Genomic DNA, 288,358 nt, shown 5'->3' on the forward strand with positions numbered 1-288,358 from the left:
CACACACACTCTGGGACACTGATTCCCATACAGTCTGAGACTCACACACACACACTCTGGGACTCTCACACACACACACACTGGGACACAATGGTTCTCACGCGGTCTGGGACTCACACACACACTCTGGGACTCTCTCTCTCTCACACACACACACACTGGAACTCACACACACACACACACTCTGTGACTCACACAAACACTATGGGACTCTCGCACACACACACAAACTCTGCGACTCACACACACACACACACACACTCTGGGACACTGATTCTCACACACTCTGGGACTCTAACACACACAGACTCTGGGACGCACACACACACACACATACGCTGGGACACACACACACACACAAAATTACATGCTGGGACACTGATACTAACACACACTCTGGTACTCACACCCACACACAGTCTGGGACTCTCACACACACACGCGCACACTCTGGGACACTGTGATTCTCTCTCACTCTGGGACTCTCACACACACACTCTGGGACACTGTGATTCTCACACACTCTGGGACTCACACACACACACACACACAAACACACACTCTGGGACTCACACACACAAACACACACACACACTCTGGGACACTGTGATTCTCACACACACTCTGGGACTCACACACAGACACACACACTCTGGGACTCACACACACACGCACTCTGGGACGCACACACACACACACATACACACACATACGCTGGGACACACACAAACACACACACACGTGGGACTCACACACACACACAAAATCACAAGCTGGGACACTGATACTCACACACACTCTGGTACTCACACACACACACACACTCTGGGACTCTCACACACACACGCACGCACTCTGGGACACTGTGATTCTCACACACTCTGGGACTCACACACGCACACACACACTCTGGGACTCACACACACATACACACACACACTCTGGGACACTGTGATTCTCACACACACTCTGGGACTCACACACAGACACACACACTCTGGGACTCACACACACACGCACTCTGAGACTCTCTCACACACACACTCTGGGACACTGATTCTCATACAGTCTGAGACTCACACAAACACAAACACAATGGGACTCACACACACACACACAAACTCTGCGACTCAGACACACACTGATTCTCACACACTCTGGGACTCTCACACACATACAGTATAGCACGCACACACACTCTGTGACTCATATGCACACAATCTGGGACTCACACACACACACTCTGGGACACTGACTCTCACACACTCTGGGACTCACACACACAAAAACACACACACACACTCTGGGACTCTCTCACACACTGGGACTTTCACACACACTCTGGGTCACTGTGATTCTCCCACTCTCTGGGACTCACACACACACACACTCGGGGACTCACACACACACACACTCTGGGACACTGATTCTCACACACACTCTGGGACTCACACACACACACACACACACTGGGACTCACACACACACACACACTCTGGGACTCTTACACACACTCATTCTGGGACACTGATTCTCATACAGTCTGAGACTCACACACACACACACACACTCTGGGACTCTCACACACACACACTGGGACACAATGGTTCTCCCGCGGTCTGGGACGCACACACACACTCTGGGACTCTCTCCCTCTCACACACACACACACTGGGACTCACAAACACACACAAAATCACACGCTGGGACACTGATACTCACACACACTCTGGTACTCACATCCACACACACTCTCGGACTCTCTCTCACACACGCACACACTCTGGGACTCTCACACACACACACTCTGGGACACTGTGATTCTCACTCACTCTGGGACTCTCACACACACACTCTGGGACACTGTGATTCTCACACACTCTGGGACTCACACACACACACACACACACACACAAACACACACTCTGGGACTCACACACACATGCACACACACACTCTGGGACACTGTGATTCTCACACACACACTGGGACTCACACACACACACGCACTCTGGGACTGTCTCACACACACACTCTGGGACACTGATTCTCACACAGTCTGAGACTCACACACACACACACACACGCTGGGACTCTCACACACACACACACACACTGGGACACAGTGGTTCTCACACGGTCTGGGACTCACACACACACTCTGGGACTCTCTCCCTCTCACACACACACACACTGGGACTCACAAACACACACAAAATCACACGCTGGGACACTGATACTCACACACACTCTGGTACTCACATCCACACACACTCTCGGACTCTCTCTCACACACGCACACACTCTGGGACTCTCACACACACACACTCTGGGACACTGTGATTCTCACTCACTCTGGGACTCTCACACACACACTCTGGGACACTGTGATTCTCACACACTCTGGGACTCACACACACACACACACACACACACACAAACACACACTCTGGGACTCACACACACACATGCAAACACACACTCTGGGACACTGTGATTCTCACACACACACTGGGACTCACACACACGCACTCTGGGACTGTCTCACACACACACTCTGGGACACTGATTCTCACACAGTCTGAGACTCACACACACACACACACACACACACTGGGACTCTCTCACACACACACACACACACACACTGGGACACAGTGGTTCTCACACGGTCTGGGACTCACACACACACTCTGGGACTCTCTCTCTCTCACACACACACACTGGGACTCACACACACACGCACTCTGGGACTCACACAAACACTCTGGGACTCACACACACACACGCACACACACTCTGGGACACTGTGATTCTCACACACACTCTGGGACTTGCACACACACTCTGGGACACACACACACACACACAGGGAATCTGACACACACACACTCTGGGACACTGATTTTCATACAGTCTGAGACTCACACACACACACACACACCTTCTGGGACTCTCTCACACACACACTCTGGGACCCAGTGGTTCTCACACGGTCTGGGACTCACACGCACTCTGGGACTCTGTCTCTCTCTCACACACATACACACACAATAGGACTCACAAACACACACACACTCTGGGACTCGCACAAACACTCTGGGACTCACAAACACACACACAAACTCTGCGACTCACACACACACTCTGGGACACTGATTCTCACACACTCTGGGACTCTCACACACACACAGTTTGGGACACACACACACTTTGTGACTCACATATGCACACACTCTGGGACTCACACACACACACTCTGGGACACTGACTCTCACACACTCTGGGACTCACACACACACACACACTCTGGGACTCACACACACACAGACACACACTGGGGCTTTCACACATACTCTGGGTCACTGTGATTCTCACACACTCTGGGACTCACACACACACACACACTCTGGGACTCACACACACTCTGGGACTCACACACACACACACACTCTGGGACTCACACACACACAGACACACACTGGGGCTTTCACACACACTCTGGGTCACTGTGATTCTCACACACTCTGGGACTCACACGCACACACACACTCTGGGACTCACACACACACACACACTGGGACTCTCTCACACACACTCTGGGACACTGATTCTCACACACACTGGGACTCACACACACACATTCTGGGACACACACACACCCGCATACGCACACACATACGCTGGGACTCACACACACACGCTGGGACACACACATACACACAAACGCACACGCTGGGACTCTCATTCTGTCACACACGCTGGGACACTGATTCTCACACACACTCTGGGACTCACACACACACACACATACACACATACACACTCTGGGACTCACACACACACACACACTCTGGGACTTACACACACTATGTGACTCACATATGCACACACTCTGGGACTCCCACACACACACTCTGGGAAACTGACTCTCACACTCCCTGGGACTCTCACACACACACACACTGGGACTCTCTCTCTCTCACACACACACACACACTGGGACTCACACACACACACACACTCTGGGACTCACACAAACACTCTGGGACTCACACACACACACGCACACACACTCTGGGACACTGTGATTCTCACACACACTCTGGGACTCACACACACACTCTGCGACTCACACACACACTGGGAATCTCACACACACATACATCGGGTCACTGATTCTCATACAGTCTGAGACTCACACACACACACACACTCTGGGACTCTCTCACACACACACTCTGGGACACAGTGGTTCTCACAAGGTCTTGGACCCACACACACACTCTTGGACACTGGTTCTCACACACACTCTGGGACTCACACACACACACACACACACACACAAACACACACTCTGTGACTCACACACACATACACACACACACTCTGGGACACTGTGATTCTCACACACACTCTGGGACTCACACACAGACACACACACTCTGGGACTCACACACACACACGCACTCTGAGACTCTCTCACACACACACTCTGGGACACTGATTCCCATACAGTCTGAGACTCACACACACACACTCTGGGACTCTCACACACACACACACTGGGACACAATGGTTCTCACGCGGTCTGGGACTCACACACACACTCTGGGACTCTCTCTCTCTCACACACACACACACTGGAACTCACACACACACACACACTCTGTGACTCACACAAACACTATGGGACTCTCGCACACACACACAAACTCTGCGACTCACACACACACACACACACACTCTGGGACACTGATTCTCACACACTCTGGGACTCTAACACACACAGACTCTGGGACGCACACACACACACACATACGCTGGGACACACACACACACACAAAATTACATGCTGGGACACTGATACTAACACACACTCTGGTACTCACACCCACACACAGTCTGGGACTCTCACACACACACGCGCACACTCTGGGACACTGTGATTCTCTCTCACTCTGGGACTCTCACACACACACTCTGGGACACTGTGATTCTCACACACTCTGGGACTCACACACACACACACACACAAACACACACTCTGGGACTCACACACACAAACACACACACACACTCTGGGACACTGTGATTCTCACACACACTCTGGGACTCACACACAGACACACACACTCTGGGACTCACACACACACGCACTCTGGGACGCACACACACACACACATACACACACATACGCTGGGACACACACAAACACACACACACGTGGGACTCACACACACACACAAAATCACAAGCTGGGACACTGATACTCACACACACTCTGGTACTCACACACACACACACACACTCTGGGACTCACACACACACACACGCACGCACTCTGGGACACTGTGATTCTCACACACTCTGGGACTCACACACGCACACACACACTCTGGGACTCACACACACATACACACACACACTCTGGGACACTGTGATTCTCACACACACTCTGGGACTCACACACAGACACACACACTCTGGGACTCACACACACACGCACTCTGAGACTCTCTCACACACACACTCTGGGACACTGATTCTCATACAGTCTGAGACTCACACAAACACAAACACAATGGGACTCACACACACACACACACAAACTCTGCGACTCAGACACACACTGATTCTCACACACTCTGGGACTCTCACACACATACAGTATAGCACGCACACACACTCTGTGACTCATATGCACACAATCTGGGACTCACACACACACACTCTGGGACACTGACTCTCACACACTCTGGGACTCACACACACAAAAACACACACACACACTCTGGGACTCACACACACACACACACACACTGGGACTCACACACACACACACACTCTGGGACTCTTACACACACTCATTCTGGGACACTGATTCTCATACAGTCTGAGACTCACACACACACACACTCTGGGACTCTCACACACACACACTGGGACACAATGGTTCTCCCGCGGTCTGGGACGCACACACACACTCTGGGACTCTCTCCCTCTCACACACACACACACTGGGACTCACAAACACACACAAAATCACACGCTGGGACACTGATACTCACACACACTCTGGTACTCACATCCACACACACTCTCGGACTCTCTCTCACACACGCACACACTCTGGGACTCTCACACACACACACTCTGGGACACTGTGATTCTCACTCACTCTGGGACTCTCACACACACACTCTGGGACACTGTGATTCTCACACACTCTGGGACTCACACACACACACACACACACACACAAACACACACTCTGGGACTCACACACACATGCACACACACACTCTGGGACACTGTGATTCTCACACACACACTGGGACTCACACACACACACGCACTCTGGGACTGTCTCACACACACACTCTGGGACACTGATTCTCACACAGTCTGAGACTCACACACACACACACACACACGCTGGGACTCTCACACACACACACACACACTGGGACACAGTGGTTCTCACACGGTCTGGGACTCACACACACACTCTGGGACTCTCTCCCTCTCAAACACACACACACTGGGACTCACAAACACACACAAAATCACACGCTGGGACACTGATACTCACACACACTCTGGTACTCACATCCACACACACTCTCGGACTCTCTCTCACACACGCACACACTCTGGGACTCTCACACACACACACTCTGGGACACTGTGATTCTCACACACTCTGGGACTCACACACACACACACACACACACACAAACACACACTCTGGGACTCACACACACACATGCAAACACACACTCTGGGACACTGTGATTCTCACACACACACTGGGACTCACACACACGCACTCTGGGACTGTCTCACACACACACTCTGGGACACTGATTCTCACACAGTCTGAGACTCACACACACACACACACACACACACGGACTCTCACACACACACACACACACACACACTGGGACACAGTGGTTCTCACACGGTCTGGGACTCACACACACACTCTGGGACTCTCTCTCTCTCACACACACACACTGGGACTCACACACACACGCACTCTGGGACTCGCACAAACACTCTGGGACTCACACACACACACGCACACACACTCTGGGACACTGTGATTCTCACACACACTCTGGGACTTGCACACACACTCTGGGACACACACACACACACACAGGGAATCTGACACACACACACTCTGGGACACTGATTTTCATACAGTCTGAGACTCACACACACACACACTCTGGGACTCTCTCACACACACACTCTGGGACCCAGTGGTTCTCACACGGTCTGGGACTCACACGCACTCTGGGACTCTGTCTCTCTCTCACACACATACACACACAATAGGACTCACAAACACACACACACTCTGGGACTCGCACAAACACTCTGGGACTCACAAACACACACACAAACTCTGCGACTCACACACACACACTCTGGGACACTGATTCTCACACACTCTGGGACTCTCACACACACACAGTTTGGGACACACACACACTTTGTGACTCACATATGCACACACTCTGGGACTCACACACACACACTCTGGGACACTGACTCTCACACTCCCTGGGACTCTCACACACACACACACTGGGACTCTCTCTCTCTCTCACACACACACACACTGGGACTCACACACACACACACACACACTCTGGGACTCACACAAACACTCTGGGACTCACACACACACACGCACACACACTCTAGGACACTGTGATTCTCACACACACTCTGGGACTCACACACACACTCTGCGACTCACACACACACTGGGAATCTCACACACACATACATCGGGTCACTGATTCTCATACAGTCTGAGACTCACACACACACACACACTCTGGGACTCTCTCACACACACACTCTGGGACACAGTGGTTCTCACAAGGTCTTGGACCCACACACACACTCTTGGACACTGATTCTCACACACACTCTGGGACTCACACACACACACACACACACACAAACACACACTCTGTGACTCACACACACATACACACACACACTCTGGGACACTGTGATTCTCACACACACTCTGGAACTCACACACAGACACACACACTCTGGGACTCACACACACACACGCACTCTGAGACTCTCTCACACACACACTCTGGGACACTGATTCCCATACAGTCTGAGACTCACACACACACACTCTGGGACTCTCACACACACACACACTGGGACACAATGGTTCTCACGCGGTCTGGGACTCACACACACACTCTGGGACTCTCTCTCTCTCACACACACACACACTGGAACTCACACACACACACACACTCTGTGACTCACACAAACACTATGGGACTCTCGCACACACACACAAACTCTGCGACTCACACACACACACACACACACACTCTGGGACACTGATTCTCACACACTCTGGGACTCTAACACACACAGACTCTGGGACGCACACACACACACACACATACGCTGGGACACACACACACACACAAAATTACATGCTGGGACACTGATACTAACACACACTCTGGTACTCACACCCACACACAGTCTGGGACTCTCACACACACACGCGCACACTCTGGGACACTGTGATTCTCTCTCACTCTGGGACTCTCACACACACACTCTGGGACACTGTGATTCTCACACACTCTGGGACTCACACACACACACACACACAAACACACACTCTGGGACTCACACACACAAACACACACACACACTCTGGGACACTGTGATTCTCACACACACTCTGGGACTCACACACAGACACACACACTCTGGGACTCACACACACACGCACTCTGGGACGCACACACACACACACACACACACACATACGCTGGGACACACACAAACACACACACACGTGGGACTCACACACACACACAAAATCACAAGCTGGGACACTGATACTCACACACACTCTGGTACTCACACACACACACACTCTGGGACTCTCACACACACACGCACGCACTCTGGGACACTGTGATTCTCACACACTCTGGGACTCACACACGCACACACACACACACACTCTGGGACTCACACACACATACACACACACACTCTGGGACACTGTGATTCTCACACACACTCTGGGACTCACACACAGACACACACACTCTGGGACTCACACACACACGCACTCTGAGACTCTCTCACACACACACTCTGGGACACTGATTCTCATACAGTCTGAGACTCACACAAACACAAACACAATGGGACTCACACACACACACACACAAACTCTGCGACTCAGACACACACTGATTCTCACACACTCTGGGACTCTCACACACATACAGTATAGCACGCACACACACTCTGTGACTCATATGCACACAATCTGGGACTCACACACACACACTCTGGGACACTGACTCTCACACACTCTGGGACTCACACACACAAAAACACACACACACACTCTGGGACTCTCTCACACACTGGGACTTTCACACACACTCTGGGTCACTGTGATTCTCCCACTCTCTGGGACTCACACACACACACACTCGGGGACTCACACACACACACACTCTGGGACACTGATTCTCACACACACTCTGGGACTCACACACACACACACACACACTGGGACTCACACACACACACACACACACTCTGGGACTCTTACACACACTCATTCTGGGACACTGATTCTCATACAGTCTGAGACTCACACACACACACACACACTCTGGGACTCTCACACACACACACTGGGACACAATGGTTCTCCCGCGGTCTGGGACGCACACACACACTCTGGGACTCTCTCCCTCTCACACACACACACACTGGGACTCACAAACACACACAAAATCACACGCTGGGACACTGATACTCACACATACTCTGGTACTCACATCCACACACACTCTCGGACTCTCTCTCACACACGCACACACTCTGGGACTCTCACACACACACACTCTGGGACACTGTGATTCTCACTCACTCTGGGACTCTCACACACACACTCTGGGACACTGTGATTCTCACACACTCTGGGACTCACACACACACACACACACACACACAAACACACACTCTGGGACTCACACACACATGCACACACACACTCTGGGACACTGTGATTCTCACACACACACTGGGACTCACACACACACACGCACTCTGGGACTGTCTCACACACACACTCTGGGACACTGATTCTCACACAGTCTGAGACTCACACACACACACACACACACGCTGGGACTCTCACACACACACACACACACTGGGACACAGTGGTTCTCACACGGTCTGGGACTCACACACACACTCTGGGACTCTCTCCCTCTCACACACACACACACTGGGACTCACAAACACACACAAAATCACACGCTGGGACACTGATACTCACACACACTCTGGTACTCACATCCACACACACTCTCGGACTCTCTCTCACACACGCACACACTCTGGGACTCTCACACACACACACTCTGGGACACTGTGATTCTCACACACTCTGGGACTCACACACACACACACACACACACACAAACACACACTCTGGGACTCACACACACACATGCAAACACACACTCTGGGACACTGTGATTCTCACACACACACTGGGACTCACACACACGCACTCTGGGACTGTCTCACACACACACTCTGGGACACTGATTCTCACACAGTCTGAGACTCACACACACACACACACACACACACGGACTCACACACACACACACACACACACACACTGGGACACAGTGGTTCTCACACGGTCTGGGACTCACACACACACTCTGGGACTCTCTCTCTCTCACACACACACACTGGGACTCACACACACACGCACTCTGGGACTCGCACAAACACTCTGGGACTCACACACACACACGCACACACACTCTGGGACACTGTGATTCTCACACACACTCTGGGACTTGCACACACACTCTGGGACACACACACACACACACAGGGAATCTGACACACACACACTCTGGGACACTGATTTTCATACAGTCTGAGACTCACACACACACACACTCTGGGACTCTCTCACACACACACTCTGGGACCCAGTGGTTCTCACACGGTCTGGGACTCACACGCACTCTGGGACTCTGTCTCTCTCTCACACACATACACACACAATAGGACTCACAAACACACACACACTCTGGGACTCGCACAAACACTCTGGGACTCACAAACACACACACAAACTCTGCGACTCACACACACACACTCTGGGACACTGATTCTCACACACTCTGGGACTCTCACACACACACAGTTTGGGACACACACACACTTTGTGACTCACATATGCACACACTCTGGGACTCACACACACACACTCTGGGACACTGACTCTCACACACTCTGGGACTCACACACACACACACACTCTGGGACTCACACACACACAGACACACACTGGGGCTTTCACACATACTCTGGGTCACTGTGATTCTCACACACTCTGGGACTCACACACACACACACACTCTGGGACTCACACACACTCTGGGACTCACACACACACACACACTCTGGGACTCACACACACACAGACACACACTGGGGCTTTCACACACACTCTGGGTCACTGTGATTCTCACACACTCTGGGACTCACACACACACACACACTCTGGGACTCACACACACACACACACTGGGACTCTCTCACACACACTCTGGGACACTGATTCTCACACACACTGGGACTCACACACACACATTCTGGGACACACACACACCCGCATACGCACACACATACGCTGGGACTCACACACACACGCTGGGACACACACATACACACAAACGCACACGCTGGGACTCTCATTCTGTCACACACGCTGGGACACTGATTCTCACACACACTCTGGGACTCACACACACACACACACATACACACTCTGGGACTCACACACACACACACACTCTGGGACTTACACACACTATGTGACTCACATATGCACACACTCTGGGACTCCCACACACACACTCTGGGAAACTGACTCTCACACTCCCTGGGACTCTCACACACACACACACTGGGACTCTCTCTCTCTCACACACACACACACACTGGGACTCACACACACACACGCACTCTGGGACTCACACAAACACTCTGGGACTCACACACACACACGCACACACACTCTAGGACACTGTGATTCTCACACACACTCTGGGACTCACACACACACTCTGCGACTCACACACACACTGGGAATCTCACACACACATACATCGGGTCACTGATTCTCATACAGTCTGAGACTCACACACACACACACACTCTGGGACTCTCTCACACACACACTCTAGGACACAGTGTTTCTCACAAGGTCTTGGACCCACACACACACTCTTGGACACTGATTCTCACACACACTCTGGGACTCACACACACACACACACTCTGGGACTCACACACACACAAACACTCTGGGACTCATACACACACACACTTTGGGACACTGATTCTCTCAGACTCTGGGACTCTCTCTCTCACACAGACACACACACACTGGGACTCTCTCACACACACACACTCTGGGACACTGATTCTCACACACTCTGGGACTCACACACACACACACTCTGGGACACACACACACACACACATACGCTGGGACTCACACACACATGCTGGGACACACACACACACAGACACACACACGCTGGGACTCACACACATACACACAGACACACACACACTGGGACTCTCATTCTGTCACACACGCTGGGACACTGATTCTCACACACACTCTGGGACTCACACACACACACACTCTGGGACACACACACACACACACATACGCTGGGACTCACACACACATGCTGGGACACACACACACACAGACACACACACGCTGGGACTCACACACATACACACAAACACACACGCTGGGACTCTCATTCTGTCACACACGCTGGGACACTGATTCTCACACGCACTCTCGTACTCACACACACACACTCTGGGACTCTCACACACACACGCACACACACACACACATACACACATACACACACTGGGACTCTCTCACACACACACACTCTGGGACACTAATTCTCACACACTCTGGGACTCACACACACACATTCTGGGACACACACACACACATACGCTGGGACTCACACACACACGCTGGAACACACACACACAGACACACACACGCTGGGACTCACACACATACACACAAACACACACGCTGGGACGCTCATTCTGTCACACAGGCTGGGACACTGATTCTCACGCGCACTCTGGCACTCACACACACACACACTCTGGGACTGTCTCACACACACGCACATACACACATACACACTCTGGGACTCACACACACACACACACACACACACTGGGACTTACACACACTAGGTGACTCACATATGCACACACTCTGTGACTCCCACACACACACTCTGGGACACTGACTCTCACACACTCTTGGACTCACACACACACACACACTCTGGGACTCTCTCACACAGTGGGACTTACACACACATACTGGGTCACTGTGATTCTCACACACACTCTGGGACTCGCACACACACACACCCTCTGGGACTGTCACACACACTCACACACACACAAACACTCTGGGACTCATACACACACACACTTTGGGACACTGATTCTATCAGACTCTGGGACTCTCTCTCTCACACAGACACACACACACACTGGGACTCTCTCACAGACACACACTCTGGGACACTGATTCTCACACACTCTGGGACTCACACACATACACTCTGGGACACACACACACACACACATACGCTGGGACTCACACACACACGCTGGGACACACACACACACAGACACACACACGCTGGGACTCACACACATACACACAAACACACACGCTGGGACTCATTCTGTCACACACGCTGGGACACTGATTCTCACACGCACTCTGGTACTCACACACACACATACTCTGGGACTCTCTCTCTCACACATACGCTGGGACTCACACACACACGCTGGGACACACACAAACACAGACACACAAACGCTGGGACTCACACACATACACACAAACACACACGCTGGGACTCTCATTCTGTCACACACGCTGGGACACTGATTCTCACACGCACTCTCGTACTCACACACACACACTCTGGGACTCTCACACACACATGCACACACATACACACTCTGGGACTCACACACACACACACACTCTGGGACTTACACACACAATGTGACTCACATATGCACACACTCTGGGACTCCCACACACACACTCTGGGACACTGACTCTCACACTCTGGGACTCTCTCTCTCTCACACACACACAGGGACTCTCTCACACACACACTCTGGGACTCTCTCACACACACACTGGGACTTACACACTCATACTGGGTCACTGTGATTTTCACACACTCTGGGACTCGCACACACACACACATTCTGGGACTCACACACACACACACGCACACACACTCTGGGACACTGTGATTCTCACACACACTCTGGGACTCACACACACACACACTCTGGGACTCTCACACAAACACACACACTGGGACACTGATTCTCATACAGTCTGAGACTCACACACACACACACACACCCTGGGACTCTCTCACACACACACTCTGGGACACAGTGGTTCTCACACGGTCTAGGACTCACACACACACTCTGGGACACTGATTCTCACACACAATCTGGGACTCACACACACACACACTCTGGGACTCACACACACACTCTGGGACTCATGCACACACACACTCTGGGATACTGATTGTCTCACACTCTGGGACTCACACACACACACTCTGCGACACACACACACCCGCATACGCACACACATACGCTGGGACTCACACACACACGCTGGGACACACACACACACAGACACACACACGCTGGGACTCACACACATACACACAAACACACACGCTGGGACTCTCATTCTGTCACACACACTGGGACACTGATTCTCACACGCACTCTGGTACTCACACATACACACACACACACATACACACATACACACACTGGGACTCACACGCACACACTCTGGGACTTACACACACTATGTGACTCACATATGCACACACCCTGCGACACTGACTCTCACACACTCTAGGACTCTCACACACACACACTCTGGGACTCACACACACACACACACGCACACACACTCTGGGACACTGTGATTCTCACACACACTTTGGGACTCACACAAACACTCAGGACTCACACACACACACACTCTGGGACTCTCACACACACACACACTGGTACACCGATTCTCATATACTCTGGGACTCTCACACACACATATTCAGGGAAGCACACACACACACATACACACACATACGCTGGGACTCACACACACACGCACACTCTAGGACTCACACACACACACAAACACACACGCTGGGATTCACACATACACTCAAACACACACGCTGGGACTCGCATTCTGACACACTCTCTGGGAAACTGATTCTCACACACACTCTGGTACTCACACCCACACACACTCTGGGACTCTCTCTCACACACGCACACACTCTGGGACTCACACACACACACTCTGGGACACTGTGATTCTCACTCACTCTGGGACTCACACACACACTCTGGGACACTGTGATTCTCACACACTCTGGGACTCACACACACACACACACACACAAACACACACTCTGGGACTCACACACACACACACACATTCTGGGACTCACACACACACGCATTCTGGGACGCACACACACACACACACACACACACATACGCTGGGACACACACAAACACACACACACTCTGGGACTCATACACACACACAATCACACGCTGGGACACTGATACTCACACACACTCTGGTACTCACACCCACACACACTCTGGGACTCTCACACACACACGCACACACTTTGGGACTCTCACACACACACACTCTGGGACACTGTGATTCTCACTCACTCTGGGACTCTCACACACACACTCTGGGATACAGTGGTTCTCACACGGTCTGGGACTCACACACACACTCTGGGACACACACATACACACAAACGCACACGCTGGGACTCTCATTCTGTCACACACGCTGGGACACTGATTCTCACACACACTCTGGGACTCACACACACACACACACATACACACATACACACTCTGGGACTCACACACACACACACACTCTGGGACTTACACACACTATGTGACTCACATATGCACACACTCTGGGACTCCCACACACACACTCTGGGAAACTGACTCTCACACTCCCTGGGACTCTCACACACACACACACTGGGACTCTCTCTCTCTCTCACACACACACACACTGGGACTCACACACACACACACACTCTGGGACTCACACAAACACTCAGGGACTCACACACACACACGCACACACACTCTGGGACACTGTGATTCTCACACACACTCTGGGACTCACACACACACTCTGCGACTCACACACACACTGGGAATCTCACACACACATACATCGGGTCACTGATTCTCATACAGTCTGAGACTCACACACACACACACACTCTGGGACTCTCTCACACACACACTCTGGGACACAGTGGTTCTCACAAGGTCTTGGACCCACACACACACTCTTGGACACTGATTCTCACACACACTCTGGGACTCACACACACACACACACTCTGGGACTCACACACACACAAACACTCTGGGACTCATACACACACACACTTTGGGACACTGATTCTCTCAGACTCTGGGACTCTCTCTCTCACACAGACACACACACACTGGGACTCTCTCACACACACACACTCTGGGACACTGATTCTCACACACTCTGGGACTCACACACACACACACTCTGGGACACACACACACACACATACGCTGGGACTCACACACACATGCTGGGACACACACACACACAGACACACACACGCTGGGACTCACACACATACACACAAACACACACGCTGGGACTCTCATTCTGTCACACACGCTGGGACACTGATTCTCACACGCACTCTCGTACTCACACACACACACTCTGGGACTCTCACACACACACGCACACACACACACACATACACACATACACACACTGGGACTCTCTCACACACACACACTCTGGGACACTAATTCTCACACACTCTGGGACTCACACACACACATTCTGGGACACACACACACACATACGCTGGGACTCACACACACACGCTGGAACACACACACACAGACACACACACGCTGGGACTCACACACATACACACAAACACACACGCTGGGACGCTCATTCTGTCACACAGGCTGGGACACTGATTCTCACGCGCACTCTGGCACTCACACACACACACACTCTGGGACTGTCTCACACACACGCACATACACACATACACACTCTGGGACTCACACACACACACACACACACACACTGGGACTTACACACACTAGGTGACTCACATATGCACACACTCTGTGACTCCCACACACACACTCTGGGACACTGACTCTCACACACTCTTGGACTCACACACACACACACACTCTGGGACTCTCTCACACAGTGGGACTTACACACACATACTGGGTCACTGTGATTCTCACACACACTCTGGGACTCGCACACACACACACCCTCTGGGACTGTCACACACACACACACACACACACACACTCTGGGACTGTCTCACACACACGCACATACACACATACACACTCTGGGACTCACACACACACACACACACTGGGACTTACACACACTAGGTGACTCACATATGCACACACTCTGTGACTCCCACACACACACTCTGGGACACTGACTCTCACACACTCTTGGACTCACACACACACACACTCTGGGACTCTCTCACACAGTGGGACTTACACACACATACTGGGTCACTGTGATTCTCACACACACTCTGGGACTCGCACACACACACACCCTCTGGGACTGTCACACACACACACACACACACACTCTGGGACTCTCACACACACACACTGGGACACCGATTCTCATACACTCTGGGACTCTCACACACACATATTCAGGGTAGCACACATACACACACATACGCTGGGACTCAGACACACACACACTAGGACTCACACACACAAACACACACGCTGGGATTCACACACACACACTCAAACACACACGCTGGGACTCGCATTCTGACACACTCTCTGATACACCGATTCTCAAACACACTCTGGTACTCACACACACACACACACTCTGGGACTCTCACACGCACACACACTGGGTCACTGTGATTCTCACTCACTCTGGGATTCGCACACACACACTCTGGGACACTGTGATTCTCACACACTCTGGGACTCACACACACACAAACTCTAGGACACTGATTCTCATACACTCTGGGACTCACACACACACACTCTGGGACAATCACACACACACACACACACACACACACACACATACGCTGGGACGCACACACACACGCTGGGACATACACAAACACAGACACACACACGCTGGGACTCACACACATACACACAAACACACACGCTGGGACTCTCATTCTGTCACACACGCTGGGACACTGATTCTCACACGCACTCTGGTACTCACACACACACACACACTGGGACTCTCTCACACACGCGCACACATACACACATACACACTCTGGGACTCACACACACACACACACTCTCTGGGACTTACACACACTATGTGACTAACATATGCACACACTCTGGGACTCCCACACACACACTCTGGGACACTGACTCTCACAGACTCTGGGACTCTCTCTCTCACACACACACACAGGGACTCTCTCACACACACACTCTGGGACTCTCTCACACACACTGGGACTGACACACACACACTGGGTCACTGTGATTTTCACACACTCTGGGACTCTCACACACACACACTCTGGGACGCACACACACACACACACTCATACGCTGGGACACACACAAAAACACACACACGCTGGGACTCACACACACACACAAAATCACACGCTGGAACACTGATACTCACACACACTCTGGTACTCACACCCACACACACTCTGGGACTCTCACACACACACACTCTGGGACACTGTGATTCTCACTCACTCTGGGACTCTCACATACACACTCTGGGACACTGTGATTCTCACACACTCTGGGACTCACACACACACACACACACACACAAACACACACTCTGGGACTCACACACACATACACACACACACTCTGGGACACTGTGATTCTCACACACACTCTGGGACTCACACACAGACACACACGCTCTGGGAATCACACACACACGCACTCTGGGACGCACACACACACACATACGCTGGGACACACACAAACACACACACACTCTGGGACTCACACACACACACAATCACACGCTGGGACACTGATACTCACACACACTCTGGTACTCACACCCACACACACTCTGGGACTCTCACACACACGCGCACACACTTTGGGACTCTCACACACACTCTGGGACACTGTGATTCTCACTCACTCTGGGACTCTCACACACACACTCTGGGATACAGTGGTTCTCACACGGTCTGGGACTCACACACACACTCTGGGACTCTCTCTCTCACACACACACACACTGGGACTCACACACACACGCACTCTGGGACTCACACAAACACTCTGGGACTCACACACACACACACACTCTGGGACACAGTGGTTCTCACAAGGTCTTGGACGCACACACACACTCTTGGACACTGATTCTCACACACACTCTGGGACTCACACACACACACAAACACTCTGGGACTCATACACACACACACTTTGGGACACTGATTCTATCAGACTCTGGGACTCTCTCTCTCACACAGACACACACACACACTGGGACTCTCTCACAGACACACACTCTGGGACACTGATTCTCACACACTCTGGGACTCACACACATACACTCTGGGACACACACACACACACACATACGCTGGGACTCACACACACACGCTGGGACACACACACACACAGACACACACACGCTGGGACTCACACACATACACACAAACACACACGCTGGGACTCATTCTGTCACACACGCTGGGACACTGATTCTCACACGCACTCTGGTACTCACACACACACATACTCTGGGACTCTCTCTCTCACACATACGCTGGGACTCACACACACACGCTGGGACACACACAAACACAGACACACAAACGCTGGGACTCACACACATACACACAAACACACACGCTGGGACTCTCATTCTGTCACACACGCTGGGACACTGATTCTCACACGCACTCTCGTACTCACACACACACACTCTGGGACTCTCACACACACATGCACACACATACACACTCTGGGACTCACACACACACACACACTCTGGGACTTACACACACAATGTGACTCACATATGCACACACTCTGGGACTCCCACACACACACTCTGGGACACTGACTCTCACACTCTGGGACTCTCTCTCTCTCACACACACACAGGGACTCTCTCACACACACACTCTGGGACTCTCACACACACACACTGGGACTTACACACTCATACTGGGTCACTGTGATTTTCACACACTCTGGGACTCGCACACACACACACATTCTGGGACTCACACACACACACACGCACACACACTCTGGGACACTGTGATTCTCACACACACTCTGGGACTCACACACACACACACTCTGGGACTCTCACACAAACACACACACTGGGACACTGATTCTCATACAGTCTGAGACTCACACACACACACACACACCCTGGGACTCTCTCACACACACACTCTGGGACACAGTGGTTCTCACACGGTCTAGGACTCACACACACACTCTGGGACACTGATTCTCACACACAATCTGGGACTCACACACACACACACTCTGGGACTCACACACACACTCTGGGACTCATGCACACACACACTCTGGGATACTGATTCTCTCACACTCTGGGACTCACACACACACACTCTGCGACACACACACACCCGCATACGCACACACATACGCTGGGACTCACACACACACGCTGGGACACACACACACACAGACACACACACGCTGGGACTCACACACATACACACAAACACACACGCTGGGACTCTCATTCTGTCACACACACTGGGACACTGATTCTCACACGCACTCTGGTACTCACACATACACACACACACACATACACACATACACACACTGGGACTCACACGCACACACTCTGGGACTTACACACACTATGTGACTCACATATGCACACACCCTGGGACTCCCACACACACACTCTGCGACACTGACTCTCACACACTCTGGGACTCTCACACACACACACTCTGGGACTCACACACACACACACACGCACACACACTCTGGGACACTGTGATTCTCACACACACTTTGGGACTCACACAAACACTCAGGACTCACACACACACACACTCTGGGACTCTCACACACACACACACTGGTACACCGATTCTCATATACTCTGGGACTCTCACACACACATATTCAGGGAAGCACACACACACACATACACACACATACGCTGGGACTCACACACACACGCACACTCTAGGACTCACATACACACACAAACACACACGCTGGGATTCACACATACACTCAAACACACACGCTGGGACTCGCATTCTGACACACTCTCTGGGAAACTGATTCTCACACACACTCTGGTACTCACACCCACACACACTCTGGGACTCTCTCTCACACACGCACACACTCTGGGACTCACACACACACACACTCTGGGACACTGTGATTCTCACTCACTCTGGGACTCACACACACACTCTGGGACACTGTGATTCTCACACACTCTGGGACTCACACACACACACACACACACAAACACACACTCTGGGACTCACACACACATACACACACACACTCTGGGTCACTGTGATTCTCACACACACTCTGGGACTCACACACACACACACATTCTGGGACTCACACACACACGCACTCTGGGACACACACACATACGCTGGGACACACACAACCACACACACACTCTGGGACTCATACACACACACAATCACACGCTGGGACACTGATACTCACACACACTCTGGTACTCACACCCACACACACTCTGGGACTCTCACACACACACGCACACACTTTGGGACTCTCACACACACACACTCTGGGACACTGTGATTCTCACTCACTCTGGGACTCTCACACACACACTCTGGGATACAGTGGTTCTCACACGGTCTGGGACTCACACACACACTCTGGGACTCTCTCTCACACACACACACACACACATACTGGGACTCACACCCACGCACTCTGGGACTCACACAAACACTCTGGGACTCACACACACACACGCACACACACTCTGGGACACTGTGATTCTCACACACACTCTGGGACTCACACACACACTCTGGGACACACACACACACTGGGAATCTCACACACACATACACTGGGTCACTGATTCTCATACAGTCTGAGACTCTCACACACACACACACACTCTGGGACTCACACAAACACTCTGGGACTCACACACACACACACACACACACACGCACACACACTCTGGGACTCTGTGATTCTCACACACACTCTGGGACTCACACTCACACTCTGGGACACACACACACACTGGGAATCTCACACACACATACACTGGGTCACTGATTCTCATACAGTCTGAGACTCTCACACACACACACACACTCTGGGACTCTCTCACACACACACTCTGGGACACAGTGGTTCTCACAAGGTCTTGGACCCACACACACACTCTTGGACACTGATTCTCTCACACACTCTGGGACTCACACACACACACACACACACACTGGGACTCACACACACACAAACACTCTGGGACTCATACACACACACACTTTGGAACACTGATTCTCACACACTCTGGGACTCACACACACACACTCTGGGACACACACACACACACACACACATACGCTGGGACTCACACACACACGCTGGGACACACACACACACAGACACACACACGCTGGGACTCACACACATACACACAAACACACACGCTGGGACTCTCATTCTGTCACACACGCTGGGACACTGATTCTCACACGCACTCTGGTACTCACACACACACACACTCTGGGACTCTCTCTCTCTCACACACACACGCACACACACACACACACACACACACACACATACGCTGGGACTCACACACACACGCTGGGACACACACAAACACAGACACACAAACGCTGGGACTCACACACATACACACAAACACACACGCTGGGACTCTCATTCTGTCACACACGCTGGGACACTGATTCTCACACGCACTCTCGTACTCACACACACACACTCTGGGACTCTCACACACACACGCACACACACACACACATACACACATACACACTCTGGGACTTACACACACACACACACACACTCTGGGACTTACACACACAATGTGACTCACATATGCACACACTCCGGGACTCCCACAACACACACTCTGGGACACTGACTCTCACACACTCTGGGACTCTCTCTCTCACACACACACACATGGACTCTCTCACACACACACTCTGGGACTCTCTCACACACACACTGGGACTTACACACTCATACTGGGTCACTGTGATTTTCACACACTCTGGGACTCGCACACGCCCACACATTCTGGGACTCACACACACACACGCACACACACTCTGGGACACTGTGATTCTCACACCCACTCTGGGACTCACACACACACACACACTCTGGGACTCTCACCCAAACACACACACTGGGACACTGATTCTCATACAGTCTGAGACTCACACACACACACACACACCCTGGGACTCTCTCTCACACACACTCTGGGACACAGTGGTTCTCACACACACTCTGGGACTCTCTCTCACACACACACACTCTGGGACTCACACACACACTCTAGGATACTGATTCTCTCACACTCTGGGACTCACACACACACACTCTGGGACACACACACACCCGCACACGCACACACATACGCTGGGACTCACACACACACGCTGGGACACACACACACACAGACACACACACGCTGGGACTCACACACATACACACAAACACACACGCTGGGACTTTCACACACACACACACACTGGGACTTTCACACACACTCTGGGTCACTGTGATTCTCACACACTCTGGAACTCACACACACACACACACACACTCGGGGACTCACACACACACACACACACACACTCTGGGACACTGATTCTCACACAAACTCTCGGACTCACACACACACACACACACACTCTGGGACTCACACGCACACACAAAATCGCACGCTGGGACACTGATACTAACACACACTCTGGTACTCACACCCACACACACTTTGGGACTCTCACACACACACGCACACACACTGGGACTCTCACACACACACAATCTGGGACACTGTGATTCTCACACACTCTGGGACTCACACACACACTCTGGGACACTGTGATTCTCACACACTCTGAGACGCACACACACACACATACACACACACATACACACACACTCTGGGACACTGAGATTCTCACACACACTCTGGGACTCACAGACAGACACACACACTCTGGGACTCACACACACACGCACTCTGGGACTGTCTCACACACACACTCTGGGACACTGATTCTCATACAGTCTGAGACACACACACACACACACACACACAATCTGGAACTACCACACACACTCTCTGGGACACAGTGGCTCTCACACGGTCTGGGACTCACACACACACTCTGGGACTCTCTCTCTCTCTCACACACACACACACACTGGGTCTCACACACACACGCACTCTGGGACTCACACAAACACTCTGGGACTCACACACACACACGCACACACACTCTGGGACACTGTGATTCTCACACACACTCTGGGACTCACACACACACTCTGGGACTCACACACACACACTGGGAATCTCTCACACACACACACTGGGACACTGATTCTCATACAGTCTGAGACTCACACACGCACACGCACACACACTCTGGGACACTGTGATTCTCACACACACTCTGGGACTCACACACACACTCTGGGACTCACACACACACTCTGGGACTCACACACACACACTGGGACTCTCTCAGACACACACTCTGGGACACAGTGGTTCTCACACGGTCTTGGACTCACACACACACTCTGGGACACTGATTCTCACACACACTCTGGGACTCACACACACACACACTCTGGGACTCACACACACACACACTGGGACTCATACACACACACACTCTGGGACACTGATTCTCTGACACTCTGGGACTCTCTCTCTCTCTCTCACACACACACTGGGACTCTCTCACACACACACACTCTGGGACAATGATTCTCACACACTCTGGGACTCACACACACACATTCTGGGACACACACACACACACACACACACACACGCTGGGACACACACACACAGACACACACACACGCTGGGACTCACACACATACACACAAACACACACGCTGGGACGCTCATTCTGTCACACACGCTGGGACACTGATTCTCACGCGCACTCTGGTACTCACACACAGACACACACACATACACACTCTGGGACTCACACACACACACACACACACATTGGGACTTACACACACTAGGTGACTCACATATGCACACACTCTGGGACTCCCACACACACACTCTGGGACACTGACTCTCACACACTCTGGGACTCTCACACACACACATTCTGGGACTCTCTCACACAGTGGGACTTACACACACTCACTGGGTCACTGTGATTCTCACACACACTCTGGGACTCGCACACACACACACACTCTGGGACTCACACACACACACGCACACACACTCTGGGACACTGTGATTCCCACACACACTTTGGGACTCACACACACCCTCTGGGACTGTCACACACACACACACACACACTCTGGGACTCTCACACACACACACTGGGACACCGATTCTCATACACTCTGGGACTCTCTCACACACATATTCAGGGAAGCACACACACACACACACACATACACACACATACGCTGGGACTCTCACACACACACACCCTAGGACTCACACACACACACAAACACACACGCTGGGATTCACACACACACTCAAACACACACGCTGGGACTCGCATTCTGACACACTCTCTGGGACACTGATTCTCAAACACACTCTGGTACTCACACACACACACAAACTCTCTGGGGCTCTCACACGCACACACACTGGGTCACTGTGATTCTCACTCACTCTGGGATTCTCACACACACACTCTGGGACACTGTGATTCTCACACACTCTGGGACTCACACACACACAAACTCTCGGACACTGATTCTCATACACTCTGGGACTCACACACACACACTCTGGGACAATCACACACACGCGCACACACACACACACATACGCTGGGACTCACACACACACGCTGGACACACACAAACACACACACACACACACTGGGACTCTCTCACACACACGCACACATACACACTCTGGGACTCTCTCTCACACACACACACACACACACACACTCTGGGACTCACACACACACACACACTCTGGAACACTGATTCTCACACAAACTCTGGGACTCTTTCACACACACACACTCTGGGACTCACACACACACACACACACACACTCTGGGACTCTCACACACACACACTGGGACACCGATTCTCATACACTCTGGGACTCTCTCACACACATATTCAGGGAAGCACACACACACACACACACATACACACACATACGCTGGGACTCACACACACACACACCCTAGGACTCACACACACACACAAACACACACGCTGGGATTCACACACACACTCAAACACACACGCTGGGACTCGCATTCTGACACACTCTCTGGGACACTGATTCTCAAACACACTCTGGTACTCACACACACACACAAACTCTCTGGGGCTCTCACACGCACACACACTGGGTCACTGTGATTCTCACACACTCTGGGACTCACACACACACAAACTCTCGGACACTGATTCTCATACACTCTGGGACTCACACACACACACTCTGGGACAATCACACACACGCGCGCACACACACACATACGCTGGGACTCACACACACACGCTGGACACACACAAACACAGACACGCACACGCTGGGACTCACACACATACACACAAACACACACGCTGGGACTGTCATTCTGTCACACACGCTGGGACACTGATTCTCACACGCACTCTGGTACTCACACACACACACACTCTGGGACTCTCTCACACACACGCACACATACACACATACACACTCTGGGACTCTCTCTCACACACACACACACACACACACACACTCTGGGACACTGTGATTCTCACACACACTTTGGGATTCACACATACACTCTGGGGCTCACACACACACACTGGGAATCTCACACACACACACACACTGGGTCACTGATTCTCATACAGTCTGAGAGTCTCTCACACACCCACACACTGGGACTCTCTCACACACACACTCTGGGACACACTGGTTCTCACACGGTCTTGGACTCACACACACACACACACTCTGGGACTCACACACACACACACACTCTGGGACTCATACACACACACACTCTGGGACACTGATTCTCTCACACTCTGGGACTCTCTCTCTCACACAGACACACACACACTGGGACTCTCACACACACACACACACTCTGGGACACTGATTCTCACACACTCTGGGACTCACACACACACACTCTGGGACACACACACATACGCTGGGACTCACACACACACGCTGGGACACACACACACACAGACACACACACGCTGGGACTCACACACATACACACAAACACACACGCTGGGACTCTCATTCTGTCACACACGCTGGGACACTGATTCTCACACGCACTCTGGTACTCAGACACACACACACTCTGGGACTCTCTCTCACACACACACCCACATACACACATACACACTCTGGGACTCACACACACACACTGTGGGACTTACACACACACACTCTGGGACACTGACTCTCACACACTCTGGGACTCTCACACACACACACACTCTGGGACTCTCTCACACACTGGGACTTACACACACACACTGGGTCACTGTGATTCTCACACACACTCTGGGACTCGCACACACACACACACTCTGGGACTCTCACACACACACACACACACTCTGGGACTCTCACACACACACACTGGGACACCGATTCTCATACACTCTGGGACTCACACACACACATATTCAGGGAAGCACACACACATACACACACATACGCTGCGACTCCCACACACACACACACTCTAGGACTCACACACACACATAAACACACACGCTGGGATTCGCACACACACTCAAACGCACACGCTGGGACTCGCATTCTGACACACTCTCTGGGACACTGATTCTCAAACACACTCTGGTACTCACACACACACACACACTCTCTCTGGGGCTCTCACACGTACACACACACTGGGTCACTGTGAATCTCACTCACTCTGGGATTCTCACACACACACTCTGGGACACTGTGATTCTCACACACTCTGGGACTCACACACACACACACTCTAGGACACTGATTCTCATACACTCTGGGACTCACGCACACACACTCTGGGACACACACACACACATACGCTGGGACTCACACACACACGCTGGGACACACACAAACACAGACACACACACTCTGGGATTCACACACATACACACAAACACACACGCTGGGACTCTCATTCTGTCACACACGCTGGGACACTGATTCTCACACGCACTCTGGTACTCACACACACACACACACTCTGGGACTCTCTCACACACACGCACACATACACACATACACACTCTGGTACTCACACACACACACATACACACACGCACTCTGGGACTTACACACACTATGTGACTCACATATGCACACACTCTGGGTCTCCCACACACACACTCTGGGACACTGACTCTCACACACTCTGGGACTCTCTCTCTCTCTCTCACACACACACAGGGACTCTCTCACACACACTCTCTAGGACTCACACACACACACACTCTGAGACTCTCTCACACACACACTCTGGGACACTGATTCTCATACCGTCTGAGACTCACACACACACACATCTTGGGACTCACACACACACACGCACACACACTCTGGGACACTGTGATTCTCACACACACTCTGGGACTCACACACACACGCACTCTGGGACTCTCACACACACACACACTCTGGGACACTGATTCTCATACAGTCTGAGACTCACACACACACACACACTCTGGGACTCTCAAACACACACACACTCTGGGACACAGTGGTTCTCACACGGTCTTGGACTCACACACACACTCTGGGACTCTGTCTCTCTCACACACACATACACACACAATAGGACTCACACACACACACACACACTCTGGGACTTACACAAACACTCTGGGACTCACAAACACGAACACAAACTCTGCGACTCACACACACACACTCTGGGACACTGATTCTCACACACTCTGGGACTCTCTCTCTCTCACACACACACACAGGGACTCTCTCACACACACTCTCTGGGACTCACACACACACACACAGTGTGGGACGCACACACACACTGTGACTCACATATGCACACACTCTGGGACTCACACACACACACTGGGACTCACACACACACACACACACTCTGGGACTCTCTCACACACACACTGGGACTTTCACACACACTCTGGGTCACTGTGATTATCACACACTCGGGGACTCACACACACACACACTCTCTGTGACACTGATTATCACACACACACTGGGACTCACACACACACACACACACACACACACACTCTGGGACTCACACACACACTCTGGGACTCATACACACACACACTCTGGGACACATTCGCATACAGTCTGAGACTCACACACACACACTCTGGGACTCTCTCACACACACACTGGGACACAATGGTTCTCACGCGGTCTGGGACTCACACACACACTCTGGGACTCTCTCTCTCTCACACACACACACTGGGACTCAAACACTCGCACACAAAATCACACGCTGGGACACTGATACTCACACACACTCTGGTACTCACACACACACACTCTGGGACTCTCTCTCACACACACACACACTCTGGGACTCTCTCTCACACACACACTGGGGCACTGTGATTCTCACTCACTCTCGGACTCTCACACACACACTCTGGGACACTGTGATTCTCACACACTCTGGCACTCACACACACACACACACACAAACACACACTCTGGGACTCACACACACATCACACACACACTCTGGGACACTGTGATTCTCACACACACTCTGGGACTCACACACACACGCACTCTGGGACTCTCACACACACACTCTGGGACACTGATTCTCATACAGACTGAGGCTCACACACACACTCTGGGACTCTCACACACACTCTGGGACACAGTGGTTCTCACACGGTCTGGGGCTCACACACACACTCTGGGACTCTCTCTCTCACACACACACACACACACACACACTGGGTCTCACACACACACGCACTCTGGGACTCACACAAACACTCTGGGACTCACACACACACGCACACACACTCTGGGACACTGTGATTCTCACACACACTCTGGGACTCACACACACACTCTGGGACTCACACACACACACACACACACACTGGGACTCTCAGACACACACACTCTGGGACCCAGTGGTTCTCACACGGTCTGGGACTCACACACACTCTGGGACTCTGCCCATCTCACACACACATACACACACAATAGGACTCACACACACACTCTGGGACTCTCTCTCTCTCTCTCTCTCTCACACACACACTGGGTCTCACACACACACGCACTCTGGGACTCACACAAACACTCTGGGACTCACACACACACACGCACACACACTCTGGGACACTGTGATTCTCACACACACTCTGGGACTCACACACACACTCTGGGACTCACACACACTGGGACTCTCACCCACACACACTCTGGGACCCAGTTGTTCTCACACGGTCTGGGATTCACACACACTCTGGGACTCTGCCTGTCTCACACACACATACACACACAATAGGACTCACACACACACACACACACACACACACTCTGGGACTCACACACACACACACTGGGACACAATGGTTCTCACGCGGTCTGGGACTCACACACACACTCTGGGACCCTCTCTCTCTCACACACACACACTGGGACTCACACGCACACACACTCTGTGACTCACACAAACACTATGGGACTCTCGCACACACACACAAACTCTGCGACTCACACACACACACACACACTCTGGGACACTGATTCTCACACACTCTGGGACTCACACACACACACACTCTTGGACGCACACACAGACACACACACAATACGCTGGGACACACACAAACACACACACAAGCTGGGACTCACACATACACACACAAAATCACACGCTGGGACACTGATACTCACACACACTCTGGTACTCACACACGCACACACTCTGGGACTCTCACACACACACACTCTGGGACACTGTGATTCTCACTCACTCTGGGACTCTCACACACACACTCCGGGACACTGTGATTCTCACACACTCTGGAACTCACACACACACACACACACACACACACACACTCAAACACACACTCTTGGACTCACACACACATCACACACACACTCTGGGACACTGTGATTCTCACACACACTCTGGGATTCACAACAGACACACACAGTCTGGGACTCACACACACACGCACTCTGGGACTCTCACACACACACTCCTGGACACTGATTCTCATACACTCTGGGACTCAAACACACACACACACTCTGGGACTCATACACACACACACTCTGGGACACTGATTCTCATACAGTCTGAGACACACACACTCTGGGACTCTCTCACACACACACTGGGACACAATGGTTCTCACACACTCTGTGACTCACACAAACACTATGGGACTCTCGCACACACACACAAACTCTGCGACTCACACACACACACACACGCACACACACTCTGGGACACTGATTCTCTCACACTCTGAGACTCTCACACACACACACTCTGTGACGCTCTCACACACACACACATACGTGGGACACACACAAACACACACACACGCTGGGACTCACACACACTCACGCACACACTCTGGGACTCTAACAAACACAGACTCTGGGACACTGTGATTCTCACTCACTCTGGGACTCTCACACACACACTCTGGGACACTGATTCTCACACACTCTGGGACTCACACACACACACATTCTGGGACTCACACACACACGCGCACACACACTCTGGGACATTGTGATTCTCACACACGCACTGGGACTCACACACACACACGCACTCTGGGACTCCCGCACACACACACTCTGGGACACTGATTCTCATACAGTCTGAGACTCACTACACACACACACCCTGGTACTCTCACACACACACTCTGGGACCCAGTGGTTCTCACACGGTCTGGGACTCACACACACACTCTGGGACTCTGTCTCTCTCTCTCTCACACACACACACAGACTGGGACTCACGCACACACACACACACTCTGGGACACTGTGATTCTCACTCAGTCTGGGATTCTCACACACACACTCTGGGACACTGTGATTCTCACACACTCTGGGACTCTCTCACACACACACTCTGGGACGCACACACGCTCACGCACACACTCTGGGACTCTCACAAACACAGACTCTGGGACACTGTGATTCTCACTCACTCTGGGACTCTGACACACACACTCTGGGACACTGATTCTCACACACTCTGGGACTCACACACACACACACACACACTGGGACTCACACACATACACGCACACACACTCTGGGACACTGTGATTCTCACACACACTCTGGGACTCACACACACACGCACTCTGGGACTCTCACACACACACACTCTGGGACACTGATTCTCATACAGTCTGAGACTCACACACACAAACACACACTCTGGGACTCTCTCACACACACACTCTGGGACACAGTGGTTCTCACACGGTCTGGGACTCACACACGCACTCTGGGACTCTGTCTCTCTCACACACACATACACAGACAATAGGACTGTCACAAACACACACACAAACTCTGCGACTCACACACACACACTCTGGGACACTGATTCTCACACACTCTGGGACTCTCACACACACACAGTGTGGGACGCACACACACTCTGTGACTCACATATGCACACACACACACACACACAACCTCGGGGACTCACACACACATACACACACACACACACTCTGGGACACTGATTCTCACACACACTCTGGGACGCTCACACACACACACTCTGGGACTCACACACACAAACAGTGTGGGACTCTCACACACTCTGGGACTCACACACACACACACACACACACACACACACTCGGGGACTCACACACACATACACACACACACACACTCTGGGACACTGATTCTCACACACACTCTGGGACTCTCACACACACACACTCTGGGACTCACACACACACACACACTGGGACTCATACACACACTATCTCTGGCACACTGATTCTCATACAGTCTGAGACTCTCACACACACACGCACACACTCTGGGACTCTCTCACACACACACTCTGGGACACTGTGATTCTCACTCACTCTGGGACTCTCCCACACACACACTGGGACACTGTGATTCTCACACACTCTGGGACTCTCTCTCTCTCACACACACACACACAAACACACATTCTGGGACTCACACACATACACACACACTCTGGGACACTGTGATTCTCACACACACTCTGGGACTCACACACAGACGCACACACTCTGGGACTCACACACACACGCACTCTGAGACGCCCTCTCACACACACTCTGGGACTCTCTCTCTCTCTCACACACACACACACAGACTGGGACTCACACACACACACACACTCTGGGACACTGTGATTCTCACTCACTCTGGGATTCTCACACACACACTCTGGGACACTGTGATTCTCACACACTTTGGGACTTTCGCACACACACACTCTGGGACGCACACACACTCACGCACTCACTCTGGGACTCTCACACACACACTCTGGGACACTGATTATCACACACTCCGGGACTCACACACACACTGGGACTCACACACACACACGCACACACACTCTGGGACACTGTGATTCTCACACACACTCAGGGACTCACACACACACACGCACTCTGGGACTCTCTCTCACACACACACACACACTCTGGGACACTGATTCTCATACAGTCTGAGACTCACACACACACACACTCTGGTACTCTCACACACGCACTCTGGGACACAGTGGTTCTCACACGGTCTGGGATTCACACACACACTCTGGGACTCTCCCTCTCTCACGCACACACACACACTCTGGGACTCACACAAACACTCTGGGACTCACACACACACTCACACAAACTCTGCGACTCACGCACACACACAATCCGGGACACTGATTCTCACACACTCTGGGACTCTCTCACACACACTTTCTGGGAAACTCACACACACACACACACACGCTGGGACTCATACACACACACACACTCTGGGACTCACACACACACACAAACACACACGCTGAGACTCGCATTCTGACACACTCTCTGGGACACTGATTCTCACACACACTCTGGTACTCACACACACACACACTGGGGCTCTCACACGCACACATTCTGGGACACTGTGATTCTCACACACTCTGGGATTCTCACACACACACTCTGGGACACTGTGATTCTCACACACTCTGGGACTCACACACACACACTCTAGGACACTGATTCTCACACATTTCTGGGACTTACACACACCCAACCACACACACACTCTGGGACACGGTGATTCCCACACACTCTGGGACTCTCACACACACACTCTGGGACTCACACACACAAACACTCTGGGACTCAGACACAAACTCTGGGACTCAGATTAGATTAGATTAGATTAGATTAGATTACTTACAGTGTGGAAACAGGCCCTTCGGCCCAACAAGTCCACACCGACCCGCCGAAGCGCAACCCACCCATACCCCTACATTCACCCCTTTACCTAACACTACGGGCAATTTAGCATGGCCAATTCACCTGACTTGCACATCTTTGGACTGTGGGAGGAAACCGGAGCCCCCGGAGGAAACCCACGCAGACACGGGGAGAACGTGCAAACTCCACACAGTCAGTCGCCTGAGTCGGGAATTGACCCCGGGTCTCTGGCGCTGCGAGGCAGCAGTGCTAACCACTGTGCCACCGTGCCGCCCACAACACACTCTGCGTCACTATGAAATGCAATCTCTCAATGCATCCTGCCCCTGTAAACTCCTCAAATACTACAGCTTTGTAACTGTCTTTGTAATATCTTCCAACATCTACAACCTTCTCGATTTCTGTTACCTCCTCCATAACAGCATTCCACATCGTGTAATGGATGGGAATGCTGCAAACCTGTTTTCACAGCTCACACTAACTCTCTGAACTCCTGCAGCTTTACAACCCTTAGTATCTGTGGCTCCTCCAATCCTTACAATTTTCCCCGGCTCTGAACTGATCCAGCCCCTTCGAACCTTCCTAACTCAGTAAACGCCTGCAGAGCCAACGAACATCCTTATCAGTGTATTGCAGAGGCCCTACAACTCTCCCTACAGCTCCAAATACCACCCTTCCTATCTTTGTAACTCCTTCAGTACTGATAACCCTGTACCTCTCTGTGACATTTTTCATCCCAACAACCTGTCTGATCTCTAACTACCAACAGTGACCTCAAACCACCCCAACTCTGTAACATCCTCCACTCTCTACCACCCTGATTTTCTCTGTAAGCTTCCCGAGTGCCGACATTCACCTTTATCTCCGGTTACAGATCCTTTCTCAGGGAAGCAATGTGTCAGTACAGATTCTGTAAGAAGACCAACGAATCTTCGAAGTATCAGTAAATTTGCCTAATTTTCTAACTTATCAAGAGTTCAGATTCAACCTTCTCCGCCTTTTCTCATCAATATCCCTCCATTTTGAGGGACAGTCTGTCAAACATTCGCTGGACTGCCTCCAATGCAAGAACATTTCCCCCTAGATAGGGGAAAACATCTGTTCACATTATTTTCATTTTGAGCTGACTGGAACCCTCTAAAGCTATTACAAGCCTTCCCTATGTTTATTCTCCATTCTCTTTGGAGTCAACCTCAGCATTCCATTTACCATTTCTATGACCTGCTTGCCTCGTAAACCACTGTTCTGAATTTATAGACAAGAATTTCCAAGTTACTTTGTGATTTAGCTTTCTGCAGTCTGTTTGAAACCAAGAGGTGACGGTAATAATAAGGAAAGTGTTGGAATGTATGATAAACGATATGGCAGAAATGATAACTGCACAATTCAAAAGCAAATGAATAAGCATATTCCGTAAGCAACGCAACTGCTCAGTGGTTAGCACTGCTACCTCACAGCAACAGGAGTCAGGCTTCAATTCCAGCCTCGGGCGATTGGCAGTGTGGAGATCTCCCTGTGTCTGTGTGCGTTTCCTCCAGTTATTCCTGTTTCCTCCAACAGTCCAAAGATGTGCAGGTTAGGTGAGGTGGCCATGGGACATTGTCCACACTGTCGGGTTTCTGTGATCAGATATAGAAGGAGGCCACTTGGACTATCGAGTCTATTCCACTATTCGATGATGGTGGAATTGTTACTCTTACCGAGTCCCTGTAACCCTTCATCCCCTTATTCATTAAGAACCTATCTATCAGGCGAAAGTGAGGGCTGCAGATGCTGGAGGTTAGAGTTCAGAGTGTGGTGCTGGAAAAGGACAGCATGTCAGGCAGCATCCAAGGAGAAGGAGAATCAATGTTTCGGGCAAAAGCCCTTCATCAGTCGTTTCCTGATGAAGGGCTTTTGCCAGAAATGTCGATTCTCCTGTTCCTCGGATGCTGCCTGACATGCAGTTCTTTTCCAGCACAACACCCCTGACAAGAACCTATCTATCTCTGAGTTAATACACTGAATTACTTCTGATCCATAGCCCCCCGTAGGCAGTGAGATCCCCAGATTATCGCCCTCTGGCTGAATAAATTGTTCCACGTCTCCATTCTAAAGGGGTGTCCCTTCACTCTGAAGCTTTCTCTTTGGGCTCGAGCCTCTCCTAATCATGCAACCATCTTCCCCACGTCCACTCTATCCAGGTCCCTCGGTATTCTGTATGTTTGAATCAGATTCTGCCACCGCTGCCTAAACTTCATCGAGTGTAGACCCAGAATCTCCAACTGCTCCTCATGTGACAATTAGTTCATCTCTGGGATATTTCTGGGAAATTTGTTTCCCGTACCCCCTCACATCCTTTGTCCAGATTATTAATGTACAGCATGTTCATGTGGTCCCAAAGCTTATCCCTGTGGAATTCCACTTGTCACTGGCTGACTCCTTTATATCTGCTCTCTATCTTCTGACAGTGCCAGCGTGTTGTTCTGAAAGCGAGATGTCATTTCATAATCACTGCTGGCTTTGTTTTCCTCTCTGGCTGTAGACAGCAGAGTAGATAAAAGTGAGGAATGGTTTATTGGGATTTTCACAAACCTTTTAACAAGGTCCCACTGAAGAGGTAGATAAGCAATATTGGCACATGTTGGATTGGAGGGAATGTACTGGCATGGATTGGGAATTCTTTAATGGACAGAAAATTAAGTGGAAGAAAATGGATTAGTGCTTAACATCCAACTAAGTTCAAATGGATTTTATGTGTTTGATGGTCGGACAAAATCTAATGTTCCACATTTGCTGGTGACACAAAATTAGCTGGGAATGTGGGTTGTATGGAGGAAGCAAAGAGAACATGAGCAGTCTGTGAATTTCCCTTTTTTAAAATTCAATGATGTACCGTGGTCATCACTTGCTCGGCCATCATTACCTTCCCATCTGTAATTCCCTGGAGAAGGTGGTGGTCATCTGTCTTCCTGACCCATTGCAGTCCTTTGCGTGTAAGGACAGACACATTGCTGGGAGGATGGAACGTGACGTGGAGGGCTCCTTGGAAATTCTGGTGTTCCCGTGCACCTGTAGCTCCTGTCCTTGCAGGGAATAGTGGTTCCGGGTTTGTGAAGGGCTGCTGAAAGCGCCTTCCTGAGTGACCTCAGTGCTGCTTATTGATTTTTCTACAAATTCCTTCCTTCATTCATTCATGGACATGTGCATTGTTGGCTGAGTCAGCATTTTTTAAAATTAATTTTGAGTTGTCACTGAGAAGTTGGTGGTGAGCTGCTTTCTTGAGTGACTGCACCAGCCGTTAGAACTGTTGTTATCTGAGTACCCTCCAGCAGGCGCTCCAACACTCCTTATGTCTGTAACATATCCCATATGTGCCACTGTCACTGCGTACAGACAATGCATCTCTCCCTTTATGGATGACATACTCCTCTAACGTACAACTCTTATAGTTCCTCACAATATCTCACCTTCTCCCTTCCCGTCTGCGCTGTTGATCTTGCAAATTGCTTTTTATTCCTGTTTAAACTTCTGATCACCATTCAACTATTCCTTTTTAAATTTGTAACCTCTCAGTGTCTGTATCCCTCCATATCACTGTTACAAATTACAACACAGGTTCCCCTCCTTACATCTCTATGAATTACAGTGGCTAGATGTGTTTAATTCACACTTTTCACCCTCCTTATCCACCTCACCTCGTCCAGCCCCTACAATCCCACCATTTCGGAATGCTCCCATTCTCTCCACCTCCTCATATCCCGAGGGTCCTTGAATACCACCAGTGCTCCAATGATCTATATCCTCCCAGTTATTATAAGTCTTCTAACTCTGTAACATCCAGCAGTGTTCAGTACCTTAAAATGCTTCCTGGCTGTCAATTTGCATTCGTTGAAGTCTTTCTATCTCTCTAAGCAGTTCACAAAAAAGCCCTTTGGACACGACAAAGCTCCGTCCAAAACAAACCATCAACTCTCTATTTCCTTTGCCTTATTCAGTTCCTGCAAATTTCCCTGTATCTTCCAGTAACCTGCTTTAGGCACTACACATCTGCTTACTTCTCCAGATAACCTGTTCCATACCCTACAGCTCGCTCAATTACTGTAACACCCTCTGACCCTTCTAATCTTCCTCTTTTTCACTGTCTTCCAGGCACAACAGCAATCCTGTGAGGGAGTAGTGCGGAATGGGAGATTATAAATCTCAGCTCAAGTTTGAGGTGTACAATTACCTGGGAGTCACAAAGGGAGAGAACCTGAGAGCGAGCAACACAGAGCAGGGGAATATAAATCAGCAGCGCAGGTGGCTGAAAATCAGCACGGAGTCACAGAGGGAGTGGCCGTGTGATGGAGAAATTTTGAGCAGGAGCTTGAGGCTCACTCACACCGGGGAGTTAGAGGCACCAAACTGTGAGGAAATAAATCAGAACTGAAGATCGAAGCCTAGTCATACTGGGAGTCACAGAGACGGTGATACTCTGAGGGAGCAGAGTAGAGTGGGAGCTGGTGGATTACACGTACCTGGGAGTCACAGAGATGGTGACCCTGTGAGGTTTCACAGAAGAAAATGAAAATTCATTTGCTGATAATAAACCGTTACTTGCTGTAACATGCTGCAAAATGGCATTTTATTTCATGGAATTAGAGCTGAAGGCTGAAATATCAGTAATAATTGAAAGTCTTAATCAGTATAATAAAGAATCTCAGTCAGCTACAGAGCGATACGGGAATGCATGTGATTGATGAAGTTTGGCACATTGAATCATAAGACAATGCAAACTTTCAACAAGAACATTAAAATACAATATAAAATAGGCAGGAATACAGGAGCAGAGGATGTGCAAAGATCAATGAAGTTTGTAGGATATTAAACAGAGGCAAAGCATACAGTGTTCCTGTCTGAATAAATATTGATAGTGCAAGAGTAAGGAGGTGATGTTGAATTTGCATCAAACACATTCCACCTCAACTGGAGAGTATTGTATACATTCATGGGTGTCACATGATATGAACACATTGGAAAGGATGAAGAACTGATCTAAAAGAGTATTTCCAGGAACGAGTAAGATCAGTTATTAAGTCAGACTGAAAATGTTGCAACTGTTCTCACTGAAGTGAAGGTGGCTAAGAGGAGATCGGATGCAGTTTTTCAAACTCATAGGCAGACTGAATAGATTAGATTGGATAAAACTGTATCTACTCCCAAAAGGAGGGAAAATGAGAGGGCACAAATTCCACGTTATGTACAACAGGAGAAATCTGATTGAAGTAAGAACCTTTTCATTTGTTGAGTAGTCAGGATACACTTAGATGTGTTGGAAATGGATGTTCAATAGACATGTTCAAGAGGGGACTGGATGATTATTGCGTCTAAAAGAAATGTGTAACGGTATGAGGGAAAGTAGGAGATCAATACTCTGTAACGAACTCAGATGAAGAGCTGGTGCAAACATCATGGGTCAAATGATGCCCTTCTGTGCCTTAAGACTTCTGTGTGGTTTGGTGCGGTCTCAAGAGTTCTGTAACTCTAACAATACTGTGTCTCCATAACCTCATTGATCCAGTGCGATCCATTCTTACCTCTGAAACATCCATCCGTCACAGCACCCCTCCTTATCTCTGTAACTAGTACAGGCCATTTTATAAACCTTCTTTCTCTGCAATCTCCTCTAAATACTCCATCTCTCTGTAATAATTCTCAAGGCCTGACAGCGCTCCCTTTGTCTTTAATTACTCCGATACATAGAAAGCCCCCAATCCTTACAATCTCCTCCAGCTCACACAATCATCAGTCTATCAATGTCACTAACTCCCTCCCGCCCTGGCAAATCTCATGATCTCCATAACCTCATCTAGCCATTACACTGTTCATTATTCAGTGCACCTTACTCCGTCCCTTACAAATCTGCCCATCTCTTAAACTTCCTCAAGTCCCTACAATTTTCCCTGTTGTCTAACGTGCACCAATGTGTGATCTTCTGTGTAAAATCCTCGTGTTCCTACAGCTCTGCCGATTCTGTAACCACCTTCTGTCCCTACACAACTCCCAATTTCTGCAGCCTCCACATTCTAAATCCCACCCTATCTGTGGAAACACCTCAAGCTCTCCTTATTTCTGTAATCGCCACCAGATCAAAAGAACCCTCTATGTATCTTGAATCTTCATTAGCCCCTTCAAATATCACTGTGTCTGAAATTCCTCCCGCTACAGCAAGACTCGCTATGCAAGAAAAGTCACATTATTTTCAGGAGAACCTCGTTTTATTAATCTCCTGCAGTGCCGATACAAGGTTTTCTTTTGTCTTCTGCAAGCTCTCTATCTCAAACCCCTTCACCTATAATGTCCTTATTATCTCTAATCTCATTCACAAACTTGATCTGCCTGTATGTCTGTGACCTTCTCCAGGAGGGGGAATGGCTTTTTGGGAGTAGGGGTAGATTTTGTGTTTGGAGGATGTCATAAATGTATGACTGTTTGTTTGTAGAAAGTAGAGGATTCACAGAGAGAGGATGGGTGACAGAACATGAGGGAAGTTGCAGAGACTGATATTTGTAGGCACAGAGAAAATAATCTGTGGTTTGCCTGTTTAGCTATAGTTTGAAGAGGAAAACATGCTATTAAACGTCAAATGTATGGGCCTATTATTGAATTTAGGATTGCCTGTTCTAACTGTGGGACTCCATACTAGAATAGGTGCGAGCAGCTGACCCTGCAAAGGCTGGGCAGAGTCTGTAATCTTTCAAATTGTATTTGGGGATCAGTTCCAGGATAGGTGAGAGCAGCTGACAATATTCAGGCAAGTCAAGAAGCATGGGATTTCCTTGATCTGATTGTAGGACTCATTTCCAGAATGGATGCGAGTATCGAAAATGTCTAATGCGCTGGGCCGCTTCAGTTCTGAATGTACTTACCTATTCTGTGTCTCTATCTGCATGTGACTCCGAATTGTTACAACAGAAGTGACTGCTGAAAGACAGCAATTCTCAGGTAGGAATACTTGACCAGGGTCAACTCAACAGAGCCTCAGATAAGATTAAATTCTCACTTCCTGAAATGTTACAATTGAAAATTATTTTATGAGAACAAATCTTGTTTCATCTGGTGTGAATTCAGCCTGCATCATTGACCCGAATCACTATAGTAGGACAGATCAGTTCACCTGTCACAGTGTGGGCTCTATCTCTAGGCCTTGTGTGCCTTAACCACTTCTCCCAACACCATTCAGCCGTCTCACCATCTCCCACATCCGTTGTATTATTTTTCTGATACAGACAGACACGGATATCATTTTCATCAGGTTTTGTGGAGAGTTTCTCTTTGCAAGTTTACAGTAGACAAAATATTGATCTGGCTGATCCATCTCACTTTTCAATTCAACCAAAACCTAAAACTATCTTTGTCCTTGTACTGCCCTTCAGTCCCTAGAACAATCCATATATCTGTAATATCCCACTGTCATCGCACGCATTCCTATCTCTGTAAACTTTTCCCAAATTTACATTCGTCATGGTTTCTGATACTTGCTGTCATCTCCAAATTCCTTCCTGTTTTTTCAACAAGGCCAATGAAACAGTCGAACAAATAGAATGAAACAAGACAGATATGGCATCAATGTGACCAAGACTGAGAACCGGATAATCAAAGGCTTTCAGCATTTATACAAGAAGGAGAAAAAGACCACCACAGTGAAGGAGCATTGTGTATAAAGGCAGGGATCAGTACTTTTGTGATGCTAATTAATTTACACACTACTCCTGTCTGTCCTCTCCCTGATCCCTTTGCATTGATTCTATAGATGTTGTCTAAATATCAGAAATTTCAACAATAGAGAGGAGATTACTCTCGAAATTGTCCTCACTGATTAAAAAGAAGGTGCCACCCGCTTCATCCTTTAAAAAAAAACCAATCATTGTTATGGTACCACAGAGACTGTAGGACTTCCGGTTCAGATCTAGGCACACTTTTTAAATTTTCCAGTGTTTCTGCCTCGACTCCGCTTCCATGCATGTTCCAGATCCCTGCCTTACTCTGGGTGGAATAACAACTTCCCTCACTACGTCCCTAATATTTCAACTAATTTCTCTAATATTTCTCTAATATTACATTAAATATTGGTTGCTGGTAACTGAACTCTCCAAGAAGAACAAGACAGTCTCCCTCTCTGTATCCAAGCCCTTGACAACATGTGTAGGCTAATGAAATCTCCTGTCAGCATCCTCCACTTCAATCTTTCCTCATAACTGCATTATCACTTTCCCAGGATAACAAATCTCTTCTCTACCACCTCGAAATGTCATTTCCCCTGGCACTCTGATGCTACCTGACCTACTGTGCTTTTCCCCCACCACACCCTTTGACTTTAATTTCCAGCATCTGCAATCCTCACATTCTTCCTGTACACTCTCCATTCTAATTCCATCCTTCCATGTGATATAGTGACCAGAACTGCATGCAGCACACAGGCTGTGACTGAACTAATTATTTATACAATTCTTGTATAAGCTTCCTGCTCTTACATTCTGCACTTGAACTGACAGAGGAAATGATGTCATTTGCTGCCTTATTTAGATTATTGGCGATGCCTGCTACCTTCAGGGTAAAAACAAATTACTGCGGATGCTGGAATCTGAAACCAAAAGGGAAAATGCTGGAAAATCTCTACAGATCTAGCAGATCTGTAAGGAGAGAAAAGAGCTGACATTTCGAATCCAACTGACCCTTTGTCAAAGCAAAAAAAAGGGAGAAATAGGGAGTTATTTGTACTTGGATCTGTCCACACTGACAGTATACTCATTTATTGTGTATTCTTTCTATTGATTGCTGTCCCTAAATGACTTGACTTGCACTTCTCCAGGTTCCTTAGTACATTCAACTGGACCTCCTAGCTTCCATTTTTAAGCAGACTGCTATGTGTTCGCTCATCAAATCAAGTAAGTCACATTAACTGTACGATTCTCTGCATGAAAACCAAACAGCCAGATTAATTACATACAGCTTTCCCTGCAGAAATTCAGGCTGACAGTCCTGGATTCCTTTGGGATATTCTAAGGGTCCATTCTTCCTACCTCGCAATTCCGATCTGTAAGTATTCAGTCAGCCCCTTGCTTCATAATAAACTAAGCTACAATATCAGCAGGTCTATGACACTTTGTCTCATTTCAGTGAGGAACCGAAATTGATGAACAATGAGCAAGCATGGCAGGGGATTTTTCTCCCAAGCTTCTTTTAAGGATGTGAATCTCCTTCATAGGTATTCTCTCACTTTAAGTTTATAACTTACAATATTTTGCACGACGAAATCTACACAAGACAAGGGCCTGAATCTTTTGACTTGGCCAATCTCATTTCTGTCAGTTTCATGGAGGGTTTGTCTCCCCAAGTCTAAGTGAATGTTCTCATAATAATAACATCCTGAATCTGCCTCATTAACTACCTGCCCTGCCTCTATGTCCATTCTTTCATCTGATACGAGCCCAATGATTACTTTCCAATTTGTTATAGGTATAAAAACTGCCCACTGTCCAGATGTCCCAGAATGCACCGGATTCCCTGCTACAGATGCCATTTTTAAAAAGTCATTACACTCTTGGATTGACAATCCGAAACTGCCCCGGACATGACATCAGGGGAGGGGGTGGGGGGGGGGGGGGGGGGGGGATGATTGGGAAAGGTAGTAAACTGAGGTCCCCACTTTGTGGCTGGGCCCCTGAGGTTCTGGTGGATGGCATGGTGCAGGGCAGGGACATTATCTTCCTCCAGGATAAATAGACAGTCTTTTCCATGGGGTCGGGGAGTCCAGAACTAGAAAACAGAGGTTTAGGATGAGAGGGGAAAGATATAAAATAGACCTCAGGGGCAATGTTTTTACGCAGAAGATGGTGCGAGTATGGAATGAGCTGCTGGAGGATGTGGTGGAGGCTTGTACAATTGCAACATTAAAGAGGCATTTAGATGGGTATATGAATAGGAAGAGTTTGGAGGGATAGTGACCGGGTGCTGGCAGGTGGGACTGGATTAGGTTGGGGCATCTGGTCGGCACGGACGGGTTGGACCGAAGGGTCTGTTTCCATGTTGAACATCTCTATGACTCTATGACTGGCAGGGGAAGCCAGACCTGCTAGCTTGTCTGAGATTGACCCGTGGGCCAGTGAGGTGCCAGCCTCCTGGGTGAATGCCCAACAGTGTAGGAAGGATGTCAGTGACCAGGGTAAGTGCCAACATATGCAATTTGTGAATTTGTCCTCTCTCTCTCTCTCTGTCTGTTACTGAACCCACCTCCCAACAAGACTCATGTTCTCCTACTCTCACTGAATGCAGCACCTTCTCTCGGTTTCTCTCTGACCTTTTCTCTATCCCGCTCGCCAGCTCTGCCTGGTGTCTGTGCTGCCACTCACTCACTCAGGACACCTCCCCACCTTTCCCTCAGCTGTCCCAGCACTAACAGCTGTACCAACCACTTCCATCTCCCTAATACCTCTTGATAATTCTCTCATTCCAGGAGGAACTATCCCACAATAGAGCAGAAAGAGCCAAGAGGGGTATGAGATAGCCCAACATTCGGCTCCTCAACCCCTCACAGGGGAAGGATCCTGACCCTAACAACCACGAGAGGCTAACTGACTGCGTCCAAACTCCCAGACTGGGATCTGAGACTCCCCTTGACTCAGTGTGCTGGGCACCGTGACTGACTGTGGACAATGATATTCAGCTTTCTGGGTTTGTGTCTGTGCTCAACACCATGGCAATACAGTAGGCGGGTGAGCCTGGTAGCTCTGGCTGAGGGGAAACACTGTTGAGGGCAGGGTATGACAAGGCAATAATTCTGTGAGCATTCAAGACCGCTCAAAGTGAATGTGTACAAAAACGGAATGAGCAGCCCAGAGGGCCAATTCATGAGCTGGGTGGGTGTTCCTGAGCACAGTGTCCTTGCAGCAGCATTGAGTGTGTACAAACACGGAGTGAGCAGCCCAGAGGGATAGCCCATGAGCTGGGTGGGTGTCCTTGAGCACAGTGTCCTTGCAGCATCATTGCAATGAGAGTTGTTAGTGCACCCTGAGTTGCAGCATTGAAGTGCAGAAGCGTACTGTCAGTGGGTCGGAGATGTGCTGGGATGGCATAGTGAGGTAGGCATGTATCAGATGCCAGTATTGGTGGGTGTGGAGTACATGCAGCTTCTGTTCATGCGGTCTCCCCCAAGACGTAGGTGTCCAAGACAGAAGTCTGCAGGAGCGAGCGGCGAGATGGAGTCACCAGGTACCAGATCTGACTTTCATGTCAAATTCTCAATCTTGAGATTCCCCACAGTGGGGGAGGATATGAAGCTGCAAGTTGATGGGGGTGGGGGTGGGGGGGGTAATGTGGCTGTTGATCAGCAGTAATCATTCAGTGACCATCTTGCGACTCCCGCGCTCAAGTCTTGTCTTAAAGAACAGTCCAGTTCAGGAACAGGCCCTTTAGCCCAGCAAGCCCGTTTGATGCCATTCCAAAGATAAAACAAAAGTTTTTGCTCCGATGCATTCGATGTCATTCTATTCCCTACTTTCTCATACTTGTGCCAAGATCTCTCTTAAACCTTGCTATATTGGCTTCTTCCCCTCTATCAGTGCATTCCAGGCACTTTCACATTCTGTCTGGATCAGCAAATAAACCTTACCTATCAAGCTCCTGAACTTTCTTCCTTTTACCTAAAACCTCAGGTCCTGAGTAATTGATATTTCTACTCTGGGAAAAAGCATCTAACTGTCCTTCTATCTATGCCTCTGATAATTTTGTAAATATCTATCAGGTATTATCATAACCAATGATGCCCAGGTGCAAACAAACCATGTATGTTTAATTTCTCCTTCTGGCTAATACCCTCAAAACCAGACAACATGCAAGTAAAACTTTTCCATACCCTCTCCAACACTTCAACATCGTGTGGCAACCAGAACTGGACACAATATTCTAAATGTACCTCGAACTAAGTTTCTCTACAGCTGCAATATGACCTGCTAATTTTCATACTGCATGCTCGGATGCCTGTCTGCAAGTTTGCCGTCAGTCTTCTTGATCACCCTATCCACCCGTGTTGCCCCTTTCAGGGAACTGTGGTGTTGTACACCTAGATCCCTTCAGATGTTGATACGGCCAGTAATTTTTCCATCCACTTTATACTTCTCTCCTGCATTAGACCTTCTAAAATGCATCACATCACAATTGTCCAGATAAAGTTACATCTATGTTTTCTCTGTCCAAGTCAGCAGCTGACCTGTATCCTGCTGTATTCTCCGGCAATCATCCTCACAATCTGCAACTCCGCCAATCTATTTAGAGATCTCCAGTCACAAAAACACTGTTCCACCACTACTCTGTCTTCTATGGCCAAGCAGTTCTCTATCCATCTTACTAACTGACCGCTGATCCCATTTCTCTTCATCTTCTGCATGAGCCTACCATAAGGAACCATATCAAAGGCCTTGCTAAGGTCCAAACCGCCAACATCCAGCCCTATGCCTTAATCAATCACTTTTGTCACTTCCTCAAAATAAACAATCAAGTTTGTGAGACATGATCCTCCCCATGCAACTGCGTTGCCTGTCGCTAGTAAGTCCATACTAGAGTACGGTTGGAGCTGGACTCATTCAGACAATCGATTATTCCATCAAATTCCTGACTTGAACCTTGGAGAGTAGATTAGATTCCTTAGAGTGTGGAAACAGGCCCTTTGGCCAAATCAGTCCACGTCAACCCTCCGAAGAGTAACCCATCCACACCCATTTCCCTACGACTAAAACACTTCGCAATTTAGCATGGCCAACTCACCTGGCCTGCACATCTTTGGACTGTGGGAGGAAACCCATGCAGACACAGGGGCAATGTGCACACTCCACACAGTTAGTCACACAAGGCCAGAAACGAACCCAGGACCTTGGCGCTGTGAGATAGCAGTGCAAAACACTGAACAACCATGCCGCTCTTGAAGGCTCCTGTAGAGTGGGAGGTATGTTGGGCCGTGACGGTTACTCTGCAGTGGGAGGTATGTAGGGCTGTGATAGTTACTGTACAGTGGGAGGTCAGTTGGGCCGTGGTGGTTACTGAACAGTGGGAGGTATGTCGGCCCGTAATGGTTACTGTACAGTGGGAGGTAAGTTGGGCCGTGATGGTTACAGTGTAGTGGGAGGTATGTCGGGCCGTGATGATTACTGTACAGTGGGAGGTCAGACGGGCCGTGATGGTTACTGTACGGTGGGAGGTATGTCGGGCCATGATGGTTACTGTACAGTGGGAGGTATGTCTGGCCATGATGGTTACTGTACAGTGGGAGGTATATCGGGCTGTGACGGTTACTGTACAGTGGGGGGTATGTCTGGTTGTGAGGTTGCAGACTGTATGAGCTGTACAGAGTATGGTTCTACTGCTGCCGATGGCCCTCTGCACCTCCTGGATGCATCATCATTAATTATTCAATCTGTTTAAAGTCCGTCCCATTCAGTACTCAAGGGGCTACATATCATGTTGAGGAGGGTCTGCAAAGTGTTGAGGTAGCCCTTGCTCCCCATTGTGCAGTGACCATTCTTACTGATATTTGAAATGGAGAGGTGTATCTGCAAATCGGTGAGGATGTGGTCAATTATATGTTTTCTTGTATTGATTCCACCACAACCTGCGACAGACCAGTCTAGCAGCCAGAGCATTCAGCATCAATGCTGACCACTATCATTAGATTAGATTCCCTACAGGATGGGAACTGGCCCTTTGGCCCACCCAGTCCACACCGACCCTGCGAAGAGCAAAAAACGCCAGTGCTGTATCCCAGCAACATCAACTTGAATGGAATGTTATCAGGGCCCACAGCCTTTGCATTCCCCATCCCTCCAGCCATTTGAAATTACCACAGACTCAGCCGAATTAGCCGAAGACTGCCATCTGGAGGAGACAAAAATAGATCATCCTATCGATACTTCTGTCTGAACATTGTTGTGGTCGTTTCAGCCTTAGCTTTTCTATTGTTGTGTTGGGCTGTTCCATCATTGAGGAAGGTGATATGTCGGGATCCTCCTCCTCCAGTGAGTGTGATTGACACCACCATTCAAACTGATTGCATGTGACAGGATTTTGGAGATTAGGTCAGATTTGTTGGTTAGTCTCTCTGTCGCTAGCTGTTTATGCTATTTGGTGATTATGTTGTCCTGTTTGGTAACATCCCCTCATTTTGAGGTGTACCTGATGCTGCTCTTGGCCAGCCCTCCTGTATTCTCCATTGAACAAGGGTTTATCCGCTGGCCTGATGGTCAGGGTAAAGTGGAGCATATGCCAGGTAGTGACAGTGAAAATTTTGCTGGAGTACTATTCTGCTGCTGTTGGTAATGACCCAAAACACCTCTCACAGGCCAGTGCTGAGTTCTAGATCTCTTCGAAATCTGTCCCGTTCAGCATTGTGATAGTATCTCTCACATGAGCGCTCATGCGTGTACACACGCACACACACTATTCACAATGGGTCTTTGTCTCCAGAAATACTGTGTGCGATAGTCATTGTTCCCAATTTGGTCGTTGATCAATGTCTCTGCAGCCGTGGTGAAGATGAGGTCATTTATGTTTCTGCCTTTCAGTCGTTCCCTCCCAATCCGGTGCAGACCCAGTCTCGCAGCTATGTTCTTTTGGACCCGATCATTTCGATCAATAATGCTTCCTGCTGCTGAGCACCTCTTGGTGGTGATTTTGAAATAGCCTACCCATTATACATTCTCCAGCTCATTCACTCTTTCAGTGCGTCCTCCAAGTGTTCAATGTAGAGGGACACTGATCCATCAGCTGAGGGAAGGGAGTCAGCAGGAGGTTTCCGTGTCTGTGTTTGATCTGACACGTGAGGCTTCGTTACGGTACATTGTTGCTTGAGGAGTCTGTAGAACGCCTCTCCCACATTTCGCCCTTGCCCCCAGACGTTAGGAAGGAGGGATTTCCAGTGTCCAGTGTCTGCAGGACTTTTCCTTTTTTATCACTATCAATCGAAGGGCCTCTTCTATGCTGTATGATACTCACTCTAGAATCTTGTGATTGGACAGTCCAAGGTCTCACTCCTTCAGTTCCTCCAAATAGCTTGTCTATTCCATAGATTTCTAAAATATTTTCTCCATTAAGACATTGCACAATTCCATTTTTAAACTCTCTACGTGTATCTTTCCCTACCATCTCATCCAACCGCTACATCTATTTGTATCTCAATAACCATTGGTATCACTACAACCTTTATATCATGCTACAGCCCCATTTATCACTGTACACTCCGCCAACCCCTTCACCAGTCCCGACCTCTCTAAAGGAAAAAGTGAGGTCTGCAGATGCTGGAGATCAGAGCTGAAAATGTGTTGCTGGAAAAGCACTGCAGGTCAGGCAGCATCCAGGGAACAGGAGAATCGACGGGCATAAGCCCTTCTTCAGGAATGAAGAAGGGCTTATGCCCGAAACGTCGATTCCCCTGTTCCCTGGATGCTGCCTGACCTGCTGCGCTTTTCCAGCAACATATTTTCAGCTCCTACCTCTCTAAACTCCAGCTGCTTCACCATTCCCCATCTCCTGTGAATGAGTTCAAAAATATCTCACTAAGCTATTCTAGCATGCAAAGGCCACACTATTTCTGTAATACCTCCAGTCTTGTTTTCCTATCTCTGTAACATTTCCAGCCTTGCTTTCCAATCAAAGTAACATCTCCAGCCTTGCTTTCCTATCTCTGTAACATCTAGAACCTTGTTTTCCTCTCTCTGTTACATCTCCAGCCTTTCATTTGTATCTCTGCAACATATTTAGCCTTGCTTTTCTATCGCTGCATCATCTCCAGCATTGCTTTCCTATCTCTGCAACATCTCAATCCTTGCTTTCCTCTCTATGCAACATCTCCAGCCTTGCTTTCCTCTCTTTCTGTAACATCTCCAGCCTTGCTTTTCTATCGCTGTGATACCTCCAGCATTGCTTTCCTATACCTGTAACAATTCGATCCTGCTTTCCTATCTGTGTAATATCTCCAGCCTTGCATTCTCATGTCTGTAACATATCCAGCCTTGCTTTCCTATCTCTGTAACATATCCAGCCTTGCTTTCTTCTCTCTCCGTAACATCTCCAGCCATGCTTTCCTATCTCTGTAACATCTCCTGCCTTGCTTTCCCACCTCTGTAAAATATCCAGCCTTGCTTTCTTCTCTCTTCGTAACATCTCCAGCCTTGCTTTCCTATCTCTGCAACAGCACCAGCCTTGCTTTCCTCTCTCTGTAACATCTCCAACCCTGCTTTCCTCTCTCTGGAACATCTCCAGCCTTGCTTTCCTATTTCTGTAACATCTCTGGTCTTGCTTTCATGTCTCTTTAACATCTCCAGACTTTCTTTCCTATCTCTGTAACATCTTCGAACTTCCTTTCCTTCACACCTCAGTGACTTGGTTTTTACACACCTCAGTGAATTGGTTATATATTTGCTCCTGCATTTTCATCTTTCTGGGGCTCTACAAGATATTCCCAGCAGTGTGTCTGTCATCGTTTGGACCCTAACATCGACCCATAAAGCTTCATTTGAAGACATGTCCAAGGTATCGTCCCTCCTTACTGCAGTAACTGATTCCTTAATTAATAATACAACACCACCTCCTCTTTAACACCCTCTCCTGTCCTGCGTATAGTTCCAGTACAACAGAATATTGAGTTGTTAGCCCTGACCTCTCTCAAACACGTCTCTGTAATGGCAAAAACGTTCCACCTCCATATGTCAACTCATGCCTTTATTACAACAGTCTGTCTGATAATACTGCCAGTAATAACGTAAGCTGGAATATAACACCTGGAATACTCTGTGCCTCGGAGTCCCTCAATCATTCACTATTTGTTATCAGGCTGCCCAAACCATGAACCAAAATTGTAACTCTGGGACTGAATGAATATTTGCTGAATTGTAATTTCCTTTTGTAAAAAATGTATTAATCAAGTTCAATTTTCCAGAACTGAGCAGTCAGTTCCACATACAACGAGTTTCTGATGGTTAATTCTCCCCCTCAGTGTGCAAAGAGGACAGCCCTCAGTAATGGAACAACTGAGGACTGCAGTTGATGGAGATCAGAGTCGAAAAGTGTGGTACTGGAAATGCACAGCAGATCAAGCAGCATCCCAGGAACAGGAGATTCGACGTATCGAGCATGAGCTCTTTATCGGGAAGGGATTGGTGCATTCCTTTTTCTTTAATTCCGTGATTCGCAGGGCGTTGGCAACCATACTTGCTCAGGACGGCAGCACTGTATATAGCACTGAAATGGAAAGCATTCAATCAGTTGTTTGGACAGGGTGTAAACAAGTTGAGGGAAAGTACAGACTGATTGAAGTACAAATATAAGGATAGATAAATCCCCTGGGTCAGATGGGGTATATCCCAGGTTGCTCCAGGCATGATGGAAGAAATTGGCGTGCCTTTGGTGATAATCTTTGCATCCTCGCTGTCCACTGGAGTAGTGCCAGATGATTGGAGAGTGGCAAATGTTATTCCCTTGTACAGGGAAGGGAATAGGGATAATCCTGGGAATGATAGAACAGTCAGTCTTACACCAGTGGTGGGCAAGGTATTGGAGACAATTCTGAGTGACAGGATTTACAATTACTTAGAAAATGATAATTTCATTCGAGACAGTCAGCTTGGCTTTTTGAGGTGCAGGTCATGCCTCACAAAACTTTCTAAATTCTTTGAAGATGTGAAAAAATACGTTGATGAAGGTAGACCAGTAGATGTGGTGAACAAGAATTTTAGAAAGACATTTTATAAGGTTCCCCATTGTAGGCTCATTCAGAAGGTAAGGAGGCATGGGACGCAGGGAAATGTGGTTGTCTGGATATGGACTTGGCTTTCCCATAGAAGATAGAGGATAGTAGCAGATGGAACCTATTCAGCCTTGACCTCAGTGACCAGCGGTGTTCCACAGGGATCCGCTCTGTGACCTGTGTTGTTTGCGATTTTTATAAATGACTTTGCTGAGGAAATGGAATGGTGGGTTAGTAAGTTTGCCGATGACATGAAGATTGATGGATTTGTGAATAGTGTGGAGGGCTGTTATAGGTTGCAACAGGATTTTGACGGGTTGCAGAGCAGGGCTGATAAGTGGCAGATAGAGTTCAACCTTTAAAAGTGTGAAGTGATTTATTTTGGAAGATTGCATTTGTATACAGAATATAGGGTTAAAGGCAGAATTCTTGGCAATGTGGAAGAACAGAGGTATCTTGGGGTCTATGTCCATAGATCTCACAAAGTTGCCACCCAACTTGATAGGGTTGTTAAGAAGGTGATGGTGTGTTGGCTTTCTTATCAGGAGGTTGAGTTTAAGAGCGGCGAGGTTAATGCTTAGCTCTATAAAGCTGTGGTTCAAACACACTTGGAATATTGTGTTCAGTTCTCGTTGCCTCATTATAGGAAACATGTGGAAGCATCAGAGAGTGTGCCGAGCAGATTTGCCAGGATGCTGCCAGGGCTGGAAAATATGTCTTAGGAAGGAAGTTTGAGGGAGCTAGGACTTTTCTCCGTGGAGCCAAGAAGAATGACGGCTGACTTGATAGAAGTGTACAAGATGTTGAGACAAAGATTGGATAATCTTTTCAACAAGCGGCATAATTTTAAGGTGATTGGCGTAAGGTTTCGGGGGGTGATGTCAGAGAGTGGTGGGAGCGGGGAGCACCGCCAGTGATGGTAATAGAGTAGGATACATTAGGGCTAATTAAGAAGACTCTTGGATAGGCACATGGAAGTTACTACATTGCAGGTTTTGTAGTTTAGTCTGATCTTAGAGTAGGATAAAAGGCCGACGAAAAATATTGAGGGCTGAAGGGTTCTTACTGTGCTGTACTGTTCTATATTCCGAGTTTCTCTCAGTTTGTGGATTCTCGTCAGTTGGTGAATGTGTGAGGGAGTGAGGTGTATGAGGGAGTGAGGTGTGTGAGGTCAGGAAGCTGGGAAGGGACGTTAGACCAAGACTTCCAGTTTTGGTGTGCATGTTTACATTCACCAGAGTTCCAGCACAATATGTGTGGTTAGCTCGACCAGATAAAATCCGCCAAGTTCAGTTATTAAACTGATTTTTGGCTTGCTGTTAGCTCCTGGTTTCTTCAGATGCATTCTGTTGGGTGACCCATGTAATAATATCTGACCATCCACAGACATGTACGAATTTAATTTGATACTGGTGAATGTGAAGGTGCATGTATTGGATATAATTTCAGAGGATTCACTGTAAGACACAAGATGCTGTATAAGACTGTCAATTGTGAATATTTTCACCCAGTGTCTGGTTCAGGGAGCAGATGTATGGAGTATGGGGGACATGCCAGATGTCAGCACCATAAGTAACACCATGTGATTCTAACACTCCTTGTCCATACAACTGCTGTCTGAGCCAGATTCTGACTGGGGATGAATTTGTAAGACCTAGTTCCTGGTCAATCATTGGTATCTAATTTAAACTCTATTTGTAACTACACTGAGAACAGTGATAGCCTGTTGGCTACTTTCCTCCTGCCCAAGGTGGAATCCAAATGATTTACTTTGAAGGAATGTTTGAATGATTGCCCTGACCCAGGTTGGAAACTCTCTGGGCAGATGTAGGAGCAGGCCAGTGTTTCACTGAGTGCCACAAGCTGCTATGAAGTCCAGTAGCACGGTGCTTGAATTCAGGTCTTTTGGAATCCATTTTTAATGTCGGTCATGACAATGTCGGCAACGTAGTGTGTTTACTGATCTGAACAATAATCAGGTGTTTGCCATGTTTGTGAATTGGCAAATGATGAGATATCAACTACAGTTAATCAACTGAACAATAACTACATCATCTCTGAAAACAATCAAGCTGATTCTATATTGATGGAACTAAAATTTAAACACATAACAACATTTTATGATACAAATGAAAAGCAGGCACATTTTGTTTTGAACAGAAAAAGAACGTGTTATCTGACTAGATTGAGTAGATCCTTAGAAGAGTACAAAGGCAGTATGAGTATACTTAAGAGGGAAATCAAGCTGGTAAAAAGGGCTCATGAGATAACACTGGCAAATAGAATTAAGGAGAATCCAAAAGGATTTTACAAAGACATTAAGGATAAAAGAATAAATGGGGAGAGAATAGGACGCCCTCAAAGATCAGCAAGGAGGCCTTTATGTGCGGCCACAGAAGATGGGGGAGATAATAAATGAGCATTTAGCATCAATGTTTACTGTGGAAAATGACATGGAAGATATGCAATGTAGGGAAATAAATGGTGACATCTTCAAAATTTTCATATTACAAAGAAGGATGTGCTGGATGTCTTGAAACGCATAAAAGTGGATAAATCCCCAAGACCTGATCAGGTGGACCCGAAACCTCTGTGGGAAACCAGGGAAATGATTGCTGGGCCTGTTACTGAGATATTTGTATCATTGATAGTCACAGATGAGGTGCGAGAGGACTGGAGGTTGGCGAATGTGGTGCCACTGTTTAAGAAGGGTGGTAAGGAAAAGCCAGAGAACTATAGACCAGTGAACCTGACAGCGCTCGTGGGCAAGTTCTTGGAGGGAACCCTGAGGGACAGGATGTCCATGTATTTGGAAAGGCGAGGACTGATTAGGGATAGTCAATATTGCTTTGTGAGTGGAAAATCATGTCTCACAAACTTGAATAAGATTTTTGCAGAAGTAACAAAGGATAAAGATGAAGGCAGAGCAGTGGACGTGATTTATTTCAACTTCAGTAAGACGTTCGACAAGGTTCCGCATGGAAGACTGGTTAGCCAGGTTAGATGTCATGGAATACAGGGAGAACTAACCATTTGGATAGAGAACAGGCTCAAAGGTAGAAGACAGAGGGTGGTGTTGGAGAGCTGTTGTTCAGACTGGAGGCCTGTGACCAGTGGAGAGCCAGAAGGATCAGTGCTGAATCCACTACTTTTTGTCATTTACGTAAGTGACTTGGATGTGAGTGTAAGAGGTACAGTTAGTAAGTTTGCAGATGACACCAAAATTGGAAATGTAGTGGACAGGGAAGAGAGTTTCCTTCGATCACAAAATGATCTGGACCAGATGGGCCATTGGCTTAGGAGTGGCAGATGGAGTTTAGTTTACATAAATGCGAAGTGATGCATTTTGGGAAAGCAAATCTTAGCAGGAGTTATACTCTTCATGGTGAGATCCTAGGGAGTGGAGCTGAACAAAGAGACCATGGACTGCAGTTTCATTGTTCCTTGAACGTAGTCGCAGATAGATAAGATAGTGAAGTAGATATTTGGTGTGCTTTCCTTTATTAGTTAGAGCATGGAGTACGGGAGTTGGAAGATCATGTTGTGGGTCTAAAGGAAGTTAGTTAGGCCACTTTTGGAATATTGCGTGCAATTCTTGTCTCCTTCCTATGAGAAGGAAGTTGTGAAAATTGAAAGGGTTCAGAAAAGATTTGCAAGGATGTTGCCGTGGTTGGAGCAGTTGAGCTGTAGCGAGAGCATGAATCGGCGAGGGCTGTTTTCAGTGGTTGTCGGAGGCTGAGGTGTGACCGTATGGAGGTTTACAAAATCATGAAGGCATGGATAGGGTAAATGGACAAAGTGTTCTACCTGGTGTGGGGGCGTCCAGAAGTAGAGGGCATATGTTTAGGGTGAGAGGGGAAAGGTATAAAAGAGAGCTAAGGGGCACCTTTTTCATGCAGAAGGTGGTATGTGTATAGATTGAGCTGCCAGAGGAAGTCGTGGAGGCTAGTACAATTGCAACATTTAAAAGGCATCTGGATGGGTATATGCATAGAAAGGGTTTGGAGGGATATGGGCCGGCTGCTGGCAGGTGGGACTAGATTGGGTTGTGGTATCTGGTCGGCATGGAAGTGTCTATTTCCATGCTGTACATCTCTATGACTCTATGACTCTAATTTAGAAATGACAATAATTTAACATGCACTGTCAAATAAATAAATGTTTTATGTTATTAAATTGTAGCATACAGTAAGTTGAAAACTTGAAATTTTTAGAATGAATAATAAAGAACGAAGAACAAAGAAAATTCCAGCACAGGAGCAGGCCCTTCAGACCCCGAAGCCGGCACCGATCCAAATCCTCTACCTAAACCTGCCGCCCATTTTCTAAGGATCTGTATCCCTCTGCTACTTGCCCATTCATGAATCTGTCTAGATATATCTTAAATGATGCTCCCACAAAATACTCCAAATATGCTCTGATCAGAGCCTTGTAAAGACTCAGAAATCCATCCCTGCTTTAATATTCAAGTCCTCTCAAAATAAATGCCATCATTGTATTTGTCTTTCTGACTGGATAGGCTACCCGAAACAATCAATGTACGGTGGACATTAATAAACTTGTAGTAAACTTTATTGCACTAACATTGACTGTGCTCAATAAACAAAAAGTTGTGGTCCCAACACTGAGCCTTGTGGAACACCAGTTGTCATCGGTTGGTATCCTGAGAAGGACCCTTTTATCCCCACTCTCTACTTTCTGCCAGACAGCCAAGCTTCTGCACACACTAGCACCTTGCCTCTAACAAAATGGGACCTTATTGTACTCAGCAGCCTCCTGTGTGGCACCTTGTCAAAGTCCTCCTTGAAGTCCAGGTGGATAACATCCACTGGCTTTCCTTTGTCTCACGTGTTTGTTACATCCTCAAATAACTCTTAAAGATTTACGAGGCATGACGTCCCCTTGACGAAACCATACTGACTTTACCCAGTTTTACAAATCACTAGCAAGTATTCAGAAATCTCATCCTTCACAATGGATTCCAGGATATTACACATGACTGAGGTTGTGCTAATCGGTCTGTCACTTTCTGCCTTTTGCCGTATTCCCTTTCTAAAGAGGTTGTCACGTTAGCAACTTTCTAGTCTTCTGGGCCTCTCCCTGATTCTAGAAATTCATGAAAGATCACCACTAATGTCTCCATTATTTCTTCAGCTATCTCCCTTGGCACTCTGCGATATCGTCCATCTGGTCCAGTTTATATACCCATTTAGTTTTTCGAGCAACTTCTCCTAATAAGCTCTGCCCCCATACTATCTTGAATTTGTGGGATTCTATTTGTCTTTCACTGTGAAAACTGACGTGAAATAATTGCTCAGTTTCTCAGCCATTATTTGTTCCCCATTACTATATCTCCAGCGTCCTTTTCCGCGTCCCAATTTTCATTTTTGCTCCTCTTCTGCCCTTTATATATCTAAAGAAACTCTTAGAGTCTTCTTTTATATCACTGGCTAGCTTACCCTCATATTTAATCCTCTTCCTCCTATTTCTTATTTTGTTGCCCTGTATTGGTATTTGTAAGCTTCCAGATCCTCTGGTTTCCCACTGGCATTTACCATGTTATTTGATTTTTCTTTTGCTTTTACGCTAACCCTGATTTCCCCTGTCATCCATTGTTGCCTCATCCTCACTAAACCATGTTTCTTTTAGCTTGGGATGAATCTCTGCTGTGTCTCCTGACTTACTCCCAGAATCTCCCCCATTGCTGTCTTTCCTGCTAGCCTACTCTCCCAGTCAATTCAACCCAGTTCCTCCCTCATGCCTTTGTAGTTGCTTTTATTCACCGGTAATATTGTGAACTCTAATTTTATCTTTACCCTATTAAATTGAAGAGTAGGTTGAATGATATAATGCACACTGCATCATAAAGCTTTCTTTACCTTAAGCTCCATTATCAAGTCTGCTTCATTGCACAACTCTAAATCTAGTATTGCCCGTTCCCTCGTTGACTGCACCACAAGCTGCTCCAAAAAGCCATCCCATAGACATTCCACAAATTCCATTTCTTGCAAACCACTACCAACCTGATTTTCCCAGTCCACCTGCATATTGACATCCCCCCAATCACTGTAACTTTGCCTTTCCTACACATCTTTTCTATCTCCTGATGTGTCCTCCGCCCCAGCTCCCGACTACGATTTGTAGGCCTGTACATAACTCCAACTCTGGTTTTTCACTATTTCCGTTCCTCAATTGTAACCACACATTCTGCAACAGCTGTCCCTACTTTGAGTTTTTGGAACTAAGTGATGGGAATATAAAACATTTTAGCGTTGTCTCAAGTTCATAGTTTAGACATTGATTTAAAATATTAAATTGTCAACTCCATTGGCCACAATCTATTTATTAGGCCAAATATTCTGTCTATATTAGGGAAGAATGCAGACATTTGAAACTGTTCGAAAGGCAAGGTATGAAAAAAACATAAGTCTATAAATAGATTAAAGTGGGTCAAGTGGACAGACAAATATTGTTGTATATAGCATCGTAAGAAAAACTGCCTGTACGCTCAAAGATGATTAGATTAGATAACTTACAGCGTGGAAACAGGCGCTTCGGCCCAACAAGTCCACACCAAAGCACACCCACCCAGACCCATGTCCCTACATTTACCCCTGCATCTAACACTACGGGCAATTTAGCATAGCCAATTCACCTAACCAGCACATTTTTGGACTGTGGGAGGAAACGGGAGGAAACGGGAGCACCCAGAGGAAACCCATACAGACACAGGGAAAATGTGCAAAAATTCCACATAGTCAGTCGCCTGAGGCGGGAATTGAACCGGGGTCTCTGGAACTGTGAGGTAGTAGTGCTAACCATTCTCTCACCGTGCCACCCACAAATGAATTAAAAGGCAGTCTATTATGTCAATGGAGATATTAGGTTGAGGAAGAATGGAATCGGGCACTTGGATTACAAAATAAAACCTTTAGGTATGCATAACGTTTTCAGGGAGGTAAGATAAATGTAGAAACTTGCTCAAACAGAATATATTCAAAATTAGGAAAGATTTTCCACAGTTTTGCAGGGTAGTGGCGAGTCCACATCGAGAGAGTGATGCCCTTGATTACATGCAAATCAATTCACTCAACTAACTCCTGTGATGAACGTTTATTTCAGGAGGAAATCTTGAACTGACTGACTCTGGATCTGCTGGATTTTCGGCGAACAACATGTGATCTTGGTAACCCCAGAATATTCCAAGTAGTTATTTCAATTTGAACTCTGAAACAATATTTCAGCTTGTGAAAGAGATTACCAGGATTGGATGGGCAATAAAACAGAATAATATCTCAATAAAGAAGATGTTGGTTGTTCTAACCCACTCAACGTGTTGTGTATTTGTGAACTCTCTTTCCAGATAGCAATGAAGGTTAAGACATTGAATATTCCTAAGGCAGAGGCAGGCAGATTCTTGACTAAGAGTGACGCACTAACGTTGTAAGGTCAAAGAAGGAATGTGTGATTGAGGTCACAATCAGATCATCCACGATCTTATCGCATGATGGAGCTGTATTGGTGACTTACTCCTGATGCTAGTTTCGACATTTCTGTTGTTTCGTTTAGATACTGAAAAATTATGATACGTTTCTCATGAATATGCAGTCTTCTCCTTTCAGGTTATTAGGCACAACTTTCCACACGTGACTTTTAAACAGCCCTGGAAAATGCACTCAGTAAAGTTTCATGGTTTTGGAGAAAAATCATTAGCACAGGGCAAAGTGAAAGCCTCCCTTGAAACTGCTTTAGAAATCAGGTTGGGTCGAATGGATGTCTTTAATAGTACAGATTCCTTTCAGTTATTCTTGGGAGGTGAGTTTCGTTTGCAAGGCCGGCATTATGTGGCCTATGTCTAATTTCTGTTCAGAATATGGTGATAAACCCCAGGGTTTTTTGCGGTGCAGGGACAGGAACAGGTATGTTACAAAGAGAGAAACGGTGTTCTGAACCATTTGATAGTGAAGGGAGAATGATTCAAGTCGATATGCTGTGTGACCTTGGAAATTGAATTCTTCACCATTTGATGCTCACAATCTATGGAAATAGTGAGACTACATTCTCTGTTTTCAACAATTTAAGTGATAGTCACACAGCATGCAAACAGGCCATTCAGCCCAATGCATCTACGCCAGCCAGAAAACACCAATCTATATTAATCCCAGTTACCTGAAGATCATTAGCCTATTATGCCCTGGCATTTGTGCTTAAATGCTGCGTTATCTTATAATATCCATGACTTGAGCTTTTTTGTTCTTTCAATATGTGTACGAAATGGTTTCATGGAAATAGATCACACAATTCCAAAGGCAGCGACAAACCCATAAGACCAATAAAATGTCTACATTGTTCAATAATCATTGTAAAGTCGGATTGTCTTTTCAATTCATTTGGGATTCTAACGGAGCTCCACCAGCATTAATTGCCCTTAAGACGTTCCAGTTGGTGTTGGTCCATCCAAGCAGCTGTTGAGAGGGAGTGCCAGCTATACATCTCATGTGCTGGTTTAGCTGGGAATAAATATTACTGGTGGTGGATGAAGAGTTAAAACAGCCGCCATGCTGTGATGAACAGCTCGCAGGAAAACACAGGAAAACTGACTCATTGTCAAAGCGAACGTATAGGATGGAATTTATTATTTTTCAGAAAAGTAACAACCCTACAGATACTAGTCTGTGTAATAATGAAGGAAAGTCTGTCTCTATGTTATTGGTTTCCTTAGAATAAAGATGTCAAACAGCTGGAATAACGTTAGTGCTTTTGATGGACGATGCTTGCACTGAGCATGTGAATTATCTTGAATGTTTTCAGAGATGGCTGGGCTCTCCAAGGCTGAGTAAGTGCTGATACTCCATTGGATCATGCTGGTTTATAATCTCGCCACTTACTGAGCACAGTTCTATGGAACAAATCAACATGTCCCATTGGCTCGTGCTTCACAATATATCAAAGCTTTCATGGCTGCCATCACATGGAATCATGTAAGAAAGTAAAGGCCCATCGAGACAACACCATCCAGTGCTGATACAAGTGCTTTATAAAGTTTGTGAGGTTACATTCCCAGGCAATGCATTCTTGACACATATCATCCTCTGGGTTCAAAACAGATTCACCAAAACGTCTCTTGGTATCTTCTTTTTCATTTCAAACGTAAGTGTCCTTGTTTTTTTTTACCCTTTTACGAAGGGGAACAGCTGTTTTCTGTTCACTCTGCCCATACCTCTCATGCTCTTATATACCTCTGTTAGGTTCACTCCCCACTCTTCTCTGCTCCAAAAGCAAATCTAGCCTATCTTCATGGTTTAACTTGTCTCTTGTCTTGTTAGATCTTCCAAAGTGCAGCATCTCTCATATTTCAGTGTTACCTTTTAACAGCCTTGATCTGGCCATCTGAACCATCCGTTTGTACCCTCCTGTACCCTAACACGTTCCTGCTCACTGTGATCCGCCCGGTTAATCATTGTGTCATCCATAACATTGTTTATCATCCTCCAATATCCCCACCATCTCCCACATTCTGATCATCAACATTTATGAATTTCAGAAACAAACCTTGATATTCTTCCTGTTCTACAGATGTTGTTGCAGAATTGGGAATTCCAGTCTCTTGTTTTTCCTATTTTGGTGAATTTACAGCGTGATGCAGTTGTGGTCTTTTGTGAGGGAGCCACAAATAGTATTTTGGACATGGAGCAGAATTCTGCTTTAATACCCCGCCCCTCCGCATGTATTATTCATAAGGCTTGGAAATCATTAACCTTGCACTAACTTTAGGCACCTTGCCCTGCAAATTTCCAATTGATGTGGGCCTGGAGCTTGTTCTTTACATTATTTGCTGCAGTAGTCAGAGCTGAAAGAATTTTTTCATCTGCAGGATGGACATAGGCTCATTCGTTAACTTTGTTTGAAAGACCTAAAACAATGATGATAGAGATTGATTTAAATTCTGGATTATAAACACACTACAGAAGATCAATTCATGTTCTCATTTCTACGTTGAATTGGATGCAAATTAAAAGAACAAACACCCACCGATTTGAACATTGTTTATAAAGTGATGTCATGTTGAAGTAATGCATTAAGGAAGAGCAAGCATCATTTTTTTTTTAATATTGTGAGGACATTGTTCAAACAAACAGTGTTCTTGTCTTTTGTTCCTATTCTTTCAATTGATCTTCCAATGTAATTTGAGGTAAGATCAGAGAGACTTCCCTTTCAGTTGAAACAAGACTTGACTGAGAGTGGACTCAAGGACCCTGAGCTAAACTGTGAATAATGGGAATTAGCGAACATTTTGCACTCGGAATGGGAACAATGGGAAATGCACCCTCTTCAAGGTATCTTCCAAGCTGCATGTCATCAAAACCAGGGAATAATTTGCCATTCCTTCACAAGTATATGTTAAAAATCTTGGAATGCTCCTGCAAACAGCACTGTGTGGATCTGCATCACTTTGGATTGAAGAGGTAAAACAGGACAACTCTGTTTTGCTTAGTTCAGAGCCACTGGGGATGACAAATAAACTCTGCCCTTGCTAGTGCCTTCCCATACCCTAGATGGATATACCCTGCGACATCAGGAACATGATAAGACATTGACAACAATTGGGATCAGCACTTCAACCAGTTACTTTCAGAGGATTGATCGTATGATGTCATGACCACCGAGTTCAACATTTCCAAAATGCATTATGACAGTAGCAATAAATTATCGGCATTTAGGGAGCTGTCACGCGCATAGTTGTTGATTTTTCATTCAAAAACCATACCCAAATACTTGAGAGTCAACAGAAATGGCAGCTTCACTGTTCCCTTTCAGATCAGACAATTATCCACAGTCCAAATGAATATGTTGAAAGTGCTGGAAAACCATAACAGGTTCTGAGCAGAGAGAAACACAATTAACCTTTTGAGTCCAATATGAGTTTTTCAGAAAAGGATCATATCAGACTCAATATGCTCCCTATGCTTCTCCCTCCAGATCCTGAAGCATCTGTGAGGTTTTGTCACTGTTTACTGTTTGCATTTCAGGTTTACATTTTGCACAGTATTCCCGAGCACAGTGACTTCATTTGTGGTGGGGAAGGGGAGGGGGAGGAAGAGGGGGCAAGTTGTCTCAGGAGTTAGCACGGCTGTCTCACAGTGCCAGGGACCCAGTTTGGGTGGGAGGGGAGGGGGAGGGAGGCATGGTTTCTCAGAGGTTAGCACGGCTGTCTCACAGTACCAGGGACCCCGGATGGAGGGTGTGGGGGAGGGAGGTATGGTGTCTCAGTGGTTAGGACGACTGTCTCACAGTACCAGAGACCTGGTTTTGGAGGGAGTGGGAGGGGGGCATGGTGTCTCAGTTGTTAGCACGCCTGTCTCACAGTACCAGCGACCCGGTTTGAGGGGGATGGGGTATGGTGTCTCAGTGATTAGCACGGCTGTCTCACTGTACCAGGGACCCGGTTTGGGGGGAGGGGCAGGAGACATGTTGTGTCAGTAGTTAACACGGCTGTCTCACAGTACTAGGAACCCGGTTTGGGGGGGGCAGGGGACATGTTGTGTCAGTGGTTATCACGGCTGTCTCACTGTATCAGGGTCCAGGTTTGGGGGGGTAGGGAGAGGGGACATGGTGTCTCAGTGGTTAGCACGGCTGTCTCAAGGTAACAGGGACACGGTTTAGGAAGGAAGGGGGCATGGTGCCTCAGTGGTTAGCGCGGCTGACTCACAGTACATGGGACCCGTTTTGAGGGGAGGGGAAGAGGGCACGGTGTCTCAGCGGTTAGCACGGCTGTCTCCCAGTACCAGGGACCCTGTTTGGTGTGGAGGGGGAGGGGTCATGGTGTCTCAGTAGTTAGCACGGCTGTCTCACAGTACTAGGGACCCGGTTTGGGGTGGAGGGGGAGGGAGCATGGTGTCTCATTGGTCAGCATAGCTGACTCAAAGGATCAGGGATCCGGTTTGTGGGGGAGGGGAGGTGGAGCATGGTTTCTCAGTGGTTAGCAGGGCTGTCTCACAGTACCAGGCACTCGGTTTGGAGAAGGGGAGGGGCATGGTATCTCAGTGCTTAGCACGGCTGTCTCACAGTACCCGGGACCCGGTTTGGGGGGAGGGGGAGGGAGAGATCATGTCTCAGTGGTTAGCACGGCTGTCTCACAGTACCAGGGATGCGGTTTGGTGGGGGAGGTGGAGGGGGATATTGTGTCTCATTGGTTAGCCCAGCTGTCTCACAGTACCAGGGACCCGGTTTGGGGAAGAAGGGGGGGGGCATGGTGTCTCAGTTGTTAGCACGGCTGTCTCACAGTACCAGAGACTCTGTTTGGTGAAGGGGGAGGGGCATGGTGTCTCAGTGGTTAGCACGGCTGTCTCACAGTACCAGGGATGCGGTTTTGGCGGAGGGGGAGGGAGCATGGTGTCTCAGTGGTTAGTACGGCTGACTCACAGTACCAGGGACCTGGTTTGGGGGGAGGGGGAGGGGGGATGATATCTCAGTGGTTAGCATGGCTGTCTCACCGTACCAGGGATGTGGTTTTGGGGGGAGGGGGAGGGGGATATGGTGTCTCATTGGTTAGCATGGCTGACTCACAGTACCAGGGACCCGGTTTGTGGGGGAGGGGGAGGGGGAGCATGGTATCTCAGTGGTTAGCACGGCTGTCTCACAGTACCAGGGACCCGGTTTGGTGAAGGCGGAGCGGGACATGGTGTCTCAGTGGTTAGCACGGCTGTCTCACAGTACCAGGGACCCGGTTTGGCGGGAGGGGGAGGGGAGCATGGTGTCTCAGTGGTTAGCGCGGCTGTCTCACATTGCAAGGGACCCGGTTTGGTGGGGAGGGAGAGGGGACATGGTGTCTCAGTGGTTAGCACAGCTGTCTCACGGTACTAGGAACACAGTGTGTGTCCACCTTCAGGACACTCTGTATTGCGTTTTCACATTCTCCCCGGGTCTGCTAGTGTTTCCTCCAGGTGGTCCAGGTTCCTCCCACAGTCCAAACAGGTTCAGTGCATTGACCATACTAAATTACCCATCATGTGCAGCTAGGTATGTTAGCTATTGGAAATGCCAGGATATGGTAGGAAATGGCTTAGAGAATGGAAGTACAGAAGTAGGGTATGAGGTCGTTCATAGTGCAATGCTCTGCAGAGGGTCAGTGTGAACTCGATGGGCAAATGTCCCGTAAAATAAAAAATGGTTAAATCAAACAAAGTAAGTTTTTGGCCGATCTGAACGAAAAAGAAACAGAGTGCTGGGGAAACGGAGCAGTTTTGTCAGCCTCTGTCGAGAGAAAAACAGAGTTCGCATTTTAAATCCACTCACCATGTGTCAGATCTGAAAGTAGCTGGGAAATAGTGTAATGTGTGTTGCTGGAATGATTGGAATATGTGGAGAAATAGAAGGATAAAAAAGGGATTATTGATAATCAGCTGCGATGGAAATAAAATGTGAGATTATCTTCATATATCTTTCACCTTTTTCCATATTCATGCACATGTAGGTATATATCCAAGTCACTGTTTCAAGTAAGGTCTGTCCCCTCTATCTCTCGTTATTCAGTGTGGACATCTTACATTCATTAATGGGACATGGGCGTTGGTGGCTGGGCCAGCATTTATTCCCCTTACCGAGTTGGTCTCAAGAAACTGTTGGGGAACTGCCTTTCTGAACCCGTGCACTTCGATGTGCTGTCGGCTGCCAGTTCTCAGGTCTGTCTGGTCTCACTTCTTTGAGAACTTACAGTGTTATATCTGAATGGCTGTCTTGGCCATTGCAAAGTGCATTTGAGAGTCTGCCATTGCTGAGACTCTGGAGTAACATGTAAGTCAGACCAGTGAAGATAGCAAGTTTCCTTCTCTGGAGGACACTAGTGAGCCTGGGTTTTTCTTTAGTTTTGACAGCCATAAATATTTCATTAGATTGCTAATTCCAAATATTTTATTGAATTCAAATTCTACCATCTGCTGTGGTGGGTTTGAAGTCCGGGTTTGGGTCATTGTATGATCTACTTAGCAGGCTGAATCACATCAACCTCTTCTTGTGTAAACCTTTGGAGGGCAGAATGGTCTCCTCCTGTCTCATTATAATGATGCTGACTGGCTGAATGGGATCGTCCTTTATCTCTGTAATATTACTGAGTGCATGAGAGAACAACACGTGAGGCAGGAGCAGCAGCTGGCCATTCAGCCCGTCGTGCCTGCTGCACCATTCAGAATGTGTATTGTTGATGTGATTGTAACGAAACACTCCTTTCCTCTCTGTTCCCAATAAACATAGATTCTCTTGTTCAACAAAATTCTATGATACCCAACCTTGAGTGTTTTCAGTAACCCAGTCTTCACTATTACATCGGCACGAGAATACCACAGATCACAGAACCTTAAAGAGAAAGAAACATCCCTGTCTAAGTCTGAAATAGGAAGGCCCTTAGTCTCAAAATGTGTTACCCTCAAACCAATCGCCAATCTTTTGAGATAAAAATGGATGATAATTAGGAACAGATATTGACCATTCAGTCCCTGAAACCTGTCCATATTCCCATTAACTCTCCTAAATCACATACTCACCAATTTGAGTCTCCACTGAACTTGTGGGAAGCCAATCCCAAGCACCGAAAGATCATATCAGTAAGAGACACTGGAGCAGAATTAGGTCATTCATCCCATCTAATCTGCCATGGCATTTGATCACAGTTGAAATATTTCTCAACTCCATTCTCCTGCCTTCTCTGACTGTCCATCGATCACTTATTAATAAAAATTATATATCTCTGTATTAAAGACATTATCTGTGCCTGTACGTGGGGGGTGTGTGTTCGTGTGTTTGTGTGTAAATGTCCATATCCACGTGCATATGTCTTGTGCATGTGTTATGTGTGTTAGTGTCAGAATCTAAGTTCGTGTGCACCACTGTCTACATTTTTTTGCAATGTTGTTTTTGAAGAAAATACATTGAAATTGGAATCAGTCTCTTTCCTGCTCTCTCTCTGTCTGTCCCTGTTGTTCATAGAGTTCATAGAATCCCTACAGTGTGGAAACAGGCCCTTCGGCCCAACACATCCTTACTTACCCTTCGAAGAGGAACACTGACCCTTCGAAGAGTAACACATCCAGACTCATTCCCCTATTATCCTACCATTACTCATGACTAATGCTCCTAATCTACACATCTCCGGGCACTGTGGGCAACTTTGTTTGGCCAATTCACATAACCTGTACATCTTTGAACTGTGGGTGGAAACCGAAGCACCCGGAGGAATCCCACGTAGACACAGGGAGAATGTGCAAACTCCACGCAGTCAGTTCCCGAGGGTGACATTGAACCCGGGTGCCTCGTGCTGTGAGACAGCAGTAAGAACCACTGAGTTTTATTAACAGATTCATACAATACTACACTCTGCTAGTCTCCCCACGCCACTGCATCAGTGGCAGAGTTTTTTTTACTCTCTGAGAAGATAACAAATCCTTTACTGTTGATCTCTGATATTGCATGGCTGGTGGTTTTTCAAATCATATCATTGAACACACAGACCAGTTTCGTCAATATTGAGCGATATTACAACCATTGCTAGGCCTTTCTCAGGACTTTCCAATACTTTCTCACGTAATCTATAAGCATTGGAGGACACAGAAGGAGAATTACATTCTTCTCATCTCCTGACAAAATGGTTCACTCGGAGGTGAGCATTTCCATTCTGACAGGCCCAAGTATATTTATAAACCTCCATCTACCAGCATTGTGTGTGTGTGTGTGTGTGTGGGGGGGGGGGGGGGGGGAGGGAGGGGTGTTAAGTTGTGTGTGTTGATGGTGCTGTCAGGTTGGATGGTGCTGTGAGCTGCTTCCCTCCCTCTCTCCCTCCCAGACTGAATCCTCAAGGGTTATCATACTCTGCCACTGTCGCTGCAGTAGGGTGGGGAGACCAGCTGCGGGAGAGACTGTGTCATTTTAAGCAACACAGAGACTGTCAGACCAGCACCCACATGTAGATACTCACAGAGTTGAGTGTGTGTTGCTGGAAAAGCACAGCTGGTCGGGCAGCATCCAAAGTGCAAGAAAATCAATGTTCCAGGTCAGAGCCCTTCATCAGGAAGTGTAAATCCTTAAAATGTGGTCTGACCAGACCCTTGAAAAGCCTCAAAATCCCGACTTTTACATTGTAGTCCTCTCGAGATGAATGATAACATCGTATTAGCCTTCTTAACTAATAACTCAACCTGCAAGTTTATCTTCGGCAAATCCTGGCTTGGAATCCGAAGTCCCTTTGAACTTCAAATTTCTGAATTTTCTTCCCATTTAGTAAATAGTCCATGCCTGTATTCTTCATACCAAAGTGCAAGACCTCACACTCTCCCACATTGTATTCCATCTGCTACTCCTTTTCCCACACTCCTATACTGTCTAAATCTTTCTGCAGGCTCCCTGCCTCCTCAATACTACCTGCCCATCCACCTATCTTTGCATCATCTGCAAACGTAGCCAGAATGCCCACAGTTCTGCCGTCCAAATCATTAACCTATAAAGTGAAATATTGTGGTCGCAGCACTGACCCTTGTGAAAAACTACTAGTCACCGGCTGCCATCCTGAGGACTATTTTATCCCCGTCCTGCCTCCTGCAAGACAGCCAACACTTTATCCATGTTAATACCGGGCCTCTAACACCATGTGACCTTGTCTTACTCAGCAACCTCCTGTGTGGCACCTTATCAGAGTCCTTCTGGAAGTCCATATAGATAACTCCCATTGGCTCTCCTTGATCTAACCTGCTTAATACCTCCTCCAAGAATTCTCATTAGCTTGAGGGCAAGGTATTTATTGAAATGGGGAGCAATCAGAAGGTCTGGGTCATTCCTACAGACAGAGTGGGAATGTTCCTCAAGGCAGTCTCTGGTCTCCCCAGTGTAAAGGAGACTGCATTGTGAGCAGCAATGACAGGAGACTGGATTGAAAGAGTACAAGTGAAATGTTGCTTCACCTGGAAGGTATGATTGGGGCCATGGACAGTGAGGAGGGAAGAGGGGAATGGGCAAGTGTTGCAGCTTCTGCATTTGCATGGGAAGGTGCCATGGGGGAGTGGGGAAGTTCTAGGGGTGATGGAGGGTGTCACAGAGGGGATAGTCCCTGTGAAATACTGACAGTGGACGGGAGGGGAAGATGTGTTTGATGATGCTGTCCTGCTGGAGGTGGTAGAAGTGGCGGAGGATGATTCTGTGAATGTGGATTCTAGTGCAATAAGAAGTGAGGACAAGGGGAGGTCTATCATTGTTCTAGGAAGGAGGCGACGGAGTGAGGGTGATGCCGCGGGAGATGGGGCAGTCACAGCTGAAAGCCCTGTCCACCAGAGTTAGGGGGTTTCTTTTTTGAGAAAAAAAGCTGGTCATGTCGGAAGCTTCCCAAAGGAATGTGGCATCATCGAACAGAAGTGGCAGAGCCAGAGAAACTGGGAGAACGAAGTCATTTTCAACTGATCATCTTTTCAGCTGTATACAGAGGTTCCCCTTAAATGATTGAAAAGAGCCAGGCATTTGAATTGCAGATTTCTGTCTTATATCTGATCTAAAACGGGATGTGAAAATAGTCAGGTAAAGGTCAGTAGATGTGTGGGGGAGACATTTCAGTAGATACTTCATAACACTCATCAATCATTGACTCGGGTCAAAAGGAAGATGATATGAACATGTGAAGATAACACCATCCACCCCCCCACCCCACTCTCCCACCATGATGCACAAAGGCTGTGAAAGATAACTATTCAATCACAAACTAAAGAATTCAGGCTGGTGAGATCTAGCATCGGCCACATTTGGGAAGTTTATTTTATTTTTGGAATCAGAAGCAGATTAGATAATGTAAAATAAAAAGGAAAATATGCCAAAACTGGCAAGAAATATGAAAAAAATAAAATTATCCGCAAGAGTTTTTCCATATCAATTATAAAACGTTCATGGTGTGTGTGTGACCCTTGGAAGAAAGGCAGGAAAGTATATGTGGAACACCTGGAGGATGTGACTGGGGAACTGGTTTCAAGGAACAGGCAGAGAATGTAAAATAGTATTTTACATCGTTCCCCACAGGGGAAGGCACAAAGTAATTCAATAATATAAACAAAACTGTAGTCGGATGAAAGTTCTTGAACTGTCTCTAACAAAAGGAACTTTTTTTTACCAAACAGGTAAGAATAAGGGTAGACAGGTTAGCAGTAATTCATAGCTGTTTTTAGAAGAAGTGGTTACCCAGTGACTGGTGGCACGGTGCGAAATATTCCATAACTCTCTCGATTACACGAGAGTTCCAGCGAAACTGGAGAAACTCTGATGTGGCGCCTTTATTCAAGAAAGGAGTGAGTCTTCAACTGTTTAAGTGCTTCCATTGTCTGAATGGTGCAGTATATTTGAGAGCTTGAATGGTCTCATGATATACTTTCATCCCGAGTGATTTTAAAAAAAAAACGTCTTCTAACTCCACTGATGTGTTACAAACTGGGGGACAAACATTTGCCTGAACCTGAGCATTCCAGTTGCAGCATTTTCCAGAAGAACTTATAACCATGTCGGGGTATTGAATAGGCGAGGGAGCGAGTAGGTGCTGTTGTGAGAATGGTGGAGCATGAACCTTGTTCAGAGATCGGTGCTATAACAGATATACAGTGAGTGTGAGGGAACAGAGAGAATATGGTGACCTTTATCCTGACAGAGCAGGGAAGATTATTGAGGCTTGTCCTGTGTTGCCGGACATTTCTTTAGATTGCAGATACTGCACTGCGCTGGGTGGTGAGCTCAGGCCAAGTTCGCTGGATGTGGTTGTGCGGCTCCTCTGGGAAGAGAATGATCCTCTTCTGCAACAGCGGATCCACTGTGTCCGTGTCGACAATCCGTGGTATAATTGTCCCTTATCTGCCATGCTCAGGGCAAATTGTGCAGGGCAGCTCTGAACTGAGAAGGCTCAACCGTGTGCCCATGGGCCATTTAAAAATGGCATCAGTGCTCAATTTGTAAGCCCTGAACATTGTTCGATCCTGGATTGATTTCTGGCAGTACACTAGCAGTACACTTGTCTACGCAGTGTTTCATGATGAACAGATATCTCGTCTTGCCTTATATGTGTCAGGACTGGAATTGTGAGGACGAATGAGTATCCAATATAACTCCTGACATAACTGTCACTCCACCAGTTCGGCCCATTCTGCTGCCAAACTCAATATTTCTGCAACATGTTGTCCATTAAGTAATTACCCAAGCGAACAATGAATATCTGTCCCTATGTTATGGACCAGAGCAGATCCCCTCAAACGGAGAAGGTAATCTCGACCCGAGCGTTTTCGTATTTTAAAGGTAAATGTGGGGTGTTGTGTTTCAGATACAATTCGATTGGTCAAAATATTCGATATTAAGCAAACCACAATCTATTCAAACACAGTAGACAAAACATAATGAAAGCAAGAGGATCTTGGAATAACTTAATTCTTTTGGAAAATTTAACAGAATAATAGATTATTCAACTAACAGTAACTGCTCCAATATAGTAACATCCTAGAAATACTCACATGTCGAAAAACAAAATCAGGTAACAGATTGTCTCACATGCAGTTCTCCAATCCAGGAGGAAAGAACACCAAATAAAATTCTGAGAGAAATTTCTGAGAGAGAGAGAGAGAGTAGCAGTCGGGAGGGATTTACTGCCTTCCCACCCTGCTGAGACCCCAGCAATAACTGACGAAAGGTAAAATTAAGAATCCTGGTTCTGGGAGAATTTGACCATCACTCCACAGGACCAGGCCGTGGCTGCAAGGGCCACAAGGAATAGACTGTATCTGCACCATCTGTGGCATTGTAGTCGACTCTCAAAAATGCCTAACCCCACCAAAGCCATTAAATGATGGTCAGATATAGGTCAAAGTTAAATATAGCTACATAAACCGAAAGAGTGCAGCAAGCCTGGTGATCAGACACAGATGGCGTCAGGTGCCCAGCAATTCCTACTCTGCCAAAACACAGTAGAGTCATCGAGCTTGTGAAGAAAAAGAATGATCTCCCTCCCTCACCTCTAACTTTACAACTGAAGATGTGCCATTCACCCAATAGTCAGCGATGTCAACATTCCATCCAGTCCAAGTATTATTGGAATATGTCAGGGTGATTGTGAAAGGGGTTACTTGGAGCATTTTGTTCAGTGACTGATTAATATCAGTCTTCCTGGACCTAACTGTATCACTGTAGGGTTTCCCTCTTCCCTAATTAGGGGCTTCTATCAACTTGTTATGCCATAGTATTCGGGATAGCGTCATCCTCAACACGATTGGAATCAGCAGCTACAGGGAGATGGAGAGGTCAGAATCTGAGAACATTAGACTGGAATGTTCCAACAATGGATCAGAATCTGAGAACATTAGACTGGAATGTTCAAACAATGGATCAGAATCTGAGAACATTAGACTGTAATGTTCCAACAATGGATCATAATCTGTGAACATTAGACTGGAATGTTCCAACAATGGACCAGTATCTGATAACATTAGACTGATATGCTCCAATAATAGATCAGAATCTACGAACAATAGACTAGAATGTTCCAACAATGGACAGGAGTTTATCCGATGGTCTTTACAATTTTCTGTGGATTGGGCATGGTTAGAGTTGCAGATAGAAGTCGGACTGATGATTATTCAGGTCGGTTACTACCCCATCCTCGCTACCCATGGTGGTCCTGGTAAGCCTATCTCTGTCAATTCTATAAATGATGGTGAAGGTTATTGCTACTTCGGTTATTTATATTTAGCAAAAGCATAAACTTTCAGTCATAAACTCCAATTTGTGTCCCCTTTTTACCTTAAACCGTTTTACAATTCTGGATTGTCTCTGTCTTTAATACGGTCAAAATCCGCCTCTAAAATATCCCCAGTCTCCGGTTCTGCCTCAGTGCTGTTGCTGAATGAACTTGTCACCTACCCCTTTGTTAACTTCAGATTTTATGGCTTCACTTCTCTTCTGACCTCTCTTCCCCGTTACAAATATTTTGACCGCAAACTTGTTCTTGTCTCTACAGTTACTTCACAGCAGGGGCACTGTATCAGAGTAATAATATCACTGACTGTGTAATTCAGAGGCACAGGCTATGACTCTGAAAGCATTGTTTCAAATCCTATCACAGACGATGACAGATCAGAAATTCGAATGATAAAAATTGGAATGAAACCTAAATTCACTCGCGGCAACTATAACGTACCAGATTTATTTTTCCTTATTTTACTGATAACCTTTTGTAAAGATCCTTAACATTTTTGCCCAGTCTGGACGAAGTGTGAATTCTGACCAACAACAATATGGTTGGCTCCATATTTTCTTGACAAATGGCCTCACAGTGAAGAGCAATTAGTGATGGACAACAAATGCTGGGATCCTGGGAAACAACAACATTAAAAGTGAATTAAACGAAGGAACTGTGGATGCTTGAGATCTGACATAAAATTCTTCAGCAACTAGAAGTGTTCGAGAATTTCAGCAGACATGAATCTCTGTCCGGAGAAACACAGAGAGCGTTTCGAGTTCATCATAGTAAGCAAGGATGTACAGAACGATGGCTGTAAAACATGTCTGAGAGGCATGCAGGTTACACTGCACAGGCGTGCGCGAGGCGAGATCAACATGAACAAGATCAGCATTATTTGAGATTAGAGAGTCCATTCATCAGTATAATAACAGTCAGGAAGAAGCTGTTCATGAACCAGCTGTTTAGTGTTTTCAAGCTTCTGTACTTTTAGCTAATGGAAGAGGTTGGAGGAGACATTTACTAGGGACTGATGGGTCTTTGAAAATGTTATAACAAAAAACATTCCAGCACAGAAACAGGCCATCCGGTGTTCCAAGCCTGTGCCGATCCAAATCGTCCTCTAAACCTGTCGCCTATTTTCTAAGGATCTGTACCCCTTTGTTCCCTGCCCATTCCTGTATCTTTCCAGAAACATCTAAAAATAAACCACTGGTCACTGTTTTCCATTTTGAGAAACTCCCTCCCCCTACTATTCTCTGCCATCTGTTGCCCAGCCAGTTCTATATCTACCTAGCTCGCGCACCATGTGACTTCACTTTCGCCATACCCCGACCATGGGGAAACATACCAAACGCCTTCCTGAAGTCCATGAACATGACATCTACAGTCCCTCCCTCATCAATCAACTTTGTCACTTCCTCAAAGAACTCTATTGACTTGGTAAGACATGACCTTCTCTGCACAAAACCATGTCGCCTATCACTGATAAGACAATTTTCATTCAAATAAGAATAATTCCAATCTCTGGACCCTGTGTTTGTGGAGTTTTTACAATCTCCCCGTGTCTGCATTGGGAGAATTAACTCTTTTCTCTCTCCACAGTATGTTTTTGTGTTTGTTTCAGGTTTCTGCCATCTGCAGTATATTTACTTGTGTTTGATGGAGAATTGCTGCAAATATGACGGCATTATTGCAAAAGTGGCCCTGGTGCTCGGGCTGCCCGAGTGCTTGGGAATCTTGCCCAGCTACTTATGTGTGCATGTCCCTGATTATCTGCTCTGTCTCTCTCAATCCCTGAGTCCATCCGTCACTGCATGCAGCCTTTCATCGAGCCACCCCGGGATTCCCCACATCCCATCGCCTGGCACTGGATGCTCCCTACGCAGGGAGCGCACAAAGACACTGGGCACTTTCTGACCCGCCAGGGATGCGGGGCAAAGACTCTGCCATTAAAAGGAACAGAATAGCTAAAATCCAATTGAACAGCAAAGCAGAGTAAACAGGTTGAATGACACTCATCTGTTCTAACATTTTCTGGTCTCTTGGACTAATATCTGTTTATCCTGGTCCATCTACAAATAGGTGCTCCATATGTATACCTTGTTACACAGGATTGGTGGAGGTGATAGATATCAGATCCTATGGTCATTTTGACTGAATCATTGGGCTCCACTTTCCGGGTTACTGAGATCACACTTAAGTTTTTATTGCCAAGTCTATCCATTTTAAAGTAAATATCTTGCCGGAGTTGTGCTGAAATGATATTTGAATATTGGAGAGACTAGATTATGCCACGTGCCAGTGAGGTTAGGAATAGGAAGGCAGTACAGTTAAAAACATGGCCAAAGAGCTGGTAGGGTATGCAGCACTTGCAATATATGGATCATTGGGATTCCCGGGTCGGTAGGATATACACAAGAAGGACGGGATGCGTCTGAACTGGCAGCAATCTCCGATATGTGGGTCATTGGGATTCCTGGGTCAGTATGAAGTACACAAGAAGGACGGGATGGACGTGAACCGGCAGCAATCTCCTGGCAGGCAGGTTTGCTATTGTCACTCAGGAGGGTTTAAACTAGTGTGGCGGTGGGGGGAAGGGGGGCAGAGCCAGAGCAGTACGTCCAAAAGCACAGTGACTGAAGAGTAGTTGGAGACTAATCCCAGTACAGCTAAGACCAAAACAAACTGGCAGTGTGGAGTGAACACAATGGGACTGGCAGTCTGAAGTGAGCTGATTTTAATGTGAGTAGTATGACAGGCAAGACAGATGAGCTTGAAGCTTGGAGTTTGAATAAGTATATATAACTATGATATAAATATTACAGAGATTTATTTGAGAGAGGGATTAGAAAACAGTCAATCCAATGGTCCAGAGAGAGGTGAAGAATGTGCATTGAGAGGCTTGAGACTGTTGTTTGAAGCAAAATAATTATCCAGCAGTTTATTGGGATTGGACAGTGGGTGATGCAATGTACAGATTGGAGGGACAAGGGAGGAAACAGAAATTGACTGTTTGCAAAATTTTCTGTTTTACTGGCAGTCTTTTGTAATCTCCAGTTACCAGAGAATAGACGAGGAGAATTTACATCAGGTAAGCTCAAACCAAATATCAGGTCAGGATCTGATGGAGTTGGGCTGAAGCATATTTATTTCAATGCAAGAATTATTATGGTTAAGACTGATGAACTGCCAGCCTGAATCTGTGCATGGGACTATGATGTTGCAGCTTTACAGAGACTTGTTTGAGAGAGGAAAAGGACTGGCCATTCAACATTCCTGGGTTTCATTGTTTTCGGCGAGATAGAGAGGAAGGTAAAAGAGGTGGACGAGTTGTTGTACTAATCATGAAGATTAGTACATCTGCACTTGAAGAGGACATACAGGAGGGATCATCCACTGCGGCAATATGGGTAAAACTCAAAAATAAGAAGGATGCAAGCTACGAGATGCTGTGTTGTTACTTTTGGCAAACAAACAGGATCTGCCTAATGCAATGAATGCTGCAGAGATCAGAGAAAAACTAGGTCTGCATCAACTCCGTCATTGGACCTGGTTCATTCAGTCAACCTGTGCAATCAGTGGAGACGGCCTGTATGAAGGACTGGACTGGCTGTCCAGCCAGCTCAAAAGCAACAAATACAGCATCTCGTTACTATAATCCCTCCAACAGCCACGGAGGGATTGAGGAACAGATATGTACGTCGATTAAGGAAAGGTGTATTAAAAACAGAGTGGTCATAGTCAGTGACTTTAATATCTCCAATAATGACTGGGAGTCCCTTGGAACAAGAGGCTTGTACGGGGCAGAATTTGTTAACTGCAATAGTATGTGGATAGTCCAACGAGAGGAAGAGACATACTGGATCTAATGAGCCTGGCCAGGTGACTGACCTCTCAGTGGGACATAATTTTAGAAACAGAAATGACAGCTGCTTCAGATTTAAGATAGCTACGAACATGGATAGTTCAGGACCTTGTGTGAAGCTACTGAATTGGCGGAAGGCAAATTACGTCAGTATCAGGCAGAGCGAGGTCGTGTCAATTGGGAGGAGCTGCGATCAGGCAAATCCACATTTTGTATGTGGGAACTGCTTGTTAAATCCTGACTTCACAATCACCTGGTGAACGTCCTCCAGACTGCTCGAATTTCAACCTATTTTGTTTGAACAGATATTTCACGGCTGGTGCATATCAGACAACAGGAAGGGATAATGGATGATTCTACACTGTGTCCTTCGCAGGACCATCTTGTCTCTCCAGGCACCTAAAGTCTTTATTGTGGGTCAGAGAGCTTCAGAATTAATAGAGCACTGAACGAGGCCATCTAACCCATTGTACAACGACGAGCTCTCCAACATCACAATTTGAAAACAGAGAGAACTGTGTGTGTGTGTGTGTGTGTGTGTGTGTGTGTGTGTGTGTGTGTGTGTGTGTGTGTGTGTGTGTGTGTGTGTGTGTGTGTGTGTGTGTGTGTGTGTGTGTGTGTGTGTGTGTGTGTGTGTGTTAGAGAGAGAGAAAAAATACCAGAGAAAAGGGAAGTGAAAAAAAAGATAAAAGGAATGGAAAGAAAACGGAGCGACAGAGTGAGTGAGAGCAAGGGGTGTCAGAAGAGTGTGAAGTTAGATCAGAAGACAGCATGAGGACAAATAAACTGAAATTTTATTTAGAAATTCCCACAGACTGCAAGCGCTTTGTCTGGTGCCTTACCCTGTGAGCACTATGTTGTCATCCCAGATCATTTACCGCCAATAATTTCACAGAGCCGGGTTGCTAACGGCTGAACAAGTTACAAAGTAATAATACATTGGTTCCAGGGAGAAGGTGAATTAATTTAAATATTCTGGGCCAACAGGAACTTGTAGTCCCTCTAGACAATGTGTGAGAGACAGGGCGAGAGAATCTCAGTGAGGGGAATCACTGACTTGGGGAAATCAGCACCTAAGCTGTGGGTCAAATAATGGCCAATAAAGATTGAACACCTGGTCCGTGGTTTTGTAACTCACATTTCAATTCATATAGCTCCACATCGCAAGTGTATTTTAACAGACTTGTCTCTTTGTAGTTTTCATGTTTTGGTATGTGCAGGAATGCTTGTTTCTTGTCCCTGCATTTTGTGTTGAGTAAACACATTTTATTACTGAGGAAGAAAGGACCTGTTTCGATGGGACAGTCTTCGTCTGAATCGTGCTGGGACTAGAGTCTGAGTGAATCCTAACTAAGGCTGTAGACAGAGTCTAAACTGATTAGGTGTGTGTGTGTATGCGGGTGGGGGTTCCGTTATAGGTTTTAATTAGCAAAGAGGAGGTAAGAGTACAGAGCTCCGGAGAGATTATTAAAATCTCCAGCACAGATGCAAATAGGACAGAGTGAATGAAAAGTGTAAGCAATCAAACTTCAAGCACACTGGACAAACAAATGACAATGAGAAGAGGGACTGTTAATACAAGATTGAAGGGGTTAGATCTGAATGCATGCAGTATAAGAAATAGAGTAAATGAGCGTGTGGCACAGATTGAAATTGGTAGGTATGGCGTGATGGGCATCACAGAGAAGTGGCTACAAGGGGATCAGGGTATTCGAGGACATATATCCTATCGAAAAGATAGGTGGCTGAGGGAGTGGGTTTACATTATTAAGAAGAAATGAAATTAAATCAATAGTAAGAAAGAAAATAAGGTCAGATGGTGTAGAATCTGCGTTAGTAGAATTGAGGAACCACAAAGGTATGACAATCACAGTTGGAGACTTGCACAGGCCTCCAAAGAGTAGTCAGGAGCTGGGGGACAAGATACACCAGGAGACAGAAAAGATCTGTAGGAAACGCAAAGTTACAATGATCATGGGGATTTCAATATGCAAATAGAATGGGAAACCAGGTTGGTCGTGGATCGCAAGAAAAGTAATCTGAGGATTGTCTACGGGATGGCTTTTTGGAACATCATGTGGTGGAAGCCACTCGGGAACAGATGGCACTGGATTTAATGACGCAGGCGAGATAAGGGCGCATAAGGTGAAGGAAAACCTCAGAAGCAGTGATCAGAACATGGTTGAATTAAATCTGCAATTTGAGAGAGAGAAGGTAGAATCAGAGTTAATAGTATTTCAGCTGAATAAAGGCAACTGGAGAGGCATAAGGGAGAAGCTGGGTAGAATTGACCGGGACAGGGGTCGAGCAGGAAAGACAGGGGAACAGCAATGGCAGATGATTCCAAGATTAATTCAGGAGACACTGCAGAGATTCATTCTCAGTAATAGAGGCATGGTACAGGGAGGATGAGGCAACCAGGGCTGACACGGGATGTCAGGGATTGTATATAAACAAAACAGCAAGCATATAATGTGGTGAAAGGTAGAGGGAAACTGGAGAATTGTGGCCAACAGAAGGCAAGAAAAAATAAATAAGGACGGAGAAGATAACATATCAGGGTAAGCTAACCAGTAATATAAAGGAAACTGTAAGAGATTCTTTAGATATATAAAGTGCAAAAGAGAGGTAAAAGTGAATGTGGACCACTGGAAAATGATGCTGGAGAGACAGTAGCGGGAAATAAAGAAATGACTGAGGAATTGTGCACCAGTCTTCACGGTGGAAGACACAAGTAATTTCCCAAAAATTGAAGAGAGTGAGAGGGTAGTCATGAACATGGTGGCTATCACCAAGAAGAACATGCTTGAAAACGGAATGGCCTGAATGTGAATAACTCACCTGGACCAGATGGACTGCGACCCAGCCTTGAAACGGAGATAGCTGAAGAGTTAGTTCAAGTGTAAGTGGTAATATTTCCGGAATGACTAAAATCAGGAAAAGGCCAAGTGGCTGTTTAATTGCTAACATGACACCCCGTTTAATAAGGGAGTTAGGCAGAAGATGGAAAATTGCAGACAGATTAGCCTAACCTTGGTTGTGGGTAACATCATGGAATCCATCATGAAGAATGGGAATTCTGAATACTTGGAGGTCTTTGGTAAAATAGGACAGAGTCAGCATGGTTTCATCAAAGGGAGGTCATGCCAGAAAAATCGGCTAGAATACTTTGAGGGTGGAATGAGCAGATTAGATCAAGGAGAACCAATAGATGTTATCCATCTGCACCTCGAGAATCCTTTGAAAGGTGCTATGCATGAGGTTATTGAGAATGATATGGGCCCATGGTGTTAGAGGCAAGGAGTTAGCATGGATAGAGGTTTGGCTGTCTGACAGAAAGCAGAGAGTGGGGATTAAAGTGTCCTTCTCAGGACTGCAGCCAGTGACAAGTGGTGTTCCACAAGACTCAGTGTTGGAACCACAACGTTTCACTTTGTGCATTCATTATCTATATGAAGGAACTGAGGGCATTCTGGCTAAGCTTTCAAACAGTGAAAAGATAGATAGAGGGGCAGGTAGCATTGAAGAGGTGGTTCGGCTGCAGGAGGGTGGTCTAGCGCATCTCCTCAACTTCCCACACCCTCACCCTTGAACTCCGCCCTTCCAACTACAACAAGTTAGAACCTCTCTGGTGCTTGCCTTCCATCCCACCAACCTCAGGATACAACGCATCTTCCTCCGCCATTTCTTCCACCAACAGTCAGACCCCACCACCAGAGATATATTTCCACCCACCCCTACCATCAAACTGCTAAGACCATTCCCTACAAACTCCCTCGTTCGGTTCACGCGGCCGCACCAATCCACCTTCTACTCCCGGCACCTACCCTTGCCATTGAAAGAGATATGAAACCTGTGCCAACACGTCCCTCCTCACCTTCACCCAAGGCCCCAATGGATCCCTCCACATCAGGCAGAGTACATCCTGTGCATCCATACACCTCATCTAGGCTGTTCATTGCTCCTGGTCTCCATTACATTGGCGAGACAGGACTTCACCTTGCAGAACGGTTCAGGGAACACACTCGGACACACAAACCCAACAACCCCACTGCCCTGTGGCTAAATACTTCAACACCCCCTCCCACACCACCAAGGACATGCAAGTTTTTGGCCTCCTCCACTGCAAAATTCTAGCCACCTGACATCTGAAGTAAAACGCCTTGGAACCCTCCAAACACACGGTATCAAGGACAGTTTCACCAGTTTCCACGTCTCCCCTCCCTCCGCCTTATCCCAGAGCAAACCCTCCAACTCAATACTGCCCTCTTGCACTGTCGTACATGTCCATCTTCCTTCCCATCTACCCACTTGTGGGCGGCACGGTGGCACAGTAGTTAGCACTGCTGCCTCACAGCGCCAGAGACCCGGGTTCAATTCCCGCCTCAGGCGACTGACTGTGTGGAGTTTGCACGTTCTCCCTGTGTCTGCGTGGGTTTCCTCCGGGTGCTCCGGTTTCCTCCCACAGTCCAAAGATGTGCAGGTTAGGTGAATTGGCCATGCTAAATTGCCCGTAGTGTTAGGTAAGCGGTAGATATAGGGGTATGGGTGTGTTGCGCTTCGGCGGGGCGGTGTGGACTTGTTGGGCCGAAGGGCCTGTTTCCACACTGTAAGTAATCTAATCTAATCTAATCTAATCTAATCACTCCAACTTCCACTCTGACCTATCACTATCACCACCCACTTTCATCTCGCTGTCGCATTCCAAGCTACCTTCCTCCCAGCGCCAGCCCCGCCCATTTATCTCTCTGCCCCCTTCCTCCCACCCCACATTCCTGATGAAGGCTTATTCTTGAAACGTCGAATCTCCAGGTCCTCGGATGCTGCCCGACAGACTGTGCTTTTCTGTGACCACACATTTTGACTCTGATCCCCAGCATCTGCGGTCCTCATTTTCACCTGCTGAAGGATTTTCACAGGTTTGGAGAGTGATCAAAGAAGTGGCAGATGGAGTACAATGTGGGAATGTGTGGGAAAGCATTTTGCCAGGATGAATAGAGGCATGGACTATTTTCTAAATAGCAAGCAAATTCAGAAATCTGAAGTGAAAAAATACTATGGGGTTCCAGTCCAGGAGTCTTGAAAGGTACACTTGCAGGTTGTCAGTAGTTCTGAAGGCAAATACAATCATGGCATTTATTTCAAGAAGGCTTAAATATAAAAGCAGGGATGTACTTCTAAGGTTCGACAAGGCTTTGGTCATTCTGCATTTGGATTATTGTGCGCAGTTATGTGTCCCATACCTCAGGAAGGATGTACTGATCCTGGAGCGTTTTCAGACGAGATTCACGAGAATGGTGCCAGGAATGAAAAGCTGAACATATGAACGATATCTGAGGGCTCTGGGCCTGTATTTGATATAGTTTAGAAAGATGTTAGGAGGTTTAATTGAAACTAACAGAATACTAAATGTCCTGGGACAGAGGGGATTTTGGGAAGACATATCCAATGATAGGAGATACTAGTACCAGAGAGGACAGAGTAAAGAGAAGACCTTTTCAAACAGAGAAAAGGAGAAACCTCTTCAGCCAGAGAGCGGTGAATCTATGGAATTCACTGCCACAGAGGGCTGTCGAATCCAGGTCATTGAGTATATTTAAGAGTGATTCAGATAGGTTCTTGACTGTAAAGGGGATCTAGGGTTACAGGTAGAAAGCGGGAGAATGGGGTTGAGAAGCTTAACAGCCATCATTCAATGGCAGAACAGGCTCAATATGCCTAATTTCTGCTCCAATGTTTTCTGGTTGTCTGGTTAATATTGGCTCTTCTCATTCCTCATTGGAGTTGTATCCTGGAATTTGATCTTCAAACGATTTATAAAGAGTATCATTTCAATACTGATGACTGGGAAATATCATGTTCCCTCCCTCCAGTCTCAGCAGCCATGTCCCCAATATCATAATCACACTGCAATTGAAATCCACTGAATGGTATTTAATCACAGTTGATTGACATCGATAACATTAACAACCTGACCCCCACCTGCCCTCTCTGATCCTCGAATAACCATCTGATTTGTGTGTCGCATCATATTCTCTGTTAACATATCCATACCAGTTGTCTGTTATCACTCATGTCTTCGTAGGCACATTTTCCTGTCAGATTGTGGACTAGAAAAGTGCTCTCTATATTTTACTGACATTATAATCACTGATCAGTAGTTACAGACTGTATGTTTCCATTTATAAACGGAGAAAATTGTTTATGCTCTGACAATCCTTTGACATTACTCCCATATCCAAGGCAGATTGAATGTTTACACGCATTCTATATACCATCTCCAATATTCCTTCCCTCAGTCACCCCCACATATCCCATGCCAAATGTGTAAATTTTAAACATTCTTTTGAATTTTAATAAAATCAATATTAAATTGAAAGGGGTTAACTGGAGCTATTTGTTCAGTGACTGTGATTAATGTCAAAACTCCGTGGATCCTAATTATCCCAGTGGAGAGTTTCCATCATTGAATGATAAATGGTCTCTTTTCAATGTGTTATCCCATAGTATGAGTAGGAGCATCACTGACAGCACTAACAGGGATCAGCAGCTCGAGAGAGAGGGGGAGGAGAGATCAGAATCTGAGAACATTAGACTGCAACGTTACAATAATGGTTCAAAATCTGAGGACCTTGGATTGGAATGTTCCAACAATGGATCAGAATCTAAGATCGGTAAACTGGAATGGTACAACAATGTATCAGAATCTGAGAATATTAGTGTGGAATATTACAATAACAGACAGGAGTATATCTTTGGGATTTTACTTTCTTTCTCGGCCTTGGATATCATTAGCATCACGGATCCAGGATATCCTTTGGATCATTCAAGGTGGTTACTATCCCATCCTCGCTATAGTTGGTGTTCCTGGTAAGTCATTATATTTGTCTACTAAATTGCGTTGAACTGAAGTTCTGCTCGTGATATATAAAATTTGGAAAATGCAAGACAATGTCTTCAGTTCCAAACAAAAATTCATTTCATTATATATTATAACTATAAAACTACTATTTATAAATTACTCACTGATTTGCGAGAAGGAACCAGACTGTTCGCAAACTCCACAATTCATTTTGTCCTTCACAGATTTACATCTCCATGTCCTCTCCACTCACCAATCCTGTCCAATACCACCATCATGATATCCCAGTCTCGTCCTCAGTCTCAGTGTAACATCTGAATAAACTATTTGTGCCTTTGTTCAATCCGGATGCAACAGTTTCAAGTTCCTTCTAACCACATGTCCATCACTAAATAATTGCTCTTGAGAATGTTTAACTTGTTCTCTGCACATATGGGAAGACAGTTTATGGTGGTCAAGCCAGTGACTCATAATCTAGAGCCACAGAATAATGGTCTCTTGGTATCTCATGAAGGAAATTGGGGAGTTTAAAAGCAACCATTATCATTTGTTATAAAAACCAATCTGCTTGCCTCAAGTCCTTTAGGGAAGTCAATGTGTCATGCTTCCCTCGTCAGGTTTCCGTGTGACTTCTGTGATGAACACGTGGATGAACTGTACCTTTGAGAGAATTAAAAGCCAGTAATAACTACCTGACGGACAAGTGTTCTGAAAAATAGATATAATGTAACATTTGTTCGAACAACCCAATTAGCTCATTGTCTCGAAATAAAAACAAATTCAGCAAAACATCTTAAATTATACCCCAAAATATCCACCTCCAACCAAGTTTGAATTTATTATATTGTCAATCTTAAATGCCAATAATATAATCCCCAATACTTTGGCGGTACAAGACCATGGGAAATTGAACAGTTGAGAGGAGAACTGCCAAGCTACCAGCATGCAAAGTCTGCTTGAAAAATAGCTCTCCTATAGGTACTTTTAATGATTAGTAACTGGTGAAGCAGAGTCCCCAAGAAGAAAATAAGACAGGAATATGGAGAAGAACCGGAAGCTTCCTGGTTTTGAGATAAGAAGTTTTGTTTTGTAAATCTTAATTAGGAGTCTTATCGGACTAGTATTGTGGAGGGGGAAGGTAAAAGACAGGTTAGAGGAGAAAGTTGTAAATAGTCGTTCGTTTATTATTCTCTGTTATACTTTAAGAAGTAAAGTTGTTAATTTTTACTTTAAAAAGATTTGGACTCAAGAATTATCACAAATCCCTGCATGGGATAAATCTTTTCTCTGTTGCTAGTTTTAATTAAGCAGGAAGATTTATCCTGCGTCGTAACACAACAAACCCACAGCTATGCGTTCTACTCTGTACTAGAACATAGAACATAGAACACAGAAGAATACAGCGCAGTACAGGCCCTTTGGCCCTCGATGTTGCGCCGATCCAAGCCCACCTAACCTATACTAACCCACTATCCTCCATATACCTATCCAATGCCCGCTTAAATGCCCATAAAGAGGGAGAGTCCACCACTGCTACTGGCAGGGCATTCCATGAACTTACGACTCGCTGAGTGAAGAACCTACCCCTAACTTCAGTCCTATATCTACCCCCCCTTAATTTAAAGCTATGCCCCCTTGTAATACCCGACTCCATACGCGGGAAAAGGTTCACACTGTCAACCCTATCTAACCCCCTAATCATCTTGTACACCTCAATCAAGTCACCTCTGAACCTTCTTTTCTCTAGTGAAAACAGCCCCAAGTGTCTCAGTCTTTCCTCATACGATCTTCCTTCCATACCAGGCAACATCCTGGTAAACCTCCTCTGCAACCGTTCCAGTGCCTCCACATCCTTCCTATAGTATGGCGACCAAAACTGCACACAATATTCCAGATGCGGCCGCACCAGAGTCTTATACAACTGCATCATGACCTCAGGACTCCGGAACTCAATTCCTCTACCAATAAAAGTCAGTACGCCATACGCCTTCCTCACCGCACTATTTACCTGGGTGGCAACTTTCAGAGATCTGTGTACATGGACACCAAGATCCCTCTGCTCATCCACACTACCAAGTATCCGACCATTAGCCCAGTACCCCATCTTTTTGTTATTCTTCCCAAAGTGAATCACCTCACACTTAGCTACATTGAATTCCATTTGCCACCTTTCTGCCCAGCTCTGCAGCTTCTCTATATCCTGCTGTAACCTGCCACATCCTTCCTCACTGTCAACAACTCCTCCGACTTTCGTATCATCCGCAAACTTGCTCACCCAACCTTCTAACCCCTCTTCCAGGTCATTTATAAAAATGACAAACAGCAATGGTCCCAAAACAGATCCTTGCGGAACACCGCTAGTGACGGCACTCCATGAAGAAACTTTGCCATCAACTACTACCCTCTGTCTTCTTCCATCCAGCCAATTCCTAATCCAAACCTCCAACTCACCCTCAATGCCATATCTCCGTATTTTCTGCAGTAGCCTACCATGGGGAACCTTATCAAACGCCTTACTAAAATCCATATATACCACATCTACCGCTTTCCCCTCATCAACCTCCTTCGTCACCTTTTCAAAGAATTCAATAAGGTTTGTGAGGCACGATCTGCCCTTCACAAAACCATGCTGACTATCCTTGATCACATTATTCCTATCCAGATGTGCATAAATCCTATCCCTTACAATTCTCTCTAAGACTTTGCCCACAACAGAAGTGAGACTCACCGGCCTATAGTTACTAGGGTTATCCCTACTCCCCTTTTTGAACAAGGGAACCACATTTGCTATCCTCCAGTCTTCTGGCACTACTCCTGGAGACAAAGAGGACATAAAAATCAAGGCCAATAGCTCTGCAATCTCCTCCCTTGCTTCCCAGAGAATCCTAGGATAAATGCCATCAGGCCCAGGGGACTTATCTAATTTCACCTTTTCCAGGATTTCCAACACCTTATCTCTACATACCTCAAAGCCATCCATTCTACTTATTTGTGTCTCAGTATTCACATCGACGACAATGCCCTGTTCCTGAGTAAATACTGAAGAAAAGTATTCATTCAGTGTCTCCCCAATCTCTTCCGCCTCCACACGCAACTTCCCACTACTATCCTTGACTGGACCTATTCCTACCCTAGTCATTCTTTTATTCCTAACATACCTATAGAAAGCCTTAGGGTTTTCCCTAATCCTACCGACTAGGGACCTTTCATGTCCCCTCCCTGCTGCTCTTAGCTCTCTCTTCAGTTCCTTCCTGGCTACCCTATAACTCTCAATCGCCCCAATTGAACCTTCACGTCTCATCTTGAGATAGGCCGCCCTCTTCCATTTAACAAGGGATTCCAATTCCTTATTAAACCACGGCTCCCTCGCACGACCCTTTCCTCCCTGCCTGACAGGTACATAATTATCAAGGACACTCAATAGTTGCTCCTTGAACAAGCTCCACATATCATTTACACTCTTGCCTTGGAGTCTACTTTTCCAAGCCACACATCCTAAGTCATGCCTCACCGCATCATAATTTCCCTGACCCCAGCTATAACTCTTGCCCTGTAGTACACACTTATCCCTCTCCATCACGAGAGTAAAAATCACCGAATTATGGTCACTATTCCCAAAGTGCTCACCTACCTCTAATTCTAACACCTGACCTGGTTCGTTACCCAGAACCAAATCCAGTATGGCCTCACCTCTTGTTGGCCTGTCTACATATTGTGTCAGGAAACTCTCCTGCACACATTGAACAAACACTGACTCATATAACGAACTTGAGCTATAGCTTTCCCAATCAATATCAGGAAAGTTAAAGTCCCCCATAACAACCACCCTATTACTGTCACTCATCTCCTGAATCACCTTCCCTCTCCTTTCTTCAATGATTCTAGGACTATTAGGAGGCCTGTAAAAGACTCCTAACAGGGTGACCTCACCTTTCCTATTCCTAACCTCAGCCCAAACTACCTCAGATGGCAAGTCCTCATCCATCGTCCTTTCCACCACTGTAATACTATCTTTGACAAGCAATGCCACCCCTCCCCCTCTTTTACCCCCACCTCTGACCCTACTAAAACATTTAAATCCAGGAACCTGCAACAGCCAATCCTGTCCCTGTTCTAGCCATGTCTCCGTAATAGCCACAACATCGAAGTCCCAGGTACCAACCCACGCTGCAAGTTCACCTACCTTATTTCGTATACTTCTTGCATTGAAGTATACACACTTCAAGCCACTTTCCTGTTTACAGACACCCTCCTTGGAAATTGATGCCATGTTCCTAACCTCCCTACACTCCAGGCCCTGCACCCTGAAGCTACAATCTGGGTTCCCATGCCCCTGCAGAGTTAGTTTAAACCCCCCCCCCCCCAAGAGCACTAGCAAACCTCCCCCCAAGGATACTGGTGCCCCTCAGGTTCAGGTGTAGACCATCCTGTTTATAGAGGTCCCACCGTCCCCAGAAAGAACCCCAGTTATCCAAAAACCGGAATCCCTCCCTCCTGCACCATCCCTGTAGCCACGCATTTAAGTGTTCTCTTTCCCTATTCCTCGACTCTCGATCACGTGGCACGGGTAACAAACCAGAGACAACAACTCTGTTCGTTCTAACTCTGAGCTTCCAACCTAGCTCCCTGAAAGCCTGTCTAACATCCTCGGCACTCCTCCTACCTATGTCGTTGGTGCCAATATGGACCACGACTTCGGGCTGCTCCCCCTCCCCCTCCAGGACCCGGAAAACACGATCAGAGACATCACGTACCCTTGCACCTGGGAGGCAACATACCAAACGTGAGTCTCTCTCGTTCCCACAAAACCGCCTATCTGTGCCCCTAACTATCGAGTCCCCAATTACTACTGCTCTGCTCTTCTTCACCCTTCCCTTCTGAGTAACGGGGACAGGCTCCGTGCCAGAGACCTGAGCCCCGTTACTTACCCCTGGTAAGTCATCCCCCCCACAAGTATCCAAAACGGTATACTTGTTCTTGAGGGGAACGGCCGCAGGGGGTCCCTGCACTGGCTGCTTCCTCCCAGTACCCCTCACTGTCACCCATCTATCTGTCATCTTTGGAGTTACTACTTCCCTATAACTCTGATCTATGACCCCCTCTGCCTCCCGAATGATCCGAAGTTCATCCAACTCCAGCTCCAGTTCCCTAACACGGTCTTGGAGGAGCTGGAGATGGGTGCACTTCCTGCAAGTGTAATCGGCAGGGACGTCGATGGCATCCCTCACCTCATACATGTTGCAGGAGGAACATTGCACTGCCTTCACTGCCATCCCTCGAAAGCTAACTTTTATTTAAAAAAAAAACTGGGTCTAAAGAATACAACAAGCAAAATTCAGCACTTACCTACTTACCACAACAGATGTTATTATTAGGTTAGAGGAGGAGGGCGGGTGGGAGGCACTACCCGTGTAGTGCATCGGGTTCCTCTCCTTCGCGCTTTTAAAGGGGGGAAAAACCTACCCAGGTAAGCTTACACTAACTGCTTCCGGGTCTCGGCTGCCCCTCTGGTCGTCGTCACTTCCCCCTGGTGCTCCCGCTCTTTCTGTGAAGAGAGAGTGAAAGAAAAAAAAACACCGCTGCCCGCTACCGGTAAGCACTTTTAAAACCAAACGGTCTTACCTTCGCTGCTGCTCGCACTGGAAATGCTGAACCAGCCATTAAGTTCAAGATCTGCATAATATGCTGGCCTCACCAGGGCTGCATACATCCTGTGAGAGAAGAACAAAAGTAAAGATAGCTCCCTTTCTCTGCCTGTTTTGTGTATTGCTACATCTTATTTCCAATCAGGTACGTGATAATCCCCTATTTTAGGTGTAATCAATCTCATTGAGATTCTCCCTGACAGTGATGCACAGCTCCATAGGCATTTCTGGTGCTGGCTGTATTGATGCTGACGTACAGGTGTAAGGGATTTATAAATTCTATGCCAGTGGTAGTGCATAGAAAGGAATGGCTTTTTGTGGGACAGGAAAAAAATGGCGATGTCTAAGTGAGAGAAAATATGTTTTGTGATCATCCCTGAGAATGTTGTTGAGGCAGTGTTTGGGGTACTGTGGATAGACTTTCTCTCACGTTTCACCAGACGAATCTCTGGGGTGATGGCATCATGAACAGTGAGTTAAGATCAGTGAGAGAATAAGAGGTGATTGCATTGAACCTTAAGGGGGATGGACAATCACTCATGATGTACTTAACAGACATTGATACGGTGATAAGTTCCATGGCTTTTTTCACTCAGATTACATGATTCTCGATAGTTTAAAAGCCTCCACCCAACCACCCCAGTCTCTATTTCGACTGAGACAGAGGGAAAGAGAGGAGAAAGAGAGGAGAGAGATAGATAGATAGATAGAGAGACAGAGAGACAGAGGGAGAAAGAGAGAGAGGTTCAGGCTTTAAAATAAACTCTCCCAACATGAAGACAGTTCAATTGGTGCATGATCCTGCAATAAACGTCATGTTTTCCATAATCTCGACAGCAGCAACAATATTTTCATTATAAAAGAGTTAAATCTTTCCAGCAGTGTAGAGAGAAGGACAGTCTTTTTACGCTACAGGAAATAAACAGAGATGTCTAAGAGGAAAAAGAGTTATTTTGATCATCGCTGTGGGTGTTGTTGAGCCAGTATTTGGGATATTATGGACAGACTTTCTCTCCTTTATAAGGAATGACCGCATTGCCATAGAGAGAGTGCAATGGAGTTTCACCAGACTAATCCCTGGGATGATGGTGCCATGAGGAGAGAGTAAAGATTAATCTCTGGCGTTGTGAGTGAATGACAGTTGATTACATTGAACCTTGAGGCGGAGGGACAGACACTCACGATATTCTAACTAGACACTGATGTGGTGAAAAATTCCATGGCTTCTTTTCTACTCGAGTTACATGACTGTTGGTAGTTTAAGAGCCTCTGAGAATATTCCCTTCACTCGACACCTAATCCCCATTTCGCATGAGAGAGACAGAGGGCCAGTCTTTGAATAAACCCTCCCCACATTAATACAGTGCATTTGGTGTATGGTCCTGCACTGAAAGTCTCGTTATTCGCAATCCCTACAGCAGCCACAATACCTTCATGCTAAAACAGTTAACTATTCAAACCAGATTCTGACCTCCATGGAGAACATGAGTGTGTCGTCTCGGAGCTAAAAATGCCTCCTTGCGATTTGGCACAAATCATTTGGCTTCCCTCCTCACTTCCAGCAAAGCTTGTTAAAGTAGCACACGTTGTACAAACAATGGAAACATGATTAACGCCATGGAGCCCTCTATCAGTGTAGTCTCGGTTTCATTGGGTTGTCATGTTGGAATATCAATGACCCCCTCTTGTTCCTGTATAACTGTCTCGTGGGGATGTATAGCCTCCTCCTGGTGTCATTGAGCAGATTTAAGCGTCTTATTGAGCTCTGCCTGCTCCTGTTTAACAGATCGATGCACGAACAGACCACTCTTCTTCCTGTCTAACAGGCAGGAGTATTAAATGTGCTGTCACTCTTCCTGTTCCTGAATGCAAGCTCATACTAGTGTGCAACCAGCTTGAGATGCTGAATGAGCTCCTCTTTTAACTGTGGAAATGTGCAGTGTCTCGCCGTGCTGTTACATAAATGTTACCGACACATTAACAGCACAAACCGGAATGCTGTCCGGGTCTTGCTGCACATGGACACAAAATGGTTTAGAAGCTGATGGGGGACAAAATGTTCTGAACATTCTGTGATCTTCAGTCATCATACCTACTTCGATCTTACGATGGGAAAAGACATTGAAGGAGCAGCTGAAGATGTTTGTGCTGAGGAGGCTAACCTGAGCATCTCCTGCAGAGATATCCCGGGACTGAGAGGATTGTTGGCGACTGACCCCAAACCTCTTTATTTGTGTTCTGAAAGACACCGCCCAGTGGGAAGGTTACACCTGATTCCCATTCAGCTCAAATAAGTAGGTGGTCCCGATGCCATCCTCAGTCAAATACTGCCTGGGTATCAAAGCCATTCAGTCTTTCCTGAGCCCTTGTGGTCGCCTCTTGTTCATATCAATAGATGACAATGTATGTGTAGGGAGTGTTTTCCTCTCACAAAAGGTAACCACTGTCAGGAATTATCTTGGCTGGAGAGATAGGGGAGATACATCGCTGAAAGCATTTAAGGAGGAGATAGATGGATTTTTGACCTGTCAGAGAGCTAAGGGGTGAAGAATTGGGCATTAAAGAGGAGTTACTGTCAACAGCAGATCAGCCATGATGTTATTCAATGGCTTGATCATCCGAATTACCTGATCCTGTTCCTTTTGTCCTCATAGTCAACAATTACAAAGTTAATGATTGTAATTTTCTTGAACGTTCTTTTATTGAACGTTGCAATCTGAGAGAGTAAAATATTTTGTGAGTCATGTCTGTTTGAGGTTTGGGGACTGTATTCACTGTGAATCTCGGTCTACAATATGACCAACAAATGAACCACAAGTTGCAGAGAGGAAACACTCTGTAAAGAGACCAGAGGCGTCTTTTGAACCAAATAGCATTTTCCAACCGACACCAAACCATGTGTGACAGTCTTGAGGGACTGAATGAAATCCTGTGTTACTGTGGACCAGGTATATGGAGCAAGTGGCCTCTATCTGCTCCTTGGAGGGAGCTGTGAGGGATTGAATAAAACATAGCAACACCGGACTGAGCAGCAGGAATGGGCTGTTAGATATTTTGTCACCGCTCCATGTGCTTTTGGTCTCAGCAGCACGTTTCTGTCTGTATACCACTTTACTACATATCAAAAACAACTTTAAATATATGCAAACATCCAGGCACCACAATCCTCTGGGGAAGGGAATTTCCACTTGAACTGCCCTTTGAAAATTTTTAATTTGTGTTCCAACAAATGTTGGAGAATCACTATGTCCTTTTCCATGTCCCACTCCTCCACTGTTTACACCAATCTTATATGCAACCAGTTTTGTGATGTGACCAATGATATAGGACTCAGAGTAAGTCATTTTCGAGAAAAATGTGTGACACAGAAAGTTCAACTCATAACAAATGTTGACATGACAGAGTGTCCCAAATAATATTTTGCCTTTCAGGTTATTCTGCTCACACAAGCTATTGGTAGTAGGATTTCTTTCTGGAACAGTTGGATTTGGCTGAATTCCCTTCGTTTCAGGCAGTGGAGAGATTCCAATTAATCCTCACCAGGAATCCTTCATAAGTGGTAAAGATAACTCAGGGAGATTCTGGTCTCACACTTTGCTATCGGGCGGAACAAAATAAGAGAGAAGGATCAATCGGCTGATGCTTCTCAGGCAGGGAACATTTTTCTCCCTCTCTGTGTTGGAACATACAATTATGTCAACTGAACACCAAGCTGGACCATGAGCGATCTCCTGGAACATTCTCTGGAAAACCTGATTACGGATTATATGCAGGTGCGTCATTGCTCTTGTTGCACACAATTCCTTCCAATCGGAAAAAATGTCCCCACTTTATAAGTTGATGACATGCTTACATGTGCCTGTGTAATTTGTAAATATTTGTAAATATAGTATGTATGTTAATATCAATGCATCTTTTTCTTAAAATCTATTATCTAGCTTTAGTCTCCCTGACAGGAATTAATATTTATCCATCTGATACACTCTTCAGAAAGTCATGGATGGTTCAATACCATTTTGCAGCTAAGATCGAAACTGATAACACTCCATAACAAAAGACCGGCATTCCAGGGATGAGTAAAGGGAAACCTCTTTGAAAATCTTCGAAAAAAATTATATCTTTTTATTTTAGTTTAGGGGATCAAACTTGCAAACAGTGCATCAGGTGTGGTCTCAGCAATGCCCTGTACAAATGCAGTTAAACATTCCTGCAATGAAACCTGATACCTTTTGCCCAAAACAACATCATTCCACCTACCTTCTAAATCACTTGCTGCATCTGACTTCAAATGATTCATGTCGCAAGAACATGGAAACCGCCTGTATCACAGAGTTCTGCAATCTCTCTCCATTTGAATTGTTTACCATTGTTTCATCTTTCATGCCAAAATAGACAACTTCGCGTATGTTATTTCTGCTGACGTTTTGCTCACTAACCTTCCTTGTCTGTATCATATTGAAGACTCACTACCTCCATTTGACAACACATTGAATGACCATTTTGGTGTACGAGTTAATTGAGCGCCAAGACATTACCTCCCCTTCCTCCAAATCTTTGATACAGATTATTGATCATTGATGACCCCACAGAGATCTCTGAGGCACTCCATCAGTTACAGCTTAGCAGCCTGAAAATAAACATTTATCTCTACTCTCTATTTCATGTAAGAGACAGCTTCCCTGTTCCTGTGTAGCGGCTCAGGTAGGTTGAATGGCCTCCTCCTAGACTTTGTAGTGTACTGAACGAGCTGAATTACATCATTCTATATTCCTGTGTAATTCCTTAGAGGGGCGGAATGGTCTCCTCCTGTGTTATTGTAACGATCCTGTCTGACTGAATGGAGTGGTCCCCAACCCTGTAACAGCCTCGAGGAGTGGATTGAGGGAACAACACATGGGGTAGGGACAGCAGTATATCTCTGTAACAGCATCGAGCAGTGGATTGAGGGAACAGCACATGGGGTAGGGGCAGAAGTTGCCCATTCGGCTGCACCATTCAGAATGTGCATGGCTGATCCGATTGTGTCTGACCATCCAGTTCCTGTCTGTTCCCAATAAACACTGACCCTTCTGTTCAGTAAAGATCAGTCGAGCTCAGCCTTGAGTATCTTCAATAACCGAGTCTTCATTGCTCCCTGGGGATTGAGACACCACAGGTAGCACAACACTAAAGGGAAAGGGACGTCCTTATTTCATTGTGGGACTGTTATTTTAAAACTGTTTAACTGAGCATCAAATCACCACCTCTTTTCAGACATAAGAACAGAATAATTAGGAATAATTAGGAACATAATCCATTCCGGACTCCAAACCTATCCCACATTCCCACTGATCCTTTCCAATCAAATATGTATCGCACACAGCCTCTGCTGCTGTCTCAGGAAGAGAATGTCTGACAGCATAATACCGCAGGAGCATTAATGAAATAACTAGATTGAGGCCATTCAGCTTATCGCGTCAGAAATTCCGTTCAATAATTTCTTATATGTACCTCGACCTCATTCTTCTGCCTTCTCCCTCGAATCCTTGATCCCCTTCCAAATCAAAACATATCGATTTGTGTTTTAATGAGACTAGTGTCTGTGCCTCTGTATCTGTATGTGAGTAAGGCGTGTGCGTGTGTGTCCATGTGCTTCTTATCTGTGTGTTTGTGTGTCTACATTTGTCTGTCTGTGTTTCAGCCTGTGTTTCTATCTGTAGTTATGTCGATTTGTATGTGACTGTATATGTATTTGTGTGTTTATACGTGTATGTATACCTATCATCTTGTAAGTATTGTGTGTGTTCTTCTGTGTATTTCTGTGCCTGCGTCTCTGTGCAGTGATGTATCTGTGTTTTTTTTTGGAAGTGAAAGGACTGTTGTTGGAACTCCCAGTGGGTTTAAACTGAGAATTGTCTTTCACTGAACATTGCTCCGTAACTGGTCAGCAGGACGCGGATGTTTCAAAATCTCCACACGAGGCGTCCTGGTCCTCTCAAGCTCTTTAAGAGTCCTCCCCACATGGCAGGGGAGGGGAGTGTGGGAACGGATATCGGGTTTGTCCCTTTCTATCCTATTCCAGAGTGTTCCGCCTAGAATGGGAGAAAGGGATGGAGGGAGAGTGGGAATGGGTGACCCTGCTGTTTGTGCTGGTGTAAGTGGGGGGAGATGTGAGGTGTCTGGAATGAGTCAGTCGACAGTTTTGAATCCATATGGTATGGTTAGTTGCTGAATTCAACAGTGAGAGTGGTAGTGCCTGAGTCTTATTTGGAGACAGAGCGAGAACCTTGTTCAGGGTTAAGTGCTATAACAGATATGCAATGAGTGTGAGGGAGCAGAGAGTATATGGTAACTCTTATCCTAACAGAGCGAGGAGGATATTGTTGCTTGTCCAGTATTGTGGGACATTTTTTCAGATCATCTCAGCGTCGAGGTGAGCCTCCCTGAATTGTCCAGGTCTTGTCCAGGTCTATCACTAATAGCGACACCTGTCCCCCAGGTTCCACAGAAACAGTTTAGGTAGAGTTTACAGATAGCAAAGAGAAGCAAATATTGGTGTGTTATATGTCGAAACCAAAATGGTAGCAGAAAACCTGAGTAACATATGCTCTAGAAATTAGATAGGCAAGTATTGTGGATACCGCAGTTATATTGAATGGTCTCAAGTTGCATCTAAACTGCGTTAACTAATTGACTACTGAAGCTGTGAAAAATAAGTTCTGTAAGTGTATGTGAGGTGGGTTGAAGAGTATGTTGTGAAGCAAACTAGAGAGCAAGTTATTTCGGACTTGATGTTGCGAGGTCAGAAGGACGAATTATTAACCTTGGTCTGAAGCAGCTTTTAAGGAGTAATGGCATTTATAAGGTGCATTTCACAAGGTGTCTGCATACAAGAAAGAATGCTTGACCGTTCTAGTATTACATCATGGAAGACTGGAGGCTAGAATGTCAAGATAGCTCCAGTTAATTTGGAAAGTACAATATAACATTCAGTGGGAGACAAGCAATGGTTGTTAGAGTCATAGAGTCAGACAGCACGGAGACAGACCCTTCAGCCCAAACTGGTCATTTCCGACCAAAGTGTCCATCCATGCTAACCCCATTTCCTTGCCATTGCCCGTATCCTTCTAATCCTTTCCTGTCCATGTATTTGTTCAAATGCCTTTTAAATGTTGTTAATGTATCCGCCTCAACCACTTCTCATTCCACATGCGTAACAGCTCCTGTGTTAAAATGTTGTTCCTCAGGTTCCCTTTTATTCTGTCTCCGCTGACCTTAAACTGATGCCCTCGAGTCTGTGATTGCCCAATCCTGGGAAAAAAGACTGGGTGCATTCACTCTATCCATTCCTGACATGATCTCATAAACTTCAATATGAACCGCCCTTGGTCTCATGCACTCAAAACTGAAAAGTCCTAGCTTGTCCAACCTCTTTCTATAACTCAGACCATTGAGAGCTTGGCAACATCCTTGTAATATTTTTTTCTGCACTCTTTACAGTTTAATAACATCCTTCCAAAAGCAAAGTGAACAAAACTGAACATAACGCTACCAATCTGGCATTACCAGCATCCTGTATAACTGCAACATAGCTCCCTAATTTCGATACTCAGTGATATAAACCGATTAAGGCCAGTGCGCCAAAAGATTTCTTCACTGCCCTATCAACCTCTGAATCAACTTTCAGAAAAGTATGCACCTGAATTCCAAGGTCCCTCTGTTCCACGACACTCCTTAGGACCCAACCATTCACCATGAAACTCCAAACTTGATTTGACTTTCGAAAATGCAAGAACTTACACTGATCTATCTTAAAATCCATTTGCCATATTTCTGCCCCCTTCTCCAGCTGATCAAGATACTGCTGTGATTTCTGAAATTTCTGATAACCTTCCTCACTCTCCATGATGCCGCCTGTTTTATTGCCGTCTTCAAACTTACAAATCATGCCTGTACATTCTCATGTAAATCATGGATATATGTAATATGTAGTGGTCCCAGCATCAACCCCTGAGGCATTCCACTATTCACAGGCTTCCAGTCTGACCAGCATGTATCCAGTATTAATCTCTACTTCCTCCCATCAAGGCAATTTTGTACCTCATTTGCCAGCTCCGCCTAAATTCTATGCGATCTAACCTTCCAGAGCGGCGTACCTTCTGAAACCTTATTGAAGACCTTACTGGAATCCATCTAGACTACGTATACCACCCGGACCTCCTTCACATTGCTGGTCACTTTATCAAAGAACTCCAACAAAATTGTGAGTCATGATCTCCCTTGTACAAACTCCCGCGCTGAATTTGATGAAGGGCTTTTGCCCGAAGCATCGATTTTCCTGCTCCTCGGATGCTGCCTGACGTGCTCTGCTTTTCCAGCACCATTCTAATATTACTCCGAATCACATCCAATCTTTCCAAATGCATGTTAATCCAATCTCTCCGAATCTCCTCAAGTAACCTATCCACTAGATTTTAGAATTACTGGTCTTTCGTTCTCAGGTTTATCTTTGTAGCATTTCTTGAATATCGGCTCAGCATTCGCTACGCTCCAGTCGTCCTGGACCTCACTCATTGGCCAGCGATGATAGAAAAAAAGCAAGCAGTGCTCCCGCAAATTCTTCTCTACCCTCCTATACTCCTGCAGCGTTCCTGAATATAACTGGCCAGGACCAGGATGTTTTAGAAGTACTGCAAAGTCTGAAACATATGTCTATTTATTTCAGGTACAAACACCAAAGAGTGAGAAAGTGACTCAATGATGGTTGACATAACAAATTAGAAAATATATTAATCATAGGAAGAGACTTCAGAAGAATTCCAGCTGTTGTGGAAACTAAGAATTCTCAGAAATTAACGATCCAAAAAAGGAAAGCCATGAAACTGAAACGGAAATCAAAAAGAGAACATACATGCTAACAAACAGGAACACAAAGATTGCATCAATCGGCAATCTATATTTCAAAGGAAACAAAATAAAAGCATGGTTAAATGTGGAAAGTTGTAATCGGGAGACGAGAGGTCATTGTGAAGAACAGGGAAATGGCTAAGAAAACAACCAGTTACTTTGTATTTGTCTTCATGGAGCAAGATCCAGAAAATCACCCAGAAATACCAAATGATCATATCGGACTCCTGGAGCTAAAGACATAAAGTCAATTCATATCAGTAACAAGGTAGTACTTGAACATGGAGCTGGATTGAGCATTGCTAAGTCTGACGAAACAGATGTTCTTCCTATCAAAATGTCGATGACTGTGTTTTTTTTTCCTGTACATTCTGCAGAGACCGGAAACTATTGTGGATAAACTTGAACCAAGCACTATAGATGAATGGAAGGGATCCAAACAGCTGCAAAGGGAAAAAGACATAGTTTGGAGAACTGCAGACCAGTTAACTTGACATCTGTAGGGAAACTGTTGGAATCTATTACACTGGATGACATTTTTGCTATTTAGAAATTAACAGCAAAAATGGAGAGAATCAGCATGCATTTCTGATCGAGAAATCATACTTGATAAACTTCGGAATTGTTTGAAGTTGTTTCTTACAGAATAGATAATGAGAAAGCAGCAGAAGTGGCATATATTGGATTTTCGGAAGGGTTTCTATAAGATCTCAGTTAGTTCTTAAATGCAATGAATGTGAAGGGCATTTGGAGGAATATATGGAAGTGAAAATTTAAAGTTTGGTTCGCCTTCATTTAAGAGAGTCAGAACATTGATGTAAAGACATGTTGAAGCAGTTTCACAGCGTGTTGGTGGGACTGTTCCTGGAGTATTGTGTACGGTTTTACTGACCGAATCTCAGAAAGAATATACTGACCACAGAGGAAGTGCAATGGACATTCTCCAGATTAATCCCTCAGATCGCGAGATTGCGTGATGAGGAAACTCGGCCTGTGTTCTCTAGAGTTTCAAAGAATGAGAGGTGGATCAATGTGAAATTTTGAAAATTCACAAAACATATGACAAACTGGAAATTAACAGAACGCTTCCCTCGCTGTCTATTCCACATTCAAGGCAAATAATGGCAGGATCAGGGACAGAGCAGAAAATGTGTTGCTGGATTCCTGAAGAAGGGCTCATGCTCGAAACGTCGATTCTCCTGCTCCTTGGATGCAGCCTGACCTGCTGCGCTTTTCCAGCAACATATTTTCAGCTCTGATCTCCAGCATCTGCTGTCCTCACTTTCTCCTAGGATCTGGGACAGGCCAGTTAAGACTGCAATAAGGAGGAAATTGTTCACTTGGAGGGGACTAACTAACACAGGGGCATGGAAACCTCCTGGCAGACAAGTTTAGTGAGAATCTCCAGATATTCTCCAAGTGTGTCCATCGGAACAGAATAACCAGGGAACAGGTAGGACTCATTAGTGACTTGCCAAGTTGCAACCAAATCGACTTTAGTAGTATGAGACAGACGGTGGTGGTAGAGGCTGTTTGTGCGATTGGAGGCTAGTGTCCAAAGGTGTACCAAGGGGATCAATGCTGTGTCTCTTAATATTTGTGATTCCGGTGTGTTGGTGTTGGAATGGGGTGAAAAACATGTTGCTGGTAAAGCGCAGCAGGTCAGGCAGCATCCGAGGAGCAGGAGAATCGACGTTTCGGACATAAGCCCTTCTTCAGGAATGATTCCTGAAGAAGGGCTTATGCCCGTAACGTCGATTCTCTTGCTCCTTGGATGCTGCGTGACCTGCTGCACTTTTCCAGCAACACATTTTTCAGCTCTGATCTCCAGCATCTGCAGTCCACACTTTCTCCTAGTTGGAACGGGGTGGACAAAGCTAAAAATTGCATAACACCAGGTTATAGTCCAAAAGATTCATACGATGGCACTCGCTTTCGAAATGCTTCATCAAAGCCCACAAACACCTGATGAAGAAGAAGCGCTTCGAAAGCTCGTGCCTCCAAATAAAGCTGTTGGACTATAATATGATGTTTTCTGATTATAAACCTTATCATAAAGGATGCAGCTGTGCATATGGACGAGCGGTGTGGAGTGTCATACGTATGTTTGTGTTTGATACAAAGATTGGCTGGTAGTTGGCAGTGAGGAGGAAGGTCATATGTTACAGGAAGATACAGATGGAATGATCAGATGGTCACATCAATGGCAGATGGAGTGTAACCCTGAAAAATATGAGATCATGCACTTTGGAAGAAGGAACCAAGCAGGGGAGGACTCAGTGAATGGCAGCACACTAGGAAGCTCAGAGGGTGCTTCTCCACACATCCCTGAATGTGGCTGGACAGGGTAACACACAATTTGAGAAAGCGTACGGGAGCGTAAACACAGCCTTCACACATCGAACCATAGATTATTCGCGCTATGCGGAACTTTCGTTAGCCAAGATGGAATACTGTGTGCATTTCTGGGAGCTACATTACAGGAAGGATGTGATTGCACTGGAGGAGGTGCAGAAGAGATTCCCCAGCATGTTCCCTTGAATGGAGCAGATCAGCTATGGAGAGAGGCTGGATAAGCTCGGATTGTTTAGTTTGGAGCAGAGAAGGCTAAGGGGGACGTGAATCAGGAGGATAAGATTACAAGGGAGATGAACGGGGTGATCGAGAGCAGATGGTCCTTTTAATCAAAGGGACACACTTTTAAAATGAAGGGTTTGACGCTTAGTGAGGATTTGTGGACTGTTTTTCACCCAAACTGTGTTGCAGTCTACGATGCACTTCGTGAGAGGGGAATTGTCATGGTAACCTCAAAACCATTAGAAAATACATGGTTGTGCATTTGAACGGCCATAAGATTCACAGCGACGGGTTTTGTGTTGGAAAGTGGGGCTGATGTGGACCGTGCTGTATTTCTGATAGTACAGAGTCTGTGCTTCTGTGATTGTATGGCTGTGGAAGGTCAATCATTCAGTAGCTTAAGATAGGAATTGCTGGGTTGCCGAAGAATATCTTATCAAAGTGTATATGAGTGAACTTGCAATATCTTCTGAAAATACGTCAATGGCAAAATTAAGAGAGAAAGGTGCAACTTTCTAACAGTCTGATATCAGAGAATTCAGGACAGGGAAATATCTGGTCAGTGGAGCGAATACTTCATTTATGCCTTCACAAAAGAAAAAATAACAAAAACAAAATTCCGTCGCAATACTATGGGACTTTAGTCTGGTGAGAAAAAGGGAATAGAATGAAATTAGTAACTAAAACGTTTTAGAGAAAGTATTGGACTGAAATTAATGGGCATAGGAAAAGTCAACAGAAGTTTATGAAATAGGAATACTATTTAAGAAAGTGGCTTTTAGCAAAATAATGGAGAAGGTATCAACGCAATACGATTGGAATCTCAGAAAAATCTTTGATAAAGCCCCAAGCATTTTGTGCAAATTTGAATCCAGTGGGACTGTTTTGGTCATAGTTTTAGAATGGGAGAGCTGGCTGGAAACAGTGAGTAGGAACAAATCCTTGTTTTTTTGAATGGAAGGCTTGGAGGATATAGCAAGGATCGAGATTTGGCATCCAGCTATTCCCAATACACATCATATCTTTGGATGAGGGGCTCAATTGCAATATTCACAAGTCTGCTGACAGAACTAAATGATATCAGCTTGTGAGTGGATGAAGAGGATATAAAAATGATTCCAAAGTGATTGAGACAAGTGGAGTGACTGGGCAAATACCTGTCAGATGGACAGCATTGGCAGAGATGAGAGGTTGTGTACTTTTATGGGATCAATTGAATGCAAGCCTATCATTTGAAAAGGGATTGTTTGAAAAATGTTGATCTATAAATGAACTTAAGCTGTATTTTTGTTTATTCCTGCGCAGCCTTCCGAGTCCATGCAGGGCAGTGAGTTCTGAACACGGAGGTCAATACTGGAAATGGCATTGGCACGCTGTATACAGTGTATATAGACCCAGTAAGTGGGGAGCTCTAACATTGAAAAGAATCTGGATCTCCCTGTACACCAGTCACTGAAAACAATATTGCGGGAGCAGATAGCAGGTAGGAAGATAAATGATTTATTCAACTTAATTTCAGGGGGATTTAGAATACAGGAGTAAGGGTCATTTACTGCAACTGTAAAGGGCCTTGGTGGGACCCCATCTCGAATATTGTGCAGTGTTGTGTGCGGTTTTGGTGTCCTTACCTAATAAAGTGCAAACCTGACATTGAGGGAGTGCAGTGAAGGATGACCAGACTGATCTCTGGGGTGACAGGTTAGTTGTGGGATCAGAATTTAGGGTGACCGGGCATGTATTCCATGGGCTTTAGGAAAATGAGTGGAGATCTCAGTGATATATAAAACTCTGACAGAGTGTGACAGATTGTAAGCAGGGATGATAGTTCACTTTGTAGAAAACGGTTCACGAATCGAATTGCAGTCAAATCGTACTTAATAAAAAAGCGTTACCAGAGAACTCCCTACATATTGATGAGCCGAAGGCACTATATTTCATAATGTTTAAACATATTTTGGGATATGAACATTGTGTGGGGAAAACTGCAATGAGGAGATGTTCGGCCATGAAATAGCATGGGGAAAGCTCAATGTGCTGAATGACCTCCTCCTCTCCCGATGTTTCTGTGCAGTCTGTGGGAAAGCTCTGTAAATATTGTCACAAGCTCACAGATGTTAGGAAGGATGTCTGTGCAGGGTCAACAGGACTGTGTTTCCCATTCCCTTTTCTAATAGCGAGGTTGATGCAAGGTGTTCTGTAGGTTTTATCCTTTAAGACCTCAGAGTATTTTGATACAATTGAGTGTCTCACTTGGCCGATTCAGAGACCATGTCTGTACGTCTGGAGTCACTTTTACGCCAGACAAAGAAAGCACGGGAGGTTCACTTCCTGAAAGTATATTGGTGAAGGAGATTGATGTTTACAATCAACATTGGACACAAGATCACTATTACTGACACCAGATTTTAGGTCTCGATATTTTATGAATTATGTTTAACTTCCACCATCTGCCAGAGCATTAGCCTGGTCTAGATTCGTAATCCAATGATATGTCCACTACAGCAGCATCTCCACATGGGGACCTATCGGAAACCAAACTGACCTGATTATTTCGGAGCTACTTGACAGCTCTATCAAAAAATATTCCCACCAATTTGACTGTCGTGATGGAACTGAGGTTGTGGTAATTGGTCAGATTGTAATTATTCTCCTATTCAGAGACTGGACATAGTTGAGTAATTTTCCACATTACCAGGGAGGTGTCAGAGTTGGAGCTGAAATGAAACATCTTCCCCAGGGACACGGCTTGTTGCGCAGCACAAGTCTTCAGTCCGATTGCAGGAATGGTGTCAGGGTCCATTGCCTTTGTCGTATCTATAGTGTTCAGCTGTTTCCTCATGACCGTACAGCAAACTGAATTGCTTGAAGACTGACATCTGCGATTCTGTGGGAATCATGATGAGTGTGAGTTGGATCATCCACTCAACACGTCTGGCTGAGGATAGTGCAGACACCACATCCTTCACTTTTTTCACTGACATACAGAGCTGTTCCGATATTTAGGATGAGAATATTTGTGGAGTACTCTCCTCCAGTAATTTGTTTAATAGTTCATCGGCATTTGTGTTTGCCTTTGGCAGGACTACAGAGCTCAGATCTGATCTGTTAGTCTTGGGATCATTTCCCCTCTCCATCAGACATTAGATCTGCTGATCGGAATTTAAACAGTTAATTGTGGTAGCTTTAATGGGTTGTCAACAGGTTTAGGTCCACGTGATTCCGACTCTGGCATGTTCACCCACACTCATCACTGAACCATGGTAATGGTAATAGCTTGATGGCAATGGCAATTATCGTCGGGAAAATGTTACAGATTGTCGTTGAATACAATTCTGTTTCTGCTTCCGCTGTGATCTACAGCATCAGATGAAAACCCAGTTTAAGTTGCAATATCTACAATTCAATTCTACTGACTGTCCCCCAGTTCACACAGATACCCATTCACCCATCAGCCCTGTATTCTATACCAAACCTGGTTTCTGATGCGGTAACACTTGAGGGCCTCTCCCTGGTGTCACACCTCTAATTTGTTAATTTAACTCAATCCATTTAAACTAACGATCTATATCATTTCTCTTCCACAATGTCAACTTCTGTATTTGAAGTGAATGTGTTTCCCTCTGTTTTTCTCCCTGACCATGATTAAGAGCTCTGTAGTGTCGGTGATGCCAGACCTATGTAGTTTCAGAGACAAGGAACTTGTGCACCATGCGTTATTGTTCAGTTCCCAGTGTCTGGCACTCTATGCTGGACAGGATGTTTGAGCATCTTTGACATACTTCTTTGGAAATTGTCCAAAAACAGAAATTGCTGAAGATGTTGCAGCATCTTCTGGAATGAATGCAGTCTTAAACTTTCAGGTCCAGTGACCCTCTACAAAACTCTCAGTTTCTCAAGCAATTTTGGTATTTTTATTACCAGTATCCATAGTTATTTGTTTTGTGAAAATTTGTTCTGTGCCTATTCATTTCTGGAGAAATTCAGCCGGTCTGTCAGCATCTGCAGAGACAGAGAAACAGCGTTAGCATTTCAAGCCCAGTGTGACACTTCTTCACAACTGAAAAGCATTGGAAACTTGGCTTTTTAATACCTTGTCAGAGGTGGGAGATCGGTGACAGGGGAAAGAGAGTGTGGCAAAGATTAACTGGTGAACGAGAAGATGATATAAAATGGGATTAAATTAAAGTGTGAATGGGGAAAGGGGTTCTCTTTATTGAGTGCAAGATAAAGAAGACACAATCACACAAGGCCATAGGGAGGCCAGGAGGGAGAATGTTGACTATGTGGCATTATAAAGATTTGGCCATAAATACATTTTAACTGTAGAGAGCATCACCTCCTTTAGACAGAGGATATCAGGTGCTTGACTTCTTATTGGCACTAGTAAGCGTTTCATGCTGCCTCAGTATTGTAATAGGGAGAAATAACAAATCACAGTGTGAAGTTTGGGCGAAGTATTGTTTATCTTCATGTTTACTATAGTTTCAAATTTGCAGTGTTTATTTTTAAATGCTTGTTCTTGAAGTTAGTATTGGATGGAGTGTAGAAGGTTGAGGGATGACATTATAGAACTTTCTAAAATCATGAGAGGTATGGATAGGGTGAATAGCCAAGGTCTTTTCCACAGGATGGGGGAGTTCAACCGTAGAAGGCATAGGTTTAAGGTGAAAGAGGGAAAATTTACAAGGGACGCAGGGGCAATGTTTTTACACAGAGGATGATGTGGATATGGAATGAGCTGCCAGAGGAAGAGTGGTAGATGCATGTACAGCTAACACATTTAAAAATATTTGTACAAACATATGAATGGGAAACATTTCGAGGCTTATGGGGCCAAATGAAAGCAGATGGGACGATCTTAATTTGGAAAACCTGGCCAGCATCGACATTTAGAAAAGCTTCACGCAGAATCAGTGTGGCTTTGTGAAAGTGCAATTATACTTTGCCCTATAAAATCATGCAAAGTATTTCTGGAGATGCCTGAGAATGTAACAAGCGGACTTGATAAAGGAGATCTGGTAGACACCAGGCTTTCCAGAGTTTTTCCATAAGGTATTACAAAATAAAAGTTCTTACACAAGACAGAAGCTCGTAGGATGATGGAGAATGTGTTAACATGGGATGATGATTGGTTAGCACACAGAAATCGGAGAGTCAGGATTAATGAATCTTCATGATAAAGGTGTATCTGCTGTAGGACCAAAGCTATCAGTCCGATGCATCAGTTATTTAGACTCTATACTGATAGTCTGAAGGAGGGAGCTGAGTGCAATATACATCCGAGTTTGAGGATGACACTGAGAATCAAAAGGCAGGCTGCTATTTGATGAAGAGCACTTCCAGAAAAAGAACAGTACAAAGGGACTGGAGTGTTCCTGTGTATGAAACATAAAGTCAGCATGCTGATGCAGCAAGTAACTAGGTTGGGTCATTAGCTGGCTTCCAGGGATGAAAGGGTTGTGTTATTGAGAATCTCTAAAATGGTGAGGCGATTATTCATTGGGGTTTAAATGAATGAGGAGTGATACTGCTGAAAATTACAAGACACAGAAGGGACTTGTGAAGGTAGATGTTGAGTAGTTGTTACCATTCCTGAGTGGAGTCTCGAACTCGAGGACATAGATACCGAATATAGAATAATTATTTTCTATCTGAGATACAAAGTGATGTCTTCTCTCAGAAGGTAGTGAATGGCTGGAATTCCCTAACCCAGAGAGGTGTGGAAGGATACAAGGAGTAGGCAAGAAAGTGGAGTTAGAACTGGAGTAGATCGGCCATGTTCGTAAATAAATGACAGGGCAATCTTGAGGCGCCGAATAGCCTACTCTTGTTCCTATTTATTAATTTCACATGTTATGCTTATGATAAGTAACTGGTTATTTTCCCGGAAGTTGTGTTGTGTAATGCTACATTTGGATGAGCAGAGGATTTGAGTTAACGCTGGGTGGCGTGTGGGGGCTGTATTTACAGTAAATCTGGGTCTGTAACACCACCCACATCTGGAGCAGACGTTGCAGAGAGGGGAAGCCTGGAAACAGTGATTGGGGGTGCGTGTCACTTTCTGACCCAGCCTGGATTTTCCAAGTACATTGTCAAAACTGCACCTAACCATCGGAGTGGCCTTGATTTGCCCTGTGTAGCAGGTCTGAAGGGCTGAAAGGAACATCAGAACATAGGGCTGAGGGACACGAGTAGGCTATTCAGACCGTTGACACTACTCCACCAGTAAATAAAGTCGTGGCTCATCTCATTGTGATCCCTGCTGCACTTTTCTCTCCATGCACCATTATCCCTGATTCACCTGTCTATGGAAAATCAGACGAAGATTCAGCCTTCCCAAACTTAGAACATAGAACATAGAAGAATACAGCGCAGTACAGGCCCTTTGGCCCTCGATGTTGCGCCGATCCAAGCCCACCTAACCTATACTAACGCACTATCCTCCATATACCTATCCAATGCCCGCTTAAATGCCCATAAAGAGGGAGAGTCCACCACTGCTACTGGCAGGGCATTCCATGAACTTACGACTCGCTGAGTGAAGAACCTACCCCTAACTTCAGTCCTATATCTACCCCCCCTTAATTTAAAGCTATGCCCCCTTGTAATACCCGACTCCATACGCGGGAAAAGGTTCACACTGTCAACCCTATCTCACCCCCTAATCATCTTGTACACCTCAATCAAGTCACCCCTAAACCTTCTTTTCTCTAATGAAAACAGCCCCAAGTGTCTCAGTCTTTCCTCATACGATCGAAGCCACAAGTTACTAACAGGACTAACGGAGGAGTATGTTGGATCTGTGGGTAGCTGCCTCACATCACCAAGGAGCTGGGTTCAATTCCAATCTCAGGCGACCCTCTATGTGGAGTTTGAACATTCTGGGAAAGAGAACTCCCACTTGAATGAATTCCCACTTTGTGATTTTTTTCTCACTCCAGTTGTGACTGAGGATAGAGGGTGTCACTCTTTCCATTTCTAGTCCCACTCTTCCACTGCTTACAACAAATTTTAAATGTAACCAGGTTGGTGATATGGCCGATGATAAGGGTCTCAGACCGGGTCAGGTTCAGTGATAAGAACAAGTCAGGCTGATTTCTTTAGTCAGCCACAAGTTACTAACAGGACTAACGGAGGAGTATGTTGGATCTGTGGGTAGCTGCCTCACATCACCAAGGAGCTGGGTTCAATTCCAATCTCAGGCGACCCTCTATGTGGAGTTTGAACATTCTCCCCACGCCTGTGTGGGTTTCCTCCCAGTGCTCCAGTTTCCTGCCACAGTCCAAATATGTGCAGTTTAAAGTGGAGTGCCCATGGATGATCAGGTTAGATGGGTTAGTTATGGGAAATGCTGGGTTACATGGATAAGACTGGGGGCACGTCCAGGTGGGATGCTCTTTGGTGGGTCAGTGTGGACTTAATGGACGGAATGTTCTGCCTCCACACTTTTGAGGTTCTATGTCAATGACAATAAATTTGGACTATACAAACATCCAGTGGGTACATACCTAATCCACACTTATCCAGGTCTTGTATGTTTAATTCTCATTCCAAGAGTAACCTGTTAAGGCCTTCACAATATAAACCCTTCACCCCAGGAATACGTGAAATGAAATATCTCTGAACTGCTTCCGACGTCATTATATTCTTTCTCAGGTAAGGAAACACAAAAAAACTAATCTTACACTCAGATCATAATTTTTATAATTATTTTCTCAAAATGCTGTGAGTCTTTGGAAACTCTTCCCCACAGAACATTGGAGGCAGAGATATTGAATATTTTTGCGGCACAGATGGAAGGTTCATAAATAACAACAGAGTCAAGGATTATCGAGGAATGGCCAGCAATGTGCAGTGTGAGGGGAAATGTAGACAGTGGTATCAAATAACACGGCTTCAGAACCTCCAGAAATATAATGCAAAATGAAATGATAATATCGATAAAATGTTAAGGGGGAACACAAGATGGCGGCGATCCAGAAGGTCTGTATTGCTGGGCTCTGCATCAACACACGGGAAAAGTGGTTCTCTAACCCATCCCATCCCAGCCATTTACTTAAAATTCAACACTAAAAGAGCGATAGAATCTTTACTAATCCCGATTTGTCAAAGGGATTACAAAACATGGGAAAGGATCGAGTAAGTCCCAACAAGCGGTGCACCCGTCAGAAGCATCGAGCATGCCTGAGGTCGCCGCTGCAACCCATTCTGCTCGTTCGATGGACCCAGTTACTCACCAGGCCTTGGTCACTGAGTTCACCAAGTTATGTGAAATGATTGAAGCCATGATAGAAAAACAGTTCAGTTGTGGCTAGAACCGCTCTCAGCCGTGCTGCAAAAACATGAGCAACAACTTGACAGCCTTGGAAATAGAACAGACGATGCCAAGGGTCGAACTGCAGCGACAGAGACCGTGATCGTTTCCTCTCAGGAGAAGGTGCTCACCCTTGAAAAACAGGTTTGCTCTTTAACTGAACAAGATGACGACCTCGAGAACTGGGGTAAGATGAAGAATATTCACATCGTCGGTTTGCTGAAGCGGACAGAAGGTGGTCAGCCGGTGAGTTTTTTTAAGAACTGGCTGCAGTGATTCCTTCACTTCCAAACTGAGGAGGGACGGGTGAAGAGTGAGACAGTTCATCGGGTTACGGCGCGGAAGTCAGACTCAGACCAACGCCTTCATCCTGTCCTTACGCGATTACATAGTTATGGGGACTAACAAAGACTGATGGAAGCTTTCAGAACCCAGGGGAAAGATCCGATGGGTTTAATTCACAATAGCTCCAGGATTATGTTCTTTCAGGACTTTTCAGCGGCGGTGATTCAGGAAATAAAATGTTTTGATGAGATTAAAAGAAGAGTAAGGGAACTCTTCCATACCATAAGTATTCCTTACCGTGCCCAGCGGTGCTCTGTATTGCTTTCAATGGATCCACGAACTCGTCTGACTCTCCAGAGAAAGCGAAACCTTTGTGGACATTTTAAAGTAAGCTGGATATTTAGATGATCATGTTTCTCCTAAAGACATTTTGTTCTATTTTTCTGATATTAACCTGTGTTAAATTATAGTCGGAGATGAGTAGAGTACTCATTTTTAACTTCTTCATTAGTATTACTACTCTTTTTCTCTGTCTTTGCTTGTGTCTGGGGTGCAGCTCAAGCTGGAGGGAGTTACAAATGTAGTTGTAATGACTAAGTGGCGACCGAAGGGCAGTTTAAGGCTAATTTTTGTTGTTAATTGCCCTGGATTCCATATTGGTAGCGTGCACAAGATCAAGTTTTGAGATATGTAAGCATCCCCAGTGGGCGTTGGGGGGTAAATTCCCCAATCGAGTGTCTTTGGCGTTTTGGATTTTATTTCATTCTTTGTTTTCTTTGTGTGTTAAGCTGTGGAAAGTTTTGAGAGCTTGTTAGTTGAAGTAGTTTTAGTTTGTTCAGTTTTTAGGTTCAATGAGTCTTTTTTTCATTAATGATCAGCGATGTGTAATTCGATGTGAAACTCTAGAGTTGAAATGTTGCTACAGTGTGTTATGGATAAGGATGTGCTTAAATATTTTACCTGGAACATAAAGGGGAGCTATCTGCCAGTCAAGAGGAAAAATGTACTTTCTAGTCTTCAAACAGAGAGGGTGGATGTTGTCCTATTGTAGGAGGTATACCTTGATGACAAGGAACATTTGACGTTACAGCAGGGCGGGTTTGATCGGGCTTATTTCTCGTCTAATAATACAAGGAGTAGGGGAGAAGCCATACTAGTGGAGAAGAATCTTCCATTTAAATCATTAGATTGTATTAGACACTCACGGAAGGATCATCATCCCCTAAGTCTTGACACATGGGAAATAATACAGTATTTTGAATGTTTATTGCCCCCTGGCGCACGCTCTTAAAATCCTGGTGGATGCATTGTCCAAATTAAGTTATCTTGCATTGTGGCACATTATCGTAGAAGGAGATTTCAACTGTCTTATGACCCCACGGTGGACAGAATGTCCAAATGTCCCCCAATACCCTCGTTATAATGTAAGCAATTAATGGGTTTGTGTGCAGAACTAGAGCTGGTGGATGTCTGGAGGCAGATCCACCTCACAAGAGGGGATTTTATTTTCTTCTTTAACCCACACAAATGCCACGCGAGGGTTGATCTCTTCCCCATCCCTGCAACAATCTTAGATACGGTGGAATCCTACACAACTGGGAATATTGCCCCAACATTCCTGCCCCAGAAGTAAGATAGAAGTAACATAAGATTATGTTGTATGCAAATGAGGGTCTTATGTTTTTGTCAAATCTCACAGCTTCGGCAGCTCACGTGATGCAATGCATAAATTCGCTAATCACCTTTTCGGGCTAGAAGATTAATTTTACAAAGTTTGTGGCCGTCCTTATGGGAGGTCTCAGGGGAATTCCTGATGTTGAAGGCAAATCCTAGTTTCCTTTTAAATGGTCACGGGGGTGGTTTCCCTATTTCAGTATATTCATTACATCCGTCTTTGATCATTTATTTAACGTGAACTATGTCCATTTGTTTGACAAAATTAAACAAAACCTTCAAAGATGGGAGGCACTTCCAATATCCTGGCTCGGTCGGATAGCTGTTCTTAAAATGAATGTCCTTCCTTATTTGCTATACCCCGTGTGAATGCTTCCTTTGATGTTTCCCAGCCAGATATTTAGGAGACTTAATGGCTGGTTTAGCTCTTTTATTTGGCACCATAAGCGACTCTTTATCAAGCCAACCAAATTGCAACTACACCACAGAGTATGGGGAGTAGATCTTCCAGATTAAAAGCTATCAATTAAGCTCTTTATTATCCTATGTTAGTGTCTGGGCCACTGAGGACTCGGTGTCAATACGGTTAGATATTGAACCCTGTCAGACAAAGTGAACCCTTATTAGTCTGTTGTTCTTAGACAAAATGACAACATTTATGGAGTATTGTCATAACCCAATAATTATCAATAAAGTTAAAGGATGAATGCCAATGTGTCAGGTCGAGGGCAATATAGCCGCAACCATGTTTCTTACCCCTATAAGTGGTATGCCGAATGGTCAACCGGGGATAATAGATTCAATGTTTAAAATGTGGGAAGTCAGGGGTGTAACTTGCTTGAGTGATTTAGAATTAATAAAATCCCTACAAGGTGGAAACAAGCCCTTGGGCCCAACAAGTCGACTTCGACCCACCCAGACCCATCCCCCTACCATCCTATATTTACCCTGACTAATGCTCCAACCTACACACCCCTGGACACTATGAGTGATTTATCAATAGCCAAATCATCTAACCTGCACATCTTTGGATCCTGGTGCTGTGAGGTCACAGTGCTAACTATTGAGCCACCACGTATTATTTCAGGGAGAAAGAATGACATCATTTGATCAAATAACTCGTAAGTATGGACTACCTAGTAGAGACCACTTCGGTTTTTTTGTCCAGATGAGAGATTTGATTTTTAAAAATACACCTTTAACAGACTCTTATAGATCCGAAAAAGAGAAGTGGGTGCTTATTGCTTAGAATACCCTCTGTGTCAGTACCCTTTGTCATTAGTTGGAGTGTGTCCCCTCAGACGAGACTGTGCAGCTTTGTGATATCTGCGAGAGAGTGTTGGGGGTTCAGAACACCTCGGAGAGATGGGAGGACATTTGTGAAAATGCTCAAGGATTTTGATCTGTAATAGGACCCATTCCATGCAGTTGAAAATTCTTCATAGTGTCTATCTGACCACAGATTGTCTCTCAAAATGCGAAGTGGGATTATCTTCATCATGTCCTAAATGCAGAATGACTACAGGCATTCTTACTCATTGCTTGTTGTCATGATCCAGGCTTCATATATATTGGAACACTGTGTTATGTGTGATAGAGTAGGTATTGGGGACTGAATTGGAGATGGACGCGGTTTTTCTTTTCTTGGGCCTGCTCAGGGTACCTTACGCAGATGCACATGAGGAAAAAAATATATCCTTACTTTCTGTGCTAGGAAACATGTTCTGTTGTGTTGGATATCTGAAAACCCCTGGTCTGTTGGGTCGTCGTAAGTTCTTCATGGAGAATATCCCTTTGGACGTTCTCACTAGCATAGTGCATCAAAAAAACAGAGATTTATACAAGGCAAGGCAGCCCTTTTTGGATTACCACGATGCCGGATTATCTGTCACATTAAGAAAGGCTTTTATATAGCCATGACGATATTGTCTAATAATCTAATATCCAGCGAGGAACAAATATGAACATAAAAATGCGTATCAGTTAATGCTCTTGAAGAACGAAAGCTATCGTTTTGTTATGCTGAGCTGTACTATTTATTCATTATTTCTTGTTTATTTTTGTTTTTCTACTGTCCATTTAGTATTTTTAACTTGTTTTGTATGTACATGCACATGAGTGTAATTTTCTTCAGTTGTTTGAGTTGTGTTGTTATTGGGTTATTATAATATTAAAAATCTGTTTTCAATAAAATTACTTTTTTAAATATTAAAATGCTAACATTGATAGAATAGAGTCCCAAAGAACTCTCATTAGAGAGACCACTCATGCTGGTTTACCCTGAGGGTCACCACATCTCGGGTGATGGGGTGAGGTTGAGGTTGAGAGAGCGTCCCTTTCATGGTAACCTCTGTCAGTGTCAGGAACTGAACCTGCGCAGTTGGCCTCACTCTACATTACAAACCAGCCGTCCAACTAACTGAGTGGGAGACAGTGCAACTGTCACAGACAGAAACAGTCACAGGCAAAGGGCAAAAGAAACTTTCATAACAATGAAAATGGTACAATTCAGATAACGGTCAAGATAACGGCTGAGGGTAAAAACTTTCTCTGCTCGAAATTGTATTTTATAACAAGAACGTGTTTAGAAGCTGTCTTTGATTTAATATCATTAAGGTGAGTCAAGTGAAAAAACCAGAATTCCTAAGTGTGATTGGAATCTTTAGCCAAAAAATAAGTGTAGATTTTTTTGTTTGGTCTATGTAAAGCATGCTGACCATCGTATGAAAGTATAAAACAGATGGAATATATTGTTAGGAGAATGCGTTCCATGGGAAATGCCCTCGAACAGGCACTTGAAGACAACGGGGTAAAAGTGCCGGAGTGCCGTCTGGTCAATCATGATGGGTGGGAGAATCGGGCTGGTATTGAATGAGAGGGACACCATGAGATGGGGTGGGTAGCTAATGAGGTGAGTTCGATAAGATAGCACCAGGAAACGAGCTCAGCTTCGTACAGACAATCCCCCTGTCACACTCAGAACCACACACACGGCTTCTGTACACCAGAACTACAAATTTTCTCTCAAACTATCTACACTTCTTTAAGAACCCCTTCAGTTTCCTAATCTATAAAGAAATAAGTTCTAACCTGTCCAACGTCTCCCTATAACTTAAACCCTTTAGCCCAGGAAACATCTCTGAAATTTCTTCTGCACTCTTTCTAGTTCAAAAATATCCTTTCTAGAGCAAGGTGAACAAAACTGAACCCAATACTCCAACTGCAGCCTTACCAACATCCTGTAAAACTGTAACATAATGTCACAACTTCTATACTCAATGCGTTGATGAAGGTCTGTATGCCAACAGCCTTCTTCACTGTCCTGTGTATCTGTGACTCAGATTTCAAACAACCGTGCACCTAATCTCTAATGTCATTTGTTCCACTACACTTCTTAAGACCCTCTCATTCATCATTAAACTCCTACCTGGATTTGACTTTCCAAAATGCAAGATGTCACCCTCATCTACGTTAAACTCCACATGCTATTTCTCAGCCCACTTCCGCTGCCGATCAAGGTACTGCTGCATTTTCTGGTAATGTTCCTCATTGGATCCCTCCTATTTTAGTGTCATCTACAAACTTACTAACCTTGGGTTGTGCACTCTCGTACAAATCATTGATATAGATAACAAACAGCAATGGGCCCAACACCGACCCCTGAGGCACTCCACCAGCCACAGGCCTCCAGTCCGACAGGTATACCTCCACCATAGCCATTTGCTTCCTAACGCCAAGCCAACTGTGTCGCCAATTTGCCAGATTACCTTGGAGTCCATGCGATCTAACCTTCTCGAGCGGCCTACCATGTGGAACCTTATCAAAGGCTTTACTGAAATCCATATAGACTATGCCCACCACCCTACCCTCGTCAACCTTCCTGGTCACTTCCTCAAAAAACTCGAACAATATTTGTAAGGCATGATATGCCATGCATAAAGCTATGCTTACTGCTCCAAGTCAAACTCTGTCTTTCCAAATGCATGCACATCTTATCTCTCAGAACCTTCTCAAGTGGTTTACTGAAAACAGATGTGAAGCTTACTGGTCTATATTTCTCAGGTTTTTCTCTGCAGCCCTTCTTGAATAAGGACACAACATTTGCGACTGCCCAGTCTTCCGGGACCTTGGCCCCTGAACTGTCCTCTCTCGCCTTTTTCAGTGCTCTTGGATATATTGGGTCAGGACCAAGGATTTACCTGACTTTATACATTCTTATATGTCCAACAGCACTTCTACTGTGATCTTAACGGTACCAAGATATGACAACTAACCCACCCCCCCCCCCCACCCCCCCCAACACACACACAGATGACACAGATCTTCATGTCTTTCTTCATGGTAAACACAGAGGGGAAATTGAGGACCTCGCCCATCTGTTGTGGTTTTACACATGAATGCCCACTTTCGATTTTAAGGCGTCCTATTTTCTCTCTAGTCGTTCTTTTTCTTTACTATACTGAAAGCACATCTTTGGATTCACCCTATTTTTCTCAGCCAAGGCTATGTCACACCCCCTTTTCGCCCTCCTAATTTCCTTCTTCAGTAAACTCCTGTATCCCTTGTGACTCTCCAGAAATTCCATTGATTCCAGCTGGCTGAACCTGAGCCACGCCTCCTTCTTGCTGGCCAGAGCCTGATTATCTCTTGTCACCCAGGGTTCTCTCTTCCTGCCTCACTTTCCCTTCACCCTCACAGAAACATGTAGACCTTGAACTCGAGCTATCTCACTTTTAAAGTCCTCCCACTTACCAGAGATCCTTTTGCCTGGAAACAAGCTACACCAATCAACCTTTGCAAGTCCCTGTCTAATTCCAACAAAATTCGCCTCGCCCCAATTTAGAACTTGAATCTGTGGACCAATTCTGTCCCTCCCATAACTATTTTAAAATTAATACAATTCTAGTCACCGTTCCCAAAACGCTCCCCCACTTTACCTCCATCACCTATCCTGCCCTATATCCCAATAGTAGGTCGAGTTTGTCCCTTCCCGAGTAGGACCCTCTATATACTGCTTGTGGAAACTTTCCTGAACACACTTAACTAATTTCTCTCCATCTAAGTCCTGAACCCTCTGGAAGTCCCAGTCTATGTTGGTATAATTAAAATCAACAATTATGACAATCCTATTGCTCCTGCTATTCTCCCCAGCCTCCCTGCATATTTGTTTCTCTAATTCCCATTGATTATTTGGAGACTTATAGTGAAATCACTATTACAACACCAACCCCCTCTTACTTCTTTGCACCATCCACAAAACCTCACTCAACAGTATCTCAGTTATTTCATCTTTAAATACAGGAGTGGTATGCACCTGAACCGGAACTATTAGTATTGAAACTGTTTCAATTTACATCTCTCCCTTCCAGTGCTTTTCACACCAACTGCACACCTTGTCAAGGCGCAATGGATATATCAAGCTGTAAATGGATGGGAGCTGCAAATCCTGTCACTGCCAATATTGGCTGCAAGTTTCCCCACAATGGGCAGTGATCTAACACAGTGTTACTGAACATTGAAAAAGCCTGGGATTATATATGAATGAACCAGTGCGGTCTGCACAGCTCCCCATGCTGGCTTTTTAGTCCAGGATTATAGATCAAGCATTGGTGTGGACTGCACAGAATTGCACTCTGAACATTGCTGGGTTGCATTCAGCAGTTCGCTCGCTGGGTCTACTGCTCGATACTGAACGGATAATGGATGGGCTGTTTATGTGAGTTGGATTGCAAATGTGAGAGAACTAAACATCTGGCAATGCATTTATTTTGTGTTTTCATTCTTGTGATTGGACCCTTCAAATCCTGACTCATCTGATTAGACCCGAGCCTGTGGATGAGTGATGGTGACTGTTGTTACAGCATCTCGGTCTGCAACATGATCAACAAATGGAGCAGAGGCTGCAGAGAGGGAGTCTCCGTAAAATAGCGTGAGAGAATCACTATCAGATCAGCCGTGCTCTTAGTGAATGGTGGGGCAGGATTGTGTGGACCCACGAATGCAACTTATTCATCTATTTCTGTTTGCAACAGGCAAATTCCCCTCCTCTCCGTGCCAAAAGCTGATGGGGAGTGAGTCACTGCTGTCCCTGCGTAACAGGATCCTGGGGCCTCACAAGCCTCCAGATTTCCCAGTGCCAGTCCCGAGCAGTTGAGTGACTGCCTCCTGTTCCTGTGTTTCAGGCTCGAGTAGTTGAGTGACTGCCTCCTGTTTCTGTGTCCCAGTCTCCAGCAGTTGAGTGACTGCCTCCTGTCCCTGAGTCCCAGTCTCGAGCAGTTGAATGATTGCGTCCTGTTCATGTGTCCCAGTCTCGAGCAGTTGATTGACTGCTTCTTGTCCCTGAGTCCCAGTCTCCAGCAGTTGCGTGACTGCCTCCTGTTCCTGTGTCCCAGTCTCGAGCAGTTGAATGACACCCTCCTGTTCCTGTGTCCAGACTCGAGCAGTTGCGTGACTGCCTCCTGTCCTTGAGTCCCAGTCTCGAGCAGTTGAGTGACTGCCTCCTGTTCCTGTGTCCCAGTCTCGAGCAGGAGAAAGTGAGGACTGCAGATGCTGGAGATCAGAGCTGAAAATGTGTTGCTGGAAAAGCGCAGCAGGCCAAGCCGCATCCAGGGAACAGGAGAATCGACGGTTCGGGCATAAGCCCTTCTTTTCAGCCCAGTCTCTAGCAGTTGAGTGACTGCCTCCTGTTCCTGTTTCCCAGTCTCGAGCTGTTGAGCGACTGCGTCCTGTTCCTGTGTCCCAGTCTTGAGCAACTGAGTGATGCCTCCTCATCCCAAGTTTGTGAAAATAGATGTCCTCCTCTTGCTACTGACTAACAGGCTCCAATCGTTCTGTGCTCACCTGCTGCTCCTGTGGAATGGAATTGAGGGACTGAATGGCCTCTTCACATTCCTTTCAGCTTCTCTTGACTAAAATCCTTTCTCCTGTTTCTGTAAAACACCAGCAAAATCTGAATGATGTATTTTTGTATTTGACTCTCAGTAATTGAGCAAACAAGCTGACTGACAGAATTCAGAACCTGAATAGCCTCTTCTTGTTGCTGTGTTATACATTCAAGAGTCAACAGCGTCTCAGTGATGTACAGCACGAAAAAGACCCTTAGATTCAGTCGTCCATTCTGACCAAATGTCCTAAATTAATCTCGTCCCTCTTGCCAGCACTTGGCCCATATCCCTCTAAACCCTTCCCATGCATGTACCCATTCAAATGCCTTTTAAATGGTGTAACTGTGCCTGCCCCCACCACCTCCTTTGGGTGCTCAGTCCATAAACACAGCAGTCTCTCTTGGAAAGTGTTGTACCTCATTTCCCTTTATAAATATTTCCCCTCTCACCTGAAACCCTTGTCCTGAAATTTTCGACTCGCCTATCCTGGGGTAAAGACATTGACTGTTTACCTTATCTATGCCCCTCATGATTTTATAAACCTCTTTAAGGTCACCCCTCAGCCTCAACACTTGAAAATAGCTCCAGCCTATTCAAACTCTCCCTGTAACTCTAACCCTCCAAAATCTGCAACATTCTTTTAAATCTCTTCTGTACCCTTTCAAGTTTGACAACATCTTTCCGACAGCAGGGAGACCACAATTAAAGGTAATATTTCAAAAGTGGCCAAACCAATGTCCTGGACAGGTGCAACATGTCATGCAAACGCATAGACTCAAAGCACGCACCAATAAAGGGAAGATCACCAAGTGCCTTCTTCACTACGCTGTCTTCCTGTGACGGAACATTCAAGGAACGGAGAGCCTGGGAAATGCAGGCTCAGAGGGATAGGGTAGGGGTTTGTCCAGTAGGATACTGTTGAGAGGGGTGGCCTCGATAGACAGAGTAGCCTGTTTCCTCATTGTAGGGATTCTATAATTTCAATGGAGTTTATTTGATTGGCAACTTTCGACAGAACCCTACCTAAATGTTGAGCAATCTCTTTCCTAGCTTCCCACATACTTTCGGGATACAACTGATCAGGTCCCAGGAAGTTGCTCACCTTTATATATTTTAACATGTCTACATGTCCTTGTAGTATAGATACTTTTCAAGATATCACTATATATGTCTTTATTCTCTGGTTCTTGTAACCCCCTCCACATTAAATACTGAGGAGAAATACTAATCCCTCCAATCTCCTGTGGTTCCCCAAATGGCTAGCCTTACTGACCTTTAAGGTGCCCTGTTCTCTCCCTAGTTAATCTTTTGCCGTTAAAGGAATTGCAGAATTTCCTCAATGCCTCGTTAACCCTATTTCTAAAACCATCTCATGTCCACATATTTCTGTCCCATTTCCCCACTGACTATGCACTTACTGCCCTTATACTCCTCTCGGGATTCACTTGATCTCAGCTCTGTTTACCTGACATATGCCTCCTTCATTACCTTGACCATAACATCAATATATCTAGCCATCCATCATTCCCTGCACCCACTAGCCTTGCCCATCTCACTAATAAGAGCACGTTGGCTCTGGACTCTCTGAAACCAAGTTTGATGGCCTTGCATTTTCCAACCATCCTTTTACCTGTGAATAGGGTATCCCAGTCAGCCTTTCACAGGGCTCGCCGAACACTTTCAAAATTGGCCTTAGTCAAAGTTAGAACTTTAATGTTTGCATCAGGTCTTTCCTATTCCACAACTAGTATAAAACTAATATTTATGCGTAACAGACTTGAAAAGTTAAATAGACACTTCCTGCCCCTCTGGAACAGGCTTGAGAGACTGAATGGCCTCCTCCTGTCCCTCTGTAATAGACTGTAGAGGCTGAATGACTTCCTCCTTTCCCTCTGTAATAGACTCAAGAGGCTTAATGGCCTCCTCCTGTTCTTCTATAACACACTCGAGAGGCTTCATGGCATCCTCCTGCCCCTGTGTCACAGACCCGAGACATTAAATGACACAGCAACCCGTGGATTATGATCAGCCGGTCAACTGTTTCTAATGGAGCCCCATTGTTTCTCAGTTACAGAAATACAAACAACACAATGTACTCCAGGTGCCCTCTCAGTAACACTTCATACACTTGCAGCGACACATCCCTTTGTTCTGAATGATTCTTTTGACAAAATATGCCAATATTCCAGCTTTCCACCTTTCAAGTAGCAATAGGCTAATATGAGCTGAATGGTCTTCTCTTATCCCCCGAAAAGAGGTCCAGAGGGACAGAATTGCTTCGGCCTGTTCCTGAGCAGCAGTCTCAATGCTCTGTCTCAAGGTTCTGAAAGGATTTGATAAAAGAGCATTAAAACCAGGAGTAGCCTCACACTAGTCCGTAAGTACCGTACTTTGTGTTGAGGTTTCTATAAACTTGCCCAGCCGACGTTTTTTATGCAGCCGATCTGTTATTTTATAAGTGCTTCCTTTCATAAACAGAATGGAACATATATAGACCCTGCAGTGTTCTGTTAATAGTCGCATATACAAGGCAAAAAAGAGTTAAAAGATTGAAAGGTTTATGGTCCATCACTCAGCAACCCTCATCCATTCCATCCAAACCCAGTAAATTTTCAAGTTTATAGTGTTATGAAAAGTGATGCATGGAACCAGTTAACTGAGCCTATTTGTTCAGTGACTGATTAATTCCAGTCTTGATGGATTCTAATTATCCCAATGGATGGTTTCCATCTTTTAATAATAAATGCGCGCCGTTCAATATGTTATCCCATAACATGAGCGGAACATCAGCGACAGCACTAACAGGGATCAGCAGCTCCAGAGAAAGTTGGAGGAGAGATCATAATATGAGAACATTAGACTGGAATGTTCCAACAATGGATCAGAATCTGAGAACAGTACACTAGATTACTCCAACAATGGATCAAAATATGCGAACATTAGACTGGAATGTTTGAACAATGGATCAGAATATGCGAACATTAGACTGGAAAATTCCAACAATAGACAGGCGCTTATCTAATTATGTTTGGCATCTTTCTGCACTTGATCGGTTGTCATTTTCATCGCAGATCTATTACGCTTTTCTCATTATTCAATACTTTTATTATTCCTTCCTGGCTATCATTGGTGTTCCTGGTAAGTGTCACTGTCCAGATTTTGTTTTCTATAAACCAATCATGACTGTATTATTGTTCCTGTTCAAACTCTGAATCCAGATAGTCACTCTCCAGACCACTACTAACTACATCAATGAAGGTGTTCAATTACTGTTTTTATCTCTGCTCTGGCAGTGTTATTCACGGGTCTCTATCTTGACCTACTCAGTTTCAGCGGAGAATCACAATGGATTGCATCATTGCTTTTGCTATTTAAATATTAAGAGCATGGACGTCACTGTCTACTGTTCTGGTTACAAATTTCACTTCCTTCCACTGTTTTCATCCCATCCCTGGCCAATATCTGCGGCTGAAGAACACAAGTCACAACTGTGGAACATCCCTTTGACCATGAGCTGAATCTTGACACCATTCCCTGACCATTTCTAACTTGAAATACTCACTACTCCAGAATATATCTCAGTGGTTTATTGCATCTGCTGTTTGAATCTTGAGCTATGAAATACAGTCTTAATGAAGCCAATAATCTGCTGCTGACGCTCTTGGTTTCAATCCTGCCGAAGCAAATCTGATTCGAACTCACACCAAACACCCATCCATCTGTCATTCATGTGTCTACCGATGTATATTGCTGTTATGTCTGGCAATTACTTTATTCAAACATTCTCAAACACTTTACCTCATCTGTCCATGATACTTCTCTCGTTCTCTCTGTTGATTAGCAAAAAGCCTGCCAGTTGTTCGTATTTAAAATTGTTTCCTCCATATGCGTTCCTTCTCAAACAATGAGTTTTGCATTCAACCACACCAATCGCCCACATACACACTCTCTCTGTCTCTGATGAGCACATGCACACACACACACACACACACACTCACGCGCGCAGAGAGAGCAAACCGTCCCATTGGAGGCAGTAATCTGATGCGAGTATAGTTAGCATATTATAGTAACATTTGCAATACTCTCCATGCTTGGTAGAAAGTGTTGTTTACTGAGCAACACACTAACATGGTCCGCACAGCTCTCCATGCTGGGCTGTCATCTTGTCCCAGTTTATGTTGTTTGTGGTGTTCTGTGAAGCAGATTCAGAATTTGATGTAACAAACCATTTCAGCTGATCTGACAATACCTTTATTCAATGTTCTCATTCTTGTAATTTTACTCACGAAGATTTCACTTCTCCAGTTAGTCCCATTGCCCTGCCTTTTCCCCCATATTTCCACATCTTTTCAGTTAATTAACTATCTGTTTCTGTCTTTACTGTGAATCTCTCTGTCCCTCTGTATCTTTCCCTGGTCTTGGGTTTTGGTTCCCTAGTGTATCGAGTGCTGGAATTGTGTAGCTCAGAAATAATGAGATGGGATGTGTCAAGCTGTTATTCCCTTCCCGGTATGTCCCATGTGATAATCCACGAACAGGCGTGTTTCGGAAGTCATGAGACACATCCTTGTGAATTGGTCTGTACCTGTGTTTTCCCCTCTCAGGTGATCTTGCTATCAGTAACACGAGGAAGTCCCTTGGGTAAAGGACCAGGCATCTAAATTGTATGACAATGCTGTCACTTCTTTTTTTTTAAGTTATTTTCTCATTTTATTTAGAAAGCGATCTTAAAGGCAAAACTGCCGACTGAAAACGGCTCAAGTAAACAACTTATGAGGCTTTTAGGGTTTTTAATAAATAGTAGTAACAATGGCCAGCTCACACAGACAGGCTTTCCAGTTTTTCACTTGTAGATGCAACAGTTACCAGGTGCTTGGTGTCCCAGAAGGGTTTGAAGTTTTAGTAAATTATCCCTCGATGCTATCCTCTCTGAAACCTCACTTGATGCTGTTTACTCCTGGATTGAAGGACTGTATGCAGGAATGTATGTCTGAATGTTCCTTTGTGCCAAGGGGGTGGGGTTTAGATTAGATTGGATTAATTACAGTGTGGAAACAGACCCTTCGGCCCGACAAGTCCACACCGACCCACTGAATAGCAAACCACCCAGACCCATTCCCTTACATTTTCACCTTCATATAACACTACAGGCAATTCACCTAACCTGCACATTTTTGGACTGTGCGAGGACCAAGAGGAATCCCACGCTCACACAGGGGAATGTGCAAACTTCACACAGTCAGTCACCTGAGGTGGGAATTGAACCCGGATCTCTGGCACTGTGAGGCAGCAGTGCTAACCACTGTGCCACTGTGCCACCCCACGGTGCAACCCTGTGTTTAGGTGATGTTGATAAATTGGAACAGTTCATTTGTAGAAGGTACTGTATCCATCATTCAGTTAAGGTTTCCAATAGTTAAGTTATTCTAAATTCCACGTCATTTTGTATGGATTTTTCATTAGAGTGTTTAAATATATTGTGTTTTGCATAATGGTGAGTGGTTTGACTAGTAGAATCACATCTGGAATACTCACTTCCCATTTACCATTAAAATAAGAAAGGTTTGGCATCCAAGCTACCTTCTTAAAATAGTTTGAGGCTGTCTGGTTGGTCTATAGTAAACTGGGGGCTCTTGTCTGGTTCTAAATCTTTAACACCAAATTGGGTTTAGAATTACAATCCCTACAGAGTGCAAACAGGCCATTCGACCCAACAAGTCCACACCGACCCTCCGAGGATTAACCTACCCAGGCCCATTCCTCTACCCTCTTATTACACATTTACCCCAAGGCACCTAACCCACACATCCCTGAAAACTACGAACAAGTTAGCATGGCCAATACACCTGACATGCACATCTTTGGATTGTGTGAGCAAACCAGAGAATCCAGAATAAGCTCATGCAGACACTGGAGAGGATGCACCAGGAAGCTATTGGGTTGAAAGGTCGCGTATGATATTTGTTAGTGTATTTGGTTCCGGATGTTGAATTTGGTTGGTTTAAGCAGTGTTTTGTGTATAAAGATTCTTTCAGTCACTAAGAGTTCTCTGGGTGTGGAAGAAGTGAAGTTGGGTTTTTTATAAAAGGTAATGATGGCAAAGCTGTAGGAATTGACAGACAAGCTGGAGTTGGGGTTATGTTTGTCTGTGAGAAAATATGAGATAATTACAGTTATAGCTCGGCAATTACATTTGGTGGAACCGCCATCAGACTCTTTGGAAATGGCGCGAATCCAATTTCAAATGAGGCACTTTGAACATGAGAAGGAATTGGAACCGTTTGAATTAGGATGAAAAATAGAAATAAAAGAAAAGGAAATAAAGAAGCAAGAGAGAAAGGGAGAGAGGAAAAGCAGAGAGTTCCAACTTCAAAAGTTAGCAATTAGAGAGGAAAGTTGACATAGAAGGCGGAGATGAAGGCAGACGGTCGGCAGGATGAGGAGGTTAGTGAGGTTGAGCAACCCTATAGTAGCCAATGGCCTGCTGTGTTTCTGTTTAAATACACCCAGGCATTATCTAAATTTGATGAGAAGGATGGGAAAGCCTTTTGAATTTCATTTGAGAAAGTGGCTAAACCATCGCAGTGGCCAGTAACCATGTGGATTTCGTTGATCCAAACAAAGCTGATAGGTATTTACATCCCTATCGGAGACGGTTTCTGGCCAGTATGATGTGGTGAAGAAAGCCGTCTGAAGTGCATATGAGCTTGGGCCAGATGCCGACAGACAGCATTTCAGGAATCTAAAAAAGGGTCCCTGGTTAAACGCACGTTGAGTTTGAAAGGATCAAACAAAGTAATTTTGAAAGATGGGTAAGGGTATTAAAACAGAGCATACGTATGACACTCTTAGAGAGTTTCTTATTTTGGAGAAGTTCAACAATTCACTTCCTGCAGTCGTGAGAACTCGTGTGGAAGAGCAGAGAGTAACAATAGCAAGATTAGAAGCTGAAATGGCTGATGATGATGATTGAGTTCAGAAATCAAAGTTTGGTTTTTGTGAGAGATTGAGAAGAATATGCGAGATCTTCTTAAAATCTGTGAGAGTAAGGTTTACTGGCATAGGCCAGGAGTCGCAGGTAAAGAGATTAGAGCATTAAGAGGTACGAAGTATGTTACTCTTTTATGCTGAGACATGAAGAGCTATGTCATTCAGAGGGAGTATTGTAGAGATGAGGAGTGCTCCATTACGTAACGTGTGGTTGGAATGTCCAGTGGAAACATCAACAGATTTATTCCACAATGGGGAAGGAGGTCTTGAGCTTGGTGTTGGCATTACAACATTTCAGCATTTAAATTGCGAATAACATACATGAGACAAATCTTTATCACTGATCGTGACCCGGTAAAGCTTTTGGAGAAGTCAGGGAGAAAAATACCAGTCTGTTTCGATTTAGCTTATTATTGCTGCCATTCAGTTTGAAATTATACAGGTGACAGGGCGAGAAAACCTACGTTTTGACACGTTGTGGAGACTTGGATGAAGAAAGACAAATGCATTCTGTGGCAGGAGTAAAATGCCTGAAATCGAAACTAGTTGTGAACATATGTATGCTCAGTCAATGTAATGTATATGCATTTCAGTCTACTAATAGAGGAAGATTAGGAGGTCGAAAATGAATCTACCGTTGTATATTGATGGATTATTTTATTTAAAATGGAGTTGTGAGAATGCTATCACTGGAAAAAGGTTATTTTCTCTTGGGGTTTTTTTTGAAGAGAGATTTTAAAGGCAGAGTTTCAGAACTGCTGTCTGAAAACAGTTTAAGTAAATAATTGAGAAAGCCTTTAGGTTTCATTAAAACGGTTGTAACAATGGAAGGGCAGTGGCCAGCTGTTCCAGATGAGGGTTTCTCATTTTGTTTATAGCTGCAGCATTCAGAAGCTGCTGGGGATCCCAAAAGAGTTGGAAGTTTCAATATATGATCCCCAGCTGCTTTTCTCTCATATATCTGTTGATGTTGTTTCCTCCTGGATTGGAAAACTGCTGTAAAGATCTGTATTTGAATATATCTTTGTGCCAAGCGGTGTATACCAAGAAGGTACGATATCTAATATTTGTGTTCCAACATATAAGCCATCCCAAAATGTTCTTTTCTTTGATTGTATTTTAACTAAAGCACTTTAATAGATTATATTTTGCTTAATGTCGAGTGTTTTGACCAGTCACAACATATCTGGAACACACACTTCACATCTATATTCAAAATAAGGAAACGTTTGGGTCTAAGCCGCCGTCTTAAACCATTCTGGGGGGATCTGGTCTGGTCCACAACACTTGTACCGAGGGGTTTCTGACTGACACCTGTAATTGAAAATTTAGTGGAGGGGCTGGGGATGGTTTGGTGGAGTTTGTGTTGTGAGCTGCCTCAGACATTCAGGGAGACCTGAGGATTTGGTGACCCAACTCTGGATGGAGCCTGGGGACTGTAGCTACAGTATCTGGGTGTGTAACATGAACAACAAATGGAGCAGAGGCTGCAAAGAGGGGAAGCTCTGAAACCACGCAGTGAGTGCGTGTGGGGAAAGGGATCTGCTGTATCCACATCGGGTTTTCCAGGAACAGCTTCCCAAGCTTCACTTAACCCAGGAGCAGAGTGTGAGGGGACTCTGACTGAACAAGGAGCTGGTCATAGAATGGCGTCACCTCCTTCAACACGACCCGCAGCTTCACACCAGGGGGAGGATGGTGCTGCCAGTGGCTGTTAGGGTCACTGGTTCATTCAGCTTCCATGATCCAGAACTTTCCAGGCAGGACTAGGTAACATATCCATCATTTCCCAGTATCTCAACATCAATGTCACCATTCTGTGATAGAGGATATATATGGTGGATGAGGTAAATAGATTGTTTCTCCCTCAGCAGGGAGCTGCCGGGTGTATCCAGTATAATGGGATTCCCGGTGGTGTGCATGCCATCTGCAGAGTCCCCATGTCAATGGGGAGAGGTAGAGGAACTGAAGAAGCTCTCTCTCTATTAATGTTACAGTGTGTCCATGCAATGTACATCATGTTGGTGAATGCTCACTGTCCTGGCAGCAGTCCCGGCCTCTTCATTCAGAAGCAGTCAGTCATTCCCATCGTCATCGGGTCTCCACGTAGAAAGAAATGAATATAACTTGGATAAAGGCCGTCCCCTTGATGCACGTTTCAAAACACGATCCCCATCGCCAATCAACAACATCAAAGTATTCCATGTGTACGGAGAGCAAAAGGGTCACTTGAAGTGTTTGGGAGCTGACGATCAGGGATGGAGCAAAACCTCCCATGTCTGAACGGGTCTGAGTGAACTCCCCCCCCCCCCCCCCCCCAATACACAGTATCATTAAGTCCTGTAATCTCTCTCCATTTCAGTAACATACTGCCTCCCATTATTCATGTAAATAGAATGACAGGTTAAATCATGTTAAATTCCACCTGCCAAACTATTATCGATTGTCTTTACCTCTCTGAATCTATTTGCAGACTCTCCACCCTCTATTGATAATTTAATCTCTTGCTTATCACAGCGACATAACAATTATTTGCAGAGGTGACAACGAGGTTAGACCAGGGAAACCCAGTGGATGTGGTCTATCTAGAATTCCAAAAGGCCTTGATAAGGTGCCACACGGGAGGCTGCTGAGTAAGGTGAGGGCCCATGATGTTCGAGGTGAGCTACTGGCATGGATTGAGGATTGGCTGTCTGACAGAAGGCAGTGAGTTGGGATAAAAGGTTCTTTTTCGGAATGGTAGCTGGTGACAAGTGGTGTCTTGCAGGTTTCAGTTTTGTGGCTGCAGCTGTTCACGTTATATATTAATGATCTGGATGAAGGGACTGGGGAATTCTAGCGAAGTTTGCCGATGATACGAAGTTAGGTGGACAGGCAGGTAGTACTGAGGAAGTGGGGAGACTGTAGAAGGATCTAGACAGTTTGAGAGAATGGTCCAGGAAATGGCTGATGGAATTCAACGTGAGCAAATGCGAGGTCTTACACTTTGGAAAAAAGAATACAAGCATGGACTACTTTCTAAACGGTGAGAAAATTCGTAAAGCCAAAGTACAAAGGGATCTGGGAGTGCTAGTCAAGGTAAGCAGGTTGAGTCCGTGATTAAGAAAGCGAATACAATGTTGTCAATTATCTCAAAAAGGTTTCAATATAAAAGCAGCGATGTGCTACTGAGACTTTAGAAAGCTCTGGTTATTGCCCATTTGGAGTACTATGTCCAATTTTGGGCCCGACACCTCAGGAAGGATATACTGGCACTGGAGCGTGTCCAGCGGAGATTCACACGGATGATCCCTGGAATGGTAGGTCTAACATACGAGGAACGGCTGAGGATCCTGGGATTGTATTCATTAGAGTTTTGAGGGTTAAGGGGAGATCTAATAGAAACTTACAAGATAATACATGGCTTGGAAAGGGTGGACGCTATGAAGTTGTTTCCGTTAGGCGAGGAGACTAGGACCCATGGGCACAGCCTTAGAATTAGAGGGGGTCAATTCAGAACAGAAATGCGGAGATATTTCTTCAGCCATAGATTGGTGGGCCTGTGGAATTCATTGCCGCAGAGTGCAGTGGAGGCCGGGACGCTAAATGTCTTCAAGGCAGAGATTGACAAATTCTTGATGTCACAAGGAATTAAGGGCTACGGGGAGAATGCGGGTAAGTGGAGTTGAAATGCCCACCAGCCATGATTAAATGGCGGAGTGGACTCGATGGGCATAATGGCCTTACTTCCACTCTTATGTCTTATGGTCTTATGGACATCAACAAACTCAGCATCTGTACATCTGTTCCATCCTCCTGATAATTAATATAGACTGTAAATAATTGAGAACCAAGCACTGGTCACTGTGTGACCCGACTGGTACCGTTCTCGCTAACTGATTTGTCTTGAGTGCCTGCTTCCTGTATGACACCCAGTCCTCCCCCATTCCTGGGCAACACAGTCGAAGAGTTGAATAAGAGCAAGGAGCATCTGTGAGGTATCCAACCCCTCGACGAGGCTGATGCCAACGCGGCCTCTGTTCCACTTTCCTGCCATCTCTCCATCCAAAAACTCTAGTCTCTTGTTGTAGATTGTGCCACGTGAAAAAAGTCCACTCCACATCTACACTTTCAATTACTTTTAGCATTTTACAGACCTCAATGAGATCTCCTTTCATTCTTGTCAACTCGAGAGTATAGGCCTAAACTGTTCAATTACTCTTCATAAGACAAATACTTCAAATATGGAATCAATCTAATGAAGCTCTTCTGAATGGCCTCCAATGGAAATACCTCATTCTGCAGGACACCCAAACTGTACGCCAGTTGCATCCTCAGAAATGCCTTGCATAGCTACACCAATACTCCCTACCTTTCCACTCTATCTTTTTATAAATAAACACTTAAATTATGCTTGCATTTCTCATTATTTGCAGTACCCGCATGCAGGTTTTCTGTGATATGCAAGCAGACACCCAGATCCCTCTGCACCTAAGCACTTTGAACTTTCTCTCCAGTTAGATAATAATTTGTCTTTCTATTCAACTGGCTAACTTGAATAGCCCCATATTTATTCACTTTAATTTTCCTTGCTCAATGTTGGCCCATTCACCCAACCTATCATATGTTTTAAAATCTCTTGCATCATCATTCCGAAATACTTTCCCACCGATGTTAGTATCATCTGAAAACGTGTCATTGTATTTTCTCTCCCGGCAACATAGTACAGTAATACCATCGTTTGCAAATGGTTGAGGCATGAGTACTGAAATCAATGGCACAAACTGCATTTGCCAAAAGAAATGACACATTTATTCCATCTGACTACATTTTGTTGGCTAACCAATCCTCCATCCAAGCTAATAATTTACTCCTAAACCTATGTTGTCTGATCTTACCATTTACTCTTTGGAGAAGCGACATATCCGATGCCTTCAGGAAGACCAGATATGTTCCATCTCCAGGATTCCCACTATCCACCTTGTTTGTGACATCTTCAAATAACTCAAGCAAATAATTCAAACACGAGTTAGCCTTCGTAAAACCATGTTGACTCTGACGAATTGTGGTTTGAGTTTGCAAATGTCCTGAACAATGGACTTCAAAAATTTGCCTTAAATTACAATAGTTTATTGTTACACTTTAGTCCCTGATGTATACCATTATTACTAGTTCTTCCCTTTCGAAAACCTTCACGTTTTCTTTGAATTCCTGTTTAATGGGCACAAGGCTTTAAGAGGTCTGCTCCAATTGCTGAGTAAGAGCCATGTGTGGCTGAATGGACTCATCATCCTGCTGGTGGACAAACTCGATGGGCTGATGGCTTTCTGGTATTCTCATGTTATACAACATAGAACATAGAAGAATACAGCGCAGTACAGGCCCTTCTGTCCTCGATGATGCGCAGATCCAAGCCCACCTAACCTCCACTAGCCCACTATCCTCCATATGCCTATCCAATGCCCGCTTAAATGCCCATAATGAGGGAGAGTCCACAACTGCTACTGGCAGGGCATTCCATGAACTTACGACTCGCTGAGTAAAGAATCTACCCTAACACCTGTCCTATACCGACCACCCCTTAATTTAAAGCTATGCCCCATCGTAATAGCTGACTCCATCCGTGGAAAAATGTTCTCATGGTCAACCCTATCTAAACCCCTAATCATCTGGTACACCTCTATCAAGTCACCCCTAAACCTTCTTTTCTCCAATGAAAACAACCCCAAGTGCCTCAGCCTTTCCTCATACGATCTTTCTACCATACCAGGCAACATCCTGGTAAACCTCCTCTGCACCCGTTCCAGGGCCTCCACATCCTTCCTATAGTATGGCGACCAAAACTGCACACAATACTCCAGATGCGGCCGCACCAGAGTCTTATACAACTGCATCATGACCTCAGTACTCCGGAACTCAATTCCTCTACCAATAAAAGCCAGTATGCCATATGCCTTCTTCACCGCACTATTTACCTGGGTGGCAACTTTCAAAGATCTGTGTACACGGACACCAAGATCCCTCTGCTCATCCACACTACCAAGTATCCGACCATTAGCCCAGTACCCCATCGTTTTGTTACTCTTACCAAGTCGAATCACCTCACTCTTACCTACATTGAACTCCATTTGCCACCTTTCTTCCCAGTTCTGCAGCTTGTCTATATCCCGCTGTAACCTGCCACATCCTTCCTCACTGTCTACAACTCCTCCGACTTTCGTATCATCCGCAAGCTTGCTCACCCAACCTTCTAATCCCTCCTCCAGGCCATTTATAAAAATGACAAACAGCAATGGTCCCAAAACAGATCCTTGCGGAACACCGCTAGTGATGGCACTCCAAGATGAACCTTTGCCATCAACTACTGCCCTCTGTCTTCTTCCGGCCAGCCAACTCCTAATCCAAACCTCCAACTCACCCACAATGCCATACCTCCGTATTTTTTGCAGTAGCCTACGATGGGGAACCTTATCAAACGTCTTACTAAAATCCATATACACCACATCTACCGCTTTCCCCTCGTCCACCTCCTTAGTCACCTTCTCAAAGAATTCAATAAGGTTTGTGAGGCACGACCTGCCCTTCACAAAACCATGCTGACTATCCTTGATCACATTATTCCTATCCAGATGTTCATAAATCCTATCCCATACAATTCTCTCTCAGATTTTGCCCACAACAGAAGTGAGACTCATCGGCCTATAGTTACTAGGGTTATCCCTACTCCGCTTCTTTAACAAGTGAACCACATTTGCCAAACTCCAATCTTCTGGCACTACTCCTGAAGACAACGAGGACATAAAAATCAAGGCCAATGGCTCTGCACTCTCCTCCCTTGCTTCCCAGAGAATCGTAGGATAAATGCCATCAGGCCCAGGGGACTTATCTATTTTCACCCTTTCCAGAATTTACAACACCTCTTCTCTACATACCTCAAAGCCATCCATTCTACTTAATTATGACTCAGTATTCACATTGACAACAATGTCCTGTTCCTGATTGAATTCTGACGAAAAGTATTCATTCAGTGTCTCCCCAATCTCTTCATCCTCCACACGCAACTTCCTTGACTGGACCTATTCCTACCCTAGTCATTCTTTTATTCCTGAAATACCTATAGAAAGCCTTAGGGTTGTCCCTAATCCTACCAACTAAGGACCTTCATGTCCCCTCCTTGCTGCTCTTAGCTCTCTCTTCAGGTCCTTCCTGGCTACCTTATAACTCTCAATCGCCCCAATTGAACCTTCACGCCTTATCTATACATAGGCCGCCCTCTTCCATTTAACAAGGCATTCCAATTCCTTATTAAACCACGGCTCCCTCACACGACCCTTTCCTCCCTGCCTGACGGGTACATACTTATCAAGGACACTCAATAGTTGCTCCATGAACAAGCTCCACATATCAATTGTGCCCTTGCCTTGAAGCCTACTTTTCCAAGCCACGCATCCTAAGTCATGCCTCACCGCATCATAATTTCCCTGCCCCCATCTATTACTCTTGCCCTGTAGTGCACACTTATCCCTCTCCATCACTAGAGTAAAAGTCACCGAATTGTGGTCACTGTCCCCAAAGTGCTCACCTACCTCTAATTCTAACACCTCGCCTGGTTCATTACCCAGAACCAAATCCAGTCTGGCCTCACCTCTTGTTGGCCTACCGACATATTGTGTCAGGAAACCCTCCTGCACACATTGGACAAACACTGACCCATCTAACGAACTTGAGCGATAGCTTTCCCAATCAATATCAGGAAAGTTAAAGGCCCCCATAACAACCACCCTATTACTTTCACTCTTCTCTTGAATCATCCTCGCAATCCTTTCTTCTACGTTTCTAGGACTATTAGGAGGCCTGTAAAAAACTCCGAACAGGGTGAGCTCACCTTTCCTATTCCTAACCTCAGCCCAAACTACCTCAGATGGCGAGTGTTCATCCATCGTCCTTTCCACCACTGTAATACTATCTTTGACAAGCAATGCCACACGTCCCCCTCTTTTACCCCCACCTCTGACCCTACTAAAACATTTAAACCCTGGGACCTGCAACAGCCAATCCTGTCCCTGTTCTACCCATGTCTCCGTAATAGCCACAACATCGAAGTCCCAGGTACCAACCCACGCTGCAAGTTCACCTACCTTATTTCGTATACTTCTTGCATTGAAATATGCACACTTCAAGCCACTTTCCTGTTTACAGGCACCCTCCTTTGAAATTGATGCCATGTCCCTAACCTCCCTACACTCCAGGTCCTGCACCCTAAAGCTACAGTCTGGGTGCCCATGCCCCTGCAGAGTTAGGTTAAACCCCCCCAAGAGCACTAGCAAACCTCCCACCAAGGGTACTGGTGCCCCTCAGTTTCAAGTGCAGACCATCCTGTTTATAGAGCTCCCAACTTCCCCAGAATGAACCCCAGTTATCCAAATACCGGAATCCCTCCCTCCTGCACCATCCCTGTAGCCACGCATTTAACTGTTCTCTCTTCCTATTCCTCGACTCTCTAGGCCAGAGTGACCTCCTCCTGTTGAAGTTGTAGAGGATTGGGAGATTATGGAATCTTTCTGTTGCTGTGTAACATTTTGAGGGGCTGATGGGTCTTCTCATACTTCTCCATAACAGATGGATATACTGAACGGTCTCCTCATGTATCCCGGAGATGGGTTGATTGGTCTTCTCTTGTTCCCATACAACGGACACGTGTCTAAATTACCTCTTCCTTTCTCATGAAAGAAGTTTCAGATAATTGTTATCCTTATCTAATTCACTTGCAATAGGCTCGGTGGGTCTGAGTGGCCTCCTGTTATCCCAGTGTAACAATCTCCAGTCACTGTGTGACCTCTTCCAGTTCCTATGTTACAGACTTGAGGGGGCTGAATGGACTGATCTTGTTGCTGTTTAACAGGATACTGATGCAGTTTGGCCTACTGTTATAGGCTCGAGTGGCTGATTGGCCTCCTTCTGTAAATGTATATCAGGCGTCAGGGGTTGAGGAGCCTCGTCCTGTTTTGGTGTAACAGGTTCGAAGGCCTGAATATCCTCCTATTGTTCCTGTGTAACAGGCTGGAAAACGGAATGGATTCCTCCATTATCTGTGTATTTCACTTCAAAAGTTAACTCCTTCTGTCATGTGTGTTCAAATAAGATCATCTTTAACTTTTGCAAACTCCATTGGCTACTGGGTCAACCTGATCATCCTTTCGTTATAAGTTCACAACCTCATTGCAGGAATCAGTTGAGGGAACCATCTCTGAGCTGCTTCCAATATAACAACATCCGTTCTTCATAGAAGAGGCTAAATCTGTACACTATACTCCAGATGTGATCTCACGAAGACCCTGTATAGCAGCAGTAACACTTTACCAGCCTGCTGTAAGGTTCCCACGCAGGTTAGAGCTGTCTCAGCTCTCTGGGCGAATACAGAGCATTGTTGGAAGATCATTGTCCTTCTCTTTTCCATCAGCATAACGGGAGATCTGGAGAAATTAAAATTTGAGAAGATCATAAATGATGTGGCGAGATGATGTCTATAATTAATCTCCCCAGAGCCCATGTTGCTCAGATTCCACAGAATCTAGTAAGGTGGAGCGCAAAAACAACAGGAAGGAGCAAATATTGATGGGAGTTATATATCAAAGTGAAAGCTGCAATACAAATGCTGGACATGTTATAAAACAGGAAATGAGATATACACATATGTGGGTACTTCAGTAATACTATACTGATTAAATTATATATAAACTATGTTAATCCAATTGAATGCTAATGCTGGGAAAAATGGATCTCATGACCACGTGTTAGATGGTTTACATGAACATTATGTCGAACACTGAGCTCGAGATCAGGTTTTTTAGGAATTGGTGTTGAGTGATCAGAAGAGCTAATAGTAACTTTTGCTGGAAAGGACCTTTTGGGAACAGTGACCACAATGTATTGGTTTTCTTTTATGCTGTTTGAGTACATGACAATTTTTGTTTTATTTGAAGTAACCGTTATAAATCAGAGTCATGCAAGCCATGACAGTGTGAGGAGAAAGTAGGGACGACAGATGCGGAGATCAGAGTCGAAGAATGTGGTGCTGGAAAAGCACAGTCAGGCAGCATACTAAGAGCAGATAAATCGATGTTTCGGGCATACGCCCTCCATCCGGAATGAAGCTTATGGGCCAAGGGGGCTGAGAGGTAAATGGGAAGGGGGTGTGGCGGGGGAGGTAGCTGGGATTGCAAAAGGTAGATGAAGGTGGGGTTGAAAGTGATAGGTGACGAAGAGAGTCAGAACGCCTCATCTACTGCATCTATTAAACCCAATGTGGTCTTCTCGACATTAGCGAGGCAGGAGGTCAACTTGCGGATCATTTCAGAGAATATCTCTGGGACAGCCACATTGAACAAATCCATTATCTTGTGGCTGAGAACTTTAACTCCCCTTCCCACTCCCCTCCCCAAGGGCATGAGGGCCCTGGGTCTGCTCCATCACCAAACCCGAGCCACCAGTAGCCTGGAGGAAGAAAGCCTCCTCTTGCACCATGGGACCCTCCAACCACAGGGGATCATAGTGGATTTCACCATTTCCCCATTTCCCCTAATCCCACCTTATCCAACGCCAACCTTCCAAATCAGCACCGCCCTTTTGAACGTTCCTATGTGTCTACTTTCCTTCCTATCAATCTGGTCCACCCTCCTTCCTCTCCAACTATCACTTTCAACCCCACCTTTATTTTCCTATCAGATGAAAGGAAGCAGCTTAGAAAAATGCCAAGTGTTGCAGTAAGCCAGTCGATTCAGAGAAATGTAGGATACAGCAAAGAATGACCAAGAAACTGAGAAGAAAATCAGAAAGACAAAAAGCGTGCAAAGGAAAGAAAAACATAAAGATTGCTAAAAAGCGTCTATCAATGTATGAAAAAAATAAAAGAAAGGTCAAATGTGGAACAGTTGGTGTGCGTTCAGGATAATTTATTGCAGAGAACAGAGAAATCGCAGGGAAAGAAACAGTTTCTTTGTGTCTATCTTCATGGAAGAATGTCCAGAAATTCTTCCAGAAATACCAAGTGACCATGGGATTTGTGTAAGTAAAGTCTAATATCATTCTTATCAATGTTGAGGTCATCTTTGAAAAGAAAGCTGGATTGAGTATTTATAAATCTGACAGACTAGATGTACTTCATACAAGAATTTCAGAGGAAGCAGCAATAGACATGTTGATTGCATCGCGGATTTTCATTTTATTTTCTGCCACATTCCCGAAAGGCATTTCGCCAATCTGGATAAGGCAAAGGTTATAAATATTATCCAATAGTTTAAGAAAGGATGAATTTGGAGAGTGGTGAACTACAGACCAGTTATCTTGTCATCCGCAGTCTGGTATCTGTTGGATCACAGGTGGCCGTTGGGGTCAAGGGAGGAAAGACCCTGACAAAATATTTTAATTAGAATCTGACCATAGGGGAGGTGCCAGAGAACTGGAGAACTGCTAATACGATTATACTTCACAGTAAGGGTGGGAGAGATAGACCAGGGAACTATAGACGAACGAGTATTAGATCACTGTTAAGGAAACTACTGGAGAAAATAGGGAAGGAGAAAATTGAACTCCAATCATATTCGCAAGATTTGATCAGGGATAATCATCATGACTTTATCAGAAGGAAATCACATCTAATGGATTTGATTGAATTGGTTTGAGGAGGTCAATTGTTTAGTTTTGTAGGAAGGCCTTTGACAAATTTCCAGCAGGTAAACTGAGAAATAATGTAAAATCTCACAATATGAAGGATAACTTGACAAGTTACAAGGAAAATTGTCTCAGTGGCAGCAGGCAGAGGGTGGTGGGAGAAGGCTGTTTGAGCGACTGGAGACAGTGTCCCCTGGTGTACCACAGGGATCAGTGTTGTGCCCTTATTGTTTGTGTTATTCATTTAAAAAATGATGTGATTGTGGAGGGGGCTAGGTGGAGAGTGGGGGAGGTGTGATAAGTAAGTGTATGTTTGACATAAAGATTGACCGGTTGGTTCGCAGTGAGGAGGAAGGCCTTAAGTTACAGGAAGCTGCAGGTGAATAGTCAGATGGGCACATCAATGGCAGATGGAATGTAACCCTGATAAATATGAGGTGATGCACTTTGGGAGAAGGAACCAGACAGGGGAGGACTTAATGAATGGCAGTACACTGTGAAGCTCAGATTGTGCTTATCCACACATCCTTGAATGTGACTGGACAGGTTAATGGACTAGTTAAGAATTGGACCTTGGGTGTAGCGTTTCCTAATCAGGGCGTAGATTATAAGAGAAATACAGGGCTTTGGTTCGGCCAAAATCGAATACTGTATGCAGTTCTGGGAGCCACATTCCAGGAAGGATGCGATAGGACTGGAGAGGGTGCAGAGGAGATTCACCAGGATGTTCCCTGGAATGGAGCATATCAGCTATGGAGAGAGGCTGGATAAGCTCGGGTTGTTTACTTTGGAGCAGAGAAAGCTGAGGAGTCAGTGATTCAGAAGGATACGATTATGAGCGACACGGACAGGGTGGATAGACAGCAGCTGTTCCTTTTAGTCAGAGGGTCAAGAACAAAGGAGCACACTTTTAAAGTGAAGAGTTTGAGGTTCAGAGAGGATTTAAACATTTTTTCAGCTCGAGGATGTGGGGTTCTGGATTACTTCCTGAGAGGGGAATTATCACGGGTAACTTCACAATCGATACAAAGTACTTGGACGAGCACTTGGAAGTGTCATAACATTCCCAGTTATGGTCCTGGTGTAGGAAAGTGGGACGAGTATAGATCGTGCTGTATTTCAGTTGGCACAGAGTCTATTCTCCTGTAAGTGTATGGTGTGGAAGGTCAATTATCGAGCAGTTTAACGCAGGAATTGATGGCTATCTGAAGAGTTATATTCATGAGGGTTATAAGAGTGAACTGTAATACCTTGTTAAATTATGTCAATGTGAGAAATATGAGAAAACAAGTGCAGTTTCCTTACAGTTTGAAACCAGACAATAGAGAATGGGAAACAGGGAAATGGCAGAACTATGAGGCCATTACTTCAGTTCCGTCTTCACAGTACTTTCAAACAACACTCGAAAAACCAAGTCTGGTGTAGGAAAATGATAGAGTACATTGAACATAGAACATAGTAAGTAAATGGTTTAGGAGAAATTATTGTGGCTGAAAGTAATGGTCATAGGCAACACTAACATAGATTTAAGAAATGGGAATTATGTTTGAGAAACAGACTGGAAGACAAATGAAAGAGAAGCAATGGATGTAAATCATGTTGATTTTTAGAAAGATTTTGGTAAAGCTCCATGCCCAATTTGCAAAATCAAATCTGAGTGGATTGGGGCTAATATATGGACATGTTTCTCGAATGGGACAGCTGGCAGGAAACGGTGAATAGAAATAAACAGACTCGTCAAGCAACAGCCTGACATTGTCTGTATGGCATGATTCTGTGAGTATGACTATGTCCCAGACTCACCATTACCTACCCCGGATATCTCCTGTCTCATCAGCAGGACGGGCACAGCAGATGTGGCGGCACAGCGGGATACAGTGGGAAGGGAATTGCTCTTGGAGTCCTCAGCAGTGACTCCGTATCCCATGAAGTCTCATGGCATTAGTTTATACATGGGAAGGAAACCTCCTGCTGATTACCATGTACCAGCCTCTCTCAACTGATGAATCAGTACTCCTCCATGCTGACCAAAACCTGGAGGAAGCACTGAGGGTAGCACGGACGCAAGATCTACTTTGGGTGGGGGATTTCAATATTCACCACCAAGAGTATCTCAGTGACAGCATTACTGATCGAGCTGGCCAGGTCCCAAATGATATAACTACTAGACTGGTTCTGCGGCAGGTGGTGAAGGAACAAACAAGAGGAAAATGCATACTTGACCACAGCCTTACTAATCTGCCAGTTGCAGAAGTATCTGTCCATGACATTATCGGTAAGAGAGACCACCGCATAGTCATTGTGGAGACAAAATCATACCTGCACATTGAGAATAACCTCCACCATTTTGGGTGGTACTATCACGGTGCTAAATAGGGCAGAATTCGAACAGATCCAGCAGCTCAAATCTGGATGTCCATAAGGTGTTGTGGGTCATCATTAGCAGCAGAATTGTACTCCCGCATAACCTCATGGCCTGGCATATCCCCTTCGCAACAATTGCCATCAATCTAGAGGATCAACATTGATTCAATTGAGTGTGCAGGATGGCAGGAGCGGCACCAGGCATCCTGACAATGAGGTGTCAGCCTGGTGAAGCCACCAAACAGGACTATTTGCGCGCCAAACAGCAGAAGCAGTAAGTGATAGACAGAGCTCAGTGATCCCACAAGCAAAGGATCAGATCTAAGCTCCGCAGTCCTTCAACATCTAGTCGAGAAACATTGGGGACAATTAAACAATTCACGAGAGGAAGATATTCCACAAATAACCCCTTCCTCCATGATGGAAGAGTCCAGCACTTCAGTGTATAATATAAGGCTGATTCATTCGCAACAATCTTCAGTCAGAAGTGTTAAGTGGATGATCCATTTCAGCCTCCTCCAGTGTTCCTCAGCAATTCAGTTACCAGTCATCAACCAATTCGATTCAGTCCACGAGATATCCAGAAACGGCTGGAGATACTGGATACTTCATAGGGTCCATAATCTGACAACATTCTGGCAATAGTACTGAAAACTTGTGTTCCATAACTTGTCACTCCCCTAGCCAAACTGTTTCAATACAGTTACAACAATGGCTTTTCCTGATTATGTGGAAAATTACCCCAAGTATCTCCTGAATATAAAAAGCAGAACAAATCCAATCCGGCCAATTACCACTCCATCAGACTACTCTCGATTATCAGTAAAGTGGTGGAAGGTCTCAGTGCTTTTCAGCAGCACCTGCTCAGCAATACCCTGGTCAATGACGCCCACTTTCGTCTCCACCAAGGCCACTAAGCTCCTGACCTTATTACCTTGGTTCAAACATGGTCAAAATAGCTGAATTCCAAAGGTTTGGTGAGAGCGATAGCCCTTTAAATCAAGGCTGCATTCGACTATGTGTGGTATCAAGGGGCCTTAGCAACACTGGTATCATTGGATATCAGGGCAAACTCCCTGCTGGTTAGAATCATACTTGACACGTAGGAAGATGGTCATGGTTGATGAAGGTCACTCAACTCTGCTCCAAGTCTATAGGAGTCCCTCGAGCAGTGGCCGAAAACATCTTCAGGGCTACTTCATTAATGACCTTCCCTCCATTTTAAGGTCAGAAATGGGAATGTTCGCCAATGATTGTACTATGTTCTGCACCATTTGTGGCTCCTCAGATACTGAAGCAGTCCATGTTCAAATGCGACAACATCTGGACAGTATCCAGGCTGACAAGTGGCAAGTAATATTCAGGCCACACGAATAACAGACTGTGACCATCACCAATAAAATACAATCAAACCTGCCCCTTGGCAGGTGTTACTATCACTGAATCACCCAGTGTCAAATTCCTGGTGGGTAATCATTGCTCAGAAACTCACTGGTCTTGCCACATGAACACAGTAACTATAAGAGCAGGTCCGAAGGTAAGAATACTGCGGCGAGTAACTCACATACTGACTTCCAAACGTCTGTCCATCATCGACAATGCATAAGTCAGAAGTGTAATAGAAGACTCCCAATTTGCCTGGATGAGTGCAGCCCCAACAACACTCCAGAAGCGTTATACCATCCTGGACAACGCAGCCCAGTTTTACTGCCCCTTCATCCACAATGCTCCACTATCAACGCTCAGCAGCAGCAGCAGTGTTTTACTATCTACATGCTGCAATGAAAGGATTCACCAAAGATCCTCAGAGACCATCTTCCCAACTCACAACCATGTCTATCTCGAAGGACAAGTGCTGCAGATGTATGGGAATACCATCATCTTCAGGTTCCCTCAAAGCCATTCACCATCCTGACTTAGAAATATATCACCGCTCCTTCACAGTCACTGGGTCAGAATCCTGGGTTTCCCTCCCTAAAGGCATTAGAGGTCAACCACAGCAGGTGGACTGCAGCGTTCAACAAGGCAGCTTACCAGCACCTTCTCAAGGGCAACTAGGGTCAGGCAATAAATACTGGCCCAGCCAGTGAATCCGAGATTCACGAAATAAATAAACAGAAATTAACAGAAGAAGTTTGCGGAGTCGTCGCAGGAATCGGTGCTTGGGGCCCAGCTGTTCACAATGCCCTTTAAACATTTGATTGCTGGAATCAGATATAATATAACCCAGCCTGCTGACATCACTAACGGATGTGGGATTCTGAGTGAGTTACGAGGTTGTAAAAAAGCACCAAGAATCACTAAGACAAGTGGAGTGAATGGGAAAATACGTGACAGATGGAGAACAATGTGGATAGAGGTGACGGTGTGCCCTTTGGTGGAAACGATAAATTGGCAGACTACCATTTGAAAAGGATTGGTTGAAACATGTTGATCTACAAAGGGACGTATGCTCCTTTTTGTAGTTTCCTTCTGCATAAACCTCTGAGGCCCCTGCAGCGCAGTGAGTTCTGCAACGATAATAATGGGCATAGAATTGGCACGCTGACCAGTGTATATAGAACCAACAAGTGGGGAGCTGTAATACTGAAAAGGATCTGCATCTCCCTGTACACCAGTCGCTGAAAGCACTATTGCAGAAACAGAAAGTAGTGAGGAAAATAAATGGTGTGCTGACTTTCATTTCACGGGGATGTGAGTCCAGGAGAAAAGCTGTCTTACTGCAGCTGTACAGGGCCTTGGTGAGATATCATCTCGAACATTGTGCAGTATTGTGGGCAGTTTTGATCTCTGTACCTAATAAAGGACAAACCTGACATTGAGGGAGAGCAGTGAAGGATGACCAGACTGATCTCTGGGATGACAGGCTTGTTGTGGGAGCAGAGTTCGGGCGACTGGGACTGTATTCCATGGGGTTTAGGAAAATGAGTGAAATATACAAAACTCTGTCAAGGTGAGACAGATTGGAAGCAGGGATGATAATTCCCCTGGCTGGGACGTCTAAAACAAGGGGCCACAGTATTAGGTACAGGCAGGTCACTCTGCATTGAGATGAGAATAAATGTCTGCACTCACTGACTGGTTAACCTGGGGAATTCGCTCGCACCTGGAAACCAAGACACTGATTATAAATAAGGATTTAGAGACGGTAAAGGGATAGTGGGAGAGCAGGAGTACGGTGTGGAAATGAAGGGCCAACCATCATTACATTGAGTTGGGTAGCAAACTCGATGGACCAAACGTACTACTGCATCGTCGATTTTATAGCTTCCCAAGGTTAGTCACATTCACGGATATGTCTATCGTGTGGGGTAAGTGAACTGAGGAGATTTTTTTTCCATGAACTAGAATGGGGAGGCTCAATGACCTACTCCTTTCCCGCTGTTTCTGTGCAGTCTGTGGGAAAGCTCTGTAAATGCTGTCACAAGCTCTCAGATGTTAGGAAGGAGGTCTCTGCAGGGTCGACAGGACTGTGTTCCCATTCCCTTTTCCGATACTGATGCTGAGGCTGGATGTTCTGTCCGGTTTCATCCTTTCAGATCTCGGAGTAGTTTGATACAAATGAGTGCCTTGATTGGCCGTTTCAGAGACCATTGAAATGTTTATCACATGTCAGGGTCGTTGGAGTCAGTTTTAGGCCAGCCCAGAAAATCACGGGAGATTCACTTCCGAAAAGTATATTGGAGAAGGAAATTCTGTTTACAATCCATATTGGGTTCAAGGTCACAGTTACTGACCCCAGATTTTAGATCTCGATATTTTATTAATTGTCTTTAACTTCCACCCGCTGCCAGATCATTAGCCTGGTCTGGATTAGTAATCCAGTGACATTTCCACAACAGCACCACCTCCACATGGGGACCTGTCAAAAACCACACTGAGCAGGTTATTTCTGTGCTGCTTGTCAGCTCTGCCAAAAACAACTTCCACCAATTTGACTGTCGTGATTGGAATGAGGAGGTGGTGATTGGTCAGATTGTAATTGTTCCCGTCTTAGGGGACGGGACTTAGCTGAGTAATTTACCACATTGCCAGGGAGATATCAGAGTTGGAGCTGGAATGAAATAGCTTCCCCAGGGACACGGCTTGTTGTGCAGCACAAGTCTTCAGTCCATTGCAGGAATGGAGTCAGGGCCCATTGTCTGTGTCAGATCTACTGTGTTCACCTGTTTCTTCATGTCACGTGCAGGGAATCAAATTGGTTGAAGACTGGCATCTGTGATTTTGTGGGCATCATGATGAGGGTGAGGTGTATCATCAACTCAACACTTCTGACAGATGGTGCAGATAAAACATCCTTATCTTTTACACTGATGTGCAGGTATGTTCCATTATTTAGGATGGGAATGTTTGTGGAGCCCTCTCCTCCAGTCATTTGTTTAATCGTCCATTATCATTTATGACTGAACGTGACAGGACTGCAGGGCTTCGATCAGATCTGTTGGTCAAGTCTAGTAGCTTTAATGAGTTAGCATCAGGTTAAAGTTCATGTGATTCTGACTCTGACATGTTCACCCACACTCGTCACTGAGCCATAGATGGTGTTAATGGTAATGACAGACTGAGGTGTTACCCTGGCAAAAAGTTTCAGGTTGTGATTGAATGCAAGTCTGCTTCTCCTGCTGCTGTGGTCTACAGCACTACATGAATACGCAGTTTCCAGCTGCAATATCTGCAGTGCAATTCTGCTGTCTGTTCCCCAATTCTCAAAAAGACCCATTCGCCCATCAGCCCTGCACTCAGTGACCTAACCTGGTTTCTGATGTGGAAATACTTCCATTTTCAAACTCTCATTCTGCCGACGGTCTCTCTCCCCGGGTCTTGCTTCCAATCTGACACATTCCGCAAAAGCATTTAACTGATCTTAATTCAAATATTTAATTCACCTGAATCTTTTTCCTTGAGAAATACCATCTTTTGTGTTTAAAGTGAATGTTTTTCCTCTGTCTTTTTCCCTGACCATGACTAAGAGCTCTGTAGTGTCAGTGATGCCAGCGTTATGTGGTTTCAGGGCCAATTAATTCTCTGGATTCCCAATCATCTTCACCACATTGTATGTTTTCTCTTTTCGTTTGATGCCTTATCACTCGTGGCTGCCTTGTCCTGCCATGGGTATGTTTCAAGTTATTGGGGTTGCATTTCTGGTATTATCTTCCGAATTATCCCCAGAACATCCTCCCATTGCTGCTCTATGGTCTTACCTGCTCAGCTCCCCTTCCAATTAACTCTGGCCAGCAACGCCCGCATGTCTTTGTAGTTACATTACTTAATCATAACCACATTACATCTTGAAGACAGCGTTAGATATAAACTGAAAGAAAGAGTTTTGAGAGATGGGACACGAAGAATAATTGGTGGATTTCTTAACTAGATACAAAGGGAGAACGAGAGAGAGGATATAGATATGGAGATGTGGAAAATGAGAAAACTACATTATCGAAAGAAGTAGATGAACATCCTCCAATGTTTTGGCAATTTCTGTGTGCTGTGGTCCTTTGTACAGTGCATGTACAACAGAGCAATATGTTCAAATGCTGAGTATGATGTCAGAATATTTATCTCCAATAATATGATAGACACTAGCTTTGGAAAGAACCCAGCAGGCCAACATATTGAAGTCCCGGTAGAAAGGAGATTAACTGAAATAAGTTGGGACACGAGAATCAAGAATTTGGAGCACACATCCTGGTAACAATGATAGATTAGAGTTGGGAATTCCAGAAAAGGAGGGAACGTTGAGAGGATCAAATCATGTTTTAATGTTTTATCAATTTTATGCATCATATGCATGATTTTTCGTTAACTGTGTCTCTGCTTTTAATTTACAATGTGTTGCGTACATGTGAAAAATGCTACGCATCTCCACGCACACATAAAATAAACAGTGCATATAAAATCACCTTTCCAAGAGGATACATGAACACCAACTAGCCACCAAGTGACATGATGCATTATCACGATGTTCCATACATACAGACAAAGAAGGGCACCACTTTGACTGGGGCAAAGCACACACACATACTAAGACACGCAAGGACCTTCTTAGAGGAATTGCATTCTAACCAGAAGACCATCAATAAACGCATCAATTTAGATCCTGTCTGCATTCTCTTGTTAAAATAACCGGAAATGACATCACCCACTTTAAGAAACCGAGATCTATAAATAGAGAGGCGGGACACACCAGAGCTTCAGCAGATACTCTCACTGATGATGTCACCTAGTCATGGTGACGAAACCTCTGAAAACAGACCTTCAAGTTCAGTGAGCTAATTCGCATACATATGAATTGTCATTTTTTGTTTATTAGTGGAATTTAGGAGTTCTCTGTCGCTCGCGTTTTGACAGATTATGATATGAGGTGAGCTTTTCTGGCTGCGTGGTTTTAAATAACAGAGTGGTTCGACATTGATGCCATAACAGTTTGGAGCCTTGCCATATGGGATTTGGACAGACTTGAACAGATTCGAGATATAAAAGGTCCCAGCAGATTCCAACTCATGGCAAATAGTGACTTTGATCTTCAAATAAAACCAGTGGGAAAATTCGTTTAATTTTGTTACTTGTGGTTGGTTAAATTAAAAGTGAGGGAAATGGCTTTTACCATTACTAAAGCGGTTCCCAAATTTCCAAGGAAGTTTAGAAAGACAGAAGGAGGACATTTTTTTAGAATTAACAAATAGATTGGAATTCGGTTTAACCAGGGAGAAAAGAGAAGCTGAAATTGTAATGGAGTTGGTCAAGCACTTTGATGTATCAGAGAACGAGGCAACTGCAGTAGAGTTAGAAAAAAAACTTAAATTGCAAATGTGGCACCTGGAGTTAGAAGATAAATAAAGGGACGGAAACAAAGAGAGAAGAAAGAGAAAGAAAGGAAAAAGAAAGAGAGAGGGGATTTGAAATTCAGAAGTTGGGAATTAGACAAGAAAGTTAAATTAACAGGATGGAGATGAAGGGAGAACATAGGAATGTATACAACTATGTTAGTAACTTGCCATATTTCAGTGAGAAAAATGTCAAAACCTTTTTTATTTCATTTGAAACAATGGCTATCCAGATGATGTGTCCAGTGAACTTGTGGGTAGTTCTAGTTCAGACTAAACTGGTGGGCACAGATGGTGGGGTATGTGCAGCGCTGTCAGATGAGGGATCAAGAGATTATGAAGATGTCAAATTGGCTATTTTGCTTGGTAATGAATTGGTACTAGAAGCATATAGACAGAAGTTCAGAAAAATAGAGACGGAACCAGGTCAGACTTATATTGAGTTTGAAAGAATTAACCACAGTCATTTTGATAGGTGGGTGCTGGCCTTAAAAATGGATAAGACCTGTGAGGATTGAAGGGAGATTAATCTGCTGGAGAAGTTAAAAGACTAACTTCTAGAGATAGTAAGAATTCATGTGAATGTACAGAAAGTTCAAGAAGTGAGAAGTGCGGCAGAAATGGCAGGTAAATATGCATTGTGGCATGTGATGATATTTAGCTTCAGGCAGGATTTTCATCCTTTGAGGGATAGAAATTGGGAGAAGGGAAGATCACACATTACAAAGCGAACAGTAGTGCACAATAGTTTACCACAGGTGGAAAAAGAAGTCCATGGAGGTGGAAAGGTGGTGGGAGGCCTCAGGTGGGACACATAAGGGAGTGGGACACATACTATTATATTGCTGGTGGTTTAAGAAGGGCACAAGGAAAAAGTTGTTTTCATTGCAGAAAGCTGGGACACACCGTGCTGGGCGTTGAAGGAAGACACTTTGGGGAAAGTTGTGGTAGAAGAGACTAAGCCCAGTGGCATTAGTGAAACTGGTAAAGGAGACCCCCAAGCGGAGCCGAGGAGCTGCAGGAAATTGCACAGCCTAGGCAAGGGCTGGGCATGGAGGCAGTGCCTGATCTCTGTAAAGAATTAGCCTCTGCAGAAAAAGTTTACTCAGAAAGAACAGGAGGAGAAGGACAAGAAGTTATAATTTTGTGAGATACGGGATCTGCTCAGTCTCTAATAGTTGAGAAGTTAGGCGCTGGAAAAGCACAACAGATCAGGCAACATCCGAACAGCAGGACAATCGAATATCAGGCAGAAACCATCGTCAGGAATGTGGTGGGGGGACAAGGGGGCTGAAAGATAAGTACGAGAGTAATAGCTGGGCTGGTGGGAGGGTCGCTGGGAAGCCAATAAGAAGACGTAGGTGGGAGTGATAATGATATGTCGGAGGGGAGAGTGGAGTCGATAGGTGAAAAGGAAGATGGCCAGTTAGGGCAGTTCAAGAGGGCAGTGCTAAGTTGCACGGTTGGATCTGGGAGAGGTTGGTGTAGGGGAGATTTGGAATTTGGTAAAGTCAACGTTGATGCTGTACAGTTTCATGGTTCCAGCTTTCCTACCAGCGATAGGTGTCCTATCACCCACCTCTCCGTACTATCACCATCACACCTCACTTGCATCTATCTATCGCCTTCCAAGTTCCCTTCCACCCAGCTCCACCCCCACCCTCCCATTTATTTCTCAACCTCCTTCCCCATCCCTTACCCCCCACTTTCCTGATGAAGTATTTATGCCTGAAACATCAACGCTCCTGGTCCTCGAATGCTGCCGTCGTGCTGTGCTTTTCCAGCCCCTCACTTTTCAACTCTCATCTCCAGCATCTGCAGCCCTCACTTTCTCTCACCTTCTAGTAGTAAGAGGTTAATGCTTTTTTCACTGTTTCTGGCATGTTAATCAAGAGCGTGATAATTTGTGGAATGGGGACAGAAATTAAGCATTCCCTTGTGTAACATTAGGATGGAATGCCAAATCAAAATTAGGGAAGTAACAGTGACACTGAGTAACAGAGTGTCATTCCAGGAATACAGTTTGTTTTTGGGAACGATTCAGCAGGAGGCGAGGTGGGATAGGCACCCCTTGTGGTGGAGAAGCCAAAGGAAGACTAGGGAATTGGTGAATTAAAAGCAAATTACCCAGGAATTTTTCCAGACTATATAGTAACAAGATCCCACTGTCATAAGTTACAGCAGGAAGGAAAACGAACGAAAAAGACAAATGAGTTGATGCTCAGTGAACTAACACCCTGTTTGATGTAACGGTGCAGAAAAAAACCTGAACAGGCAGAGGATCAGGCAGAGGTGTTTAGTCCAGAAAAGCTAATGGACTTACAACAGATATACACACACACATACACACACACATTCACATGCGCACACACAGAAAAGGAATCAGAATACATTGTCGAACGTTATTAACTTAAATATAGAATCCTAAAATTAAAATGGAGACCTCGATAGGTTACTGCAGAAGGGAAATGGGCCGAAGCGCACCAGATTGTATTACCGGTAGCATATAGTGTTATGGGTAGCACATAAACTAATTGCAGGCGGTCAGCTAGGTGCACAGAAGTCTCAGGCTAAGGTACAGAAGCATTTCTAGTGCCACGGAATGCACAAGGACGTAGTTATTTATTTTTGTACATTACATACATGCCAAATCGTAGGTAAGTAACAGGCAGTAATAAAACCAGCACCTTTGTGGCCAATTCCTGCACTCAAAGAACACTTCACGTGGGTTATGATTAATTGTAGAGCTCCCGTTTCTAAAATAGAAGTGGAAACCAATATTTGCTGACCATAATGGATGTGTCTACCAGATTTCCAGAGGCAATTCCATTACAGAATGTTAAGATAAAACGGGAGGTGGAGGGGTTGGTAGCTTTCAGTCAGACCAAGGGTCTCATTTTACCGCTCAGCTGTTTAAGAAAGTCATAGATAGCTTCAGCATATAGCATTACAAATCAAGTGCGTCCCATCCTGACTCCCAGGGAGCCTTGGAAAGTTAGCATCAGACGCTGAAGACCATGTTAACAGCGTACTGTCAGGATTACCCGAATGATTGGAATAAAGGTGTCCCATTATATTGTTTGCCATTAGAGATGCCCCAAATAAATCTACTCAGTTTACTTCCTTTGAGATAATATTCGTACATGAAGTTAGAGGTCCTTTGAAATAAATTAAATATAAATTGATAGGACCGAAGCTGGAAATCTCACACTTGGATTATGTGTGTGAGGTGAAGGAGAATGTAGATGGAGTAGGTGAGTTAGCTGAACAGTATCTGAAGACCGCAACAAAGAGTGAAGCAGGTGGCAGATAAAAACTCTGAAACTTTGAAGGTTTTACGTGGTGATGACATATTAGTATTGCCACCAGTGGTAAGAAATGTCTTCAAAGCCAGGTTTAGTTGCCCATTTCAAATTAAGAAAAAAGTGGAGTCAGTTAAACTCTCTAGTAAAGATACTGGAGATGATTAAAAACTTTATCGAGTATTTCATATGGATGAATAATGCACCAGCCACATTTAAGACTCAGGAACAGAGTTGTGGCCAGATGAACAAATTGTGCAGATGTCTGTATGATGTAATGATCTTTAGCAAGTGATTGAATGCTCACATGTTACAGTTGGCAGAGCATGTTGAACGAATACACGAAGCAAACTTGGTAATAAACTCAAAGAAAACAGAATTCGCGAAGACAGAGGGGACGTTCTTGAGAGATTACATTGAACATGGAAAGTTGACCCCATGGAACACAAAGACGAAGGGCTTTGAGGAATTTCCACGACCATGCTCAAAGAGATGCATTGATGTTTGGAACTGAATGGATTCTATCAGAGGTTTGTTGCAAACCTCAGCAGCATATTGGCACCACTGCTGGATTTATTCAAGAAGAATGCAGAATTGTGGTGGACAGAACAATGCCAGGAGGCATTTAAGAATTTTAAAGCATGTTTAATCACAGCACCAGTTTTATCTGAACCAAATATTTTGAAACCCTTTGAAAATGTTGTCTGATGCTATGGACATAGGGGTCGGAAATGTATTGATGCAGAAAGATGATGATGGAATTGAATGGCCAATTGGCTACTTGAGGAAAAAGCTCAATATCAACCAGAAATAAATACAACATCTCATTATTGAAAAAGAATGATTGAGTTTTGTACTGGCCTGACAGTATTGTAATGTTTACATGACGAATAAATTGTCAGAGACAGTTGTGGGCAACAATAACAATCCTCTCACATTTCTTTGGAAATTTAAAGACCAAACTATTAGACTGTTTCATTGGAGTCTTATGTTACCGACTTTAAACTCACAAAATGGATATGCTGTGGGTAGTAAAAATGTTATAGCAGATGTGTTATCGTGAATTTAAAGGACGACGTTTAGATAAAATTTGACTTATTCCAGTGTTATATGTGTGTGGAGAATTAATATGAATGGTATAACTGAGATTAATACTTTTGTATTTCATAAAAATGGGATTAAGAATTAGAGGAAAAGAAATGAAGCCATCTTTTCATTCTGATGGTTCAAATTTGTTTTCCTGAAGGGGGGAGATGTCATGAAGCCGAAAGCATGTCTGCTCACTTTAAGACAGAACGGGTTTTGCTGAATAGAAAGTACAACCACAGATGCCAGCTAAAGGTCAGACTGTTCCAAATGTAACAAGTAGCTGGGAAATGGATACCTGAGTTTTGATTGCTGTTTTGACAAACATTCAAATGCAATCAAGGAGTTTAAATAACTCTCAGGATATCAGAAGCCAACGGAATTTGAATATTATTGTTTGGACACCTGTAAAGCAATTAAATTATGAGAAGTGTTGTATCATGGAAAGTATATAAACCCAGCATTTTGAACAGTAGAGGGAGATCCACTGCCACCCAACAGCAGAGTAACTGCTGTAGAGCAGGAGTGCTAACTGGCCATCTCAAACACTCTCTATCAAAGATACATGTTCATATCAAACGTACTTGCAGTAACCAAAACATGACCCAGGGAGATCAGCAGCTGGAAGAGTGAACACAGCGGGGAAGATGGGGACTGCGTGGTCTTGAGATTGTAATGTTTAATATGTGGGTTGTCGGAACAACATACTTTTACAGAATTTGAGTTAGATATAAGTAGTTAAGAAAAGAGGGGCTTGTATTTGTGAATAGTCGTTGTTTAGTGTTCACTATTAAAGTTAAGAAACTAACTTGTTATTTTTGTTTAAATAGTGGAATGTTGGAGAACTGTGTCGCTCATATTTTAACAGATTACAAGGGGAGGCGAGATTTTCTGGGTGTTTGGTTTTAATTAACAGAGGGGTTCGACACTACCTTGTAAATGTCCATCCACGCTAACCCCAATTCCCTGCAGTTGGCCCATATCCTTCTAGTCCTTTCCTATCCACATATTTATCCAAATGCGTTTGAAATGTTGTTAAAGTACCCCCCTCAACCACAGCTGCTGGCAGCTCATCCACATACCATCCCACTGTGTAAAGAAATGGTCCCCTCAGTTTCCATTTTATTCCTTCCCCTCTAACCTTAAACTGATCCCCTCTAGTCCTCGATTCGCTACACCTTGGAAAAAGATTGAGAGCATTCACCCTATCTATACCCCTCATGATCTTGTACATCTCTATAAGGTCCCACTCAGTCTCCTACACTCTAAAGAAAATGTCCAACCTCTCCCTATAACTCAGACCACTGGGTCCTGGCAACGTCCTTGTAAATTTCTTCTGTGCTGTTTCTGATTTAATAACATCCTCCCTATAACAAGGTGACAAAACTGAACGTAATACTCCAAGTGCGCCCTTAACAAAATCCTGTATAACTGCAACATAAATTCCCAACTTCTATTCTCAATATTCTGCCTGATGAAGGCCAGTGTGCCAAAAGCCTTCTTCACTGCCCTGTCTAACTATGACCCCACTCTTAGAGAACCATGCACGTGAACGCCAAGGTGTTTCTGCCCACTGCCAACCTTAAAGCCCTCCCATTCAACATGAAACTCCTACCTTGATTTGAGTTTCCAAAATGCAAGACTTCACGCATTTATATTAAATTCCATTGCCATTTCTCGGCCCACTTCCCCACCTGCTGATGGTCCTGCTGCAATTTCTGATAACGTCCTCCCTAATCACGCTCCCAATTACTTTAGTGTCATCTGCAAACTTACTAATCATACCTTGTACATTCTCAACCAAATCATAGACAACAAACAGAAATGGACCCATGCTCCAGTCTGACAAGCATCCTTCCACTAAACCCTTTGCTTCCTACCATCAACCCAACTGTGTATCCAATTGACCAGCACTCCAAGTGGTGTAACCTTCCAGAGCAGCCTGCCATGTGGAACCTTATCAAAGGCCTTACTGAAATCCATAGAGACTACGTTTACCGCTCTGCCCTCGTCAACATTATTGGTCATTTCATCAAAGAACTCTAACAAATTTGGGAAGCATGATCTCCCACTCACAAGACTATGCTGAACGGTCTGAATTCAACCCTGTGAAAGTAATGGGTGCAGACAATGGTATGCTGTCCTTCATTGTAAGATAATTTGAGTACATAAGTAAAGCCATCTTCCTGCAGTTGTAGAGCCTTGTGGAGAGAGCATTCGGAGCACTCTTTACGGATTTGATCTCCTTTGTAAGGAATGATCTCCTTAACACAGACACGGATGCTGGTAACATCAGTATAGAGTAAAGAAGGTCCGTGTTTAATCTGTAGAGCTGTGAGAGATGAAGAAATGGTGATACTGAAACACGAGGAGTGGCAGCGATCACTTCTTTTCAAAAGAGACATTGATAGGGTGAGAAATTCCATTCTCTAACCAGGATTGATTGGTTTCATTTATTGCCATGTGTACCTCAGTACAGGGAAACACTTTATTTATGAGCAGTGGAGGCAGATCATAGTAAGGATGGCCAGGCAGATCATAGGGTAGAAATAGACTTGGACAGAGTAAGGCATACAGGTTACACTGCACAGGACGTGCACTAGACAAGATCAATATGAACAAAATCAGCATTATTTGAACTCAGAGAGCCCGTTCATCGGTCTAACATGGCTTTCCTAATAGTTTATATGCCTTAATTAACTCTCCCCACATTACTGGGCAGTCGGTGAGTGAACCCGTACTGAACGTCAGGTTGCTCACAATCCCCAACAGCAGCCACAATACCTTCCATCTGAAACAGGTAGCCATTCCTGCCAGCTCCCGCTCTACAGAGAGAACACCAGGCTGTCTTCTCGGATATGAAAGATGCCTTCTTGAGCCTTCATACAAGACATACGGCTTCCCTCCTCACCACTACAAAACCAGGTTAAAGTCCCGCGTGTGTATCATAAGCAACGGAGCTGCGAGGAACAACGTGGAACAGTCTGTCTGTGCAGCCTCTGCTCCACTTGGTCATCATGTGAGAGCATCAATTAGGAAACAGTGAGGACTACCGATGCTGGACATCAGAGTAAAGAGTCGATTGCTGGAAAAGCACAGGAGGTCAGGCAGCATCCGAGAATCAGGAGAATCGACGTTTCGGGCATAAGCAGTTCATCAGGAATCAGCATTAACAACCTCATTTTATCCCTGTGTAAGTGCGTTGAGGTGGGAATGACCTCGTACTGTTCCTGCCTAAGTGGCTCAAGGGGATGAATGGCCTCCCCTTGTCCCTGTGGGAGTGACGCAAGGGGCTGAATGGCCTCATCCTGTTGCCGTGTAAGTGACTGAAGGGACTGAATGGCTTCTTCCTTGTCCGATTGAATAGGGCCTGACTGGGTTATCCCTGGTTCGTGTTTGACAGCTCGATGTCCTGACTAGTGTGATGCAGCTTTAAGAGGTTATTTTGTCCTGGTTTCTTTTCAGAGAGAGATTGAATGATCGTTACCAAGCTGACTAGTTTTGACCACTTGAGTAAACAGCTAGGGAGGCCTTGGGTTTATTTTAATGCAGCCTGAATGGGTGTGGCCAGATCTCACAGATTATGATCTCTGGGTTTTGGTTTCTCAGTAAAATCAGAAACTATTGGGGTCTCCACAGAGTTTGAAGCGTCAGTGAATGTCCCCTGGCTGCTACTCTCTCTGAATTTTCTCTTGCTGCTGTTTTTAACTCCTGGATTGGAGAAATATTTGTGACAATCTGTGTCTGAATATTTCTTTTTGCCAAGGGCTGTGTTTAGGGAATTTCCCGATATAGTGACAGTTCATTAGTAATAGTTCCTAGATCTATTATTCTGTTAACTTGTCCAATAGAATTACATCATTCAAAATTCTCCTTTCTTTGGTTTTATTTTATCTTTTGTGTTTAAGTAGATGGTGTTTTGCTTCACACCGAGTAGTTTGACCAGTCACATTGCATCTGGAACAGACAGTTTCCTTTAAAATAAGAAAACATTAGCGTCTCGGCTACTGCCTTCAAATATTTTCGAGGGGCTCTGGTGTGGTCCATCACACTAGACTCCCTCTCTTCCTGAGTAATAGGCTGGAGGCACTGAAAGGGTTGTCCCTGTTCTTCTCCAATAATATCAATGGGCTGAATGACTTCCTTTTATTCCTGTGAAACTAGCGTGAGGAGCTAAATGAACTCTTATTTTATTGTGGCTATGTGCAGTGTCAGGAAGTGCTTTTATGTGAATGTTACGGACCCTTTAACAGCACGCGCCTCAATGGAGTTCGGGTCTTGAGGCACATGGACACAGACCAGTTCAGGACCTGACGGGGACAAGTTCTGAACATTGTAGAATATTCAGTGACCATCCCCACTTCTGATCTTATAGTGGGGAGGGTGGGGGCGGGGAGACATTGATGAAGCAGCTGAAGATGTTTGTGAAGAGGAAGCTACCCTGAGGATCTCCCACAGAGCTGACCCAGGACTGAGATTATAAACATCTTCCTTTGTGCCATGTTTGATTCCAAACACTGGAGAGTTTACTCTGATTCCCATTAAGTCCAGTTTTGTTCAGCTCCTTGATGTCAACAGAAGGAAACCATTGCCTTGATATCAGGACCAGTCATTTTTACCTGAACCCTTGAGTCAACCTCTTTTGTTCATATGAATAGGCCATGATATAGGCGCAGCAAGTGTTTTCTTCAAACAGGTAGTCTTGAATGTCAGGATATCTGTTCTCAAGAGTGTTGGGGGAGCTAGATGACTGAAAGTATTTGAAAAGGAGGTAGATTGATATTGACCTGTCAGAGAGGTGAGGGCTATGAAGAATTGGGTATGAAAGAGGATTTGAGACCAAGAGCAGATCAGTCATGATCTTAGTGAAGGGCAAGGCAGGCTTGGGGAGTGAACGACATGCCCCTGCTTCTGATGTTCTCACATTCTGTTATTGGAAAGTTAATTTCCTTTATGTTATGCTATTGAATATTGAAGTCAGGAAGAACAGATGATTTTGTGAGACATCTCTAGGTGAGGTATATGGGCTGTATTCACAGTGAGTCTGGGTCTACAGTATGACCAACAAATGAAGCACAAGTTGCAGAGAGGGGAAGCTCTCTGAAGAGAGATGAGGGGCCTCTTTCATACCCAGCCTGGGTTTTCCAATTACATTTCCCAAATCACTTCAAAGCGTGTGGGACAGTCTCTTCTGTTTCTGTGCACCAGGTTATAGGTGTAATTGTCCTCCGACTGTTCCTGTCTAGAAGGTTTGAGGGGCTGAATGGAACACAGAAACATGGGGCGGTGGAGCAGGAGTGGGTCATTAGATGCTTTGAGCCTTCTCTACCAGGCATTTAGATTGTGGCTGATCAGGTTGTGGTCTCAGCCCCACTTTCCTGTCTGCATCCCATTTTGCATGACTCACTTCTCTGTCAAATATTTAACTAGTGCAGCTTTCAATCAATGTGAACATAGAGGCACGATAAACTTCCAGTGAAGAGAATTCCCACTTGAAAGGTCCTTTCAGAATTATTCGTCATCCTTCTTATAGAATCTGAGAGTCACGCAGAAGGGAAACAGACCCGTTAGTCCAATCTGTTCACTCCGATCAGATATCAAATCTGATCCAGTCCCATCTGCCAGAATTTGGCCAATACCCCTCCTCATTCAGATACGTTTTAAATGTGCGTTGTAACCGCCTTCAGCACTTCCTCTGACAGCACTTTCTGTACATACACCACTCTCTGTGTGAAACATGTATCTTCAGGTCTAATCTAAATTTTTCGCCCTCTCGCCTTCAGCCTATGCCCTCTGGTTCTGGACTCCACTATCCTGGGGAGCAGAGCGTGGCTGTTCAGAATATCCATGCCTCTGCGGTTTTATAAACCTCTATAATGTCAGCCCTCAACCTCTGACACTCCAGGGGAAAACGCCTCAACCTAATTAACCTCTCCCTAAAGCTCAAACTACCAGTCCTGGAATATCTGTGTGTAAGACATTTCTGCAGAAAACCGAGTTGTATGCAGTATTCTTAAAGTGGCCTTACCAACATCCTGTACAGATGCAACATGCCACCACAACCCCTATACTCAATGCTCTGACTGATTAAGGCAAATGTGCCAAATGTGTTCTCTCCCACTCTGTCTACCTGCGACTCCACTTTCAAGGAACAATGTACCTGCAGCCCTATGTCCCTTTGTTTCACAACACTCGCCAGGACCTTACCATTAAGTGTATAATGTCTGCCCTGATTTGCCTTCCCAAAATACAAAACCTCGTATTTATCTAAATTAAACTTCATCTGTCACTCCTTGCCCCTTTGTCCCATCTAATTGTGGTCTCGTTGTTCTTTGAGATAATCTACTATCTTCCTGATGTAATCTGTAAACTTAGTAACAATGGCCCCAATATTCACATCTAAATCCTTTACATAAATGATGAAATGCAGTGAACTCAGTACTGATTCTTACAGCTCACAAGCCTCCAGTCTGAAAAATATCCCTCTTCCTTCAAGCCAATTGTGACTAGCTTCTCCTGTATCCCATGTGACTGAAACTTGCTAATCTGTCTACCAATCAGAATGAAATACTGTTTATGAAGAGAGGCTGAGTAGGTTAGGTTTATTTTCACGAGAAAAAAAGGGACTTGATTGATGTTTACAAAATCATGAAGAGTATAGATTGGGTGGATAGAGACAAGCGTTTTCCCAGAGTAAATGATTCAATAACGAGAAGTCTTTCAAAGTGAGAGGTGGAACGTTTAAAGGGGATATACGCGATAAGTACTTCACACAGAGGGTGGTGGGCGTTTGGAACGCGTTGCTAGCAGAGGTGGTAGAGGCAGGCACGGCAGATTCATTTAAGATGCGTCTGAACAGATGCATGAGTAGGTGGGGAGCAGAGGGATACAGATGTTTAGGAATTGACTGACAGATTTAGACAGTACATTTGGACCGGTTCAGGCTTGGAGGGCGAAGCATCTGGTCCTGGGCTGTAAACTTTCTTTGCTTTTTGTTCTTTAAAAGAACACCTTGCTAAAGTCCATATAGACAATGTCTACCAAACTGCCTTCATCAATCTTCTTTGTCACTTTTTCATAAAACTCAACCAAATTAATGAGACATGATTTCCCTTGCAGAAAGCCACGTTGTCTACTCCGATCAGCCCTTGCCTTCCCATATGTATGTAAATCCTGTCCCTCAGAATCCCCTTCAACAACTTACCCAACACTGACATCAGGCTCAGCGGTCTATCGTTCCCCGGCTTTTTGGGTCACTGTTTCCTTTTCTCGTCACACTCCTCCACTGCTCACAACAAATGTTAAATGTAACCAGGTTGGTGATATGGCCGATGATATCGGTCTCAGACTGGGTCAGGGTCAGTTTTAGGAACAATCAGGCTAGTTTCTTTAATCTGCTAAAACAACACGTTTATGATCCAGAGCAATGTTACTCAAACTATGATGGAAAGATGAATGGCAAACGGTTTGGGTATTGCAATTATATAATCAATATTTCCCTTTCTAAAAATGCTGACACATACACACACACACACACACAGACACACACACAGACACAGGCACAGGCACACACACACAGGCACAGACACAGGCACACACACACACAAACATACACCGATAAACAAAATCTCTGCAATGTTAACTTGAGAGAACTTTGCCCAGATATTATTGTAACTCATGACAAAAGGAAAAATTGCGAGATTGTCCAAAACGTTATTCTGCTTCTGAGGATATTGTATTCACACAGCTGCTAGCATTGGGATTTCATCCTGGCAGAGTTGGATTAGGCTGAATTCCCTTTGCTTTAGGCAGTGAGGATATTCCAGTGAATTCTGGTCAGGGATCTCCCAAAGGGTAGCACGGTGGTTAGCACTGCTGCATCACAGCACCAAGGACTTGGGTTACATTCCAGCCTTGGGTGACTGTCTGTGTGGAGTTTGCACATTCTCCACTTGTCTGTGTGAGCTTCTAATGGGTGATCTCGTTTCCTCCCACAGCTCAAACCGTGAAGGTTCGGTGGAGTGGTCATGCTAAATTGTTTGTAGTGTTCAGGGATTTCTAGGTTAGGTTCATTAGTTAGAGGTAAATATAGGGGAATGGGTTGGGAGGTTGGTATGGACTTGTTGGGCCGAAGGATCTGTTCTCAAACTGCAAGAATTCCATAAAAATAAGAACGGTAACGAGGTAACGATGACTGTAGAGATTTTTTTTAGCGTACACACATTGCTGTGATGAGGAACAATAAAGGAGAGAGCGTGCAAGAGGCCGTTCCTTCTCGGGCAGATTATGTTTTCTCCCTCTCTAAGCTGAATCACACAGTAATGTCATCCTCTCGACAAACTGGACCATGAGCGCTCTCCTTGTACATTGTCCAAACTATGTCTCCATCACATACCCTGTTCCATGTAGGTGCATCATTGCTGCTATCATACACAGAGCCATACCATTAGCAGAAAATGGTCTCGGTCGATTTGAAATATGTTTGCATGGCCCTGCGTCATTAAAACATAAAATGTTTAAGTTATTCAGAATACCTGTGTTAAACTCAATGCATTTTTTAAAGAAATACAGAAATTGCTGGAAAGGCTCGACAGGCCTGTCAGCATCCAGATGCCTTTTACATGCTGTAGTTGTACCAGCCTCCACCACTTCCTCTGGCAGCTCATTCCATACGCACAACACCCTCTGTGTGCAAAGGTTCCCTTTAGGCCTCATCAAAACCTTTCCCCCCTCAGTTTCAACCAATGCCCTCTAGTTTTGGTCGACCCTAACCTGGGGAAAAACCCGGACGACTCACGCTATCCATAACCATTCTGATTTTATAAACCTTTACTGCTGCGAAATGTAACTCCAATCAACACGAATAGCTGTACTTTCAGTCACCCTGGGCCTAAATTCTGAAATGCAATAGTGACACCTCTTCTTTCTCAATCAAGTCACAATTTTAAATCCATTGTAATCAGTTCGTTTAGATATATCACGAGGTACATTTGTGAGCTTTACACCTAGACCTTTGTGCCCGGAGGTAGGGACACTAGCATCACTCAGCAATACCCATAAAGCTGTGCCAGTATTCTCCTATATGTTTGTTCATCAGCCTGTTCTGATATGCTGCGACATAACTCTGCAACAGACAGGACTTGAATCCAGTCCTTCTAGTCCATAGCTAGGAACACTACCACACAAGTTCAGGAATTGGAATCAAATCCAAATTTCTGGCTCAGAGGCAGGGACACGACCCACCACACGACAATACCCAGATTTTGGCCCATATTTTAGTGCCCGCTTTCAGCTCGGTGTGGATTTATGATAATCAGGTTACCATCACTGAACTACAAACAACATTTTGTATTGCTAAACAAATGCAAGATATTTGTCTCAACTATAGGATATTGAGGGCACGTACTATGCTATCGAAATTAACTATGAACATATTTAATCGCTATTTCTGTAGCCTGCAATATTAGCGAAAGAAATCCTGCAGGCACACTCAGCCCAATGAAGGGTCTCAAATAGATATTTATTACTGAACACCAGAGACGAAGGAAGAGCTAAATTTCTGGTCCCAAAACACCAATCACTCTAACCCACGTCTAACGTGCGACTGCCCTCTTCCTACAACAATGAAATGACACCAGGCCACTGTTTACTATCCAGCCTCTCCTCCTCCCTGACTGTGTCTGCAAGCTGCCCCTCCTCCCCCTAACCACACAAAGCAAACCAAGCTCAGGGTCTTTGTGAAAATCAAGGCCGGAGTGTGCAGGCCTCCTGGAGAGGGATGGGCATTTTAAAATTGAAGTGGGAGGGTGAGGTGGCAGTAATATCACACAATGGGCTGAGGGGTGGCAGATGGAGTTTAGTTTGGATTAATGCGAGGTATTGGATTTGGTAAATCAAACAAGAGTAGAATGTATACAATTAAAAGTAGGGTCTTTGGCAGTGTTGTAGGACAGAGACCTAGGCCGTCAGGTATAATTCTTTGTAATTTGCATCTCATACAGATAGTGTGGTTAAGAAGGTGTTTAACACACTTGTCTTCATAGGTCAGACCTTTGAGTATCGGAATTGGGATGTCATGTTATGGTTGTACAGGACATTGGTGAGACCACTTCTGGACTCCTCTGTCCAGTCTGGTCATCCTGCCCGCTCATTCCATAGGTGCACCACTCTCTGGGTCAAAAAGCTGCCCCTTAGGTCACTTTTAAATGTTTCCCCTCTCATCGCAAACTTATGTCCTCTAGTTTTGGACTCCCCGTACACTTAGAAAATACCTTGTCTATTCACTTTGATATTATTGACCTTGATATTATTAAGCTGGAGAGGGTTCAGAAGAGATTAACCTGGATTTGGCTGGGAAAGGAGGGATTGAGCTATAAGGAGAGGCTGGATAGGCTGGGACATTTTTCACTGGAGAGTATGAGGTTAAGGGGTAACTTTGCAGAGGTTTATAAAATCATGAGGGGTACAGATAAGCTGAAGGACTGATGTTTTTTCCCTAGAGTTGGGTATTCAAAACTGAGGGATACTTTAAGGTGCGAGGAAAAAAAGAATTACAGAAGTCACGAGAGGTAAATATTTTAGACAGAATCTGGTTTGTATGTGGAGTGAACTTCCAGAGGAAGTGGTGAAAGCAGGGACATTTACAACGTTTAATGGACATTTAGATCAGTGCATGAATAAGACATCAGTTTGGATGGTGCTGTGAGCAGCTGCCCTCTCCCTCCCGCTCTCTGAATGGATCCCTGTTGGTTTTCACCCTCTGTCAATGCATGTGCAGTAGCGTGTGGAGGCCAGCAGAGGGTGGGATTGCATAACTTTAAGCACCACAGAGACTGCCAGACCTGCCCCACACAGAGACACACAAGATACACACATGGGAATTATTAGGACATGGCGTGAAGCTCATCTGGTAACTTAAATGAAACAACTTAAATGCTCAACTCACCTCGTAAATTGTTAAAATCTGAGTGACAGAGAACTCCCAAATTCGACTGTTTAAATAAAAACATCAATTTAATTTATAACTCTGAAAGTGAACATTTTACATCAACTATTCATAACTCTGAGACCCCCAATCTCCTAACTGCCTATTACCCCATTCCAACTCGATAGCAATATTCGATTTCAATAAGACACTTATTAAAATTACATCATTTAATTTCAAAAACACTCAACAGCTGTTGTTTTCGATGTTTTCTTTTGGTCGTGGATCTCCCCGGGTTATCTTCTTCCTTTTTACTGTGAATATGCTTCATCTGAAAAGGTACCTTTGATAGAGATTGTTTTCCAACTTCTTGGATCTGTGTTGATGGCATTTGCTCAGTTGCAATTTTCAAAATGCCTGCATTCTTAATATCCACAGCATCAGATCATTTATCTAAAACCAATAAATACAATCTTGATTTGGTTTTAGTATCCTGGGGTATAATTGAAACTAATTGGCAAAATTCGAATTGTTGTTGAAAGAGCAACCAACTCAGGGATCTATTTCACAGCCAAATGTGACATATTTTCAGTTGTCCTTGATACTCTGAGTCTGCCATCCTCTCATATACACAGGTGCTTGGAAGCTCTCCGTTTGGAACAGTATTCACTCTCTCTTAAAGGTACAGTGCACACTTTCAACTTCATAACATCAATACCATGATGTCAATGAAGATAAGCAGAGCATATCCGGATTTCTCCTGCTCCATGGTTTGTCAATATTTTACTCACTGTGTCTGTTGTGTGTCAGGATTTTTGTTGGTCTGTTGACTGCATGTCATTATTTGACACCCTCTGTGGGAATATAGCAGTATTTCACTTGCTGACACTCGTGTGTGTGAGGCAGCATTTCAGTTGTTTCTTGGGGACTGTCAGGCAATGAAAATCTCTAGTTTGTAAATGGCACCAAACCTGGAAGAACTCTGATGTCTATGGAGGACAGTGTGGAACTCTAACAGGACAGTGACACGTTGGTGCAGTTTTCGGGCAGATGGGGATCAATGCAGAGCAGTGTGAGGTGATGCAATTTGGTAGGAAGGACATGGAAAGACAGTTTAAAACAGGCTGTGCCATTATAAAGAAGGTGCAGGAGCAGAGAGCGCTGGGCGTATATGAGCACAGATTGTTGAAGATATCAGGACAGGTGGGGAGAGCAGTAACTATCACAGATTAGTTTCAGTATCTGAGCTCGTTACGGGCGAGACGTAGGAGGGAGCCTCCTTGCTCCCTTCCTGGGAGGTGGTGGTGATGATGTGTTGTGAGCCCACCCTCCTGCCCACCGAGATCATGGGGATTCCATTTGTACCACCTCGACACAAAAGGGACATGGCATCAGGGCCACGGCTTCTAAGTTGTGCCGGGGGGAAATGGAGCTGCCAGTGGGTTTAAAGTGAGAATTGCCCTTCACTGAACATTGTTCCTTACTCGGTCGGTGGGACGTGGATGTTTCAGAATCTCCACACGAGGCGCCCCGGTCCTCTCCGGCTTGTACCAGGGTCCTACCCACATGGCGGGGGGAGGGGGGGCGGAACGGATATCGGGCACTCCATCACCCGGCTCGGCCCTTTCTCTCCTATTCAAGGCTGTTTCTTCTGGAATGGGAGAAGGGGAGGGAGGGAGGGTGGGAGTGGGTGGCCCTGCTGTTAGTGCCGGTGTAGGTGGGGGACCGGGTCATACTGAGGGATCCGGAGGGAGTCAGTCCACAGTGTTGTATCCAGTCAGTGTTATTAGTGTAGGGGTGTAAAGTGGAGGGAGAGAGGGAGGGAGGGGGAGGGAGGGAGAGAAAGAAAGAGAGAAAGAGAGAGACAGAGAGAGATAGAGTTAGAAGGTGCTGCATGCAGCAGTGAAAGTGGTGGAGCAGGAACCTAGTTCGGGGGTCGGTGCTGTAACAGATATACAGTGAGTGTGAGGGAGCAGAGAGAATACAGTGACCCTTATCCTGATCGAGCGGGGAAGGTTATTGATGTTTGTCCTGTATTGCTGGACATTTCCTCAGACGGCAGATACTGCACTGAGCTGGGCAGTGAGCTCACACCATGCTCGGTGGGTCTGGTGCGAGAGTGGGGGCGTGGGCGAGAGGGGGAGAGAAGGCAAGAGGGCGAGAGAGGGTCAGAAAGGGAGAGAGGGAGAGAGGGGAGAGAGGGAGAGAGGGAGAGAGGTCGAATGAGGAAGAGAGGGCGAAAGAGGGCGAGAGGGCGTAAGAGGGAGAGGTGGCAAGAGAGAGGGACAGTGTGCCAGAGAGGGAGAGAGGGCGAGAGAGGGCAAGAGGGCGAGAGAGGGAGAGAGTACGAAAGACAGATAGAATGCGAGAGAGGGAGAGAGGGCGAGAGGGGTAGAGAGGGCGAAGTAGGGAGTGAGGGCGAGAGAGGGATAGAGGACAAAAGAGGGCGAGTGGCGAGGGAGGTAGATAGGGAGAGAGGGCGAGAGAGGGCGAGAGAGGGAGAGACGGTGAGAGAGGGCAAGGGGGCGAGAGAGGGAGAGAGTACGAAAGACAGATAGCATGCGAGAGAGGGCGAGAGGGGTAGAGAGGGCGAAGGAGGGAGTGAGGGCGAGAGAGGGAGAGAGGGCAAAAGAGGGAGAGACGGCGAGAGTGGGAGAGAGGGAGAGAGGGCGAAAGTGGGAGTGAGGGCGAGAGAGAGAGACAGAGGGCGAGAGAGGGAGAGAGGGCCAGAGAGGGCGAGAGGCCGTGAGAGAAGGAGAGGGCGAGTGTGGGAGAGAGGGCGAGAGATGGAGAGAGGGCGAGCAAGTGTGAGAGAGGGAGCGAGGGAGTCATGGTGAGAGAGTGAGAGACGGCAAAAGAGAGGGAGAGAGGGCGAGAGAAGGTGAGAGGGCGAGAGAAGGCGAGAGAAGGCGAGAGAGGGAGAGAGGCTGAGAAAGCGCGAGAGGCCGAGAGGGCAAATGAGTGAGAGACGGCGACAGAAAGAGAGAGACCGAGAGAGTGAGAGAGGGCGAAAGAAGGAGAGAGGGCAAGACAGGGAGAGAGGGAGAGAGAGGGAGGGAGGAAGAGAGGGGGAGAGAGGGAGAGAGGGAGAGAGAGGGCCAGAGAGAGCGAGAGGGCAAGACAGGGAGAGAGGGAGAGAGGAAGAGAGAGGGAGAGGGAGAGAGAGAGGGACTGCGAGAGAGGGAGAGAGTATGAAAGAGGGAGTGTGGGGGAGAGAGGGAGAGAGGGCAAAAGAGGGAGAGAGGGCGAGAGATGGAGAGAGGGCGCAAGAGGGTGAGAGGGCGAAAGAGGGAGAGGAGGCAAGAGAGAGGGAGAGAGGGCGAGAGAGAGAGAGGGCAAGAGTGGGAGAGAGGGCAGAGAGGGAGTGAGGGCGAGCAAGTGCGAGAGAGAGAGAGAGAGGGAGGGCGAGAGAGGGAGAGAGGGCAAAAGCGAGGGAGAGAGGGCGAGAGAGAGAGAGGGCGAGAGAAGGCGATAGAAGGAGAGCGGGCGAGAGAAGGCGAAAGAGGGAGAGAGGGCTAGAGAGGGTGAGAGGCTGAGAAAGCGAAAGAGGGAGAGAGGGCGAGAGAAAGAAAGAGGACGAGAGAGGGAGAGAGGGTGAGAGAGGAAGGGAGGGAGAGAAAGGGCGAGAGGTGGCGAGAGAGGGCAAGAGAACGAGAGAGGGAGAGAGGGTGAAAGAGGGAGAGAGGGTGAAAGATGGAGAGAGGGTGAGAGAGGGCGAGAGACGGCGAGAGAGGGAGAGAGGGCGAGATGGCTAGAGGGCGGGAGAGAGAGGGAGTGAGGGTGAGAGAGGGAGTATGAGTGCCATAGGGCGAAAGAGGGAGGGAGGATGAGAGAGGGCGAGAGGGCAAAAGAGGGAAAGAGGGCGAGAGAGATCGAGAGAGTGAGAGAGTGCGAGAGAGGGAGAGAGGGCGAGAGAGGTCAAGAGGGTTAGAGAGAGAGGGCTAGAGTGGGAGAGAGGGCAAAAGCGAGGGAGAGAAGGCGAGCGAGGGAGATAGGGTGAGAGAAAGAAAGAGGACGAGAGAGGGAGAGAGGGCGAGAGAGGGAGAGAAAGAGCGAGAGACGGCGAGAGAGGGCAAGAGAATGAGAGAGGGAGAGAGGACGAAAGAGGGAGAGAGGGTGAGAGAGGGAGAGAGGGGGAGAGAGGGCGAGATGGAGAGAGGGCGGGAGAGGGAGAGAGAGGGAGAGAGGTCGAGATGGAGAGAGGGCGGGAGAGGGAGAGAGAGGGAGAGAGGGTGAGAGAGGGAGAGAGAGGGCGAGAGCGGGAGAGAGGGCGAGAGATGGAGAGAGGGGGAGAGAGGGAGAGAGGGTGAGAGAGGGAGAGAGAGGGCGAGAGCAGGCGAGAGGGCGAGAATGGGAGAGAGGGTGAGAGAGGGAGAGAGAGCGAGAGAGAGAGGGGGCGAGAGTGAGAGTTAGAGAGGGTGAGAGAAAGAAAGAGGACGAGAGAGGGAGAGAGGGCGAAAGAAGGAGAGAGGGAGAGAAAGGGCGAGAGACGGCGAGAGAGGGCAAGAGAATGAGAGAGGGAGAGAGGACGAAAGAGGGAGAGAGGGTGAGAGAGGGAGAGAGAGGGCGAGAGCGGGAGAGAGGGCGAGAGACGGAGAGAGGGTGAGAGGGCGAGATGGAGAGAGGGCAGGAGAGGGAGAGAGTGCGAGAGGGCGAGAGAGAGAGGGAGTGAGGGTGAGAGAGGAAGAATGAGTGCCATAGGGCGAAAGAGGGAGAGAGGGTGAGAGAGGGCGAGAGTAGGTGAGAGGGCGACAGTGGGAGAAAGGGTGAGAGAGGGAGAGAGAGTGAGAGAGAGAGGCGGCGAGAGTGAGAGTTAGAGAGGGTGAGTGCGGGAGAGAGGGCGAGAGGGAGAGAGAAGGCGAGAGATTGCGTGAGGGCGAGAGAGAGCGAGAGGGCGAGGGAGGATGAGACGGTGAGAGAGGCAGAGAGAGGGTGAGAGGGAAAGAGGGCGAGAGAGTGAGAGAGAGCTAGTGTGTGAGAGAGGGCAAAAGGGCGAGACAGGGTGAGAGAGAGAGAAAGTGGGGGAGGGAGAGAGAGGGTGAGAGAAGGAGAGGGGTCGAGAGAGGGAGAGAGGGCCAGAGAGTAAGAGTGGGCAACAGAGGGAGAGAGGGAGAGAGGGAGAGAAGGGATAGAGGACGAGAGAGGGAGAGAGGGAGAGAGGGTAAGATGGCGTGAGCGTGAGATAGGGCGAGAGAGGGAGAGAGGGCGAGAGGCAGAGAGGGCGTTAGAGGGAGAGAGCGCGAGAGAGGGAGAGATGGCGAGCGAGGGAGAGAGGGAGAGCGGGCGAAAGATGCAGAGAGGGCGAGCAGGAGAGAGGGACAGAGGGAGAGAGGGCGAGAGAGAGAGGGAGAGATGTCGAGAGAGGGAGAGAGGGAGAGAGGGCGAGTGAGGGTGAGAGGGCGAGAGAGGGAAAGAGGGCGATAGAGGGAGAGAGAGGGCGAGAGGGAGAGAAGGCGAGAGAGTGAGAGAGGGAGAGAGAAGGCGAGAGGGCGAGAGAGGGAGAGAAGGCGACAAAGGGAGAGAGGGAGAGAGAGAGGTAAGGTGAAAGTGGGACAGAGGTAGAGAGAGGGAGTGAGGATGAGAGAGGGCGAGAGAGGTAGAGATGGTGAGAGAGGAAGCCAGGGCGAAAGAGGGAGAGAGGGTGAAAGACTGATAGAGAGCGAGCGAGGGAGAGAGGGCGAAAGAGGGAGAGATGGAGAGACGTAGAGAGGGAGAGAGGGCGACAGGGAGAGAGGACTAGTGAGGGAGAGAGAGGAAGACAGGGCGAGAGAGGGAGAGATTGTGAGAGGGAGCGACTGCGAAAGAGGGAAAGAGGGTGAAAGACTGATAGAGAGCGAGAGAGGGAGAGAGGGCAAAAGAGGGAGAGAGGGTGAAAGACTGATAGTGAGCGAGAGAGTGAGAGAGGGCGAGAGAAGGAGAGAGGGCTGGAGTGCGAGAGAGGGTGAGAGGGCGAGAGAGGGAGAGAGGGAGAGAGCGAGAGACGTAGAGACGGAGAGAGGCGACAGGGAGCGAGGGTTAGAGATGGAGAGATAGAAAGAGAGGGCGAGAAAGAGAGGGAAGGCAAGAGAGGTGGAGAGGGTGAGACAGGGTGAGAGAGTGAGAGAGGGAGAAAGAGCGAGAGATGGAGAGAGGGCGTGAGGGAGGTACGGCGAGAGAGGGACAGAGGGAGAGAGGGAGAGAGGGCAAGGGATGACGAGAGGGCAGGAGAGGGAGAGAGCAGGAGAACGCGAGTGAGGGAGTGAGGGAGAGAGAGGGAGAGAAGGCGAGAGAGGCGGTGAGGGCGAGGCAAGGCGAGAGAGTGAGAGAGCGAGAGAGGGAGCGAGAGCGAGACGGAGAGAGGGCGAGAGAGGGAGAGAGGGAGAGACGTAGAGAGGGAGAAAGGGCGGCAGGGAGAGAGGGCGATAGAGGGAGAGAGAAGGCGAGAGAGGCAGAGAGGGCGAGAGAGTGAGAGGGAGAGAGGGTTAGAGAGGGAGGGAGAGGGCGAGAGGGAGCGAGGGCGAGAGAGAGAGAGGGCAGGAGGTCGAGAGAGCGAGAGAGGGAGAGAGAGGAAGAGATGGTGAGAGAGGGAGCGAGGGCGAAAGAGGGAGAGAGGGTGAAAGACTGATAGAGAGCGAGCGAGGGAGAGAGGGTGCAAGAGGGAGAGATGGAGAGACGTAGAGAGGGAGAGAGGGCGACAGGGAGAGAGGACTAGTGAGGGAGAGAGAGGAAGACAGGGCGAGAGAGGGAGAGAGGGCGAGAGAGGGAGAGATTGTGAGAGAGGGAGCGACTGCGAAAGAGGGAAAGAGGGTGAAAGACTGATAGAGAGCGAGAGAGGGAGAGAGGGCGAAAGAGGGAGAGAGGGTGAAAGACTGATAGTGAGCGAGAGAGTGAGAGAGGGCGAGAGAAGGAGAGAGGGCTGGAGTGCGAGAGAGGGTGAGAGGGCGAGAGAGGGAGCGAGGGAGAGAGCGAGAGACGTAGAGACGGAGAGAGGCGACAGGGAGAGAGGGCTAGAGAGGGAGAGAGAGGAAGAGAGGGCGAGAAAGAGATGGAAGGCAAGAGAGGTGGAGAGGGCGAGACAGGGTGAGAGGGTGAGAGAGGGAGAGAGAGCGAGAGATGAAGAGAGGGCGCGAGGGAGGTACGGCGAGAGAGGGACAGAGGGAGAGAGGGAGAGAGGGCAAGAGATGACGAGAGGGCAGGAGAGGGAGAGAGAAGGAGAACGCGAGTGACGGAGTGAGGGAGAGAGAGAGAGAGAAGGCGAGAGAGGCGGTGAGGGCGAGACAAGGCGAGAGAGTGAGAGAGCGAGAGAGGGAGCGAGGGCGAGACGGAAAGAGGGCGAGAGAGGGAGAGAGGGCGTGAGTGGGAGAGAGGGAGAAAGGGAGAGAGGGCCAGAGAGGGAGAGAGCGAGAGACGTAGAGAGGGAGAAAGGGCGGCAGGGAGAGAGGGCGAGAGAGGGAGAGAGAAGGCGAGAGAGGCAGATAGGGGGAGAGAGTGAGAAAGGGAGAGAGGGTTAGAGAGAAAGGGAGAGGGCGAGAGGGAGCGAGAACGAGAGAGAGAGAGGGAAGGAGGTCGAGAGAGCGAGAGAGGGAGAGAGAGGAAGAGAGAGCGAGAGAGGGAGAGAGGGCAAGAGAGAGAGAAGGCGAGAGAGGCGGAGAGGGTGAGACAGGGTGAGAGAGTGAGATAGTGAGATAGTGAGAGAGGGAGAGAGAGGGAGAGAGGGCGCGAGGGAGGTATGGCGAGAGAGGGAGAGAGGGAGAGAGGGCAAGAGATGACGAGAGGGCAGGGGAGGGAGAGAGCAGGAGAACGCGAGTGAGGGAGAGAGATGGAGAGAAGGCGAGAGAGGCGGGGAGGGCGAGACAAGGCGAGAGAGTGAGAGAGCGAGAGAGGGAGCGAGAGCGAGACGGAGAGAGGGCGAGACAGGGAGAGAGGGAGAGAGTGGGAGAGAGGGTGAAAGGGAGAGAGGGAGAGAGGGAGAGAGGGCGAGAGGGCGAGAGAGGGAGAGGGGTCGTGAGGGAGAGAGAGGACGGAGGACGAGAGAGTGAGAGCGAGAGAGAGAGAGAGGGTGAGTGAGGGTTAGAGGGTGAGAGTGAGAGAGGGTGAGAGGGAGAGAGGGCGAGAGAGGGAGAGAGTGAGAGAGGGGGAGAGTGTGAGAGAGGGCGAGAGAGGGAGAGAGTGAGAGAGGGCGAGAGAGGGAGAGAGAGGGAATGAGGGCGAGAGAGGGAGAGAGGGGGAGAGAGGGAGAGAGGGAGAGAGGGAGAGAGGGAGAGAGGTAGAGCGGGTGAGAGAGGGAGAGAGGGCGAGAGGAGACAGAGGGCTACAGAGGGTGTGACAGCGAGAGATGGAGAGAGGGCAAAAGAGGAAATGAGGGCGAGAAAGGGAGAGAGGGCGAAAGAGGGAGAGAGGGCGAGAGAGGGAGAGGGAGTGAGAGAGGGAGGACGAGGGCGAGAGTGGGAGAGAGGGAGAAAGGGAGAGAGGGAGAGAGGGAGAGAGGGTGAGAGGGCAAGAGAGGGACAGGGGTCGTGAGGGAGAGAGTGCGAGAGAGGGAGAGGGGGAGAGAGAGGGATAGAGGGCGAGAGAGTGAGAGAGGGCGAGAGTGGGAGAGAGGGGGAAAGGGAGAGAGGGAGAAAGGGAGAGAGGGAGACAGGACGAGAGGGCGAGAAAGGGAGAGGAGGTCGTGACGGAGAGCTGGCGAGAGAGGTAGAGAGAGCGAGAGAGAGAGAGGGCGAGAGAGGGAGAGAGTGAGAGAGGGGGAGAGAGTGCGAGAGAGGGAGAGAGGGAGAGAGGGCGAAAGTGTGAAAGAGGGAGAGCAAAGAGGGAGAGAGGACGAGAGAGGGAGAAAGTGGCCCAGGGAGATACGGTGAGAGAGGAGAGAGGGAGAGAAGGGAAGAGATGGCGAGAGGGCAGGAGACGGAGAGAGCAGGAGAACGTGAGTGAGGGAGTGAGGGAGAGAGAGTGAGAGACAGCGAGAGAGTGAGCGAGGGCGAGAGTGGGAGGAGGGAGAAAGGGAGAGAGGGAGAGAGGGAGAGATGGCGAGAGGGCAAGAGAGGGAGAGGGGTCGTGAGGGAGAGAGTGCGAGAGAGGGAGGGGGAGAGAGAGGGATAGAGGGCGAGAGAGGGAGAGCGGGCGAGAGAGGGAGAGAGGGAGAGAGAGCGAGAGAGGGAGAGAGGGAGAGAGGGCGAGAGAGGGAGAGAGGGAGAGAGGGCGAGAGAGGGAGAGAGCGTGAGAGATGGAAAGTGGGCGAGAGAGGGAGAGAGGGGGAGAGGGCGAGAGAAGGAGAGAGCGTGAGAGATGGAAAGTGGGCGAGAGAGGGAGAGAGGGGGAGAGGGCGAGAGAGAGTGAGAGGGGGAGAGAGGGCGAAAGAGGGAGAGAGGGTGAGAGAGGGAGAGAGGGCGAGAGAGGGAGAGAGAGGAAGGGAGGGCGAGAGAGAGAGAAAGGACGAGAGAGTGAGAGAGACGGAGAGAGGGCGAGAGAGGGAGAGAGAGGCAGGGAGGACGAGGGAGAGAGAGCGAGAGAGGGGGAGAGGGTGAGAGAGGGAGAGAGGGCGAGGGTGAGAGAGGGTGAGATGGAGAGACAGAGAGACAGAGAGAGTGGGAGAGAGGGCGAGAGAGGGAGAGAGGGCGAGAGAGGGAGAAAGGGAGAGAGGGTGAGAGAGGGAGAGAGTTTGAGAAGGGATAGAGGGCTCGAGAGGGTGTGACAGCGAGAGATGGAGAGAGGGCGAGAGAGGGAGAGAGGGTGAAAGAGGGATAGAGAGTGATAGCGGAAGAGAGGGTGAAAGAGCGAGAGAGGGCGAGAGGGTGAAAGAGGAAGAGAGTGCGAGAGGGAGGGGGAGAGAGAGGGAGAAATGGCGAGAGAGGGAGAGAGGGTGAGTGAGGGAGAGAAGGCAAAAGAGGGATAGAGAGCAGAGACAGGGAGAGAGGGAGAGACAGGTAGAGAGGAAAAAGAGGGAGAGAGGGCGAGACAGGGATAGAGTGCTGTTATGAGTCCTAGTGGTCATATTTATCTGGCTGTCAGTTCAGAAATGTTCTTGATATATGGTAACGTGGCTAGTCCTTTGGGTTGTGGCATGCCCTCATTCCATTGTCTTTCCCTTAGGCATCTGTTGATGAAATTGCGGGGGTATCCATTTTTGGTGAATAAGTTGTAGAGGTGTTCTTCTTCCTCTTTAATGCAATTCTGGTGGACTGCAGTGTGTTGTGGCCGCAAAAGGGCAGCAGACCAGAACTGCAAAAAGAGGAAGAAGAAGAAGACCTCTACAATGTATTCGCTAAAAACGGATACCCCTGCAATTTCATCAACAGATGCCTAAGGGAAAGACCACAGAACGAGGACATGCCACAATCCGAAGGACTAGCCACACTACCATACATCAAGAACCTTTCTGAACTGACAGCCAGGCTACTGCGACCACTAGGACTCATAACAGCACAAAAACCAACAGCCACTCTCAGACAACAACTCACCAGGACAAAGGACCTGATACCCAGCATGAGCAAAACCAACGTAGTGTACAAAATCCCATGCAAGGACTGCACAAAACACTAAATAGGACAAACAGTAAGACAGCTAACGATCCGTATCCATGAACACCAACTAGCCAGGAAACGACACGACCAGCTATCCCTAGTAGCCACACACGCGGATGATAAGCAACATGAGTCCAACTGGGAAACACTACTATTATAGGACAAGCCAAACAGAGAACAGCCACGGAATTCCTCGAGGCCTTGCACTTATCCACAGATTCATCAACAAACACGTTGACCTGGACCCAATAGACCAGCCACTGCACCGGACAGCTGGAACTGACAACCGGAAGCGGCAGATCCAAATCACTATAAATGCCAGAGGAAAGATCACAGAAGCGCTTCACAAGAGGCTCCCAAGCACTGAGGATGTCACCTAGACAGGGGACAAAACGTCTGCAACATAAATTCCCAGCTCGGCGAACAGAACCACAAGAACGAGCACCCGAGCTACAAATCTTCTCACAAATGTTCTTCATGATCATTTCATTACTATACTCCGGAATATGCTGATACTAACATGTATTGAGATGACGGAATTCCTAAATATAGGCGAGTTTTCTGATAGGTTCGCCCCAGTCATCATGATAAAAATGTAATTAAGGCTGAGTACATTGTGAACACATCTCCATTAAACTTTTTCATGTGTTTACTCAGAGACAATGTTTAAAAATTTCCTATATAAATGCTGTTGACTGTATTTTGCAATGATACCATGTTCCTCATCAACTTTCTTTCTTTCTAATGCTGACACAAATGTCTGAACATTGATGACATTAAAAGTTGCATGGATTACATATTGTATTTCTACAGAAGGAAAGCTGAGACAGCAAGTGCCAAATTCAGGACGATCTGAGAATGCTGAATGAGAAAACAGTTCTGATCAATAATCACTGCATATCGAATCCATTTTCCAAACCATCATGCCAGCGATCTCATGCTCGGTTCATCGATACTAATTGTTATGTAATCAATACCAGAGCAAACTCGTTTGCAAATATTGAATCACTTAATGCGTCAGCGTTCGAAAATAGATTACCAATTGATGGTTATTCCAACAATCACACAATAATTAAGTTTAGGATTTGTAACAAATAACGTGAGATTCACATTTCAAATTAAACCATTATTTCTTACTTCCTATATCATAAGGAAAAATGGATCTTCTAATACAGGTCAACACAACCACGAACAAAGCAATGATTCCTCATCCAGCACTCACAGGAAATATCTGATATCTTCTCATTTGAATGTTCACAGAATTCATTGCTTCAATATTCAGCCTTACAAATGAAGATACGTCTGATTGTTTTAGACTCCAATAATTAATATTCATTTTTACATATTACAATATGAGATTTCTAATTATTTTAAGTTTGCAGTGACCTGTGATAAGAGTAATTGTTCCTTATATCTAACATTTAATTAATGATGAAATGCACTTTATTCAGCTTTAAGTGTGGCATTATGTCTCAGTTATGGAAGCATATTGCATGGTTCAGTTTCCTAACAGTTGCGAATATTGATTTTTTATTTTAATACAGAAATCCTGGTTGATTTGCTGTTGTGGGGATGCCCTGACACATCTCGAACAGAAGGGTCCATGTTGGCTCTTGTCCAACAATCAAAAAGACACAACCTGCCTTAGAATTAAAACACAAGATGGTGGAGGAGAGATAAACAAGACGAACTGACTGATCCAGTCTTCATTTAAAAAGAACATTTTGTAAAATCCTACTCCAAGTCCATAAGTATGCCGTTCCAGACAGTTATATTCCAAACAACGATAAGAACATGCCAGATACAGAAAAACGACCAACCCTGACCTTAATTTATGAAAGTATAATTGTCCCAGTGAATGAGTACACACCAGCTGCCGGACACAGCCCAGTTAACCCCCTAAGCAGCTGTCAGTGCAACAGATAGCATTCATTTGTCAGATATAGTTACTATTTTAATGTTGCTCAGAACATTTTTTTAAAAGCGTCTAATTACATATTCTTGAGAATCGTAGATAAGGCAGAGTGAGAGGCCAGAAGGAGTGCAGCAATTACCATTGTAATCTGAAGAAATAAGATACATAGAGAGATCCCAATGCCTGGAGATTATAACACCGGTTAAACACCATGAGACAATAGAAAGCTGGGGCTATCCATAACGATGTCCATCTGAGATTAGGTGTTCTACAGGATTGGGTGTCTGTATAAGGAGGCAAATACCATAACCATGTGGCCATTGTAATACAGGGAGTGTGGAAAAATACTGTTTTTTACTGTACACATTACAGTGTGTCATGGACCTCCCTTCCGAGAATGGCCTGGGGGATGATCCCTGCATTTACTGGTTGCTGCATGAGTAAGCATCTTCCATGTGCCTGAGTTCACCCTGCCTCCTGAGTCCTCAGCGGAAAACACTCCCACAGCTATGATGACATTTCAATTCAATACCAATATTTATTATGTGTGAAATTATTACTTTCAGAGGGACATCATTTTCATGTTAAAATTGTTTTACTTTTTTGTGTGCAAGAAAACAATGTAGGCACATCCATTTGTTCTTTAGTTCACCTAACACTAAGTTATTGAAAATACTACACTGGGGGAAAAAAGAACGATTCTTCAGCTCAAATGTAACATTAAACGGTTGTTTCCTTTTTTCAAATCATATGACTGGTATTTCAATGTCATGATAAGGAAAAAAAACTGCTTTGGAAATGTTGATATAGTTTATTTTTCTTCCAACATTAGTTGTTAATGTACAATTATCATACAATTATCACTCATTTTGTATAAAATGACTTCCTGTACAAAATGTCATTAAGTCGACCTTTTGTTCATAATCATACTCACTTTCCCGGCCTAATTATTTTCTTCCTAATTCTGACATAAATTTCCAGATATTTATCACGGTAAATGTAACATTAAAATAGACATGACTCGACAAAACAAAAACAAAGTTGAACTGTGTTCAATTGATGCTAAGTGTTTTTTTAATTATTAAAGCAACTTTTTAGATTTTAATTTTCTGTTAATTAATATTAATGACTATGCAATCGACATCAGAGAAAATTGCATTAAAATATGAAGTTGTTTATCTATCAGGAATCTAGAAACAATTATCAATTCCAGTAATTACACAACACTTTAACTTAGACCCCGTAACAAGCACAATGTGTTTTAAAATCTTCCATATTTCTTATTGTGAATGCTATAAGATAAAAATCTGTTTGGACAGGCCATTACACCCACATAAATACCAGTAATTTCCCTTGCAATATCCTTTGTAAATATCTGACTTTTGCTCATGTAAAAGATCACAGTCATCTCAGCCATTGAATTTCAGAGAACACCAATTACTTTACGCTGCAATATTTCTCTTCATTTCTGCACATTACTCAGTGGAATAGGAAGATGAGATACCTCATTATTCTTAAATTCAGTAATATAAGTTTTAAAATTGATTTGTTGCTCATACCTAATATCGAATAATTATACAATTCCGCAGGGGAATAAACATGGAATAATGGTTGCGTATAATAACTAATGCAAGGACATTGCGATGTATAATCTCTCAATCATCGTGAATATTGCTTTTCATTTTAAACTTGGAAACACTTTTCAATTGATTTGATTGTAATTCACTTCAATGTTAACAATGTTTCTAATGACGATAACAGTTAAATATTTTTCATGTGCAAAATTATTTAAATTCACTTGAATCTTTTTGAATTACACAAAAAAGGATTGACATCACCCTTGTTTCATTAAACAATCAAAAGAAATGGTGACGTCTTAAAAATCATACATTTTCAGAAAGAATGAAGGTGCCTTCATTGACTGACCAGTTCATCATTTTGTTCCAATTTAAGTATAGAACAAAAGCATTTTAATTTGCATTTCATAAATTGAGAAACTATTTTGAACATATAAAATTATTGTTTTCATTTTTTATTAATCAATATGGAGTAATCACACAATTCTGTCAAGTTGTTGCAATATCACTTTGCTGTGGTTTACTCCCACAATCCAAAGATGTGCAGGTTAGGTGAGATGGCCATGCTAAATTGCACATTGTGTTCAGGGATGTGTGTATTAGTCAGCAGGCAGTGTAGAGGAATATGGTCGGGAAATGTGTTTGGGTGGGTTACTCTATGGAGGGTCATTTTTTTTCGACCAAATTGCCTGTCACCACACTGTGCTAACAGGGATTCTACAATCGTTTAATTGCGTTTCTCTATACAATTCTAACTTTTTTTTATTGTTGACTTCAGTTGATATGTTTAATACTTGATTATCAATGTGTTCCTAAATCTTGTAAAATGTTCAAAGTTTGTGCGAAGATTTGTAGTTCGGGTGCTCGTTGCTGTGGTTCTGTTCGCCGAGCTGGAAGTTTTTGTTGCAAACGTTTCGTCCCCTGGCAAGGCGACATCATCAGTGCTTGGGAGCCTCCTGCGAAGCGCTTCTTTGATGTTTCCTCCGGTGTTTATAGTGGTCTGTCCCTGCCGCTTCTGGACAACCGGAACCGGCAGGGACAGACCACTATAAACACCGGAGGAAACATCAAAGAAGCGCTTCGCAGGAGGCTCCCAAGCACTGATGATGTCGCCTAGCCAGGGGACGAAACGTTTGCAACAAAAACGTCCAGCTCGGCGAACAGAACCACAGCTTGTAAAATGTCTTAATGTTTTTTTTGAAATCCATGCACACACAAAACACAAAACATGAGATCACAAAAAGGTCCCCGTGACCAGCTAATTACTGTTCAGTGGAATAATCAGAGTAACTATCTGATTGTTCCTGAGATCAATCCCCACTGCCACAGTAAGGATCTGTTATCATTCCCTCCAATAAATGCAGCAGTTGTCCTCTGGTATTTCAGTTCAGTAATTACACACGATACTGGTTGACCAAAGCCGCGGTTATTCTTTATTATGAATGGCCAAGGATTTTAATGGAAGAGATGTTCATATGTCCTGATGTGTTGCAGAATCACAAACAATTTTCAGTCCAAATATTGCAAAAAAATGTTTTAAATTTGGTTTTGTGGGAAATAGGAAATGTAGTTTTCTGCAGGTGATATAGGAATGTGATTGTTGTAAGTGCTAGTGGAGTGTAATTTCTGTAGATGGGGGAGGGGTGAGACATTATACAAACGGTCATGGAATTCTTGTAGCATGTAGTATACTTAAGGCTAAGACTTTAATGAATATAGGGAGTCTTTTAAAGAAGTTGTTGTAAAGAAAATAGTTGTAAGCTAGGAAACAACTATGGAGTGTTTTAGCTGACCACAAAAGAAGAAGTAAGTACATTTTCACAATAAAACTTAGAGTCAGACATCCAAGGACACGGACAACCTGGTACATAAATAAGGAAAGAGAAAAACACGTGAAACAATTATCTTAAGGTTAGTCACAAGTAAAGGCCAAATAAGGGAATGAAATGACATAAATAATTATGATAGGGTAAGAATAGGGAAAGGGGATGTGAGCCTGCAACACGCAAACTGTATAAAAATGATTGCATAACTGATATATTTGCACTTTTTGCCAGGCTAGCAGGGTGCCCAGACTTGCAAGTTTATAATAAATTGTCCTGGTTTCCATGTCTTTGTGTCTGGCTGATTTATAAGTGAATTTTGTTTCTCAAAGTTTTGTTCAACTGCCGAGGCTAATGTTCTTGTCCATTACAAATATTTGGAGAAAGTGAGGAAAGCACTGCTGGAGATCAGAGTCAAGAATAGCAAAGTATGTGAGGCAGCATCTGAGGAGCAGCAGAAGCCACGTTTCAGGCATAAGCCTTCATCGGAAATCTCCGGCTCCATGGATGCTGCCCGGTATGCTGTGCTTTTCCACCACCACACTTTCGACATATAAAAAAAATGTCTGCTTATTTGGAGCAAATCCTCTCTGTTGCCTCTGTAATTTAAATTTACTGTGCATTCTATTCACTCAAGTCCTCATTTTAATAGCTCCTCGTTTTCTTCTTAATCTGATACAAATCTCAAAACTCCGTGCACATTAAAAGCGATCTGAATTATAAATTAGTATCTGTACAAGAGAACCAATGAACAGCTGCATAGACCTCTTGAACAGCAAAGATATTTGGATGAAAAAGTAATGCCTTCCAAAAAAATCTCTGTACGTCTATATCCTTTTTCAATTCAATAATCCTACAAATAGATTATAATTGTCAGTTGACCTCTTTTAATGACTATCTAATCAATGTCATTGTAAACCGCTGAAAAATATTGAAACATTTTATTTGTTAAAATGCAAAGATCAATTCTAAAATTCGTTATTACAACGATAAGTGAACCATAATTTATCTGTCCGCTAAGGTTAAGTGACCTGTCGCCCATAATTGAACATTCTAAATATTCCTACAGCTGGAAAAATCAGAGCTAAAAATGTCAAACTAAAGGAAACAGTAGATAAAATAACCAGCTCCAGAAAACAGTAGAAAGCCAGGTCAAAGAGGTCACAAAGGTTCGGGAGATCCAGTTACAACAAGCTCGAGAGCTGTGTTTTGGAGAGGTTGAAGCAAACTTCCTGGCACCTTGACTTGCAGCCAGTGCCTGAGCGTTATACACCTCGCTTGAGAATGACGGCAAGTGAAGGGTGTTTGCACGAAACCCATTGAATGCTTCGAATCCAGAATTTTGGAAAAATGTTGTGAAACATTTCCCAGATCATGGAAATCAGCTCAATATTATTGAAATCAAAGTACTTGTAATGGTCTTCAAGACCACCTAATTACTGTTCGGTGAAAAACATTTTGTATGTGCCTTATTGTTCTCAGGATGAATAATCACAGCAAACATCACAGTCTCACCGGATCCAAAGATATGTAAGAGACACCTTATTATAATTTACACACTACATCTTTCCCAGAAATAATGATGATACCTTATTACTTCTGACTGAGGATACTACGCCTAACATGTATCGAGATGAAGCACGTCCTGAATATAGGAATCTTTTTCTGATAGGTTTCCAATCCAAAAATTATGATAAAATTGTAATTGTGGCTCATTACATTGTCAACAGATCCCCATTAAACGTATTTATCTGTTTATTCAGAGACAATATTGAAACAAATGCCTTGATAAATGCTATTGACTGTATGTTTGTGTCAAAATAAATCTTCCTTATTGACTTATTTTCTTTATAATTGTGACTCAAATGACTCAAATGATGATATGAAAAATTGCAAGAATTAAATACAATGCAGAATTTGTTCTTATTATATATTATATTTCTCCAGAAGAAAAACTAGGAAACCAAGTGTATAAATCTTGAAGATCTGAGGATTTTGAATGACTAACCATTTCTGATCAACGTTCACTGAACGTCTAATGTCTTTCCACATCATCATGCCAGAATTTGTATTCTTAGCTGACAGATTAAGAAATATCTAATCAACATTAGAGCAAACCCGTTTGGAAATATTGAATCATTTACTTTGCCAAAGTTATAACATCAATTATCAATTCATTGTCATTCCAAAAATCACACAGTAATTCAGTTTAGGTTTTGTAACAAACCATCGTCAAATTCACATTTTAATTTAATTTAATTTAATTTAATTTATTTCTTAGTGTCAATATTAAAAAGGAATAATAGTTCTCTCATTCCAGGTCAATACAAACACAACGAACTAATGACTCCCCATCCAACACTCACAGATAATATCTGTTCCTTTCTAAGTTGAATGTTCACAGAAATCATTGGATTAATATTCGGCCTTACATGTTAAGGAACGTCTGTTTTTTTTTAGATTAGATTACTTACTTACCTTTGGCCCAACAAGTCCACACCGATCCGCCGAAGCACAACCCACCCAGACCCATTCCCCTACATTTATCCCTGCCCCTAACACTACGGACAATTTAGCATGATCATTTCACCGAGCCTGCACATTTTTGGACTGTGGAAGGAAATCCACGCAGACACGGGGAGAATGTGCAAATTCCACACAGTCAGGCGGGAGTTGAAGGCGGGTCTCTGGCGCTGTGAGGCAGCAAGGCTAACCACCGTGCCACCCATTACACTCCAACAAATGCTGTTCATTTTTACATATAACAGGCAGCTATATGAGATTTCTAATCAGCTATCGCGCCAACAGAAAAGTTCGTTTGTCAGAAGTAGTTATTATTTCAAAGTTACTCAGAATATTAAACAAAGGTTCTAATTACAGATTCTGAGAATCATCGGGGTAATTTGGAACATAATTAGATACATGTAACCAATGCCTATCAAAAACATTATAGAAAAGCATTTAGACTTAGTTGTGCAGTTAGTTAGTTTTAAAAATGAACTTCAAGGCATGATGTTGACTGCCCATTAATTATAAAGTCCTGACACTAAGAGTAGCTGTATAATTTTACACAATGTAACGAACTTTATAACACAAGTCATATTACTAATCTTATAGCAAGTAAGTCAAAACTAACTGTCTTTTGTATTTCTTTGTACATATATAATTAGGAAAGTGAACAATATGAGGAGTAATTAACTTTGATAAAATAAAATATAATGAATAGCAGAACTCAAAATGTCCCAAATGATAAGGCATCCTGAGAGGCCCGAGGGAGTGCAGGAATAACTTTGGAATCTGAATTAATAAGATGTGTGGAAAGATCCCAATGTCTGGAGATTATAGTAGCTGTTAAACAACACGAGATGAAAGGAATTTAAGAATGTCCATTAGAATGTCCATCTGCGATTATGTGTTTAAATTGGGTGTCTGGATGAGGAGGAGAGGTTACAACCACAATTCATGTGGCTATTGTGATGCCGAAAGTCTATAAAAATGCTAAAAATCACACAACACCAGGTTATAGTCGAACAGGTTTAATTGGAAGCACACCAGCTTTCGGAGAGACGCTTTTTCATCAGGTGATTATGGAGGGCTTGATCGTAACATAGAATTTATAGCAAAAATTCTGGATAATTCTATATAATTCTGTATAATTGCTATAAATTCTGTGTTACGATCGAGCCCTCCACAATCACTTGATGAAGGAGCGTCGCTCCGAAAGCTAGTGTGCTTCCAATTAAACCTGTTGGACTATAACCTGGTGTTGTGTGATTTTTAACTTTGTATACCCCAGTCCCAACACCGGCATCTCCAAATCATAAAAATGCTGATTTTTATTGTACATGTTACAGTGTGTGATGGATCTCCCTTCCGAGATTGGCCTCGGGGGATGATCCCTTCATTAACTGGTTGCTGCATGAGTAGACATCTTCCACATGCCTGAACTCACCCTACTTCCAGAGTCTTCATTCCCTGTCAGATGAAAACACTTCTACAGCTATGATGACATTTCCATTCAAGACATACATTTATTTTGTGTGAAATAATTTTCATGATAAAATTGCTTTACATTTGTTTTTTTTGGTGTACAAGAAAACAATTTGATTATATCCATTTGTTCTTTAGCTCAACCAACAATAAGTTTTAAATTATTGTGAAGACTACAATGGAGGAAACGGGAACTAGTCTTCAGCTCAAATGTCACATGATGTGATTGTTTCTTTTTTTCAAACCATGTGCCCTCCAAAATAATTTTTATTTTCATTTCATTATAAGAAAAAATTGCTTGGAAATGTTGACAATTTTCCTTTTCCTTCCATGTTAATTGTCAGTGAATAATAATCACACAATTATGAGAATTCCATTCGGTACCAAATGTCATTGACACTATATTTTGTTCACAATAATAGTCATTTTTATGGCCTAATTCTTTTCGTCCGAATTCTGAAATAAATATCGAAAAATTTATTGTGCTAAAAATTACATTTAAAAAAATCGACATGACTCTTCAAGAAAGCTATTGGAAGCATATAACACTTGCATTTCTTGCATTTTTGAAGAATTTTTTTTCAATTGTTGCTGAATGATTTTTTCACACCATCCAGCTAAGTTTTATGCTTTAACTTTCAGTTTCTTAAACATAATGAATATCCAATCAACATCAGAGCAAAGTGCTTTAAAAATATTAAGTCAATTTATCTATCAGGATTATAAAGGCATTTATCAGTTACAATAATTAGACAGCAATTGACCTTATACTTTGTAAAAATGAAGTGTTTTTTTAAATTTCATTCATTATTTCTTATTGTCAATGCTACTATATTAATACCTATTTGTTTCTGCCAATCCAAATACAAAACGACCAATAATATCCCTTGCAAAAGTCTTTGTAAATATCTGATTTTTGCTCATTTTAATGATAATTCAGAGACCTCCAATTCTTTTTCCCTGCAATATTACTCTTCATTTCTACATATTACTCAGTCTAATATCAAGATGAGATATCTCATTATTCTCAAATTCATGAATATGATTTTTAAAACCCCTTTGTGGCGAATATATCATATATCTAATAATTGTGCAATCCAGTAAGGGCTACAAATGTGGAATTATGCTTCTGTACAATAAATACTGCAAGGACATAGCAATGTACAATCTCTCAATCATTGTGAATATTGTATTTATTTTAAACTTGGAAACATTTTTGAATTGATTTGATTATAATTTACTTCGATGCTGACACTTAATGTGTATCCAATCAGAATATCAATAGATTATATGGAGGTATCATCGTTCATTCCAATAATCACAGTATCTGCTATATACTTTCTTCTGGTCACTAACAGCAAGATGTATCTAATTCCACTCAATCAATATTCCTTGGAAAGTATTTGAGAATGTTGCAGTCATAAAGCTGAAATATATAAAATCATGATAGTCATTAATTTTCTCTTGTTATGTAGATCTTAGTTAAAACAATACATTGAATTTTATGTTCCAGTGCTATAAATATGATAAAAGATCAATTACGTCTTCAGTAAAATAAACAAATGCTACTTGATATTATTTATCAATTTTTAATTACTGGTCAGTTTATGAATTGTGTGAGATTTGATTTTAGCTTTCCAGTCATCTATTTATACTGAATGTGACATTGAAATGGTGTGAAAATATCAGGTTGTGTTCATTTGAAAGTTGGATTTGCAAACTCTCACTTATCCTAGAGATTGCATGATGTTTTAAGAACGTTTCACTCAGCAATCCTCGTAAATATCAAAAACTGTCTGATTTTAAATCAGATCATTCGCATCCAATTATCAATCTGTTCCTAATTCATGTAAATATCTCATTTTTATCGAAACCAATGTTCACACTAAACAGTACACATAGAGGTACACAAAGACCTTCATGACCATCTGATTATTGTTCAGTAGAATACCTGAATAAGTACCCTTCTGCTCCTGAAACCAATGACAACAGGAAGCATTTGTTTACTATTCCATGCAAACAAGTTCAATTGATATCTTCTATTTCAGTTCAGTAGTTAAAGATGATTTATGTTGCTTACAACAATGCTTCTAATCTATCACGGATATTGACTCTAATACAATCATGCAAACAACAAACATGTTGTCATTCTAAAAATCTGTAAGTTGACTTATTTTAAATTTGTGTGCAAGAGATATTTAAAATTGCAACCATTTTTGTTGTATAATTCAGCAAACCTAAATTTTGAATTTGTGGATGTCTCCATTTTTGCAAAACGGAAGTAATCTTCAGTTTATATAACACATTAAATGACTGTTTATATTTTCAAATCATGCGCTCTACAAAATGATTATTGGTTTCATTTCATTGTAAGAAAAGAACTGCTTTGAACATGTTGATTTTTTTGTCTTTTCTATTCCAACATTATTCATCATTGTACAATAATGACACAATTATTATAATTTATTTATATACTACATGTCATTGACTGCATCATGTGTTCACTTTCATGCTCACTTTCATTATCTATTAATTTTCTTCCAAATTCTGACACAAATGTCTGAACTCTGATCATAATATTAATCATCTAAATTAAAATAACATGTCTCTATGAAGAAGCCATTTGATGGAAATTCATATTTATTGTGTTACCTGTATTTTTTTTTAGTAAAGAAAGGAAGATTTGTTTTATAATCACTGAATGGCTCACTTTTTCTTCAATTCATAAAGCTAGTTCCTATATTTTATTCCACAATTTTCCAATTTTAATAAATATCCAAACAGCATCACAGCAAATTGTTTTTGAAATGTTGAATCATTTTAATTGCTCATATTTACAACATTAATTATAAAGCCATTGTCATGATAATTATTGTGCAATTATTTAAGAAATTCTTTTGAGCAAGTAAAATGAGATTCACATTTTAATTTAACCAGTTGTTTCTGAGTACCAACCCTGCAGTATGAAACTGTTTTTTTCAGGTCAATTATCCCACAATGGATCCAAGGACTTCCCATCCAACATTAATTGTAAATGTCAAATGTTTGCTTATTTGAATGATCTCAATAATCACAGACTTTAAATTCACAGACCTGCAATTACTTTTCACTGCAATAATTCCTGTTTGTTTGCACATATTCCTCAGTAACAGAGCAAAATGAGATTTCTCATTATTCTAGATTCATTGATCGAATTTTATAATTCAGTTGTTGCTCATTCCTAATAATTATTCAATCCATTACATGCCGAAAATGTGGAATTACGGCTTTTTACATGCATAATTAAATATATTGTAATATACAATCTCTCCATCATTGTTAATATTAATTCTTATTTTACCCGCGGAATCGTAGTTGAATTCATTTCAATATATTTCACTTCGATGCGAACACTTATTTTATTTATAATTACAGTAAGAATTATGTATTTTTCATGCAACAAAATCATCTAAAATTCCTGAGTTTTGTTAAGTCAAATGAAAAAGAATTAAAATTTCTGTATCGTCTCATTAAACAATGACAATGCATTTTGAATTTTTCGAAGTTGAGCATTTTTGCAAAGAAGGGATGTTGTCTTCAGCTGAATATTCGCATTGAATGACTAATTAACAAAATCTATTGTTTATTCTCTTTGAGTTCAAAAGAAACCAAATTAACTAATTCTGCTGGTTCTAAGTTCCTGGAAAGTATTTGAGAATGTTGCAGTCTTAAAGATGAAGGAAAATAAGTGATCGTACTGATTGTTTTATATTGGAAAGAGCATAATTGAAACATTTCAGGCACGTAAACCGCTATTTTGTAGTGTTACAAAGATGAAAAGCAAGTCAATTTCTTCATCAGTAAAATAAACAAATGCCACTTCCCGTTACTCATTAGTTAGCTAACTCCCAAATTTGCTGTTAAACAATGAAATTCACCTGAATATTGTTGTGTCCTTTGATCATATTAATTTTCTAATTATTGTTCATTCTTGATTTGTCAGGGAGTTTTATTTTTTGTTTTCCATTCACCTATTCATATTGAATGTAAGATTGATATGCTTCGGCAATATCAGAGAGTATTCATTTGAAATTTGACTTTGCATGTCTCTCACTTATCTCACTTCTTGCATGGGGTCTGGATCAGTGGTCAGCACTCCTGTCTTACAGTGTTTTGCACCGGGGTTCAATCCCATCCTCGGTCACATGTCTGTGTGGAGTTTGCATATTCTGGTTTTCTCCCACAAACCAAAGATGCGCAGGTTCGGTAAATGGGCCCTGCTAACCTGCATGTTCTGTTCAGGGACGTGTAGGTTCGGTGCATTAGTCATGGGTAAATGCCCAGTAATTTGAGAGCACAATGGTTCTGAGTGGATAATTCTTTGGAAGGTCAGCATAGATTTGTTGGGCCAAATGGCCTGTTTCCACACAGTAGGGATTCTGTAAACTTGGAATTGTGTTTCGCTAAACATAACGGACAATTGCTATTAAATGTTGCATTTAAAACTTATCTTTAACAGTCAATTGTTGCGGGATATAGGTAAAGTAGTGTTGCCTCTGCAAGCATAATTACTTATGCAAGGTAAATGAACTCACACCAGTGTACAACTGCTTCAGCCAAGAGCTGAGCCAACAAGAATGAAACTATGTGAAGCAAACACATAATTGTTTTTTTTATGAGCTAAAATGTGCATGAATGAAATGTGCCTGCAGGCAATGGTAGATGTTCCAGACAAATAGATAAGATGTTGTGAAGGGAGGGGGTTAAGCTAGATATGACTGTACATACAGAAGTTATAAGCATTTATTTCCCGCTTCTGCAAAACAAGAACAAACCACAATGAAGAAGTCATGAGGTTATAAGGTCATAACAAGTAAGGGAAACAGATGGTAGTGAAGGAGGATATACCTAAAAATGGATCACAGAAGGATGTGGTCAAACGGCCTTGTGAGGCCAGAAAAAAGCATTTTGTCACAGACAAGGCCGGATAAGGCAAGAGATGAACAAGAGTAATGGGGGCCTGTCTTAGAGAAGTGGGACATGTAAACAAAGGGAGGAGCAATGGGAGGATTGAGTAGGAACAAATTACATAAATATTGGGTACTCGTTGAATTCAGTGTGTGTGTGTCTGCCTTGTGGAGAGTGGACACAATACCCCTCTTGCAAGAGCGTTATAAACTATATTACAGATTCAGATCTTGTCTCGGACTGAAATTATTGAAGTGAGTAAGCTTCGTTTCTCACAATTGTTAATCTTGTAAAATATCTCAATGTTACTGAAATCAATGCTCAAACAAAACACTGCATATAAAGCCACACAAAGATCTTCATGACCATCTAATTACTGTTCAGTGGAATAATCACAGTAAATATCTTTTTGTTCCTGAGATCAAACACCATTATCGCAGTAAGGATCTGGTTATCATTTCCTCCAATAAATGCAATCGTTGTCCCTCTGGTATTTTAGTTCAGTAATAATACACCATACTGGTTGTTCAAAGGATAACTACTCTTTATTATGAATGGCCAAGGGTTCTAATGGCAAGAGGTGTTGTTCAATCTGATTTGTTGCATGTTCTCAAACCGGTTTTCACTATAAATATTGCAAAAAAAGTGTTTATTTGGTCTTGTTCAGCTGCTGATGCTAACATTTTCAGTTCATGTTCCTTAAACATATTTGGAGAAAGTGAGGAAAGCTGAAGCTGAAATCAGAGCCAAGAGTGTGGCGTTGGAAAAGGCGAGGCACATCCAACCAGCATGAGTACCGACCTTTTGGCATTAGGCCGTCATCAGAAAAGATTCCTGTTGAAAGTGTTATGCCCAAAACGTCAATTCTGCTTCTCCTTGAATGCTGCCTGACCTGCTGTGTTTTTCCGCACCACGCTATTGACATTAGGAATATTTGAGTGAATACTCAGATATAATACTAAACGTTGCCTCTGTCATTTTAATTTTCTGGGCTTTCTATTCACTGATGATCTCATGTTAATTGATCCTCTTTTTCTTCTTACATCTGATACAAATCTCAAAATACAGAACACAATAAAATTCACATGAATTATAAATTTGCATTCTCGACAAGAAAACCAATGGAAGGCGATATAGAATTCTTGAACGGCCTACACATTTGAATGAAAAAGCAATTCCTTCCAAAAAATGTTTGCACGTCTGTATCTTTCTTTCAATTCAATAATCCTGCAAATAGTTTATAATTGTCAGTTCATCTCTCTGAATGAGTACCTAACCAATGTCAATGTAAACAGCTGAAAAATTAACAACAGATTGATAATTGGGTGTTAAAGATCTTATATGAAGTCAACAAATGTTTGGTATTTACTAGAATTCCACTAGGAAACATTCTTGAATCATAATACAAAAAATGAGATATGTGAAAGATGTGCAAAACTTATTTTTAAATGAACAAACTCCAATATTGTCAAAGCATTTCAACCTTACTGTCAAAATGAACAGGTGAATGGAAAAATAAAAATAATTTTCTGACAATTCATAAATTGAACAATAATTGCAAATTCACTTTGATCAAACGACAGAGTAATATTTATATTAATCACAACATTTAGTTCCAAAGTCGGTAACCAGCTGACTGACAAGTAATAGGTGGTAGCATTTGTTAATTTACTGAAGAAGATATCAACTTTATTTCAAATTTATAGCACGAGGGAACAATGTTAATGTGTTTCAATTGTTTGAACTTGCCCCTTTGCAACAAAAAAGAGATCAATCTCATTACTTAGACATCGTAATCTTTAATTCTGCAACATTTTCAAATATTCTCCAGGAACTTATAAACAACAAAATTAGTTGCAGGTATCCCCGCTATCCGAAAGTAAAGCATTACTATGAAACCTTTCATAAGCTGAAAATGCGTAAATCGAAGAAGCATTAATTTATATGGGAAACATCTCTCCTTTTTTCGTAAAACTGAAAATCCTCTTCAGATTTCTTTCAGTTAGAGAAAACAGGGACAAATATAAGACTTTTGTAAAAGCAAAGCGGCAAAACCGAACTTTCCAAAAGTGGGGGATACCTGTACACATCATTCTCGATAACCTGACACAAATAAGTATCAGATTTTGTGATTATTAATATAATAGATAAAAGCAGATCTAATGTTGGATTGAAAGGCAATTCAATCCGTGCTTCGATACTCTCTCATCAACATTCAGTGCAGCTCTTGATATATTTCTGTTGAAGCTGTGATTTGAAACCTTCCCTCGGGTCTAGGAATGGAGACACTACCACAACTACATAAGCTCCTTTCATAATTTCCCCACTCTCGACGGGCAGGACTGTAATATTACGTTTAACGTGGTTACTCAAAAGAAAACTAATCAGTTGTTTATTGTAGTAATTTGAATGAGAATTAATTAGGTCCTTTCTGTGTGTAATGGACTGGAAAATAAACAATATTTTACAATAACAATAGAATTTTGGTCTTAAATAAACAGGAATCTCATGACAATTCTTTGAAAAACACATTGACAAAACTGTGTGATCATTGTACTTTGATTTTAAAGATGCATCAGTCATTCAACGTGAATATCCAGCTGAAGACAATTTCCCTTCCTTTCAACAATGTCCAGCTTCCATAAATTCAAAATGAACAGTTGTTGTAAAGGAAGGAACAAGCAGATGTTAATTATATTTTCTGTACATAAACGTGCGATGAATTTTAAGTTTTTATGTATATATATATATATATATATATATATATATATAAAGGAAACTTTTATTGTGGTTCCAAAGACAGGATATGTAAGCATGAAGTGAAATATAATAAAATCAATTCAATTCAACTGTGTTTTCTCAGTTAAAATACAGTTGAATATTCAAAGTAATCGAGTGATTGTACACTGCAATATCTTTATATTAATTCAGTGCCGAGACATAATTCCATATTTATACCCCTTATAGTAAAGCAAACTTGTGCCAGGAGCCAGAGGAGGTAGGGGAGTTACTTAATGATTACTTTGCTTCAGTATTCACGAGTGAGACCTTCCTTTGTGAGGACAGCGTGAAATAGGCTGATATGCCCGAACAGGTCAATGTTAAAATTAGATTAGATTAGATTAGATTACAGTGTGGAAACAGGCCCTTCGGCCCAACAAGTCCCCACCGACCCGCCGAAGCGAAAACCACGCCTACCCCTACATTTACCCCTTACCTAACACTACAGGCAATTTAGTATGGCCAATTCACCTGACCCTGCACATCTTTGGATGGTGGGAGGAAACCGGAGCACCCGGAGAAAACCCACACAGACACGGGGAGAACGTGCAAACTCCACACAGTCAGTCGCCTGAGGCGGAGAATGTGCTGATCATATTGAAAATCATGGGGATAGATAAGTCCCCTGAGCCAGAAAGGATATAACTAAGATTATTATGGGAAGTGAGGCAAGGGATTACTGTGTTTTGGCGATGATCTTTGCATCCTCGCTGTCCACTGGAGTCATACCAGATGATTGGTGGGTGGCAAACATTATTCCCTTATTCAAGAAAGGCAATTGACATAATCCTGGGAATAATCGATGAGTCAGTTTTACATCAGTTGTGAGCAAATTATTGGAGAGGATTCTGAGACACAGGATTTATGATTATTTGGAAAAGCATAGATTGATTAGAGATGGTCAGCATGGCTTTGTGAGCGGCAGATTATGCCTCATAAAACTTATTGAATTATTTGAGGATGTGATAAACACATTGGTGAGGACAGAGCAGTGGATGTGGTGTATATGGATGTCAGCAAGATGTTTGATAAGGTTCCCATGGTAGGCTTATTCAGAAAGTAATGAGGCATGGGATACAGGTTTATCTGGATATCATGATTCAATGTTGAGACATTTGTGTCAGAGACTGCAAGGGGGTGAGTGAGAGAGAAAGAAATAAAAAACAACAGCAGAAAGAAAAGGAACTGGTGAGCAGAGGAGCTCCAAATGTAGTTTCTCAACCTGCCAGCATCGTATTGGGTTAGCTTGAACGCAGACACGTCAACCAACGGCCTGACTCAGTCATATACGCAGAATCATACCCTACAATGTCCCAGACAGCACCATCACCATCCCTGTATGTCCTGTCCCACCAGCAGGACATGGATGTAACTGAAATGCTGGAACATGCAGGGCTATGGACTAAGGTCTGCGAAATGGGATCAATGTGATTTATTTGACATTTCTCCAGAATATTAAACTCCAGTCCAATTTGAAAATTTATTAACATCATCAGACTTGAACTCCTAATGTCAGAAAAATATATCAGAAACTTATAGCACAGATCGCGGCCACTTGGCTCATCCTGTATGTGTTGCTTGTAATAGAACTACCCAGGCTTTACAACGTTCTGTACTCACTGATGAGAGCAACAATTTCAGACTGTGTACTGTTATTATCTGTTTTTTCAATGTATATCTTTGACAGCTGCACACCTTGTTTACTGGTAACTTTCCCAGCCCTAACTCCATTCCCCGTGGCCTTGAAGGACTACCATTTCTGCTATTTAAGCTCTCCTGCCTACCCCCGTGTGTCAGACTGTCTTTTCGTCCTTGTCTCACCCAATCTTTCTCACAAACTGTTATATTTCTGATGGTTCCCAGACCTCTGTGACTGCACTGCGCCCCTTGGGTCAGTGGCATGAGTTTTGAATTCTCTCATGAGTTTGCAGGTTCGGCGGATTGGGTTAGCTATGATAAATGTGGGGTTATAGGGGTAGCGTGGAAGAGCAGGTAATTGCAGACTCGATGGGCCAAATAGCCTCTTTCTGCACCTATGGGATTCTGTGATTCAAACTAGTTGTGATTGTCGTCACGTTTTCCTCATGCCAGGTTCATTCAGCTCAGGTACACATGCTGCCTTGATGTTTCTGTGCGTGCTCACTCACTCCTTTCTTTCAGTTTTACAGCAATTTTACACTGTATGCGAGGGTGGGAATGGATTTGTAAATAGAAATACTCCAACCGAAACCGCTCACAGGTCAGGAACTGTTTCTGCTGCTGATGTTGCTCACAGGGAACAGGAAAATAAGGTTCAGACATACACAGAGGTCACAATCACCAGGAATGGCTAAACAGCTTAAATCTCTTTTCTCAATAAAAGAGGGAGACTGAGTGCCAACCAGGTACAAGCAGGAAGCTTTGTGCCCATGTTTTCAGAGAGTTGAGGTTGATATCATTGGGTTGGAAGCATGTTTCATTGCCCCAGTATATCAAAGGTGCTATCTAAATTTGCATATTTATTTATGTCTATCTGTCTGAGTTAACAATCAGATGGACAGGTCAGTGCCTGAGTGTTTTCCCAAATCCCTGATTCTCAGGTGCCTCACCACTCACTGGGTCACAGAGAAACTCTGCCGTTACAATGAGATCTTCCTTTGCTGTCGTTCCTCCTCGTGCTTCTGTCTAATCCCCACTTCCCTTAATTAAATCCCAGCTGCCTCTCGTCCACCCACATGGGCATGTTGAAGAGCATGACAGGAGATTGGATTGAAACGAAGAGTTCAATAGCCAGAATGAAAGAGGAAGGAGGAAATAAACCGGGTTTGTGGATCCTAGGGGATACACACTACAGGCTGAGACTTTTGTGGACATCCCCGCAGTAATACAAGACAGCATTCCATGATGAGAGTTAAACCCGGGTGGCAGGAGGGGGAGCCACTGACATGAGCAGGTTTAGTTCAAACACAGGAGGTTTGCTCAGTCAGTAACAGTGTGTTCGACATGGATGTGAAGTGAGCAGTGAGGGGAAATGTTGCCACAAGCTGCAGATTGATAACTTCCATTGGAGCAGGAGGCGGCTATTCAGCCCCTCAACCCTGCTCTGCCATTCAATATGATCATAGATGATTTGTGGACTAACTTGCAATTTTCAAAACTCTCCAAACTCATCAAGAAACTCCTCTGCCATAGACAAGACGAATATCGAAAAACTAACCATCTGCAAATGCTGGAAAATCAGAATCAAAAACAGAAATTACTGGAAATATTCAGCAGATCTGGCAGCATCTGTGGAGTATGAAACTTTAGGGTCCAGTGACCGGTCAGGGGACCAGCTGCAGCTGACCATTCTGCCTTTTCTGTAACACTCAATGGATCAGGTTCTGGTGCGAGGGGAATGAGATTGTCAATAACAACTGAGAGAACAGGAGGATATGCTCAATCAGAATAAAACCCATTTTGGTCTTTCACTTTTAATTCAACTGCAAAGATTATTCATTATTATTTCTGAAATAATAGGCCAGAAATCAACTCTTCATGTCATTTGGTCTGGGAAACTGTGTTAATTCTAACCTGGTCCAGCAGACATATGAATCCAGACCCTGAATAATGTGGTTGACTCTGAACTATCTCCTGGGCAGTCAGAATGGATGATAAATGCTGCCCCAGCAAGTGATGCCGTGATCCCATGAACAAACAAAACAAATCCAATCACTCCTGTTACTTGTGAACTCACCGGTGTTTCACCAAGCTGGATATCTGAGTGAATTACTTCCCACACACAGAGCAGATGAATGGTCTCTCCCCAGTGTGTATTCGCTGGAGTACAGTGAGGCTGGATGGTGTCCTGAAACCAGTCCCACAATGAGAACACCTGAATGGTCTTTCACTGGTCTTCTGTGACAGGGAGATATGATATTCAGCACTCCGGGGGTCCAGGTGGGTACAGGTACCTCCAAGAGGGATCCAGTGAGAGTTGATTGTGAGAAACTGTTCACATGCATGTAAGAAATAATAATGAGAAGGCACCGATGTAAAGGGATTGACAAAAGAAGCACATGTGACATGAGACAAAACGTTTTCAAGCAGAGAAAGTTTATGGCCAGGAATGCACTGCCAAAGTGTGTGGTGGAGGCAGGTACAATGAAGACAATCGACTTAACCAGTTATTGGAAGGGGACGAATGGGAAGGTTTATGGGGTAAAGGCAGAAGAATAGCATTCAGTGAGGTGATCCTTTGGAGAGTTGAGCCAATCAGCCTCCTTTTGAACCGTAACATTTCTGTGAACATTTCATTCTGAGCCCTCGAGGGAAATATCAGGGCAGGGTTTGTAAAGATGTCAGATTGAATGAGGGTCTCAGTGAACAAAAGCGAGACACGGATACAGAGAGGTTTTAGAATAGATTGATTCAAATGTTACCAATTTGCACGGCCACCAACATTACAGCAGTTATAAATGGGAGTCAACAAGAGACTGGAATTAGAGCACCAAATAAATCTTGAACATTTATGCAGCTAAAGGGGATGCTGTGTAAAGATACCGCAGTTTGTGCTTATTTCATTCCAGATACACTAGCCAGGGAGCACATCGTCCTATATCTATCCTATTGAGCCCTTGAAGAATTTTGTTCATTTCAAATGTTTCATATTTCCGTCCTCCAGAGAAGACAGCTTCATGCTCCTCAATCTCTCCTGACAGGACAAAGCTGCTGTTAGAATTCAATTCACAGGGGCGTGTTACTGACTGCTTCATGGATTGGAACTGGCAATTGAGACTGTAAGATTACTGAATAAAATATGTTCAATTGTATTGCCAGATTGCTGGACACATGCGGGGCTTTAAGAAAAAGAACTTAACTTACAGCATTGAGTGTCAGAGCACTTACTGTTGTGGGGGCATCCTGTTTAGATGCAATCTATTGATAATTGTTAGAATTGACTTATACTGACTCCATAGACGTGGTCAGAGCATTAGAACGGTCATCGAAGCTGGTTACACATTTCCCATGGGTTAAAAGTCGTCAATGATAGCGTAGGAACAAGTTTGGCTAGTAAAGTCCAGTTATTCAAAATCATCCGAATTTACTTTCAGAAACAAGTGAGAGAAAGCCACATTATTGCATTAGTCCAAATTTAAATTTCAGGAGAAGTGAAGGGAGAGCTGGTGTTGGGAGCTGTACTAATGAAGGAGATAAACTTGTTTTACAGAGGGAGAGTTCACAGATGGGACACTCAGCTTTAACACCACATTGAACACACCCAATTCCGCAGGTCCTGAACATTATACGTAATATGGAAGGGGAAAGCATTATTCCCAGCCCAGAGAAATCATTTGTGTTGTGCATGCGGTTAAGGATTAACTGGTCATGTGATCTGAGAAGACACCAATGTGGCGGGACAAGGGCAAGGCTGTGTGAATGTGGGGACTGTGAGAAGGAATTCACTTACCCCTCCCAGTGGGACACTCACTGACACAATCACACTGTGGAGAGGCTGGTCACCTGCCCCATGTATGGGAAGGGATTTACTCGCTCTTGAAATCTGCTGAGGCACCAGAGAGTGCGTACAGGACTTAGATCTGCTCTGTATGAGAGAAAGGATTCATTCAATTTTTTCTCCTGCAGAGATACCAGTGCATTCCCATGGGGGAGAGGCCATTCAGCTGCTCCATGTGCTGGAAAGGATTCACTCAGTCTTCTGATCTGCTGAGAACCCAGCGAGCCCACACCGGGTAGAGGACATTCAAATGCTTTATGTCAGAAGGGATTCAGTGATTTATCCCGCCTGCTGATGCACCAGCGGGTTCACACTGGGTAGGAGCTGTTTCCCTCTCTGTGTGACAAGGGATATGCTGAGTCATCAACATGACTGAGAGCCCAGTGAGTGCACACAGGGAAGTAGTCATCCACCTGCTCCGTGTGGGGTAGAGTTCACACATCACTGCAGGACTCTGATTCTAGAGTTACTGTTCATCAGAGTCAGGACTGGAACTTGTTCATGATGACACTCTTGGAGTATTGATATTGTTGTTATTAATCACATTAACTGGGCTGGTGTTGACTGAATCTATATTGCCACTTTCTGAACCTCAGGGTGTCTCTCTGGGCACAAGGCTCCACAAAAAGCAGGGATCGTCTGTTTTGATTTAAATTGTGATTGTAGCACTGCTGCTTCGCAGCATCAGGCACAAGGTTGGAGTCCAGCCTTGGTCAACGGCCTGTGTGGAGTTCTCACATTCTCCCCATGATAGTGTGGGTCCCCTCCAGGTGCTCCGGCTTCCTCCCACCGTCCAAACATGTGCAGGTTAGATGTATCCGTCGTGCTAAATTGCCCACCGTGTCCAGGAATGTGCAGACGAGGTAGATCAGCCATGGGAAATGCAGTATTACAGGGATGGAGTGCACTGGTTGACATGTTCTGCAGGTGGTTGGTGGGATTTGATGGACCAATGTTCTCCGTCCACACTGTTGGGATTCTATTCTATGATTGAGGATAAAGGCTACACAGCAGGGTGTCCTTGGAGAAGGAACATGTGCTGTGTATCAATGCTTTCAATGCCTTTAGAAAGAGGTGGGCACCACAGGGGAAACAGTGCTTTATCTCCACCGCTTCCCCCTCCTCCCCCCAAATCTACTTTGATTTAGTCCCTTCACACTCTGTCACTTGTAATGGTTTGCATTGCCCATAATGGGCTTTGTTTATAAATATTCAATTGGTTACACAAATAACAAAAAGAAAAATGATGTAATGATGATTTTGATGGTGGGAAGGTTGCCCAGCTGTGTGTGATAACATGTCTGGGTAGGAGAAATGGGGGAAAGAATGCTTCACAGCTCACAGAATGAGAACTGAAAAGCAGTTAAATCAAACCAAAAGTTCAGATAGGGAGGGAATATTTTCCTGGAGTTGGAGTAACTGGAAAGTGATGGTGTCCGGGAAGAGACAGGATTTTGTTCTAAAGGGCATTTGAAATTTTAATCTGTTATATTCAGGTATTTTCAGTTCTTTTACTTTTATTTATTGTGGAATAAACTTTAACACAAGGTTAGCAAATTTGTTTTTTTTTATGTAAAAGACAAATGTTAAATAAAATCCATCAATCCAACCGTCACTAAAAACTGATGTGGACGAGCAATCTCCGGAAGAATCGCTGCCCTGCCTACTTCTTCCTACCCAGGTTCCATGGCTATATACGTACTTAGAAGATAGCAGCAGGAGGCGGCCATTCGGCCTTTCGATTGTGCTACACTATTCAATGGGAAACAGCTGACCATCCAGCTCAGTCTCCTGTTCCTGCTGTGTTCCAACCCCTTTTGATGACTTTACCTCGAAGAACTATATCAAAGTCCTCGTTTGGCTTCACTGCCTTTTGTTCCAGTGATGTTGCTGTGTTACTGTGTAGGTGTAGGCAGGGGTAATGTGATGGTGCTGCCTCCTGGACGAGACAGTCAGTGTCCCTCATCTTCCTGCAGTAACATCAACCGGATTTCAGCAACTAGAGATAGAAACCATTTCCAGGATATGGGCATCACTGGCTCAGCCAGTATTTATTCCCCATATCTCGGTACCCTTAAGAAGATGGTAGTGAGCTGCCGTCTTGAACCAATCGCAGTCCATTTGGCGCAGATAGACCGACAATGCTGGGAGGGAGAGTGTTGCAGGATTTTGGCCGAGTAATTCCCCATCTTTGGTTTGTCAAATTCTGGATAACTCAATCACGATTAGCACATGACTTTGAGATTTCAGTCTGCAAATCTTCACCATCTCGCACCCTTTATAAATGAATAGGTACAGATTAGAAATTCAGAACAGACAATTCTAGTTTCTCTGGAATATTTTTCCCTTTTGTTCCCCCAAAGCTGTAACCCTGCAGCCCACTTACTCTCTCCCATCATTTTGACTCTGCTGCCCTTTAATGTACACTCTCCCCATTCTCATGGAGTTACTGATAAACAGATTCATACCACCACTTCCCGTCCTGGTTAGACTCTGCACCCTTTCTGGGTTCACTTCCTTTCCCTTCAGTTGCTACAAGTCCTGAAGAAGGGCCTGTGCCCGAAACGTCGAATCTCCTGTTCCCTGGATGCTGCCTGACCTGCTGTGCTGTTCCAGCAATAAAGTTTCAACTTTGATCTCCAGCATCTGCAGACCTCACTTTCTCCACAAGTCAATAATGCAACACCAGAATGAAACAAAAGGAAACAGAAAGGGAGGTGGCAGATCCTGGAGAGAAGAGGAACGTTAAGTCTGGGAGAATGGGTCAGATCCTTCCTAATTTCTCATTGGTCGATTCCCAGTGTTATGACAAGTTGGGAATGGAACTTGGTCCCATGTGGGTGTAGTGACACTTTGACCCGCCAACAGATCAATACTACAAGCAGATGCGTCCCTTCTACAGCCAATCAAAGTGTGAAATGCTTTCCGCTAGTTACCCCAAAGCACATGCTCCAAAAACCGCCCACATTCTGTACATGTACAGTGTTGGTTTTCCCTGCACACGTGTGGTCCCTGCCTCAAGGATTGTGGGAATTGTAGTCCCCATGAAGCCTCTGGAGACCTGTCTCTGAAAAGTGAAAGCAAGTGTGGGCTGGAGCGTGTTGTGTATAGGATATCCATTCAGACACACAGGACATGAGACATCCGCTTAGACAACCCGATTTCTGACGTACGAAATACACATTCAGCCAATTGCGTGGTGGGGAGATTAATAAGGGGCAGCAGATTTTAAGCAGAGGTGGCTCAGTGGCTAGCCCTGCTGCCTCACAGCGTCAGGGACCCGGGTTTGATTCCAGCCTTAGGCAACTGTGTGGAGTTTACACATTCTCCCCATATCTGCATGGTTTTGTTCGGTGCTCCAGTTTCCTCCCACAGTCCAAAGATGTGCAGGTGAGGTGGATTAGTTATGCCAAATTGCCCACTGGGTCCATGCATGAGCCGGTTAGGCAATTAACAATGGGAAATGCAGGGTTACAGGGAATGGATGGGTCTAAATGGGATGCTCATCATAGGGTGTGGACTCGATAGATGAATACCCTGTTTCTATACTATAGGGACTATTCTATTCGCATGAAGAATGTACCTATCTCGATGTGTTTGAATCTGTGGAATTCGCTATTCAAAATGCGGTAGATGTCAGGGCATGAGCAAATTTAACGAAGAGATACAGATTTTTAATTGCAATGAGTTGTAGGGTGAGAGAAAGCAGGCGGGAAAATCCAGCTGAGACCGAGTTGAGCTCAATCATCACCGTATTAAATGGTGAAGCTGTTTCGAAGGGCTGCATTGCCTCTCCTGTGCCCAGGGCTTATCTTCTTACGGTAATAACTGGAAAGCTGAATCCAAAACTCACCACCTTCACCAAAGGAGATTTTCGGAAACAGCAGGATAGTCAGGTGAATTAGCGTTCCAAACTTAGATAGTGAGGAAGCATGTAGGAGATAATGATTTTGCAATTTTAAACTGAAGGGAGACAGTGATTTATGATTTTAGATTGTGTAGGGCATGCACAGCGTCCAGAATACTCTGTTGTGAATATCTATCCTGTACTTTATTACAAAGCCAAGGTCTCTGACAATGAAAACCAAAACACCCAGGAAACATCGCCTCACCTTGTAATCTGATAAAAGACTTGTGATAAGTCTGGTTGAATTTAGAGCACAGATGGAAAGCGGGAAGATTAAATCCAATCCCAGGATCCTGTGCTTAAACAAAAGAGACTACAATAGGATGAGACAGGAGTTGGTTAATGTAGACTGGAAGCAAAGACTTTACAGTGGGACAGTTGACAGACAGTGGAGGAATATCAACGAATTTTTCGAAGTGCTCAGCAAAAGCACATATTAGTGAAAAGGAAGGACTGTCGGAAAAGGAGTAATCTGCCATGGGTGTCTAACGAAATAAGGGAGTCTATCAAAGTGAAATAGTAGGCAAAGTGGCAAAGACACCAAGAAAAAATTAGGAGATTAGAAAAACTTCAAAGATCAACAGAAAGTTTGATGGGATTGATATCCCTCCTTCATATTCTTGACCAGATCCGCAATTTCTCTTGACAGGCAGCATTCTCTACATCTATCAGCCTTGGCCTTAACAGGAACATACTCTCTGCATACTACAGACCTATGTAGGCAATGGCAGATGAGGACAGAGGTCAGTAAAGAGGTTGTGTTGGGAAAGCTAACAGACTAAACGTATTTGGGTCTCCTGGCCCTGATGGAATGCATCCAGGGAACTATAAGAGATGACAGAGGGTAAATAGCAACTGCACTCGCGACAGTTCACGAAATGTTGCTGGACTCTGGGACGGTTCTGACAGACTGGAAAGCTGAAAATGTGATGCCAATATTTTATAGTGGACCTGTTAGCTTAACTTCTGTAATGGGGAAAATGCCTGAATCTCTCAAGGAAGAAATAGTGAGCTATCTGGATAGAAATTGTCTCATCGAGCAGACACAGCATGGATTCATGAAAGGTAGGATATGTTTAATTAATTTACTCAAAGTATTTGAGGACACTACGTGCACGTTGGACAACGGAGACCCAGTGGATATGGTGTATCTGGATTTCCAGAAGGCATTCAACATGATGCCACACAAAAGGCTGCTGTATAAGATGCACGGCATTCTGGCTAATGTGTTAGCATGGATGCAGGTTTGATTAACTAACAAAAAGTAAAGAGTGGGGATAAATGGGTGTTTGGACTAGTGTTGGGACTACAATTGTTAACAATTTGCACAGATGTTTTGGAGTTGAGGACCAGGTGTCAGAGTTCACACTTGACATTAAGATGAGGTAGAGCAATGTGTGCAGAGACCACTGTAAGTCTACAGAGGGATAAGGATGGGTGACGTGAGTGGGTAAGGATCTGGCAAATGGAGGAAAATATTGGGAAATGTGAGGTCATTCGTTTTGGTTGGATTAACAGTAAAATAGATTATGTAATGGTGAAAACTTGCAGCATGATGCTGTGCAGAAGGAGCTGGGTTTCCTTGTGCATGAATCACAGAAAGTTGGTTTGCAGGTGCAGCAAGTAATTAAGGCAGTGAAGGGAATATTGTCCTTCATTGCTAGAGGGATGGTTATGCTGCAGCTGTACAGCGTGTTGGTGGGGCCACACCTCGAGTACTGTGTACAGGTTTCGTCTCCTTACTTCAGGAAGGATGGACTGACACTGGCGGGGGTGCAGAGGAGGTTCACTAGTTGGAGACTGGAGTTGAGAGGGTTGCCGTATGTGGAGAGATTGAGTAGACTGGTACAATATACATTGGAATTTCGAATAATGGGAGGTTGTATAGGAAAAACATAAAATTATGAAGGGAGTCGATAACATAGAAGCAGGGAGGTTATTTCCATTGGGGACGGGGCAAACTAGAGAACATAGCATCAAAATAAGGTTTTATCAGACTTAGGACTGAGTTGATGAGGAACTTCTTCAGCTAAAGGGTTGTGAATCTGTGGAATTCCCTGCTGAACGCAGCAGTTGAGGCTTTCATCTTGAATGTCTTTTGGTCAAAAGGTAGATTTACGCATAGGAAAAGGATTAATGGTGATGGTGAGAGAGCAAGAAATTGGAGTGAGGACATGAAAAGATCAGCCCTAATCTTATTGAATGGCAGAGCAGGCTTGAGGGGCCAGATGGCCTACTCCTGCTGCTATTCCTTATATTCTTATGTTCCCACTTTCCAGCCGTCCATTTACCTGGGAATAGCAAAGAAATATTGAAAGTTCGTGCCTCGTACCATCAAAATTGACCTTTGTCCAATTTAGAACATGAACTTTTAGATCTTTTAAAACTAGTAGAAAGATCAGAGAATTCCAGCAGGCCATTCAGCCCATCACATCCACACTGACCCTCAGACTCCCACCCTAGCTATGTAATGCTGCATTTCCCATGGATAATCCACCGAGCCTGCACTTCCCTGAACACTATGGGCAATTTAGCCTGGATAATCCATCCAACCTGCATATCTTTAGATAGTGGGAGGAAACCAGAGCAACCAAACGAAACCCACGCAGATAATAACAACCAGGTGATCATCTCTTTCTTATTTCCCAGTTCCACCCAAATAACTTCACTGGATGCACTCCCATGAATATCCTGCCTTAGCACATTTAAAATACTATCGCTGATCAAAAACACCACTCCAACTCCTCTCATGTCCCCCTTTCTATCCTTCCTCATGCATCGATACCTTGGAGCATTAAGATGTCAGTCCTATCCATCCGAACCTCGTTTACATAATACTCATGATATCCCAGTGCCACGTTCAAAATCATACCCTGAGACCATCTGCCTTCCCTGTCAGGCCTCCTGCATTGACATAAGTGCCGTTTAACTGGCCAGTCATACCTGGTTCTGTACCTTGCCCTTGCCTGCCTTGACTGTATGACTTCTGAACTGTACCAGCCTCAGACTTACGTCTTTTCTCATTATCTCTCACTGGTGTAATGCCTCCCGACTAGCACTACCATCATCCCTATCTGGATTACATTACTTTACATTACATTACATTACAGTGTGGAAACAGGCCCTTCGGCCCAACAAGTCCACACCGACCCGCCGAAGCGCAACCCACCCATATCCCAACATTTGCCCCTTACCTAACACTACGGGCAATTTAGCATGGCCAATTCACCTGACCTGCACATCTTTGGACTGTGGGAGGAAACCGGAGCACCCGGAGGAAACCCACGCAGACACGGGGAGAATGTGCAAACTCCACACAGTCAGTCGCCTGAGGCGGGAATTAAACCCCGGTCTCTAGCGCTGTGAGGCAGCAGTGCTGACCACTGTGCCACCGTGCCGCCCACAATATTTGGATATTAGAAACCTTCCAATTCAGGTACAATCCATCCTTCTTATGCATGTCAACTCTACTCGAAGAGATTACAATGATCCAAAAATGTGAATCCTACACCAGATTCTTAGCCACTCATTCATCCCCTCCATCCCGCTATCCTCACTAGCATGTAGCACCTGGAGTAATCCAGAGATTAGGACCAACGAGGACCTACTTTTCCAGGCGAATTTGCTATATTCTCTCTGCAGGACCCCATACTATCCCCTTCCTATGTCATTTGTATCAATGTACAACGACCTCCCAGTGGTCATTCTCCTCTTTGAGAATAGTCTGCTCCCTCTCTGAGACATCCTTGAACCTGGCACCAGGGAGGGACCACTCCATTCTGATGTCTCACTGTCAGCTGCAGAAACGGCAGTCTGTGCCCTATACCAGAGAGTCACTAATCATCATTGATCACCTGGAACCTGATATACCTCTCCTTATGTTAGAGACAGTCTCAGTTCCAGTACCTTGGCTGTCAGTGGTATATTCCCCTGAAAGTCTATGACCACCTACATTTTCCAGAACACTATACTTGTTTGAGATGGGAAGAGCCACAGGAGAATACTTCTCTACCTACCTACCTCTCCTACCTTTCCGAGGTGTAACTCACCTACCTGACTGTACCTGCAGTTTTCCAGTTGAAACTGCCATTTATCACACACCCTGACTCGTGTAAATTCTTCATTACCATTAAGCACCGCTCCATCTGATCCATGAGATCCAAGAGGATTTGCATCCTAACTTCCTGCAGACTATTGTCAGAATGATCGAAACTCTTCCTAATCTCCGACATCCTCCAGGAAGAGCACGTCACTGTACGAACGGCCATCTCTGCACCTTAATCTGTAGACCCAGAAAAAGGCAGAGTCTTACAGCTTTACAAAAGACTACTCTGGAATACATTAGTACCTGTATTTTTTATGTAAATCATTCAACCAATAGATCATAAGACAGGTATTTAAACTAATAAACCATCACCCTACTGAATGTTATGGATTTTTAGAAATAAACAGACCAATATTTACCTTTTAAGAGACTGAAACCCACTGAGCTGATCCCCGGCTGTGAGTCACAGCCATACAGCACGGAAACACCCTTCGGTCAAACTCGCCCATGCCGACCAAATGCACCAACCTAATCTCGTCCCATTTGCCAGCACTTGTGTGCGATATCCCTCTAAACCCTTCCTATTCATATACCCATCCAGATGCCTAATAAATGTTGCAATTGTACCAGCCTTCATAGCTTCCTCTGACAGCACATTCCATAAACGCACCACCGTTGCCTGAAAAAGTCTCCCCTTAGGTCCCTTTTATATTTTTCCACTCTCACGCTAAACCTATGCCCTCTAGTTCTAGATTCCCCCTCCCCATTGAAAATACCTTGTCTATCTCTCTGATCCATGCTCATGATTTTATAAACCTCTGTAGTCACCAGTCAGCCTCCGACACTGGAGGAAAAACAGCCCCAGCCTATACAGTCTCTCCCAGCAGCTCAAACCCTCCGACCCTGGCAACATCCTTGTAAATTTTCTCTGAACCATTCAAGTTACACAACATTCTTCTGATTGGTGGAGAACAGAATTGCACACAATATTGCAAGATGGCCAAACCAATGTCCTGAACTGCTGCAACATGACATCCCAACTCTTGTCGTCAATGCTCTGACCAATAAAGGAAATCATATCAAACACCTTCACTATCCTATCTACCTTCGCCTCTACTTTCGAGGAATTATGAACCTGCACTGCAAGGTCGCTTTGTTCAGCAACACTCCCCAAGACCTGACCATTATGTGTATCAGTCTTGCTAAGCTTTGCTTTTCCAAAATGCAGCACCTTGCATTTTATCTAAATTAAACTCCATCTGCCACTGCTCAGCCCATTTGCCCATCTGATCAAGATCCCATTATATTCGGAGGTAACCTTCTTCACTGTCCGCTACACCTTCAATTTTGGTGTCATCTGCCAACTTACTAACTATACCTCATATGTGCACATCCAAATAATTTATATAAATGACAAAAAGCAGAGGACCCAGCACCGATCCTTTTGGCACTCCACTGATCACAATCCTCTACCACCGCCCTCTGTCTTCTAACTTTGAGTCAGTTCTATAACCAAATGGCTAGTTCTCCCTGTATTCCGTGAGATCTGACCTTGCTAATCAGTCTCCCATGGGGAACCTTGTCGAATGCCTAACTGAAGTCCATATAGATCACATCTACCGCTCTGCCCTCATCAATTCTCTTTGTTTCATCTTCAAAAAACAGCTCAATTAAGTACGTGACACATGATTTCCCACGCACAAAGCCATGCCGACTATCCCTAATCATAGAACATAGAAAAGTACAGCACAGAACATACCCTTTGTCCCATGATGTTGTGACGAGATTTAATCCTAATGTAAAACAAAGTAACTTAACCTACTTACCCCTCAACTCAAATCAGAGCAGACCTCTGCAGTTCTGCCACACCCAGTTGTGAATGGTAATGGACAATTAAACAACTCACTTGAGGAAATATCACAGATATCCAGACCCTTACTGATGGAGGGGTCTCACATATCCATGCAAAGTAGATGATAACATTTGCAATAATTTTCAGGCAGATGCAAAGTGGGATGATCAATCTCATCATTCTCCAACGGTTTATAACCTCATAGCTGTGAGTTTGAATCCAGTTCGATTTAGTTCGAACAATATCAAGAAATGGTTAAGTAGTGTAAAGGCTATAGGTCCTGCTAACATTCTGGCAATAATATTGATAGCTTGTGCTCCAGACCTTGCCACCCACCAAGTCACGTACCGCTACAGCACTGGCATCTACCGACAATGTGGAACGTTGCCCAGCGATGTTCAACACAAAAAACACATGGCAAATGCAACCCAGGCAATTTTGATCTATCGGTCCACTCTCGATGAGCAGTAAAGTGATGGAAGATGTCATTAACAGGGCTATCAAGCAGCAGCTGCTCAGCAACAGCCAGCTGAGTGACACTCATTTTCGGCTCCACCAGGGCCACTCAGCTCCCGATTGTGGTACCGCCCTGATTCACAACCTGACAACCAGCTGAATCCCAGAGGTGAGGTGAGGTTGATTGCCCAGTCCCACTCCAAGACGACTATTTCTAACTGATTCCAGCCTCACCTCAGCTCATATAGTGAAACCCTCATCCATTATGTGTTATGATTTTTAGATTACTTACAGTGTGGAAACAAACCCTTCGGCCCAACAAGTCCATATCGACCCTCCGAAGAGCAACCCACCCAGACACATTCCCCTACATTTACCCCTTCACCTGACAGTAAGGACAACTTAGCATGGCCTGTTCACTGAACCTGCAAATCTTTGGACTGAGGGAGCAAACCAATGCTCCCAGAGGATAATCCACGCAGACACGGGGAGAATGTGCAAACTCCACACAGACAGTTGCCCGAGGCGGGAATTGAACCTGGGTCTCTGGCGCAGTGAGGCAGCAGTGCTAACCACTGAGCCACCGTGCCGCCTATAACCAGACTTAATTATCCAAACACACTCCTAGCGAGCTTCCCAAACTCAACCTCCCTGTAATCTCAAGAAATGTCGAAAACTCTGTCGCCCACATGCTCACTTCTCCCCAAAGATGTTCATCCGCCAAAACGCTCATATTCATAAGCAACAACAATTTTAAAAATTCATTCTTGATTTAATTCCTGGCTGTGATCATCCCGAGCTCCCTGCGCCACACATCCTTTGAGACATCAACAATCCATTTTCTTCGAGACTCCCAATGATTTGTTAATTCATTACTTCAACTGTGTGGCTGATTCTACAGTTACAAAAGCAACATGGTCTGGAATTTGCAGACAAAACCTCACAAGTCTGTTTTCCCCCATTAAGACATTACTCAAAACCTGCTTTTTGGCAATGCTTTGGTCACCTGACCTAACATCTCCATCTCTGGCCTTATGTCTAAAGATTTCAATCATATTTTTGTGAAATTGTAAACATCATAATAAAACTATTAACTGTTTTTGATTTGAACATCATCTTCAAATCATCACTGTTGCTGTAATGAATAATCTGTTATGTCTCTTACCCAACCACATTGTGGGAGCACCTTCACCACAAAAACTGCAGTTGTACAAGAAAGTCAAGCATCACCCTCTCCACAGGCAACAGGGCTTTGGCATGAATCACTGGTATCTGTGGAATGAGAAACACAGTTGATGTTTCAGAGAGTGCAAAATGGATTACCGGGAATGAAAATGGTACAGAATTTGATAGTCAGAATTGGAAGGAAAATACACTTGCTTATTGGGAAAAAGAATTCTTGACTGTCAAAGATATTCTATTAAAAAATCTGATAACAGAGCAGCACATGGTCAGGGGCTGGGCCGCAATGAAAATCTCATTTACAAAGGGTCGATAAAAGTTATAGTACAGTGGGTGGCATGGTGGCACAGTACTATACAGACCAAAAATACACCCATGGTTCGAGCCTGAGGAAGCTAGATATTGACAAAGTGGTTATGAGGGAGCCCAGAGGTGAATCAGAGCAGTATTAGCTGTTATGATCCCAATGACTCTCTGCCAGTGAAAGGCTGCATGTGCGCCTGTCTGCACCATGCCCCCTACAAAGATGGCGGCGGCGCACGTGCCCAGTGAATAGTTGCCCCGAATAAAGATGACGGCGCTCACTCAGACCTGCAGCCACACTGAGGCAATTCTCCGTTTACTGCAGGCACGGGACCGGGACGTTGAAATTTGTGTTTTCCGACGTGCACAACATGTTTGTAAAACCTCTCCGCTCATAGTGACACAGTTTTTATCCCCTTTCCCTCTGTTTATTTCTTTCCTTACCGTATCCTTTCTCTCCAGAGCTTCTCAAGCATTAATTCCAGCGACTTTGCGCCGTGCGCGAGGGTGATCACGTGGTTTAGCCTAGTTCCGCCCCTCATTCACTTTGATTGGTTGGAGGACCAACCGCCCTGCCAGGTCCTCCAGCTCCGCCGACCGTCCTTTCATTGGTCCGGTGCTGACCAATCACGCGGGGCCCCTTTGTTGGCTAGAGCATGCGCAATGCGTCCTGCTTTTGCTGATATTGGATTAGAATAGCGGTGCATAGGTGAGGGAATTATGAGTGACATCAAATTGAAAGAAAAGGTGTACAAAACTGCAAAGATGATGGGAGACCAGAAGTTTAAAAATTTCAAAAAACCGAAGGATGATGAAAAAAACAGATGGAAGATATTTTGTCCCTTGTCAGAGACCTTGTTACAACATCTTTGCTCCCATTAATACCTTGCTTATTTCCCAGCTTTAGGATGGTAACAGTATCTTCCGGATTAGTAAGATAATTGGGCAAATTAACCCACCAGTTACTCAGCCTAAAACAAAGTGCTCTTGTGATGCTGTGGTAGTGTCTCCAACTTTGAGCCAGAAGCCCTGGATCAGTCCCAACTGCTTCAGAGTTGTCATAATGCATCAAAATAGGTTGATTAGGAAAGAAATATGAGACAAACTTCAGTAACTGAATGAACAGTCTCGATGGTCTATGAAAATTCCAAACTTGACTGTTTTGGAACCTCACCTGAGGTCTGATCTCAATTAATCTTCCTCGTTTAAACTGAATTGCCTTTTCTTGTGTTGAATATAATTAAGGTTTGTCTTGTCTGCATGCCCCTTTGTCCAAAACCTGTTGCAAACTGTCAAAGAACAAGATTGAAAACTCAGATTAGCTGATAACCTGTTCAAGGCCTTTTCCACTGGGACAGTAGGCGCTGCAGAATTGATCCCATTTCACATTGAGCTGAGACAGGAGGTGGTGAGCTTGCTGAAATGTCTTTCACTGAAAAATGTTTTAATTAAAATAAATTACAATGTCTGCAGTGCAATGGAATTTAGAGACTTAGTGGGGAGTTTCGACCGTCTTTTCTTTGTTTGTTTCATCGCAGAAGGAATGAGAGCTGCCCAACGCCAGCTGGACCTGCGGAGAAACTGACAGATATTAAAATGTGTAATTCTACTTCATTTGCCAGTCTGACTAAGTCATCCAGACTCAAACATCATGACTGGCGGTGGGTTTTTTGTGTTCACTGTGGATGCTGGTAACAGAGTACTAAATTAATGAATAACATATTTCTTGAGAACTGAAAACAACCGATACTGAAAATCACAGTAGGGAGCCGATGGCCAAGTGGTATTATTGCTAGACTGTTTATGCAAATATCCAGGTAGTATTCTGGACCGATCCCCCACACATTGGGAAGGATGGCAGGGTCCCTGAGAAGGACAGATCGCAAACAAAACTGGCAGACCTAATGCTTTTTCAGACACACCGAAGCATGAATGCTAAATGTGAGACAGTCCAAGGGCATGAGTTGTAAAGTAATCTCACAACTAACAACAGGGCAATTCCAAACTACTCTTTCAAACATACTGCAGCCTTAGTGCACCACCACTTCCCAGACAATGCTGAAAAGAGAGAAAGAAAGAACATAATAAGAATGGGCCATAAAAAGTGAATTTCACCAATCACAGTCTCGATTAGATTACCTTTCCCTTCCGATTACTCCAGGACGGAAATTAAGGGAATGGGAGAAATTCAATAACATATGACATCGAAATTCATTGGAACGATTTTCCCATTCGCCAGAAAACCAAATAACGACGAGTCGAGTCACCGCAGGACGTTGTTTCACAACAGCGATGAAATAACAGTCTCCATTCCGTTCCATTAAAAACTCAACTTGCCTGGAACATAAAGCAGCAGTAGAGCTGTTTGCGATTTTCCGCGCGGGAGGCGAGCACTACCATAGACACTTTGAGAAAATCTGCACTCTCCCACACCACAGTAAACTCTCCAGTAATCGTACTCAATTTGTCAAAACCTCAACTTGCCTGGAACCTAAAGCAACTTGAGCCCGCGATTTGCCCTGTGGGAGGCAAACACGATCATGACAAGATGGACACTGACCCCCGTCTCCATAAAGCAAACTCCCAGTCCTGCTTATTATTTGAACACGCCACAGCCACAGAAATTGCAGTGGGGGACTCGAGCCTAAGCTTCTTTAGTAATTGAGTTCTGAAGCAGGCGCCTCCGGCACCTTGGCTACCCTTCATAGTGCTGATTTGGTTCGAATACTGAAATTTCCTGTGTCTAATCCGCAGGACACCCTGCATGATTTTCAGACAGCGCCATCCTCCCTGTAACATGTACGTGCTGGATAACATTCTGTTGTGTCATGTGTCCCGGCTTAACCAATATCACCGTTGTTTAACTCCCTCCATTCTGTTGATCGAACTGTGATTCCAGTCAGAATCACAAACGTGTGACAAACCACCTTAACTGTGCTGGCTCTCTACACAGATAAATGTGCTTCTCTTTTCGTATCATTCTCTTGCCTTCTCCCTGAAACTCTACACATTTTTACTTTCAACATGAACATTGAATTAGTTTTTCAACAACTAGATTGAAATTGCGTCTTTGTCAATGTCAGACTCTAACCATTCCCTATGTGAAAACATTTCTCCTCATGTACATTTTTCTTCTTTTACTAATGTATGTAAAACTCTGCCGAATCGTTCTTGATCCTTTCAGGCGTAGGGAGCATTCCCCCATCGTTATTCCCTCTGTCTAACCCACTCATGTCTTGGAAAGGTTCCACAAGGTCAGCTTTTGGTCTCCTGCTCTCCAAGGAGACCTGTCCCAACTTTCCAAATCACCTTTACTGTTGACATTCCTCATATACCACACCATTCTCATCAACCTGTTCAGCGCGGTTTTCAATCATTTGACGTCCCCACTTCCTAAAGTTACACGCCTAGAACTGTGCGAATATCCAGATGGTGGATTTACTCAGTGTGGAATTCTGTGGGTGAACATCCTCTAACACTTGCTTCACTTTCACCACATGTGGTACTGTGCCATGCCCACTACAATGACACTTCTGACCCCAAAACCCAAAGGTATTTCAAAGGGTGCAACTCAATACTTTACTTCTTTTTATCAAACAGTTGATAGGACGATCGGGCAAAAGTGAAATCAAACAACCTAGGCTCGATGGCAACTTGAAGTATGACATTCTCCCATGCCAGTATTAACACAAGCTGCTAAGCGAAGATCATGCCCTAGACACACTTACATTGCCAACAACAAACCAGCTAAGATTCGGTCAGGTCCAACTACATCCCAATTTGTTCTCAGATTTCTAAGCATCAAAGTGTTTTAAGAATATCGCCTTGTCATTCTGTCTCCTTGCTCACAGGACAGTGCTGTTTATCCCTTCCGCTTGGACTAAGTTGTCTCCATCATCAAAGTATTCAGCTATTTCCCTCCACCAGCAAGCAGTGTGAGGAGAGGCAAGCGCGGTTACACTCTAAAGCTCGCTCTCAACTGCACAGCCAGTTCCATCAAGTGCTGCGAATTAGATTAGATTACTTACAGTGTGGAAACAGACCCTTCGGCCCAACAAGTCCACACCGACCCGCCGAAGCGCAACCCACCCATACCCCAACATTTACCCCTTTACCTAACACTATGGGCAATTTAGCATGGCCAATTCACCTGACCCGCACATCTTTGGACTGTGGGAGGAAACCAGAGCACCCGGAGGAAACCCACGCAGACACGGGGAGAAACTCCACACAGTCAGTCGCCTGAGGCGGGAATTGAACCCGGGTCTCTGGCGCTGTGAGGCAACAGTGCTAACCACTGCGCCACCGTGCCGCCCACATCAGCAAGTTTGATTGGTAGCTTCCTGCAAATATCATTTATCTGAGAAGCGATAAAGAAGTTGAACTGGTGGGTAAAACACAAAATGACTCCAGACTCTCTACCCTCAGGTAAATTCATGTGAGGGCATTTTTGTGCAGCCTGTTTGCTGTTCAAAATCCATCTTCACAGAGCAATCCTGCAGAAAGGCTTTTGTAACAGTCACATCGGCTTATTTGCTGCAATCGGGCAGCATTTAACATCTGAGCCCCAACTTTCCCAGATAAAGACAATCCGATTGAAAGTCTCACTCACTGAGAGTCATCACCACGTCCCTGAGCTGCGGGGCTGCAGACAGTTTAACGCAGAAGATAGGGTGAACAATGAGACTTTGCTTCACCATCAGCCACTCTGTCCCAGTGACAGGAAGAGAGAGAGAATCAACGTGTGGCGTCACTCACGCGCCGACAGAAGCTGTTCAGCCCATCGAGTCCAGAGCGACTCTCTGACGCTTGTGTATCCCTGTGGTTATTCATAGTTGGTGATGTATGTCCTAATAATGCGGAGCTGTGCCTGTATTGCAATTCTGTCTCCAACAAATTGATCCAGTTGTAATTCACAGCTTTTCATTTCACAGAGAGAACACTGCTGTGTGAAACGGCGGGGGGAATAACTGCAGGGCGCCATGCGCATAGAGCACTCTACAACTGATGTGTCTCACCTTCATCAGTTTATTGCCAGCTCTGGCAAGGGATTTTGCGAATCAGATCAGAGCACATCGACACAGAACAGGAAAAGAGCTTCCAGAACTTCACAAGTGTGTTTCCTCATTTGTGTAAATTTCCGTGTGTATCAGTATGAAACATTCATTTCAGATACATTGAATGAAAGGAAGCAGATAGAGAAACAACATGCAATGCGTAGAATGGAGATCTATTATAGAGAAACACTGGAGGGGGCAGTGCACACACTGAAACATGGAATTGTCAACGAGTAGAGGATGTTTTCAATCCATTAATTTCATGGTTATGAGCCCATTACGCTCCCGCTGGGCTGCTCTGTTAGCGCTGACCAGAGCAGTTTCACACAGTTTCAGCTTTTCGTCTGGCGTGTGGCATGTATCTCAGAGGATGATTTGAAAAGGTCTTCACTATTATTGTGTGACACTCTGTGGCGCAGATGTGTCCCGGCTGTGTCAATATAACCTGTGACTAACTTGCCACATTCTGTTGGCTTAACAGTGATTTCACTCAGAATCACAAAATATGTCACAGTGCAAAGTGAGGCAATGCAGCCCCCAAACAATAAGGAAATGTCTATGTCGGTCGATTGATTGACTATATTTGATTGATTGATTGTCACATGAACCTCAGTATAGTGAATACTTTTGTTTGCGATTGGTAAAGGCAAATCATACTATTAAGGAAATGCAGATCACAGCATAAGTAAAACAAAATTTTGGACAGATTAAGGTTTTCAGGTTACTCCGCACAGGACGTGCACTCGGCAAAATCCACGTTAACAGGATCAGCATCATTTGAAGTTAGGGAATCCATTTCTCCGTCTTGATACAAAATCGTTAGAGACGATGGAAATGAGATTGACTGGGAGGTATAGACACCAGAAAAGAAAAGAAGGGATTAAATGGGATGGTGGAATAGATGAAGATTCACGCGACATAAATCAGGAATGACTGAGTTGTGTCCTAATTGAGGTTTTCCAGCGGATGTGAGCTTGGTAAAGGTAAATAAGAGGGAAATTACCTCGTTCAGGTGAGTGTATAACTAGAGGTTAGAGCTTCAAAATCAGCGACGAACGACAACGAAGTTTGCAGCAGGTACTTTTTATTCTGGGTTTTTGAAATCGGAGATTACTTTTCAGACAGAAAAAAAAAATTAGAAGATGATTCCAGCATATTTGAGAGGCCGGTTGCAGACACACAAGGAGCGAATTTAATAGGGACAAGGATTCTGTGTTGCCTGGATGGGGAGGCAAAAGTGACACACTCACAAATTGTTTAGCGTTTATTGGAAAGAAATTGCATAATACCTGCAACTGAACATGTTAAGTGTAAGACCAGCTGCTGGTGGTGAAAGGTGTAGCAGCTGATTCGACGTGAACTACTACAAATTGTTAATGTACTGAGCTGTTTGTTTTAGCTTTGCATTAAATGGAAGCCGGTTAGCTCAGTCCACTGGCTAACTGGTTTATGGTATAGAGTGAGACTAACAACGTGGGATTAATTGCTGCACTCTCTCAGGTTGCCATAAGGATCATCATCTCCACCGCTCATGTGATCTGTAATGCAATTGTGACTCTAGTGAGTAGGAATGGACCTGTCAATGTCAAGCACAATTATCTTTGCCATCTGTTGCCTTGAACATTTGGTCACAATGACCAGGAACTGGACTGAGTCCATTTAATATTCACTGATCTCCTCCCAGAAATTCCAGCGACAAGACTCGTCCTTATTCCTGTTGGAACCCTCTGTTCTGCATAGCAGCAAAACTATTTTTCATGACTTTACCAGATTCACTGACAACATTCAGTCTTCCCAAAGAGATAAATCCAATTCCTTTCGAAACGTTTAATGAGCTGTGTGAGTTTGCAGCAAACAGGATTATCTGAAACGAGTTTAACAACCTTTTCAATAATGTAATCCAGTGCAGTGTCAGAGATTTGAAAAGGTCATCAAGCTAAAATAGCACCTCTGTTTCTCGATCCACAGATGGATAATCACGTGGGGAATATGTGCAGATTTACGGTGAATAATTTATACCTTTCCCAAAGACAGAACAATCCCACAAATCAGAAACTTCAGTTTTGGAATAGATGCTGCTTTATTTGACATTATTCTTCAACTACGCTTCAGTCTGATCTCCAATAATTCCTGATCAACGTCAGTAAAACCAGCGTTAGGTAAGGATTCAAATTCCAACTGCGGCATTTTAACACACTGTTAAGTACCACGCGCTGATCAGTTGCTTCACCGGAGCCGCCGGCAGCAAGCCTATAACGTGACTTACTCGTTGTTGTGGTTCTGTTCGCCGAGCTGGAAATTTTTGATGCAAACGTTTCGTCCCCTGTCTAGGTGACATCCTCACTGCTTGGGAGCCTCCTGTGAAGCGCTTCTGTGGTGTTTCCTCCGGCATTTATAGTGGCCTGTCCCTGCCGCTTCTGGTTGTCAGTTTCAGCTGTCTGCTGTAGTGGCCGTTATATTGGGTCCAGGTCGATGTGTTTGTTGATGGAGTTTGTGGATGAGTGCCATGCTTCTAGGAATTCCCTGGCTGTTCTTTATTTGGCTTGCCCTATAATGGTAGTGTTATCCCAGTCGAATTCATGTTGTTTGTCGTCTGCGTGTGTGGCTACTAAAGATAGCTGGTCGTGTCGTTTCGTGGCTAGTTGATGTTCATGTATGCAGATTGCTAGCTGTCTTCCTGTTTATCCTATATAGTGTTTTGTGCAGTCCTTGCATGGGGTTTTGTACACTACATTAGTTTTGCTCATACTGGGTATCGGGTCCTTCGTTCTGGTGAGTTGTTGTCTGAGTGTGGCTGTTGGTTTGTGTGCTGTTATAAGTCCTTCTGGTCGCAGTAGTCTGGCTGTCAGTTCTGAAATGCTCCTGATGTATGGTAGTGTGGCTAGTCCTTTGGGTTGCGGCATGTCCTCGTTCCGTTGTCTTTCTCTTAGGCATCTGTTGATGAAATTGCGTGGGTATCCGTTTTTGGCGAATACCTTGTACAGGTTTTCCTCTTCCTCTTTTTGCAGTACTGGTGTGCTGCAGTGTGTTGTGGCCCTTTTGAATAGTGTCTTGATGCAACTTCGTTTGTGTGTGTTGGGTTGGTTGCTTTCATAGTTCAGGACTTGGTCTGTGGGTGTGGCTTTCCTGTGTACCTTTGTGGTAAATTCTCCGTTCGGTGTTCTCTGCCGGAGGAGGAACTGTTATGGATCTGTGACTTTTCGAGCATCAGGTTCAGGAAATGGGACACAGAAAAATATTGCGCAAAATAGACTTGATTAAAAACTGTGTTCCGTCGATCGCTGCATTGTTTACAGACAATGTTATATTATCGCTGTCACAGGGCTTCTCATTCGGTCTGTTTCAATTTGGCACATAATTCGATTCATCGATACTTCACTAACTTTCTTCTGCAAGTCCCTACAGACAACATGAAACGTACTGCACTCATTATCAATCTTCACCATGGCTACATCCAAGGACATGTTGCACAGTTTTCATGAATACTTAAGATATAAGAATGTCATGCAAGAGTAAATTAAATTTCAGTTTAAGTTATAAAGTGATAAGAATCCAGAGTAAGATACTGAATTTCCCAAAATTCATGTTTATTACCGTGGCCATAACTATAGCCAGGCAAAGGGGAAATCTGTCCCTGAATCCCCAATACCCACACGGTCGTTTGCTCCATGTGACTAATTGGAAACCTGTGTGAAGGAGCACGCAGTCTGACAGAGCGCCTGGGAGTATCCTCCACTGTCTAATCTAAAGCTGCAACAGGAGCTGTGTATTCCAGCTGTGAGAGCGGTGGGATAAACAGGAGGTCCTTGATTTTCCGTGGTGTAGATTCAAAGTGTCCTCATCATGTTATTGTTTAAAACTCTGTCAGAAACATCACAGACAGAGAGGAATAGTTGGGGGCCATTTCGCCCGCCAGCGCTGCCCCGCTATTTGATGCCATCATGGGTGACCGAACACATCAATGTCTTTTCCCAGCCCATTCACATCAACCTGTCACCCAAAGGGAAAAAGGCACTGAATAAACCGAAAAACTCTGCAACTGTGGGAGGGAAATATGTTGAGAGACAGGAGCCTTCTGCAGTGGGTTTTGTGAATGATAAGACGATTCTGGGCTGACCATCTTTCAAGTGATATGATTCCCTCAAAACTCACCACCCAGAAAGTGATAAACCTTCTCTGGTCAGTAGTAGGGAGGAGAACTCCAGACGACGGGAACTGATGATGAATCAGCAGAACAATCATTCATTCAGCTAAAATCAGAACCAAACTCTGATTGTGGTGGGACTCAAACTCACAAAATTTGATTCGCAATCTTAACAATGCAGTAGAAGTCCAATACGTATTTCATTGTGCCACAGAGCTGCGCTAGCCTCCATTTTACTGCTCCCAAAGTTATGGTGTTCAAGTCTTTCATCAAACACCTGTTTATCATCGCCCCAGTTTCCAATATTTGGTCCTTATCCGTGCATGGTCTAGCTCCTCAAGTGTTAAATACTCCTAAATACTCCTGAAGCGTTCTAATGACTCTTGGCATTACCACACGTACAAATAGTGAGTTCCAGACAAACAACACTCGCAGGATGTAAACATTCTTCCTAAATTTTCTCTGAACATCCTCTCTCTAGCGTTTTATCTATATCCCTAGTTATTAACCCTTCCCATCAGAAGTTTGCTTCTGTCACACATATCTATCCACTTTCTGTGCACGTTAATCAATTTCTCTCTCAGCTTTCTCCGATCTCCGATGAAGAGCCTCAGTCGAGCTCATCTATCTGCATTGGCGAGAGTGTAGTGCGTTTAAAGCACAGCAGGTCAGGCAGCATCCGAAGAGCAAGAGAATCGATGTTTCGGGCATAAGCCCTTTATCATGTATAAGAATTTTGAGTCGGTGTTGAGGGAGGGTGTTGGGAGTAGAGGCCAGGTAGCTGGGAAAGTGATAGGTGGATGAAGGTGAGGGAGTAGGTGGTAGGTAAGAGGGGGGATTGTTTCCCGGTCCAGATAACAGTGCCTAGTTGGAGGCTTTGGACTGGGATAATGTAGGGGCAGATGAAATGAGGAAGCTGTTGAAATACACATTTATCTGGTGTGGTTGCAGTGTCCTAAGGTGGAATATGAGACGTTCTTTCTCCAGGCACCGGCTGGTAATGGAATGGCGGTGGCTTGTGATCGACGCATCGATTCTCTTCTCCTCATATGCTGTCTAATGTGCTGTGCTTTTCCAGCTCGACACTCTCGACTCTGAGCTCCAGCACCTGCAGCCCTCACTTTCGCTTATCTTATCAGGGGGAATGGTCGAGCTTAGGCACCACATTGGTAAATCTCCTCTGACCACGCTTCATGAAGGCTGGCGATCAGAATGGAACAACATTATCCAAAGAAAAGCAGAAATATATGAAGAAAATCAGCTGGTCTAGTGCATCTGGGGAGAGATTTTCGAGCCAAACGATCCGCCTTTGGAACGAATGGTATATGTAGGTGGGGCAGGAACGTGAAAGAAGGTGGACAGGTTCTAAAATAATTTAACTCGATATTGGGTACAGAATATTGCATGGTCTCTCAGTAGGAAATGATGTGCCGCTCTTCCAATTCGCGCTGTGCTATGCGGGAGCGCTGCAGCACACCAAACTGTAATGGAGGCACGGGAACACAGTGGGATGTTGCACTGACAGGAACCTGGAAGCTCAGGGTCATTTTTTGCTTTCAGACAGAACGTAGGTTTACTCACGTTTCTCTCCCACTCTGTTTTTCTCTCCTCAGTCGAGATGATATCACATTGTGAGCTGGAAATGCAGTTTGCTAAATTGAGTGATGGGCAGATAAATCACTGGATTTATACAGTGATACAGTGAGGGGAGACATCGTAATCGAGAAACATTACACCTTCTGGGATTTCGTAATATGGTGCCATATGGGGAAGTGCTAGGGGTCAAAGATGATTGGCCGTGGGTGGACAGAGAGAAATTGTCCTGCATAGTGCCGGTATTCAGTTGTATGGGCACGTGGGGAAAGGGCAATTGAATGTATAACTTCCTGGGCTACGGGCTATAAGTAAACACCTCACTACGGAGAAAAATATCTAATGATTTTCATTCCAACACCGACACGAGATACAGCTTGCAGAAGTCACATATTTGCACTGTCACTGTCACTCTGTCTCCCCGGGAGCAGTAGTACTCCACCACGCTGATTCACACAGTACAGTTCTTCCTGTGACATGTCCCTTCGAGAATGGAAGGACAGCTATTAATTACCCGTACTTCGAATGGAGTATCTGTATTGCTCAATAACAATCACTTAACTATCCGAACTCCTTTTTAAATCACTTGACCCATAGCCTTGTATATCTTCGCATCAGAAATTTACATCTGAATACTTCAGAAAGTTAACTGGATGTCTGCCTCTTCGATCATTGCATACACTGTGTTCCAGATTTCAATCACCCACTGTTTGAAAAAGTTTTTCCACGCATTCACTCTAATCTTTCCGCCTCTGACCTTAAATCGATGGCCTCCAGTGATCGAAATCACCATCAAAGTGAAGCATGTATTTCACTCTATACTATCCATATCCCTCAGTACATTTTACATCTTACTCATGCCCCCTCAATCTCCTCTGCTCTGAGAAAAACAACTCCAGTTTGTCCAAACTCTCTTCTTCAGCCCAGACAATATCCTGGCAAATTCCCCGGAATCGTTTCCAGTGCTATCACAATCCTGCTATAAAGTGAATTGCATAACGACACACAATAGTCCCGCTAGAGCCGAATGAAAAGTGAAATAAATGACGCGGAAGTCCACCGAAACTGGCGTTTTTTCATTGAAGTTTATTTTCCTCAATGCTGCCCTGTATCTTTTTTCTGAGCCTGATATTTCAATAATCGCTGGTCCATGTCAGTAAAAGCTTCGACATGAGGATTGATCTCACAACCGCGGTATCAAAATGTATCAACTGGCTTGAAGGTCCCGATGGTGAGGCATGGACATGGTCACCCAACAACAGTGAGAACAGCAGCACACACGAATCGGGGTCAATGTGAAAGTGATTCTAAGGAAAATGGGAGGGGGAACTTAAAGGAGGTATGTGATTGCGGGAGGGAGGGAATTCTCCGAGAATGGGTGAGTCTGACTCCTGATCTCTGACTCGCAGAGATGTGAGAGAGAGGGGTTTGATGGAAAAAAATCATAATCTTTGAGATTGATTTCATGTAAAATCAGCTAATTTATTACTGTGTTTGTTCAGCATGAGTCACAAGGAATAAAATGCAGTGACTCGGATTTGAATAAGCTTACTGCGGCCACAATGCAGAATATTGTAACATAAAACCATCAGTGAGTCGTGCAGAGACACGCGTTTAAAAACAGCAATATTTACAGTGACAGAGGATATGTTAGGAAGAATACCAGATGCACAACAGGAATATTAGGCGAGCGATAGCAGACATGTGGGAATTCAGAATTAGCTGAATCTTTAAATTCGATATCCGCAGACTCTGTGGTGGTTCCATCGAGTACTGCATGTTGAAGACAGAGTTTGATAGATTTCTAGAAAGAAAAAGTTTCAGGCTATAGTGCGGGATATTGGTGCAATGTATGTTTCAATAACAATCAGTTTTAACACGGTTGCTTCACCAATTTCCCCAAACAAGGAAGTACACATTGCTGCAGTCAGTCACATAACCCCAGTTCCGAGAACCGGGATCAGACAAACTTCGTGGCGCAACCGCAAATATCAAACTGGAATTGGGGGTGGAAATGAGTACGTGAAGCTATTCTGTGGAACCAGTGACATGATTGGCAAAGGTGTGGTCATAGAGTCATAGAGATAAACAGCATGGAAACAGAGTCTTCGGTCCAACCCGTCCATGCCGACCAGATATCCCAGTCCAATCTAGTACCACCTGCCAGCACCCGGCCCATATCCCTCCAAACCTTTCCTATTCGTATACTCATCCAAATGCCTTTGAAATGTTGCAATTGGAGCAGCCTCCACCACTTCCTCTGGCAGCTTATTCCATACACGCACCACCATCTGTCTGAAAAAGTTACCCCTTAGGTCTTTTTTTATATCTTTCCCTTCTCAACCTAAGTCTATGTCCTCTCGTTCTGGACACCCCGACCCCAGGGAAAAGACATTGTCTATTTATCCAAGCTCGTGAAATGCTGAGGCTGGAAGTGCTTCTGGTCAAAGGCGAGATGGAAAAGCATATTGGTCTCAATTTATTATTTTATTCAGAAGCAGCATTAACCAGCACTGAGGATTGGCTCAGAGGAAACGTGCTGGAGCCTTTAGTGAGAGGTCGATTCTAAGAGATTTTCCTTAACAAAGCGGTATTTTGTTACTTTGACAGTAAGAACTGTTTTTGCTCACATCGCCTCCACATCAGTCTCTTGCTCCAGTAAACACTCCAATCCAGCGTACATCGCTTTCATTCCATCACAGAAACGCGTCCTATTCTCTCTCCATCTTGGATAATCTGAATTAACAATGTCATTCTTTGAATGGGGAAATATAGCAGGGAGTTGTCAGTGCAGCGGCAATCTATTGGGCTAGTAATCTTTAGAGACTGGAACGTGGCAGCTGCTCTGATATAAATGCGATGAATTAAACCTGGAAAATAAACCCAATCTCAGGAACAGAGACAATAACTTCATATTGCTGAAAACACATTCATTCATGTCCCTTCGAAAGGGAAATCTGCCGACTACAATGAGTCCTGTCAACATGTGACTCCAGACCCACAACAGTATGGTTTACCCATGAATGCCCTCTGACTCAGTTCAAGGTGAATTAAGAATGAACAACATTTGCTCTTCAGGCCAATGATAACAACATTCTGTGGGAGAATAAGGAAGAATAAAAATACATGGACAACGGGGAAAATGGAAAACGTGTCTGCGTGGACTCGAATTCATCTGATTATCCAAACTAAGTAGACACAAGGATACCCGCAGCACCAAGAAGTCAGGGCCATGGGGTGACTACAGGAAGGGATTCAATTATCCGCTGAGGTGTAAACTCACCTGCTCAGTCACAATGCACAGAGGTCATTCATCACTCCCATATGTGAGAAGTGATCACTCAGGAGACCAATGACAGAGTCACCAGCAAGTTTACAAATGGCAGCAGGAGTTCGATTCTGCTGTTATTGCAGCTGTTAATCCCAACCAGCAATGATACCTGTTTAGATGCGTGTTTTCAGTGGAGTTTCACTGTTTTCTGATGTAGATCAATAATTCAAACTTAGTTGTAGGAGCCATGATTCAGAAGTTTGCTGATGATGCAACAATTGGTCGTGTAGTTGACTATGGTGAAGAATGACAGGGACTGCAGGGATGCATCAATCAAATGGAAAGGTAAAATGCTGAATGGAATCGAATCCAGATCAATGAGTGTTAATGGATTTGCGGAGAAGAAACAATAACAGTGAGTATTGTGTGTGGTGCAGACAGACAAAGAGATCTTGGAGTGGACATTCTCGATCGCTGAAGATCAATGGACAGGGGAATCAGTTGGACGGACGTGCGGACTGTAGATGCTGGAGATCAGAGTCATGATTAGAGTGGTGCTGAAGATGCACAGCAGGTCAGGCAGCATCCGAGTTGGGGAAAAAATTACGTTTTGCACAAAAGGCCTTCATCAGGAAAAAGGCTGGCAGCCTCGAGGTTGGAGAGAGGTGGGGCTTGGGAGAATTTAGCTGAGAGTGTAATAGGTGGACGGAGGTGGAGATAAGAGTGTTAGGTCAGAGAAGAGGGTGGAGCGAATAGGTGGGAAAGAAGGTAGACAGGTGGGGCAGGTCAGTAGGACAGTGCCAAGCTGGCAGGTTGGAACTAGGGTTAGGTGGGGGCGGGAGAATATAAGGAATCTGGTGAAATCACCATTGGTAACATGGGGTTGAAGTGTCATGAGGAGGAAGATGAGGAGTTCTTCCTCCAGGCGTTGGGTGGTGAGGGAGTGGCGGTGGAGGAGGCCCAGGACCTGCATGTCCTCGGGAGAGTGGCGGGGGAGTTGAAGTGTTCGGTCACGGGGCATTGGGGTTGATTGTTGCCGGTGTCCTGGAGATGTTCTCTGAAGCGCTCTGCGAGAAGGTGTCTGGTGGCCCCACTGTAGAGGAAGCTGCATCGGGAGCAACGAATGCAATAATTGACATGTGGGAGTGCAGGTGAAATTTTGATGGATGTGAAAGGCTTCTTTGCGGCATTGGGCGGAGGTGGAGGGTGTGTGGGCGCAGGTTTTGCAATTCCTGTGGTGGCAGAGCCAGGAGCTGGGAGGGAATGGTGGGTCAATGGAGGGCGTGGACTTGACGAGGTAGTCCTGGAGGGAAGGGTCTTGGCGGAAAGTTGATGGGGTGAGGAGGGAAAAATATCTCTGGAGGTCAGTGTTACTGATGTTATTTACAAACCCACTGACTCCCACAGCTATCTGGGTTACACCTCCCCCCAGGAAAAAGTGAGGACTGCAGATGCTGGAGATCAGAGCTGAAAATGCGTTGCTGGAAAAGCGCAGCATGTCAGGCAGCATCCAAGGAACAGGAGAATCGACGTTTCGGGCATAAGCCCTCCTCCAACCCACCTCCTGCACAAATGCTATCGGGTGTTCACAACTCCTCCGCCTCCACTGCATCTGGTCCCAGAGGAACAGTTCCACCACAGAACACACCAGATGGCCTCCTTCTTTAAAGACCGAAACTTCCACTCCCATATGATTGAAGATGCTCTCTAACGCATCTCAGCCATGTCCCGCACCTCCATCCATGAACCCAACACCTCCAAACACAGCAAGGTCAGAACAAGGACAGAGGAAGGTCCTCAACTTCCATTCTATCAACCTCTGCATAAATCCCATCATCCGTCGACATTTACGCCACCTCTAAAATGACCTCCCACCAGGGATATATTTCCCTTCCCCAAACCTATCCGCTTTCCTCAAAGACCTTTCCCCCATTAATACATATTCATGTCCACGCCATCCAATGAATGACCATTCCCTCCTTGCACCTTCCGCTGCCACCGCAGGTATTGCAAAACCTGCCCCCACATCTTCCCCCTCACCTCTGTCCAAGGCTCCAATGGAGACTTCCACATCCATCAAAGGTTCACTTGTACTTCCACACATGTCATTTGTTGCACCTGCTGCTCCAGATTCGGTCTCCACTAAATTGCGGACAGCGGTGTCTTCTGACAGAGGACATCAGAGAACATCTCCAAGACACCTGCAAGAATCAACCCCACTGCTGCATGGTCAAAGATTTCAACTCCCCCTCACACTCTCCCGAGGACATGCAGGTCCTGGGCCACCTCCATCGCCACTCCCTCACCACCCGACGACCGGGGGAAGAACGCCTCATCTTTTCCTCGGGACCCTTGAACCCCATGGCATCAATGTAGACTTCATCAGTTTCCTCATTCACTCTCCCCCATCTTACCCCAGTTCTAACCTTCCAGCTCAGCACCGTCCTCCTGACCTGTCCCACCTGTGTATCTTCATTCCCACTTATCTGTTCCACCCTCCTCTCTAACATATGACCTTCGCCCCCTCCTCCATCCACCTACTGCGCTCTCAACTACCTTCTCCCCAGACCAACCCCTCCCATTATCTCCATCCTATAGCCTCCCAGTCTCTTTCCTGATGAAGAGTTTTGCCTGAAACAATGATTTTCCCTCAGACACTGCCGGATCTGCTGTGCATCTCCAGCACCACTTTCACCTTGAGAGGTATCATTTGCTTGAGATGGTTTTTGGATATTTTCTATAGTTGACCACAGGCTGTGGACGACAGTAAAGATTTAGCAACCACCAGTTTAGTGAACAGCTGAAGGACTGAGCACAAGTCTGGTCACTGCATTAATCAACATTTATTAAATTTTAAGAAAAATGATGGAGGGCTGAAGTATGCAACTTTGCCCATCAAGACTGCTTCACCACTCAATGAGTTTATCACAGGTTCCTTTCCAAGTCAGCGTTCTATGGGCCTTGGAGGGCAACTTGCAAATGGTGGCGTTTCGTTGCATCTTCCGACTTTGTCCTTACAGTCAGTTCAGCTGTTGTGCATTGATGGTTCTGTCAAAAATGCCCGGATGACTTAGTCCAGAGCATCGTGTCGTTGGTGCACTCTCTGCAATTGTGCCTTAACGGTGAAAGGAATAAGTATTCAGGTATTGAATAGGGTACAATCAAGCAACTGCATTGTCGTGGATAGTGTCAGTTCCTTTAGTGTTATTGAAGTTACACCCATCTAGGCAAATGGAGTTCAGTTCCAAATCTCATTTGTACCTTTCAAAGGATGTAGGATTCACGGACCAATGAGTTGCGTTTATAATCAAAACTTGTCTATCAACGGACATGTTTTTGTTATCAAAGTGTTTATCTGGAGTCATAGAGATGTACAGCATGGAAACAGAACCTTCATTCCAACCCGTGAAAGCCTACCAGATATCCCTAACCAATCTAATCCCACCTGCCAGCACCCGGCCCATATCCCTCCCAACCCTTCCTATTCATATACCCATTCAAATGCCTCTTAAAAGTTGCAATTGTACCAGGCTCCACCACATCCTCTGGCAGCTCATTCCATACACATCCCACCCTCTGCGTGAAACAATTGCCCCTTAGGTCTCTTTTATATCTTTCCCCTCTCACCCTAAACCCATGCCCTATAGTTCTGGATTCGCCAACCCCAGGGAAATGACCTTGTCTGTTTATCCTATCCATGCCCCACATAATTTTGTAAACCTCTATAACGTCACCCCGCAGCCTCCGATGCTCCAGGGAAAACAGCCCCAGCCTGTTCAGCCTCTCCCTGCAGCTCAAATCCTCCAACTCAGGCAACATCCTTGTAAATCTTTTCTGAACCCTTTCAAGTTTCACAACATCTTTCCGAAGGAAGGAGACCAGAATTACACTCAATATTCCAATAGTGGCCTAACCAATGTCCTGTACAGCCACAACATGACCTCACAACTCCTGTACTCAATAGTCTGTCCAATAAAGGAAAGCATGCCAAACGCCTTCTTCACGATCCTATCTACAAGCGACTCCACTTTCAAGGAGCTATAAACCTGCACTCCAACGTCTCTTTGTTCAGCAACACTCCCTAGGACCTTACCATTAAGTGTATAAGTCCTGCTAAGATTTGTTTTCCCAAAATGCAGCACCTCGCATTTATCTGAATTAAACTCCATCTGCCACTTCTCAGCCCATTGGCCCAACTAGTCCAGATCCTGTTGTAATCTGAGGTAACCCTCTTCGCTGTCCACGACACCTCCAATTTTGTGTCATCTGCAAACATACTAACTGTACCTCTTATCCTCGCATCGAAATCATTTATGTAAATGACAAAACGCAGAGGACCCAGCACCGATCCTTGTGGCACCAAATTGCTTTATTTCGACCTTGATGTGGTATCAAAATATCACCAATCTCCGGTGCAATGAAGGGCAAGAGCAAGATTCTCCATCCAGTGTATACTGAAGATGCGAGGCACAAAGGAAAACCACAGCTGCGTTTGATAGAAATAACAACCAGAGTAGGATTCAAATCCACACATGCGCAATGAAAGACCAACCCGTCGCCTTAACCTCTGGGCCACTTCAGCCCATGGCAAAGGGGGTCACATGTGACCACATCAAGATTACTTATGGTGCATCGAGGGGATAAGAAATTCCCTGAGCGGAATCAAATCCACACCATTATGTTTCTGCTTTCAGCAGAATAATAGTACCAGCAAAATCCAAGGAATTGACCTCGTCCTTGGAAGGAATACCTTATCCTTGATTCAATCCGAGTCGGAACTGCCTCAGAATGAACCAGTGAACAAAAAATTCCCGTCACATTCACACGCACATTTTGTCTTGACTCATACTTTCTTCAGATAGTTTCTCTCTCACGCGAAGAAGTATAGATGGAGAGAGAAGTGAAGGCGATGTCCTTCTCGATGGTCTTTCTAATACGGCTGAACCTGAACTGGGTAAAATTCCCGGAAATGCAGTATTGTTCGTTTCATTTTATTAATTTTGCTGCAACCTCACTCTGTTCATTGCAATGATCGGTAGTGAATTGGATTTATATCATTGGAACGTTTAATGTTGTATTCAATTTTGCTCCGAATTTATTTCAGCTTAAAGGAAATACTGATGAGAAAAACAGAAGGTTAAACTACAAAACTAAATATCAGTTTTGATGCTGTTACTTTGGCAGATTTCAGTGGGTATCAAATGAACCCAACATCATGGCGATTGTCCTCCCATCTTTAAGGCATTGGATTAAAGCAGGAAATCGATCTTCAAGAGACGGGTCACTTCCGATTCATTATGTAATAGCTTTCCTTGACAATATACAAATTGATCTGTTCCATTTATGATGTTTCATGTGGAATATTAATTGAAGTCTTTCAAAACTCTAAGGTTTTTTTGCTGAATCTTATTCAGCTGCATACGTTTCCGATATTTCTTTACATCTAAAGTCGTCCAAATTAGACATTGTTTCCTCGCACCTTCCATCCCCCACAACCCACTTTTACACTTTTACCTGGCCACAGGCTGTCTCTCTCCTGGTGAAACTCACTGCTTGTGAGTTTTGGAGAGAGTAAATAGGTGGTAAATTCTGTCTTTCAAGTTAGTACATTTCTGAAGATCAGGCTTTCAGAACCATTGATGTCGGACAAAGAAATGATGGGTGCACTGCTTGTGTGTCTCTAAATGTGCCTTTCCAAATATTTTGGAAACCGATTCTCTGAGTGACAGGAATTCTGCTCCGATCATTTCTTTGTCCGACATCAATGGATTTGAAAGCCTGACGTTCAGAAATTTACTAACTTGAAAGAGAGAATTTACCACCTATTTACCCTCTCCAAACCTCACATACCCTGGAAAACTTACATTCGGTTTTCGTTGCTTCAGTTTCAAATTTTCTAACACACAAATAAATAAAATCACATCCCCACTAAACGCCGTCAGCATCATCTGTAATGCCTTAGCAGCCCAGTAAACGCTGGCAGTGTCCTCTCTGATAGAATCACAGATTCCCTACAATGCAGAACGTACAGTTCAGCCAGTGGAGTCTGTCGGAATACTCTTAAGAGCATCGCAACCAGACCTAGCCCCCCTCTTTATCCCCACAGTCCTCTCGCTTGTGATTTCAAATATTCCCTGGACACATCCGAACAATTTAACATGCTTAATCCACCTAACCTACAGACTTAACAGCCGTGCGAACCACTGAGCAAATGTACCATCACGTTGAGCACCATCTGTATCATGTTTAATGGCTTTATACACTGGTAACTCAGCCTAGTGAAAGCAAGCTGCGTCCATCAACCCGACCTCAATGCATCCAAACGCGCTTCTGCGCTGTACAACCTCATTAGTGCTGCTGGAAATGTTACTGCACTCAGATCTGAATGGGTTCACTCTGTTTTCTTCCTCAGATTCCTGCTTTAAATAAACACATCAGTCAGGAACAACTGTATATCATGCTTTTCATTCCAATACAAACACAATGTGAAGTTTGCAGAAGTTACATGTTTGCACTTTCACTGATACTCTCTCTCACCAGGAGCTGCAGTCCTTCCCCAACTGATTCAGACAGCAGTGTCCTTCCTGTGACATGTCCCATCGAGAATGGAAGGCCAGGCATGAACAACCTACACTGGGAACAGAGCGGCAGGTTTAAAACCTTTACGATGCCCCCATCGGAGAATTGAGCCCTGTGACAGGCGGGAACACTAACCACGATACTGTGGAGGACAAAACATCGAAGGAGACCCTTCAGCCTGTTGTGGCCGCACTTGTCCAACACAGCTGCTTAACAACCTGAATCAAGTTTTCCATCGTTTAGTCCATAGTCTCATACACCTTATCAGAAATTCACATCTGAATTATTTTCAGGTTAAAAGGGATTCCGCCTATTTGACCCTTTCCGCATGTCTACTTAAACCTTTCTGCCTTTTCCCGAAATCTCGTGGCCCCGGTGGTCGATCCCTCCATCAATAAGAAACGCTTCTTTCAGTCTAGCCTATCCATATCCCTCATTATTTTGTACATCTCTGTCGTGTCTTCTCCAACCTCCTCTGCTCTGCGATAAACAACCCCAGTCTGTCCGATCTTTCCTCATCACTGAAACTCTTCACCCCAGACAGTATCCCAGTGAATCTCTCCTGCAACGTTCCCAGTGCGATCACATCCATGCTATACTGTGAATTGCAGAACTGCACACAGTAATTTAGCTAGAGCCGAATAAACATTTTTTTCTATTCTGTTACAGTATGAGGGCGTCGCTGGCTCGGCAGTATTTATTGCTGTCCCGAATTGCACAGCGGACAGTTGAGACTCAACCATATTGCAGTGACTCTGGAGTCACATGGAGGCCCGACCAGGTAAGAATGGCAGGTTCCTTCCTCAAAGGACGTCAGAGAACCCGATGATTTTGTTCTTTCAATAATTGACCATGGATTTATAGTGTTATTAGATTCGTAATTCCAGATATGTATTGAATCCCAATTCTAACACCTGGTGTGGTTGGAGTCAAATCCGGGCCCCTGGTTCATTTGCTTGGTGTCTGAATTAACAGTCCAGTGGTAATAGAGCTCGGCCATTGCAGAAAACCCGTGAAAGTAATCTTTCCCAATTAAGTCGCTTTTCCTCGATATTGTCCCGTGTCATTTTCCTGAGCTTGACCCCAATAATCGCAAGTCCATATCAGTAAAAGCTGCTACCTGAGGATTGGCCTCACAACAGCGGTAACCAAATGGATCAACTGGTCTGCAGGTCCCGATGATGGAATTGATGCACGTTCTCCCAGCAACAGTGACCGCAACAGCAAAGAATGAACATTATCAATGTGAGAGTCAGTGTTAGATTCTGCAGTGCCTTAACGAAATAGGAAATGACTCCTCAACTACACGATGAAAGAGCAGCGCTCCGAAAGCTAGTGCTCAGTTAAACCTGATAGACTCTAACCTGGTGTTATGTGATTTTTTTAAGTTTGCACATCATCGTCCAACACCGGTATCTCAAAATTAATGAAATGGGAGTGTGGGACAGAAAGTTCAGTTAGTGATCGTAGGAGGGAGAGAACTCTCTGAGAACGGGTGGATTTGAATTCTGACATATGAAACTCAGAGATGTGAGCGAGCAGAATTTGAAGGAAAAAGATCATCACCTTGGAGAAAATTGCCATGTTAAAACAACTGATTCCTTTGTGTTTCACAAAAAACTGGGCTAGGTAGCGCAATTACTGCCGTGACTCAGATTGGAGCCGAAGCTGCTGCGGCCACAATGGAGAGTACTAACCACTATACGAACATGGCATCCCAGAGAGGAGCCCGCTAACAGTGCGCAATAAGTACAGTAGCAGAGGAAATGCTAGGCAGAGCACCAAATGCACAATATCAGTGCTTCGCGAACAGTGGCAGATATGTGGGAACTCAGAATGGGGCTTACCGTTTAATATCGGTTCCCCCGGTGTCTGTGGTGATTCCATCATTAATATGCTGAAGGCTGAGATAAATAGATTTCTCCAAAACATCAAAGACTCCGGGGACAGTGCAGTTTTGGTTGAAATGTATGCTTCAATAGTAATGCAGTTTAACATCGGCTGCTTCACCAACTCCCCACAGATAGCAGTAACCACTGCTGCCACATAGTCCCAATTCCCAGCCCGAGAATCAGAGGAACGGAATGGCACAGTCGCGAAGATCCAACTGGAAATCGGGATGGGAATGTGTTCGCAGAGATACTCGATGGCTTCAGTGAGACAACCGGTGAATGCACATACTTCTATGACGTTTCAGAGTTCCGAGGTTGGGAGTGCTCCTGGTCAAAGGCGGGGCAGGAGGGAAAATTTGTTCCCGTTTATAATGACATAGCAATCTACAGTGCATCTTGATGAGACAGCTGAGTGCCACACCTGGAGCGTGGGCGGCTGGTTTGAATTTTCCCACTTCCCTGGAATGAATTGCTTTCACCATTTTTATTTCCAATTGTTTGATATCTCCCTGCAGTCTGCGGCTTTCTTCCACATGGTTAACTGCATGACTAACTGTTGTATGATCTGCACACTGCTAAATCACGGCCACTACAAGTAAATATGCATCATTGATCTATATGAGAAAACAGTGGAACTCACCGCAGGCATGCTTCGTAGGTTTGCAGGCGACACCAGAACTGCAGACAGTGAGGAGGATTATCTAAGATTCAAAAGGATCTTTATCTAAAGCGTCGATGGACTGAAAAATGTAACATGGTGTTCAATCTGGATAAATGGAAGGTATTGCATTTTGGTACAACAAAAAGAGTAGGGCTTATACAGTTAGTGATAAGGCTTTGCGTGGTGTTGGAGAACACGGAAGCTAGGGGTGCAGGTACATGATTCCTTGTCGTTTGCATCACCCACAGACAGGATGGTGAAAAGCCATTTTATACACTTCGCTTCATTCCTCAGTCCTTTGTAATTGGAGTTGGGACGTTTTGTTGAAGTTTTTCAGGACATTGATGAGGCCTCTTCTGGAATATTATGTCCAGTTCTGGTCGCCCAGTTGTAGGAATGATATTATTCAGCTGGAGCAGGTTCAGAAAACGTATGCATGCATGTTGGTATGTGTGGAAGGTTTGAGTTATCATGAAAGGCTGAATAGGCTGAGTCCATTTTCACATTCGAGATTGGGTTGCTGGAAAAGCACAACAGGAAAGGTAGCATACGAGGAACAGGAGAATCAACCTTTTGCGCAAGTGTCGTTCATCAAACTCTTCTCTGAAACGTCGACACCCTTGCTTCTTAGATGCTGCCTGACCTGCTGTGTTTTCCAAGCACAACACCCTCGACTGTGATCTCTCATCTGCAGTCCTCACTTTCTCCTAGTTGAGACTGTTTTCACTCTCGGTTAGGGATTTGAGCGGCGACCTGACAGAAGTATATGAATTATTGAGAGGTAAGTTAGAGTTAACAATAGCTGCCTTTTCCCAGGAGGGGGATTTCAAGGCGAGAGGGCATATGTTGAAGATGAAAAGAGAGAGAGTTTAGAAAAAAGACATGTGAGGCATTTTTTTAGAGAAGGTGTTTTACGTGCGCAATTAACTTGCTGAGGAAGTGATGGATGAGGGTACATTTGCAACATTCAAAGGACAATTGGATCCAAACATGAATGGGAAAGTGGGATTTTTAAAATAAATTTATTCATGCCTAGTGCATCAGTTATTTCCCAGAGGACAGTTAAGAGTCAACCACGATATTACCGTCTGGAGTCTCATGTGGTGCAGAGTGGATGAATATGACAGTGCGCTTCCCGAACTGGCATGAGTGAATCAGATGGGATTTTCCACACGACTGATTCAGGTCATCACGAGACTCTTCAATTCCAGGTGCTTTTTGAATTCAAACTCCACCATCTGTCATGCCAGGACCTGAACCCTTTGTCCCGAAAATATTACCTGGGTTTTTGGATTAGCAATGCAGTAATAAAACTACAAGGGCATTATAACCACTCAGCGGGTACAGGAGGAGGCAGATGGGACTAGATTAGTTTGGCAGTGTGTTCAGCATGGATTGCTTGGACTGACAGGTCTGTTTTCATGCTATATGAATTTATGATTGACGCTATGGAACAAATAGCTGGTTGGGATAAACAGTAGCACTGAGAGCATAATCGAACACCTGATGGGACATGTAATCCTGCTGGAGTCTCCGGAGGTTGTTTTGCTCAGTGATCCCTTCCCACACACGGGACTGGTGAATAGTCTCTCCCCAGTGTTACTGATTAAATGAGTTTCCATTTCTGTGGTGAATTGAATCCCTTCCAGCAGTTCCCACACTGCCCTGCTTTCTCTGTGGTATCTCCGTCCTTTTTTCTTCCCAGAGTGAACGAATCTTTCAAATTGTTTCCACACTGATACAAATTAGTTTTCCATGTTGTTTCTGTTCTTTCCATTCTTTCTCATTCACCCACAGGGTGTGTGTATCACTGGTCAGGACAACATTTAATCTTCGCCCCTCGTTCGTTGCTGTCTGGCTATACCACACACCCGGGTGTGATCCCAGTCTCGGGTGTCTGTCTGTGGGCAGTCTGCACATTCTGTGTGTTTGCGTTTTTATTTCTCCCTCAGGCAAAGATATGCCAGTTACAGGGATCAAAAATGGGAAATGCAGGCTTATGGGATAGGGAATACTGTGGAATCTGGTGGGATGTGCTTTCGATGGACTGCAAAGGTCGACTAGCCTGCTTCCCCACACGATGGGGATTCTTGAATTAAGGGTCAGCTCATGTTTTTTCTGGTCCTGCATTCCAGGTTTTATTTGTCGAACTTAAAAATCACCCATTCCGTGTTGCAGTCGCCAAGGATGACGAGTTTAAAATATCACCGCAACACCACATTCTCCAGGTTGAAATACTTACTGTGTGGAATAAACTGATACCGCCAGTGTCGGAAACGCAGATCCAAATAGCAAATCAACTTTTAAACCCACCATTGCAAAGTTAAGGGCTCAACACGCTCCAGTTGTGCCACTCAGCTGTCTTAACAAGATGCACTGTAGATCGCTATGATAGTATAAACGGGGACAACCATTCCCTTGATTAGGAGCACACTCAACCTAGGAATTTCTTGCGCCTCTAAACCATCATAGAAGGACCGCACGCTTACCTGTTGCATCACTGGAGCCAGAGAGTAACTCTGCGCACTCATCCCATCCCCATTTCCGGTTGAATCTGGGCAGCTGTGCCGCAGCTTCTCTGATTCCGAGTCTGTGAGCTGGGATTATGTGTGATTATCTGCAACACTGGTTATTGCCTTGAGGAAGCTGCTGAAGTCGCCGATGTTAAGCCAAAATGCTATTGAAGCATACATTCCAACAATATCCTGTACTGTCCCCCGAGTCTTTGATGGTTTGTCGAAATCTATCAATCTCAGTTTTCAACATTCTCATTCAAGGGATCTTCACAGCCTCTGAGGACATCGAACTGAAAGATTCAGTTCATTCTCAGTTCCCACATGCCTGTCACTGTTCACTGAGTACTGATATTGTACATTTGCTGGTCTTCTGAACATTTCCTCTGCTAGTATATTTATTACTGTTTGCAAGCATCCTCTTCTGTGGTTGCTGTGATCGTGGTTGTCTGTATTTTGCATTGTAAACACAGCAACCTCGATTTCAAACCAAATCAATGCACTAAGTGTTCTCTCCGTTGTCCTGTTTGTGACACCTGCTAAGAAATTAATTGTTTAACCATCAAATTCCGCTTTCTCACAACTCTGCGTTTTATATATTAGGATTCAAACACACCCCTTGTCGGAGATTTCTCTCCTTCCTACGATCATTAATGATCCTTCCATACCTCCTCCCATTTCTCTGAGGCAATGCACAATTTATAACTCTCTTTCACATTCATACTTTTTTAGATTAGATTACTTACAGTGTGGAAACAGGCCCTTCGGCCCAACAAGTCCACACTGACCCGCCGAAGCGCAACACACCCATACCCCTACATTTACCCCTTTAACCTAACACTATGGACAATTTAGCGTGGCCAATTCACCTGACCCTGCACATCTTTGGACTGTGGGAGGAAACCGGAGCACCCGGAGGAAACCCACGCAGACACGGGGAGAACGTGCAAACTCCACACAGTCAGTCGCCTGAGTCGGGAATTGAACCCGGGTCTCTGGCGCTGTGAGGCAGCAGTGCTAACCACTGTGCCACCGTGCCGTACTGTTCTGTCTGTGCTGCTGCTGCGGTTACTGTTGTTGGTTTAACGTGCCCCAACCCCACCATCGGGACCTCCAAACAAGTCGATCCATTTGGATACCGCGGTTATGAAATCAATCCCCATGGAGCAGATTTTACTGACTTAGGACAGAGACAATTGGAGCATCAGGCTCATGGAAAATACCCAGGGCAGTTTTGGTGAAAAGACATTTTATTGGAAAAGATCAGCTTTTGTGGTTTTCTGCGTTGGTCTTATGGTAATTTCATAGGACTGATAATCCAACGACCGAGGTAATAGTCTGGGTACTCGAGCGTGAATCCCACTATGTCATAATTGTCGAATTTAGATTCAATAATTATCTGCAATGAAGAATCTAAAGACTACTACAGATCCATTGACAATTAATGAAAAAGATCTGTTTCACTGATGTCATTTCGGGTTGGAATTTGCTATCCTTACTTGGTTTGGGCTGCATGTGACTTCAGACTCATAGCAATATGGTTGAGTCTCAACTGCTCTCTGGGTAATTAGGAATGAGTAATAAATTCTGCCCAGCCAGAATCGCCCTCACACTAATCCAGAAATTTTAAAACAAGTGCTCATTAGGCTTAATCAAGAATGTTGTGTGCAGTTTTGCGAGTTACATTATAGCAGGGATGTTATCACACTGAGAAAATTTCAGGAGATATTTACCGGGATATTGTTTAGGCTGAAGAGTTTCAGTTGGGAAGAAAGACAGGACAGAGTGGAGTGTTTGTCGCAGTGCAAAAGAGATGTAGACAAGACATGATTGAGTTAGGGTATGGACAGGGTTGACTGAATGAGTTTTCCATTGATGGAGGGCTCGATCAGCAGGGGCCAGAGATTTGAGGAGAAAGGCAAAATGGTTTGAGAAGATGTGCGGAAAAGCTTTATCAGCAGTGGGCGGTTGGAATTTGGAATACACTGTATTGCTCTGAGAGGCAGAAACCCTAATGACCTGAATAAATATTCAGATGTGAATTTGTGATGCCAAAACATACAAGGCTGGGATAAGCATTATGAAATAGGATTCAGTTCATTACGCAGTTGTTTTTGACAGGTGTGGCCACAATTGGCTGAAAGGCCTCCTTTGACACTCTTGTCCTCGGTAGTGTCTCCGTCTGTTACAGGGCTCAACTCTCCGTTGGGGACAGTGCACATGTTTTAAAACTGTCTCTCCATTCCCAAGGGCTGGTATCCATACCTGTCCTTCTATTCTCGATGGGGCATATCACAGGAAGGACAGTGCTGCCTGAATCAGTGTGGGGAAGGGCTGCAGTTCTCAGGGATGCAGAGAGTCAGTGAACGTGCAAACACGTGACTTCTGCAAGCTGCGTCTTGGGACTGTGTTGAAATGAAAATCATTTGACAGATTTGGTCCGGATTGATGTGTTTACTGGAAGCACGAAGGCGAGGAAGAAACAGCGTAAAATCATTCAAATCTGAGTGCAGAAACACTTCCCGCAGCGCGAATGAAATTGTAAACGATAGGGTAGTGTTTCGATACATTGAATTTGGTTTGATTTGCTTTGATGAGGCTGAGTTACCAGGGTAGAAAGACATGAAAAATGATACAGCAGTTGTTCACTATGATGGAACATTGGCTCAGTAATTCGCACTGTTGTTCGGTCGGACGGTGAGGTTGATTGGCAAAATTAAATTGCCCTCTTGGCTCCAGGGAATGAATTAAGCATGTTAAGAATAAATTAGCCATGGGTTACGGAGGGACAAGGTCAGAAGTCACAGAACACCAGGTTATAGCCCAACAGGTTTATTTGAAATCGTAAGGGAGAGGGCTGCCCCTTCTTCAGGTGAAATATACGCGAATAGGGAGGAGAGGTCTGTCTGGGTGAGATGCTCTTCAGAGTGTCGACACCGGCTCGATTGACTTAAATGCCTTTTCTGCACTGTAGGATTCTGTGATTCGATTGGAGAGGATTATGGCGGTGTTTACTGGGGTGCTGAGAGACGATGCTGACGGGGTTTACTGACGATGAGATTTTATTCACTTGTTGTCTTGGAAATTTTAGAACAGTTATCTCTGAACCAAGGAAAACTTAATGGGGCTTTATCACGTTATGAAATGTTTGGACAGAGTAAATAGGTGGAAAGTTAACCTGTTTCAAGTAAATAAACATCTCCACGTCAGGCTTTCAAAACCTTTGATAAAACCTTTGAAGGACAAAGAAATGATGAGAGCAGAATCGCTGTCACTCCGAGAACCTGTTTTTTAAAATATTTGGAAAGGCACATTTAGTGACCTACAAGGAATAAATTTGACAAGGAGAGAGACAGCATGTGGCTAGACAAAGGTGTTGGGGTGGGATGTAGTCGGGTGGAAGTTGCGGGGAAATAATGTCTAAGTTCGTTGACTTTAAATGTAAAGATGTTTCGTGAACGTGTGCAGCTGAATAAAATTCGGTTCCAAAAACCCTGGATTGTGAAAGATTTGGCATAATATTCGACCTAAAGCATTGTAAATGGAACTGAGTGAAGTTTTCTTATTGTGAAAGGAAGATATTACATAATGAAAATGAAGTGACCAGTTGCTTGGAAATCGACTTCCTGCTTTAATCACATGCGTTAAAGATGTGAGGACAAACACAATGATGTTTGGTCCATTTAATACTCGGTGAAATCTGCCAATGCAATGAGCAACAAAACTGTTGGGTTTTGTTTTGCCCTTTAACCCTCTGTTTTTCTTAGCGGTATTTTCCTTAAGCTGAAATAAAGTCGGAGCAAATTTAATCATTCCAATGAGATAAATCAAATTCACTTCTGATTATTACAATGAACATTGTGAGTTTGCAGCAAAAGTAAAATGAAACGAACTAAACAGCGTTTCTTGCGATTTAATCCAATTCAGGTTCAGCCATATGAGAAAGGCCATTGAGCCACAACATCGCCTTTATTTCCCTCTCCATGGGTGCTTCTTTACGTGAGAGAGAAACTGACTGAAGAAATTATGAGTCAAATGTAGGTGTGAATATGACGGAAAATTCTTGTTCTCTGTTTCACTCTGAGACAGTTCTGACTCAGAATGTATCAATGACAGCTATTCATTCTGCAAACATTTCTATTTATTGCAATTTGTTGTTATTATAATTCTGGTGAAAGCAGAAACACAATGATGTGGATTCGATTCTGGAAATTTCTCATCCATGACGTTCACTGCATGTAACCTGATGAGGTCACAAGTCACACCTCTACAAAATGCGCTGAGGAGACCGAGAGATTATGGTGGTGGGTCAATATACTGCTGTGCTCCGCATTCACGGGTTCGAGTCACACTCTGGTTGCTAACTTCACAATCCGCTCCAGCAGTTTTTCTTTGCACTTCACACCTCTGGTATACACTGGTTCGAGGATCTTGTTCTTGCCCTTCCCTGCACGGGAGATTCACAAGTAATCGACACCACATTAAAGTCGAAATGAAGAGTGAGAGCAGTCATTCTATTCAATTGTACATTAAATTGGTCTGATGAGAAGGAACGCATTTTTCTTTCCGCTCCACATTCCATCTTGTTTTTCTATGAATTTTCATCGAAAGAAAGAGAAACAAATAACAAGAGATCGGGAGCACAAGTTTATCCAGTGGGGTTGCACATGAGTATTTTAACCTAACACTTCACACAATGATCTGATTAGTATTTCAAACAGTCACTCAGAATTGGAACCGCAGAAAACCTCTCCAATGAAACGAACTTTTCATTCTTTCACAAATTTCTGCTGTGTGTGAATCAAACAACGATCCATCATCCAGTGTGGTCACTGACTTGCCAACTGTCTAAAGTCTACCAACTTTCTTCAGCAATCACGGCTTCTGTACACAGCCACCTGCGCTGTTACCAGTGTCATTTGTTGCCCCCAGGTCACAGGACATTTCTTTTAGCTGAGTTTATGAGCCTTGTTCCTGATATGTCTGATCTGTTTAATAAACCTTTTCTATCACTTCATCCCATCCCCTCACAATTCTGAACTTATGAATAAAATAAGGCGTTAGACTAAATATTAAACAAGTGGAAGTTTGCCATTCAGCCCATGGAGTCTGCCCAACCATTCAAAGACCTCATCGTTGATCTGATAATGTTTAACTATGTTCTGCTCACTTACCTCGACAAAGTTTCATCATCTTTCTGATTAACTATCTGGCACAGTTTCACAATTCCCAACAACAGAGTCTCAGCAGTGCTTTCTGGAAAATGCCACAGATCTTTTGGCCCCTCAGCAAAGAAATTACTCCACATTTATGAATTAAATGGGCAATATCTAATTCTGAGATTATGTCCTCTGGCGCTCTCCTCACAGCATAGGGCAAACCACCTGCCCGTATCTACTCTGTCAAGATTCCACCAATATTGAACGTTTATAATTGGTGATTTATGATTATAGAGCTCCACTCCACCTCCTTTGTTTCGAGGAGAATAATCCCAGTCTAACCAATCATTTCACGAAGTTCCATTTTATACAGAGTTGCCAACATCCTCGTAAGTCTCCGTTGTCCCCTGCAGCGTGCTTACTTATTATTAAGACAGATGGAAACATTTCGGCGATGAAACGGGTTGAAATTTCAGGCGCCGACGGGAATTGGAACTTGAAATCAGAAAGCGATTGGAATCGGATTGACCCACAGAAGGACCAAATACAGCAATGATAACTCTGACAAATGAGAATCTAATCACATTCGATTGACATTCAATGACTTCATTGTAACTGAATTCCTCTGTGTAATCGTTCTGGGAGCTTGTTTTTTGGAGAAATGGAACCTGATCGCCCATATAAAGAAGTTGACTACAAAAAAAATGTTCGTCGGTCGACTTTCTTTGATTATTAACTCGACGCTTGTCTCCGTGAAGGCCACATCGTCTGCAACGCACAAATTAGATGTTTAACAAAACCCTCTCCATTTGCCTAGGTGGGTGCCGCTTCAATACCACTGATGGAACTGGATACACTCCACGAAAATACAGTCACATAAGTGTACATTGTTCAACACCGAAATATTTATTCCCTGAACTGCTAAGGCGCAATTGCAGCAGAGAGCACCTCTTAGAAGATTCCCTGAAGTAAGTCATCCAGGTTTTGTTGACAGAACCGTCAAAGCTCAAAAACTGTACCGACTATAACGACAAGGTTGAAGATGCACTGAAACATCACCATTTACAAATTATACTACCAGGCACATACCAGCATGACTTGGAGAGGAATCAGTGGTAAATTCATTGAGTGACGAAGCGGTCTTGATGGGCAAAGAGTTATACTTCAGCCCTCCACCTTTTATTTTACAATTATTAAAAATGTTGATTATCGCATTGACCAGACCTGTGCTCATTTGTTTAGTTGTTTCCTTTAGCAACTGGCGGTTGCTAAAGATCGAATATCATCCTGAGCCTGTGGTCAACAATAGAAAATATCCAAAAAGCCTCACAAACATCTGATCTCCCTGTCCAACAATCTTCAGAAATCTCTGAATGTTCACTCCAAGATCTCTTTTTCCCTGTACAACACTCAGAATCCTCACTGTTATTGATTCAACTCCCCAAATTCATTACCACTTATTTGTCTGGATTCAATTCCATTCGCCGTTTTCCCCTTCCACCTGATTGATACATCACTGCGGTCCCTGATATTATTCATCACAGTTAACGACATGACCAATTGTTGCATCGTCTAAAATCATCTAAACATGACTCCTCCAACTAAGTTTGAATTATTGATCTACAGCAGGAAACAGTGGTACTCCACTGGAAACAGGCATCCAAGCATGATTTATTGCTGGATGGGATGAACACCTGCAATAACAACAGAATCGGATCCTTGCTATCATTTGTAAACCTGATGGCAACTCTGCAGGTTGGTCTACTGACTGATTCCTTCTCACATGTGATAGTGGTGAATAACTTGTCCACATTGTGACTGAGTGAGTTTACCTGTCAGCTGGTAATTGATTCCCTTCCTACAGATCCCGCCCCCATGGACCTGACTGCATGGCGGCGTGGGTATCATTTTGTCTATTTAGTTTGGATAATCAGTTGAATTTGAATCCACGCTGAGACGATTCCCAATTTTTCCCATCATCCATGTATATTTTTTATCCTTCCCTGTTCTCCCCCGGAGTGTGGCCATCATAGTCTGAACAGCATCTGTTGTTCATAATTAACTTTCCTTGAACTGAGTCAGAGGGAATTTATGGGTGAACTGTACTATTGTGGGTCTGGAGTTATATGTTGGCAGGTCTCGTTAAGGACCGCAGAATTCCCTCTTGAAGGGACATGAATGAATGGGTTTTCAGGAAAGTAAAACTTTTGTAATTCTTCCTCTGAGCGGGTTTATATTCCAGATTTTATTCATCGAATCTAATTACGACCAGCTGCCATGCTCCAGTCTCCAAGGGTTGCTAGCCCAAATATCGCCATTACATTTGCAAATGACACGAAGATTGGTAGAGTAGCAGAAAGCATAGGGGACTGTCAAAGAATGAAGGAGAATATAGATATACAGGAGAGGTGAGCGGAGAAGAGCCAAATGGAGTTGAATCCAGGCAAATGTGAGGTGATGCATTTTGGGAAGTCCAATTCTAGAGCCACGTATACTGTAAACGGAAGAGCCTTGGGTAATGTTGATGAGCAGAGAGATCTGTGAGTTCAGGTCCTTTGTACCCTGAAGGTGGCTGCACAGGTGGATCAAGTGGACAAGAAGGCATATGGCATGCATGGTTTCACCGGACCGGGCATTCAGTATAAGAGCTGGCAGGTCATGCTAAAATTGTACAAGATTTTGGTTCAACCGCATTTGGAATGCTGTGTACAGTTCTGGTCGCCAAATTACCAAAACGACGTGGACGTTTAGGAAAGGGTGCAGAGAAGATTTATGCGGATGTTGCCCGGTATGGAAATGCTAGCTCTGAAGAGAGGTTGAGTAGGTTACGTTTGTTTTCATTAGAAAAAAACGAGATTGAGGGTGACCCGATTGACATCGACAAAATCATTAAGGGTATAGCCAGGGTGGATAGGGATAAGCTTTTTCACAAGGTGAGGCATTCAATAATGAGAGGTGACACATTCAAGGTGAAAGGTGAAAAGTTTAAGAGAGATAATCGTTGGAAGTATTTTACACCGAAGGTGGTAGGTGTCTGGATTGTGTTGCCAGCAGGGGTAGTAGAGGCAATCACAGTAGATTCATTTCAGGTGCGCCTGGACAGATACATGAGTAGGTGGGGTGCAGAATGATACAGATGTTTAGCAATTGGGTGATAGATTTAGACAGTGGATTTGGATCAGCTCAGGCTTCAAAGTCCAAAGTGTCTGTTCCTGGACTTTAAATTTTCTCTGCTCTTTGTTCTTCTTTGTTACTACTCTGCCAACTTCATGCTACATTGCTGCATCTCAGAGAATGCCATTGTCAATTCTAATTATCACAGAGGGAATGAGAACATGACATGTGGTTGTGTCGGAATAAAAGTGATGTATGCTGGATTGGAGTGTTAACTGGGGGCAAGAGGCTGATGTGGAGACGATGTGATCAAAAACAGGTCTAACTGTCAAAGTAACAAAACAGCTCATTGTTAAGGAAAATTTCAGAGAAAGCTTTCAATTAATCGACCTCTCGCTTAAGGGTCCAGCACGCTTCAGGTGAGCTACTCTGCAGTGCGTTTAATGCTGCTGTTGAATCTTAATAATCTAATAAACGGAGACAAATATGATCTTCCTCCCCGCCTTTGACCAGGAGCACTCCAAGCTTTGTCATTTCTTACGCCTCTGTACCGTCATAGAAGAAACGCGTGCTCACCTTTAAACCAGTCAATCCATTTCGATACCGTGGTTGTGACATCAATTCTCATGCAGCAGCCTTTACCACATAGAGGAGAGATTATTGGAACATCAGGCTCTGGAAAACGATACAGGGAAGCACTGAGGAAAACAAAATTTAGTGGGAAATACATTTTTCTGTGGACTTCTATATCATTTATTTCACGTGCTCATTTAGCTCTAGCTTGTCTATTGTGTGCAGTTCTGCAATTCACATGATAGCGCGGATATGATAGCACTGGAAATGAAGCAGCAGAGATTTACCAGAATATTGTTTATGTAGAAGAGTTTCAGTTATGAAGAGAAATTGGACAGACTGGAGGCGTTTTTCTTAGAGCAGAAGAGATTGAGAGGAAACATGATTGAGATGTACAAAATAATCAGGAATACGGAATGCATAGACTGGAATAAAGGCTTCTTTTTGATGGTGAGATCGATCACGGGGGGAGGGGGAGGGTGGCATAGATTCAAGAATAGAAGAGGAAAGATTTGAATGAATGTGCAGACAATTGTTTTGAAACAGCCGTTGAACAAAACCTGGAACTCAGTGCATGCAAAGGTTGCAGAGGCAGAAATCCTCATAACTTACAGAAGTATTCAGATGTGAATTTGTGATGCCATGACATACAAGGCTTTAGGCCAAGTAATTTGAAAAAAGAGTTCGGATAGTTAAGCGAATGTTAATTTCCAGTATTAACAAACAGGCTTCTTTTTGCATGGAATTCCTGGGTAGTACCACCGCCTGTCACTGCGTGAGGTCGGGTTCAATTCGATTCCATGACATGCGCTTGCATATTGAGAGGGCTCAGTGAGTGGAACTGCGCCATTCAGCATCAGAAACACGCCTTCGATTCAAGTCTCGTGTGACTGACTGTGTGGAATTTGCACACACCTGCGCTCTCTCTCTCCTGTCTGAGCTTCCTTTGGCTGCTCCGATTCCTTCCCACAGTGCAAAGGTGTGCAATTTAGGTAAATGGCAAAAAAAAATCTGAATGGACTGTAAGTGCTGTAAATAAGAGACAAAAGTCCGAATTGCAGCTCGGGGAAAACAGAATGACCATTTGGGGTCAACAGACCCTTCCTCGGAACTGTTTTGAATTCGCAATGGTAACTCTGATTTCTCTCCATTGATGCTGCCTGACGCGCTGAGCTTTTGGAGAAATTTCTATTTTTGTAGGTGGATCACAATTGCGGGTTTAAAAGATACAGTGGAGGAGTGTGAATATCTTCCAGGGCACAGTGCAGATTCAACTGGCCACATGGTTTCTGTCCGCATTGTGTCGAATTCCATTAACTCTGAATATATACGTTTTTCTCCTTTTTTCAGTCCTTGGTTTTCACATCTCTCCTGTCATGTGAATTGCAGAGCAGGACAATCGACGTTTCGGGCATAAGCCACCATAAAACCGTTCTCACCTGACGACTGGAAGATGAACGCCTCATATTCAGCCTTTGGACCCTGCAACCACACGGGATAAATGTTGATTTCAACGGCTTCCTCATTTCCCCTCCCCCCACATTATCACAGTCTGAAGCATCCAACTCAGCACCACCCTCCGGATCATTCATCTCTCCCCCTCTAACTTATCACCTGCTCCCCGCCTCAATCCACCATTCCCTTTCCCAGCTACCTTACACCCAACCCCAAACCCCTCCCATTTACCTCTCAGTCCCCACCCACAAGACTTAATTCTGATGAAAGAATTATGCTAGAAACGTCGATTCTCCCTCTCCTCGGATGCTGCCTGACCTGCTGTACTTTTCCAGCACGACAGTATCGCCATGGCGAAGATAGACGAGCTCAGCTCAGGCTCTTTATCTGAGAGCGGAGAAGGCTGAGTGAGGAAGTGATTAAAGTGCACATTAAGGGGATCGGTATGTGTGATAGGAATAAACTTCTTATGGGAAGAGTTAACAACCAGGGATCTCCGTTAAACACAAGGGAGAGGATGTTCAGACTAGATATAGGAAGAACGTTTTCACTCTAAGAGTGTTGTTTGTTTGGAATTCACTGCTGGAACTTGTGGTAAAGCTATGAGTCATTAAAATATTGCAGGATTATTTAGCCGAATACTTGAGAAGTTAGAGCACACATGGATAAAGACCAGGTACTGGAAAGTGGGGTGAAGATAAACAGATGTCTGATGAAAAATTCGAACACTGTACAGAAAATACAGAGCATGAAAACATGGGAGGGGTAAAGGCATGGAAACTACTGGTGGTCTGTTACAAAGGGTCTGCGGAATGCTACACTCGTTAAAAGGTTACTGGGGCAGGATTGGGCCGCTGTGGCAGGATGGGATAAGAATAGTGGAATGCTCCTACACCAATTAGCAGAGTCAGAGAGTGCTGAAAGATTACTATGGCAGGCTGAGATAATAACAATTAGTTAAGTCAGACTCGCCTGCTAAATATCATCATGGCAGGCTGGACAAGTCGTGACAATAACGACGAAGGACATTACTTTAAATAATTAATTGATAGTAGAGTCAGCCTGCTTGAGACGCGTGTAGCAGGCTATGACATTATATATCTAATCTGTGGTTAGTAGAGTCAGCTTGGGACAGGAAAACATTGTGATAGATGGGGTAGCTGAATATCTAATCATGACAGGTTAGTCTGGGATGGAAGATCATTGTAGCACAGGTGGCGGTAGAATACCTAATAGTGACAGTAGAATAATATTAAGTAGAATTAGGAAAGAAAACTTAGTGACAGAAGTGGAACGGCAATGGGAACTAACACCATTGATTTATTTCATAGCTGGAGTGGTGTCATTCTGACTGACACGGTTGGGCATTCTGATAAGCTAACAAAACGTGATTAAAGAAAAGGTATGAAGTGATGGAGTTTCATTCAGATAAATGCCATCTGCTGCATTTTGACAAAGCAAATCTTAACAGGATTTATACTGTTAATGGTAATGTCCTAGGGAGTGTTGCTGAACAAATAGACCATGGAGTGCAGATTCATAGCTTTTTGAAAGTGGAGTTGCAGGTACATAGGATAGTGAAGAAGGCGTTTGGTATGCTTTCCTGTATTGGTCAGAGTATTGAGTACAGGAGTTAGGAGGTCATGTTGCGGCTGTACAGGACATTGGTTAGGCCACTGTTGGAATATTGCGTGCAATTCTGGTCTCATTCCTCTCGGAAAGATGTTGTGAAACTTGACAGGTTTCAGAAAAGATTTACAAGAATGTTGCCAGAGTTGGAAGATTTGAGCTATAGGGAGATGCTGAACAGGCTGGGGCTGTTTTCCCTGAAGCGTCGAAGGCTGATGGGTGACCTTATAGGGGTTTACAAAATTATGAGGAGCATGGATAGGGTAAATATACGAAGTCTTTTTCCCTGGGGTCGGGGAGTCCTGGACTAGAGGGCGTAGGTTTAGGGTGAGGGGGAAATATGTAAAAGAGACCTAAGGGGCAACTCTTTCACGCAGAGGATGGTACGTATATGGAATGAGCTGCCAGTGGATGTGGTGGAGGCTGGTACAATTGCAAAATTTAAGAGACATTTGGATGGTTATATGAATAGGAAGGCTATGGAGGGATATGGTCCGGGTGCTGGCAGGTGGGACTAGATTGAGTTGACAGAAGGGTCTGTTTGTATGCTGTGCATCTCAATGACTCTATGACTTTATGCCATGGACACTGAGGTTCGGGGGCATTCAAGAATTTGCTTTCTGAATGTCACGGTTTTTGTTTGCAAATAAAAGATCTACTTCTTGAAACACTCTCCGCATCTCCTGATGTTTGTGGACATTTTGCCCACGACAACCGCAACTTCGGGTGCAGTAAAATTGTGGCGAGCGCATCTCTGTGGCGAAATGAAAAACGTATTAGATTTCGACAACTTTGCTGTTCAATGATTGTGGGTTTGAACCGCGCCAGAATTGGACTTTAGTTCAATTTTCACCCGAATCATTGATTCATCCCCAATTCCTGTCGCCTGGAGTTTTGTCCCTGCTACTGACCAGAGGAAATTCCTTACATTCTTAGTTGTAAGTGTTTACGGAATCACATCGTTTGAAACATGACCAGACCAGAATCTGATGCTCACCCGCAAAACCTACAAATTTTGTTCAGAAACCCACTGTCTGTAAACATATTTCCCTCCCAAAGTTGCACAGAAATTTTCGATTGCTTAAATGTCTTTATCTCGTTGTGTGACAGGTTGTTGTGGATGCGATGGTGAAAGACATTGACATGTTTTGTCAGCCATGATGATATCAAACGGCGGGTAGGACACATGTTTGGAATAGCCTCCTCCTGTTCCTCTCTTTCTGTGCTGTTTCTTAGAGAGGGTTTTCAACAATAACCTGATGAGGGCAATGTGAATCGACACTACGGAATATCAAAGTCCTCCCCTTTACACCACCACTCTCACAACCAGAGTGGACAGCTCCTATTGCAGCTTTAGATCAGATAGTGAAGGATTCTCTCAGGCGCCCTGTCAGACAGCAAGCTCCTTCACACAGGTTTCCAACTGGATACATGGAGCAAGCAAAAGTGTGCATATTGGGATTCACGGACATATTTTCACTCAGCTGGGGTCCAGTTCTCGTCACATGAATTTTTGACATGCTGAGTCTTTCTCTGCATTCTTCCTACTTTACAATATAAACTGTAATTCAGTTTATTTTTGTACATATTTAATATTCATGGGAACTGTGCAACGTGTTCTTGGATGTAGGAATGGTGAAGATTATTGATGAATGCAATAAGTTTCCTGTTACCTGTATAATCTTTCAGAAGCAAATTGGTGAAGTTTCATTGATTCGAATTCTGTGCCGATTGAAGCTGATCGAAGAAAATGCCCTGCGACAGCGGCAATGTAACATTGTCTGTTAACAACGCAGGAACCAACAGAAACCCATTTTTCAATGTAGTCTATTTTTCACATTTTTGTAACCCTTTTGTATCGTTTTCGTGAACCTGATGCTTCAATAATCACAGTTTCATGTCGGTTTCACCTTGTCGGCATTAGCTTTAATTACAGAACCAGATGATTGAGGGAAATGAAGAAGGGTGAGTGACTGAGGTATCAGTGGGGCAGCACATCACCACCAACCATCCCACAGTGTTGTGGTTCAATGGTTAACACTGCTGCCTCAACAGGGTCCCAAGTTCGATTCCAGCCTCGGTCGACTATCTGTGTAGAGTTTGCATATTCTCCCTGTGACTGCGTGGGTTTCCTCTGGGTGTTCCAGTTTCCTCCCCCAGTCCAAAGATTTTGCAGGTCAGGTGAGTTGGCCATTCGAAATTGCCCATAATGCATTTTTCAGAGGGAAAATGGTTCTGATTGGGTTACTCTTCGGAGGGTTGCTGTGGACTTGTTGTTCCGAAGGGCTTGTTTCCATACTGTAGGGAATCTAATCATCGCAGCAGAAATAGAGCAGTTGAGTTAAGTTTCTCCAGGTAAGTGTAGGTCAGGTGACCGATTCGCTGTCTGCGGCTCCAGTCGCGCAATTGGTCAGCGTCTCCTACTTAAAGGTGCGTAAAATGTCAAAGTTGCAAGTTCAATGCTAATCTAAAGATGCTGTTACTGACATTGACTAGGGATTATTGAAGCATTACACTGAAACGCAGTTGAAAACAATGTTGAGTAAAGTAGCATTTATTTGAAAACTCCAGTTTCTGACGTGGGGAAATAATTTGTATTTAGGAAACATGCCAATAATTAAACGGAAATATGCAAATATTCCCCAGGTGAATATCCATCTCCGGATAGAGAAGCAGAGGTGAAGTTTCAGCTTGATGACCTTCCTCAAATCGCTGTCCCAGCAAAGGATTACATCCTGGGAAAGTTTGTTTAACTCGTTTCATATCATTCCATTTCCTGCGATCTGCACAGCTCAATAAACAAATCAAAAGTATTAGATTTATCACCTTGTGGAGTTTGAATGTTGTCAGTAAACCTGGTAAAGGATCTGCACAAGTAGTTTTGCTGTTGGGAGGAACAGGGTGTCAAACTGGAATAAGGTTGAGTCTTGTCGAAGGATTTTCCAAGCGGAGATCAAAGAGTATTAAATAGACTCACTCCCCTTTCTATTGTTTGTGACCACATGTTCTAGGAAACAGATGGCAATGATAATGATGTTTTACGTCGACAGGCCAAATCTTGCTCACTAGAGGCACCATAGTATTACAGACCAGGTGAGCGGGGGAGATGATGATCTTTTTGGAAACCTAAGACAGTGAGAAAATTAATCCACGCTGTTTGTCTCACTTTTCTCATAAAACAGTTAGTCAGCGGACTGGGCTAACCGGCCTCCATTCAATGCAGAGTTAAACCAAACAGCTCAGTGCATTTACATTATGTAATATTACATGTAGAAGGAGCGCTGCACCTTCCAACTCCACTAGCTCTTCTTATACATAACTTTTTCCAGTTGCAGATTTATGCAATTTGTTTCCTATGCCTGTAAACCAATTTGAGAGTGTTTCCCTATTGCATCCCCATCCAGGCAGGCCAGAAGCCCTGTCGCTGTTAAATTCATTCCTTGTGTGCCTGCATGCGTTTTTTAAATATTCTGGAATCAGCTCCTAAAGTGTTTTTATTTCTGAAAATTCATCTCCGAATTCAATAACTCTCAAAATAAAAAAATGCCTACTCCAAACTTCTTTATCGTGCCCTGTTGGGTTTGAAGCTCTAACCTCTAGTTTCCACTCGCCTAAACGAGGGACTTTCACTTGTATTTACTGTTAACAACTTCACATCAACTGGATAACCTCTCTTCGAACATAACTAAGTATTTCCCGCATTATTCTTTATCTATCCCACCATCCCATTAAACCTCTTCTTTGCTTTTCTAGTGGCTTTATCTCCCAGTAAACCTCATTTCCATCGCTTCTACCGACATGGCATCAAGTGAACTCTGCCCATGTCATTCCTAACGTCTTTATCTTCCAGTAAACGCCGCCAGTGTCATTCATTATGTCTTTACATCGCAGTAAATGTCGACCTGAGAAAGGATGCTGGGTCCAATTCAATGCATGAAAGATGACCACTGAGCTATGCAAACTTATTACTGACATAGGAAAGGTGGAAGCAATTTCAGTTACAACGGAATCGATCGGCTGAAACAGCATCGTTTCAAATCCCAGTCACATGATTGTTGTTCTTATAGTTATTTTTTTTCTCTACGTGTGCATAAGTAACACAGTGAAAGATCAATTACAATTGCCAGATATACATAAGGGGGCGAATGAAATGCTGAAATTGTGAGATTAGAGCAGTTTTTATTGACATACGCCATTCACTGTTCGATCTCAGACTCAGGAATTTGACAGAGAGCGATTTTCAGCGAAATCTGAGCAGGAAAGCTTACCCCATGACGTAGCACCAGTTTGTCTGGTTACTCTGTTGTTTACCTCAGTTGTGTGTTTTGCCTCATTGAGACTTTTGAAGTTGTCCCCTCTGTACAAAAGTTTTGTGCGTTTGCACTATTATACAAAAGATGCAGTACAATAACACCCAACGCTGATTCAGTCTACTAGTACAGGTATTGGCACCTGGAAATAGCACTATGCACTCTCCTCGAGTCTGCAAAACAATTTGCAACATTCCCGCTCTTATGGCTCATTTCATTCATCGACTTCTCTTCTTCACGGAATCCGATTCAGCAGATCTTGTCACTGGGTCATTTCTTCGTGTGTGTTCAGATCATGTGAGCAGAATATCACAGTCCATAAACCAGAAGTCAGACCATACTCAGGGAACCGTACTCTGCTCTTGATCATGTCATGAACACCAGGAAGAAAAATCTAAGCTCGTCATAACTTCCTAACCTGTTTTTCAGAAGTAAGACAAACAATTCCAGATTTCTGCTTTTGGTGTCACACGGACCAAGATTGTAAATGCTGGAACCAGTTGAGACTGACCTCTCACCTACGTCCATTTTCTCCTCTGGAGGTGTGAAGATGATGGTCTGAATCGGGTTCTTCTAAAAAGAATAATCTTTTTATCCATTAATTACTGGTTTATGGGCCCACCAGTCTCCCGCTGTGCCTCTGTGTTAGCGCTGACCACAGCAGTTTCCCGCAGTCTTCAGCTTTTTGTCGCATGAACCTTCGAGTATGACATCAAAAGATCTTCACGGTTACTGTGTGATACTCTACCAATGGAGACAGCTCAATCCGCGGGGATGGGATAAACAGCACCGTCCCGCGCGGGGAAATTCTGCAGTGTGTCCTGCGGATCAGACACAGTGCACTTTATCATTCAGATCATACCAGAGTGAGAGCGCTCGAGAAGGCCAATTGGTCATTCGTACCTGTGTCAGCTCAGGAGTTACAAAAGATGGGTTAAAGCGGAAACACTGGGGATGATTGGATCAGTTTCAAGTGGTTACGTGATGTAGAAAGCAGAAAAAGATACACTGTGAAGCAATTGAGATCTGAATACAGGAGCAGAAAATAGGTTGAACAGCGCAGAGGAGAGCTTTGAAGTATTGAATTCTGGTTGATGGGCAGATCATGCTCTCACTTGGCCACGCTGCTATAGAAGATAGTATGTCAGTGTATCTCGGAATTGTGATGTCGCAGGCAAATATCGCCGTTACACAGCAGGAAATTCCTTTTTCCAATGTGACGGCAGTCTGTATGTAAAATATATTAAATATTGAACCCTTTCTCATAAATAATTCCAGTCCATCTCATTGTGTTTTATTGTCTCCTTTCCACTTTACCTGTCATTCTGCATGCACTGAAGTTGATTTGCTACTTTTGCATGTCTTTTAAAGTCTGGGTGACGTGATGCAGTTGTACTCACCCATCTCCTGACAGAAGTTTCCACTTCACTTCAGCCCGTGCTAACTTCACTATCTGATACCATTCCCATTGCTTAGGTGTTAAGCGCTCGTGTCAGATCCAGCCTGCCCTCACCCAAAATAAAGGCAAAACATAGTCACACTCTGATCACTGCAATCCAGGGGCATCTTCAGTCCGAGGTCTGAGAGATAAATGGGGGGGTTGTGGGATTGTGGGGAGGTTGCTGGGAAAGCGATAGTTGGATGAAGGTGAGGGAGAAGATGATAGGTCAGAAGGAGCAGTGATGAAATGGGTCCAGAGGGCGGTGCCAATTTGGAGGCTTGGGACTTGGGGAAGGGAAATGAGGAAACTGTTCAAATCCACACTAATCCTTTGAGGTGACAAAGTTCCAAGACTGAATATATGGCGTTCCTCGTCCAGGTATTGGGTGGTTATGGTTTGGCAGTGAAGGAGGCCCAGGATGTGTACGTCTTTGACGGAGTAGGAGGGGGAGTTGAATTGTTTAGTCACGGGGTGGTGAAGTTGGTGGGTGCGGGTATCCCAGAGATGTTCTCTGAAATGATCTGCAAGAAGGTGTTCTGTCTCCCTGATGTAGCAGAGTCCACACGGAGTGCAACGGATGCAGTAGATGGCATTGGAAGCGGTACAGGTGAATTTCTAACGGATGTGGAAGGATCCCTTCGGACCATAGATGGAGATGAGTGGAGTAGTGTGGGCGCTGGTTTTAGCCTACCTGCGGTGGCAGGGAAAGATGCCAGTCGTGGGATGTAGGCTAATTGGGATTGTAGACGTGACGAAGGGTTCGTGAGGGAATGGTCTTTTTTGGAATGCTGATGGGGTGGGGAGGCAAATATATACCTCACGGTAGGGTCTGTTTGGAGATGGCAGAAGTGGAGGAGAATGATGTGCAAATGAATCATGGTTAATGTTTCACATCCACTGGGTTCGTCCCTCCACAGGTGCTGCCAGACTTTCTGAACTTTTCCTGCAACCTCTGTTTTATTTTGATTTTCAACATCGGCAGTTCTTTCGTTTTTTTTTATTTTCTTCAATATGATTTGGCTAAAGATTATGTTAAATGTTTAGAACATGAGTGCGATAGAACGGCCAGTTTCCACCAGCCCGCTACTGCTACTTGGTTCACGTGACCAATGCCTTTCTACTTGGTTACCGCGCCCTACAGCTGCTCTGCATATAAATTGAAAAAAAAAAATATGGTATTTTCTTGGATTGGTAATCAGGAGCGAGATTGTTTGAATTGTTGAAAAGGTAAGATAAACAGAGAAAATGCAGGATATTACATGGGGAATCGGAAGGGAAAGAGAGAACAGTGAATGATAGTGTTCTGACAAAATTTAAATATCATTGCTCAAGATTCAGAAAATGCTATCATTCACAAACATAGGACAATGTGTAATGTAACTTTTGGTACAAGCAATGCAGGCAGATTACAAATATTAATCTGAAAGTTTGCTGCAACTGTTTTTGTCTTAATGAACGCACACATGGGGTTCAGTGCTGTCATGTTCTCCTAAACTGGAGAAGGAAATCCTTGCCTTCGAGGAGACGTGGGCAACGTTCACTGATTCATCACAGTAATGACAGAACTGTCCTCTGGAAGCATATGAGTACAATTATTCAATGCTCCATGGAGTTTCGAGTGAGAGGTGAAGGGAATGTCTCCATTCACAAATTAATCATTCAGTAGAACTCAATACAAGGACACATGAAGTGATGAACACAGTGGGCAAGAACACGGAAATAAGATACACAATAGCTACGATAATTACTATGTGGAAAGTGTTGAATTCAGATCCACGGTGGACTTTGGTAATGTTGTTTACTGTCCAGAACCAGTCTGCACTGGAATGACTACAGCCCTACTATGATGTATTTGAACTTCAGTTACCTTTAGAAATAGCTGACACTAACTCAGGTCATGGAGATTTAGATAAATCATATTTAAAAAGCAAAGAGTTCATTGCGTAACTGTGAAATGTTTAGGTCACCCTCAGTGGGAGCATTGTGTGTAATCCTTGACCTCATTCTCCACCAAAGACATGTGAAGAATTTAGAAAGGACACAGACGCTGCTTCCTGGATAGCAAGATATTAGGAATCCCAGGGACGGGGTTTACTGAGACATAAAAGCATCAGAAAGGATATAAATGGTTCCATCGACATGATGGAGAGAATAAAGGAGTTAATTCACGAGATGTGGAAATGCTGGACCAGAAACACACAAGTTTAAACGGAAACAAAAGAAATTTTCACATAATGTGAGGTTTGAAGTGACTAAATCGTGGAAGGTCCCTCTTTCGAGTGAATCAACAACTTAAGTTAGAGCTTCAAAACCACTAGTGAATAATAAAGAAAAAAATGGATGAGAGTTTCTTCCACTCAATAAAGTTATTGAAATCCTAAATGACTTCCCGGAACTAAAACGTAGATTTCTGATTTCATAGTGTTTTAAAAGACGCACGAACTAACATACAAGGAGGGAATTTACCATTGAAAGAAAGGAAAAATGTGAGTGTGGATTAATTTCGAATTTGGCTTTTATTCAGACACAAACGCATTTCGCGAACACACACAGTTGGATAAGATTGAGTATAAAACGTTCATGGATTTGAAAGATGTAGCGTATTTCTCAAGGTGAAGCATTGAAAATGGAGCTGATGTCCTAAAATAACTGTAGACAGACGTTACATCCAAATGAGTAGCAATTGAATCGTCACTTGGAGACGCAATACCTACTTTAAAGATTTGACCACATTCACAGGATGTTAGGTGTATTTCATGCTTTCTTATCTCCACCAAAAAGTAGACTCTGTCTTTGTTTGTATTTTCCAACCTCTGTACTTTTCAGCAGCACACAATTTCACCTGAAAGATACTCAGACCAAAATTGAATACAATATTCAGACGGTTCTATGCTATCAATCTAATTGTTTTGATTATTAGAGTGACCTTTGCGAGTTTGCAACAAACTGCATAACATGAAACCAGCTCAACGTCTATATACCCGGACTTTAACGCCGTGTATATGGGAAACGTCATCCATCTGCTGAAAAATCGCCTTCGGCGCTCTCTCCACACATGTCTCTTCACGTTTTAAATATTTGTCGTATGTTTGTTGATCAAGGTGTCACTATCCAGAAAAGGTCATTTCACAATCCACAAAAACTGGTACTTTCCCATAAACTTGGCTTTGCTCAATACCACTTGCCATCCGTACACCTCAAGACTACGACAAATTGAAGCTGCTCCATGTGAGGCTCAGACCTAAAACCTCGACAGAGCACAGCCCATTATTCTGGCACAGAGATAGCATGCACTGGTCACCTGCAGCACTGGAGCGACACATTAATGCTTGCCTCAAAATTCCTGGTTGTATCTTCACGGTAAGGAAACCGAGTTTCCCTGATTCCATGGCTGGTATCTGCGCACGTACGAGCATCTTCACCAGTGGTTCTGACCCCGTGTGAGGAAAGTGGTGAGCTAATCATTGCAAAGATGGTTAGTTGTTAAAATGTACAACTTCAACTTTTGCCTTCACTAACCCGTGAGCCTTTTATTTTGCTTTTCATCGGTAGAAATCTTAATATCTTCATCTTGAACAGACTCAATGATAGATCTCCATTGTGTCTATGGCATCAATTTCCGAAGTGTAAACCCCCTCTGAATTCTTCCACCGCAGTCCGCTGTTTGGGAAGTGTTCCTATTGTGGGAAATGCACTTCCCCGTGTGTCAACTGCTGCTTCCAGCATGCGCTCTAGCACTGTACTCATTTTCATTCTGACACTTGCTCACTGTGTTGCTGTGATCATACAGTGACTTGGTGTCGCAAGGCCCAGGAAAATGGTACAGATCAAGGTTTTTGCATTGTTGAATTCAACTGTCAGTTTAGCCATATTTGGGATTTTGAAATTGTCCGCCCTGTACACAGGTGCGTGTCAAAAATATCTGAGCGGAAGTAAGGTGTTCCAAATAATGACATTGAGCACTATGCCCTCTCCTCCAGTCTGGAAAACAATTCCTCACAGACAACTTTACACCTCCGCTGTCACGGGCTCTTCATTCTGTTGACTTTAAATCGTCACAGAATTCATCAGACCTTGTTACAGACCTTTTTTGTTCAGATCACGTGTGAGCAGAGTGTCACAATGGGAGTGCGCTTGCCCCACAACCTAGAGGTCACACCATACACTTGGAACAGTACTGCACTAATTATCATTTCACCAACACCAGGGAGAAATCGCTGCTGTTCTGCATTATTTACGCAATTCACTTATTCATAAGATCAATGCTTGCACACCTGTATGAGGAGGTGGCCGCGAGGTTAAGGCGATGGATTGCTAGCCGATTGTGCTCTGTACGCGTGGGTTCAAGTCCCACTCACGTTGCTTTTATCGACGATTTTCATTAATACTATTTTTGGATGACCAGAACTGTCTTATTGAAATTGGAACTCCAATGGTCAGTTTCTATGCATTATGCTATTATAAAATCTCAAAGAATAATTTGAACCTGTTGCTTAAACTACATCGAAATATGGATTGAATTGGGATAATGAAAAGGAACGCGTTTCTCTTTTCCAAGTCAAGTTGCTGTGAATTTTTATCATTTGAAAGAGATCCAGGAAAATGAAATAACGAGAGATGCGAAGTGCATGTTTATGCAATGGGATTCTTAATGAATGTTCTGTCAGATGAAATCTGGAGCAGGTTGGATAGAATTGATTCATCTTGGTGAGAAGAGCACAGAGAGACAGCACAAAATAATGGTGATATTTCAAAAGGGGTAGGGGTTTGATGTAGGGGCACCGAGAACTGGCTGTAAATGCACAGTGGAAAATTGCCAAAGTGGGTGCCGTGCATGGGCACGTACAGACTTTCACATTGGTCTCGCCTTTTCCCCCTTGCTCTCGCCATTGATGAAGGCTGGACCTAAAACACAGATAAACGCAAGATGTGGGAAGCAAGCTCCCTCTCGTTATGCACACACTGGATGCATAACATTGAACTATGAACAACTGGAGAAGTCAACATGTTAACTGCAGGGACTGAACCTAAACTGTGGATTAATAACCACTGATTAATGTAGCATAAACATGAAAAATAATTTCAAGTGTCTTTATACGCATGTCATTAACAAACGTTTCGTTCTAATACCCGTGTGGCTGAAAGAAGAAGACGCTAAATTTCAAGGTGGATGACACATTACCAATTTTGTCTTGAAATTGAGATCTATTTAATAATTTTACACAGTGAACAGGTTCAATTTAAATAATACAAACCACATTCCCTCACCCGAAATAAGAGTGTGATTTCAGTACAAACATTGTATTTGCTAAGGAGCAGTTACTCAACATGAAAAATAGGATGTAATTTTTATTGAGCATACGTCAACTGGCACCATTATCTTACTTCGGATTGACTGCTGTATGCACTTGCTGAATAATGTTTAAGAAAGAAAGTCTTTTGGAAATAACGATTCGGTGGTGATTAAAAATAAGATTAGGTTGTCATGATGTGGATAATCCGCCAATGGTTCCAGTGATGGAAATGGTCAGTGGGCAGTATTTCTATGATGGTATAGAGGTGTGTGACCTGCCAGGGATGGGAGCTCCCAACGCATCGGGAAGAGCGTCTGTTGACATGGACTAGGGAGCATTGTGACATCAGTCTGGGAGTTCCAACCGCACCTGGAGCAGCTTCTATTGACATGGAGCAGGGAGCATTGGGACATCAGAGTGGGAGCGACAACTTCAACTAGAGCAGCTTCTGTTGACATGGAGCAGCAAGGAGTATTGGAACGTCAGGTTGGGAGCTCCAACCTCACCTGGAGCAGCTTGTATTTACATGGAAGATGAGGGAGTATTGGGGCATTAGGCTGGGGGAAAGGATATTCAACTATTTTAATCTGAAGTAAAATAGGTTTCAACACCTCAAATGTTAATTGATTTATGAAGAATCTGTCCAGGGAAAATAATTAATTCTATAGATATTAAAGACAAGTCCTGCAAATATTCAACTCAGGAGAACACATTGCTACAGAGAGAAATGGGAGTGATGTTTCAGGTCTTTTACTTTATTTTTCTGGTCGACTCTGAACTGGATTACATCACCGGAAGTAAATTTTCACTCATTTCATGTTATTCAGTTTCCTGCAAATACGGACAGGTCATTAACGTAATCTAAAGCTGAAAATTAATGGGAATATGCAATGTTGAGATTAGGCTGGAGTTTACCTCTAATTATGGTGGAAACGCAACAAAGTAAATTGTAATTTCCTCGATCAGCAGTGACCTCATTGATTGGCTGATCAGATTGTGAATGGTAGTTTATTTTAAGGACAAGTTGAAGTGAATCAATGAGAGTGATTATCTTTGTTCTTTGTTCACCTTGTGACTGTTACTGCTATTGCTCGTGTCCTTGTTTGCACCATAGCTCTGCAGCGTGTAAAACCTCAGCTGTGCATCTGGCCAGACGTGCAACCATTCTTATAGCTGGCTACTGATCAGGTGGTTGGAGGTTCGACTTTTACTTCGCGCAGGCGCATTGAGGAGATTCATCACACATCCAAACTAATCTTTCTTGCTACACTGAGGTGGATTATATTTGAAATTTTCATCTCCACGAACGAAAATTCATTCACTGTCTTTGATCAGATAAACATTACCAAGAACAACCAGAGTTAAAAATTACACAGCACCAGGTTGTATCGAACAGGCATATTTGGAAACACCAGTGTTCCATGCGGTGCTTCTTCATCAGTTGGTTGGCAACTGCGGGACTCTAATCTGGCGTTGTGTGATTTTTAAATTTATCCACCCAAGTCCAACACCAACACCTCCAAGTCATGGGCAACATCGACATCACGAACAGTAGGTTAACGTCCAGATGATCTTCCAAAAGATCACGCATATTGACACACCCATCAAGTTTTTACAGAAAGAAACCCACCTGATGAAGGAGCGGCTCTCTGAAATCGAGTGCTTCCAAAGAAACCTGCTGGACTATGCCCTGATATTGTGTAATTCTTTTACTTTGTCTACCCAACTGAAACACTGGCACTTCCATATCATAGAGAACATTAGTCATGTCCCAGCGCTGTCAGAGAAGGCAATCCTGGAAAAGCCCCACACATTGCTCATAGGTATGTTTCATTTACACAAACCAACCCACTCAATCGCTGCAGCTCCTGTGTATGAAAAGCACAGAAAAGAAATAACTGAGACTCAGTTTTGACAGTTTTTAAAACTCTTTGGAAGTGGAATCAGATGAGAATGAAGGATGAACTATCCAACTGTGCAGAGAGAGGGAAGGCACTTTTCCCTTCTTTCTAGGGCTGGGATATTGACTGATCTAAGGCATTAAACAGATTCCTGGTAGAGCTGCTCTCTCTGCCTCAGGAACAAGAAATCCTGATTTCCTGAAAGGTAATGTAACCCAGGCCACTCAATTAAAGCGCCGAATACTAACCACTAGACCACCAGGGATGAGAGCAGAAGCAATTGCACCATTTCTTTATCACACAGTTTTTGGAATTATGTCACTGCAGATATGTTTCACCTCAAAAATGATTGAATTATCTGCTTGCACTTGGTCTGTAACCTTGTAAACTCTGACGTTTCACGTGTTCATCTCAATGCTAATTTCCCTTGACGTTTTAATCTCGTCAGACACAATTAATGGGATTGAAGTTTGAGATGGGAAAAATGTGTTCACACCCAGTCGGGTAACTGAACCCCATTTTTCCCCACAGACTGAAGCACGCACACACATTTCCCCAAGAGTTACATAGGGGTCTGGAGAAAACAAGCAGAAAGTAAAATGTCACCCACTTGGCTGATATTGTCCCATTTCAGACTTCAACACAAGTGTCTGGTTACAGCAAAGAAAGGAAGCATTCAGCCCATCCCGTCCCAGTGTTACTTGCCCATTCTTTCCCCATCACTCCGTAGTTTATACTACCTCACCTCGTTCTTGCTGCCAAACTGGATCATTGCTCACGCCCGCTATTTCCTGTCCTGCCGAACGGTTTTCCTCAAGTTCTTGGAATGAAAAAAAAAACAGGAATAGGCAATTTCAAGCACTTTTCTAGTTTACAAGGCCAGTGTTATCACTACTGAGCCAGCACACTGGCAGCTCAGAGAGAAGGTCTCATGCATTAGAAACTACAATGCAACAGATGATTGGATAGCCTCAGTATTGTAAACCAACCAACAAGACTGGAATAGAGCCGAGGGGTTCATGCACAGTAGGATGGGAGAATAGAATCACGAATCTCATGGTATCCAGGTTGGTGTTAACAGAAATCTTCCCTGGTAGTATTGTGATGAGGATTCAATGCTTTCACTGTCATGACTTGGTAAATTAATATGAAATACTGCCCGATCTTTCTAAGGAAAATGATGCTGTTCAGCAGTCAGAATCGCTTCACTGCATGTTACAGTTCCACATCAGCAATGTCAGCTGCAATCAAGAAGAGAGGGTGCGTCAGGAAAATGGAAGGGAAATGGAGGTTTGTGAGAGTTAACTACATGCCTCGTGGAGCCAGGTTCAATTTCGGTACTGAATATTGGTTTTGCTGTTTACCTTGGTACACTGATCACTCCAGATTAATTACCCAAATTATCTGCCCTTTGTGTGTTGTTCTTTGTACGTTTCACCTCGGTTCAGTGTTCCGGAGGGACCACACATTTTTAATTTAGCACATTTTACTCAGGTCGGTTTTCCAGCTTCATGTTACGGCCAACAATTTTTGCAACAGAAAGACACCATTCAGACCATCAAGTCTGCTACGCTACTGAATGGTTTCATGTCTGATCTGATAACCTTGGACTGCACTTCCTTGCCTTTTCCCTTAACGCTTGATGTCTTTGCTGTTTGAAGATCTGCCGATCTCAGCCGAATTACATCTAATGACCTTTCCTCAACAGCCTTCTGCTGCAATAAATTCCACAGATCCAGAACTGTCTGAGAGAATAAATGCTTCCTCATCTCTGTTTTAATTGTGAGACCCGCATTCTAATACGAAGTTAAAAATCGCACAAGACCAGATCATAGTCCAGCAGATTTAACTGGAAGCATTAGCTTTTGGAGAGCTGCTCCTTCATCAAGTGGTTGTGGAGTACACAGTTGTAAGATACAAAATTTATAGCAAAAGTTTTCAGTGTGATGTAACTGAAATTATACATTCAAAAATAACTTGATTGTTTGTTAAGTCTTCCATCTGTTAGAATGACGATGTTAGGTTCACTTCTTTCTGATGTAAATCACATTCCTTTCTTTTAGCAGTTACATTCTCAGGTGAACTTTAACAATTAGTATCCGCCCCGATAATAAGTTGAAGGTGTTCGTCCCTGTGTGCTGTGTGCGTGCCATAATGTTTAGACTGATGCGAATCTCAGCACAGTGGTTAGCAGTGCTGCCTTACAGCGGCAGAGATCCGGGTTCAATTCCCACCTCAGTGCGCCTGTCTGTGTGGAGTTGGCACATTCTCTCCGTGTCTGCATGGGTTTCCTCTCCGAGTCCAAAAATGTGCAGGTTAGGTGAATTGACCATGCTAAATTACCCGTAGTTTTCGGTGTAGGGGAATGGGTCTGGGTGGGTTGTGCTTCGGAGGGTTGGTGTGGACTTGTTGGGTCGAAGGGCCTGTTTTCACACTGTAAGTAATCTAATCTAAAAAAAACAACACGCTGCAGGCAAGGATGCTTTGAGGCATGGTACATTGGTGAAACCGAGCAGAGGCTACATCAACAGATGAATGGGCACTGCACATCAATCAACAGACAGGTGTGTCCCTTCCCAGTTGGAGAGCACTTCAGTGGTTCAGGACATTTCACCTCGGATCTTCGGGTGACAATCCTCCAAGGCTGACTTCGGAACAGGCAGCAGCTAAACGTGCAAGAGCAGAGGTTGATAGCTAAGTTTGGTACCCATGGGGATGGCCTCAACGGGGACTTTGGGTTCATGTTGGGTACAGGTGATCCCATTGCCCTACCTACACACAGAGACCCTCTTACACACACACACGCACGCATAAAAACGTTTGTGGGGTGAATTTGTACTTGCAGAGTTACTTTGTACTTTGCACAAAAACTGCATGAATCCATGTAAGTCTCTGTTAGCTTCAGCGAAGTTGTTACACCGACCACACCAGAGCAGAGAAGACGATGAGGAAGGCAGAGAGGAGAAAGGTGCAAGAGACCCCGGGGGAAGTACCTGACAGGAACAAGTTGAATCTTTTGTAAACAGTAGAGACAGATGACACTGCCAGTCTGCGAGGCGGTCAGGCCTGTCAATCAAAAGCTGGCGTGGAGGCAGAGCCGAGGAGTCAGACATCGCACAGAGCCGTGGTAATCGGGGACTCCTTAGTGAGAGGAACTGAACTTGGTTTCTGTGGCATCAGGCGGGATTTAAGGATGATGTGTTGCCTTCCTCGTGCCAGGATTAAAGACATCGCAGACAGAATGCAGGAAATACTCAAGGGCGAAGGTGAAGAGTCAGAGGTGGTGGTACGTGTCGGCACAAATGATGTCGGGAAGAAGAGGAGGAACATACTACAGCGGGACTTCGGAGAACTCGGATGAAGGCTGAAAAGCAGGACGTCCAGAGTGGTTATCTTTGGTTTGCTTCCAGTTCCTCGGGCTGGAGCGGCAGGGAACAGGGAGATAATGGACTTGAATGTGTGGCTGGGGGACTGGTGCAGGAAGCAAGGATTTAAATTCTTGGATCACTGGGGTATGTTTTGTGGTCAGCATAAATTATACAAAACAGACGGTTTGCATCTTAATAGGTTGGGGACCAGCATTCTGGCAGGCAGGCTTGCTACTGCAACACAGCTGCATTTAAACTAAATAGCGGGGGGGATCAATTTGGAAGTTTAAGAAGGAAAATGAAGGGAAAGTTAGAACAAGGGAAGTCAAGAAAGACAACGGTATCAATGAAGCAGAAAACTCAAAAAAGGTTCATGCTGTAAGGTCAAGTGAAATAGGGGTTGATAGGAAGGGTGAGGGCAGTAACAAATTAAAAATAACAGATATGAATGCACGAAGTATTAGTAGTAAGATGGATGAGCTTGAGGCTCTTTTGGAAATTGGAAGCAACGATATTGTGGGGATAATTGAGACGTGGCTTCAAGTGGACAGGGCCTGGGAAATGAATATTCAAGTCTCTACGTGCTATCCTAAGGACAGACTGTCGGGCAGAGGTGGTGGGGTGGCCCTGTTGGTAAGAGGTGATATTCAGTCCTTGCACAGGGGGACCTAGAATCAGGATTGTAGAGTCAGTATGGATAGAGCTGAGAAATTCTAAGGGTAGAAAGACCCTCTTGGGAGTTATCTACAGGGCCCCAAACAGTAATATGGATGTAGGGTGTAAGTTGAATAAGGAGTTAAAATTGGCCTGTCACAAAGATGTTACTACAGTTCTTATGGGGGATTTCAAAATGGAGTTATACTGGGAGAATCAGGATGGTATTGGACCTCAAGAAAGAGACTTTATGGAGCGTCTCGGAGATGGATTCTTAGAACAGCGGGTGCTGGAGCCTACCAGGAAGAAGGCAATTCTGGATCAGGTATTGTGCAACAAACCAGAATTCATCAGGGACCTCGAAGTGAAGGAGCCATTGGGAGGTAGTGACCAAAATACAATAAGCTTCAATCTGCAATTTGAAAAGGAGAGTGTACAATTGGTAGTGACAATATTTCAGTTGAATAAAGGGAACGATGGAGCGATGAGGGAGAAGCTGGTCAAAGTTCAATGGTGCATTACCTTAGCAGGGATGACAGTGGAGGAACAATGGCAGATATTTCTGCGTATAATGCAGAAGATGCAGGATCTGTTCATTCAACAAAGGAAGAAAGATCCTATGAGGAGGCAGGGTGGCCGTGGCTGACGAAGGAAGTTAAGAAACATATAAAGTCAAAAGAGAAAAAGTATAACATAGCAAATCGGAGGATTAGGAAGCTTTTAACGAATAACAGAGGATTACTAAGAAGGAAATACACAGAGAAAAACTGAGGTACGAGGGTACGCTGGCTAAAGATATAAAGGAGAATAGTAAAAGCTTTTTTAGGTATGTGAAAGGGAACAAAATGGTTACGACTAAAATTGAACCCTTGAAGATAGAAACAGCGGAATATATTACGGGGAACAAAGAAATGGCAGAAGAGTTGAATTGGTACTTCAGATTTGTGTTCACTGGGGGAGACACAAGCAATCTCACAGAGGTAACAGTGGCTGAAGGACCTGAACTGAAGGGAAATTATATTTGCCAGGAATTGGTGTTGGAGAGACTGTTAGGTCTGGAGGCTGATAAATCCCCAGGGCCTGATGCTCTACATCCCAGGGTACTGAAGGAGGTGGCTCCAGAAGTCGTGGATGCATTGGTGATTATTTGCCAGAGTTCGATAGATTCAGTATCAGTTCCTGTGGATTGGAGTGCGGCTAAAGTTGTACCACTGTTTAAGAAAGGAGCGAAGAGAAAGCAGGAAATTATAGACCGGTTAGTCTGACCTCAGTGGTGGGAAAGATACTGGAGTAAATTATAAAGGATGTAATTATGACACATCTAGATAGTAGTATCAGGATATGTCAGAGTCAGCATGGATTTATGAAGGGGAAATCATGCCTGACTAATCCTCTGGAATTTTTTGAGAATGTAACTCTGAAGATGGACAAGGGAGATCCAGTGGATGTAGTTTACCTGGACTAACAGAACGCCTTTGATAAACGTCCCACATAGGAGGTTAGTGTGCAAAATTAGGGTGCATTGTTTTGGGGCAAAGTACTGACTTAGATTGCAAATTGGTTGGCTGACAGGAAAGAAAGATTAGTGATAAACGGCTCCCTTTCGGAATGACAGGCCGTGACCAGTGGGGTACCGCAGGGATCTGTGCTGGGACCGCAGCTTTTTACAATATATGTTAATGATATAGAAGATGGTATTAATAGTAACATTAGCAAATTTGCTGATGATACAAAGCTGGGTGGCAGGGTGAAATGTGAGGAGGATGTTCGGAGATTACAGGGTGACCTGGACAAGTTAGGTGAGTGGACAGATGCATGGCAGTTGCAGTTTAATGTGGATAGATGTATGGTTATCCACTTTGGTGGCAAGAACAGGAAGGCAGATTACTACCTAAATGGAGTCAATTCAGGTAAAGGGACAGTACAACGAGATCTAGGTGTTCCTGTATACCAGTCAATGAAGGCATGCATGCAGGTACGGCAGATAGTGAAGAAGGCTAATAGCATGCTGGCCTTCATAACAAGAGGGATTGAATATAGAAGCAAAGAGGTTCTTCTGAAGCTGTACAGGGCCTTGGTGAGACCGCACCTGGAATATTGTGTGCAGTTCTGGACTCCAAGTTTGAGAAAAGACATTTTGGCTATTGAGGGAGTGAAGCGGAGGTTCGCGAGTTCAATTCCTGGAATGGCGAGACTATCTTATGTTGAAAGATTGGAGCTACTGGGCTTGTATACCCTTGAATTTAGAAGACTGAGAGGGGATCTGATTGAGATGTATAAGATTATTAAAGGATTGGGCACTCTGGAGGCAGGAAAAATGTTTCCGCTGATGGATGAGTCCCGAACCAGAGAACACAGCTTAAAAATAAGGGGTAGGCCATTTAGGACAGAGATGAGGAGAAACCTCTTCACCCAGAGAGTGGTGGGTGAGTGGAATGCTGTGCCCCAGAAGACAATGGAGTCCCAGTATCTGGATTCGTTTAAGAAAGAGTTGGATAGAGCTCTCAAGGATAGAGAAATCAAGGATTATGGTAATAAGGCAGGAACAGGATACTGATTGAGGATGTTCAGCCATGATCATAATGAATGGTGGTGCAGGCTCGAAGGGGAGAATAGCGTACTCCTGCACCTATTGTCGACTGCCTATTGTCTAAAGCAATAAGTTCTAACCTGTCCAACTTCTCCCTTTCACTCACACCCTTTCGCCCAGGAAACATCTTTGTAAATTTCTTCTACATTCTTTCTTGTTCAATAATATCATTTCTCGAGCAAGGTGAACAAAAACGAACACAATACTCCAACTGCAGCCTTACCAACATCCTGTACAATTGCAACATAATGTCCCAACTTTTATACTCAATGCCCTGATGAAGGCCAGTGTGCCAAAAGCCTTCTTCACTCTCCTGTGTATCTGTGACTCAAATTTCAGACAACCGTGCACCTGATCTCCAACGTCCCTTTTTTCCACTACACTTCTTAAGACCCTCTTATTCATCATTAAAATCCTACCTGGATTTGACTTCCCAAAATGCAAGACGTCACACTTATCTGTATTAAACTCCATTTGCTATTTCTCAGCCCACTTCCCCAGCTGGTCAAGGTACTGCTGCAAATTCTGATAACGTTCCTCGCTGTAAACGACGCCTCCTATTTTTGTGTCATCTGCAAACTTACTAATCTTGCATTGTGCACTCTCATCCAGATCATTGATATAGATAACAAACAGCAATGGGCCCCGCACCGACCCCTGAGGCACTCTACTAGTCACAGGCCTCCAGTTCGACAAGCGTATCTCCACCATAGTCATTTGCTTCATAACGTCAAACCAGTTGTGTTGCCAATTTGCCAGTTCACCTTGGATTCCATGCGATTAACCTTTTAGAGCGGCCTACTATGTGGAACCTTATTATAGGCCTTACTGAAATTCATATAGACTATGTCCACCACCCTGCTCTCGTCAACCTTCCTGGTCAATCCTCATAAATCTCCAACAAAATTTGTTGGTCATGATCCGGCACGCACAAAGCCATGCTGATTGCTCCAAGTCAAACTCTGTCTTTCCAAATGCATGCACATCTTATCTCTGAGAAGCTTCTCAAGTGGTTTAGCGAAAACAGGTGTGAAGCACAACTGGGTTATATTTCCTAGGATTTTCTTTGCAGCCATTCTTGAATAAGTGCAAAACATTTGCTACCGCCCAGTCTTCCGAGACCTTGGCCCCTAAACTTTTTCTTTCACCTCTTGCAGTGCTCTTCGATATATCTGGTCAGGACTAAGAGCTTTGTCTGACTTTGTGCGTTCTAATATGTATAACAGCACCTCTACTGTGATATGGACAGTACAAAGATATGACAATTAACCTACAGATCTTCACGTCTTTCTTCATGGCAAACACAGAGTGGAAATTGAGGACCTTACCCATTTCTTCAGGTTTTACACATGCATACCTATTTTGGAATATAAGACATCCTATTCCCTCTCTAATTGTTCTTTGTCTTCGCTATACTGAATTTGGATTCACTCTAATCTTCTCAGCCAAGGCTATCTCATGCCCCCTTTTCCCCTTGCTGATTTCCTTCGTCAGTAAACTCCTCTATCCCCTGTAAAGCTCCAGGGATTCCCTTGATACGAGCTTCCTGAGCCTGAGCCACGCCTCCTTGTTTTCTGGTCAGAGCCTCAATATCTGTTGACATCCAGGGTTTTATCGTCCAGTCTCACTTTACCTTCACCCTCACAGTAAAATGGAAACCTTGAACTCGAGCTATCTCACTTTTGAAGCCCTCCAACCTGCCCGGGATCCTTTTACCTCGAAACAAACTGCTCCAATTATCCCCTGCAATCCCTTGTCTAATTACAACAAAATATGCCTTGCCCCAATTTAGAACTTGAATCTGTGGACCAATTTTGTCCCTCACATAACTATTTTAAAATGAATACAACTCTAATCACTTTTCCCAAAATGCTCCCCCACTTTATCTCCTTCACCTATCCTGCCCTATTTCCCAACAGTAGGTCGAATTTGTCCCTTCCCCAATAGGATACTCTGTATACTGCTTGTGGAAACTTTCCAGAACAAACTTATCAAATTACGTTCCATCTAATTACTTAACCATCTGGAAGTCCCAGTCTATGTTCGGAAAATTAAAATTACCTATTATAACAAACCCGATTGTTCCTGCAAGTCTCCCCAGTCTCCCTGCATGTTTCTTCCTCTAATTCCCATTGTTGATTTGGAGACTCATAGTGCAACCACTATAACATTACCATCCCCCTCTAACTATTTTGCACCATTCACGAAATCTCATTGGATATTATCTCAGTTATTTCAACTTTAAATACTGGCGTGATACTCGCCTTAATCACATCTATTGGTATTTAAACTGTTTCCATTTACATCTCTCCATCGCAGTGATTTTCACATCCACGGCGCCCCTTGTCAAGGTACAGTGGAGTTATGGAGCTGTAAATGGATGGGAGCTGCACATCCTGTCACTTCCAGCATTGGCTGCAAGTTTCGCTACGCTGGACAGGGATCTAACACAGTGTTACCGAAAAATGCAACAATCTGGGTTTATATATGAATTAACCAGTGCGATCTGCACAGCTCCCCACGCTGGACATTTAGCCCAGGATTATAGATCAAGCATTGGTGTGGGCTGCGCAGAGTTCCAATCTGGACATTGCTGGGTTGCATTCAGCAGTACGCTAGTCGGATTTACACACTGCTCCATCCTTAACGTATAATGGATGGACTGATTATGTGAGTTGGATTGGGAATGTGAGAGAACTAAACATCTGGCAATACCTTTATTTTGTGCTTGCAGTGTTGTGATTGGACCTATCCCTCTGGATGAGTCATGGTGACTGTTTTTACAGCATCTGGTTCTGCAACATGACCAACAAATGGAGCAGAGGCTGCAGAGAGGACAATCTCCGTAAAATGGAATGAGGGAATCACAATCAGATCAGCCGTGGTCTTAGTGAATTGTGGGGCAGGGTTGAATAGACTACTAATGCAACGTATTCATATATTTCTGTTTGTTCCAAGCAAACTCCCCTTCTCTCCCAGTGTCTCATAGTGGTGGGGAGTGAGTCACCTCCTCCTGTTTCTGCGTAACAGGATCCTCGGGCCTCACAACCCTCCAGATTTCCCTGTGTCCCAGTTTCAAGCAGTTGACTGATTGCCTCCTGTTCCTGTGTCCCAGTCTCGAGCAGTTGAGTGACTCCATCCTGTACCTGTGTCCCAGTCTTGAGCAACTGAGTGACTGCCTCCTAATCCAAGTTTTGTGAAAATAGATTTCCTCCTCCCGCTCCTGAGTAACAGGCTTCAATAGCTCTGTGCTCACCTGCTGCTCCTGTGGAATGAAATTGAGGGACTGAATGGCCTCTTCATATTCTTTACGGCTTTTCTTGACTAAAAGCCTTTATCCTGTTTCAGTAAATCACCATCAAAATCAGAAAGATGTATTTTTGTATTTGACTATCAGTAATTGACCAAACAAGATAACTGGCAGAATTCAGAAGCTGAATAGCCTCCTCCTGTCCCCGTGTTAAACACGCAAGAATCAATAGACTCCCAGATGGAAAAAGATCCTTCGGTGTTGTCATCCATACCGACCAAATATCCTAAATTAATCTCGTCCGCCTTGCCAGCAGTTGGCCCATCTCCTTCTACATACTTGCCATGCATGTATCCATCCAAATACCTTTTAAATGGTGTAAATGTACCTGCCTCCACCTCCTCTTTTGACTGTTTAATCCATACACATAGCAGTCTCTGTGTGAAAATGTTGCCACTCATGACCCTTTTTAAAGACTTTCTCCTCTCACCTTAAATCTTTGTCTTCTAATTTTGGACGCGTCTATCCTGGGAAAAGACATTGACTGTTTACCTTATCTATGCCCCTCATGATTTTATAAACCTCTTTAAGGTCTCCCTTCAGTCTCAACACTTGAAAATAGTCCCAGCCTATTCAAACTCTCCCTGTAACTCTAACCCTCCAACACCTGCAACATTCTTTTAAATCTCTTCTACGCCTTTTCAAGTTTGACAACATCTTTCCGAATGCAGGGAGACCAGACTTAAAGGCAATATTACAAAAGTGGCCAAACCAATGTCCTGTACAGATTTAACATGTCATGCAAATGCTTCTACTCAAAGCACACACCAGTTAAGGAAAGATCTCCAAATGCCTTCTTCACTACGCTGTCTATCTGTGACAGCACTTTCAAGGAATGGAGAACCTGCACCACAAGGCTAGCTTTGCTGCCTCACAGGGCAGCGATCTGGGTTTAATTCCATCCTTTAATGACTCGTTGTGTGGAGTTTGTGTATTCTTCCCGTGTCTGTGTGAGTTTCCTCCGGGTGCTTTGTTTTCCTCCGACAGTATAAAGACATACAGATAAGGGTAGATTGGTCATTCTAAACTGCACACAGTACCCAGGGATGTGTAGACGAGGTGGATTAGCCAGGGGAAATGCAGGCTCAGAGGGGTAGGGTAGGGGTTTGCCCAGTGGGATACTGTTTAGAGGGTTGGTGTGACCTCGATGGGCTGGAAATCCTGTAACCTAACTGTAGGGATTCTATAGTTTGTATGGAGTTCTCCTTAATTGGCAACTTTCGACAGGTCTCTACCTATATGCCTTACCCTGATTTTTCTTGCAAAAATGGAACACCTCACATTTATCTAAAATAAACTCCAACTGCCACTCCTCGGCTCACCTAATCAACGTCCCATTATATTCTGAGATATCATTCTTCACTGTCGACTACACCACCAAATTTGGAATTATCTACAAACGTACTGACCATACTTCATATACTCAAGTGCAAATGATTTGTATAAGTGACAAAAGGCAGTGGACTCACTATTGATCTTTACGGCACGCCACTGGTCACAGTTCAATGAACAAATATCCACTGTTACGCCCTGTCTCCAATATTCAAGAAAATTTTGGATCTAAATGGCGAGCTCTCCCTGGATTCCAGGCAGTAGAATCTTGCTAACCAGTCTACCATGTAGAAAAATTTAGTTTTCATACTGAATTCCATAAAGACAAAATACACTGTCCTGCCTTCATCAATCATCTTCATGACTTCCTCAAAAATTCCTCCGAGTCAGTGAGACGTGATCTCCAATGTACAAAGCCCTCTTTAGTCCTTGTCTTTCCAAATGCATATACATCCTTTCCCTCAAAATCCCCTCCAACAATTTAGTCACCATTGACGTCAGACTCACCGATCTATAGTTACCTGTTTTTTTCCTTACTTTCTCAAATAATGACATTATGTTAGCAGCCCTCCTAGTCTTTTGACATATCACTTGTGGAAGTCAAATATACAAATATATCCGCAAAATGCTGAGGAATCTCTTTCCTAGCTTTCCTCATACTTCTGGGATACAACTGATCAGGTTCCAGGAATTTACTCACCTTTATATATTTTAAAATGTCCTACATCTCCTTGTAATACAGATACGTTTCAAGATATCACTATATATTTCTTCATTCTCTCGCTCTTCTAACCCCCTCCTAATTAAATACTGAGGAGCAATACTTGTTTCGTATTCTCACATCTCGTGTGGTTCCACACACAGGTAGCCTTACTGATCTTTAAGGGGCCCTATTCTCTCCCTAGTTAATCTTTTGCCTTTAAAGGATTTGCAGAATTCCTTCAATGCCTCGTTAACCCTATTTCTAAAGCCATCTCATGTCTACATTTTTCTGGCCCGCCTTCCCCATTGACTATGCACTTATTGCCCTTATACTCCTCTGGGGATACCCTTGATCTCAGCTCTGTTTACCTGACATATGTCTCCTTCCTTACCTTGACCAGAGCATCAATATATCTAGCCATCCAGCACTCCCTGCACCCACTAGCCTTGCCCCTCTCACTAATGGGAACACGTTGGCTCTGGACTATCTGAAACCAGGTTTTGATGGCCTTGCATTTTCCAACCATCCCTTTACCTGTGAATAGGATATTCCAATCAGCCTTTCACAGGGCTCGCCTAACACTTTCAAAATTGGCCTTATTCGAAGTTAGAACTTCAATGTTTACATCAGGTCCTTCCTATTCCACAACTAGTGTAGAACTAATATGTATGCGCAACAGAGTTAAAATGCTAAATAGACACTTCCTGCCCCTCTGTAACAGGCTTGAGAGGCTGAATGGCCTTCTCCTGTCCCTCTGTAATAGACTCAAGAGGCTTAATGACCTCCTCCTGTTCTTCTATAACACACTCGAGAGGCTTCATGACCTCTTCTTGACCCGAGACATTAAATGACACAGCAACCCGTGGATTATGAGCAGCCGATAAACTGTATCTAATTGAGGCCCATTCCTTCTCAGTTACAGAAACACAAACAACACAATGTACTCCAGGTGCCCTCTCAGTAACACTTCATAAAGCTGCAGCGACACATCTCTTTGTTCTGAATGATACTGTTGATAAAATGTGCCGATATTCCACCTTTCCACGTTTTCAAGTAGCAACAGGCTAATACGGGCTGAATGGCCTTCTCTTATCCCTCTGTATGAGGCCCATAGGGACAGAATTGCTTCCGCCTGTTCCTGAGCAGCAGTCTCAATGCTCTGTCTGTAGGTTATGAAAGGATTTGATAACAGGGCATTCAAACCAGGAGTAGCCTCACACTGGTCAATAAGTACCGTACTTTGTGTTAAGGTATCTAGAAACTTACCCACCCGACTTTTCAATGCAGCCAATCTGTTATTTTATAACTGCCTCCTTTCATAAACAACGTGGAACATATATAGACCCTTGCAGTGTTCTGTTAATACTCTCATACACAAAGCAAAAACGATTAAAAACTTTGAAAAGTTTATGGTCCATCCATCAGCAAACCTCATCCATTCCATTCAAACCCAGTAATTGTTCCCTTTTATAGTGTTATAAACAGTGATGTATGGAACTAGTTGACTGAGTCGATTTGTTCAGTGACTGCGATTAATGCCAGTCTCCATGGATTCTAATTATCCCAGTGGAGGGTTTCCATCTTTTAATGATTAATGGGCGCCATTCAATGTGTTATCCCATAACATGAGCGGGAGCATCACCGACAGCACTAACAGGTCCAGAGAAAGGGGGAAGAAAGATCAGAATCTGAGAACAGTAGACTGGAATATTCCAACAATGGTTCCGAATCTGAGAACAGTAGACTGGAATATTCCAACAATGGATCAGAATCTGAGAACAGTAGACTGGAATATTCCAACAATGGATCAGAATATGCGAAAATTAGACTGGAATGTTTCTGCAATGGATCAGAATCTGAGAATATTAGACTGGAATATTCCAACAATAGACAGACGCTTATCCGATTATGTTTGGGATCTTTCTGCACTTAATTGGTTTTCATTACCATCGCAGATCTTTTACGCTCTTCTCATTATTCAATACTTTTATTATTCCTTCCTTGCTATCGTTAGTGTTCCTGGTAAGTGTCACTGTCCAGACTTTGTTTTCTACAAAGCAATTATGACTGTATTATTGTTCTTTCATATAGTCCACACTTCTTGCCACTATTATTGTTTCTGTTGAAACTGAATCCAGATAGTCACTCTCCAGACCACTACTAACTACATCAATAAAGGTGCTCAATTACTGTCTCCCTCTGCTCTGGCACTGTTTCTCACGGGTCTCTATGTTGACCGACTCAGTTTCAGTGGAGAACCACAATGCATTGTATCATTGCTTTTGTTATTTAAAGATTAAGAGCACAGAGGTCACTGTCTACTGTTCTGGTTACAAACTCCACTTCCTTCCACTGTTTGCATCCCATCCCTAGCCAATATCTGCGGCTGAAGCAGGCAGGCCACAACTATGGAAGATCCCTTTGACCATGAGCTGATCCTTGACACCATTCCCTGACCATTTCTAATTTGAAATACTCACGATTCCAGAATCTATCTCACTGTTTATTCCATCTGCTGCTTGAATCTTGAGCTATGAAGTACAGTCTTGATAAAGCCAATAATCTGCTGCTGATGCTCCCGGCTTCAAAACTGCCGAAGCAAATCTGATACGAACTCACACCAAACCTCGATCCACGCGGATGTATATTGTTGTTTTGTCTGGCAATGCCTTTATTTTTACATTCTCAAATACTTTACCTTATCTGTCCATGAAACCTCTCTCGTTCTCTCTGTTGATTGACAAAACGCCAGCCAGTTGTTCGTATTTAAAATAATTTTCTCCATTGCGTTCCTTCTCAAACAATGAGTTTTGCATTCAACCAGGCCAATCACGCGCACATACACGGACTCTTTCGGTCTCTGATGAACACACACACACACACACGCAACAAACCTTCCTATTGTAGGCAGTCATCTGATGCGAGTATGGTTAGCATATGATAGGAAAGTTTGCAATACTTTCCATGCTGGATGATAGTGCAGTTTACTGAGCAACACACTAGCATGGTCTGCACAGCTCTCCATGCTGGGCTGTCATCTTGTCCCAGTTAATGTTTGATGTAACAAACTATTTCAGCTGATCTGACAATGCCTTTATTCAATATTCTCATTCTTGTCATATTACTCTCTAAGATCTTACTTCTCCAGTTAGTCCCACTGCCCTGTCTTTTTCCCCATATTTCCACAACATATTTTCAGTTAATTACCTATTTGTTTCTGTCTTTCGTGTGAATCTCTCTGTCCCTCTGTATCTTCCCCTGGCCTTGGGTTTTGGCTCCCTAGTGTATCGAATGCTGGCATTGTGCAGCTCAGAAATAATGAAATGGCGTGTGTCAGGCTATTGTTCACTTCCCGGTATGTCCCATGTGATGGTCCATGGACAGGCGTCTTTCAGACGTTATGAGACACATCCTTGTAACTTGGTCTGTACCTGTGGTTGTCCCTCTCAGGTGACCTTGCGATCAGTAACACGAAGAAGCTCACTGAGTAAAGGACCAGGCATCTAAATTGCCTGACAATGCTGTCACTTTTTTAATAAAAGGTTATTTTCTTCTTTTTCTTTAGTAAGAGCTCTTAAAGGCCAAACTGCCGACTGAAAACGGCTCAAGTAAATAACTTACGGGGCTTTTAGTTTTTTTTCAATAAACAGTAGTAACGATGGCCAGCTCGCACAGACCAGGATTTCTATTTTTTTTAATTGTAGCTTTAACAATCACCAGATGCTTGGTGTCCCAGAAGGGTTGTAAGTTTTAGTAAATTATCCCTAACTGCTATTCTCTCTGGAACCTCACTTGATGCTGTTTCCTCCTGGATTGGAGAACTGTATGCAAGAACGCATGTCTGAATGCTCCTTTTTGCCAAGGGGTGTGTTTATGGGATGTTGGTATATTGGAACAGTTCATTTGTAGAAGGTTCTGTATCCATTATTCGGTTAAGATTTCCAATAGTTAAGATATTCTAAATTCATCTTCATTTTGTCTGGATTTTCATTAGAGTGTTTAAACATATTGTGTTTTGCTTAATGGTGAGTGGTTTGACTAGTAGCATCAAATCTGGAACTCTCAACTCACATCTACCTTTAAAATAAGGAAAAGTTGGCATCCAAACTACCTTCTTAAAATAGTTTGAGGCAGTTTGGTTCGTTATAGCAAACTGGGGACTCTTGTCTGGTTCTAAATCGATAATACCAAATTGGGTTTAGAATTTGCAAACAGGCCATTCGACCCAAAAAGTCCACACCGACCCTCCGAGGAATAACCTACCCAGACACATTCCTCTACCCTATTATTACACATTTACCCCGACTAAGGCAACAAACCCACACATCCCTGAAAACTATGAACAATTTATCATGGCCAATACACCTGACATGCACATATTTGGATTTGGGAGGAAACCAAAGCATCCAGAATAAGTGGGCGGCACGGTGGCATAGTGGTTAGCACTGTTGCCTCACAGCGCCAGAGACCCAGGTTCAATTCCCGCCTCAGGCGACCGACTGTGTGGAGTTTGCACATTCTCCCCGTGTCTGCGTGGTTTTCCTCCGGGTGCTCCGGTTTCCTCCCACAGTCCAAAGATGTGCAGGTCAGGTGAATTGGCCATGCTAAATTGCCCGTAGTGTTAGGTAAGGGATAAATGTAGGGGTATGGGTGGGTTGTGCTTCGGCGGGTCGGTGTGGACTTGTTGGGCCGAAGGGCCTGTTTCCACGCTGTAATGTAATGTAATCTAATCTAAGGTCATGCAGACACTGGAGAGTATGCACCAGGAGGCTATTCGGTTCAAAGGTCCCGTATGGTAGTTGATAGTGTCTTTTTTCCCCCGATGTTGTGTATAAAGATACTAAGAGTTCTCTGGGCGTGGAAAAGTGAAGTTGGGGTTTTTACAAAAGGTAATGAAGACAAAGTTGTAGGATTTGACAGACAAGCTGGAGTTGGGGTTGCGATTGTCTGTGAGAAAATGAGAGAAAATTACAGCTATAGCTCGGCAATTACATTTGGTTGAATCGCCATCAGACTCTTTGGAAATGGCTGGAATTCAATTTCAAATGATCCTCTTTGAAATGAGAAGGAATTGAAACAGTTTGTATTATGATGAAAAGTAGAAATAAAAGAAAGGGAAACGAAAAAGAAAGAGAGAAAAGGACAGAAGAAAATCAGAGAGTTTCAACTTAAAATGTTAGCAATTAGAGAGGAAAGTTGGCATAGAAGGTGGCGATGAAGGTAGACGGTCGGCGGGATGAGGAGGAGAGTGAGGTTGAGCATCCCTATTGTAACCAATGACCTAATGGGGTTCTATTTAAATGCATCGAGGCATTCTCTAAATTTGGTGAGAAGGATGGGGAAGCCTTTTGAATTTCGTTTGAGAAAGTGGCTAAGCAAATACAGATATCAGTGACCATGTGGATTTAGTTGATCCTAACAAAGCTGATAGGTATTTGCATCCCTATCGGATGAGGTATCTGACCAGTATGGAGTGGTGAAGAAAGCCATCTGAAATGCATATGAGCTTGTGCCAGAAGCTGACAGACTGCGCTACAGGAATCTAAAAAAATGGTCTCTGGTTAAATGCGCATTGAGTTTGAAAGGATCAAACAAAGTAATTTTGAAAGGTGGGTAAGGGTACTAAAAACAGAGCAAACCTATGACACTCTTAGAGAGATTCTTATTTTGGAGAAGTTCGACAATTGACTTCCTGCAGTCGTGAGAACTCGTGTGGAAGAGCAGAGAGTTAAAACGTCAAGATTAGAAGTTGAAATAGCTGATGATGATGATTGAGTTCAGAAATCAAAGATAAGTTTCTGTGAGAGATGGAGAAGAATGTGCGAGGTCTTCTTAAGGTTTACTGGCATAGGCCAGGAGTAGCAGGGAAAGAGGTTAGAGCATTAAGAGTTGTAGAATCATGTAATTCTGTTATGCTGAGACATGAGGAGTTATGTCATTCAAAAGGAGTATTGGAAAGATGTGACTTGCTCCATTATGTTACGTGTGTTTCGAGTGTCCAGTGGAAACATCAACAGATTTATTCCACAATGGGGAAGGAGGCCTTGAGCTTGGTGTTGGCGTTTCAACATTTCCGATTTACATTGCCAATAACATACATGAGACAAATCCTTTTCACTGATCGTGACCGCTTAATGTGTTTGGAGAAGTTTAGGGAGAAAAATACCAGTCTGTTTCGATGGAGCTTATTATTGCTGCCATTCAATTTTAAACTACACAGGTGACAGGGCGAGAAAACCTAAGTTTTCACACTTTGTGGAGACTTGGATGAAGAAATTTAAAGGCATTCTGTGGTAGGAGTAAAATGACTGAAATCGAAATAGTTGTGAACATTTGTATGCTCAGAGTCAATATAAAGCATAACAGAGGAAGATTAGGAGGTTTAAAATGAATCCACCTTTTTATATTGATGGATTATTTTCTTAAAGATCGAGTTGTGAGGATACTATCACTGTAAGAAGATTATTTTCTCTTGTTTTTTTTGAAGAGAGGTTTGAAAGGCAGAGGTGCAGAACTGCTATCTGAAAACAGTTAAAATAAATAACTGAGATTTTAGGTTTCATTAAAACGCTGGTAACAATGGAAGGGCAGTGGCCAGCTCTCCCAGACCAGGTTTCCTCATTTTGCTTTTAGCTACAGCATTCAGAAGCTGCTGGGGATCCCAGAGAGTTGGAAGTTTCAATACATGATCCCCAGTTGCTTTTGTCTCTGAGATCTCTGTTGATGTTGTTTCCTCCTGGATTGGAAAACTTCTGTAAGGATCTGTATTTGAATATATCTTTGTGCCAAGCGGTGTAAACCAAGAAGGTACGGTATCTATTGTTTGTGTAAGTGTTCCAACATATAAGCTATCCCAAAATCTTCTTTTCTTTGATTGTATTTTAACTAAAGCATTTGAATAGATTATATATTGCTTAATGTCGAGTGGTTTGACGAGTCACAACATATCTGGAACGCACAATTCCCATCTATATTCAAAATAAGGAACGTTTTGGGTCAAAATGGCCGTCTGGAAATATTTTGGGGGGATCTGGACTGGCCCACAACACTTGTAGCGAAGGGCTTCTGACTGGCTTCTGCAATTGAAAATTTAGTAGAGGGGCTGGGGATGTTTTGCTGGAGTTGTGCTGTAAGTTGCCTCAGACATTCAGGGAGACCTGAGGATTTGGTGACCCAACTCTGGATGGAGCATGGGGACTGTAGTTACAGCATCTGAGCCTGCAACACGAACAACAAATTGAGCAGAGGCTGCAGAGAGGGGAAGCTCTGAAACCACGGAGTGAGTGCGTGTGGGGAAAGGGATCTGCTGTATCCACCCCGGGTTTTCCAGGAACAACTTCCCAAACTCCACTTGAGCCAGGAGCAGTGTGTGAGGGGCCCTGACTGAATAAGGAGCTGATCCTACAATAGTGTCACCTCCTTCAATATGACCTGCAGCTTCACCCTAGGGGGAGGATGGTGCTGCCAGTGGCTGTTAGGGTCACTGTTTCATTCAGCTTCTATGATCCTGAACTTTCCAGGCAGGACTAGGTGACATATCCATCATTTCCAGTATCTCAACATCAATGTCACCATTCGGTGATGGAGGATATACATGCTGGATGAGGTAAATATATTGTTTCTCCCTCAGCAGGGAACTGCCGGGTGTATCCAGTATAGTGGGATTCCCGATGGTGTCCATGGCATCTGCAGAGTACCCATGTCAATGGGGAGAGGTAGAGGAACTGAAGGAGTTCTCTCTCTATTAATGTTACAGTGTGTCCGTGCACAGTCCATCATTTTGGTGAATATCCACTGTCCTGGCAGCGGTTACGGCCTCTTCATTCAGAAGCAGTCAGCCATTCTCATCGTCATCGGGTCTCCACGTAGAAAGAAATGAATATATCTTGGATAAAGGCCGTCCCCATGATGCACGTTTGAAAACACCGTCCCCACCACCAATCAACCACATCAAAGTATTCCATGTCTTCGGAGAGCAATGCGGTCACTTGGAGTGTCTGGGAGCAGATGATCAGGGAAGGAGCAAAACCTCCCATGTCTGAACGGATCTGAGTGAACCCCCCAGTGCACAGTATCATTAAGTCCTGTAATGCCTCTACATTTCAGTAACAGACTGTCTTCCATTATACTTGTAAATGGAATGACAGGTTATGTCATGTTAGATTCCCCCTGCCAAACTATTATCCATTGCCGTTACCTCTCTGAATCTATTTGCAGACTCTCCACCCTGTATGATAATTTAATCTCTTGCTTATCATACGACATCACCAAACTCAGCATCTGTATATCTGTTCCATCCTCCTGATCATTAATCTAGGCAGTAAATAGTTGAGAACCCAGTAGTGTGACCCTACTGTAACGTTCTCTCTAACTGTCTTATCCTGAGTGCCTGCTTCCTGTATGATACCCAGTCCTCCCCCAGTCCTGGGCAACACAGAAAGGGTTGAATAATAACAAGGAGCATCTGTGAGGGATCCAACCCCTCGATGAGGCTGATGACAACGCGGCCTTTGTTCCACTTTCCTGCCATCTCTCCATCCTAAAATTCCAGTCTCTTGTTGTAGATTGCGCCAGATGAAAAAAAAAATCCACTCCACATCTACTCTTTCAATTATGTTTCCCATTTTACAGACCTCAATGAGATCTCCTTTCATTCTTATAAACTCGAGAGTATAGGCCTAAACTGCTCAATTTCTCTTCATAAGACAAACACTTCAAATATGCAATCAATCTAATGAAGCTCTTCTGACTTGCCTCCAATGGAAATACCTCATTCTGCAGGACACCCAAACTGTACTCCAGTTGCATCCTGACAAATGCCTTGCATAGCTACCCCAACACTCCCTACCTTTCTACTCCATCCTTTCATAAATAAACACTGAAATTATGCTTGCATTTCTCATTACTTGCATGATCCGCAGGCAGGCTTTCTGTGACATGCAAGCAGACATCCAGATCCCTCTGCACCTAAACACTTTGAACTTTCTCTCCATTTAGATAATAGTTTGTCTTTCTATTATACTGGCCAACTTGAATAGCTCCACATTTATTCACTTTAAATTTCCTTGCCAAATGTTGGTCCATTCATCCAACCTATCCATATAGTTTTAAATCTCTTGCATAATCATTCCGAAGTAGTATCCTACCAATGTTAGTGTCATCTGAAAATGTGGCATCGCATTTTCTATCCCATCAACTGAGTACAGCACGCCCTTCAATCGCAACTGTATGAGGCATGAGTACTGAAATCAATGGCACCCCACAAAGTACATTTGCCAAAAGAAAATAACATATTTATTCAATCTGCCTTCATTTTGTTGGTTAACCAATCTTTCATCCAAGCCATGTTGTCTGATCTTACCACTTACTCTTTGGAGAAGCGACATATCCGATGCCTTCAGGAAGACCAGATATATTCCATCTCCAGGATTCCCACGACCCACCTTGTTTGTGACATCTTCAAATAAGTCAAGCAAACAATTCAAACACGATTTAGCCTTCGTAAAACCATGTTGATTCTGACGGATTGTGGTTTAACTTTGCAAACATCCTGAACATCTAACAATTTGCCTTAAATTACAATAGTGTATTGTTACACTTTCGTCCCTAATGTATACCATTATTTTCAGTTATTTCCTTTCGAAAGCCTTTACGTTTTCTTTGAATTCCTATTTAATGGGCAAACGTTTTTAAGAGATCTGCTCCAATTGCTGTGTAAGAGCCATGTGTGGCTGAATGGACTCATCATCCCGCTGACCTACAAATTCGATGGGCTGACGTCTTTCTGGTGTTCCCATGTTGTCATCTCCAAGGCCAGAATGACCTCCTCCTGTTGATGCTTTCGAGGATTGGGCGATTATGGAATCTTCCTGTTGCTGTCTAACATTTTGAGAGGCTGGTGGGTCTTCTCATACTTCTCCATAACAGATGGAAATACTGAACGGTCTCCTCATGTATCCCGGAGATGGGACCGAGGGATTGATTGGTCTTCTCTTGTTCCCATACAACAGACATGTGTCTAAATTACCTCTTCCGTTTTCATGAAAGAAGTCTCAGATGGTTTTTATCCTTATCGAATTCCCTTGCAATAGGCTCGGTGAGTCTGAATGGCCTCCGGTTATCCCAGTGTCATCATCTCCAGTCACGTGTGACCTCTTCCAGTTCCGATGTTACAGACTTGAGGAGGCTGAATGGACTGATCCTGTTGCTGTTTAACATGAAACTGGTGCAGCATAGCCTACTGTTATAGTCTCGTGTGGCTGATTGGCCTCCTTCTGTAAATGTATATCAGGCTCCAGGGGCTGACTAGCCTCGTCCTGTTTTGATGTAACAGGGTCGAAGGCCTGAATATCCTTCTGTTGTTCCTGTGTAACAGGCTGGAGAACGGAATGGATTCCTCCAATATCTGTGTAATTCGCTTCACTTGTTGACTCCTTCTGTCATCTGTGTTGAAATAAGATCATCCTTTATTTTTGTAAACTCCAATGGCTACTTGGTCAACCTGATCATCCTTTCGTTATAAGCTTGCACCTTTATTGCAGGAATCAGTTGAGGGAACCATCTCTGAGCTGCTTCCAATATAACAACATCCTTTCTTCATTGAAGCGATTAAATCTGTACACACGACTCCAGATGTGATCTCACTAAGACCCTGTACAGCAACAGCAACACTTTACCAGCCTACTGTAAAGTTCCCACCTAGGATAGAGCTGTCTCAGCTCTCTGGGGGAATACAGAGCATTGTTGGAAGATCATTGTCCTTCTCTACTCCATCAGCATAACGGGAGATTTGGAGAAATTAAAGTTTGAGTAGATCATAAATGATGTGTTGAGATGATCTCTACCATTCATCTCCCCAGAGCCCACGTCGCTCAGATTGCACAGAATCTAGTAAAGGTGGATGGCAAAAACAGCAAGGAGAAGCAAACATTGATGGGACTTATATATCAAAGTGAAAGCTGCAGTACAAATGCTGGACATGTTATAAAACAGGAAATGATATAAAAACATTTGTGGGTACTGCAGTAATAATATGCTGTTTAAATTATATCTCATGTGTGTTAACACAATTGAATGCTAATGCTGAGAAAAATGGATCTCAAGACCAAGTGTGAGATGGTTTACATGAACATTATGTCGAGCACTGAGCTCGAGATCAGGTTATATCAGGAATTGGTGTTGAGTGATCAGAAGAGCTAATTGAAACGTTTGCTGGAAAGGACCTTTTGGGAACAGTGACCACAATGTATTGGTTTTCTTTTGTGCGGTTTGAGTACATGACAATTTTTGTTTTATTTGAAGTAACCGTTATAAATCTGAGTCATGCAAACCATGAAGGTGTGAGGAGAAAGTGGGGAATACAGATGCTGGAGGTCAGAGTCGAAGAGTGTGGTGCTGGAAAAGCACAGTCAGGGAGCATACTCAGAGCAGATAAATCGATGTTTCAGGCATATGCCCTTCATCAGGAATGAAGCTTATGGGCCAAGACAGAACGCCTCTTATTCTGCATCCATTAACTCCAATGTGGTCTTCCCAAATTGGCGAGGCAGGAGGTCAACTTGTAATTCATTTCAGAGAACAGCTCTGGGACAGCCACACTGAACAATTCCATCGCCTTGTGGCTGAGCACTTTAACTCCCCTTCCCACTCTGCCAAGGACATGAGGGTCCTGGGCCTGCTCCATCACCAATCTCGAGCCACCAGAAGCCTGGTGGAAGAAAGCCTCCTCTTCTGCCTTGGAACCCTCCAACCACAGGGGATCACAGTGGATCCCCCCATTTCCCCTAATCCCACCTTATCCCACTCCAACCTTCCAAGACAGCACATCCCTTTTGAACGTTCCGATGTGTTCACCTTCCTTCCTATCAAGCTGGCCCACCCTGCTCTCTGACTATCACTTTCAACCCCACCTTCATCTAACTTTTAAGTGAACGAAGGCAGCTTAGAAAAATGCCAAGTGTTGCAGTAACCCAGTGGATTCAGAGAATTGTAGGACCCAGGGAAGGATGATCAAGAAACTGAGAAGAAAATCAAAAAGAGAAAAAGCCTGCAAACGAAAGAAAAACATGGAGACTGCTAAAAAGCGTCTATCAATGTATGAAAAAAAAACTAAAATCAAGGTCAAATGTGGAACAGTTGGTGCGCGTTCAGGATAATTTATTGCAGAGAACAGAAAAATCGCAGAGAAAAGAAACAGTTTTTTTGAGTCTATCTTCATGGAAGAATGGCCAGACATTATTCCGGATATTCCAAGTGACCATGGGACTTGTGTGAGTAAAGTCTAAGATCATTCTTATCAGTGTTGAGGTTAACTTTGGAAAAAAAAAGCTGGATTGAGTATTTATAAGTCTGACAGACTAGATGTACTTCATACAAGAATTTCAGAGGAAGCAGCAATAGACATATTGATTGCATCGCGGATTTTCACTTTATTTTCCGACACATTCCCGAAAGGCATTTAGCCAATGTGGATAAGGCAAAGGTTATAAATATTATCCAACAGTTTAAGGAAGGATGAATTTGGAGAATGGTGAACTACAGACCAGTTATCTTGCCATCCGCAGTCGGGTATCTGTTGCACTCGATTACAAAGAACATGCTACTCGATATTTAGAAGGTAATAACATAACTGGGGAGAGTGAGAATGTACCGATGAAAGGGAAACCAGAAGTGGCAATCATTATTTTGGAATGGTTGGGGGAAGATCATTCTTGTGAACATAGGCAATGAAGAACCAATGTATAACGTATAGTTGGATATTCATGAGCTTTTTTTTCAAAGAACTCATACAGTAAACTCATAAGAAAAGTTAAAGCGAGAGGTATTGGGAAGAATATATGCAAATGGGAAAGTAAAAATTAGGTTTATATTCATGTGAATGTAATTGGAATATAGAGGATGTCGTGCACCAGTTGCATCGAGTGTTCATGAGACTAAATTTAGAGTATTGTGTATCGTTCGGATTCCCAATCTAAGAAAGAATATACTGAGTACAGAGGAGCTTCAAAAGGTATTATCAAGATTAATCCCTAAAATGGCAAGATTGTCTGATGTGGAAACTCAGCCTGCGATCTCAAGTTTCAAAACATGAGAGGTAATTGCAGTGAAACTTAGAAACATAGAGGGGACTGAAGAACGGAGGAACATGGAGAAGTACAAGTCGGCGAGTTCAGGAAGAATCCCACGATATTCTACACGGACAAATAGAACAGAATAATCAGCAAACAGTTAGTTTCCCTTAGAAACCAAAGGGACAATCTGTGTGTCAATATGGGGAACATTGATGGATTGTTACATGAGACCTTCACATCTATTTTACTTGGGAGAAGGACGAGGCAGGTACAGAATTCAAGAAGATGGACGGGTAAGCTCTTGAACAGATGGATGTAAAATACAAGCAGGGATTTGAGGTTTTGTTCTGTATAAATTTGGACCAATCTTCATGTCTGAATGAGTTGTATCACAGGCGGCTATTGGGGTCAAGGGAGGAAAGACCCTGAATGAATATTTTAATTAGAATCTGACCATGGGGAGGTGTCAGAGAGCTGGAGCACTGATAATACGATTCCACTTCACAGTAAGGGTGGGAGAGATAGACCAGGTAATTATAGACGAGCGCGTATTAGATCCTGTTAAGGAAACTACTGGAGAAAATAGGGAAAGAGAAAATCGAACTCCAATCAGAGTCGCAAGGTTTGATCAGGGATAATAATCATGACATTATCAGAAGGAAGTCACATCCAATGCGTGTGATTGAATTAGTTTGAGGAGATCTTTTTTTTATTTAGGAAGCCCTTTGACAAATTTCCAGCTGGGAAACTGAAAAATAAAGCAAAATCTCACAATGTGAAGCAAAACTTGACAAGTTACAACGAAAATTGTCTTAGTGGCAGGAGGCAGAGGGTGGTGAGAGAAGGCTGTTTGTGTGACTGGAGACCAATGTCCCCTGGTGTACCACAGGGATCAGTGCTGTGTCCCTTACTGTTTGCGTTATTCATAAAAATATATAGATGTGAATGTGGAGGGGGCTAGGTGGAGATTGGGGGAGGTGTTATAAGTAAGTGTATGTTTGACATAAAGATTGGCTGGAAATGTGTTGCTGGAAAAGCGCAGCAGGTTAGGCAGCATCCAGGGAACAGGATAATTGACGTTTCGGGCATAAGCCCTTCTTCAGGAATGAGGAAAGTTTGTCCAGCAGGCTAAGATATAAGGTAGGGAGGAGGGACTTGGGGGAGGGGCGTCGGAAATGTGATAGGTGGAAAGAGGTCAAGGTGAGGGTGATAGGTCAGACTGGGGTGGGGGCGGAGAGGTCGGGAAGAAGATTGCAGGTTAGGAAGGCGGTGCTGAATTTGATGGATTTGACTGAGACAGGGTGGGGGGAGGGGAAATGAGGAAACTGGTGGAATCCGAGTTCATCCCTTGTGATTGGAGGGTTCCTAGCCGGAAGATGAGGCGTTCTTCCTCCAACCGTCGTTTTGTTGTGGTCTGACGATGGAGGAGTCCAAAGACTTGCATATCCTTGTGGAGTGGGAGGGGGAATTGAAATGTTGAGCTACAGGGTGGTTGGGTTGGTTGGTCCGGGTTTCCGGATTGGCTGGGTGATTAGCAGTGAGGAGGAAGGCCTTAAGTTGCAGGAAGATGCAGATGGAATGGTCAGATGGGCAGATGAACGGTAGATATAATGTTACCCTGATAAATATGTGGTGATGCACTTTGGGAGAAGAAACCAGGCAGAGGAGGACTCAATGAATGGCAGTACACTGGGAACCTCTGAGTGTGCTTCTCCACACATCCTTGAATGTGGCTGGACAGGTTAATGGACTAATTAAGAATTGGAACTTGGGTGTAGCGATTCCTAATCAGGGTGTAGGTTAGAAGAGCAATACAGGGCTTTGGTTCAGCCAAAATGGAGTACTGTGTGTAGTTCTGGGAGTCACATTCCAGGAAGGATGTGATTGTACTGGAGGGGTGGAGAGCTGATTCACCAGGATGTTCCCTGGCTTGGAGCATATCAGCTATAGAGAGAGGCTGGATAAGCTCGGGTTGTTTAATTTCGAGCACAGAAAGCTGAGGGGTCCATGATTCAGAAGGATAAGATGATGAGCGCTGCGGACAGGGTGGATAGATAGTAACTGTTCCTTTTAGTCGAGGGTCAAGAACAAAGGAGCACACATTTTAAGCGAAAAGTTTGAGGTTCAGAGAGGATTTAAACATTTTTTTCATCTGGGGGCTGTTGGGTTCTGGGATTAAATCCTGAGAGGGGAATTATCACGGGAAACCTCACAATCGTCAAAAAGTACTTGGATAAGCAGTTGGAAGTGTCATAACATTCCAGGCTATGGGCCTGCTGTAGGAAAGTGAGACTAATATAGATCGTGCTGTACTTCTGTCGGCAAAGAGTCTATGCTCCTGTGAGAGAATGGTGTGGAAGGTCAATTATTGAGCAGTTTAAGGCAGGAATTGAGGAGTTTCTAAAGGGTATATTCACAAGGGTTACAGGAATGAACTATAATAACTTGTTAAATCATGTCAATGTGAGAAACTTGAGAAAACAAGTGCAGTTTCCTGACAGTTTGAAACCAGAGAATGATGAATGGGGAACGGGAAAGTGGCAGAACTATGAAGCAACGACTTCAGTTCTGTCTTCAAAGAACTTTCTAACAATACAAGGAAAACCAAGTCTGGTGTGGGAAAATGATAGAGTACATGGAACATAGAACATAGTAAGTAAATGGTTTAGGAGAAATTATTGGGGCTGAAAGTAATGGTCATAGACAACACGAACATAGATTTATGAAATGGGAATTATGTTTGAGAAACAGGCTGGGAGACAAATGAAAGAGAAGCAATGGATGTAAAACATGTGTATTTTTAGAAAAAAAACTTTGGGAAAGCTCCAAGCCCAGTTTGCAAAATCAAACTGCGGGTCATCTGCGGGTGCGGGACATCTCCGACCGGCTTGAAAGGATGTTGGAGCGGGAGGGGGTGGAACCAGTTGTTGTGGTCAATGTTGGGACTAACAACATAGGCAAAGCTAAAGTGGAGGACCTGTTTGGGGATGATCAAGCACTGGGAAGGAATTTGAAGTACTGGTCCCCAAGTGTCATAATCTCCGGATTACTGCCCGAGCCCATGCCAATTGGCATAGGGATAAGAAAATTAGGGAAGTAAACACGTGGCTAAGGGATTTGTGTGGGAAAGAGGGATTCCATTTCATGGGGCATTGGCATCAGTTTTAGAACCGGAGGGATCTGTACCGTTGGGACGGTCTCCGCCTGAACCGATCTGGTACCAATGTTCTGGCGAAGAGGATAATAGGGTGGTCAGTAGGACTTTAAACTTCTGATTTGGGAAGGGAAAGTGAAAGCGACAGGGAGTATGGAGTTAAATGGAAAGTTAAACAGCAGGATAGCATGTGTGCAGGTGGATTTAAGCTTGAGGCAGACTAGGAATGCAGCAAAAAGGATAACTTCGGACATCGTATGACTTCCAATATCTCTTACGATAAGAAAGTTAGCATTAGGGCACTTTACTTGAATGCTCGTAGCATTCGTAACAAAGTAGATGAACTAACGGCACTGATCATCGTGAATGATTATGATGTGGTAGGCATCACAGAGACGTGGTTGCAGGGGGTTCAGGACTAGCTGTTAAACATTCAAGGATTTAAAACTTATCGAAAAGACAGGGAGGTGGGCAGAGGGGGCGGGGTTGCTTTGTTAGTTAAGAACAAAATTAAATCTATGGCACTGAATGACATAGGGTCAGATGATGTGGAGTCTGTGTGAGTGGAATTCAGGAACCACAAAGGCAAAAAACCATAATGGGAGTTATGTACAAACCTCCTAACAGTGGTCAGGACCAGAGGCGCAGCATGTACCGGGAAATAAAGAAGGCATGTCAGAAAGGCAAGGTCACAGTGATCATGGGGGGCTTCAATATGCAGGTGGACTGGGTAAATAATGTTGCCAGTGGATCCAAAGAAAGGGAATTCGTGGAATGCTTACAGGTTGGCTTTTTGGAAAGCTTGCCATGGAGCCCACAAGGGATCAGGCTATTCTGGACCTAGTGCTATGTAATGAACCAGACTTTATAAAAGATCTTAAAGTTAAGGAACACTGAGGAAGCAGTGATCATAATATGGTATAGTTCAGTCTGCAGTTTGAAAGAGAGAAGGCAAAATCGGATGTAATGGTGTCACAGTTAAATAAATGTAATTATGAGGGCATGAGAAAGGAACTGACGAAAATCGACTGGAAGCAGAGTCTAGCAGGGACGACAGTAAACCAAAAAGGGCAGGAGTTTGTGGGTATATTTGAGGACACAGTACAGAGGATCAGCCCCAAAAAAAGAAAGATAATCCGGGGAGGGATGAGACAGCCATGACTGCCTAAGGAAGTCAGGAAATGTACCAAAGAAAAAGAGATCCTATACATTGGCCAAGAGCACTGGGAAATCAGAAGATTGGGAAGGCTACAAAAACAAACGGAGGATAATAAAGAGAGAAAAAAGGAAGGAGAGGATCAAATATGAAGGTACGCTAGCCAGTAATGTTAGAAATGATAATAAACGTTCCTTTCAATACATAAGAAACAAACTTCAGGCAAAAGTAGACACTGGGCCACTTCAAACCGATTCTGGAACGCTAGTGATGGAAGATAAGGAAATAGCTGGAGAACTTAATAAGTACTTTGCATCAGTCTTCACAGTGGAAGACATGAGTAATATCCTAACAATTTAAGGGAGACAGGGGGCTGAGTTGAGTATGGTTGCCATGACAAAAGAGAAAGTGCGAGAAAAGCTAAAAGATCTTAATATTGATAAATCTCCTGGCCCCGATGGGCTCCATCCAAGAGTTCTGAGGGAGGTGGCTGAGGAAATAGCAGAGGCATTGGTTGAGATCTTTCAAAAGTCGCTGGAGTCAGGGAAAGTCCCGGATGATTGGAAGATCGCTGTTGTAAACCCCTTGTTCAAGAAAGGATCAAGACAAAAGATGGAAAATTAAATGCCAATTAGCCTAACCTCGGTTGTTGGTAAAATTCTAGAATTCATCGTTAAGGATGAGGTTTCTAAATTCTTGGAAGAGCAGGGTCGGATTAGAACAAGTCGACATTGATTTATTAAGTGGTGGTCGTGCCTGAGAAACCTGTTAGAATTCTTTGAAGAGGTGACAAATAGATTAGACCAGGGAAACCCAGTGGATGTGATCTATCTAGACTTCCAAAAGGCCTTTGATATGGTGCCACACGGAAGACTGCTGAATAAGGTGAGAGAACATGGTGTTCGAGGTGAGGATTGGCTGTCTGACAGAAGGCAGAGAGTTTGGATAAAAAGTTCTTTTACAGAATGGCAGCCGGTGACAAGTGGAGACCCGCAGGGTTCAGTGTTGGGGCCGCAGCTGTTCACGTTATATATTAATGATCTGGATGAAGGGACTGGGGGCATTCTAGCGAAGTTTGCCGATGATACGAAGTTAGGTGGACAGGCAGGAAGTACTGAGGAAGTGGGGAGGCTGCAGAATAATCTAGACAGTTTGAGACAGTAGTCCAGGAAATGGCTGATGAAATTCAATGTGAGCAAATGCGAGGTCTTGCATTTTGGAAAAAAGAAAATAAGCATGGACTACTTTCTAAACGGTGAGAAAATTCATAAAGCCAAAGTACAAAGGGATCTGGGAGTGCTCGTCGAGGATTCTCTAAAGGTAAACATGCAGGTTGAGTCCGTGATTAAGAAAGTGAATGCGATGTCGTCATTTATTTCAAGAGGGTTGGAATATAAAAGCAGTGATGTGCTACTGAGACCTTATGAAGCTCTGGTTAGGCCCCATCTGGAGTACTGTGTCCAGTTTTGTTCCCCACACCTCAGGAAGGACATACTGGCACTGGAGCGTGTCCAGCGGAGATTCACACGGATGATCACTGGAATGGTAGGTCTAACATACGAGGAACGACTGAGGACCCTGCGATTGCATTCATTGGAGTTTAGAAGATTAAGGGGAGATCTAATAGAAACTTACAAGATAATACATGGCTTGGAAAGGGTGGACGCTAGGAAATTGTTTCCTTTAGGCCTGGAGCCTGGGACCCGTGGGCACAGCCGTACAAGTAGAGGGGGTCAATTCAGAACAGAAATGCGGAGACATTTCTTCAGCCAGAGAGAGGTGGGCCTGTGGAATTCATTACTGCAGAGTGCAGTGGAGGCCTGGATGCTAAATGTCTTCAAGGCAGCGATTGGTAAATTCTTGATGTCACAAGGAATTAAGGGCTATGGGGAGAATGCAGGTAAGTGGAGTTGAAATGGCCATCAACATTGATTAAATGGCGGAGTGGAC

Source organism: Chiloscyllium plagiosum, unplaced genomic scaffold (assembly GCF_037043375.1).
Source record: "Chiloscyllium plagiosum isolate Xiang-an unplaced genomic scaffold, Cpla_swu_hap1 HiC_scaffold_33, whole genome shotgun sequence".
In the NCBI taxonomy this organism is placed as follows: domain Eukaryota; kingdom Metazoa; phylum Chordata; class Chondrichthyes; order Orectolobiformes; family Hemiscylliidae; genus Chiloscyllium; species Chiloscyllium plagiosum.